Below are 241,092 nucleotides of genomic sequence, written 5' to 3'. Positions count from 1 at the left end.
TATATGCACACATTTTAGAGATACAAGTTTCATGTTGCATTGTTTGTTCAGTAAGAAAGTGGCGAAAAGCTTTAATTGTTTACAGCACACTAAAGATTACATTACACATTTAAACATTTAAGGGTTTGTGCTATTTGTGTTTTTAAAGTGTTTAACCATTACATACATTTTATCTTCATTTGGGTGAAAACGTATTAAGACTTTCATCAGTTGCTTACTCTACTTACTACTACTTGCTTACAATATGATATAATATTATATGTAAATTATTGAAATAATATATTACCAACAATAACTTGCATGTATAATTTAATACTACTTAAATACAAGGTCAAAAATGAATATCAAAAATTATTATTAATACTATTTATAACGAAATAATATTGGTATACCTAATATTATATAACTATACAAATATTTCAAATTATTAATACATATCCCTAATTATTACTTTAAATTATACATTTTTTAAATTGTTTTAATACAAAGCGCTTTAGTTAATTGTAATTTGTAAATTTGTAATAAACTATTAAAGTTAATCTTTTAATTTATAATTATATTGATTCTAGTGTTTAACATACTGAAATTAAAAAAAAAATATTTCTATCTAAAATTCGTTGACTCAAATTATTTTTTTTTTGTTAGTATTAAGTTATATCTTTTTTTTTTTTTTTTGTTAAAATTTTAAATTTATTATAGCTTTTAGCCCAAATTTGAATATCTTTGTTACCATCACTTCGTCAATATGCATCACTCTTGCATTATATTAACATATACAATACACATACACCTATTAATTAAACATAATGTGCTAAAATAGTTGTGTATGCATTAGATTTTAGTAAAATCCATTATAATGTAATAGGTAGCAATATTAATGCTTCAAGAAAATTACATAATGTTATGTATTATATTTCTTTGTTGGATATATTTGACGAGAAATTCGTTTTTTATCTATTGAATAAACTATTGAAATTAGAATCTATTAATAACATAATACGGTTTCAATGGTTCTATAACATTGTTATCGAATGAGCACATAAAAATGATTACACAGAATATGGTAGGTATATATGTAACATTAACGATCTGTATTGAAACCAATAGGTCCTTAATGCGATTTTTTCAAACCATAAAAAAAAACCAGGAAACTAGTTAACTTTTTATGTAGAAATACGAATACGTTATTTCAGCCGTCAATTGAAATGAAAACGAAGGGGTCTCGGAGTTTATAATGAGCAAAGTCTTTGTATGTATATATTTATACATACACCATAATAAGTTTAATATCCTCTTTATACCAATAGTTAATTTAAATATTTATAATGACTACGCGTATTGAAAATCAGGGCGAAAGAAAAGTGTTTTATAATAAATTTCAATAAAATGTATAATGTGTATCTTAAAAATTGGCAAATACTCATCATTGTTTATATTTTATTTTGAAATTTAGAAAATTAAAGTATGAGAAACGAGTCACAATTAAATTTTTTTGAAAATATAGTGCTGTATAAGTAGAAAACTCAAGTAAGTTGAAGTGAAAGTTTTTTATTTTTTAACAAAAATAATACAATTTATAAATTGCTATTTAAAATAAGCACCATTGACTTTGTTTAGTATTAAATAATATAGTCAAATAAAATATAATAAATTAATAGTTATATTAATTAATTTTAGGGACAAAGTATTAGATCGAAGGAATCGTCTAAAAATAAACCTTCATGACGTGAAGGTTTTTGTAAAAGTGAAGAGGTCGGTGATAAAAATAAAATAAGAGTAATTCAAATATATTTAAATTCATAAAATAATTCCTTATGCTTATTGTAAAAATAATATATTTACAGATTGTATAATAAAACAAATTAAACAAAAAAAAAAAAAAAAATTCAATATGTGAGATTGTATTGTTGTTTATAAACTTGGGATATGGTTTAAATGATCCTCTGTTTCATTTTCATAAAAACATTATTTTGTTAGATTTTTACAGTTGCTGGTTGTTGATGATAGTGTTCAGAATTTAATAAGATGCATTGGATGGTAGTGGTTATTGATGGATTTTATTTTAGATGTTTTTGTGTTTTCAGCCAGTTATTTTTTACAGTGTATATAATCTGTGCTTGGCTGGGTAATGTCTTTTTTGGTGACCACATTTGGTTTAAAGATCTAGTGATTAAATGTAGAAGAAGTGATTTTTCACATATTTGATACACATGAAAATATACATAAAAGGAATTTTTGGTGTAGTCATAAGTTTGAAAATATAGATATTTCTGGTGTAATTGCCAATTTTTTATAAGGTTGTTTACTTTGGCTTTAGAAAAAGTATTAATGGTACTTCAATTGAAATCTATATCATTTTTTTTTTTTTTTTTTGTTTGATATCAGTAACATTTTTCACAGTGTGATCTAAATATTATATTTCACGGTGACATCAGTTTTTGGAGTGTTCAGAAGAAAGTTTCTGAGGCTTATGGAACTTGAGTTGTTGTTGCCTGTAGGTATGGTAGGTTTAGTACTTTGATTTTTCTTGAATTTATTATTCTATAGTTCTAGTAGTATCTATTTGAATTTTGAAATGAGTATAAATTGATTTGCAAGAAAAACTATCTGGGTTTGTGATATTGTGTAAGTTGTTAATGTGCGATGGAGATCGCTTTTAGTAAATATAAGTGGAGGTAAACTATTTATTTTTTTATGTATTTATTAGTAGTATTTAGTTGTCCCTTAATATATAATTTCGATTATAAATTATCTGACTGCACAAAACTATATAAAACCAATAATATATAATTTTCAAAATTACTGACGAAATTATTTTAGAGAATGGTATAATAGTTTATTATCTAAAATTAATTTAAATTGGTTTAAAATACACAAACAATATTACAAATCCATACTATCACTAGGTTAATACGATTGGACGAATGTCAATCTTTCTTCAGTCTTTAATTTGTTTCCCGCGTTGAACTTATTATTTTAACCAAATAGATATTTTTATTTTTATTGAAACATAATTAGATACTAGTTGAATTGTACTCGATCATTAATTTATGTTAAATTTAAAAAAAATATCTAAATCCAACTATTGTTTATAAATACACACAGCATAGTTTATACAATTAATTTATTGACCTTGACGTGGCGTACACTAGTATTAGATAATATTTTGTAGGCTTTGTGTTATAATAAAGTACTAAAATTATAGATTATATCACAGATGATTAAACTGGCATAATAAATTGTTTTAAATTGTATAATGTATAAATACAGAAATAAAATTTAAAAAATAAAAAAAAATAAATAAAAAAGTTGTTGGTGTTATTCGTTACTTTTATATAATACACATAAATAAGTTTTAAAGTTAAAAGTAATATATGGGGACATTGATTAATTAAATTAATAACCATGCGCATATTATAATGTTTTTTAATTTTAAAAATTATATTTTTTTATACGTTGGTTTCAGGTAATTTTGAATAATATACTAATGTATTAACATTGTCTTATATGTGGTATATTTAAACATTTAAATATTGATCTCATATTTTGCTTGACTATAATTTTCCGCAAATACTATTGAGACGCATAAATAAGACAAATGACAATAACGAATATTTTATTAATTTAATTATTTTAATTAATGTATCTTACACAATTGTGCAATAAATTTATTTAAATTAATAATATAATCAATGGGTGGCTGCTTATTCACAACTTGCATGTCTTTAAATTACTCTCAGCATATAAACTCATTGTGCAAAAAATGTATAGATTGTTTATGTCAAATTAAATACAAAAAAAAAACTTCTATTTGATCAAGTTATAAGTTGAAAGATGATATAATACTATTCACAGTGATTCTTAGTCCGCTAACTTACTAAAATTGGTCGTTTCTTTGAATGAACTCACAATAGGAACTATTATAAATTATTATTTATTAACAATGATACTTACAAGACCGTATCGTTAAGAATTTGGAAACGCATTAGGGACGTCTTTTAGTAATATTATGACGATAAATGTGCCATCGTGAGTTCATGTTACACACAATAATTGTATGATATTCAACGCCTTTGAGATACTACAAAAATAAAAACAACCCTACAGAAAACGTAATAAATAATTAAGTTGGTCCTTGTGGTATGGTTTATAGCAATAGTAGTAATAATACTGCACCATTTAGCACGCCATATTGTGATAATAATTTCATTATTAGAATGACGTCTGTCATATTATTTCAAAGGATATATCACTTAAAATGATAAGTAAAACTCGTACAAGGAACATAAAACACAAGTTCTCTATAATATGATATATGGAAAACTACATTATATAGTTATATTTGTACAATATATATATATACATTTTGTTCATATAACAACAGTTATTAACAATGAATAACTGTATAGTGTACAGTGTAAAATACACTGACGAACGATAAGTGATGAAATCTCAACGTATATAAATCATAACGATGCAACGACCAACGAGTGAACACCCGTTTCAAACGGTAGAAGTTGAGTATTAACCCTATCAACTAGAAAGCTAATAAAATAAAAACAGATAGTTCAAATAAATATAGTATACTATATAGATTTATAATAAAATAATTTTTAAAGTTTGACAAAGTTTGACAAAATTATAAATTTGAAAGCTTATAAAAGATGTTGTTACTATAAACATTTTTGTTAGTTTTTAATTATTCAATGATAAACTTATGAGGAACCTCCTATTAAATTTTTGATCATTTCTACTTTGTAATAAATATTTTTTTCAGCATTTTTAACTAAAAAAATTGAAAATTTCTATAGGTAGGTACTCAAAAATATTAAAATATTTTGAAAACTATTCTACGTATGGGTTGCACCAACGCAAATTTGATGAAAATTTTAAAATATCTTAAGTCATTCGATTTTAAATTGCACTCACAAAATAAGAAAACAAAATAAATTTTGTCAAAAACTGCAAGTTTTGACTATTTTGAGTAAAAGTTCCCGTTTATCCTTTATTTTTTATTTGTTTTTCTGATTATTTTAAAAAATATTAAACATTTTTATTTCATAAACTATATTCAATTTTTTTTTTATCGAAAATGATCCTTAAAGTTTAAATTGAAACATTTTTTTTTCAGCTACTTATAATATTTTGTATACAATGTATATATACAAAATTTATCATTTCACTTTGAATTGTAAATCAAATAGATGGTTAATAATATCCAATTCTTTTATAAGCAACTTATCATGGTTAGTAGATCTTAGCTTACAAAAGTTTATTTAAAAAGTCTACGTGAAAAATATTGTTATACTTCATACACATTTATAGCTCTATAAACTTTTAATATAATTTCAGCCAAACCAAAGCTAAAGACAAAGATAAAAATTAGAATATTAATAGATTCAGACTATTTATATATTTTATTTATAATTAAAACACATAACAGTATGTTATACATATATTTTACTGCATAAATTCAAATATAATAAATTTTTTAGTTTATTTAGATTAAGATCATATATATTTAATTAGTCATAAATGTAAAACATTATCATTTAATCTATCACTGCGTCATTATACATGTACATTGTGTATCAATAGAATTGCTGTGAAGAAATTACATACAATTGTTTGATGATGTTAACATGTTAATAATGTTTCGAAAAATAACAAAAAGAGTATGATTTAATCTCTAATTATGATGTATTCGGGTAGTTCAATCATACGAACAAAAACAAAATATTTATAATACATCTAAAACATCACCATAATAAAATTCCAAATACTAGTCAGATATATTATTATTATTAGCTTGGAGTGTTATTGATGTACTTGTCAAATGCCGACCTGCTGAACTAACCAAAATGTTCTATTTGCAGAGAGATTTCATAAGGGGAGACGTGCTAGATTGAACCATATAAATTATATTATGGGAAATGTGTAATACTGGTCAATGCCCAAAGATGTGGTCCTGCTCGTGCGCAGTGTGTGAACAGCAAATACTAACAAATAATTTGTATGCAACATTTCTTTTTAAAATCATTATTAATAATAATATTTAATATAAATGAGAATAACGTTCGTATATCACATATCGACAACGATGACATAATAATATATACATGGAGTTGATAATTGATCACAGATATTAATCATAATTTTACACACGAATTATTTAATTAGATCTATATAAAACAAAATTTGTGTTAATGAGAAAAAAAATCATTTAATTTACGGTTTCCAAAAAACTGTTCTAACGAAAATTTTGAAATTCTTGAAATGTAAAATAACGATTATATTTATTTTCTTATAATTTAAAATATATTATTCATAAAAACTTCACAAATTTTGTATATTGTTGTTTATTACGTAAAATTAATTTTTAAAAATATATCGATTTTTGACTTTATACCAAAATTGTTTTGTGTTATACACAACGATGTACGGTTCGACCGTCTCAATTTATAAGTTAATAACAGCGATTTATTGGATGATGAAATAATATAATAATAATTACTAAACATAATGAATACTTTTCTTTTTTTGGTAAAATATCTATTTAAATCCAATACTACAAATTGCTTATAGCAATATCAATATCCATAATACAGAAATTTATAATCAATAACATTTTCTTACCCTAATAAAGCAACGTAAGAACATTTGCTTGATTTTATTCATGATTATTTTAATATTTATTTTATTTGAATATCAAAATACTTTTAACAGCAATTACCCCAGTATTTTCTCAATTTTTGTTTTCATGTTATTATACGTACAATAAAGTTAATTGTTTTTTTTAACATTAATATTCATTAATTACTCTTGCATAGGTATTTATTATTTTTAGTACTTAAAATAAATTTAAATGCAGTCGGTTTGCAGACGCCTTTAGATCGATCCTTATTTTTTTCTTATTACAATTCTTTAATATACATAATATAAATATTATATATACTTTTTATACTTAAGTTTTCAATTTAAATTGACTCATGATTATATTTTAACTATGTTTCAGTTTGTATTTAATTTTTTAAAGTTGTGATTAATACAGTTTTAGTTTTAATTTATTTAATTGCAGTCTATTTTTTCTGCTACAACATGATAGTATGGTTAATTTAACTGTATTTATATTTTATTGAACATTTACTTATTTTTAATTATGGACCATTAAAGGTAAATATAAAATGTATTAATTATTATTATGATAATTTATGCGAATTTAGCAAGTTAAATATTAAAAATGTAACAATATAATAAAATTATAAATTGGGTTTAAATCGCGGCATCTAGTGTTGAAAATATTCTTATACTCAGATAGATGATTTTTTAACTTCATTTCTTTGACAGATAGCACAGCATAATAAAACTTTTTAAATTCAAATTTCTTAATCATCATTATTCGTTTGGAACGTTATAAGTATTTATTTTTATTATTTACAAGCTATCCAAAGTGCACTTTGTTGCCCATTTAAATGACGCCTCTTATGTGATATAAACGTTGTTGAATTCGTTATTAAATAGTAAATACCTACTCATCATTCCGCAGACGACATAGCATTTCTTTTATACTTTTATAGCTGTCCTCTTGCACGTCATAACCAATTCTTTTAAAGGACATTTAAAAATGTATTTCATCATTAACTGGAATAGTGGACATTGTCGGTCATCGATCCACCACATCACATCGCTCGCCCACGCTATTACTTTGTTTACGCTTAGCATTCTTTCTAACTTCTTTCTCAGTTCCTAAGGGTCGTAGAGGTATGCTAAATAGCCAGTAATTTTCCTTGAAATTAGATTATAAAATGTAATATTCAAATGCAACTGGTAAGTCCAGATATTAGCGCATTTAAACTAACCAAATAAATTCTTCGACTTTGTTGTATTAGTATAGATTACATGTTTATTTATGCTGATTCAGTATTTTAATTATACGAGATATAGTCACATTAAACGGAACATCTATTTATATTACGAATATACGTACTAAGTTATTCAATAGTACATCAGGATTTCTTTTAATGGGGGGGGGGGATCTCATAATATTATGAATTGACTATAATATGTGTGTCGCGTATTTTTTTTTTTTTTTTTAAAACAATAATTCATAAGTCAGTTAATAATAATGTGTAAAATGTTCACGAATCTTATTGGTTTTGATCACGACTTATTACATTGAACAAATTAGTAATTACATAAAAATTTTACAATTTATCAAGCGTGGAATTAAACGATTGGTGATGTCTTATTTGTAATGTAAAGCATGTTGATGAGTAAAATACACACAATAATTTACTTAATTGAATGAAACGTGCGAAAAAATGTTAATTATTTTGATTTACAAAAATAATATATCTAATATTTGGACCATAAAAAACGGTTTGCTTAGAAAAATATCAAATAACATGTCTCTATCAAATAATTTCAGAAAATCTCCAAGTGTTTAACGTTGTTATTTTATCTACGTTATTATAATGAGACAAATAATAATCGTTAATATAATATTAAAATAACTTGTGTAAAAATTGTAAATTGAAACTCATCTATAACTGCTACACATTCATGTAATATTAATAAGTGTTAGTTGTTACCATTATTGGCCGGCATAGTATGTTAGATGTGCATTATTATGTGCACGATACCGGAGATTGTATTTTAAAACGTGTAGAAAATCGTGTTCGATAATAACCAAAAACAATAGTTTTTAAGTGTCTAATTAATATTTAAACATTTTGAATCCCATTCGTGCTATTATAATATTATTATTGATACGTACATATTAACTAATGTAAATATATTATTATTTAGATGTTAAATATTTATGATTTTATTAGTGGTGTACAATATAATTATTATTAGGTAATAGCCAATAGGTATATATTATATAATATTATTTATCATGATACTTACGGTCTACGGCTGCAGACCTATTGTAAGGCTGTATAAATCACTTAATCTGTTATATGTAAATGTATTAATGGTTACTGGTTAGCCAATACTATTTTAAATGTTGTTGTGTCGTAAGCCACAAATGTACAATGCCCAAGTTAATGGAAATTATACGATATTTAACAACTGTTCGAACAGTCGTAGTATAAAAATCAACAATAATGAAAGACTTTAGTTCATTGTTCTTAATAAAGATTCGCTACTGACAGTATTGCATTTTCAAATAAATAAACGAAAAACGCGTATTGTAAATACATAAATAATATGCTAACATAGAAATGTCAATCTATTCAGAAATTGAGATAATTTTGCACTTGAAATCGGTGATCGTCATATTATGTGATAATATAGTGGACTGAAGAAGACATGTTAATTAACACAAATGCCTTAGAAATTTTTTTTTTGTATTTTTAAATTAAAAGTACTTATATAAAAATGTCAACATACTATTATTACATGGATAAAATAAAAGTTTATTTTATGCTTAAAAACAAATAACCTATGACGGTACACCACACAATAAGTACTTAGTCAACAGGACTATGCATTACATCCGTAAATTATGTGCATGAAACCGTTGATCATTTAGATTTTAAAGTAAACAAAAACCACCTAGAATACAAGCAGACTGATGTCAAATTATACCTCAAAAGCGTACATTTATCATGCAACGTTGAATCTACCATGATAAATTTATCATTTATTCATACGGGCTTGACCTGTTTTCACCAAAAGTACGTGTATCATGTATAATATACTTATGTCTTTTCTGTAAACTAGAATTCATAAACTTTTTACCTGACTCGAGTAAGCGATTTGTATATGGTATCTAATTCAATCTAAAAATCAGAAACTTTTAATCAATATAGTTACTTGTGAAAAATCTCTCTGAATTATTAACACGATAAAAAAAAATTCATTTTGATTATGTGAACGATTGTTTAAATTAACTCGTGCAATATATGTATATCTGTTTTAGACACTATATTGATTATTTAAATTTCATCATTAGCATAATTATGATATTATCCCATTTAAAATTGATAGAACTTTTTTATATTAAAATAAAATATAATAATCATGGTAAACTTAGAATTATAATTCATCAGATATTATACTTATACACTAGAAAGTTATATCCTCAAGATAAATGTATAGTTAAATTACAATTTACTACTGGAAAACACATATAGTGTCTATTCTTTTGAATATAGAGATATATAGGTAGAATAAAATGTACAATGACCGGTTCAAAAAATCGTATCGAAAATAAAAAATCTCTAATTTTGATTAATAATAAGGAAAACAATATATAATTGGATTGTGATAAAAACTCTCATAGTGAATCAATATAGTATAATAGAAAAATAGTTTTACATACACATCGACATAATAGTTAGGATTTACTCTGGCTATGCGAATGTCAGTTAGGCTCAACAATAATTGAGACATCAGTACTTTGCAATGTTTAAATTTATTTCCATACTTTCTTATACTTGGATTCATGACAATGTTAATCGTTGAGGGTGTCAGCTATTAGCAAACCATGATACAGATCTTATTCAAAAAATAATTTCTTAAATTGTTATAAATTCTATAGAGGTATTCTAGTAAGAAGCACTTGTAAATAATCTACATAAAATGCTGATTTGCGTCTTACTTTGGCCCAATGCACTTAACATTTAATCTTTTGCAAACACCGAAGGATCAAAGTACCTTATACCAATAAAAAACCTATCATATTATATTGACAAGGTCTTTAAAATGTCTGAGTAATTTATTACGCCTTTGATTAATATAATATGTAGTGGAATAATCATTTCCGTTGGTGTATGTGTGATAGAGTTCTACTACTCATGTATTTTAGACTCAAGCATGTCGTTAACACCGAAAGCGTTATAATAGTTTCTAGTCAGAGACTATTTTAATTTTTTTTACTGGTTAATGGTAGTTTTGATAATGAAAGTTCGTTCATTTAAAATTAGATTCTTGTTATGTTTTCTTAAATTGTTACTATAAGGTAACTGCTGATAAGGTTTATCTGTTTTAGAAAAAAAAAATTAAGTGGCATGGTCCTATCTAATCTGAGTCCAAAAATAATCTAATTTCTATGCTATTTTTGAATAATAGATATTTTAAAATTGTAATGTCAAATAATACGTAGTTTATAATTAAAAAAAAAAAAAAACAACTTTATAATTAGGTTCTATTATCTGAAAAAAATTGGTGATTGATGGTTGGAAGATACTAAGAATTTGACTGAGTCTTAGAAAATTTGACAGTTGGTGAAAATTACGTACCGTTTACCTGGGATTAAGAAATCTAAATTAGACAGTGTCAGTAATAGCTAATGCGACTTTTTATCGTATTTAAATAAAATAACGTCATATTTACATTATTAATAATTCAAATTAAAATTCTATATTAATGAAATATATGCATTATGTGTTATTCATTAATTGTTAGTAGGTATTCAAGGTATATAAAAAAAAATTGTATGGTTATTATTTTTACCTTGAAAGTTGGTTTAAAAAAATAATATATATAGCTGTCACACTAAAAACCCACAATAAATTACCAATTATAATCAATAGATTATGCAATAATATACCAATGTATATAGTTTAGCATAACACATAAACTTAACCAATGGCATTTGTAAAATCCTTGTATTATAATAATATTATTATATAGGTATAAATGTTTAATAAAAATATATGAAAATAATGTTAAATTAAACTAAATTAAACTAATAATGAGTGAGTACTGTATGATGTAGTTCGCTATCAAGCAGCTATCCAACTACGAAAGATACTAATCAAAAAGTTTAAGTGATTTTTTTTTTTTAACACATAATTTATTATAAATACAAGTTTAGTATAAAGTAAAAATTGATTTATTACTTATAGAATAATATTGGATTGGAATACATAATAAATAATAACTAATCCAAAAAATATAATAATATTTATGAGTAAAAACATGTGTATAGCAAAAAGTACTCCCAAAGACCTTATGAAAAATTGTTTTTGTCTTTAACAAAGAGAGGTTTTTGCGATTATTTGTGAATTTTTATTTACGTTTGAGTGAATATAAAGTTTATGTTGGTATGTGAAAAATTAAAAAAATATAGAAATACACGGGTGCTGTGGAATACAACCATATAATGCCTAAGCTTACTACCCGAGTGCATCGTTTCTGTTTTATACGAGTAAGTTATGTATTGTTCAAAACATTAAAAAAACGAAACAAAATATCTTGCTCTCCCATCTTTATAGGCCACTGCTGTCTGTTTTAAATATATTTCCAAGCGGCAAGCGATGAGAGGGTTTTTTTTTTTGAAACCTATCAAATCAACAAAATTGGCACAGTATATGATTATGGTATTTTGACATAAGTTTAGCCATATCTTCATCAAGTTGACCCTCGATCTATTCAATATTTGACTTACTTTTCAGTATTTATAAACATAATTTAGCGCGGATCTACGTGCAAGTGGACACCCATGAATATTTAATAAAAACAGATTGATCTAAAATAATGAAATATTCCTCCATTTGAAGATTGAACATTTTTAATATTATATACTAAACCGTACACAAATATATTGAAACGTAAATATTGTCAAGTATATAAATATATCATAGCTACGAATAGTGATATGCTCCTTCAACGAAAAAGCCATTGAGTATATATTGCGAGTAGGTACAAACACGAGGAAAAATAAACCATACAAGTTTGTGTGCCTTGTCAAACGATTGAATTTTATTGGACAACACGGATCTAGTGTTACACGTATAAAGTGTTATACGGTAACAATTATTAATTGTATTTCACAATTGCGCAACCCAAAATAATTGCATACAATTATTGACTTCGACTATGTTTATGCTCGTACTATCTTTGATGAGCTAATTTTATAGCAAACGTATTTTATTAAATAATAATAAAAAAATATAATTCGTTGAAAAAAATAGGCTCTTATATCGATGAAGTTATCGTTTACACTAAGTATTCTATAAATTATTTATTTATTTTTTTTATTTCATTGCACTATTGTGCATCTTAAACACAAAATGATTTATCTTAATTATTTTTTTTATAGAACAGATTCATTGCATTATAATAAAAATCGTTAAAAATGGCCGTTCTGGACCCACTGATACAAATTTATAAAATGTTAAATACTAATATAACAATTAACAATAATACTTAACTTACCCGTATTTATACTAAGATATTTTTAATTGTTTGATAAAGACCAATTTAATTTTAACATCTACATTTTGCAACTTGCAATATACATATTACATTAAAAGTAAAATATATTTCTAATTCACTTTATAGATTGTTATTATGGTTAGAGACTATAAAAGTAAAACACATTTTGGCAATAAGCCTCGACATTTTTACAACGAACCTGCAAAAGAAGTAATTGTTAGTTTCAAGTAACTACAAGCTATAGCTTAAATATACTACAAGTATGTAACATATTGCCCCGTCCTGGAGACAACTAATTTTTCACTTACAAATATTATTTTTTTCATTAATTATCATAATTATAGCATATAATATTATAGTATGTGTATATAAAAATAATTAAAAACTATGAATGCTTTTACGATATATTATCAATTTTGTGTAAAATAAAAAATAATTAAAAATGTATCATACATAGTCCCATTCCTTACCGAAAAAACAATAATTATTGAAATACAATTTTTTTTACTGAAAAATCAAAAAAAATACGACTGTAAAAAGTAGTTCTACGATGATAATATATACATATACTATATTCTAAATTTAGATTTAATTCTTTAATGAAGACTCTTTTTACTTTGGATTTTTTTTTTTGTGAACTATATATTTTGTATAATGAAAACAATGATGCAATCAAAATGTGATGTTTGATTGATTGTAGTATTTAAGTTAAACAGCAGTACATATAGTTATATTACTAAACATTGTAAACATTGTCTTAAATTAAAATAAAGTTAAGTTTCGTTGGATTTTTTAATTTTGATTTTTAATTATTTAAGCGTAAATAATATTTTTTAAATTCTCCAGAAAAGTAACTTTTTTAGAAAGAAAAAAATTTTTCATATTTTAATAACTGTAATTTTGTTATTACTTTTATTTTATTATTTTCTTTATGTGTATTCATTTATTTTTATCACTTTTTAATTAGATGTCAGGCTTTGACATTATAAAATTAATCACAAGATGTTTATCTAGTACTCTTATTCTAACGCAATTAATTAATACTTCAACTGCGTTAAAATAATAACTATATCAAAAATAGTTACGTATGTTTAGCTACAATAAAATATATTATTATAATTTGTACAGATATAATGCAGTAATTCGTACTGAATTATATTTATAGGTTAGGTAGGTACTAACAATAATATATCGTAACATTGAACGATAATGACGTTATATTATATTTTTAATTAGGTGTTGAACGATGTCAATTGGTAAAATATTATCATTCTTATAAGTTATAATATTGCATGTGAATCTTTAATATAATTTTATGAGCCACAGACCAGAACACATTTTGTACACGATGTAATTATATTATATTGTTATCATTTTACAACAGCGAAAAACTACTAACATCGGCTGGTTGGGAGTTATATGTGTACGAGTATAAATTATATACGTCGTTTGACCAACATCTGTGCGTATGGTCGCGCTGTAATAAAATACTTAAAATGGATATCTTCTTGTGGCGCCGCTTCATCTTCAGTTAAATGGCTTGTTGTTTTTTTTTTCGGCTTTTTCACTTATCCTTCGCCTTCGTCACACCCATCCACTCACTTACACATACCCACACTACCGGTGTAAAGTTAATAAAATGCGGAATATTGACCTTTAAATTCCACAAATTATTCTGCGCTTGTATAACCTTTTCCGACATAAAATCGTTACCGAAAAACGGTATTCATTTATATGAGCGTAAGTCTTGAACGACAACGCCAATACAGACAGCCAGTAACAAAAGCAATAACGCGAGGATACCGTATGTGAATGCACGCATATTTGTTTAGAAATTATTGTTTATATGTTTTAAAATAAGAGCTGAACTCCAAAACGTGGGAAATTTGTTCCAGTGTTTGCAATGATTCGATATGAATATATGATTTACGAATTATTATCAGAAGATTTCACACTATTAATCTATAATATACAATATGATTTTTCATGTACGTATGCTTATCTTAATATATTCCTTTAATAATTTATTTATTCAAATTCTTATTTTTAGAATTATTTAATTTACTTCATGTCCTATTATTTCCAGTTATTTAGATATTTTTATAATATAAAAGAAATATCCATGGTGATATCGACTTATTTTTTTCATATACGAATCATCCTTTTTGATTTTAACTTTTAAGTACTTAGATGATTTTTAGGAAATTTTGATGTATCAAATTGAAAATTGATCTATTAGTTACTAATAATTAATTAGTCCATGATGATAAGTTTAGAAAATTGAATGGCTTATATAGTAAATAATATATTAAGTAGAATAAAATTTTACGATTTTTAAAAATTGTCTAAGTATAGTAAATATACTATATTAAATAGTACAGTATACATTTTATATTTTTGCTAAGCTATTTTTAAGGATTTAATCGTTAGTAAATAATATATTGTGTGTAAATATTAAAAATTCAAAGATTGCTCGTTTGAATATTGATTTAGATATTACAATATTAAAAAAAAATAAAAAAATACTATTCAACAAATTGCTGTAGGTTGGTTTTTGTTTGAAAAAATAAATTAATATTATCATTGGACAGTGGACTCTAATTATTTAACAGCTCAAAAATCTGATTTAATATTTTTTTTTAAATTTAAAATGGGGGTGAGCATGCTTGGTGAAACATTCTGTATATTAATAATGTCGAGGTTTAAGTAAAATAGATGATCGGAATATATGTTATAATGATATATAATATACCTTAAATTTATTATATTTTTAAAAACCCAATACAACAATATGTGTAAATAACGTTATAAACATAAAAAAAAATATCTGAAATTAAACTGTTGTAATGATATTGAAATTTTAAATACTTGGTAATTAAAAATAAATAGGTTTGTATAATATGTTTATCGATAATAATTTACAAAAAAAAGAAAAATATTTAAGTGGGGTTTAGCAATTCTTTAAATGTAAATTATACAGTACAATATATAATTATGTTTGAATAAAATCAAACCATCATTTTCATGATTTATTTGATACTTATTATTAATTTAAACTTTATAAATATTGACAACTTATGAAAATATACAACATAACATTATATAGGTACTACCATCATGCCACGGCGTCTGCGTTAATAATATTTCTTAGCGTCGTAGTTATCAAAGCGGATTTGCTTTAATATTTAAATCTTATAGTTTGCGGTTGAAAATATTTAATAATTAATATATAATTTATATTTATTATTATTATAATAATGGTATATATAAAATTAATATTTTCGGTGAAGATGGAAGGGGATAATGTGCTGCGCAAGTGCGCTTCCATAAAGAACGACTTGATGAAATAATTTCAACCGCTAAATAATAACTGTCGTCAAAACGGTTCTATAGTAAGTTAGTAAGTGTTTTTAAAATGAATTTTATGCACTATATGACTTAGCCAGCAACTAGGTTTGAAATAAAGTTGTATCCACTTTGTAAGGGTGCTGCAATGATGATATAATGGCAAATAATACTTTCAAAATCGCATAGTAATTCGTTCGGTCACATTATTTTTATACAGATAAATGGTATACAATCGAAGAAGTGTAAGAAATGTATGTGGTATTGCCGTATATTTAACTTTAACAAACAAGAATAGTATTCGTATAATTTTAGTAGTGTTTAAACGCGAGAAACTTAGTGTCACATCCTTTGTTCCCATTTGTTCTATTAAGATTATGTAATAATAAAGGATGTTAGCATTTAAAAATTAGAATAATAAAACAACTATAGGTAATAAGTAAATAGTTTCTAAACAATAATCAATAAGTTAAATAACAACATATAAACATGTTAGTAGGTTAAGATAATTGTGTAACATGTTTTAATCATATTGTAACTAGGGTAAGATAAAAATAATATTAAATATAATGTAAACAAAACAAAATATGTATTATATAAGAACTGAATGATCAAGAAAGGGGTCAGTGATGGTAATGGTGTGACTAGGTTACCACAAAACGCAGAGTGTTAATAAAGTATTTTAATATATTTTTGATCGTTCATTTATTAAGTACGTTGATTTGATCGGTGTATACGACAAAGTGGCGTCCAACGTGGGACTTGAAACCTCATTCCCGAGATTAAAAGTCTCGTGCTTTTAATATTTATATCTATGGTTGTTTTATTAATCTAGTTTTTAAATGCTTATAACATATTTTATTATAACATATGCTTAATATAACACACTTCTGTCCGCATCATTGGTATAAAAATGTGCGTTTACACGGTTGTCTGCCTACAAAACTCTAGTGGATTAAAGTATGCTCATAACAGTAATAACACAGTTAATAAATCGTTGATAAATGTATATTATAGGCATTGCCACTAGTACATGATAATATTTTGCTTATACAGTTGCGTATATTATGGTAAATATATATGAATACGCTATGATATCCTAATACAATTTATTGAGACGATATTCAAACGAATATAAGAATTTACAATTTATCGATAAGCGTATGTGAAACGAATCAAATCTGGCACTGTCCCGATTGCCTTCTTAAACATTTATTTCTCAAAAAAAAAAAAAAAAAAAACAAAAAAAACCCGATTAATCTGCGAGTTCAAATCGTTAGTCATTATGATATAATATTATACAGCCTGTGAACACTAGAAGTGGCGGTCGAGTCAGATGAAGCAGTGATGATATCCCCCACCTCGTGCTCTATGGATATACACGCAGTATCGGTTATCGGTTTTAAAGACCTCGGCCTGGTCCTCGAAAACGTAAATAGGTTATATATTACTTTGTAATTCAAAAATTTGTATTTTTCCCCTATCTGAGCTTTCTCCCACTAACATCCACCGTCGAAGCTACATCAAAATCGACTTTTGCGTATCTTCGTGAATTTTCTCCTTCGGTAGACTTTCCACGTCTGATGTATTGATATTGTACACACACACACACACACATACACAAAGTCACTCGCTTGCTCGTACACGTGCACACGGTCCTTTTTATCATCCCTTGGGGCAAGTCGACTTGAGAATATAATAAGTCTATACAAAACCGTTTTATGAATATTTCATATACTTCGCTTTCCACCTTAAGGTCGGTACGTGCATGTATGTATGACAAACCTAATACGTGTATGTGTGTGTGTGACAAACCTAGTGTGTATGCGCGCGCGCACGAGATATATAAGGTTATAGGAATTGTACGGATGGAGTGTGGTGGTGTATATAGCACGCAAGAAGAAACAAACTTCCTCAAAGGAAATAAAAATAAAAGAAATAGAAAAGAAGGGTGTGGTCGATGAGTGAACGGGTGATGGTGGCCGAGGGATGAAACACGATGCAGTAGCTGTTGTACAAATATCGCGTATTATATCGTTATAAATATATATATATATATATATATATATTATACATGTGCATGTGTCTGTGTGTACATGCACTGCCATATAGTATGATATAATTTTATTGAGATTTCGGTGCGAGGATGACTCTGGTACGCAGGCGGACACGAACGGATAGACGGACAAGAGAATGGATACAATGTAATATAAACTTGCACGTGTGTAGGTATATAAATATATACATATGTAAGCTACACACCGTGTACGCAATCGCCTTTACGTGTAAAGCATGATTTCGGAGTTATGCCCATCGGATTACACATCACGTGCTCGTCGTAACTTTTCGAGTAATCGGAACGACATTAATATTCGATGATGACTGGATACGTATGCGTGTTCGAAACCGGTAGTATTTTATCATGTGTAGTGGTGGTGTTATATGCGAACAGTGTACGTGTAGGGGCGCAACCGATTAAATTATTATATCGAGTTGTTTTCGTATACTTGTCATACACACACACACACACATATATATATATATATATATAACTGATAATATTTTATGGGTCCGTCGCCGGTGTAATTTGTGTGAGTGTGAGGTTTATATTTTTGTGTGGATAAAAATGAATCTTAAAAAATTTCAAAATACGATTTGGCACGATTCTTTTTGGTACCGAGTCTTACTCGTTGCTTATCGGTCACTCAATACCAAACATCATCGTAAAAGGACATACTATCTGAACCATGACATACCTATACTAATCACGTTGGCCGAATTTCGTGGCGAGGGTCATTATCGTTGCACAGTCTATCCTTTTTCTCATCTCAGTTGACCAGCAGACTGGTTTTCGAATTCGCGTCGCTTGAAACGCTTGAGCCCCCGCTCACGAGAGTCATTGGCTCTTCTTTTAAAACCGTACAATATTTTAACCATTCTGTTGTTTTTCAATGCATAATTAAACACTCACGTTATTTTCAATGTCAGAAATTTATTCCACAACTGTTCTCTTTTAAATAATACATATAATCATCTATTCCTTGATATAGCTGCTGAGTAATGCTATCGTTCCGAGGAAACTGTCCTCTCAAAGTAATAACTATTCAATCTAATGTAATCATCAATTGTACGCGTTGTAGCAATATAATAATTTGAATAATATACAATAATATTATTATTATAAACTGTATTCATTTTATTTTACTAAATATCAAAACCTTCAGTACCAAAACTTAAAAACCGTGAACCTATTATAACTACCATATAAAAGGTTTTTTTTTTTTATTAACATATAATATGTTGTAACTACATCGAGATTAACGTTATAATCCTACTTTATGCTAAAATCTAAATTCTTAGGAGACAAAAAAAATTTTAAAAAAAATCAATCTCCAAAGATCGTGAAAAACAAATTTAAACTTTATATAACTATACTGATTGATTTGTTTAACATAAGACTCTCATTAATTCATAAACTATTAACATTTAACGTTTTTATATAATTTAATGTTGTTATAAAACATAATTTTTCCAAAAAGAATTAATATTTTTTTTATTTTTATTATCATAATGTTTAGTTATATATATTTTTTTAATGACAACATGGTTTTTAATACCCTATTCCAACACAGAATATTTTTTAGAGTATTTAAATATATGTATAAAATCAAACTTTAGATGAGTATTTTATCTATGGGTTATGAGTATTTAAAGTTTAAATGAGTGGAATATTCTATGCTGAATATCCGGCAAAATGCTGTTCCATAACTCCGTTCATCAAACTTTAAATACTTAAAAATAAAAAATAAACTACTTGTCTGAATTTTTTATAGATTGAAATGCCTCCAAATAATATTCCGTTTAAGAATAATATGAAACTTAAATTATATGTTGTCTTTTAAAAGGGTAATAATAATTATTATTATTTTTCAATGCCTCATTGTTACTCATATTTGCTGATTATAAAATATTGTTTATATTGTGTCATTAAAACTGTTATTGTCTGTTTCATTAAATTGTTTTATACACGATCACAGGATTTAAAAAAAAAAAATACCATTTTAGAAGGATTTTATTTTAAATACTAAAATTCTAGTAACTATTATTGTTTGTTAGCGATATTCTGAGTAGATGACAATTCAACCATACATACTGGGTGCTGTGTGAGAAATTGAAGAATAAAGTTTTTATATCGATACTAAAAAAAAAAAAAATAAAAATAAAAAATGTATATACAAAATCATGATTTTAGCAAATAATAGGATTACACATACTTTATTATAAACTTAATTAAAGTAATTCTACTGCTAAAATGGTTTTCAAAACTTAAGATGTGTTCTCTGAGTATAAAGTTTCAAATTATCTTCAGTCTCGAGTGTATTGTTTTCAAAGGTCTAACAAAGAAGTATCAAAACAAAAGACAAATAATTATAACAATATTATAAACTAAACTACATAGAATTATAAATCATGATACTATATTAAATAAAAATAATATCATGTGAAGTTTAAACATTTTAATTAGAGTTTTATTCAAACGTTTAACGAGAAAAATTAGCATAAAAACAGTACAAAATATACAAATTACTTTGATATGTTTTGTGTCAAGATTAACACAAAAATAGTACTCGATTATACGTTTGAAAAAAAAAAAAATCTCTATCGTAGACATATTATTATACTAACAACGATATTTTCCAATAACTGTAATTTTTACTAGAATGTGATAATATAAACATTTTTAAAAAGGAATAATATAACTTTACTGCTTCAAATAGTGTATTGGATATTGTTTAAAAACAATACAAATTAACGTTGTACTAGCAATGGTAATAATTTTTATATATATATATAACCTAGTAATCTATTTATATCACAGATAAAAAAAAAAAATCAACAATATTCTTTTAAGTGAAAATATTTTACTTTTAATAATGAAATGTAAACAATATTTATCTGTTAGAAGTGTGATCTAGGAACTTTTTTTTTTTAAATATAATAAAATTTCGGCTAAGAAAATTATTATTTCTTCTAACGTCCATAAATAATAATAATAAAAAAAAAAAACATGAGCATTGTACTATGTTAACTGTATAATATTACAATATAGGCTCACTTTTGTAGTTATTTATAGTATATTGTTATAATATTACACGTGTCGTGAGATTCATCGATAACATAATATATTATAAGCGATATATCTTGAATATTGTCAGTTCGATGACGGTTTAAGGCCAATAACATCGTCACGTGCATAAAATAATATAGCGTAATGATGTGCATGTAACGCGTGTTGTTGTTTTGTGCATCACGATGGAGTGGCGCGTGTGACATCTTCACAGTGGTTCTACGAATGATCTATACATATTGTTGATGGCGATAATAATAGTAATGATAATAACGATAATATACCCTATTCTAATGTATTTAACATAATAAATCATATATAATGACAATTATACACTTCTATGATGTGTGTAATAATTAATAATATACGATGAGTAATAATAATAACATCAATATTTGCACAATTTAATAATATGCGATTATTGTGTATAGTGATTTTGAGTACATCTAACTTGCATTAATACCGGTATAATGACATACTGAAGCTAAAACATCATTTAAAAAAAAAAAAAACTAAAATTTCCCTGGGGCCTCTAAAAAAGAAGTAAAACGATGAAAATAGAACTATATCTGTTGTTGTAGAATTATGATTATTTCAAAGGGTCATCTCTTTTTTACATTCAAAATTGTATATTCTATCAATCATTTTTTGAACATCTGACTCGAGACTGATTTGATTTACCGCTACCGATGATATTCGAAAACTAAATATACATACTTTCACTGGTTCATCTGTCCGTCGTGATGATAGGTACACATTGTCACGAGCTAGTCGTCTTTCACCGAGACATTTTATTTACCTAAAAATCTTGTAAAATTTGAAGTTTATTGAATTATTATACAAAATAATATTTATGTATTATGTATCTTTACGGCCCCGAACTCATGGTATTATGCCGGTTAAACATACACCACATTAATTAAATAAACATGAGTGCAGTCTAAAACCACGTATCACTTTCACTGTATTGGTGGTCATAGGACCAATTCATGCAAATAAAAACATAATAATATCTTGTTAACAGTAATGAAGCAATAATAACTATAATAATTATTATTTTTTTTCATTCCTAAAATTTTCTTCTCTTATGGATGCCATTGCTCCTTTTCTTGTATTTTATTTTAATATTAAACAAGTTCATTAATTTTTATGGATTTTGAATATTTAAAATTTCTTATGATCAGTATTTTTTTTAAACTATAGTTGTTATTTAATTGTATTAAATAATTTTCTAGGTTTTACAAAATAGATTGCAATACTATGCTTTATAATCAAACAGCATAAATCAATAATGAATTACATTTGATTCCGATGATTAATCAAAATACAAAAATATAAGTATAGCTATTACATTATGTAATGTACCCAACTATGACTGACCGAATTTTGAACAATTTTAAAAGATCCATACATTAATATAATGTTATTCAGAATCAATATCGACACGTTTATTGTAAAAAAAATCTCTTAAGCTTCAAAATAATAAAACATCGTAGAATTTGCATATGTTTTAGTTAAATAATAATTAAAAAAAATAATTCAATATTTTAGTTTATTTGACCATGATATCGCACTATCATGGAGACTACAACGCAGGATCGTAATTCAAAAGTCAATGGATTTGAGGTCTTGTGGTTAAGTTGAGCTTGGCGAGTAGATGAATATCACCATAATAATAATAATAATAATAATAATAATAATAATGATAACACGGCATTTAGTGGTGGCAAAAATGACACTTGAATAATTGATTAAGACTGCCAGACCAGATTGAGTTGGAAACCTGCACCTGGTCCATTACATAAAAGCTGATTTATTATTTATTTATTTTTTTAAAGTCAAAGTACAGAGACACACATATAACACATGAGATTTTTTTTATATGCACTGGAGTATATAAAACGACAACAACGACATATTTATATAATATATATATATATATATATATTATACACGTAGGTTTATAAAGGAGAAGTATGTAACTCTGATGTATAAATATTATAGATTTCAAGTGTACCTTATCATTGAGTAAGTCATTATTATATTAAAATATGTGTTAAATTTAAATTAAATGATTATGAACATATTATATGATTAGTTAGACCCCATATTTTGTTGATTTTAATGAATTTTGTCAAAATTTGAATTTTAAACGCTTAAAACACGTGTCCTTGTATTTTTAATAATTTTAAATAGTTATAATAAAATTGTATGAGAAGTTTTAAAAATCAACTAAAATATTTAAAGAATATTTGACTGGTATATATAATATTACCTATAAGTGTATATTATATAGTTTGGAATAATAAATGTAAAGCATATCAAAAAAATTACAATTTAATTACTGTTGTTGAAATTTATAAACTATGAAAACATTATACACGATTTCATTTTACTTAAACATTATATTAAGCACAAAACCTTTACAAGTATCATTATTATTATTATTATTATTATTATGTCATTAGTTATTATATATGTAAAAACGTCGATAAAATTTTGATCTGATGTTTTCACACTTATGTTGCGTGAAACTATTAAAATCAATTTTAATAATACCATATATCTGAGGGTTCCCAGACTAGTAGGCATTCCATATTAAGATATAATTTTATATTATGGTTGTTTATTTAAGCTTGCAAATTTAATTATTGTACAAAAATTAGATTACAAATTGTAAATACTCATTTATTTATCTTAATGATAATAAAAAAGACTTGAGTAAACAAAAAAAAAAAAAAAATAGAAGCCTAAAAACACAAAATTTAACTTATTTATCCATCTCAATATTATTGATTTGTTTTAATTGGCTGTGTTTGATATGATAAGTAATAGCTATATTTTTAGTTTATTTTCTACGACGAACTTTCTGAAGACTCAACACGGGGAATTTGAAATAACAATTTGGCGAAATATATAAGCGTTATAATTAGGTGAATTATAATTTTATAATGAAAAGTACGCAGGTGTTCATTTTGGCAGACTAATAAAAGCTAATTCTTGAATTATTAAAGCATCCAAGTAATAATGATCACATTAAAAACATAATTGTTTTATTTTTCACTTATTTCTTACACATCGTATGTGTATCTGACTGACGCCCAGTATGATATTCAAAATTTAAAGTGGTTAAACATAAAGAAACTCAGTTAATCCAAGTTAAAAAAAAATTATCATTGCACGTCTCAAAATGACAATATAATGGATTTTTAATTTAAAAATTATATCCACTATGAAAGTTTTTAGACACAAAGTCTTGTTCTAACATTTTTTTTATTCATTTATACCATGGTACAAAATAAATACAATTTTTTTCACGAACGCTTATTTCTGTGAAACGCATTAGTTATTCAATTTTTCTAATGCGATTTACATCGAGCTTCAGACTTTACTATTTCATTTTGTCTGCTCAAAAAAAAAAAAAAGGTTATCATAATATTTAGGAATAATTGCAATTTAAATTGCTATAGTAGTTTAACTGTAAACAACATATTTGCATATTGTTTGATTTGATATATTATATAAAAAAATTAAAATAAAAACAGTAATCGGATAATTGAGGTCGTATAATATTATATTTATCAAGACTATTGAACCAATATCTACGTTAACGCACCCAAAAATGAAACGTAAATGGAATAAACGTACCAGGTGTTTTTGAATGCTATTTGTTATGCAAGTATAGAACGCTAAGACTTAGTGACTTTTCACCCGTATTTTTTTTTTTTTTTTTTTTTTGAATTCGAGAGTAGTATAAATATATTAACAATTCATTGTACTACCAAACAAATCCGCACTCCAGATGGACCAGATCTATCTGATTTCACTGATGGAGTGAAAGAAAAAAATATTAAATATAACACATATGATATTTTGACATTTTTTCTATTTTAATACACTATTTTTAAAATATCAAACTATTATTTATTTGGGTCCGTTAAAAAACATTTAAAAGTAAACGAGCCGATATATTGATTTTTTCTTTGTAATACAAATAATAATTCTTTTTTAATACATTATACTTGTGTTATAATAATATTATATATAGTTAGAAAATGATTGAGTTGATCAATCTATATATATGTCGTTGAGTTAAACTCAGGGAAATGGTATTGCATAATTACAACGATATAATTATCGTCTATTTTGATGTTTTTTGTAGTATTTTAGCTACTAATTATTTTGTTAAGGGGAATGTTATCAATAAGCAAGCAGATTAGTAAACGTGTTTTCCTTCAAATAAAGATAAGTATTATCATATGTTTTAAAAAAAAAAAAAAATTACAGCGTTGACATTTTGCAGTTTACATATTTAATATGCTCGTTTTCTATTTGTTTTCACAATATTACTAGTTACTTTATAAGTATTTTCTAAAAAATATATATTTAATAATTTTACTATGAAATATGTCAATCTTATGAAAACTTACATGCTTTGTACGGGATATGCAATTTGTATATTTTAAACGAATATGTATAGTTAGATTATTGTAATCACTATTTAACGTGATCAGAAATGTTTTATACTCTCTACAGTAGCTATGATTCTATACACATTTAAACATGTGTAAATAAAAAAAAAAAAAAACATAATATTAATTTATGTTAATGAGAGGAAATAACATTTTCCTAGCCCTATTCGTTTAAAATGTAGTTTTCTTGTGTTAAGGATTAAAATGTTTACCAATTAAAATAAATAGTACTCACATAAAAAAATTTAATTTAAATTTAATTTTGGCAGGATGGATTTGAAGTGTGAATCTGTTAGAAGTTAAAATTTATAAAAATTCTGAATATTAGCAAATTATTTTTTAGTTAAAAATTTCCAAAATAACTAAGACTTTAAAATGTAATATTATAAAATCCCCTATAAGTTATCTTTATTATGAAACTGTAAATATAACAAATATTTAGTGTTTAATCACATTTGTTTACTGATTGTTTAAAGTTAACATCTTGATTAAATTGAATATTTAATCATGAAATAATGATTTTCTCTCAATAAGTAAAATATTTTTTATAATTTAATTAAATTTAAAAAAATTAATCGTTAACTTCTTAACAACTTATATATTTTTTGTAATTGATTTCAGTTTTTTACAAGTATGTTTAGATTAAAAATACATCCAGAGTTATGAAATGTGGAAATTATAAAGTTAATCATTTTAATTGTGTTTGTATTTACATTTCATCTGAAGAAAAATGGAAAGTAATAGAAAGATAGATTAATTTTAACCAAAACGAAGTCTGATAATACAGTTAGCTATATAAATATATAACAATAAATTTCCTTTTTATGTCTGAATTAACTAGGAAACTATCAAACGATTCCGAACGTCTTTTTTTTTTTCAATTTAAAGAGCACAGCATGAACCTGGTTATGATCACGATATATACAGCATATTATAGTACCCAATTTCTCAATTCTTATTCACGGAATATTAAGCAATAAAATAGGAATACACAAGTGTGGCACCATCTGTCTTGTAAAATAAAATTAAAAAACATTTAAAAACATAGTATATCTTTTATTCGAGTAAGTCGGGTAATAAAGCTAGTAGTAAAATAAATAAATTATAAAATATCATTGGAAATAGAGACTAACTCATTATATTTACTTAGAATTATTTTTCGTGTACAAAAATGTATCATTTAATTTGAGTTTAATACATCTACAACAGGGGTTATTTACACTTGCATTAAAAAAAAAAAAAATGTTCTTACATCTAAATCAAAATTATATTAAGTAGCTAGTGAGGTATAATATTTATGTACTAATTAGTAATTATAACAATTTCTAGTTATGTTATAAATATTGATGTTTTACATAAATGATAAAATTGATGTAATATTTAGTTGAATAACTATTTATTAAATTTGAATTAAGTTTAAATTATTTTATCATAGTAAATAATAAAATATGAATTCCATTATATGTATTATTTTATTTAATCGTATTTCCATATAACTTAAATTTATTATCGTAAAGTTCAATAATTCATAAGTTATTCATTAAAATTTGAGTTTTTCAATATAAATGTTGAAAAAAAAATAAGAATACGTTATAAAACAATACAATTGCATTTATATGTTCAATAACTACCCTATATAATAGGTATCTAGTAACGCATTTAAATGTTGTAGACATAACTATAAAATAAATATCAAGTAACCAAGTAATGTGTATTTTGGACTTTTATTAGAACATGAAATTGATAAAATTTCTGACGGAGTCAAATAAAAAACTACAAAATATATTTTTTGTCAAAAATAATTAAAATTTATTAACCTTGACATAAATATTTATGATTAGTTTTTAATATTTAAAACGATCATTAAATACATTATATTGTATATTGTTACGTGCAATTAATCATTATACACAATATTTTTATATATTTTTATTCGTAAAAAAATTTCAAATGATCATAATTATATACTAGTGTTATAACTTATAAGTTATATAAGTACTAATATTATGACAACAAATAATGCACTTATGAACTCACGATAACACTGCACGGCCAAAGTCACATCCATCAGCTGTCCCTATTCTATAATATAGTCTATAGTTAAACCATTCAATACTATTTTCAGGCATGTATTATATACAATTTTTATAAACAAATCCACTGGTTACGAAATCTTTTCTTAACACGAATCACCATATTACGAAAGTGGCATACATATTTTATATTATTCGTTTTTGCAAAAAGATTGCGTATTCGGTGCGTTTTCTCGAGTGTTCATAAAATTGCATTTAGACAACGAAAACATAATATCGTGATCCGATTGCTGCGTGTATGGGAGAAGTTGTGCAATGAAGCGTTATATTCGTATATTTGCAGGCTATATAATACGACGTCAGCATAAAGTCTATTCGCCATAAACAGTAAATATTGCATGTATCATGACAAAATATAGAAAGATATGAATGTATGATCACATCTAAATATTCCCTTATTTCGCATCTATCGTAAACTGTATGGTTCTCCGCCTATTATGGGCTATCCTGAAAAATAACTCTATAATAACAATAATAACTAATAAGTAACACATATTATATTCACACATTTATTACAATGTTAGTATTTAGCATAAATATTTATCAATAGTACAATACTTATTGTCATAAATAATAAATTTGCATTAAATAACAACACACATTTGTATATTATGCCTTAAAAATTATAGCTTTTCTCTGCTTTATATATATATTATTAAATTATTAAAAATAATATGCAACTTTTCTAAATAACATATGAGGTTATTTTTTCGTGAATATATTTCACAGTATTTTTTTAACATAGGGAAAAAAAATTATTAATTAAAAGCATAAAACTACAACATATGCTGCAGGGCATAGATGAGATGCACTAACCGGACGATCATTATTGCAGTCTATTTTTTCATGGCATGTATATTGCACATTTAATAACCGCACATACCTTGGTGCATCCGTGTTACTTTAGGCAGCAATATATGAACGTCACAGTTTATGATTATGTTATTGCGTCTATATATTAAAATAAACTCGAATCATCGATGATGATTTGATAATATAAGCTTTTGATGGTAGTTGCCCTAAAAAAGCACGATAGCGAATTCCATAAATTTCAAGATGATTTTATAAGAGGCGAAGGTGGTTTTTATGTTAAAATATAATTTTTATTGCGGTAACGGGTGATGTATTCTATTTGAATTTCATATGTTATATTTGTTTTTGTTGCAATGTAATTATTACATTTATGTTTTTGTCGTGATCATTACATTTCATCAGTATGGTGAATATTATTTTACTCCAAAGACGAAATATTTTGTTGTATACTTCAGGCACAGAGTAATCGCTGAAATCTACTCCATAGACAAGTGTATAAATAATCACTCAGTTAAGTGTCATTCGAATCATGAACAATTAAGTATGTTGTGATTACTTGATATATTTTAATCTCCGTTGTATATATTATATTATATTACATCGTATAGAGTGTGATAAAATATTCAAAATCAGTAAAATTATTATCTCCCACAATAGTGTCTGATGTAGATTATATTTATTAGCTATCACCGAGGCAATGATTATGGAGCTTTAATATTTTCATCAGTATTAATGAAAGTTTATAAATTAATAATAGTTTTTAATGTAAACGAGAAAAAAAAATTGAAAATAATTTTGGGAAGAATCTGTCATGGAATACTGTTTATATTGGTTATAATACTACTTACAATACTATTAAAATACTACTACACTAATACAATACAAATATTTAAATAATAAATCTACTATATCATTATTATGGAGAGCGCGATTTAGGTGTTCTTCACTTTTTATAGTGACGTGTCAGTCTCGTTATTGAAGTCGCATATATACTAAAATAGTGAACGCAATGGTTGATGGCGAAAAAAAGGTAGTTTTCAGTTAACGATAATACACTAAAAACAATAATTCGCATTTTCACCACGCACATGTAATAACGATCGTTCGAGACCATCTGGTTAGCTTCGAAGAGCACAGCGAGATGAAAAATAACTTTAATTCAAAAATTATATGTGTATGAAATAAAACCGTTTTTGGCAAGAGTTCGACGACCGCACCAGCGGGCGCTCAATGTGTGGAGATGTGGAATTTGTGTGATGTTTGTATTTGTATAGTTTTGTAATTTTAATTCCAAAGACCGTACGATCCCAACATAGGTTAATTCTATGCATTCCGAATATAATTATTTTATCATAATGACTTGACAGGAGGGTGACTTTTCTATTTACTTCACGAGAAAAATGTATTTTTCTACATTGAACCGGTGCTCATACAAATTCCAATTATGATGGTCATGCAGTATTTTTATACTGTATAATATCTAATATAAATTATATATATATGCAAAATATTTGAAAAAAGAAAAATTCAACAATTCTTTTAGGTCAAGTCAAGAAAATGCATTCATTCTTTACAATGCGTGATGTCGTTCTACGTCTTATTTATGCTATAGGTATGGAGTTAACCTGCAGAATATGTACACGCTTTTATTGTGTACGTTTTGAGAATAAATATTAATTTTTTATTGTGCACCGAACTGATGCGTGTGATGCAAGTAGTGTAACTTTGCCGAAGAAGAAAATGGTGACGACAATTTTCGCTAAAAAATTCTCTAGCTGTTTTAGTGATGTACAACAGCGCCTGTCTAAACTTTATAACGTTTGAAATAAAATAACATTTCAATGAATTACATAAAACTTGCCCATCACCAAATGTACATTATTATTATAGCAGTGTATACTCGTATTGCATTCGCGTAAAGGTTTTCTGCGCTCGTGTTAGACAAAAGCGAGTTTTTTCTGTATACTCGATGATACGTAAATGTATAAAGTTATTGTGTAATAATATAACGTAGTTTTAAGATGGTACATTTTCATAAAAAAATAAAAAATAATACTGAGAAAGCTATAATAGTTATAAATATAAAGTGTCCATTATACTCGTACTTTTATGCACTAAATGTTATACGTCAATGTATCATACTTTTACTACCTATGTTTTTTAATTTTTGAAGATCATCATAATATATATTATACTCGGTATTCATGTTCCGTTTCTCCGAAACTGTTTCTCGATTTATCTAAAATACAAAGAAACTGGGAAACAACGTTGAAACGTTATTACGTTATTTATACGATTATAAAATATATATTATTTCATTTACTTTAAATGTTTAAAAATGTTCCGACTTACGAGTGCGGGGTATATTTTTTTTTATAATAAATTAGATAAAAATCAGATTTTATATAGTAAATTTGTAAATTATGTATTTCTTTTATAAACGTTTTTATTTATTTAATATATTTACAATAAAATTAATGATACCTTATTTAGTTTTAAGAGTATCGTAATCAGTGCTGAATAATGACTTTCGTTATAGATTATATTATACAAATGATAACTAATAAAAAAAAAAAAAAAAAAATGCACATCTACATGAAAGTAAAAATATTACATGTTTACATGTTTGGAGCCATATAATGAAAAAAAAAAAATGTTCAGAGACATAAAAAAATAATATTCTAGCCCGAGATATCTTATTTCACTCCACTCTGATTAGAATATACAAATAGAGAACAAGCATTCAGATATAAAGTAAAATATACAGACGGGACTCTTAATCTAAAAATATGGTATATTCAATTATTCTGAAAAATATTACAAAATAAAAAAGTTGATAAAATAAATATTGTCACATGCGTTTGGTTGTGAATTTGTAAGGTGTCATCAGTTTAAAAATTGATCATTTTGCCTTTCACAGGAAAGTTAAAAACTGATTAAAGTAGAATATTATATTTTACTTAAAGACCTATTTAATAACATTATAAATATATTAAATACTTACTATTTTAACCTTCACTGTAGTTGTTTATATTTTATAAACATATTTTTTGTTGATGTTTGAGTCTTCCAAGAATTTCGGTTTATTTACTGCTATGCCTGTACGTGTTTTGAATGACATGTGATCGAAACATATACTAAGAAACGTTGTACAGATATTCTGGGAGAAAATGTACTCTCGCATACATATTTAATGGTAATAGTAATGCAATAAATAAAATAATAAACTAACAAATAATATCAATTTAAAAATAAAAATTATTTTTTCAACGATTGCGGACTTGGACGGCATAAGAAAAAAAAGTGAAAAATAGACTCGTTCAAGATTTTGCAACAATACAAATATATAGCTGAATCGCTGTAAAGTAAAACAATGAGTAATAACTAAATGTTAGATATTTTTCAATTATTTAAAAAAAAAACAAAATTATGTTATTTTTACTTAACTCCATCAAAATTTAAAAATAAAATTATATTTTTTATTTTTTTATTTAAAAAAATTAATGTGTTTTCTGTTTCCTGAGGAGTAATAATTTTTTTATTTATTCTTTTTTACTCATTCACTTTATTAGTTATCAATTTATCGTAATTTTATATTAACAAGTTAACTGCCGGAGTATTTTTATAGGGTTGTCTTCACACGCTGTGAGTACCAATACTGGTACTCACTGGTTTCATCGCGTACGCCGTTGTATTTTTGGACAGATTACACCTTAGGCCTTGGGTTTTATTTTCATATTTCTTATAACTTTTTATTTTATAAAATTATTGAATAATAGTATGTTTATTTAAAGAAAAATTAACCGATTCCAAGTGAGTTCTAGTTATGGTACTCAATGCCTATGGTACAGGTGGACCGCAATTGCGGTGACCATTTTATAAAAAATTAACCAATCTTTCAATAATTGGAGTGAAATGTGTAACGTCTTAATAAGAAGCGTACGTGTAGTAAAAAAAAAAAGTAGTAAAAATAAAAAGAATATATTATAAGCTCTATTTTTTATTTTTTTTGTTTTTTTTGTATGAACAAATAACAATATTACAATGCTATTTACACAGAATAACTCATTTTTATCTGTACTTTCAATTTCACTTATTATTGGTTGAGTACCAATAATGGTGCACAGAGACGTAATCATGAAAAATTATGAGTACCAAAATTGACCCTTAAAGTCTGAAAGTCAAACAAACAGTATGAGCGCCAGTATTGGTACTCGGAGCTTGTAGAACAAATATGTTATTCATTGCAATCAACATTTTTTTTTTTTTTTTAACAATGACATCATATATAATACATATATGTATGATTATTGTATACGATATCTAATTGCGGATTTCGGAGTATAGAAATTTGACTATAATCACAGATATACGTCAGTATACTTTGCCACACATAAACGTAGTTATTTCCAATATTAATTTCATTATTCATTAATTAATGATATGGGTATCCCCTAGGCTTTTATTTTTTCTTTACTATGTTAATTGGATAGAAAAACTAAAAATAAAATGTAACTTATGATTTATTATAAATTATTAGGTGTAAATATATGTTTGTTTTTTCTCTTTAAAATTTGCGACAATTATAAAATATCTATATCAATCCCCAAAAAATGGCCAACAATTACAGTACTATATTCTATATAATAAGTGAATTGTGTATCGTCTATAAAATGTATATTACAACTGGATTATTTATTACAAAAAAAGATTCGATTACTAAATTACATGTGTCTCGTATAAGATCATTTACTTGGGTACACTATATTAATTTCATCAAATGTAATGAATTAGCCTATAATATGTTTATTTATTATTATACTAAAAATAAGTAGTATAATTTAATAAATAATTCTGTGAGTTACTTATGAAACTCAAAAAATTTGCCAAAAACGTTTTTGATGAATAAAAGTACGGTAGTCAAACTTACTATTTTTCAACTTCTCGCTCTTAAATCACGAAATTGAGGTTTTATGATGACATGACAACGATTGTCATAAGGTACTCTCTACAATTTGAACCCAGAGGTGAATTTGTATAGGATTTTATCCTGGAGAAACGTCTATAAATGAAAGACTGATAAATATTACAAAAAGTCGTTCCAATGACAATATACAATGTATCATATTAAGCAACTAACGCACGAATTGTTACTGTTGCAAGTTGAACACCAGAATTTATATATACAATAATATTATGTGCTTATGATGTTTATTCGTATTCGTATCTAGCGGGCATATACGGGGTGAAGTGGGCAAAAAGCAGATTATACGCCTAACCATGGCATAAACGAAAGTTTTTAAAAATGATTTATCACGACGATGGAGTGTGATACACAACTTAAAAAAATCTTTCTCCTTCTCTCCCATCACCATTTCGAACACAATACGACCATTGCGACCACCAATGTTCTTACGCTATCGTTGTCGTATTCAAAAAGCGCAGGATTATGTTTTTATTGATGTCTGCAATTTATATATTTTGTGACCTCGTTTCTGCCCCCCCTGGACTGGAATGTGTATAAAGGCCTCATCTATATATTCGATATAACGAGTCGCGTTGGTCGGCAATAATGTTCCACCACGCCTATATTGTACGAACATAATCCGGCGATTCGTCAACCGACTACATTGAGGAGATCACGTTTCCGAAATATCGTATTTCAATGTTTTTTTTCTTTTTTATTCGATTCGCCAAATTGAATAATATTATGAAAATTGTATTAATTAACTATTATAAATTTCCCTAATAATCGATAGGCAGTTATAAAAATGGTTAACATAATAATTATTTTTATATTTTTACACGATGTTGCATACCATTATAATACAAAACCTCAAGTATTTGTACATTATAGACATAAATAGATTTTGGTTGTGGTAAATAATATGAAAAAAAAAATGTTTTAACATAAATTAACTGCAGCTATTATTATCTGATATACGTGTGATTCAATGCGTGTCTTTTCATAATGGGTATATAATGTAATATGGGTAGATCGAAAAATTTGTTTTGTTTTTAGATTCTTCTAATGTTAGTTTTCAAATAATAAGTTTTCCAAAAACAATAAGTGTATAAATTATACTGATTTAAACCATACATGAAGTTTGGGTATTGTTAGTGGTAAACAATAATATTATTATGGTAGAACAAAGCTAAAAAAAAATATATATATATATTAAGACTATAATTTATATACTAGCTATTCCGGAATTGCACATACAAATAAAATATATGTATTTATTTAAAATAAAAATAATGAAAAACTTTCAGTTGTGTTTGTGCGAAATTGAAGTTAAAATATCCAACAATGAAATGTTTTATCAGAAAAATACTGAACAGTGTTTATAGTAGTGCAAATATGTATAATTCTAGTTGCTTGTTCATGAAATAAATAGTAATATTCTCTTGTGAGTTATATATTGTATTGTATACAGTAAAATACTATTCAAAATATATAATAATTTATATTTAATTTGAATGGCTATAATATAAAATTAATTATAAAATGTTAACAATTAATTTGACATTGATATTCTTGATAATAATATTAATTTCTATGTACACGTTGATCATAAGTATAATAAAATTATCATCTTAATCATTATAAAGGCAAATTCATTTTTTTGTAATATTAACAATATACAGCTGTATGAAGAATTCGATCATAAATACAACAATTAATTCAAAACTCATTAGTTTAGTCATTATTTCGATAAAGATCATAGAACTCAAACAATTAATTCAGTTTTATAGGTTCGAAACTAATGAATGCAAATGTGAGTACCTACTCTTCTGAATTATACTTTGATTCAATATTAATTTCTGATTTTTAAATAAACCAAGATAAAACTTTAACGATGTAAAATCGATAGTATAATTATCAGAAAGTAAGGAATATTTGATTCATAAATTAAAAACATTATTTTTTTTTTTAGTTATGTGAAAATTAATGTTTAAAGCTACTAATAAAAAGACTTGCACAAATTTAATACACGGTATTTTGTTTGTAAACGGGTTATTTTTCATACTTTTCGAAAATATATAATTCTGTTGGATGCTCTTTTCCTGTTATCTCTACATGCTACAGAAATTAATGCCGATTTTTTAATTTTGGAAAATATGGCACGATATAATTTATCTATAATTTTATTTTTAAAGTCTTCAATTAATGTTTATAAATAAATCGTTAAAATAATACATTAAAGTATAGTAAGTTTAAATTTCAACATGTATTCTATAAAAATAGGGTTAATGATCTTAAGTAAAAAAAGAAATACAACCATAACATGGTAATATAAAAATAGATATAAAGGGATACAACGGAAATTTTGTGGTGCTTTACAGATGATGAACTCAGAATTTAGTTGGTAAAATATGTTTAGGAAATGTTTGATGTTGAAATGAGAAAATAATTTTGAGAAAACAAATTAAGGAAGAATCTTCACAATTCTAGGAATTATATTTTAGTGTATGCAGGAGAATCATCGATGACTAATTTGTACGAGTGATAACATTATATACGAGTTAGTAAAAATATTGATACGTTTATAAGAGAAAATACGAAATTGGTATATTTCGACGAAGAGAAACTTAGAAATTATTATGTAAGACGCTACAAAATATATAAATTATTCTCATCAAAGTGTATCGATTTTCAGTTCTTGAAATTCAACGAGAAAAATAACGTAGACAAGATATACGAAGTACAGTATGGAGAAAAATGTTATAAATTGGATGTTTTTTTGAAAGCCGTACCACCACAAAAATGTTTTCTTGTGTAACTCGAATTCTGGCTCAAAGTTTACATTTGGTAAATATGTATATATATACCCGATTAAGCTTTGCACACACATATAGATAATATACAATATTCTAAATCGTATGTGTAAGCGCAATCAGCCGTCAAACGTCGGCTCAATTAGGACCACCAACGGTTAAAATTCCCAGCTTTATGCTCGAATAATGCGACGGCGGCAAAAATGGTGAACAAATAACGTTTCGGTAGACAAAGACTTTTAGCGGGCTAGTCGTACTTTTATCGATGGACTGCAAAAACTGTAGGACGACATACATTTTGTTTATTTACATAACGTTAAAAACTGATTTTTACGTTCGTTCCAGTTTATGATTATTCATTTTATTGATGTTATTAATTATTTTTGACACTAGGTTATAACTCGAAATTAAAACGTCAAGTATAATACATTTAAGGTGCATGCAATCATAAAAAATCATATTTACCTATATTATGGAAATACAAATATTGACCGACAAAATTAATGACTGCTTAAAGTATTTTTTATGATTATAAATCGCATTCAATACACATTTGACATGCACATAGTATATGTGTATATATATTATATAGTAAACAATTATACAACTATAAGTTATTATCATAATATTATTATTTATTATTATATAACAACAACTACAGTAAAATCATCTGCCAATCACTTGATGTCTGGGAAACTTGTATTTATAGAATATTATAATTATACACCAACACCTATTTATACATCAGCGTCACCGTCACTAAACTTAATGTTTTGTTGTTAATAAAACCATAGTAATTATTATATAATGATGTTTTGTTTTAACGCGCTGTGATGGAAAATATGTAAAAATAGATGGATCCTGTCACCCAAATGTCGATGGAATTGTATTAAATATATTATATTTATTTTTAAAAAGTGTAAATTAAAAAGCGAAAAAAAAGACTAAGTATAATAAGTATATAACTCACTTCGAATTGTGGCTAAATATTTTCAATACAAAACGTTAACTTTCAATGCTGGTCGTACTGAAATGAAGAAAACCGTTATTTATAGACATTTTAAATTAACATTTTAGTTAATTACAAAAATTTCAACAAAAATAAATATTGTTGTAAAACTATAAGTTTATAAGAATAAAAACTAAAGAAACTTATTTAGTTTGTTTATTTACTGTTTATTTTATTTATTTGTATATTTAATAAAAAACCTCACCTATATATTAAAAAAAAAAAAAAAATGTATCAACTTTAAATAATAATAAAGTTTAATTTGAAATATTTAGATTGAAATTGAATTAGTAGTTAGTATTATACTATACGTACGTCTTGTATCTAAAATTTTTTTTAGTGATGTTTGAAATTAAAGAAATTCATGTACGTTATATTTATTTATATTCTCTAAATATTTTGTTATAAATAAATATAGTTCACGTATTAGAAATTTAAGTTGGAATCACGAAATCACATTACGCAAAACTCATAGCAGTCATAAGTATAGTAAAGATAAAACAAAAATAGTATAGTTAAATACAAGTTCTAACTCAATGTGTTAAATCGTGTTCAATATTATGAAATTAAAATTCTTTATAATTTGGTATGCTGATTGAAAACAACATTTTAATAAACTTGATATGTTTTTAAATATAAACATACTGTCAATATTTAAACGAAATTCAATTAATATTTTAATAATGGATAAAAAATATGTAATACAATTTGTTAAATTTAAGTGTTAAAAAAAAAAAAAAGTTGAGTAAGTTTATAAACATATATTATAAATTATAAGCAATATATTATTACACCAAATAGTACTGACGTTTACGATACTATACTATGTACAGAATATTACAAGGCTAAAAACATTAAAGTATTCTTATAATATATTAATCAGATTCATTTTTAATGCAAACTTTAATTTATTATCCCACTACGTCGCTTAAAAAAAAAGGATGTCATTCATTTTATTATTCATGATGTTTTTTGATACCTACCTAACAACCTAACAAAAAATATGAACAATTTAAACGCTGGTTGTTTTAACTGTATTTATTAGCAGACAATAAGTATTGCATTTTGAGAAATGTTTAAAAATACTGCATATATGTAACATATACCATTAAACTAATATAAAATTATTCACCTTTAACTAAATATAGGTTTTTAACATTTAATGTGCTATTTTTTGTTATTATCATTATTATTGTTTTCAAAGAAATAACTGTTACTGCTGAAAAATATAGTATAGTTCAACGACATGAAATACTCAATACTACTGTATTTGCCGCTATAGAAATTAAATTAGATTGCATTGTAAAAAAAAAAAATTGTGTCTGATAAAATCAAATATTTGAAACAAAATAACACAGAACTGTGAATGTAGCTTAAATCTGTTAATGGAAAAATTTTATGAGTTATGTTAAAAATTAAAACAGATTCACTGGTTTAAAATCTTATCCTTAAAGTTAAAGTACTTAAATACAATGAACATAACAAATGTATTATGTATCTAAACTTCAAATTGTTTAAATGATGTGATTGCTTTTATGTAATAATAGTAATAATAATAATAATAAAAAACTAAAAATAACTTTACAAGTTACACATGAAATCATTTTAGACTCCACATTTAGAATAAATATATTTATGGTCATTGAATTATAATGTCACATCCAGTATGAAGAAATTCATTACATATTCTGATGATTATACCAAGTTGTCCACGAAGAATATGCTTTGTACCTACCTATTAAATTTTTTTTCGCAACATCATCAAAGTAAGTTACATTAAAATATAATAAGCCATTAGTCGTTGTAGTTAATAATTACCACAAGACGTCAAGATTAAGTGCAGTTACCGCAGTTTTCTCTTTACTAATAGTTATTTATATTTATAGCCCACAAGTTTCATTCGTAATTTAATATGCATTTTTTCCGAAATACACCACTCGACAATATTGAAGTTTACAAAGCGAATTCCTGCTAAGTATTTATTGTGTCCATACTGCGTGTTATTGGATACAACCTAAATCAGATCTTATTAAGTTATTATCTCTCTCATTATTAGGAAAGAAAAAAAAATAATAAATAGACATTACATAATTTGATTTATTATGGTAGTTTTTATTGATTGGTTGTAAATATAATTATATGAAGTAAAATAAATTAAAAAAAAAAATCTTAAATTTTGATTCGAGAATATTGAATATAAATGGAAATTTTATTTAGTTTATATACATATATAGAAATGTGCATAAGTATTAAGTACATATGAGTGTAACAATGGAAAAAAAATGAGCGACGTACGAGTATATTGTCTACAATTTATTTTAACATTATTAATGCTTACGCACAAACAATATAAAAATGTTCAGTATTTGGTTTTTGAACTTTTAAGTTTTAGAAAAATATCCTGTTTTAAGTTATAAAACTATATGTATTATATTTTGTATAAAAACAAGAACTATTTTTTATTCGAAAAATATATATAGTTTTAAATTAGAGTTTTATAACTATCAATATAACATAAAAATGAAATAAAATAAAATCAGAACAAAAAAATGCTGTATATGAGTATATAAATATAGATTATTAAATAAATAAATTAATAAACTATAAAGATAATAGGCCATGATAAAAATGTATAAATTAATTGTATTGAGTTTATTTATGAGTTTGAATACGATTATTACTTTACAGTTTTACTTTTTACTAGTCATACTTTCTCTGTTTAACATGAAACGAAAGCTGAAACGACTAAAACAATCACAAGCCCGAAATAGTATGGGGCTGAATTTTTGCTGCACTACGTATTAGTCAAGCATTTTTATCATGCGCCTCTCACTGGCAACATTATATTTACATTTTACATTAGAGACTGATGCTGTGACTCGTCGTCGAGTTTTCGAACTAATATTATGGTGCGTGTTGGACTTTTTGGTCTGAAGTGAATACAAGCAACGGAGAGATCAAGCAAAAATGTTTTCTGAAAAAAAAAATGTGTATATCAGCCTTAAAAGGACTAAATAATCGTTTATGTTTTTTGGTATAGGGTCATAATAATAATAATAGTATAAAATAAAATAAACTCAAAACGTTATTATGTTAATATTTTGTATGTTTTTGGTGTTATTATAATTTATAATTTGTCATTTGTATAACATTCTTCTCCCGCGTACAATAAAATACGTAATCATCAAGAAGAATCCTATACCACTAAAAATCTATTAGTTAAATTATTATTTAAATATTACTTTTAGAAAATTTACCATTTACTATGGGTACTTATAACGTAACATTTTCATTATCAGATCATGCAATATCAAATAAATATTTTTATAACAAACGTATTGACTGTAATTTATTTATTTTAGCAAAATAGTTAATTTTTGACAAAAAATTGAAATTACACATTAAACGATAGATACTATTAGTATAAAACAGAAAAAGTTTTGTGGCGAAACCATGAAACATTATTATATCTCGTGTAACAGCAATTTCTGCTACTATCAGAATAGTGAGTACCTCAGTGTCAAGTCTTACAAAACAAAAACTATAAGTTTTCCATCAAAATACACATAATAATATTACATAAATAATATTATAAAACATATTCTATGAAAAATAATTAAACTTATTATAACTGCTAATTGCACGCGCTCCTCTTAGTACAGTATAACATGTATACCTACTTAGTGATACTCAATGAGCGTGAACAACGAACGATTATTCTATTTCGTAAACTTATCATACCCAAGTGGTTTAACTATGCAAATCGCTTAATCCAGAATTTAAGCTCAAAAATTACATTATATCATTATAATAGCTATGAATAATGTTTATGATAATTTTTTATATAGTTATGTATGTATTGTAAAAAAAAAAAACAGATCCAATGAACTGTGAGTCTTTAAATTAAAATCAATTTTTAAGAATAATTTAATAATATATCTAACTAATTACTACATATAAATTATTATTATCTAATTTTCCAAATTCTAGAAACTTGGATTATTTTAATATTAAACTCGTGTAAAATATTAAATTTAGACAAGTTTAATAACTATACAAGATAAATGTCATGATTCTGTCACTGGGAAGAAAAACTTTAATATGTGCATATTATTTTTTTATTTCTTCTACTTATAGATAGTAAGATTAAAATCTGTTCTATAATTTAATAAGTTTATAATTGATATCATAATTTTGCAAATTTTAGCAGTTTTATTTAAACGTTTTATTTATTTATCATACAAATTATAAATGTTTATTTAATAAAATTGTATAGTTTTTAATATAATTCGGTGTTAGAAATAATTTATATTTAATGAGATTTTAATATATTATTTTTTTTTTTTTGAATTTTATTTTTATTATCAAATCTGTATTTATATTATTTTTACAATAAGTATAAGTGATGTACAAGTAGAAATGGTATATATAAAAAAATAAAATAAAATGAAATAAAATAAAGGGGACTGATGACTTGAACAAAGAATATATCCAGCAGTTGAACTTCTTAAAATAGTGAATGGGTTTTATTCAGTCAAGAGATTCCGAGAGCATTTGCGTCTTAAACGGCTTCTGGGGTCATCTAAAAAAAAATATATATATATAAGTAGTTAATTTGATAGTTGTAGCTTTTTTATATTTAATATATAAATATAATTATTTATTTTATCAAACACTACTAGGAATAATATCTATCTTATCATCTAATCGTGTATAGCTATATAACCAATTGTTTAACCTTGTATAGCATTAAAAATACGATTTGCTATTCGATAGATTTGTATAGTTTAAATATTTATAGAACTGTATACGCATTCAACTTCCTTGCGTCTGAAATGGTAGTTAAATCAATATAATCTATAACTGTATATTTGGTAAATAAAATCAATAAAAAGTATATGATAATTTATGTAGATATTTAAGTCTAGAAGCCTACTAATAGAATTTGACTTATTTATTACATGAAATTTAATCGTCAAAATTAATATTCATTGGCACTAGGTTAACCAGGGAATTTTAATGTTAAAACACTACAATAATCGAGTTCATTATTTTCATTTTTAATTAGAAACAAATAAATTATTATAACTAATATTTATTATTTTATTCACAGTTCTTTACTATTTTATACAGTAGGTAGTTAAAAAGAAATACACAATAATCATTATTATTTTAATATGCAATTTTTTTATAATTATAATATTATTATGTAAATTGAAGTAAAACGTTATTCTTATTATAATAAATTAATAAGTGGCACTTGAAAAAACTGAAACGCGTAGCTAAAATGCCTATTCATTGCGCCGTGTTAACATAATTTTGAAATAAAAGACTTATTTGTAGATTTGTTACGCAATTATTATTATGTATGTTTTAGCCTGTAGGAATACCGGCTTAGTATAATTTAAAAATCTGATATTTAACCATCACGCACTCATATCAAACTGCAGCAGATATATTTTATAGATTATGTAATGTATTATGATACATTATGTGTTAAATAAAAATATACATATTTTAAATTTTAAAACGCAAAATTAATGATCAAAAGAGGAAAATAATTGAAAGATTGAGATATTGCAAGATAATGATACATTCTATAGTTTCAACTGTGTTTGAACCTAGCCACCAATTCAGCTATTTTGTAATAAGTCGAAAAAAAAATTAGAGCACCAATGACGAAAAGACAAAATATTGAATTTTCTCGTACTTTGTAAAATACGATTCTCGGGGTCACCAAAATTGACATTTTTATTGTAATTTGAAGTAGATGATGATAATAATAATAATAATAATAATAATATACTATACATCATATAAAGTATAATGGTGGGAGACGCTCGCGCACGCATAAGTAAAAATAATGACAAATCGAGCGCTTTTTTTTTACGTCTTGCGTAGGTGCGTTTTTCTCTATATAATGGTAACAGCGACGGTTTGGCGATGACGAAGATGATAATAACAACAATGATAATTTATCATACATTCGTCGGAAAGAAATCGTTTAGCGTCTCGGGAGTATAAAAAAAAAAAAAAAAAATAAAAATGTACATCCTCATACAGGTTAAGGCGGTTAAGGCGCGCGAGAATCGCTAAGAAAAACGCTTTAACGCTAGGCCCATCGCCGGGGTTAAGCACCACGTTTTGTCGCCATCATTTTTCAATATTTTAAACGTTGTCTTTGGAATATATGTACGCGCGCGCGTGTGTACAATATAATACACCCGAGTTTTACTGTGTTTTTATACGAAACGGCCCAGTGATGATAAATCGTGATCGTACGTCATATTATTTCACACTGCTCGCGCGATGAAAACGAGCTTTTACTTGTTGTTGTCGTCTCTAGCGTCGTCATTTTAGTTTAGTTTAGGTTTTTTTTTTTTTCATTTTTACGAGACGTCTTAGCCTTACTACGCGTTATGCGCCCCAGAAAGAATCATCCTCCCACCCGCCATCAGATGACACTTTTTCTCCGAGTGTATACTGCAGGTATACAATATTCTATTTGCTACCGAAAATATACTAAACTAACTCCTGACGTAGATATATTGTTATACGAAATTCAATGCGTTAACAAAACATGCCTACAATATTGGTTTTCGTATATGTCAATTTCATAATACACACAGAATGATTTACCAAACACGCTCATCCCCATTTTTTTTCATTTAGTAAGAAATTATTTGAAAATTTGTTTTTTTTTTTTTTTAAATTGTATCTGTACATATAAACAGATACTATTTTTAAATTTTTTGAGTTTTTATGTATTATTAATTAAGGATTGACCTGTACAATAAGAACTTGTGCTTTTAAAATGAGAACCTCTATTTTTTTTTTATAAATAATTTAGTTAAGTTTTTTTGAAAATGTTAATGTACTTGAATGAAATGTTGAATGATGAGTAGCCAAAACCTTTCTATCAAGAATAAATAGTTATTTGTATCAGAAATTTATCGTAAAGTTTGTAAACGCGCATTTGGATAACTTTTAAAAATAAATTCCTAAGGCAATATAAAATATAACATCACCTAATTATTTACGAAATACAATGTATACTGACATAAAAATAGTGTTTAACATTGTTGAACTGTCTTTTTGTAGAGAAAAAAATAGAATATTAAAGTATTACTAGACTAATGTTAAAATTGTTAAGTTTATACTTGTATGAAAAATTCCAACAATTTAAAATATGTGATTCTATTTCATCGTATATTTATGTCACATCCGGTATTCCTCAGGGTACAGTATACATATTTAACACCTATATTTTTTTTTTTTATTATTATTATTTATGAATGATGCCAACAATATCATTAAAATTTGAACATTTTTAATGTCCGCTTATGATATAAGACTATTCATACGTACCTACATATTATATTTTTATCTTGTTTGTTCTATTCTAAATTATGGTTCAGTTATTTTGCTTAACTATCAAAACTTAACATACCGATTCAAAATCAATTTTTATGGACACTAATATATAAAAAAAAAATAAATAGATTAGGGGCATCTCCTGAATAAGTGTTTCTTACTTTAAATTCTGAGAATAAATTAATTGAAAGGGGAAGATATTATAATGATATGCTTTAGCTTTAAAAGGTACTTAATTTTAAAATAAAATATCCTGAGTTGTTGAATAAAATACTTTCAAACATTCCTACTAGTGTTAATACTCATATATTACAAAAATTCTAAACTTATGACGGGAAAAAAAATAGACAAAAGTGATTACTCAATTAAATTAAAATTGTTGATTTCATCTTAATAGAGACATAATAAATTATAAATTATATTGTTCCTAATTCATTATGTGCATTTTATAATAACATGTCATGTTAATAAGTTTTATGCACTTACTAAACTACTAGAATAAATAATTGATTGCTTAAAAGTTGTTAACAAATAGATTAATTAACAAAATAATAGAATAGCATTACAAATTATTGTATACCTTGTTGTTGTATTCTGCAACACTCAAATTATATTAAAAGCAATAAATCTATTTCAATATGTATCTTGGATTATACGTAAATATTTAAACATCAATTTTAGTATTGCTTTTAAAATGAATTTAAAAATATATTTTTATATTCATTGTACTTCAATATTGAGTACTAACTATCAATTCTTTTATCCACACTAAATTATGGTATTGTTTGTTGTATTTTATCTGACATCTATATATCATTTTAATAATTATTTATAATTAAATAAGAGATGAACTGCTGTGCCTATACAGATTAATTTATCAGCGTCTGAGAAATTGCAAACAGTAATGGCATCACGTCCGCTGTTATAACCTGATTCGGTTCGTATATGTAACCCACGCGATGTTTACTCTTAATAGTATGAAACGAACCTAAATTATTCCGAAACAATTAAAGAAATAATTGCATATAAGTTATGCATGGCACTATATTAAGTCATTGTGTTCTGGACGAATGAAACTCATTTACATTACCTCATATTAAGCTCTATATGATAATTAACATTGCGTTTTTTTTTTTTTTTTTTTGAACGATTAAAATAAATTCATATGATGATTTAATAATTTAACGATCTATTTCCAGCGATATATATATATATATATATATAATATGAGATAATATAATTTATAAACTTAACAAGTATTAACATAATATTGTATTAAAATATATATGTGAAATTGATATTCTTCGAAAATGTATATTAAAATAAAGTACAGTTTAAAAAAAAAAATATTGTCTGTTAAGGCAATGAACAAATATTATTTTGTTGTATTTTAAACTCGATGATTTTAGTCTTTAAAATTTAAATAGATTCACGTACGCTTTAATTATACATTTATACATCATATACCAAATATGAAGTTATGTTATAATATGCATATTATTTCTAAGTATCTGCAGCAGTTATTCATGTTGTTTATCGTAATCCAATTTTCTTTCCCCCCACTCAATTTGTTTTGATTTTCAAGTGTAAGGCATCAGTATAATATATTTTTTAGTAATAACACAGTGTTAATAATAAGTATATCACGTTATGTACTTCAAAAATCTGCAGGCATACATGTGAAATGGATATTCTCATAGGATTCAGATTGACTTTAATAATTTTCCTGGAATATTTTTTTTACAACTGTAAAAAATAATGCATATAAATATTTTTTTTAATTAATAACACAAAAATGGGTACAAATCAAAATCTCAATTTTGTTTGATTATTAATGTTATTTTTCATATTTGGAGTGACAGTCGATTCGATAATTTTCTAATTTGAAGTAGTATGATCGTTAGATAACATCTTCACCGACGTTTTGAATTAATGGGTTTTTTGCACGACTCCCTATACGTTTTTAAATGCCTATAAAACATCAAGTCACGTAAACAAACATTTTAAATGGTTTTGTCTAAGCCATGGTAATTTGCATAATGAAATGATGTAAAAAGGGGGATTTTAAATAATACAATAATATTACTTTACTACATTTTATATATTAATTTACGAGCGAAATACTCTATATTCTCCAGTTAAAATATCAATTAACCAATAAAACGTCACATTTTCATCATGACATTAAAAAAAAAAAAAAAAAAAAAAACTTTAGTAGCCACAAAACATAATTATTATGCACGAGACGAATGTATTATTGCATTTTAGCAATCGGCAGTGGCGTATTGTAATGATAATAGCACATGTGGAACTATGATTAAACGAAAAAAAAAATGCACTTAAATTTGTTATTTAAAAGTAAAAATTTAGTATTTTTTTTTATTTGTGACAAAATTGTATTAGTACACAGTCCAACTTATATCAGTACTTAAAAATAAATTTATACTAAAAAAGGTTTTCATATGAAAAGTTTTACTCCTGAATCATTGAACGACATATAAATATATAGTAATGAAGTAATAAGTATCTATAAAGTAAAATATTCCCTAATGAACAACTTCCAATGAAAGAAACCCCTCAATAGCAAAATTTATAGCCTATTTTATTTGTTTTTTATGCAAGTATCCGTAAAAATCAATTTGAATACGTTTAGTTTTGATAATTAAGCAAGATTTACGAGGGATCAAAATTACTGAACCATAAAAAAGAACGAACTAGAAAAAAATACTAAATTTATAAATAAATATGATTTTTTTTATCTTTGAGATATTGTATAAAATCAGATAGTTTTATTTCATATAATATCTATAGGGGGTGTCTCAAAAAAAACGCCGGATTTAAAACTTCTATAGATAAAATGTATTTATGTAAAAATAATAAAAAAAAAACATATCAGAAGAAGTTGAAGTTTAAACATGAAAAATAATATCGGGCATACGCCTCCCTCCTTCTTAAAGATCTAACAAATTGTGTGGTTTGTTCTGGAAAACTTGTGACTTAGTGTATTTCCATAAGAAAAAATCACACGTTGTCCAATTGCAAGATCGAGGAGGGTAGATTTGGTTAGGTTATTTTGTTTCATTCTTTATTCTAGTCCTCCAAAACTGTTTTTATTGTAATTCATATTATCATTGATCTTTTAGTGTTTTATGTTATGTATGCACTTCTTATCTTTTTTTTTTTATTCATATGAAATACAAAATAATAAGGAATAAATAATAAAATAAAAGCTTTTTTACAGATTAACGTAAGTTTTAGAACTTTTATAATTTTTATTTTTTTAATTTCATTAATTTATATAATTTCTGTGATATACTTTTAGTTATAACATGTTTAACTAATGTAATTATTTTAAATATATTTTATTATTTTGAACCATATTAATCACGTAATTTTTTGTATCATTTTTTCTCAAATTTTAATTGAAATAAAATTTATCACGTTCCTATTTTACTATTCGAACGCATAATTTTATAATAATTTCCCTTTAAAGTAATAAAAGAAATATTTCATAATTTTTACTAAAAATTCAAATATAATTCTTACCAAATGAAATATATTATGCAAAACATTAAAAAACAAATGTTATTTTGTGTTTTTAAAAAAGAGATAAAAATAATTTCCCACTGACTGTTTAGTTTTGATAAAAAAACACTACAAGCGACTAGGGAATTTTAAAAATGGTAAGCTATTCAGTGTATTATCAAATAATATAAATATATTTATAAACATCTGATATTATAATAATCGATTTTATGACAATACATTTAATGAAAAAAAAAAATAAAAGATAAAATCTTGAACATGGAAAATTATTTCATATCAAATCGATTTTATTTTAACAAGGTATCAATAAAAATACTAATATAAAATATGTATATAAAATAGCTTAAAGTATGTAAGAAATAATTTCCTATCAACCACAAACTACACGGTTTTTTTTGAAAGATGACAAATTATTTCTTATAATTAGAATCAAACAAACCATAATGGATCGTATCGCTTGATAATTTTTCTTCAAAAGTAATAAAAGATGATCAGCATACGGAGTTAAATGTTTAATAAAAAATGGAAGGTTCGGGAACATCACAGTGGTATAGCGACGGCGTTAAGAACTAAAAAGCTGTACCTAAAATTATAAAATTATACAAGAAAGCAGTTTTAAACTTTAAAATGTAATATTGTTTCATAATGAAAGATTTTTAATGATAGTCAAATCTAAAAATTAACATAGTTGTTCTGCGTTAAGTTGAAATTTGCTTTTTATTCTAAACTAAACTAAACATAGAATAAAAAATATAATGTAAAAAATTGCAGTTAAGAACCAAAAAGTTCTAAAGCTAAAAGTATATACCTTTTTATTATTGTTAATATCATTTTTTCGCACTTGGTTAACAACTTTTTTGTTCTGAATTAAATAGATGTTTCCCGGGAAACAAAATTAGATTTAATAACAGAGTTTGTGTTGAAACTCGTAATATTATAACCAAAATAATATTGCAGTACTTTTTTTTTTTTTTTTTTTTTTTTTTAACTTAAGCTTCGGCGACTAGGGCCATTAGCTAATATTGAAGTATATTAGTTATAGAGTTATTTATTTTATTAATAAATGCACAAAACTATAATATTATAGTATTAATATATTTTAATGATTTTTCAGTTTATTTTATTATTAATTTTGTCATATAAATAGAAAATATAAATCTTGATAATAATATAGAACTTAGAAGTTCTATTTAAAAATTATTATTAAATTAAAAATCGGTAAATTATGTTGACCTTCACTAGATAATTTTTTAAATAATTTACTTAAATAGTTGTATGTGAGCTCAGATAAAACAAACTTGATAACCAAGTTTAACTTAATTAATTATATATTATTTATAAGTAGATGTATATATATATAAATGTTTGATTTAGGATCTTTTGGTTTCGAAGATCACGAATAATACATTTAGTAGGTATGCATAATGGCATAATAATTTAATATGTACAATCTTTATTATAATTGGGTAATCTGTTTTATTTGTAAGTACATATTCTTACATCAGTTTCTGTGCATGTTGTTTTAATAGAATATTCGCTGCTCTAAGGACTGTAACCGTATTGAAATGAATCGGTATTGGAACCTAAACCTTTTGAACACTGGAAATCAGAACCTCGCCGCAACCCCATTGGAATCCTTATTTAATTTTTTTATAAAACCACAACTTTACTGGAACCGATACGTTTTTGTAAAGGTTTCTAACAATTAATTTCGGTTATGCAATGGTTCTATTATTTTTATTTTTATTTGTCACTAATAATTAATAAGAATTATGAACCAAACAAATACTTACGTAAATATATTATTATTATTATGATGATTAATAATATCAATATTGAAAATTCCAATATTTTTTAAAGAATATATATTTAATGATCTCATATTTTTTTAAGTATAAAACCTAAATAGGAAACATAATTTTCATTTTTTAAGAACCGAAAAGAACCGAAACCTAAATTTAAAATAAAAAAAAAAAACCGGAATTGAAATTATAGTTTTTTTTTAAAAATAGAAAAAAAACTGAAACCGAAATTTTAGTTCTTTTAGAAACCTTATCGGAACCGGAACCTTAAAAATTATCAAGCTTCCAGTCCCTATGCTGATCGCAATTATATTATAAGAAACGTAGTCGTTTAGATACTTTTTTTTGTTAGTTTTCCACACACAAGTAATCATGTAAATTTTTTGCATCATATTTTGAAAACGAAAAGAGTCATGTTCATATAAGTACACACGTAGCATACTAGCACACACATATAAACATATTTTATCATATAAATATTAAATATTTATTCTGTGTAGACAGTGAAATCCTATACATATTTTGTACAGACGGTAATTATTTCGATTACCACACTGGAATTTACCTTAACTAAAAACCATACCAGCTTCCTTTCTATTTTGTTCAACTAACCTGTTGACTTCGCTCTTCCTTTTTTTTTCATTTATCCCTCCTGTTCTTTTGCACAATTTCATTGTTACTTGTTCTATTATCGAAATGTGGCTGAACAGACGGACGACAATGGATAGCTATCTTATTTCCCCTGGGACTGTCGACGGCCAATACGGTCAGCCGGTCTCTGTGACCCACACGCGCGCCCGTTCGGTTAAGTTTTAATTTGTTTTTCGGGTGTCCGCCGACAGCAAGAATTCGCATGAACGTAAATCCGTGAGCGACGAAACCACTATCGTCTTTGCGTCAAACTTTTATTCCGACAATCCACGAATGTAAAAAAAAAAAAAAAAAAAAAAAACCACCTTTAAGCTTTTCAGACGTTTTATTGATTTTTTAGGTTATGTTTAATTTATTTTGTATTTCAAAAATCACATGTGTAATAAAATATTGTAAAAAATCAAAATTATATTTGTTTTTGTACTTATATATTTATGCATCGTATCGTGTCTATAATAATGATAAATTGTTAAAAAATATTATAATATGTAAATATAAAATCATAGTTCAAATTTTATTTTATGACAACTGCCTGGTGTAATTTAAAAACTTCACAATGTTGTCAAACTTTCCAATTATGATTCAAGTGCTTGTATAATAGCTTGTAAGATAAATACTTCATAAATATTATATATGGTTGTATTATACGTACATTTGCGTACGCGGGTATCCAATATTTATCGCAAAGGATATTTATGATCATAATTTATAACAATATTATCTATGAACTTACTTACAAATGTACCTTATAATATACACCTCTCTATCAATAGTCTCTACTCACTATATTTTAGATAAATTTAACGTTTAAATATGTTACAAATTATTTGAAAACCCTATTAAAGATAATTCAATAACATGTATATACGAATAGGTTAGCTATTGCTGGTCCAGTTTCACTACCATAGTGTTATATTATTCAATTCCAATCATTTATTTATTTTTAATCTATTGAAAAGCACAATAATTTTACATTATACTCGATAAATAATATATTTAAGGAATATTACGTTTACATTCAACATTTGTTAATGTCCGATACTATTGGTTCCTTTTAGTTTTGAACAATAATTAACAAACTAAAAAAAAAAAACATTTTTAAGTAACTTTTATAATTAAAAACAAACGGACACATTTTATATTTTTTTTAACTTTTTAACCCTATTTACATCGTGGTGTCAAGTCACTATTCATTTTTGCTGTTAAAAAATAAAATACCTTGACAATCTGTTTCTAGTCAACTACGTGTCTACTTTGTGAAAATGTATCAAAAATATCTTGACATTAATTTTTTTTGAATCTAAAATAATCGTATCATGTAATAGTATGCTCAGTTATATTTAGTATTATATTAAACAGTTATTTGATTTACCTTTTTATCTAAATTAATGAGAACAAAAGTTAAATATAAATGCAACTAATAAATATTCTTTAAGCCAATAAATTACGAATAATCGCCTAAATATATTTGACATCATGATAAATTATTTTATTTTAGATACAAAATAAATTATACAAGGTAAGTTTACTCTTTTTCATATCTATCATAGTACATAATTTATTATTTTATTGTCGTTGTTTAGTGTTAAATTGATTTTGTCTGTTTTAAATGCCTACCATATTTTTGATAATAAATAATATATGAAATAGTCATAAAGGTTTATATTATAATATTCTTCTTTTTTATAGTCTAAATCAAGTGCGTTGTTTTTTGTGATTCGAATACGTCCATTTTTATCGCTATAAGCTATGGAATACGTATATGCTCTTTTTATTTTATTCATGTTTTATTGAAATTTATTCACGCAATATGAATAACAAAATGTTTATAGTTTTAAAAATGCTTAATGTTCATAATTATAATTTGGAGATAATTATTTAAATTTTAATTATTTTTAGCTACCTATATGTATAGATGTATTAATTTTAATGTTCTATTTTTTTTTTCTTAATCAATTTTAATTTAAAAATATTTTAATGGTTCTGCATTATGTATGTTTTACTCATTTATGTTTGTGTTAAATATAAAATGAATATTTATTGTAAAATGATATTATAAAATTACATAATGTTTAATAATGATTGTTAAGCTTAAATATACCTACTTTATGAACTCTTCTGATTATGGTTAGCTATTAGAAAACTATTTTACATTTTATGCAAAATTCAGAAATAATGTCTCTGGTCTAAAATAATAAATTCATAAAGTATAATATTCAAAATTAATTATTAAAATTGATTTGTTTATTAATAAATTATTTGACTACGATAGTTTGACACATTTTATAATAAGTTATATTATTTTGTATAATGACGTATTATTTAAATTCATGTACTTTTAAAAATATACTAAGTAACTTTAAAACTGAAAAAATTAAATTACATAATATATTTTATCATTATTTTATTATTCACTTTTTTCAATTTTATTCATAATAATTTTTTTTCCTTATTAAAAAAAGTAAAACGCGATATGTATTATGTATAAGAATTTTCAACATTTTTTTTTTTTTTTACAAAAATTTAAAAATATTTTAAATATACTATTATAGTTTCAATTGTTTTATAAGCTTTTGAATTTAAAATTTCGATAAAATTAAGATATAAACGTAAATTCGTAATTTTTTCTTTAGTAATACTTTAATCATTATCCTGAATATAATTATTATTTTGTATATTGTGTAGCAATAATATTTTATATTCAATTCTAAAAATATTTAGTAAAATAATTTTGAATTTATAAAACCATAATTTTTTTCACGATATTTTATAGTACGTTATTATTGGTAATGGTATCGTTTTTTTTACTTAATGAAGTTAGTTAAATCTACCAAATTTAAAAATGTTTTTGTAATATTATTGTGGAGTCATCCAGCATAATATACATTTAATATTTATTTTTGATTATTTAAAACAATTTTTGGACTACTATATTATATTATTATATTATGTGTGTCAAAGTACTAGTCTTTTTTCTTCACATACTCCGCTTATTGTAACCAAATCAACTGTAATGTAAAATATATCATATTCCAATTTTAATTTATCATTCTTAAATAAAGATTAAATAGTGTTTATTTGTGTCTTGTTTGATATAAACACAAAAATTCTTTCATATTCTCCTGTTTGGTGTTTATCTGTTACTGTTACTCTATATCAGAAATCGAAAAAATTATAAGTTACTATTATGTAACAATGATAAAAAATAAGCACGAATACTTCAATCTTCGCTCAGAATATTTTTATTTTTTTTGTGTACTATCACTTGGATCATTATCATTCAAATTACTATTATATTAGAGAATATACTTTTTGAATGTACTATTGAATAATTAAATGAGTTCATTCGTCTTTCTCACTTTGATATTTTTTAAGGTTTCTCAGCGCATGTTTAAAAAAACTGTTCCATTGATATTTTTCTTTCTACAATTGACTATATGAGAAATGTATCCATTAGGCGGTAATATATCGTACCAATGTTAATTCTTCTTTTCTAATGTTTACCTTTGAAGTACATTAGTTTTTAGTTGATTTTGTATAAATTATTAGTAAAATATCTTAATCTATAAATGAAACGAAGTGACTCTAGTTAAATATCTGATATTTTCTAAAGTAATGATTTTTTTACATGTACGGTGAGAAAAGTAATAATCAAAGTAATAACACAAAACAATTTAAGTTTTATTTATTTAAATGCTAAAAAAAAAGTTTTGAACCATCGATAGATATGCAATTTTAGAACAAAAGTGAAGAACAATAGATAATTTTATTATAAATGTTGTTCAACCAATAAAATGTGCTGTATACATAAAATATAAAATAATAAGAAGAAAATATTTTTGCTATACGATTACATTTTTTGGATAAGGACCAAGAGTGATAAATTAATAAAAAGTTCAATAAAATTGTATTAATTGTTTTTAATAGTCATAAAGGTTGAACAATAAGATAATGTTCAATTTACTGATAATTGAATATCAGTAAAATAAATATATTAAATTTTAATAATAATTAAGCATGTATTTTTACATCATACAAATAATGAAATAAGTAACTAATCTAATCTAACCTAACCTAACATTAGTTTGGATAATTAGATTAGTTGTATATTATTTTATAGTTTTTAACTAAACAGATCTAAAAAAATATAACTTTGTATTATATACATTGATTATGTATACAAATTAAAACTGTTTTTACGTGTTTCCAGCACGTACAAAGCAATTGTTCACAATATCCTGATAAGACTTAACAATATAAGTTTTCGTAATGTTTGGGGTACGCGTACGATTCAAAAACATTCACACTTATAAGTTATACAATTGTAATGTGTCACTAAATATCTTTTCGCTATAAATTATACAAAAATTGGTTTCTATAACGATTGATAATCCGATTTTTAGAACGATCTGTTAGAAAACCATATTATTCATATCTTATAGGAGATTTTCGTCGGTATCCTCGTCACATACGCCACCGATGTACTCAGTCCAATGCAATTATTGTCACGTCCACCGTTTATAATAATAACGCCCCAAAGTGGGTACCCGAGCTGAGACTTTCCCCAAAAAAGTCCTATAATATGATATATATATCATATGCGAATATATTATAATATCTTAACGTACAGACGTTTGTCGGTATAAATCATCTTTGCGGTCGATTGGTAGGAATTTTTCTTTCTCTGGAAACAAAACCAGCGCGTGCCATTATTCATAGAATCGCGTATAGGTATTGTTATATTATATTATTTAAAGCACACGCAGGTATATCATAATAATACGCCAAGCTATATTATTATATGGTATATGCACCACGGCAGACTTTACCCGTCGGACGACCACTGATAGTAATAATATGTTTTTTGACTATAACGTCACCGATAAAAGAATTTCGCTGAACGGGACTTATATACATACCTAGTCATATAGCGTCATCGCGCAATAATATAAAAAATATCATATTATGTCTTCAGCTCGAATTGCACGTACAGTAGTTTTTCCACGTCCTCGCATGTAACAGACAGCGGTCGGACCGCCTGTAAAAAAAAAAAAAAAATGTTAATAAATAAACGAGAGGAAAAAAAATATAAAAACCTATGTATAAGATTATAACATAAATATTCGTCGACCGCCGCTGACGTTTCGTTTCGGACAGTGTTTTATGGGCGGACATTATATGCGAATTCGTTATATACGCGACGGCGGTGGCGCTACGATTACTATAGATATATTCACTCGGGGGATACCTGCAATATACACACAACGACGAGTTCTTGTGTATATAGATATAAAATGTACATTGTAATAATATATACATATCCACACAACCGCCACCGTTCGTCGTTAGAGCTAGGTCTTTCACCGTTTCTACCTCGGCCGGTTTCCACCACGAAAACATATTTATTGCGTAATTTATGTGAACGTAAAAAGTCTACCGGTGTATTGTAAGTGAACTAATGACATACATATATAGCAACATTGTTGTGGGCGCGTCCCCGTGAAACTTTCTCGAAGAGTTGCGAAAAGACGGTCTTCTCCGCGGTAACCACCGCCACCGAGGATTACGTTTAGACTCGGCAGAACAGCCACTATATGTTTATATATATATATAATATATTATATATATATATAAATATACACGCCCCTTCTCGTTACCTTTTCTACCGAGACTATGTATACCACCTATACCTCCTCACCTCACACCTAGGTTGATGTTTCAGTCACCCGCACACGTATACCGTAGTAGTATCTGTGGGTATCGCGGTAACGCTCGTCTGAGCGCCGCATCGGTTGCAGAAACAACGGACGCTGGAGGAGACGACGTTTGACGGGCACAATATTTAATCGTTCAGCTAGAAAATCGCATTCACCCACTTCGAGCCGACTGTAGTATAATAAACGCAGTAGGAAAAAAAGTAAACTTGTACGGGGCCCCGAACGTGCAAAAAATAAGAGAAAACAAAACTTTGCCGAAGTTTAGATTGTTGTCGGCAACGGCAATAAAACGGGTATTTTATTTTTTAATAGAATTTCTTGGAACGATCGACTTTACTTGTACCACCATATTCAAACTGCGCCTACATACTTTACATGGTGGTTCGAGAACCGTTAAATTGAAGTCCCGTGAGGTAAAGGAAAAAATTAATTTTCATACAAACCCGTGTTATTATATATATACATAAAATAATCTTAAGCTAAACATTGAAATAATTTAACCTCCAAAACATATCATCAATCATGGGCTCCGCGTAATCGAAATAGCTAGAGTGCTAGCTATCGAGAGGTTTCACCGTCGTATTGTACATCGACGAATCGTATGCTGAAAAAAACACACCACGAACCACCTGGAGTATACTTAACGTTGTACCTATTCACCATAACTGACTTAAGATTCAGTGTTTACATATACATGGCGTACAGGATACCAAGAGTAGGTATGAATATTAGGTGTAACGTGATATCGTATCATTTTATTTATATTTAAAAACATATCTGCATTCCATGTAAAAGATTTTTCAAATCGATTTTAATTTGTATTCGTTTCAATATAAAATAATATGTCTAATAAAAATACCGGTAACAAAAAAAAAAAAATAAATAAATAAATAAAAATAAAACAATAAGTCAATAAATAAATAAAAATACCAGAGGTAAAAGAAAAAAACGCCATCCAAGCGATTGTTGTTTCAATAAAATCTGTCGACACTACAACAGTCTACAGTTGAAATCCTAAAGGTATACGTTATAATAGTAATATTATATTAAATTTATTTTGTTTATGCAGATAGAAATGTAAGAAACGCAATTTTTTTTTTTTTATCCAATAAACAAATACAAGTTAATAAAACTTGGAAATTTTCCCGAGGTATATTTTGTTATTTCAGATGAGATGTAACGTATTATTGATTCACCTCACCATTCAGCCTAAGAAGTGATATTAATAACTAATAATCATAATTAATTATTCGTAGGCAGGTATAAAATTTTCATCCACTCAGAAACACCAATATTGTTACGGTACCTTATTCCGCGGAAACGTATTTACATGAAATAAATAACGATAAACGATAATTTTTAAATAATATTACAAAGAGCTAAGCTGACGACAATCTATCTTTTAGTGCACACAAATTTAAAAAAAAAAGTTTTTAAAAAACGACATAGACCGTAAGACGGATTCGTCGCAGTATGATTTATTATTTAATAGCTATATACAGAGTGATTCTTTTATCATTAAACGAACACTCATTATTTCGAAAAGTGTTGACTTTTTTCAAAACTTTTAGTTTCATACTTTTTTAGAACTATACAACGTTTTAATTTTTTTCACGCTTATATTCAATATTAAAATCACTATCAGCTTTTGATTTTCAAATGACAACCTATATTTAAAATGTCATAAAATAATAGGGCATTTTTTATGAATTTTAACGACATATAATTATTAGTTTTCATTTAACCGTTAACGAGTTAGAGTTGTTCAAAGTTCGGTGGTTTCAGGTTATCAGGTGTTTGTCTCGCAGGACACTTAAACAATAAATCGTTATCGTTCGACTCAAAATAATAATATCTTTGTAGTTTTGTATTTGCTAATACCTAAAACACGAATAAGAATTTTACGATAAAATAGTTTTATTATTACATGTTATTTTTCTATGCGACTAAGTTATAGTAATGACCTCTTAAATTGAATTGTTATCAACTAATTATTAATAAATTATCTAAATTTTCACTCACCCAGGTTTTTAAAACTAAAATATTATTATGTATAATATTTTATTCGTACGAGATATTTATCGTCTACAATAATAGATCCGTCAAAACCCTAAAAATATACATTTTTCAAAAAAAAAAAAAAAAATAATAATAACAATAAAAAATATACTTCAAAAAACATGTAACACATATTATTTTTATTTAAGTGTGTTTATTGCAATCAATCAATCGAAATTCGTGTGTTTTATAACATCAAACATTTTTTAAGCAAACTAGTTGAATTTCAGCATCTAAAACACAATTATACGCAGGGGAAATGAGCTATTGCTATATTGCTTTGCAGAACTGTTTTTCTATCTTTTCCAGACAATTTCTAATTTCTCGTGATTTTAAACAATAATATTATTTTTTGGTCTTTTCAATACCTACGAAATGTAACTATTTTTTTTTAGTTCAGAAAAACGTTGAGCGTGTGCAACAATAATCGATGATCATATTTTACACCCACGCAAAGGTTTTTCTCTGGAATTTGGAGAAAACTATTATTTTGAAGTTTTATTTTTTCGTGACTTTGTTTAAATTAATTCGTATTTGCATTCGATATATTTGTTCAATCACTATATTTTTTTTTTTAATTACTAGAAAAAAGTCTATTACTTTTTACTGTGAATTTTGTATTATTATAAATATTTTTGATGAAATCAATTTATTAGTCTATCTTAATTATTATATTATTATGGTTGACGTGTATTTAGTGCAGATTTACAGTTTCTAACTGATTTATAATAATTATTTATTGTTTTATTGTAAATCACTAATTATACTCCTAATAGTCTAAGCTGAAATCATTTTTTTTTTTTTTTTTTTTTTTTTAGTATCATAGTATCATCAAACAACAAATGCATTTATTTTATTAAAATATTGTCTTATACTTAATTTTATGCATTTTTAAAAATAAATGAGTTTATTTATTAAGTTCCTTTTGATTTGTAGTTTTTAACAAAAAATAAAATAAATAAACACTCAAGTTTCTTACTCAATTAAAAACAAATATATTCAAATTTGTTGTGTTTATTTAAGGAATAATAATTTTAAATACATATTAAGACGACTGAAAAATAATGGGCTGTTTATACAATGTTTATAAAAAATGTTGTTGTATAAAACTTTTCAAACTTAATAATTACATATTTGATAATAAAAATATAATACCCATATAAAATACAATTTGTAAAAATGAAAATTGTATAATTATACGAACAATTTGCACAAAATACGTATTTAGTATATACGAGTTATGTGTAGTTTTATTATAATGAGCATTATTTTATTCGAATATGATGCATTATTACAAGTTTCCGAAGAATTCCGGTTATCCAATCTCGTATACATATTGATTTTCTTACGTTAATTGTATCGTTTATGCACGTGGTTTGTCTGATTGCCCTTATCTATAAACGATATTACTTTACCATGGCTTCTTCGCACACTCACAAGTCATAATCAGCTTAAAAAAATTGTATCCAAAGAGGCAAAATAAAATACCGTCAATCTTGTATTAGTTCTTACAATAATATTCGTGTTAACTCTATTCAATTTAGTTTGTGCAAAAATGAGTATAAAATAACATATCGTCAACGTGTATTGCTATACACAAAATAGTCTGCTGCTGTATGGTCTAATTATTATATTATTCATTAGATCATAAAATGAACTTGATTATTTATGTCTTCCGTACGTAAATATTCGTTTTAACTTTATTAATATTTTATATACAAACACGTTATAATAGAACATCGTAAAGAAATAAACACATATAATATAATAAATATTATTTTTGTTAACTACCTGTCTTGTTTTTTAATAATATATTTTCCATAAAAACCATATAAGTACACTATTTCCAACACAAATACAAATATTGAAAATTAATTAAATTCAGAATAAATATATTTTTAATTTTTTTTTAATTTAATAAGACGTATTTATTGTCGGATATAAAATGATTTAACTTTTATTTGAAGCTGACCTAATTAATCAACAAATACAATAATTATAGGATTAAATAAAAATTTTAAGATTTTTAAGATTTAATTGTATTGTTTTATACTTCTTGAAAAAAAAAAAAAAAACAGAAAATAACTACGTTCAACGGGCACATATTGACGTCCACGACATCTGAGCACGTATCGCAAACTTTTTGCACAATACGGAAATGTATTAAATGTCTGCATCAAAAACGGCGATGATCGGTCCGGAAATCGAACAGAATTTAACTATTTAACTATTTAACTATGGTTTTGTGACGTTCAGTGAGCCCGAGGGCGTTGAGGCTGCGCTTGCCAGTACACCACCAATCTAGCTGATAAACGGTAACGTGGTTAACGTTCATCGTTACAAACGCAGGTGATGCCAGTAATTTGAAATATTTCCTAACCTTCCTAAGTTTCTCAAAAAAATCAATTATTTATAATTATTATGATTATTATAATATTTACTTCAAACAAGACTTTTAGTTGTTAAAGTTTTATTAACGACAAATTAATAGCAAAATATGTACGAGTATTTGCATAGTATTTAAATACATTTAATGAAATATCGTAATTGTTTATATGAACCAACGAAACTTTTTAAAAGGATAACGTTAAGCAAATCATAACAATGAATATAAAACTATTGACATTATTAATTTACATAATACGTAATAATCATAATTATTATTAATGTAATTAATTTACACAAAAATAGCTCAACGATAATTTCACAAGCAGTTTTATACTCTTTTAGAAAATGTTTCCACTGTTAGGGTTTTATAACTATAATTAAATTATTAAATGTAAGCAGTGAAAAAAAAAAATGATACACACTTTTCTTTATGCATTGACATAATCAATTTTAAAAATAAAATAAAACCCCCTTAAGTTTCCAAGTTATATTCGTTGACAACACATATAATTTGTAAGGTAAACTTAAAAATAATTAAATAAATACGATGGCTATAATTCATATTATTATAATATAACGTTGTGCATAAATAATATATTTATTTTTCGATGAGAAAAAAATCATTATTCAACTATACAATTATTATTAATTCAAAACTAAATGGAAGCTAATTATAAACGTCTAATGAAAGACTTAAATGAAATATATGACACGGCAATAATTAAAGCTTTTACACTATATAATGTACCGATTATTTTTAAAAGGGTTTGTAATAAAATTAATTTGAAACTTTTTACAGGTAAAGTAGAGAACATTCTGTTTCATAATATGTAAATATTTTTATACTACCTAGTGTACCATTAAGCGTGCTGCTGTAGTTGAGAACTTTAAATTTAACATTTTTAAACAATTAATTTACAAAACTCAGTTTTTATTTTAATTTACAAGTACAATTGAGAAACTCTAATAAATATACATTATAAAATAATATTAATTTAATAATATGTTTGTAAATCATGCAATGAATGGTGTTTATTATTATTTACAATACTTTTTATTTTTATATATTTATAACAGATCATGAAACGTTTACATGAAAATAATTCAACAAATATAACCCGTTTTATCATTCTATCATTTCATTAGTCAAGTTATAAGAAAAGTCGTTATACAATGCTATTGTGTATAACAAATAGCTCTATGAATTATATATGTTTTAAAAGCAATCAGAGTGGCAATTAATGTAGTTAATTACTTAAGATTCAAAAATTGAATTAATGAAAATATTATTAAACAAGAAAAAAATGCTTAGTTATATAAAATACATGTATCATCAAAAATAAAATTTGATGTAAGTTATAATATTTTTACAAACATTTTATTATAACAGCTTTAATAATACTTATTGTTTTCTTCATTTAAAAATAGATTTATATAATACCAAGCAGAGAATCCTTAAAAAACGAAAATAATATTATTTTTATTATTATATTTACAAAACAGTTTTTAGCTTCAATGAAAATTTGTTATAGTTTTGTTTTTTAGACTGTACCTACATTTTAAATTACATTTATAAAACACTTAAACTTGAACATAGAATATTCCATATTATTATAAAACAATAAAATTAAAATAATATTTATATAAATTTAAACATATATGTATTATTAATTATAGGTATATTTGATTTTAATAAAAGAAGCTTAAGTCTCTAGAAGACAACATATAAAATTCATGTAATATAAAATGTTTCAAATCTTTTATTCATAACATCAAACCACTATTCTTCGCTGATACAAGTGAGTGTCTATTATATAAATTATGCACTACTTGCATTTGTATTAAAGATCATAAACTTAATTTTATCAATACAATTAGTTTATGTTATCACTTTAATCTAGTCCTTAAGAAATGGCGTTTAGCGATAACTAAAATATTAAATATGTACCAAAATATTATAGGAGCTATTTATCATGTTAATTTTAGAACAAAAGCAAAGAACAAAATATTATTAAAAAAAAAAAAAGAAAAAAAAAGAAAACGTAGGCAAAAATTGATGTTATATAAGTCCATATATGAAATGTTCATTGTTTTAATTAGTTAAACTTAATAAATGCATTTATCTAACTTAACTATTATATATAGGTATAAATATTATATTATTTTTAAATATCACAAAAGAAAAAGAAAAAAAATTATTTTTAATCATGATGTAATTGATATAAATATTACGTATTCGTCATACAGCATGTACCTGAAATTGTACACATCTACATAGACCAATGATGGGTAAACTTTAAGCCCCCAACTGCACTTAATTCAGCTTGAGAACCTTAATTTATTAGACCGTGAAACAAATAAACATAATATTACAAATATACCTTTATTCTTACCGTATACATATATTAATTTTTTTTTTTTTGCGGTTAAACGAGTGTGCCTATCCCTGAACTAAATAAGCCGAGTACCTAGATATAAATAATTAATCATATAATAGTTAAATTTGGAGGTAATTAGCTAGGGTCCCTAGGAATATTGACGTTAAAATCCGGGAAAATGTCCAAATCCATTTTCGACTTTCATGAATTATAAATTATATATATCATTCTGCTGTTTGCGAGACTTTTCACTTGCACAGTGCCCTGAGAATGACGAATGAGTCACGTTCTGCAACTAATATTGTGTGCCCAAAGTTTGACTGCCACGTTACTAACTTAATTCACATCGACTTCTTGCAAAAAATATGCTCTTCATCATTGCCGTACTTGGGTGCAAAATATAATGATAACAAGTTGGAAAAATATCAGATAAAATGTATAAGTTTAGGAAGGTGTTTGGTCGATGGTAAAAAAATTATATCAAATTTCAATTTTATACGCATAGTCCGGCGGCACTTGTCTTTGGACGTAAATCCTCCTGACACGATAATTTTGCTTTTACCCAACTCTCACTGGCTCAAAGTGCTCGAGTCTTTTATACCACACACAAACGCATACAGCACAACAGTTGTGAGTATGTATTGAACTCCCTCCGGCATTTTATCCGATCAATTGTATAAAGGAAAAAGGTCTGTCATTCAAAACGGTAATTCCAGTCTATCGAGACAGCACACATACAACGTTACCATTTTCAGCTAAGTTAATCCCATCCAGGACTGAATGTACGTTACGCGTACGCATAGTTTTTATATTTGTTCCAATTTTCACTTTCCTATGATGATATTATTATGGTTTTAATATCTTACAATAATATAAAATAATTAATCAGTATTAATAATATCATATTACATTTTATCATTATTCATTATTTTATTATGTTTGCGATGTCATGATATTTTGACTTCTTCTGTGAATTATTATTATATGGTAGTATAAAATATAATATTTATATATCACACCCTACGCTAACAGAAATCGTAGCAACAAAGACAATACAAATAGCAATACCGTTCACTTTATTATTTATACAATTTAGATATTATTAAGTATTTCATTTCTATAGATTGTTCACCAGATATCATTCTATCTCAATATTTACACATATATATGTAGTTAATGAAACTGTACACAATAATGTATTTCTGTTTATTTATTATCATATAATAATATACCCACGCCTTTGCTAGCGTTATACACTTTTATCGCTAACGTTTTATTGCGAATAGAGGGTAGATACAAAATTTTGCCAATTATTCAATAAAGAATACACTATAAGTTATATTAGGCAGAGGCTTAAAGGAAATCGTTAAAGATAAACATTGAGGATTCGCGTTGTTACGCATAGAATTTCAACACGATAAAATAATTTCTCGGGCACGGTGTTAATGCAACAAACAAAAACTTGTTCAGTAGTTCAACGTGATAATTCCCAGTGGGTAACAACATAGATCCCCTCAAAACTTCACACCGTCATGTTTTATTTACATTATATATTTATAAAGAGAGAGAAAGAGAGAATGATTGTACTTAGAAATGATGAGATAAATAGTATAATATCGCTTAGTGAAAACTAAAAAAATCATCAATATTACCTATTATCTCCAATATCTTTTATTATTTAATATTATGTTATGTAGTGAAAATTAGAATCATCCATAGTAATAAAATGCGTTTTCCTTTCCGTTAATTAATTGTTCTCTTTATACAAATGGTCGTTTATTCTGCAGCGTTCTACAAACATAATTCCTACACGGAGTACTATTTTTATATGCTTTAATTATATACTCAACAAATATTATAAATTATAATATTAAATTGATCATTTAATAAGTATTATAAAAATAATAAAAACACAGAAGGAATACAATATATTTGCTTGATTCTATAATACTATGAGTCTTGAGGTTTACATTTTTTTTTTTTTTAAGGAGTCAACAGATGAGAAAAATATGATACCACAGTTAAGGATACTTTTCTGTTTGAATAACTGTAGTTTATTTTATATTGATATTGTTAATACATCATTTCAACATAAGTCGTATGCATGCGTGCAAATTGTATAAATATATTATAATATTACATAATACAGTAACTTAATTTAATACATATATTATGTACCAGTGAATATTATACTTTTTAAAGACATTGAGTGGTATAGTAAAACTACTCATTAAATTAATTTAGATTAAACATAATACAAATCTTTGTCATAAAGTTTCACATTTTAGATTCTGAGTAAATACTTATATTAATTTTACAATAAGTATACATTTTTTTTTACACTTTAAAATTATAAAAAAAGTTTCAGTCTTTAATTTTGAGAATGGTTTCTGATACAAAATTATATCTAGTTAGTATTTTTAAGGCGGTTAAAAATAAATTATTCATTATTTTAAAAATTAAAAAAAATTAGGAAAACTGTTATAGAAAAACTGGAATTTCTTAGCTATGCCAGTTTTTGACAAAATTGAAATTATTTAATTGTTTTAATTCGAAAACTAAACATGAATACTGTAGAAAATTGAAATATTGAACCATTTATATTATAATAAAAGATTTAAATGTATACAAAAGTTTTTAAAATCATGAAAATACATGTAAATTAATTTATATCAAAATATTTTACATTTTTTAATTTTAATATTTAAGGTTTTTAAATACAATATAATAATTCTCATAAGTTTAATTTTTTGTAAATAAAAAAAAATTCCGTATAAATCCACTTACATTTTACAGCTATAAAAATAAATTAATTGAAAAAATTCATAATTTTTCACTACTTATTGATTAAATTATAATTTTCTATATCAATAGAAATTCAAAGAAATACTTGCATTAATAAATTTGAAGCTAATTAGACGACGTACTATTCATATCGTTCTACAGTATGTTTGTATATTGATTTACGAATATAACAATATGTCGTTCTTAACGCATAAAAAAATATTATTATTATTATAATATATTAAATATTTATATAATTCAAACAATTTGTATTGAAAAAAAATTAGTTCAATCTACTGTATTACTTACAGAAAAATAAATTAGTATTAACATTGTAAATATTAACATCATAAAATATTTTTTGATAAATATACTGTGACAGACTGTCTCCATTCATGGTTATGTTTCGTTCCAATCCAATGGTTTATCATTTAATTCAAATTTAACACATACATTACAGTGTCCTATTCAATAACAACAGACACTTGACACATCCCATGTAACAGAGTGACTTCCACGGTTTTTTTTACGTTTTTAAAATATTTGGCCGAGCAGTTTCGACAAAAGTGTTGATGTTGTCTAAATGCGTTTATTTTTAATGAAAATGAAATAGAAAATGCAATCGTACAAAAACGTGATTCGTGAATTTGAGGACGTACGAACTAGATAGAGAACTATCTGCCAATTAAGTTGAATTAAACCTCAAGTATTTAAGAAATGTTTACATTCTTATAAGCACAACAACCGTGTGTGCGCTTACTATAGAAACACAATTTTCCGCTTGAAATGAAATCAAATGATACGATTAACATTCTTAAAGCAAAAATAATTTTCATCATGCCATCCTATAAACACATGGCTATATTTAAAACTAAGAAAATTATTTTTTTATTATTTCTATGTTTTTTTCTACACTAGTACAATGTATCATATTATTATAAATACAATGATGTAAATGTCAATATTGTATTTTAAATATAATTAGAAAATGTAGTGGTTTAATTGATTCCATCGAATTGAAAATGCGTATAGATTAGTTTATTTCGTATTTACAATTATGGAGCCTATTTATTTTATTTTTATACTGATTGAATTGTTTCTTAAGTTAATATTAATTAGCAATTTTTATTTTATCAAACTGTATTCAAGTAAGAACATTACAATTAATATTTAACTTAGTAATACAATTTTTTTTTTTTATACGAATATATCAATATTATTTACTTTATTTATGATGTTAATTCTAACTGATTTTAGATTTTGAACGGATAAATGCATGTATTTGTTTAAAAATAAAGTGATATTTTTTTTTTTTTTTTAGTCGTAGAAAAATAATTCAATATTTAGTATTAATGGTTGTTTATAGTTTTAAATTGGATATAATTTATTATTGGAATATATGAGATAGGTGAAGGGTCAAAAGTAAAAATCTCTAGTGATTGAGAAATACTAAAAAAAAAGTAGGAAAAAACAAAAGTATTATTGTTTTATATACACAATATAATTTTAAAAATATTAAGACTAATTTAAAGATATTTATACTTTTTATACTCTGAACTGAATGAATTTGTTAACATCATGCTATACTGGTATGGTATGTAAATATGTATTAAATTACTTATAAACTAATAAAAATAATATGTTTTATGCACAGTGATTGATCAAAACACCAGGCCATAATCTCCTACCTAATCATGCTTTAAACTTAAAATTCAATCACTGTTCATATTATACACCCTCTAAGTGCAGCTTATTCGCATGTGACTTTCATCATTTGTTAATACATTTTTATAGCCTTTTCTTCATTAGACCAAATTTAAAAACCTTTTTTTTCTCCCTTGTCTTAATTTTTTATATACTAATGCATTCTCTTTTCAATGAAGCAATCAAAATAAAATCTTTTTTTCATATCATTAAAAATATTAACTTCAAAGTAAAAAAATGTATGATTCTTACATTTTTTTTTTTTTTTTGTTTTATTGTTTTGATATTTTTTTTCAATGTTAATTGATTATAACGGTTAATATATAATGATTTATATTAATATTTCATCAAAAAAAAAAAAAAAAAAAAAATAGATAATCGTTCTACTGTAAAGTTGATTACCTACTTTTTCAATTCGTAAATCATTGTTCTAAGTATGTTAAATTTGAATTTAACGAGAAATCATTGCATACAAAAAAAAAAACGATTCTGGGTAAAAACGGTCCATCAATCAATCATTTAGATATAAATAATTATATTTCTCGATAGTTTTTTTTTTTTTTTTTTTTTTTGATATCACCATCAAATTTATTTATTTTACTATTAGTATTACAATAGTTTGCTTTATTATTTTTATTAATTTTAACTTTGTATTCATTTTTCAAATTTTAGATTTCTGCAGTTAGTTATAGAAAAAAAAAATATATAGAAATGTATAACTTTAAATTAATTTTCAAAAGTTTATAATATTGTCTAAATTCAGTAAAATTCTGTTTTCTAGTGTTTTTTTTTTCCAATTAATTTAAAAATTACTAAGAATTTCAAATGTTTATCTTCCAATATTCTTATCTTTGTAATTATTATCATACGATATGAGCGATATTTTTAAAAAAAAAATATTTCAGCGTATCATTTAAAAAATAAAAAAATACTAGCAGTTACTTAAATAAACTATAAACTATCTTTAGAAATAAAGGAAGGCGCTTGACACATCGCTGACGTCGATCAGAACCGTTTTTCGTAAAAAAAAGATTTATTATTGGATTCAAAATTTAACTCATCCGTCTCAGTGACCTACTTAACGATGAGATGTACATATTTTAGAAAAATATTCTGGTTACCTGTTAGAATATATAAATCTATTTAAATATATTTTATTATATACATTTATATTAATAGCTATCACTGTTTCAATAAAATTAAGACGTGTATTGAAACAAAAATGCTCAATTTTCAACAACATTTTAAAGTAAAATATATTAAACACGGAATAATAATGCATGTTACCAAAAATATAATATAGTATTTTCCCTTTCAAAGAATATATTTTATAGCATATTATACGTGTATATGCCAATAATTAAAAATATCAAAATAATAAATATAACAAAACTTTGCTATAACATCTTCACAAAAAAATATTAGATAATAAACTGCAAACTAGAACATTTATAAGACATTACTAAAACGTATAAAACTTTATACAACTTATTTATATTTTAATAAAATGTGTAAATTGTAACGAAAACCAATAGTTTAAAATTTAGTGTTACGATCAACGACATAAAAGTAAATAATAAATGTGCAGCTTTAATTTCATTTATTTTTTTTCAATATCTAGTTTATATTTAGTTTCTCAATAGGTATCTTATATTGAATTGTATTGTTTTCTAATTAACTCAATATAATTTATGATTTTATGGACGGTTTTTTAATATTTAAATCTGTATTATATAACATTTAAAATCAATATAATTTATATATAATATATATATATATATTTGTTTTTTTCGCAGGAGTTAAAAATATATCAAAATCAGAAATAGCAATCATCATTTAGTGAAACTTATTAATTACATAACTATTTCAACTGTATATTATGATTATACCATTTGGTACATATCTAATAACTATTTTTAGTCCATATAGTTTTGTTAAATTATTAAAAATTATGTGTGTATTTACAAACAAAACAATTAAAAAGAAAAAACCTAAAAATAGTTAATTTGTGCATTGAACGAGCCACTTATTATGCGGTTATCTGAAAATAGTTTTGATATTTATCAACTATATTTTATATTACGCGCATTCATCTCCAAAGGATAGGTTCAACGTTGTTGAAAAATGCAAATTAACGATAGAAAACTTGACCCATTATTGATAAGAAATCCGTACTGCTTCTTTTTTATGCAACGATAAAAGAAACGATTACTTCTGTATATATACGGGTACCTATATGCATGCACTATGTTATGTTATTCCCATGTGGAATATAAAACACACTAGTGCGTTTTATTTATACATCGGCTTGGAGTAAGGGTGTTCTCAAAATGCAATTGTAACGACCGAATCAAAAACGATTTTCAAAAAAAAAAAAAAAACGTACCCTCAGCCTTTACTATCTTTACAAACACACACATAAAATATGAACGTGTGTGTTTGTGTGTTGCATAACATATAGGTATATAATCAACATTTGAATAGCTTTGTATATTATGTGTGCATATACAATTTAAGTATCTCAAAACTAACTTTGCTCTATTTAAGAGTCAAAGTTAAACTTATACATAAATGTAATATCATTAATTTGTGTTTGCCAATCATCATAATAATCAACATATACTAATAAGAAATACGATATTGAATATCGATCCAAAGAAAGAAGAAATTAACTAAAAATAGACAATTTTAGGAAATTAAAACTTTATAAACAAGTTGGTTATGCCGTTCTAGTATAATATTGGCAGTGTGTATAGGTGACATATTCACCACTTCCTTTCTAATTTATTGATATGATTATTATAATCATAATATAATAGTTAGGTTTGTGTTGTGTAGTCACACAATAAGGTTGTGCCTATTTTTTAACTATCTTCTATTCTGTTTTAACTTTGTGTATTTATTCTTTATGGCTTCCAATAGCATTAAAAACTTCAATTGCAATCTTGTATTTAGTGAACTTGGTATTCCTATTAAATGTAGTGGCTGTAACTTATCAGCTCATAATAAGTGTTAGGGTATTACTAGTAGTAAAATCAATTGTTTTACTTTGAAGAATCGAAATTAGATATACTTTTGCGAATCATGCAATAATAACTTACGTGACATTACAGAGCTAATCAATAATTAATTGTTTATTAACTAAAAATAACACGCTTAACAATTGGAAGAATTAAAGCAATACATCTCATCATTCTAAAGGGTTTGTAATCAGAGAAGTCGGCAAAAAATTCAATATCAGAGAATCTAATTTAATACTTAATAACTTTTCAGAATCCAACTCAGATAACGCAGTTGACCGAGTTACACATGACTTTAATCTAATTAGTTATTTTATCGATTCAAATATTCGTGGTTATAATATTAAATCATAAAAAAAATAGTCGTCTTGATACTCTAGGTCAAAATGCTTCAGCTAAGGCAACATTTAACACACCAATATTGAAATAAAATTTAAAAAAGTAGTTATCTTTAAAACCGCCTTCTTATATTAATAAAAATTTGCATCGAACTATCTATCAGAAGAGTTATACAAATACATTTTATGACAAATTAGAGTCTCGTAGAACAAATAGTGAAAATGATTTAATCATAAATACATAAGAGGAACTCCGATCATTGTATCCAAAAATAACCGTTCTAATACCCAAACCAAAAACTTTTTATTGTTATTAATATTTTTCATCAGAATGTCCGTGGTCTTTTAATTAAGATCTCTTTTTTGTATAATGCATGGTTAAATATTAATAATTAATATAATTTGTTTTAGTGAAGCTTGTTTAAATAATAAAGTATTTGATTCGGAACTTTATTTCATCAATTATAATCTATACCACAATGATCGTAATAAATTGTTTTAGGCAGAAAACGGGGTAGTGGTGACGTGGTATTTTAATACTGTAATTAAAAAAATAAGTTGTTAAACATTAGGTATATGCTTTTTTTTTCTAGTATTGAGCAAGTATTTTTAAAATGTATTTTCAATAATATTAAAATAATTTTAGGATTTATTTATATTCCTTCAGACAGTTTTATTAATATTTAATATATTGTATTCTAAAAATTGTGAGGTCATTGAATATTTATATCATAACTACCCTTATAGGTATAATTTTATAATAACAGGTGATTATAATTTAAATCAGTTTGACTAGTTTATTGATTTAATTACTCAGGATCATATCTCAGGTTTTTTGATATTTCAATGTTATATAAATTACTTAAATTTGAAGTAAGCAAACAACTATCTTAATTTAAGTGGTCGAACTCTTGATTGCATAATAATAATAAGTGTTGATGCTGAACTTAATAATATTTTTTATTCGTTCGAATCATTTGTACTTTATCTTCCATCAATATTTATAAAATTTAATAATGCATTATGCATTAGTTAATGAAAATTTTGAATCTCCGGTTGTAAACTGTAATTTTAATGACATTTCTTATTTTCTTTTGAACATGCATTTTGATCTTAATCTGAATAATAATTTACCATTTAAAGCACTCATAGAAACATTTTATGAAATTATTTATCACTCTCTCAATTTGTTTGTATTCAAAACAAAAATATATGGTAATTTTATTATTATTTTGTTTGTGCTATAGCTGAATTCTGAAAATATATTATAACAATTAAATAAGCATACAAAAATGTCTAACTTTTTTCTTCTAATGCCAATTATTATTATAAATTTTCTTATCTTAGAAAAAAAATCCAAACACACGATTACTATAAGCCATGATCAACATATATCTATTACTGAAAACAGTATTTATACATTCATAAAATATTTTTGAAACTAGGTAAATTCTCTAAAGAAGCTAAATAATATTATTCTTGATTACGTTAACTAAAATAATACATTTTTTCTGAAATTTCTAATAATAATTTAAGTTTCTGGATCTCAACGAGATTTTTGATTATTTAAATTATATACATCCGTATTCTGAGAGTGGACTTAATGGTATACCATCTACGTTTTTAGAAATCCACATAAATACTTTTATTAAGAAAGCTTTTAAGAAACCGGGATTTATTAATAGAAGCACGTTTAATTTTAAAAACACAAGTGCTTTAAAAACTTTATACTTTTCCTTAGTTAAGTCTAATCTTGAGTTTGGGTCAATTGTCTCATCACCACACTATTTTTCGCATATAAATCTTATTGAAAATGTTCAGTAAACATTTTTAAAACTATTTTTTTTCAAATTAAATATACCTATTTCAAGAGATTGATTTAGCGTGCAGATTACTTAATTAAGGACTACGTCTTGTGACTTGAGGAGAAATTATACGGATAATATTATGTTCATATATAAAATGATAATGTTAATTTTTGTTTTTTATGTCGCGTTATGTATTCAGACAGAATGTTTATAATATGGCCTTAATTTTACTAATTTAATTAAATACTATGAAATATTTAATAATTTTCTTGGTTGTTACTGTTACTTTTATTATTGTATTTATTAATCCTTATTTTATTATGCTTTTCCACTATTATTTTTGTCATACTTATTAGTACGTACTTTTTTTTTTAAATGTTGTTATATATTTATTTATAAGTAATAACCTTTTTAAATTATATCATTATTAAGTAATTTATTTATTGTACAATTTTATTCAATACTAAATTAACATTATATTGCATTTTTATGGTAAAATATTCAATTAATTATTACTTACTGTATGTTACTATGCTGTTATAACAAACTTTCGTGACTATTTAGATTTGTAAATATGAAAAATAAAATCAGTGGTTAAGCTAAATCAGTCGTTTTATAGTCGCTTGATTTTAAATCGTCGAGTTTATCGTTGTTTTGTTTTTAAGAGTAGTTACATCTTATTAATAATACCGTTCGTTTCTTTATAAAGGTGAAGAAAACCGTTCAAAATCTATCTATAAACTGGCGTAATAAAAATGCCAATACAATTCGTAGTCTATCAAAGGATATAATATAATATTGTAATATTCTATGGATGGAACAATGTATAAGACTTTTTACAACCGTCAATATTTAAAAAGATTGTATTATTTGTGTATCGATTATACAATTTATATTCATTTTAATAATAGTGTATAGTTATCGTAAAATACTGCATTTAAATTATAATTTTTAACCTACACTATAAATATTTTATCTTTAGTTACTATTTAATATTGTTGATGTTGAGTGTACTTTTTTTTAAAGTGTAAAATATTGATAGGTACCTATTTCATTATAATAGTTTCATTTGGTTCATGAACATTTACGCTTTTTATTTTTTCGAATCACCATATAGTTATTATAGCCGACAATCTATGTACTATCTCAACGTATAAATATTTTTGAAATACTTGTCTAGCTTAAAAATAAAAACATTTTAAATAATATTATTTATACGTTAGTAGAACGAGACGAAAAACAACGGATTTTGAAATGAGCAGTACAGTAGAATCATTAAGTTAGTAACCAAAAGTAGAAGCTGGATAATATCATGTTGCTATTCCAGACTGTAATAAACCCATTAAATCTTAGAACATTGTCACACTCGTGATATAATTGTTTAATGTTGATATTTTTATTACTTGATTACAGAAAACTGGTGCACGATTATAATACACAAAAAAACCGTTCAATTAATTTATTTACCAGAATAGATTTTTTCAATATTACTATTAAATATACATTTTTATCTATTAAATTATTTTATCAGTATATTTTTAAATTAAAAAGAAAAAAAATAATATGACAACAATGAAAAATATAAATATTTATATTTTAATTAAAAGGTAGAAAAAGTCATTAGTTTCACAACCATACATTATCAGGGCCAAAAATAGATAAATGTTTGAAAATAAATAAATTGTTCAATGCATTTAGAATAACCATTCTATAAATCCTTTTTTAAAGTCAAGTTTAAATGAATTGATTTTCATAATAATTTATTTAAAGTGTATTGAAAATGTATTCACATAAATAGGTTAAAATGTAAATGTTAGATTTAACCAAACTAAGAGAAACAAAATAATTAATTTTTAAGTGTTTCAGCTCTATGCGCAGTGCAATATATTAATATTTAGCAAAATCATTTATTCTGATTTGAAAAAAAAAAAATAATATTTTAATTTTATATTTGAATATTGTACGTTAGAATATTAAATAACTGTTAGATTACCTATTTTGATAATTGAAGTTTCTGTAAGCATATTGTATTTAGTGAAATCTAACTCAAAGTTTGTTGAAAAAAAAATGTATAAATTGATAAAATAAGACTAAATATGTCTAAAAAAACTATTCTACGGTTTGAAATTTTTGTTTTTTTTTTTTTTTATTACCTAATTATTCTTCATAAATTAGACTTGTTATTTATTTTATCCCAAAAGAAGAGGAAAGAATCAAAAATTATCACATTGCAGACATTTATTCATTTTTTATAATAAATATGAAAAATATATTTTAAGAAAAACTTTATAATTAACTCTGAAAACAAATACATAACGGGTATTCATGATATTTTATCAAAAACCTTTAATATTAGTTACTATGTATTTTGAATTATAAATTATAAATTCCCTTGAACATTTTTATTTAGTTTAAATAAACGATAAGCACATGTTGATCATTGTGCTGCATTACAGCTGGAATTTAATAACTTATAGGTATAATAAAATAAAAAATATAATATTTTATTTATGAGTTATACAAATTGTTTATCCTTATTTTATTAATATTATAGTAAGCATTTAACTAATTCAGGTTTAGGTTGATTAGTGATTACACTATTAAAACATATATTTCTACAAAAAATTTTAAGTTTTATTTCTATTAATATATAATAATACCTTAATAGTAATAAAATTTATAACTTATAAATAATATACCCTACAGAAAATAAAGTTTTTCAAAGTAAATCTGATGTCGAACATGGTGTAATTACAGTATTTAAAATTGTTTCTGTAAAGCTATGTATTTTTTATCCTCGTACTGAATACTTATATGCCATCACGATCAGAGATTATAAATGTACGAAAGTATAATATCGGTATGAAAAATGAAAGGGGAGTGAATTGTTATTCTTTTTATACGACGGATATTTTGTTTGTTATTTTTAGTATGGGTGTACAATTTGTCACTGTGTGTAGCTTATCCGTATAAAACAGATACACCGTTAGTACTGCATATTACTGTTTTATCGGTAAACAGAACAGCAAAATAGCAATGAATAAAATTACCATCGTCAATATTATTTTATTAAAGAATAAGACGAGGAAGGGTAAAATAATTGAAAGATTTGGAGACCACAGGAATAAAAAAGTGGCGACTGTCTAAAGAAAAATGTGACTATTTATATTTTAAAATAATATAAATAAAATAAATTGAAGTTTTTTTAATTGAAACATTTTTAACTTGCGTACGATAAATAAAAATTTTAAACACGATCAAACGAACTTTTTATTCCCAAAATATACTACCTACCTAATCATAAATCTTTATTATAATATACTATACATAATATACTGTAAATAGATACATTAATGTACCATATTATTTAAAATTGCTTTGAGTTTTTGTCAGAAATGACTTTGATCTATTAAAATATGACATTTAATTTTATTTAATAAACAATTTGGACGTCGTAATTAGCGTTGTAAGCAAAATATCTATTATTAATCTCAAAAACATTTCATCGCACTTAATTCAGTGTACTATATATAAACAATAATGGCAAACGCATTACATTGCATCTTAATTTATTGTTAATTAAAAAATATAATTTAGTGCTTTATATTTCCATGAAAGTAGTAGGTACTATTACATAAATATTTAATTTAGTAATAAAATATAAAATTCAAAAACATGATTCCAAGTTTCATTATTGAATTAAATAAAATGTTAAAAACAAAGATTAGCAGGAAAGTATACACGAAAATTTAAAGCAGCAAGTATCAAATATTTTAATAAAAAATAATCTTATTATTTTTGTTAGACTTAAAAGTATAATAATTTATGTATACTGGTTCTGCATCATTATAGAATTAAATAGATTATTATCATTAATATATAATTCAAAATTAACTATATAATTAGGTTTAGTAAAAAAAAAAAAAAAAAGTAATGATAAAATAGTTAAGATTTAAAACGCAATATACATTATACACTGTACATTTTTATCCTTTTCATTCGCTACATTTATTTCCGTTTTATTGCAGATTTTAATCTTCTTTTGTGAAAAACAAAAAAAAAAAAAAAATAAGTTCTAGACATCAAATAAAAAAATCGTGTGTGGGTTCATATATGTATATGTGTGTGTGTGTATGGGTATATTATGTGATCTGAGGAGCACACTATATGGCACTGATGAACGACACCCGAGTTTTGCAAACATGCCGAAGACAAAGATTGAACACGCTTCGCTGGAGATAATATTTAATCACACAAACCCTAGAATCAGTTCTTTTGGTGACATATTATTAAACAACGCTATAGAAATCTAAATGAAAATAGACTAGTATTCTCCTTGTCATACAGTTATCGTTATTAACTGGTGTTTATAGAAAAGTTTTTCAAACAAGAGCTTATATCATCAAAATGGTATAGGTTTATAATGTAATTTTTATTTTAAAATAAGAAATTAAAATATATTTTACCGAGTTTAATTCGTACTAGTTTAATGAGTTTTATAGAAATTCGGAAGTTATAGTTAAACTATGTACAAACAGTTTTTGATCATAATATAACTTAAAACCAAAAAAAAACTTTCTAAGCTTTTTTATAAAATGTATTATATAATACTTTTTGAAGATATTTATTTACAGTTGCATGTTCTTTTAAATAATCTTTTAATATTCTGTACTGGGTTGGATTAACGCGGTAAGTTACTGAGTAAAACTCGTTGAACCGCTTAAAATATGGACCGGTAATGCGTGTTTGTTTGGTCATCATTTTTTTTTATACGATAATGATAAATTAGTACAAACATTAATAGAAAATATAATTGAATCGAATTATTAAGCCGTACGGCAACTGTAACTAAAATCAAACATTAGAAATCCTAAAACTCGGTAAGCCTATACCTAACCAATCCGATGCTGCAGACAAGTAAAGTTTGCTCATTTTGTATTACATGTATTTACGTACATATTTACATATTATGTAACACGTGTAACTGTGAATGTGTAAATTTATTTTTAATCTATTACTAAAATAACTTTAATTTAGATTAAGTTGATTAAAAATGCATTATAATATAATATAAAATATATGTATACTTGAATTTTTTTTTCTATTTGAATAGGATTCAAAAAATAAATTCACTGTTTCAAGTTAGAGGAAATTGGTAAGAAATATTATATAGGTTTATAATTTTGAAAATTTTTTTTTATGTTTATAATTTAATTAGACCGTGTTCCAAAAATATTAAATACTTTTAAAGTAATATATTAAGTACTATTTACAAGTGCTAAACAACATTATTTTTACAATAACGTATTTGCGATAAATTAAATTGTCATTAAATTTGAAATAGATTTATACAGTACAGTTTATTATGTTATGATTTTAAGAATTTTTTTATCATAAAAATTAAATTAATGTCCACACATCCCTCAAAATATATATAATTACATAATGCACGTATATTATTTTGCAATATAAAATATAATATGTTATCATACATGTTACTAAAGTTACTGGACTGACATAAATGTAAACGAACTTCATTAATTATAAATGTTATCTAACTATTCAATTTTTATTAGAATAATTCATTATAGTTGTTTACGCTTAAACCAATATTTTTTTGAAATAAATTCGATTTTTCAATTTTCTATGTAAATTATAGCATAGGTGATATTATGTGGTACATTAAGTCTTTTATTTTACCATTTACCTACATGTTCGTAATAACAAGAATATCCTTTTTGCCTTTACTATTATGGTACTATAAGCAATATTGTATGATGAATAAAATATCTTGTTAAAACGAATAATTGATTTTTCTTAAGAAATTATTATAATATTATGCGTATAGATGGACTGGGTACCTACGGGCATTGAATAGATTAGGGAACGTTAACAATGCACCACAACGTATGGTAATAATTTCAACTTAGAATATATGGCATAGATTATTCTGTGATTATAGTGTCTCGTTGTTATCTTAAGATATTTACGGGAGCATCATGGAATAATAAATTTCAACACTCTTAGTGCGAAAAACAAGCCATACAAGCCCTGAGGATGTCACCCATTCTACGGTCTTAATTTTTGGATATTTTTTTTTAATCAGATGAAGTACAACAGTCACTCTATTGTCTATAATATTATTTTATTATGATCGTAAAATTTATCTGAAAATATAATATAAACAAATTGTAGACAATATTCATAATCCAATAGGTTTAGATATTATTTTGGTCCAGCGTCACTAAATGTTTCATGATAAATATATATATAATATTATGTTTACATCAAAATTATTTCACAAATATTCTTTAAATAATAGTTTTCATGTATATTGCGTTATTACGCGAATGTATTAACAACAAGTTAAGTTAAGTATCACTAAGTAAAAAAAAAAAAAAAATAATTAATTAATTAAAAAACATAAAATTAATAGTATGATATTATAAGCTACCTAATAATAGTACGTAAATGCATTATATAAATATAGATACGCATAATAGTTAATGGTATTGCATTTACTAAAAATTACTCGACGTATAAAAGGTCACGTTTATATAATTGATGTTTTTAAAGCGAATAATAGATTTCTCAGAATGTTTCCCAAGTGATACGATTTTTTTGAACAATATCCGTGTACCTTAATTACAACCGTAACTATGATGGAACCAATAGCTCTACTGACATGTTGAAACCTTTAGAACTGACTTTAAAATTAGTATTTAAACGTATTTAAGGTTTTAAATTTAAATTTTTATCAACATTTTATGATAGTTATCAATACTAGACTATAACAAAAGTAGTGTATAAAATCATATTAATAAATTGATGATTAATTATAACTTTTTTTTTTTTATATCATCGTAAATAGTTACTTATAAGTTATTAAAACCAAAGTAAAACAAATAGGTAAGTATCTTTTACAGCACCTATTCGGAAAACTATCGAAATTCTATAGAATCTATATTATAGATTCTTGATATAAAATCGATTCGTCCAGACCAATCGAATGACGTGTTTAGGCCTAGTAATGAATTTTTAAAATTTTATTAAAAACTAGAAAATCAGTAAATAGTATAAATAAAGTTTATGCGCCTTAACACCGGTTTGTATAATTTATTTACCTAAAAGTGAAAAAGTCGTATTATTATTTTTTGGTCTTAACTATTATAGTTCACTTAAATAATATAATTGTCAAGGACTAGCACGGCATAAAATGCATGTGGTAACCCACGAGTTTGATAAGTATCTATAGTGATAACAATTAAAAAAAAAAAAAAAAAAATAGGAAAGAACCAGAAAAACCGTAAGAGACGTGTACATATCTGGAAAGCACATGCGTACGGTGCCGCCCACCGAGTAGGAAGGCACCGAGCGAAGCAGCTCGCCGCCCGTTGCTGCCACCGCGGCGCGCCGTCAGTGCACTCGCCGCAGACCGAACGTCCGCACCGTGTACGTACACACGCGTTGTTGGATAGGTGAAATTTCGTCGGTCCCACGTGCGTGGACCTCGTGCCACCGTTTTATTGTAGCACCTTCGATACCATCATCGGAAGTCCGAACTACTGTTTCAACCAAACAAGGAAACGTCGGCGATCGTAAATACTAGTTCACGGGGGGTGGGGATGTTCTAGAATATTGATAATATTAATATTATGACGCTTCCGTGTTGCTAAGAAAATCGCAAAACACACATTCGTCATGCTGTTGTTTTGCCAAAGACCGGACCGGTACGTAGTCATCTGGCTGTTTCAAATACTGACCGTCATCTGTGCAGGTAAGTCGAAAACATTGTATTGGATTGCACATGGCATACCGTGGGGATGTTGATTTATAATACCGTGTTGCCTAAACGTGCAGTGGTTTCAATTGAAGACTAGACATAAAATACGAACAGATAATTGAGCAATTTTTTTCAAATGGGTTACTTGTAAATTGTAATCATAGCATAGTTTGTTGTAACAATAATTAAGTACTATAATTTAGACGTTTTCAAAGAAAAATGTTCAACAATTAGCGGCGTATGTTTAAAATATAAAAATTAAGTAGCATGAAAATATGTTTAACTAATCCAACCTAATCCAACACAATAAATTAAATTTTTTATTTAATTATTTAAAAAAATAAATAAAAATATACTGGTTAAGTGTATGATCTGTTAAAATAATATTCATATTAGTATAAATATTGAAGAAATAATAATAATTAATCTGTTTAATAATTTCAAAGAGGAAATATGTTCGGTTTAATCCATAAGTTAATTCTTTTGTAGCTACAATAATAAGTATTAATGATATTAATAAAATAAAATTATAATAATAATAATAATAATAATAGTTTTATCTTAAGATGCAAGCGGAGTTAAATTGTTAGCAACATAGCATGGAAAAACATGTCAACAAATTATCATTGTTTTCATTAATTTATTTATTAAGATAAAAATAATATTGAAATATTATTAGTGTGTCAATTATTTATAACATTGGAGTCAAAACATTTTATCACATTATGATCAAATACATCATAAACTCCTAAAAAGCAAGAATTTTTCAAAAATGTTATTAATTGAAAAAAGTCATTATCAAAAAATAGTGTAATAATGGATATTAAAAATTTACAAATATTATGTACCTATAATATGTATTCAGTTAGACTTTAAAATTTTGTGCAAACCAATCTATTGATTATGATATATGAAAACCTAAGTATTTTTGTTTAAAGTTGGTTATATTCAAAATTTTTTAGTGATATTTAAGAAAAAAGGTAAGAACTATGGAATTATATATGTATGTAATTATGAAGTTTACAGTGTCTAAGCATTAATCTGTTTATATTATTGTACTGATTAATTATAAAAATAATAAAACAAAAGATGTACAATTATTGGTTATTTAAAAATTAAAAATATAATAAATTGGTATGAGCTTTGTTATATTAAAATCAATATAAATTTTTATTTTTATTAAAAAAAAAAAAAATCAAAATCTTTTTTTAATACAATATACTTTTGTCTTTTTACAAGTTTAGAGTTTAAAATTTGGTAGACATTATGATTTTTGAAAATAATTACGATTAATATAAATTCAAATCTATAAAATTTTTAAGTTAAAAAAATTTAATTATCATAATATATTGAATATTGTACTAGATAAAGTGAATATATTTAAATTTGAATCAGTGTTAACACTCAACAAATAATTACGATTATTATAAAATAAATAATGTATAAAATTAATTTTATAAATGTATTATAAAAATACTTTCAATTAAAAAACAATTACATTTGTTATTCTAATAAAGTAAGTTTATTTTCAAATGACAAACTATTTAAGTATTTCATAGATGCACAATAATATTTATTATCATATTTACAATTTTAACGTCATCGATTTTATTCATTTTTAATCAGTTATATTTGTATACCATTGTAAAAAATTATAATTTAAAATAATTTTATAAAAAATGTTATAACCTATTTTAAATGCAATTTTATTAAACATAAATATTATGTATAAAATAATTTAACACGAAATGAAATTTTGAATACTTCATCAGTTGTAAATGCAATTTATTCAAAGAATTTTTTAATTTCGTCTAAATAAATATTTAAAACAGAAAGATTATAATATATTTTCTTTGATCTTTGAAATATTCAATAAATGGTAAATTAATAACTTTATAAAAAATAATAATATATTGCGCATTTACAAAAATAAAAATAAAATGTACTATGTATGTCCTTTTTATCTAAAATACCATCGAAATATATAAAAGGGTGATTCCTTTAAGGAAGTCAAAAATTCTAGAACGAATAGTATTTTTCTTCTTTTGTTGTTTGAGTATCAAATATCGGTGTATGTGTACAATATATATTCTTATCCTTGTTCATAAACCAAATAGGTGAACCGTACAATAATAAGTTTATTTACTTTTCAAAGTTATTGGATCATTCATTTTTGAGGAAATTGTAAAAAAATAAACTATTACCAGTTGAGAATGAAATCCTTAGAATTTTTATTATTTATATGTTACTGTTTACAGACAAATCGGTACGTATAATCTGAACGGAATTTAATTTAATTTCAAATTATCATGCTTAAAAAATAATAATAATAATAATAATAATATTATAAGTATTTATTAATTTATTTTAAAAATGAGATTATAATATGATGTTTATTTTATAAAAGTACTAATATTTTTATACACATTTTTTGTTTGAAATTATAACTTATAGCAAAAATTATAGATGATAATTACTTAAAATAATCTTATCATAGTATAACAGTTAAACTGATACTAAAATATTAGTTTTATAAATTAAATTAATTATATTTACTACTTAGAAATATTTAAGTTGTATTTTAGTGAAAATAAATCTTAAGTTATAATATTAACAATTTAATACGGTACTTAATATACATTTTAGAAAATCTTGAATAAGATTTAAGAAATAACTAAAATACCCTTTAATAATAATTATTCTTACTGATATCTCATGACCATTGAAATAATTGTACTTTATAAAATGTTGTAGCATTTATTTTTATTAATTTTGAATTATGGATATAGATCGATTATTTCGACTAGAAATTGAATATTATAAATGTATATATTCGTGTATAACAGTTAGTATAAATATTTTTTTTGTGATTCCTTTTTTTTTTTTGAACATATTAAATTAATTGATTTATTCATTATTTACCAGATTTTTAGATTTTTAATTTTCTCAATGGTTTATATTCCTAAAATCTTGATGTATCATAAATATTTTTACCAGTAGTTTAGACAATGAAAATTTTACTAGAATATTAATTGAGTTACGTTTCTATGTAACTGGTAATGATCGAGTATAAGTAGAGTATATAAGCATAGTTCAGATTTCATACCTCATATTTATTCATTAAAATTATTATTGCGTTTATCCAAAATAGTAAGTTAAACCGTTTTTACTTGAAAACGTACTGGTTTTATATTTTCATCAAGATATACCATATTTTGTTTATAAAATAATATATTAAAATTTTTTTGAACACCGTAAACGTTTTAAATAACTCTATATTCAGAAAAAAAAATTGATTATTAATAAAATATAATATGACAAAAATAGTAAAACGATGACTATAATAAATGTTAATTTTAATAACATAGTCATGACCAATGCTGTTTGGTGATACTATTACATTATAGGCTATAGCAGACGACCACCACATCATTTTTGTCAAACACTGAACAAAATTGATAGCTATGGATTAATGTGATATGATCTGTGTATAGAGCAAGTTTCCTCTTGTTATTTGGGATATATGTAAAGTTAACACGGTTTGAATCGGAATTGCCAAAAACAGAACGTGACGTGAAGAACCTATGCCAACTTTCGAGCATCTCATACATGATACGATGAAGTTCAATAGACGGGGGACGTTTCTTCGCCAAGGGGGTGAGGATGTTCAAAGCTAAAACTTATGCATGCTTTGAATAATATCGAGTATATTATAATACGTACACTCTTACCCACACACAGACATCTAGCACTTCCGACTGTTTTGGTAAAATATCTATTTAGCGATATTCTGTCTTTCTTCCTTCTATCTTTTATCTTTCTTTACCTCTCCATCACTCTCTCTGTCCATTCCTCATTCATACATGCAACTAAAGCTTGTTGTATTCTTTGAAAAAATGTGGTTCATCGATATAATTTGTAACTACTGCTGGGTAAAGACAAAGCGTGATACGAACGCATGATACTGTACGATAGTTATATATTGTGAAAATTCTGAAGCGTATAGATACTACCGAAGTAAATGATTTGATTAAAAATGATGCTATCTCAGAAATTACATTGTTCTGTTTGCCACTTTGCCGTTAGATATTAAATTATTGCTTGATGAAAATATCTTATACTACAATTTGTTTATCGATTATTATAAAATTATGGTTATTATATGAATTACTCGGTGTATTTTACATGATATATTACATACTGACTATTTGCGTATATGCGTTTGTGGTTATGATATCAACAAGATACAATCTGTATATTATAATAATTAATAGTAAGTTCCATCGGCATATTGTACTGCGTTTAATTTGATATATATAATATATATATATCGTGGATTTAATCAAAATTATTAATAGAAAATTAAATATGTTTTGTTTCACAGTGTGATTGATTTAATAAGATTAGAATAACATACAATGATTTTGATAAAATGTATTACCTACTTAAAACACAAATATATTATCACAGTCATTATCATCATCATTATTATAATAATTATAATCAATATTGTTACAGTTTTAATGAAAAAAAAAAAAAAAATATATAATATAAGCACTAAGGGGATATTCGTTAAAAAAAATAAGAGTGAAATATTTTTTTTGCTTTGAAAATCTTTATTAAAAACTATAATGAAATTGGTAAATTTTAAGATCTCAAGTCTAAAAAATGGAGATATAGGGGGTATAATATATAAGAGAAATCAAAATATAGTATATTATTAATATGTATTATCTGAAATCCATGCACTTTAGCCTTCTATGGTTCAATTATTATTGAAATTAGAAGTGTTAACGTTATTAAACTCGTGTTTTTGTATAATCATACTATTATATAACTTATACTATGAACTATGTACTATATACAATAATTTTATCTACACTTCTTGTCATTATTTTGTGTTTGTTGTTGACTGAACGGAACGCAACATGAATAACAATATAATCGACGTGTGTGATTTGTTTGTCGACAATGAAGTAATCATTTCGAGAAAATACTTGCTCAAACTTCTAATTTCACACAAGTCACAGCGATATTCATGTAATGATCACATTAATATTATATTATTAACAGCAGAAACACGTATTTTGGCGTTCCTTCGACATCCCAGTGTCTATTTTCAGTGACTATCAATAAATGGATACATGATAATTAAATATTATCTTTTAATATATATATATATATATAACTCTTTCCATTCTTTCCTTCAAATGGTAAGCTCTGCTATCAATAGCACAGAAATTGTTAGTGATGGTAAACAGAGTGCGCAAAGTATTATTATTCTGATAATCGCAACCAAGAAGGATTGATGAAAAGCTTGTTTCGCACGCTGCCTTTATCTCCCCGTCGGCCCTTTGGGAACTTAAAAACATTGACGACGAAGAAACTTTTAACCATCGCTGCACGTTGAATATCGCATTCATATTATCCTGGGTGAAATCGGCTAAAAGATAAACTCGCCGGGGCACGTACTCGGCATTATCTTCTTATGTGTATACATGCACAGGGCCGACGTAGAAGAGGACTGTTTTTAATGTCGCAATGGTCTTAAACCTCAATAAATGCATAAATAAAACATTTTTAATGTAAATAGGTATATGTATACGAATTCCCATTTCACCGTTACGTCTAACCAATGGATAAAATATGTACACGAATGGCAACGCACCTATATACCTACCACATATTATATACCAACCATAATAAAAATAAAAATAATATAAATAATCTTTTAGATTATATCAGGCGTAAAACATGGTTACAAATTCTCTTGTAACTGTTCCTTGTAATAGTAGTGTAATATACAAGAATAAAATAATAAATATATTATAAATTATCAATTATCAATAGTACATTATAAGTTGTGTGTGTGTGTGTGTGTGTATATGTATGTGTAAAACAAATGCATTATATTTTTGAAAAATGTTTGTCATTTATAAAAATATTTCTTTAAATGGCATAAACCCCTCACTCCTAATTGTATATACTTCTGTTTTTTTTAAACTTATAATTTATAATATTTGATTATAATCTCACGAAATGTATCTAAGTACTTATACTATAGATATTCAGTTATTGTTTTTATTAAATATAAAGTGTATGTTTTCGTACATAACATAAATAATAAAATCATAAATAAAAAACTTAACTCATTAGCTGTATTAAAAATTGAATCAATTATAATAATATGAATTTCTGGTGAAAAATAGTATAATATTAAATAACCATCATAGTTTTCTCATTGTAATATATTTGCAAGATATTTAAGTAATATTTATATATTTCAAAATAATAATAGCAAATTTTATGATTACTAATAATTAATATATTTTTTGATTGAAATTTTTTTTATACTTTAAGTAATTGATTATCATTATTATTTTTTTTTTTTTTGAGTAAAACACTTTTTTGATGACTTTTAAAATAATGTTTATATTTTTATCGAGTTTTTTTCAATTTTATTTTTAATTCAACTGTACAAAAAATAAATAATTTAATTTAAAATATTATATATTTTATAATCTTAAATCGTTTTTTTATAATTATATTTAGACAATACAAGGTATTTTATATAGTCTTGTTATTTTTTACATTATATATGTATGTAGTATGTTATTCTAAGAAAAATCGTTTTAACAATATAATTTTATGTAAATATATAGAATAAAATATATTGCCTTAAGTTAAATTCTTATTTCTAATTTAGTTTACTCAATATTTAGACATGTTGTTATGAATTTGAATAAATTTAAAACCCTTTTAAAAGATTTTGTTGTGATCATAATTTCTTGAAAAATAGAAGTTAAATCAGAATATAATTAAGATACCACGAAATCTATAATAAATATAATGATATACTTAATGTGAAGCACCAATAGTAGTTATGTCTATCCAGTACACTATAACCATATTTTTTCTACAATTTAGAGTTTAGTGTTTTATATTATCCATCAAAAGTATTTTTCTATTTTAAATTCTAAAACGGTATACTCAAATAAATACATAATATTATATTTTACAAATGTTTTTAAGACTCTCCGCTTTCTATACCTAATATTCAAACCATCAGCACTTAAACGAGTATATTAAGATGCTATTTTTTCAAGAAATATTTTGTCCCAAAATAGTGTATGAACAATTTTGAAATAAGAATCGAGATAAAATTAAAAAAAGTTTTTTATTTTAAATTAAAGTTAAATGGTAGCAAACTGAAATTACCCAAAAATGGTCAATTTTTGATAAAAACAAACGATCTAAAGTTATACGCGTATTGTTTTTTGTTTATCAAAATTTGATAAAAACTTATACAGATTTGATATATTTATCCATATACGAATTCATGTGAAACCTTTTAACTTTATTTTTATTAAAATCAGCAACGATTTGTTCATACAATATCGTTATAAATCCAAATATTATTATATAGCTGCTCCAGTTTGGGTTCTAAATAAAACGCGATCGCATTGCTAACAAACAATAAATACATTACAGATGAAAAAATCAAATGGAATTCGTCAAAGTCGCCAACCATCGATTGATGAGAAGTGGTTTAAAGCACGCTGATACTGATACGCGAGTACATGGCAGAGCCAACATGACATGTCATATTTTATCATGTTTATGCAAGTGGATAATATTATGTATAGTAATGAAATACTGAAAACCGGAATAAAATATTATGTTATATCGTTATGGTATACTTAGTTATGATTTTTGCGTCTCGCGTCGTTATGTATTAATAAATCAGTGACATAAACGCGAAGAATAACAAACCACGATAGAGCTGATAAAAACTATATCTCGGTGGATACTATCGATATTATTCGACCAACCGACGTCGCCTTCTTTTGAAGAGAAAAAAAAAATAGCTCGTCACTGCGTTGTGTATTTAATAATATTATAGTATTGACGTTTGAAATGCACAAGCGCTCGTTGGAACGTGATTATCAAACATTCCGAGAAATAACGAAACAGAATTATTATTATTTAACGATCGTAAAGTACAACATTACAATGTCATCACGGCGATATTCGCTGTCTTGGATGACGTCACACGTATACCGTCTCGATGTCGATGTACAGTTCGACTGCAGAGTACTTATATGCAATATGTTTAATGGTCGAGAAAAAAGAGCGTCTTATTTACCGAGCTACATCTGCCCTGGCCAGTGACAACCCTGCAACCGTAAACGCCGCTGCTTTCGTCCGCCAATCGCGTTTTCAATTTTGGAACGCCAACGATACTATTATAATGTTTAAGAGTGGCGTATAAATTGTGTTTGTATTGTGCGTTCACCGATGGTTTGAAATTTCTTTGTCTTTCTTTCCCTTCCACCCATCTCACTCGCTCTCGCTCACTCTCTTTTCCTCGTGTCCCCTTCCCCCAACCCCGTCACACGGTTTTCGCAAGTCCGTGCCCCGTCACCACGGCTAAACACACCACACGTTATGTATGTACACGCATAGGGTAGGTAAGACTTTAGGGGTAGGCGTTGTGTGAGGTGAGTGAAGATTTCCGAGAAATACCTGAAAATTCTTGGCTCATACTGTCAACACCGAACTAGACTGTACTAAACTACGGCCGAACCGCGACGGCTGCGACTACGACGATGTCGACGGTCTATACTTCGTAGCCGCCGTATTGTTGTTTGTTCACTCGGAGCAGAGTCCCCAGGCAAACAGATTAACCGTTTGGCTAGGCAGTTGTGTAAACCGTTTCTTCTGCGCCGCGCGTTTAATATTATATAAACATATAATAATATACGTACACATGCACATAGTATAAATACATATCGTACCGTCTATCGTTCTCGTAAGATATTTTCACTTATTGCGACGTATAAATGTATACTATTATGTGCCTTTACGTATGTATAGTATTCGCGTAGAGATGATCCCTCTGGGAGTGGTGGTGAATGTCGGTCGGAATTTTCCGTAAAGATTTGTGCCACCAAGGCGTTTGTACTATAACTTTTTACACGCGACTTCGTATAATATAATAATAATATGTACATGGTGTAACTCGCATACGCACTACACTAAACATTCGGCAACCCCGAAGACGACAGATGTGAGCAAAACGTACACACACATTAAATACCATACTTCCATTTATATATATATACCTCATACAGATACACATAAGTAGTCGTCGACAACGTTAAATCGCAATCGAAACGTTGTTATTGCAGTTGGTTTTTTACAACTTTTGGACACCACATATATTATTATATTACTTAAGTCACGGACAGCATTTAACCGTATTATTCCGTCAGACACTTACACGGTGCATAGTTCTAAAATTAACTTTACCATTTCATTTCTGAAAATAAAGTACTAACACGCTAGAAATGTTGCGATAATGTAGCGTTAGCGCTGATCCGTATACTTTTTCTGAAGTTAATGCAGCACCGCCACCGTGGTACTGTGGCCGTCATAGTCATGGTCAGTTTGATATCTCCATAAAGTTGGAGTATATTACACTATGCTCAGGGTCGAAAACATTTCCATTAATATGATTGAATTATTTAAGCATTTTGTTATTAGTATTTACTTACATTGTTATGAGGTAATTTGTAGTTAAAAGTTACCAAAACTTTCTTTTTTTTTAAACGAATAATTCATAATTTAAAAAAAAAAAAAAAAATGTTTTTAGAGTCAGCGCTTATATATATTTTTATTTATTTAAAAAATTAAAAAATTTCACTAGCTTTCTGATTTAATTTCTCCTCTTCTATAAAAAATAATTGCATAATATATTTAACTTCTTTCATTTGCTTACATTAAGCCGATATTTCTATTCTATCTACAATCTACATGTTTTCATTCATTATTTGAAATGGATTTCAAAAGCTATTAGTGTAGTTGATGAAAAAGAAAAATAATTTTATGCATAAATATGACTAAAAAAATGTCGTTGTCAACAATAAAAAAAATTTAATTTCAATATATCAGATGACAAGGAAAGTTTTTTAATATGTATAACCCTAAAATCTATTAAATTTTCTGTAAAAATGTCTCAAATCAGTATTAAATAACAGGTACAAAGTTTTTTAATGCTAAAAATATTTAATAACTCTCCAGTTGTTAAATAATTCTTTATTATTTATAATTATTTATTCGTTTTTCAACACCAGTAGAAAGACTGTTTTTACGATTTTATAGTAGTACCTATCTGTTCAAAACTTTCTTGATAAGCAATTTAAAAAAAAGCTTGTTTTAAAAATTAAATTACAACTATGGCATTTAATTTAAAGTAACATTATCAATAGTTTTTTTAATATTTTTATGTTTTGGCTTTTTATATTGTAATTGATAATTTTATAAGTGGTTTTATTAAACTATAACATTTTTTATTAAATACTTTACTGAAATGCAATTAGTAATTGATTGTTTTTTTTTTAGAGTTATCTACTCATCTTGTGTATACTACCATAAGAAAATACAAAGAAACTCAACTGTATAGAAAAATCGCAATTTTGCTATATTTAAATCTTTTTTCGTTGAAAAAACAAAATTAATATTTAAAAAATTTTAGTTAACATAACAAATAAAAAAGTCAAAGAGTGCACCCACAAAATATCTTCCTTAAAAATAGTCCCGTTACAAATATGTCTTACAAATAAAATATCCCCAGTAATATTATTGCTTACTTCATATTTTTATTATTATTTATTCTATTGAAAATATTACATAATACATTATAACATATAACAAAAGTTAAAAATACATATTTGGTGAGCTACCTGCTAAGAAATGACAATAGGTATACTATAAGTTGGACAGACTGTTGAAATAAGTGGTTCTTTACCATAAACATTCTACTAAGCTTATATATTAAGATAGGTATAGCATGTAATTTTTCATTTAAAAAAAATAAACCTTTATTATATTTATTTCAGTATCATAAAAATCATATTTAATTTAAGATAATACTATACGTCGAAATATTCATTGCCATTAACATCGAATTATTTATATTATTAATTAATAACTATCATATATCTATAGCATGTAGTATTTCAAAAAGAATAAATAATAATAAAAAAAATATAAATATTAAATAAGAGATAATATAACTGGAAATATTTTTTAACGTAAGATATTTGTAATGGGTATATTTTGATGTATAAGGTATTTTGAGAATGAGCTAAGTTAAAGAACCATAGCAATCAGAAAGTCCACTTAAAAATTGCATATTTAATTACGTTCAAGGCGTAAGAAAATGAACTCGTTCACGTTTACATTATTATAAAAGTACATAAACAGATTTAAGTTCTAAAAAAAAAAAAACAACAAACACTATCGTCTAGTTTAATTCGTTTTAATTATTACTTATAATTAATCTTAAAATAAAACTACTAGAAGTTTTTTTATGTTGTCATAATTCAATTAGATAATCAATTATTATAAAATACCTTAATCTAAATCCAATGTTACCACCAGATTATCGAATGTAATAAAAATTAAATCCATGTTATTACATTCAAATATAATTTAAAATTTCTGTAAAAAAAAAAAAAAGAAAAAAATATATCGCTTAAAAAAATTGTATAATCCTTCAAATAATTCTTAGTCGCAATATAAATGAAATCAGTTTTTTAATACTATTATTATGTAGATATAAATTACTATACAATAACATCTAAAAAAAAATATACAAATTTCAACAGAACAACCAAAAATATCATAATTTTACTTAAAAATAAGAATTCTGTTCACATTCACTTTTTATTTGTTATAATTTTATGTGAGTAGTGTTCACGAGTCGTTGGCAAAACAAGAACGTAAATATGTTTGTGTATAGACCTTGAAGAAACCATATCATGATGTAATATTTTATTTTACTCTACTCATCTAGAAAACACATTATATATTAAGTATGAGTATATAGATTAGTGTAAATTTAGTATAGCTTTAATAATTTCATTCACTATTATGCGTTATTACTGGTTAATATCATTCCTTACCTAATAATCAGCTTTGAAAAAAGGTACTTATTAAGTGCATAAAATATTATATGCAAATATTTTAAGAAATACTTTTTTCAAAGATGAGTGTGCAAAGTTCCCTTTAGATTTTCCCTTTTCTTTGTCTCTATTATAGGGCTGCACTATAAGTTATAGATACTTCTGCTTTTACTACTACCATTATAAAATTACTAAGGTACATACACTTTACAATGTGTGAAGTTAATATGAACGGGTAAGTATTTTTTTTTTTTTTTTTTAACTGAAAATAATTGTTGGGAATGTTTATTTTTTTCAAATTATTGATCGGATTTTAATATTTAATAAAACTTTTTTTTTTCTCCACATAAGTGCGCAAAGTATACTTTACGATTGTAAGAACTATAATTTTATATAACTCTGCTTAAAATATTTTCTCTGATAATACAATTATTGTTTAACTTTTAATTATTAAATTCATTTTTTATTTAATGGCAATAGCAAAATTACAAACTTCAAAGTAAATATGACTTCAAAAATTAACGGAAATATAAAAAAAAAATTAAGTAAAGAGAAACGCAAAACCAATTAATTAATCTGTTATTAAAATAACGGTGATTTGATGAGGATTTTTTGGAATACATTTAATATGAAAATAAGTAAGAAAACATCATAATTTACACTGTATTATAAAACCTGTACAAGTGTATACATAAATATTACATTAATTGATCTATGTAGGTAGTCCACGTTATATTTAAATTTACTGTCATACAATCATTATTTTGTACGTGTTTAGACAATATCATATTTTATGAATTAAACGATAAAATACAATAATTTAAAATATCAAGTAAATTAATTTGATTTCATTAATCAGTCAAAAATGGACAATATATTTAATTAATTAATGCGATTTGAGTAGAATAATATTTTTTTAAATAAAAGTTCTGATTTTGCCACAATACCTATAATGTTTTCAATGCATTTAGTTTTGTAAAATTGAACAACTTTTCAGATTAAAATCTATTATTATATACTTTTTGTTTTTCATTAATTTTTTGTTTGCCCAGGTTTAAAGTTAATTTGGTGAAACCTATTTAAATTTATCGTTATGATGTCTTGAAAATGACTGGGATTTTTTCTATGTGTTGTAAGTAAAAAAAAAAAAAAATGTCCATGTAATGCCGCATAATAACAATAATGTTATTTTTTTAATAAGTACACACCTTTTTATACAACATCTTATTATACCTTGTAGTCATTATGGCTTGAGTGCTCCTTTATAACAATGGTCGTTTTCTACGAAAAGTTTATTTTTTAACATTTACGTTTATTGCAAAACGCTTTTTGTCATCCATCTTCGAAACTTTGAGATGATATGCATTTTGAACTATTCATAACAGAAAAAAAATGTTATGTGAGTACTAGAACACCTCCTCAATTCACTAATTATCAAAGTCGGCGATAATTACGTGCATTAACACTACTCGAAAATGAAAAAAACAATATATTAAAAATAAGTCATTGCGTATATTATGTAACTAAGTTTGATATTACCAAATTTTCTTAAATATATTATAACAATAATATTACACTTAAATACTTAATATATAGATAATATTACGTTCATAAATATAAATATACATATATATATATATATATATATGATAAAGATACTAAAACAAGTGACTCCCACCATATTTTGTTAGGAATAAGACACATTTGTTTTATAGGTATCTTTTGCGTATGAAATACAGCAATCGTTTATAACTTCCAAAATTATAAAAGTGCAGAAACAATAGTGCACGCAATAGTCATAGTGTGATATGATATAATTAGAGCTCGAAAGTTGTTGGAGCTAAAAAGGTAAAATATATGTATGCAAATATGCACGAAAAAAATTACAAAATATGCATTAAAAATGATGTTAAAATGTGCAAAAATATTGTTCAAAATTCCAAAAAAAATTACATCAGATATTGTTAATAAATTAATAAAATAAAACGAGTAATATCCATAAAAACTTTTTATAACTGAAAAAAAAATAACTAGTTGGCATTTTGACATCTTACAGAGCTGAATATATTATTAAAAATATTTTTTCAATATTTTTTAAATTATGATAAATATATACCTTCGTTGATAATTTTTAGTTTTATATTCAATATAAATTTAAATATACAGGTTAAGTATGAAAAACACTCATTTTTAAAAAAAATATATAAAATATGCATAATATGCGTATAAAATAAATAAAATATGCACTTTTTAACTAAAATTGACAAAATTTGCATTTTCAATTTTCAATTTTTTAATTGCCCATTTTATAGTTCAGATTTCTAGCTTGGTCTTCTATAAACTGAGAGCATACAGAACAATATGCAATTCCTACAACTTCCTAGTCCTAGATAATATAGTATTGTATATAATATTAATATATCATTTTATTGGAAGACTAATACAAATATAAATATGAAAATATGAAATTAAATCGACGAAAGATGGCCAATTTTTGCAGTTACTATAACTACTATACTATTACACTGGCTATTGGCTACCGGTACTATAATAATGTTATTATCTTAATTATTGTGGCCACCGTATTATTATTATAACCGAGATTGCACATAATGGTTAACATATTATTGGGGAAGCTTGGCTTTTATGGGCTAAGTCTTGGCAGAAATATACACAACCTTTTTTATCCGTAGACAACCAATACTAGAGAATAATTAATATACAGGAAAGGAGAGAAATTTAAATATGTATCTTGATAACAATAAATTGTACTTTTTTATATAATATGTTGTTAGAACTTAAAAATTTGCATTCTGAAATACTTAAGTATTATATACTATGCAGTGCGATTTATTTTTACTTCATTTTGTTTGGTACGTTAAATATAATTATATATTATGTTTTTTAACTAAAAGGTAGTATGGCAATTGGTAAAGGTATTACGGTATGTTTGGGTAAACTAATATATTAATTACAGAAAATAAATAAACCCCATAAAATATTTACTTTGATTATTTATTTTATATTTTAGTTCTAACTTCATTAGCGGGACGTACAAACTTAGTAATATTAAAACTTATTAATGATTATACTCGTACTATTAACGAACGGAATATCACTATAATATGTCGAGTTTACATTATACATTTTCTGTAACTGGTGGTCTTGTTGAAGTATTGACGGTTTTAATAATAGAAAGTATATATAGTACTTTAAATAATAATAAGGGGTCTATGTGATAATAATTGTGAAAAAGCTGTTTTTTCAATTTATTATGCAAGTTGTAAGTGTTTCTTGTTTTCATATTTAATATATTCTAACCAAATGTAATTACTGACTCGTATGAATCTATTCATTAGTTCACGACACTTGGTTAGATTTTTCCTTTCTATCGTATATAGTAATAACTTTTTATTTTTTGTACCGGTAAAAATGCAGTAGGAATTAAAATTTACGTCTCAAAATGAAAAGGGAAGAATAAACGGGGTAGTTTTTTTTTTCATTCTCACTTGTTGTATTTATATTTCACCAATTAAAAACCACAAACCATTGAAATATGTTCTGAAACCACTATAATCACAACCAACTCCAATCATAGAGGTCTGGGTATATACTTCATAACGTTATTAACATTAAGCATTGACGTAAAAATAATTTTAATGTAATATATTATATAATATAACATTTTATACAACGAAAAAACTAACCAAAAATAAAATTGTTATTATACGAAGTAATGAAGTATGAAACTTCAACGATTTGTATAAGATCAGATATTAGTATTTTATGCTTTTATATTTCAAATTACTCAATGGTCATCGTACAAAAAATAAATTTTATAGAAGGTAAAAACATATATTATTAATTATTTATAACTAATTGAATACAATATTATGTTTATTATTTAAGTTTTATGAAAATTATCTAACAATGGTAATAAAGCTATATTATATTGAACACAAGTAAATATTAATATTTTTGTGTTATAATTCATTATGATAAATTAATAAATGAACTATAATTTATTTATAAATTATTATTACAGATAATTTATTTAACTCATATCTAAATTACTAAAATCATATTATTAATATTTCATAATATTTTTTTGTATTGATTAAAAAAAAAAAAAAAAAAAAAAAAAAAATGTTTTTATTGCATCACAAATATTTTTTGAATTCATAAAGTATTTTATGGTAATATAATCATTTAAAATTAATTATCAATTAAATACTTAATATTTTATAATATTTTATTATATTAGATATATTTATTATTATAATTTGGTTTAGTAACTTTTATGAATTTTTAATATTTATTATAGTAGTTACATAAAGATACAATATGATAATTATAGAATTTTTATGATGATTTAACATACAAATTTTATGGAATTCTGGTAGTTTTAAATTAAAAAAAAAAAATGATAGAAATATAACTGTAAGCCTCATAATATGTATGGAACATTTTTGAATATATGTAATAGAAAATACTATTTCAGAAATGATATCTACTATTTTATTAAAACAATTATATAACTATATATACATAAAAAAAAATTTATTAAAATAACTATTTAATGTAATAAATATATTTTAGTGGTCAATTCTTTACATTCCTTTATCAGATTATTTTATGTACCTACAGTGAGTACGATTGCTTGTAACTTGGTCTCTAATAAAGTATCTGTAAATCATAGAGTGTTAATATTACTTACGCCAACAACTATATGACAGAATTAAATTTACTCTACAGTAAATTAACTCAAAATACAATCTATATATTATACATAGTAAAACCTCGATAAATCAAAATTCAAGGGAAATGCAATTTTTTTGACTTATCGATATTTTTAACTTATTAAGTTTTAAGTTATCAAGGTTTCAAAAAAAAACGAAATCAACTAGGAGTTTTTAAAATTGTTAACGTAGGTGTTATACTATTATGTACGTTTTTAATTATTGTTATAAAATATACACAAACATATGTACAAATAATTAGAGTGTGTACCGATTGTTATTATTATTATTTTAAAATTATAATAAAAAGTGTGATTAAATAATGAATTGTAAATAGTAAGTAAATTTTTTAAATAACAAAGAATTTTTACACTCACTACATCGTAGTATATACACGTCGTTATACGTGTGGTCGATCGATCAAAAACTGTAGTAACTAACAATAATAAATATAGTGATAATAAACTAAATGAAAAACGTGATTAGGTTAAATTATCGGAAAACACAAGTCGATTAGACAGATAAATATAAAAATTGTCCATCATTTTCCTTCTAAATTCGGAACATAGATTATTCGAGTTATCAATAAGTTTTATTTTGAGTAATCGAGGTTTTTGCAGGGGAATGGCATTAATTTCGACTTATAAAGATTTTCAACTTATCGAGGTTCTACTGTATAATATATATATATATATATATAAACAGTGGAACATATTATATACAATTTATATACGTATAAATGATTATATACAATCAACTAATTTCTTAAAAGTGTTTATTTTATAACTCATATAATATGAAATTATGTTTTTAAAACTGAAAATACGTAGAAAAAATTAATTTTATTTGTTAAATATTATATTATTATTGATTAATTGATAAGATATTTCTGAAATTTTTTTATAGTATTTCAAAATTAATTATTATTTTAAAATTACAAACTCAATAGGATAATTTTTTTTTTTTTATTGAATTTGCGATTTTATCCAGTTGAATTTTGTTTTTAAATCTTCGTTAAACACGTTGAAGAGTATCTGTTCAACAACTTAAAACTATAACTCATAAACACACTTCTTAGAGATATCGTATAGTTACTTTATTCTTAAGATGTTAATTGAAATTATTTTGGTATTATTATTATTATTATTATTTAACACTAATAAACATCTTCAAAAACTTTTGTTCTGGTTAGGTAGGTGTGTTGGAAATTGTTTTGTTTTTATAGTTTTTGATACAAACCATCATATCAATTCAGGATAATGTTTGCAAATTATAATCTGTTAAAACTTTAAACAAAAAGAGTACGCAAAACAAACGAAACAAACAATAAAGTAAAATAATAATTTTTATTTTGTACTATAAATGAACATTTTTTTTCACACTGTACTAGAAAATAAATACTTACGATATGGTTATTATCAAAAGAATGAAATAAGGTATATATTACGTTATTTACTATGAATAAAGTTAAAATTTGCTTCGCTGTTTTCATTAAGATCAGATACAGATTTTATATCATGGCTACATACAATACGAGTATCTTCTTTAAATGTGGTAGAAAATAGTACTATATTTTTTATAAAAAAATGTTGGTAATATGTATGATATTGCGGTGCTTGGGGAGCGAGTTATTATTATTTTTAACATTATGATATTATTATATAGCGGTGAATGAAAATTACTAGTTTTTATACTATAATTTATTATATATTAATAATATTATTATATACTTTTTAAAGTAAAAAAAAACAATACCAATTGATCGTTTAAATGACTCTAAGTTATTTGGACTACTACGGTTCCAATACTATAGCTCAATAATAATTGTATTATAACATAGGAATTTGCGTATCTCTAAATATATATATATATTATCATAGTCAAACATTCATGACTGAGGTGAAGTGTTCGGTGAAAAATGTTGATCCACATATATGTAGAGTATGATTACGACTGTCGGCGTCGGGGCCATGGCACCACGGACAGATACCGCAGATGGTGACCGTCAGTAATTATAATGGAACAAGCCCGCGCACACACATAGTTATATATATATATATAAATATATATGTACATAATAGATATAAAATCCTTGACGGCTACCGTGATGGACACTTTGGTCGGACGAAACGGCTGTGACACAGTGGGTAACGGGTTGAAGGATTTTTGCGAGTACGTGTAGTAGTAGAAAATTTTGTAATATATCTGTATTTCTGTGTGTGTATGTTTGCAGTGATGAATAACGTGCCGGTTTTCAAAAACATCCGCGCCCCCTATAGTTTTACCGTTTTTCATCCACTCACCCTCTCTATTTTCCCAATGTAAACGTGACCACATGACCGACTGCATCAATCATAGTTTTTCCGCTCACAGTCATATCTACCTTCCCCACTACTACAAATTTGTCGTCTACCCCTCTCACCATGATTTCTTCTTCAATAAACACACACACACGCACACACAGTTTATATTTATATCATAAACAACCGCGATAGAAACATACTCGAGAATATACTGATGGATAACCTAACCCCAGGATCCGTTTGAAGACGGTAAAATCCTCGGTCAACATCATCATAATTTGTTATTGTTTTAAGACAGCTTTTTTTTTCATTCCACCATACCAATTGTTACTGTAATGGTTTTTGTTTTCACAATTTTGATTGAAATATCAAATAAGGTTACTCACATTATGCTCGACTAAAAACAGTTAAATTAAATTTAAAAAAAATAATGCGTAATATATTACAAAATGTTATACTTTATTTGTACATTTAAAAAACAATCATAAAAAATGTAAAAATATATAAGTAGACACGTGTCACAATACATAATAAACTCAGCAAAAACAAATGATATGTATTTATTTTTTGAATAATTATTTTAAAATTGTTCTTGTAGTATACTTGCAATATGTTGGTCAGTTATACAATAATTATTGAGCAATTAAAAATTTGATTTTATAAAAAAAATCCTATTTCAATTTTAAAATTAATTGTTATCCATATTTGTACTACGTGATTTTAACAACTTTTTCACATAAAAACTATTATTATTTATGTCATAGCAATGTTATAACAAAATAACTAAATCCGGAGTATGTATTATTCAAAAGCATACTATTATGTTATCATGTATACATTCAGTATGAAATTTTCTTATACCTAAAAGTTATTAACATTATTACTTAGAATAAATAAATTCAATTAAAATTGATGTTTTAGCTATAAATAAAAATTAAATGTATTTTATGTTTATAATATTTTTTTATTTTTATTATTCGTACTTAATTCAAGTTCAACGTAATCTAACCTTTGTAATATAAATTAAAAAAAAAAATATATTTGATGTATTATTATTTAACTAAAAAAGTGTTATACATAGAAATTAAAAACTTCAGTCTAATTTTCTGTTCCACAAATAAAAAACAAATAAATTATGGTAGGTATTTTTAGATTATAAATATATTATCAAAAATTACTAATGATATACATCTTTTCAACAGATTATTTCATTATGATTTTTTAACAGTACAATAACACTACAGGTTTATATTTGATATAAAATGTATACTTACTAATTGAAACTACTATATAGACTTAAAGATTAATGAAAAAGTAGGTATTCAACTCCTTTGATCATGAATTTCGTTTTAGTTATTCAAATTTAAAAAATTCTATAAAAGTGATATAAACTTTCATTGTCATTACTCATAATTCATAACAATAATCTTAAGAGCATGAATTTGTCTTAAATTATTGTAATAATTATAATGATTAATGAGAGTAATGGCGATGTTCGCTAGAATTTAACTAATATAGCAGTACATTCGTCAAAAATAATAAAGTTCAAAAAACTGCACCATTGTTGACTTCAGTATACCAATGAATATTTTCAATTACTCTTATAAGCATATAAAAGCATTTTGATATATGACTTTTGTTCATTTATTTTTACTTTATGCATCTGGTTATTAAAAATTTAATAATCCACGAACACAGAATTGTTGTCAGTATTGACAGACAACACAAAAAGAATATACTCGCGTTGGCGTAGCGATGAAAAACGAAATGAACAACGATTTATATGCATATTCTATATACATATATTTTAGAGGAATAGAACCAAAAAGGATCAAACAATAGACTTGGGTTCTTCTTCTCTCATTTTTTTCGTTTTTTATTTTTGTTTGAACACCTCTAATTACCATAAACTCGACACTGCGAAAATTTATCAACAGTACAATTTTAGAAAATATAGTATAGATAATATATTACGTATGAGTATTGTGTTCTAAAATTCTATATTTTATACGATTATTATTATATTTGCCATGTAGTTTTATTGTTGACATGACAAGTATATAGAAACCCTCGTCTCGGGCTGATAGTTCCATATACGATGGTAACAATAACACGTGTAGGCGTTATAGTCACACACGTACACAAACGGATATATAAAATAGTAATAATAATAATAATAATAATAATAACACAAATGCAGATACTAATGATAAACAATAAAAATGAAAATAGGAGAAGAATGGGCCGGAGGAGAAGATGAAAAATAAAATAAAAAAGGAAAAAATGACCCGACTCGTCTTTTATGTGGACGAATATGTGGTGTGGCGCACACAATAACGTATTGTTTACCATCGTCCTCTGACAGATACATTATTCAACGTTTCCCGGTTACTGCTGTAGCCCCCGCCGCCTCCCCAAAAGCTTCCTTTTACAACTCTTTTATATCACTTTATGTACATACAGACCAATTCCACCCCGTCGTCATACCCACTTGATCCCAGCGCTCTTCATTCTGTTCGGTGTCTACAATACACTCACACACACTTACATATATATACGTTCTAAACAGCTAGTTAAAATACACTCTTCGCTTCCCGCCCATCAGACGTGTCACAGCTATACATCCATATACATAAACGTACATATATAATATATATATTGTAAACGCTCGTCGACGATATTCCACTGTTTTAGTCCAGTGAAGTTTCTTTTGTATTTTATCGTTATTCTTATCGTTTTGCGGCCGAGGTGTCATTTCTCAGTTACGGTCCAACGCCCCACAAAACCCTACATGATATAGCCACTTCTCTGTTTTTGGTTTTCATAGTGATACATGCATGCATGTACAGTGTTATATTTCTATATTCAGTTGTATTGTCTCACAATTATTATATTGTATTTTGTTGTATATATATATATACCGGTATTGTTTTATTTAGTCTCGACATGTGGTCAATTACAACTGAAACTATATTGTATTATACGTAAATTGTACACCCATATTATTACGATAGGATAAATGATTATAACTCCTCGTTAAAGTATTTATGTGTATCATGCAGTTTAGTTATTGATTGGAATTGAAGTGGACTTGGAAATGTGTAATTCAGTACAATTTTGTCACTGTAAAAAGACCGTCGACAGAAACTAAAATTAAAACGCTGAGAACGAAACTAAACTATTCGAGTATCTTGAGATAACATATTAGAATATAGTGTTACAAATTTGAGTAATATTATATCATATAGTGAGCAGTTTGCGTGCTAGAGGGTTTCATTTAAATCTCGCAGACAAAAAAATGCACGATGTGTACTCTTTACACACTTTTTATATACATACAAATACGTATATTAACGGTACGTACAGTAAACTGAGTAAACATAATAATAATGCGCGATCGAATACTAAGAAAGTCCAATTTTCGAGTATAGCGAGTGAAAAACTAAACGTTTTCAACGGTATGCTTCATTTTTCTAAAATAGAATATCGATTGAAATATATGGTTTATAAAGTTAATATTTTATAAATTAATCACTATGTGATTCGTTATGATAATTAATAGTATGAAATAGACTTGGATGCAGCATAAACCTAATATACATGGTTATATTACTACTATAATACTAATATGTGATTAAAAATTCTTAATGTTTTTTTTTTTTTTTTTTTTTTTTTTTTTAAATAAATACATATTATTCGAATATAATAAAGTATACACTGATCAATATAACAGTTTAATTAATTTAGTTATAATATTAGACACGTTTAAAAATGCATTAAAGATAAAGTTGTGAGAAATAGTATTTTTTATAATTTGATTTGGTTATTTGTCAGTTATTAGCACGATAAAACATCAAGATCTACATTAAATTAATTTAAACGCAATACATACGATTGAATATAAAATTAGTTTATATTGGATAATCTAGAAAATTGACAGTGAAATGTTATGTAAAAGTGTATCAATGTATTTATTATACCTATTTGTACCTTAAACCTATTAAAAGTCAATAACGTCAGTTGTCATGGTATAATATTGATTAATAATTAATAACTAACATTATAATTTGTTTTTATTGCATTTAAAGTAAATAATATATCAAAACATATTTTTTATTTAATAAAATATATTTTCAATAATGATATATTTATAAATTTCACCATATTAAATTAATACAAAATTAATAGAATCAAACTTTTTAAACTAGGTAGTCAATATTAAGTAAGTAGTGTAGTAATTCATTTGTGGTTTTGTGGAATAAAGTTTGAGAATATATACTCTCGTGGTATTAAATTAATTATGAAAGGAAAAATTAGAAGCGAGCATGATTAACAAATCGCCCTTAATAATATGTTGTCGTTTTGATTTTAAATTAATAAATAAAAACGCGTTATCAGTTTGTTTAAAAACTTATAATAATATTGTTACGTACCGTGTTATTTTACACGTATTTATTATACGGAGAGGTGAGGTGTATGCCGATGGGATAATATATTCAAACAGTGTAGCACCAACGGATAGGGCGAACACCTGCACATCGTGATATTAAATAAAATGAATAAGACATGGTCACACGTCTTGGACTTCTCAGAAATGATGAGTAAACAACAGTGTTAACATTGTACGAATTAATTTGACAATTAAGACTTGATCACACGTCGTGTAATTCTTAGAACCGATGAAATCGCAGGAAAGGCACCCAACTGAATAATACATTTAATTTAGTGAGCTCCTTAGGGTCATTGGAAGTCACCACCTCCCCAGTCACCACTCTTGACGGTTAACCGGGTCTAGGACATTTCGGCTCGGCCATTTCGGCTTGGCCGTTTCGGCACGGCTGTTTCGGCGCTAAGATATATCGGCACTGAAAATTTCGGCGCGAGGAAATTTCGGCGCGGCATTTTTTAAATTAACTATTACTATTATGAAAAATTATCTTAATAAAATCGTCAATAGTGCAATCCTACCAAATATAGCTGTTATCGTGTAACGTAAGAACCAACTATATGTCTATATAGGTAAGATAAAAGTATAGGTTATTAACCCACAGCAGTTAAGATATAAAGTGACGATTATGTATACGCGTAGTGTATGAACTGTAAAGCAATCAGTTCTGGACCTGTCATCATTGCTGCACAAAAATTTATACTTGTTAAAATGTCTAATTTATTATCGAACCGCGGACGTGAAATTTTTGTACAAGACGGTTTCATGTATATTTTCGACAAATTTAATTTTAACCGTACAAAGCGATTTTGGAGGTGTCGCAATAAAGATATGTGTAATTGTCGAATTCATACAGGAATCGATGATTATATTATACAAAAAAAAATTAACGACCACACTCATGATTCTGAAGCGGCTAAAATAGAAGTAGAGGCTGCAATTACAAAAATTAAGACACGTGCACTTCAAACAATGGAGCCTACATCAGTTGTAATAAACGAATGTGTTGGACCTTTATCCGAAGCAGCTAAAGTAAGTACAAATTTCAGACAGCTTTTTGTTTTTACTAGGCCCGTTAATTTAATTTTAGGAACGATAATGTAGTTTAGCATATAAAAGCTAATTAAAAAAAAAATATTATATTATACATATATATATTTTTAATAAATTATTTAAAAAGATATTCTTTGTTGTTTGAATTCAGGCCACTTTGCCAAATAATTCAACTTTAAAAAAAACGATTCGGCGAAAACGTCAAGAAATCCAAATGGCACCACATAATCCAGTCGACCTAACTACACTAGACATCCCACCCGCGTATACTATGTATTCTCCATCAAACGGTAATGAGGAAATATTTTTACAAAGTGATAGTGGTCCAGGTTCTAATAGAATATTAATTTTTTCTCGATCTAAGAGCCTTGATATTTTGGAAAATTCGAGCGTTTGGTACATGGATGGTACATTTAAAGTTGCACCTCCATTATTTAGTCAAGTATATGTAATATTAGCTGAATATTTACATGGTATACTGCCTATGGTTTATATTTTACTCCCCGATAAACAATCAGTAACATATGATCATATGTTTTTAATGTTGAAAAATTTAAGACCGGCTATAAATCCTAAATCAATTTCATGCGATTTTGAACAAGCGGCCATAAAATCAATAAAAAAAGCATTTCCCAATGTTAAAATATATGGTTGTTTATTTCATTTGTCGAAAAATTTTAAAAAGCAAGTTGGTGCATTAAATCTCACAACTCGATATAACAATGACGCTGATTTTTCTATATCAGTTAAAATGATAATTTCATTAGCATTTGTAAAAATAGAAGATCTTGATTTTGCAGTTGATTTATTAGCTCAACATCTTGATGAGGAATTAAATAATTTATTAGAATGGTTTGAAGATAATTATATAGGTCGAATTAACCGTAATGGTCGGGGAAGAAGAAATGCGCGTTTCCCTCCAGAAATTTGGAATTTATATGATAGAGTCTTAAATTCAGAAAATAGGACAAATAATCATGCCGAGGCAGCAAATAGGAGGTTGAATATTGAAATGGGAGTGTGTGGCCCAACAATTTGGACATTTATAAATTGCCTAAGAAGGGTTCAAACAGGCCACGATGTTTTTATGACGCAACTAACTGCTGGAGGGAGTCCCCCTAAAAAATTAAAAAAATATACCGACCTAAATCATCGATTACATAAAATAGTTAGTGAATATAATATAAGAAATTGTATGGATTATTTAAAGGGAATCGCTCATAATATTTCTTTAAAATAAATTTAAATTGTATATTATTAACATTTTTAAAGTATTATTAATTCTTTTTTTTTTTTGACTATTTAAAGGGAATTGCTATCATAATTTATATTTTAACCATGTAATCATGTATTATTAAACATATAAAACTTTATTATTATATTATTTATTTTGTATTTTTAAAATGTATTATAATATTGGAATAATGATGAATTATTAATATACTATTTATTTATTTTGTATTTTTAAAATGTATTGTAATATTCAAATAATGATATATTATTATTTGTTTTGTATTTTTAGATTTTATGTGGGTTAATAATCTACACCTTTATCTTACCTATATAATCGGTTTTTACGTTATACGATAACAGCTATATTTGGTAGGATTATACTATTGACAATTTTATTAAGATTATTTTTCATAATAGTGATAGTAATAGTAAATTTAAAAAAAAAACGACGCGCCGAAATTTCCTCGCGCCGAAATTTCCAGCGCCGATATATCTTCGCGCCGAAACAGCCGTGCCGAAACTGCCGTGCCGAAACAGCCGTGCCGAAATGTCCGATTCCCCGGTTAACCATATATAAGGGAGACCAGGGCAAGAGCTCAGCAGACGGTTAGGGATATTCGAGACGCTCAGAGGCAGGTCGTAACACCACTCACGGTCTCGTCTATCAGTATTTCAGAGGCAGGTCGTAACACCACTCACACCATCTTGTGCTTATAAAATTGTATTCTTGTACGAGTTAATTGTATTAAATAAAGACTTAATCTTTTAACTTGCAAACATTAGTATTTCTATTTCTACGTTGATATATGTATCGACGTTGACATAACGGACGCAACAATATTGTTTATAAATTATGATACCTGATATACGAAATAATAGTCTCATCGGAGTTAATGATATGAAATTTTAATCATTGCAGTGGTCAACGAAAATAAGAAACTTCTACAAGAGCAACTCGCAAAAACCAGTAGGTACGCGTATAAACGATAATAATACAAGAGAAAGCGTAATATTATTATAGAAATCGATTGCCCCGGTGTGGAGTCCTGATGACTTTTTGATCAGAAAAAAGCGTGGAACAAAATAAAAAAAACAAGACGACAAGGAAGGGAAATTTATCAAATCCACGAACGGAGTACATGATGAGATCTTGGAATCGTTCGGTCAGGTGGTAAAGCGCATTATATATAAATAAATCGTATACGTATATATGTTCTTAGGCGGGCCTACACGACTCCATTACCACCGCCGTGGCAGTGGTAAGTCTTAGCGCAGTATAAATACAGTGACAGTTCTACTATTATGTGTAGTATATATATATAAAGCAGCAGCAGGTAAAGCAGTAGAAGGATAGTAGTTGTAATACGGTCGAGGGGCGGAAGTATTGTGTATGCGAGAGCAAGAGTCTGGGCTTAATGATAATTGCGTTTGTTCGGTAATAGTTTTCGCCGCATACGTTGCAGCGAATGAGCGGAAAAACCCTATGGTCAGGAGTTGGGGAAAAGAGAGGAACTATTTATATAGTATGTATAAAAGAAGTTTGTCCGTACAACAGTATAAGAGTGGAAAATCTTTTGGGAACGCAGACGGACGGGGTTTCGTCGTCGACGACCTGAGCGTATAATATTATAAAACCCACGAGTTCGACAACTTTCTAACGTGGCCCATTTCCACCGAGGACGTTACATGGAAAATGGAATGAGGGTGGTTTTTTTTCGACACGAGCGTGATGTTTCCGGAGGAAAAAAATGTTTTCATTTAATTTAAAGTGAAATTATGTACCATTATTAACACTACATTTGATCAAAAAAATCTACACGTTCGCCAATTTTTTTTTTTTTTGTGATATATTTTTTTAATTTTTTAGAAAAATATTTTATTTTAGAATTTGAAATAATAATGATTATTAATAATTCACAATAAGTAAAGAAACCTAAAAATATATAACATATTATATATATACATGGTATTTATATGGTATAAAATTACAAAAACTATAATTATTGTATGTTATATCTTTTTAACTGAATGATACCTATTTTAATGATAATTATATACATTATTTTTTAATCAGTGAATAAATTTGCGTAATTTCATCTTGATTTTTTTATTACTAATTTGAGCATAGCTTGGTTGTTAATAGCTTATAAGATAACTATAGTTTTAATTGTGTACACTATTGAAGAAATATTTTTATGATAATGACCAAACAATAAATTTACTGACTAAAATTCATAATGTTTTATGAGTTATAGAAATTAATTTTAATACTTACACATAGACACATAGTGTTATCTGCTATTCATTTTAAACTGTTTTGAAAATTAAATTGTGACTCTGTGAGTCTATGTAACATAATATATTGTCTTCTAGTATTTACGATGGAATTTTTGTGATGTCAATATTTTACCTATCCTTTTTTTTATTTTGCCTACCTACATTATTTACGTAATATTATTAGAGATTAGCTAGTGCGCAGGCGTACAGCTAACTTAGTCTCAAGTCAAACAAAAAAGGTTTTAGGTTTATTCAATATTTACGGTACCTGTAATGATTATTCTAATGATATTTTTACAAACCAAGTTTTACATTTTAATTAAATCAGTTTGTTTTAGGTAGGTTCTATGTAACTGACTTTTTAAATGAACTTTTTGATATCGTGTTATATAACGTATACTGATACCAACATACAGTTGTGATCAGATTTAATGATATGATACTTATTTATATATAATTAAGTCGTATATTTAGTATAATAAAACATGAATAGTATGCAAAAATCTTTTATTTATATTTTAAGTTAGGATACATTACAATTGAACGATTTTATATTACACATTTTTTTTTGCAATAGATATATTATATGTAAAATTAGACTTGTTTTAACAATATTAATTCATTATAACAATGATAATATATTATCTTTATCAGTTTAATATATTTGATCAAATTTTTATCAGATTATTTTTATTTAATTTGTAAACTGTTAATTTAACTTTGATTACTTAAATTTTAATTTTAAGCAATGTGCTTTATTTTTAATTGATTTTTTTTTTTAATATTATAAATACTTGCTAAACAAACAATTGGAAAATTATTACTTAAAAATTAAATCACCAAGTTTTCATAATACCCGATTTCAACATTTAAGCACGAAGTAACTATAATTCAATATATATATAATATATATTTCGCGTAAATAAGTGATTAAAAATTAAAAACGTTGAAAACGGAGTGAGCGTAAAAATGTCGCGTATAAAAATAAAGAATAAAACGATGTTTTAAGAATATTTTACAATTTTATTGACCATAACAGTCGACATTTATAGTAGTTTAATATATAATACAACGATGATAATTGCTTACTAATATAAATGATTAAATAGGAAAATAATTATATTCAGTTAATATTTTTAAAAACGATATTGTTATTATTATTATTTTTTTTTTTTGTTTTCAATAATATTTCGACTTTTGATGTTCTCGATATAATATTATTGTCGTAGAAGGAAATACTTAAAAAAAAAAACACAATAGAACGAAAAAATAAAAATATATACTATAAAAGCTTTAATAATCGTCACCATGCTGCAACGCTGTATAAAGTGAAATGCACAAAGTTTAAATAGATTAATGAGTATTACACACACACACACACACCCACATCGAACGGTCTCTCAGCTACACTCTGGTCTTGATACCCCAAAATTAGTTTCACCGGGCTCTAAAACAGCCCCGCATGATCCACGGCCCGTAGTGGTGTGGCGGCGGTGTATAGGCAAATCATTGTGGGTGGGGGAAGGGGTACAATGGCCGTAAGGCCGTGGGAGTTAGCCATATTGTTTCGGATGATTTAACACCGGAGGTAAATAATAGTCGCCTCTTATTATGTGTTTAATAAAGTTTCTTTGTTTGCTGCTTTCACGTTTTAAAGTACGCGCGCACACACACACACACACACACACACATATAAATATATATTTAGCGTTGCGACTATACATCGTCGTCGCCGCCACTGCTATTATATGTATTTATATATATATATATTTATATATTATATCGGTGGCACGCGGAGATTTTGAAGCGGATTTATTTTTCATCCACCGCCGTCCCGTTAATGGCGATCTGCTCTCGACAGTCGACTGATTACTCGTTCGTTTTGTCCAAACGTTTTGCCCTCCTCTCTCTCGCCAATCCGTCTTTATAAGTATTTCCTGTTCCGTTATTCTAATTCAACGTTAAACAGTCAGCACGCAATACGAATATTAAGAAAAAAACAAACGAATACCCTCCTTCCACTTACACACACACAAAAAAGCAATAAACGATCGACTTAAACGTCACAGAGGCCGTATTTTACTGGGCCTTTACAAGAGGGACTGCAGGATTACGTTTCATAAATAAAACATAATATTTATCTGTCTTCCGGTTTGTATATGAGCCACCATCATGTTAACCGAAACAATTTCCTTCGTTTTGAACGTACCGTATACTTATATATACCATAATATTGCACTGAACTATGGCGTCAAATGCTGCTCAATTGTTTTTCGAAAACTGAAAAGTGTCGATGTCTACTCTGTTACTGCAGGTGAATGATTAAATTAGACTATATATATAGTATGCCAGGTAACAATCATGGATATTCAATTAGGGTAGACATTTGTAGATAGATACTACACGTTAGGTAGTATATATCATACTAGTACTGAATTAATTATTAAAATAGCGTTAAACAAAAATCAAATTCTAACAAATAGTAAAATAAAGAAAAAAAATCGATTGGTCATTATAGAAAACGTCATGCAATATATACTCTCAAAGTTATATCCACACTATATAAAATAAACTTAGTAATAAGCAAACAGAAATTTCTCATAACAATTTTTCATTTTACAAAAATATGCTACAATTTTTAACAAACTGGCACAATATTTAAAATTCTACATATTATATCTGAACTATTTTTTTTTTAATAAAAAAATGTATTATTTTATGATACAATGAATTTTTATTTAGCTTTTATTTAATTTCAATTTTTATACAACTATTTCTTGAGTTAAAAATAAAAACTTTTAATGACTACTATTGATCAGTAAAAAATGTGTTCAAGCGGACGAAACGAGTTCTGGCATAGTAGTAAATTAAACGATGTCCAAGATGATTTAAAAATGACCACTTGTTTTGCTTCTTATTATTAATTTAAAAACTATAGTCAGATGAAAAATTTTAATAACATTGCTTATTTTATTATTAACCTTCAAAATTGATACATATTAAATTATATATACCCATAAGTAAACATAGTAATTTATATACCTTAGTACTTCAAATTCATATCTCAATAACCTAAATTAATGTCATTTTATAGATAGTTTATAATATTGTATCTTATAATTAATTAATTTTATTTTATACAAAAGTTTTTACGGTCAAAAATGTCAATATTCATTCTACGTTTGGATTAAAAATAATCCATTATACTTTATAATAGTTTAGTTTTATAGTAAATTGACTTGTTACGAAATTTAAATTGAGACAGTTACAAAAATAGTTTAGACTTTAAAATCTGAGTTCTAGAGTAACGAACGATTTCATTGATTTTTAATGTTAAAATAAAGTTAAAATTATTTAAATAATTATTCAATATTAAAATGGTTATGAATTGATTTAGAATTTAAACATTGATAATAAACTTACAATAATAAGAAATAAATAATGTTGTTAGTCTAAATTTGACAATATTATTAAATGGATTATACTGAACACAGTGAAAACACATTTTATGTAATAGATCAGTATTGTATTTAAAATATTTGCTACTCCGGACATATAATAATTTATAATTAACAATTATAATGTTACAGTAATATTTTAATAATGATCAAGATTTTTTATTTAATCTAAATCTTTAAATTTTGTAATGATATATATTTCAATATTAAATCTAGTCATTCTAATCAATTAATAAATACAAATCGTTTAATATACAAATGAAAATAATAAAACATATACATATTTTTAAATTTTAATGCAATTGTTTTTGCTCGATTATTGACGAAATATTCGCAGTCATATTCAAATATTTTTTCGCCACTAACATGTTCCCATTCACGTGCCTCCCTCCCCTCCAAAAAAAAAAAAATTCTACTGACACAAACGAGTAGAATTTGCTCACCTCCCACCTACCCAGTCCACGGAAAGTACTATGACAACCACCATTGACGTACTGGACTCGATCGTGTCGAATCCAAGGAGAGAGATTGAAAACACCGACGCACGCTCATGAGCCGCAATCTTATGCAAGAAAACGTTTACATGACCACAGATCGCGTTTCGTGATAGAAACCGAACGAAATAATATTATTATTACATCGCATCGTCTACCGGCCGACAACCCGTCGCGAGACCACTCGCGTCTCGCTCCGTTTCGTCGTTCGGTACCCGTGCATGTGTATTCATAGAACATACTCGCGCGGTTTGCAAATGTATTTTGTACCACTCGTAAAATTCGTGCACGATAAGTCGCAGTGACGGGAAATCGATGTTTTTCCATGGTTCGCGCCCGAATTTCAGCACGAAAGGATACACATTACGAATACCCGAATACGCGCTCTCACGTCTTCCACCGCCGCTCTATAATATATTGTTATTATTTTTGTTCCTCCGAAGATGGATTTCTCTCGTACCCGGCAAACGGTATTTGACGGGCGGCACGCGGCTACGTACCCGGCATACATTTACATACTCAAAAAACAACGGCGACGATGACGACAGAGTTAACGACAGTGGTGGTGCGATGTCGACGTGTACGTGTAAAGAGAGACGGTCTGCTCCCGCCGCGTGCACGTGCAATAATAATAAATAAATAAACGCACACCCAATACAGGTGCGCGGGGATTACAGGAGTGAAGTTGCTATTGCTGCTGCTGCTGCACGTCGCCATTACCGAGCGGGAAGACAAATCCGCCATCGGAATACGTAAAATCACATGCGTACAGTCACACGGCGAGTCGCCGCCACTCATTTCGGTCCGGCGAACTTTCGTTAGATTTCGGATAATACCTATACGTGAAGCATGCTAGACAGCGTTTGCGTGCTCTTCGTGACAGGTATCTTCTACGCGTTTTTTGGGCTGTAGGAGATCACAACGATCACGTTGATGTCGTCATTACCATAGCGATTTTTCGATGGAGATCGGCAAGCCGGCGACGGTGTTTCTGATTTCGCGTCGCGTGTCGACGGTTTTTTTCAGGGCTGCTTTTGTGCGCACACTTTAATGCTACCTTTTGACATTACCATTGTCGTGGCGTATAACGACATGGCGTTTTTATTTTTATCAAAACATCGGAACGAATTTGTTTCCAAACGGCTCTTGCCCGCGAAGCCGCAGTCGCGTTAGACAATTTATTATTAGTATTAAAGATGATATTGAGTACTGGCAAACAACCACTCGAACCGAACATGATGTGCAGTTACACCATAGTGTTCACCGTGTTCGCATTTTTAGGCGTGTGTATGTTTTGAATTTAACATAAATTATATGTTTTCCGGTAAACTGATGGTTAATTACATTTTCTCCTGCCGCACTATAATTGATACATATTTATTATATAATACCAATTAAATCATATCTGTATTATAAATAATATGATAAATTATGTTTATACTCGTTTTTTTGATGTTAAACGGATACAAAATTGATTTTATGTTTCGAGAAAATATTGGCGTAATTAATAAATAATAATTTCTACTATAATAGAATTAAACATTAAATAAATATACTAGAAAATACAGAAAATTAAATAAAATATCAAATGATCCTTTAAATAATAAAATTTAAATGTCTAACGATGTTGATGTTATGTTTTATTTTTTAATTTTTTTATTTTTTTTTTTTTTTATTCATTAGGTAATAATTTTGAATGTATGAAAACTCTGAATACAATTTATAGAAGATAAGCGATTTTTAATTATTAATAATATTTAATAAATATAACTTGTTTTCATTAGATTTTTGTTAATCTTAACATGTCTATTTGTCCATTTTGACAAATAGCATATAATTTAAAGGCTTACAAGACTCACTAATATAAGTTTAAAAATACATAATAGTTAAATATACGTAGCAAATTATTTTGAAATAAATTTGTTGTTGCAACCATTATTTATTCATGAAAATATAATACGTACTTACTAGTTATACGGATAGTTGCCTTTGGCGGTTAAGATACGTAAATTTTTATATTTTTTAACTTTATTTAAAATAAAAATTACAATACTTGTCCCATATAATATTGTTAGGTCATATGGCTGTAATACTGTGTACATCGATCAAGTTTCTGAGTCAAGAGTGTAAGTATATGGAAATAAGGTGCACGATATGATCGAAAACACGACGTTTTTGTGTTCTGAGTAGTCCTACAACAGAGCAAACAGATAATATGCTGAGTTAAAAACTTAAGTATCCTTCCCATGAAAAAGAGAATTCCTCCCTCAAGGCATGAGCGCTATAATATAGAATATATATCACGCGTGCAATAAATTATGTATAAAACTGTCTACAACGGCGTTTTCCGCCAAATTATTCACACCTTTTCGAGTTTGAGTTGGTTTGTAATTATTATTTCCATACAATATAGTATTTTTTATGCAAACCCAAATTATAAAACCAGATTTAGTTTTACAAAAAAAAAAAAAAAACAAAACTGATTTTTAGTTTTATATTTTTTGTCGTTTTGTTTCATATTAATAATGTCAAACTCCTCGTCACTTTTTATTCTTTAGACATTTTATTTTTTTATTTATTCATTCATTTTTTTTAAATTTCAGTAGGTTATATAAAAATTGTACGACAGATGACACTTTCAGCCTTGGACAAATGGACTAAGCATTTTTAAATGTTTTAATGAAGCTTTTGGAAGAGGGTCTCGTATTATAGTATGTATTGTATGAGTAAATATATGGTAGCAAGAAACTGAACGATAAATGTGTGACATTGGTGTATATTTAAAAAAAAAAAAATGTTTGACTTAATATAAAATAACACACACACACACACACACACACATGCACACATATTATATATAAAATGTTTTTTTTTTTAATTGTACACGTGAACCCACCTAGTTTAACGATAAGAAAAAAAATCAAACAAAACAGGGTTCACGAACCACCTAAACGCCCAGACGAATAATAATTATTGTACAAAAGAAGAGAGCATAGTTTGACGGTCCGGCGACCCTTTTCAATGGGAATTTGCGTATCTGTCAGGCTCCACTGCAATACAGTTGTGTTGTCGTCATCGTTGTAGTCGTTGCCGCTGTGTTCAGCGAAAAATTCTCTCGGCTTTCTCATTATCGGTGTTGATTAGTACTCGTTTTGTTTTACAAAATAATAATAATGATATACATATGCATATTATTATACATGTTTGTTATATTTTAGATTTGAAACTTAACCAGGAAATACTACAGCATAATAATAATAATAATAATAATAATATATTATCGGTTTGTCGGCTAATTAAAGTAGTTAAATTTAATTTTTGTTTTCATTGTTACTCATGTAATTATATAATATTATATTTTAATTAATTGATGATCTTTCGTTTTCTGTTTATAATTTTTTACGAAAGGCGTAGTTCAAAAATGCACACTTACCATAAACACAAAATGTATAGAATTTTATTTTTACTTAAATTTAACTGCTGATGCTGATTATAAAAATTAAACTATATTTTTTTTTAAATTTATTTGGGGGGGGGGGAGTTATAATTTATGAAAATCTAAAAGAAGTGTTAAGTAAAAATAGGTTGATAAACATTGCCCTAAAATAATTTGGAATCCCAATTAACTCATTCAGCTGATTAAAGAGTGCAATATACATTACTTCTGTGAAGTTAAATTTGAAAACATTACAGTTTTGAAGTTTAAACTGTTATTAAACAGAGAAATGAACTGTTACCTGTTCTTTTTAACTTAGCACTTGATAAATTAGTTAGGTCAATGCTATCGCACTAAGGCATGGATTTTTTGTCGAATAATACAATTCTTGTTACAATATAGCTTTAATAGAAATTGAACGATAATAAGTCACGACGAGAACAAATTATTTGATTAATACAGTAAAGTTAATGGACTTAGAAATAAATCAGGACAAAACAAATTACTAATAAAGACTAGAGGAACAAGAGATAATTCAGACTTAGTAATAGTAAACTATATCTTTTACCAAGTAACCCGACATTAATGAATACCTTATGAGAAAGCGAATTGAGTGAATAAGACGTATTTGGAGATCAAACAAAATTTAAAAAAAAATATTTCTGATTGGAAAGTGATTGAATGGAGAATATCCAGAAAGAGTTTTAAACCGCGTTGAGCACATAGTTTTAACTAAGACTTAAACATGTACTCACAAGTTATATTATTAACAGACAGCATAAACAGAATAAGATGGAAGAATATAATAGAAACATCGAAAGTCCTTCAAGGACTGTAAAATCTGAAGAAGAGAGAAAGCAAAATTTAGAAAACTGATAATTCAAAATCATTCACATTTGATAGACAGTCAAAAATTAAAAATTAATTATTATTTACAAAATTGATATATAAATATTTCAATTAATAATATATATATATATATATTTTTTTTATTAGAAATAAACAATCTATACATGTAATGTACAATAAACTTATGTGTTAATAATATATAGATAATACTTAAATTAGAATAAATATATATTCCAATGTAAACTGTACGGAATTGATGCACAAAAGTGTGTGGTTTGAACGAACGCCGGTAACGATAATGTTTTTTCTGTAGTACAATGAATCAATAGATTTGCTACCAGCTCAGGTGAACCAACTAATATGAATAGTATTATTGCAATTAACAAAACGAAAAATGTGTAAAGAATCAATCATACTTTTTATACATATATTAGTAAATAAAAAAGTTATTTCAAAACATAATCGATAGGTTATATATTTCTGGTTGATGGGACACATTTATAATTTGATAGGGATTCATAATAGAGAATTATTCGGAAACGTTAAAAAGATATTTTCCATGTATTTTATAATACAAATTAATCATTCAATCAAAAAATATCGCTGTCAGATTAATATTTACATCTGCAATGTTCCTATTTCATAATAACACATTTTAAATTATTATCGAAATATCAAATAACCAATAAAAATGTATAGGTGTGTTTAAATATAACAAAATGTTAAAAGGATTTCTAATTTGATCAACGATTGATTTAATGTAGTATAAAATATTTATTTTTATACTAAATTAACTTTAATGCACTTATTAAATTGATTAAAGTTTGTATTAAGTAAAATAAATTAAAAATTATCAAAATATGTTAGAATAATCGATAAAACGATAAAATATAATTTTAATCTTACTGATGTATTTATTTTATTTTATTAAATTTTTTGTATGTCTTATAAATTTTAAAACAATATAATGTTAATTTGTATTCAAATTTTACAAAATTAACAATATTTAACATGTTAAAATACACTCTCGTCAAAAGCGTATTTCAAACATAATACAATAAAAGAAAAATACATTTTTATTTGAAATAAAATGCAATATTTGTATATTTATTTAACAAACTTGTTGAATATGTTTGTGAATACATATTAAAAATGATTACAACATTAAAAAAAAAAAAAGTTTTTAACCAAAAATCAAATGATACTACTATCTTTAATAATAAATATCTAATTGTATTTATATTTTATTTTATAAAATTGCTTACAATTAAATATGTTTTGTTTTTAGTGTTACAAATCTGTACGGTTGTGACAATTATATAATTTTTATATAATATATTTAATATTTATATAGAATCAATCAATAAGCTATCAAAAATTATGAACTATAAATAAATTAGTTATTAATACATACATTATAAAAACAATACTTTTTGTAAATAACAAAATTTTGCTCATAAATTAGTGTAGATTCTTGTTTAGTTTACTTAGTAAACTCGACTATATTGTTTAAATAAAGCAAGCTCAATTATTTTTTTCTAGAATATTATAATTATTATTTTTCTTTTAAATACAACGTTAACAATATGAGTTAACTAAAAAGTTCACTATATATATTTTAATTACCAGTGTCAAATAATTAATTACGATTTACAGGTAATAAAAAATTATGTTAATATTGAAATGATTTTACTCCAAAATGGAAATTTGATCAAAGTTAGAAAATATAAAGTTAAACAAAGGGACTCATCTTTCAATTCATATTATTCGGTTGAACAAACAATTTTTAATAAAATGATACCAAAAAAATTACTATAGACTAAATGAGTAACATGGTAAAATAATAAAAAATATAAAAATATATAATATCGTATCAACTAAATAAAAAAAAATAATCATACAAAAAAGCATAAAATAAAATATCAATGATGGATCAATTAAGAAAAAATAAATGTTAATCATAAGTATAAAACTTTCGTTGTTAAAAATAAACAATGATTTTAATAAATTCTGTTTAAAGTATAACTTAATAAAACTTGTGAAATAAAATGCCCGTAAAAGAGTTTTTAGTATTTGAATATGAAAATTAACTAAAATGGTAAAATGATATTAAATTGTTTATCTTTTGAATTGTTCAACTTAATTGTATTTTACTTAAATGCTGGTCTGTAATATTTTTTTCAAAACTAATAGTTCAAAATAAATAGTATTACCATGTTTGTATATCAAAAAGATCTAGGTAATTAAGTTTAACATTTATAGTCAACACATATATGTAAGTATATACAATAATTAATTTAGTTTTTGTATTATACCAAAATATGTATAATAGAAATGTAAAAATATAAAAAATATGACATAATGCATTTTTAGTTAATATTAAATAACCGGGTCATTTTCCGATTAATGATATTCGAAAATATTATTCGATATTGTTAAAAACAATTCCAACTTAAATAATGTGTATATAAAATTATTGAACTTTATTCAGAAAAATAAAGCTTATATATTTAACATTATCATAAAAATTTACTTCAAGCTAATAAGATGAGAAAATAGACATTCAAGACACATATAGTATTAAATAAATAATAATATCTGTACATAAAGTATGTAATCACTTACATTATAATATGTTATTTAATAAAATATAATAAGAGTAATAGGTATTTCGTATTATAAGGTTATTAATTCTCACTTGGTACTCATTTTCATACAACATTTTTATGCTTTTATGTAATTTTAAATACATATGTATTTGTGTATTTATGATATGTAAATATAAACTACCTATAGGATCAACAATTAATGTATATGTATAAAAATTAGATGCCATTCGTTGATAAGCGTATTATTATAAAACTGAAAATCGGAGGACCATGTGAGTTTAATTTTTTTTTTTAATATTCGTAATATTTTGAAGGAGGATTGGAAAAGTAGTCCGAATAATTCAAAAAAGTTAGAATAAACTGAAAGTGTTTTTATCAATGGGATTTGTGAATGAACTCACGATCATATTCGTATATAAAGTTTACCAGTTCATATAAAAACGTTTTATTGGTAAAACAACGTTTTTTATTATATATTTTACAGTATATCTAATATCTATATATTTATTTAAATTTATGAATTTTAAATATATACTTATATCATATAGCTGAAGAGTTTTTTTTATTTATTTGACCGCATTTATCATTGAAACTACAAGTAGAATTAAAAAATTATTTACATTTGATAGCACAATTCTTGAGTAAGGTTATAAGATATTTAATATTACGCTACTACTCTTAAGAGTTGAAAAAAAATAAAAAAAAGTCAGAAAGAATGCTAACCTGAAACGAAGTAATAGCGCAGACAGATGATGTGACACTGGTTGGTTAGGGGCTCACAATATCAGTTAATGATAAAATAAGCTTAAAAAGTTCATGAAGTTATAGTGATTACAAAGTTTTGAGGTGGAGTTTTTTTTATAAGTAAATAAATGCTCGAGAATATCTAGTTATTTATAAATTATAAGCATTTTAAATATTTATAAGTAGAGTTTACTGGTTGAGTGACAGGAAATACCCTGATAGCCGACAGCATTTTGGTAGATTACTACTTCGGTTTTTGAGTGCTCAGGTAAACATAAAGATCTATGGAGTACCAAAATGTGATTATCTATTCTGGACTTCTGTTTTGTAATGGACATAGAGCTCATAAATTAATAACTATAATAGATATATCATCCGAACCGGGCTATATAATATCAATTTTACTTCTTTACATCAACAAATATTCTATATTTTAAACAATTAAACTGCTGAAAAAAATTTAATGTAAAAATAAAAATAACCTAAAACGTCTTTATCATAAAAATAATAATGTAAGAATAACTTTTTAGCAACGTTTTAATATTGTTAATTATTAGTGTAATATATATTGTGGATACCTAATTGTAATTAAATTAAATGCATGTCTTACGTTAATATAGTAACTCTTTGATGTATAACATATTCAATATTGTTTATATAAAATAATAAGTGATAAGAGACAAAATATTGCATCAGCGTATCATAATAGTAAATTACGATAAGTAAAATTATTTATATGTTGACAATCATTGTTTTGCCCATAAAGATTTTTTACATTTTATTGTTAACTCGGTTAATGTTTTGAAAGTGGTTCAGAATATTGTTGTTATCAGTACTTTACGTATACGACGATTTCAAACTCAAATCCTATCGAAAAAACAATTTTAGTGTTTCCCAAAATTTTTAATTTTCTGGACAACTTATCCAATTTTTTTCTATAAAAACCTTATTTGAACTATCACGTATATTTAAAAAAAGAAAAATGAACCCAATCGGTCCATTTGTTTTCAAATTACGCTTTTACCAATGAACAGTATTTTATTTATTTATATAGATATATATATATATAAAATGCGTAGTAAAATATACAGAGGCAAAATATCTCGTAAAATATATCAATGGGGCAGTGTTTCGAGGCAAATGCGTTGTTTTCTTTTTCAAATTTATCTCAAAAATCCACACGACTTTGGTCTGAAAAACGTTATATAGTCTGTCTGTGCACCGGGTGTTGAAGTGAAAAAAAAAGAATAACAAGAAAAAAATAAAGAGAACAAAACGACACAGGAGATACGAGGGCGGTGAGTGGGCGAGTGTGTGGCACACGCACTTTATTTGTTTCTCCGAGTGGGCCGAGAAAGGTCCAACGTCCGTGGGAATTCGGACATGCCAACACACAAAAGAGTCCGACGCGCACGCGTCACACCTACTAAATAATTCGGGAGTTTATTTTGTGTACACCCTCACGCGAGTCGGAAAACGGTAGATATTGTATAGGGACGAAAAAATAAGAACGAAAATAGACGGTGAACTGAAAACAAACGCGTGGGAAAAAAATCGACGTTTCTCATTTGTTTTTTAATATTTTTTTATTTTTTGATTCTGTTTCTCACTTTTTCTCTATTATATACTTTTATAGGTTAAGTATACAAGCAAATAATATTTTTATTTTTTTTTAGGCTTATACATTGTATATAAAAATAAAAAATATGTATGTATATTATTATTATACCTACAAATATTCACCTCTGTCGGTGTGCACTGCATTGCTGTCAGCAATATCTTCCCCTACCGTCAACACGCATACACGCGTTTTCCTCGCGTTTCACCTCGTTGAAAGTATATGCTCTTGTTATTGTTATTCCCGAACGACGCTTTTTATTTGAATCCTAATACGACGTCAATCACTTATAGGTCTGCTCCGCACCCATCCACCCGTCAAACCTACCACGATCCACCACACTCATAAATATAGATTTATACGGTTTGCAATGTGTATTTACTCACAGGACATGAAAAAAATAACTCTAAATATTTATTATATTAAATATAAACAAATCGTGGAAGCCATGAAATACTCTCGAGAAAACCGTTGTTTTTGTTTCGTTTTTTCTTTCGTTTCCTTTTAAGAATTCCCCGTGGCGTTTGTAAACTCTAAACTTCGGTCGAAAATCACATTCAACGCGTTTGAATTCGGTTATGTCTAGAACGCGTGGTCTCAATAATATCATTGTTTCATACCAATGTCAATGTGAAAAACTAGATATACATCTTTAAATCCACTATGAAGAAGTACACAAAACTGATGTTAGTAATTTATGGTGTTGACGATTCTTATTTTGAATATTATCGTAATTTGAGTAACTTTTTTTTTAAAACATAAATATGTATTAAAATACATTTAAGTATGATATTATTCAAGGGTGTACCTACTTTAAAATTTAAAATATGTGTATAAGTTCTGTACTGAATATTTACACGCATAAATTTAGTTTTTAAACCACCGTTAATTATTATAAATTTCTTAGAAATAAATCTCTAAAAATTTAATATTATAATATTGCGCATACAAAATAATGATAATTTAGTATAACATACTATGTTATTGAGTAAAATATAGGAGAAAAATAAAGAGAATTTCTCGACAATTTAGTTTTTATATATTATCATCAAGATTAGTGTCAGACATATGGTTCGCATTTGAATACATAGATAAATACAATAATATTACGAAAAATAAAACGTTGTGGCGTTTTTATGGTTTTGTGTATAATATAGTATATGATATTATATATTATATATGTATTGGTTCAGCCGAAAAACCAAAATAATAATATTAATAATAATAACAATGATCGCATATTGCAAACAAAATGCAAAAGATATACAAAGCCAAGTTTTGAGGGGCGATCGGATGAGGTATAAAATATATTGAAATAGGATGTGACTTTTATTCTATTACCACGGTTATGTAAAAAGTATCTCTCATAGCCTTTCGTACGCTTTAGATCATAAAATAGGTAGAGCGAGTTCTTTTGCTGCGGTTTTTTGAAATACACACACGTGCACAAGAGCGGGGAAATAGGCGAGCAGCGGTCAGGAATAGGTCAGGCCCAACACTTGGTCGGTAATTTATTTTATGAGATAAAACGCGCTCACGCCAATTCGCTATCCTCTCTTTTTCACTTTACGTTTACAACATGTGGTCCCCTTTAAAAGGATCAACATTTTTTTTATTCTTTCGTTATTTATATATAATATATTTGTATGCATGTGTATATATTCTATAAAAAATATATCACGTTGCTTTCGATTTACCAGCATTTTAATATTACTCCATGTGAGTCACAATAAACTTTAATAAGTCACCTATACATACGTTTTAGTTTAAAAAAAAACACCGTTTAGAGGTAGAAAAATAATATTTTTTAATTAAGCTAAAGGGCTTTTAAACTTATTTGTTTTTTTTTTTTTTGCGTCCACTTATTTTCGAAATTTGACGACAACCAATTAAATTTATAATCGATTACTAGCTAATTGATGTTTTATGATATGTTTGGCAAGAAAGCTATAAAAGAAAAAACCTAGTATTCATTAATTATACGTATGTCAAAAATACCTAATGAACAAATTTTATTTTTTTTTTTAATTTAATCAGCTAATGCATAAATAATATTTTCAGATATATACAATTATATCTAATAATTAATTGACATATCAATTTTAAATTGTTTTTATTCATTGAATTTTTAAGGTAAAACTTAGAAAAATGTTTCTGTTGATTATATGTTGTATTAAAGTTAACGTGATATTTCAGAGTTAAGCCTATTATTTTAAAATAGTAAAATGGTTGTATTATATGCATATTATATAAACCAAAAAATTAAAAATAAATAAATAAACACAGACATTTTACGGCCTTAGTTCATATTTATTTGTAAATAATATAAACTATAAAGTCATATTTATAGGTTTTAAAAAATAAGAATCAATAAATGTTATTGAAGTACGAATTTTAATTTTCATATTTATTATAATTTTTTAATTGTTTATTAATGTTTTAAGAATTAAAACGAACAATTTAATTATATATGGTAATAAAAAATATAAAAGAAACAGTCACAATGTAATACAAATTATAAAATTGTAAATATATTTTTATATAAATTTATAATAATTTAATTTTTTATATCTAAAATTTATAGATGGAAATGACACAAAACCGTTACTTATAAATATTATAAATTTAAAGCTGATGAGGTACTATATAGTAATAATATAGTACATTATATATTTCAATGTTATTAAAAAAAAAAAAAAAAAATACAATAGTCTACAATATGATAACTATATCATATTTTCATAAAAACTAAAATATTTCGTAATTTGAGTTTTTCAGCGTTTTAATGATAAAATTGAATGTTGAAAAAAGTATTATAACAATTTATTTATTAATTATATAAAAAAATCATATTTTATATCGTGTAAAACCATGTAAATTTTATTATTTACATATAAATACCACACTTTATTATCTTATTATAATAGACAATTTTCATCTCAAAATGCACGTTTGACAAGATTCTATAATATACCTAAATGTTTATTGGCTGCATCCAATCGTACGATCGTAAGTCAAAACAATGTCCGAATTGCACGCCATCTCTTAAATGGGTCTGTCTGAATACATATGCCGTATACCCAAAAGTTTTATTTATCATGCACTAATGTACACAAATTAAACGTTTTATGTTCTTTTCTCATTTTTTTTTTTTTTTTTTTACATTTTCAACAGAACGCTCTTATGATATGGTTATTAGTTATTACTTATTACAATTGATTAGTTTCTAGATCGAAATATTTTTCATTTGAGTTAACATTTTACCAAATTGTACCTACGTAATATTGTAGTGTATTGTTGCCCGTTTTACAGGCATATGTAACGGTCACTTATTAATTGTTTTTAGTTTAAATTTATAAGCATTAAATTAATCTGAAATAATAATTAAAATAAAGATTGTAGAACTACACCGCTACTATCATAAATAATAGTAATAATAATATCGTTAGATCAAATGGAGATATCACCAGTATGTTTTTTGTGTCTTATACTAAAAAAAATAACATTAACTTATTCACTATAACTTAACTATAGTGTGATCATGGAACCACAGTTGAAAACATGTTAAGTGAAAAAAAAATAAAAAACTTTTTATAATTGATGGTTTTTAATTTTATTTTCAAAAGTTATTGTGCAATTATGTTGAAAGGTGAGCTTTTTGTAAATGTTTGTGCAAGGCATACATAAAATTAAATAGTTAACATAAAGTTGTATTCCACTATATATGAAATATCATTATTTAAAACATAAATATGTAAATGATTCTTTTGAATACTCAAGTAAAATACTGCATCTCGAGCTATTCAAAAGATATATTAGTATATAAACGACAGATGACATGACACAAAAAATTCAAAAAAATTATGCTTGATCAAGCATTTATCCTAAATTAATAGAAACGTTGATTGATTTATATTTAGTTTTAAACACCAAAGCTAATATAAACTTATTATTATTCATAAAAATAATATCATAGCTTTTACAACACGGGCAAATTTAAAATATTTAAGAAAGTGCGAAATTTTGTTTATTGACTGTACGTTTAAAAGTTGTCTTAAAATATTTTATCAATTATTCACAATTCTCACTGTTAATAATCACAAATTTACGCCACTAATGTACTTTTTTTACTAGGTTACTATAAAAACCAAACAAACTTGCAAAGATTCTTTTATTAATTTATTAATGGATATTATGGACGATTTGAACTCAAATTTATTGCCGTAAATAATTTACACTAACTTTGAACTAGCCTTTTATTCTGTATTTTTAGTTAGTTTTCCAATTGCAATAAGAAAAATATGTGTTTCCAATTAGAGAAGAATATATAAAGAGAAATTAAATCAGTACATGTATGAACACATTTTAAAAAATAAAACAGAAATCGGAATATTTAAAAGTTATTTTTTGGACTGTCATTCTTAAAATATCCAAATGATTTAAACGACTCTTTCACACATAAAACAATAGTAAATCAATCTAACGATGATCGTGTACATGCATTTTGTGATTACTTCTTAAAACAAGTTATGTGATGACTAATGACTATAACATCTTATTTGCACCATCTAATGAGCTGAATTTTATAATTCTATAATGTATATAACTAATGTTTGTTAATAATTTAATTTCAAACTGAACAACATATTATACATTTTAAGTCAGTCCTACTATTTTTCAATTATTCGATGTCTTTAAACAAAAATAATATAATATAAATGTAAAAATGCGTAGTTTAAATTTCAATAATAGACGTTGGAAAATATTTTAAAAAACAATTAGTTCAGTGATTACGCAGTTTTAAACGATGAAATCAATAGAATTATGTTAATATAAAAGTTGGCATATACCATGTTGCCAACTATAAAATAAATAAAATAATTCTTTTCCAAATTTCTTATACCTAATATATGGTGTTAAATATAATAATATAGATTATATTATTATTATTATTATTATGCATAATAGTTTATTTTGAAATTGAGATATTCTATGCCGGAAATGTAAAAAGACTCTACCAAATTTTAGGATATTATTATTGATTTGAAACACCATGTAAAAATTTAAAATACATTTACTTAAGTACCCTAATTTGCAATCATTTTATTTATAATTTAATATTCGTAGTCACCTTCTCCAATACGCTTATGTGTTTTATTGTAGTTTAACAAATACCTGTTGCTTCTGTGGAAAAGTAAGTAAAATAATTTTACTTATTAAAATTATACAGGGCATGCGATTCGGACAAACTCCTCTAAGATATGGCATGTAATTTCGAAATTCCAATTCATGTTTATTTTTTGGCATGCAATTCAGATTACCGTCCATATTATACGTTTATTATGCACAAAATGTTGATTTTATTAAATAACTACGGAATATCATAATTTTACGAGTTTTAAATAACTGTCTGCATAAGTGATGTTTATTTAAAACGAAACAAATAAAATCATAGATCAGATTTAAAACTAAAATAATACTAATATATGAAAAAACAATTTATATTTAAAAAATACACTTTTTTACATTTAAAAATATTTGCAATACGCATGGGCGCCCATTGGGGGGGGGGGCAGACAGGGCACTTGCCCCCTCCTGGAAAAAAAATATTACCACAATATTACCTTATTACCGAGGCAAATTATTTGTTGAAATCAATTTTAAGATATGAAATAAATATAAAAATATACTCATTGTTATCGTATATTAACATCATAGATAGGTCGTATTCTGTAGTCTGTATAACCTATACGTAAAATTATTTATCATAGATAATTTGTGGTAAATCTATAAAGATCACAATATAGGTACTACAAATATTTTAACCTAATGCAAACAAGGATACTTTCATTCAGGATGTCATTAATATGTTTGGAATAAAACGAAGAAATTTACAGTTCTTATTTACTGATACCGAATAATATACTTAATTATATTATTTAATTTCTATTTTTTTATATACTTATTAAAATTATTATTTATTTATTTATTTGTTCGTATGGCAATTATTATTTATTAATTTATTTATTCATATAGCAATTATTATATATTTATTTATTTATTCGTATGGCAATTATTATTAATACACTATATAATATATATATATAAATAAAAATATAACATGCATGTATAGTGTATACATTTATATGTGAAAAATAACATTAAATCTTTATTATCTTATGTTCGAAAATTTTTTTATTTTGATCCCCCCCCCCCCTAAAATATTACCTATAGGCGCCCATGCCAATACGTTTTTCATAACATGTTAAGATATAACGCTAAGTACGTTAGATTATTGAGGGGAATTTTTTAATCGAGAAATGACATACTCTCCAACAACGTTCAATATGTTACCTATCCTTTTTTTTTTTCATTTTTACTCTTTTGTACAGGAAATTGACCTTCCGTTAAACTAAAGGAAAAAAAATATATTATATGTTTTTTTTTATCAATGGCTTTAAACAATATTAGTTATTCTTTATCTTATAAAAAAGTCTTAAACTATTTTTTTCTATAAAATGTATTGTAAATTATTTAAAACAGGTATATATTTTACTTTATGATCCTTTGTAACTAATTACTTTAATAGATATGTTTTTTCATTTAAAAATATATAAATTTCATGGTTACAGTAAAAAAAACTACTATATTTTTATTTATTTTTTGATGTTAAGGGAAATTTTAGAATTTTACTATTTTTATCTCAATGGTTATGTTTTGATTGAACGGAGCGTGTGTGTTGTTAAAATTCCCAGGTGACCCATCCAAGAACTAAAAACTTAACGCTAACTTAACACCAGCGTCGTCAGGCGATTGGTACATTCACTGCGCCACGTTATGCCCCCGAAATCAGTACTTATAACTTATAAACAACAGTTCTTGTGTAATGAGCATAGAGCTACAACGAACAATTGTCAGCATAAACATGATACGTTTCTTTGATTGTTATATTGGGCATGACACACGAACGAGTATATGCAGAACCGGGTTAAAGTCCAATACCGCAATGCAGCAAACAATTTTTGCCACTTATTCCTTCCTCCTCAGAACCAGAAAAATACTTTTAGTAGTAACTTATTCATGATCTATAAGTAAACCTATAAAAAAAAAAAAAAAATAGAAATAGATTTAACTCAAATGGAAAATATAATACAATTAAACATTAATAAACTAAATAATTATAATAATAGTTTTTACAATATTATATTGAATATCGTTTATAATTGTTTTATGATTTAAGGTTAAAAATAAATGAAATTATTTTGTAAGTACATATTTAAATATAATTTTTTCTGAATTTCGTTATAGCAAATTGTATGTATTAGTTCTTCTCACTTCATATCTTTAACCAAATCAAATTCAATACGCCATAATATCGACAAATTTGACATTTATTCATAGATTAAAGATAATCGCAAACAACTTTTTACACATTTTAAGATAGAAAATGATCTTTCATCACTTGTATTTGAAGAAGGTAGAGTACAAATAATTCTTAACATTATTTCTATACTTGAAAATATTTTTTTTTAATACGATGTAGTGATTAATTTATGTAATGAAGCAAATGATAATTATCCTTGTAATAGAAAATCTTTTACAATACTTTTAAATTGCATTAAGTTTATTTTTTAATCTAAATTATATAATTCAGCAAGATTTTTACTTTTTATTCGAATATTGTTCAAGGTCTCGTTTTCTAATTTTAATAAAAATCCAAATCTATTATTGATCTGAATATACATATTTTCCATTCTTCTATTTAATTTAAAATTAAGTGTCAATTATCGCCAAAAAAGTGTCAGCTTTCATTTTTTCAATTCCAGTGAAATGAATTACGCCTGGGTTCAAATTGTCGTTATGTTATGCTGATTTTTTTTCAATTCTGATTGTTAGGGATGAAAATAACTATCTACCACATCGAGTTTTGACTTCTAAAAATATAAGAAATGAACATATGTAGCTATTAATTCTGCAGCATTTTATTCAAAAAAGTTTAACAAATGTGCTGCACATGGGACGTCAATGCTTGCTCGGATGTACATTTTATACGTGCTTGTAAACCATTATATTAACCTGATATATCAACGCATTGTAGTACGACTAATCTCTACATCTTTTTTAATTTATTAAATGATTCGTAAAAAATGAATTAAGGCATTTTCCATACTATTTTCTGCTTTATGACCAACTGTTTAAAGATATTCAAGAAATCTTTCAACTGCATAGTGATTATCTTCTTTCATTTTTTTCTAATTTTTTTTTTTTTTTATTGAGAACAACTAAGTTTTATTCTTTTAATTTTAACGATAGTCTAATTATTACAAGTTTAAACAATTTATTATAATAGTTTACAGTACACAAAAGTCAACAATTACAATTTATTAAGTACTAACTCTGCGTACTAGTCTAGACACTCGTAAGCTACTCATGAAATACTACACTACTACTACAACAGCACAACGAATAATGTTAATATGTAACTAATGAGTATTCAATAAATAAGTATAAATGTAATAATTACCTTTTGCCAAATTGTAGATAAGTATATTTGATAATGTAGGTATGTACTTCTATGAATTGTAAATCGTAATCGAAAATAATAAGACCATAATAATTATTATCATTAATATGCTGGTGGTTCCGTTCTAATATAGTGTGATACCGATACGTGTAATTACATGTATCGTCGAATACTTGTTGCAGAAATTAGACAATTTATAACATTATAGTATAGTAGAGTTTTAATGAAAAAAATATTCATAAAAAACGAATGTAAAATATTATTTTTCAAATAATTAGCTTAAACGTTTTGCCCCTTCCTCTCAAATTTGCCACCTAGACTAAATGCTCCTTTGTTTGTCTTGTTTTTATCTTATAAGTATGACTATTAAAATACGATCAAAAGGTTAAAATTAGGTATATTATTTAAAACATTTTAAATCACAACAAATTATTCTATATGAAAAATTAATTTTTCATCTATTAAAACCACACTCGTTGTCAATTCTTGATTTAATGAATTTTTTTAATCAATTAAAATAAAATAATATACTGTATCTGTCCAAAACAATTACGCACACAATCAAATGTATTATTTTTTTACTTTAAATGGTCATTGAAAATTTTAATGGGTACTGAATAAATTATACTTAATTTTTTTATCAATTTAATGTTTATTGCTATATTTCCTTTTTTTAATATGAAAATAATAAAGCTTATATTATATTATATAGGCCTCTTCAGTATAAACACTATAAACGGTATTAGTCAGTTAGTGTGTGTATGTCTGCATATACGCGCGCTCAAGTAACGTTATTTTGCATAAATCTGACGATTTATTATTGTTGTTTATCGTCAAACGTATTTTTAAAATGTTTGCTATAATATCATGATTGTTGAGAGTTTTATTCCTTTATATCTCGTTTATCTTTTCCCCATATGATTGTTATACTTTTCATAAATTTGTCATGAGACGGTGGATAAATGGAACGATGTTTTAAGCATATGTGTGCCGGTACATCGTGGAAAATGTTTTTTTCTAGCATATCATTAAAAAGCTTATATATTGAATCAATTTTACAAGAACGAAAATAAAGAATTATTAAATACGAAATAGTATCCATAAATCTGGGGATTGAATTTTATAAACAAAGTGTTGAATAAAAAAAATCGATGTTTTTTTTTCGTGTATATGTTTAATTAAAAAGTCATTGTAGTTTTAAATTTACAATACGTCATATATTAGTAAAGAGATAATACTATTGTTCACAGAAATCCAAAAATATACACCTATATACATTTGAATATAATGTTATGTTTTGAAACTATACACTTAAATAAACTTTCAAATTAAGAACTTATATGATATTATATAAATTACTAACTGCATTATGTGATCATGTCCAGAAAAAAAAAATATATATATTTAATTAAATTTTATATTTTACAGTACCATTGGTATTCTTCGGCCTAACTGAATTAAAAAAAAAAATTGAATGTAAATCCACAAATACATTTTTATGAACATTTTAGCATATCATTTTAATAAATGTCTTCGATATCATGAAAATTTAAAAATTATTTTGAGGTTTAAATTTTCTAAAAATGTTTAACATTCAAAGGGACCTAAAATTTAAAAATGAAATACAATTAAAAAAAAAAAAAAATTATTATTATTATAGTAATAACATATAAATTTGACTTATTGAAACTAATAGTAAAATAAATAAGTTAAAAATAGCAAGATTAAAAAATATATCATAAAATAGACTAAGTAATAAAAGTTGACAGATTGTATTCTTTCAGAATTATATTTCGTATAAATTATAATATAATATCATTGAATTTACATTTAATGCATTAATTACAGTGACTCATTTTACACTTTAAGTATACTATAGAAATAGTTGTACCCTCTTTTACGTATTTATATTTACATGATTTACAGAAATGTATTTATTTTTGAGTTTTTGAGTAGTTAAGAAAAACACGGTCAGCTGTTGTATATGTTTTAAGTTGAGGACTTCTAATAAAGTATTTTAAATACCTTTTATCTCTCTAATATTCGGTTATTTAACGTGTCTCATAATAAGAAAGTTCTAAAACTAATAAATAAAAAAGACTTAAAAAATTATTTTATAAAGCTACAAAATTGAAAATAATATTCTTATTCAAAAATTAAAAATTAAAGACATGTTTTTTATACAAGAAATATATAAATAACCATAATTTTCATTGAAAAAAGATAATTACATTGCAATTCTATATTAATTACGTAAAATTATGTATTTTATACATACCGATGACAAAACAATTTCTTATTAAAAATTTAAAAAAAAAAAAAACTCATGTAAGTTAGATACATAAAACATAATTTTTGTGAATTTAGCATGAAACACACAAGTTTATGATACGAATTGAAAGATACTAGTCACTTTTTATTTGTTGTAATATTAATACATTATGATGTGTGAGTAATACAATGTCCTTCTATGTGCTCTGTCGGGGAAATGCTCATAAATTATTTCTATCTTAATCATATAGCCTTGCTATCTGAATACCGTCAACAAAGTACGGTTTCCTAGACGTGATAATCATCGCTTTTTTTATTTTTTTATTAAACTAGCGAGTATGTTGTCGACTAATGTTTTAAACGTATCCGTGTTAAATTATTCTTAAAACTGAGACCATTATCGCAAGAAATAAAAACTAAGTTTGTCGACATTGCTTAAGTTATTTTAAATAAACACAACAAATGTACCACAATACTAATGCATATTCGTGGTTGTGATAAAATGGTTCATATTCCTTGTATAAAATAGATCAATAAAACATTTAATCTATCGAATGAAGTTAAGAATATAGTGGAAAATGAATTGGAGAAACAGTACGAAATATATATATATATATATATATATATATATTATTGATTTTATATTAAACATGATTACATTTTTGCGTAAAAATATTACTTCAAGAATTTCGTAGTTTTGAAGCATATTATGCACTTTGTATAATTACAAGTTTTACTTTTTTAATTTTTAATTAAGATGGTTCTTAAATATTCGAAAAAGAATAAATTCCATTTTATAAGAGTTTTTATAGTCTATTTAGAAATCATAATTTTTTTGGGAATAATTAGAGTTATACACTTTCTTTACCTCATTGGAGGCATCAATTGAACTGGTACCATTATAAACATTTTACAAAAATAGTAATCTCCAGGCAAGCTAAATATCAAATTATACATGTATTATATAATATGGTTAATGTCTCGAATTATTTATCTTATCTGTATAATTTATATTTATAAACTTTTTCAAAAATAAAAATAAAAATGAAAATTGAACCAACTATAATAAAAAATTTAGTCTACACAAGTATTATAAAATGTGACTTGATATTAAAATCTATCTTCTATGCCCTCTTCAAATGTTTCGTCAGGTTTTTAGGTTGATTAATAAATTTTTGACAATGAAACCATTAAAACATCGTGATTTTTTATAGTACTGTTAGTTAAACCGTGTTCAGCTAAATAAAAACTGTCTTGGTCATAAAAAATAATTAATTTTATTAAATCAACATTGGTTACGCGTGCGCGTGTGTACGTATACAACATGATACATAATTTTTAAGCTTATAAGAGACCGTTTGTATCTTCAAGTGTACAATAACAGTAATGATAATGTTTGGTCGTTATCATAGTCGTTTTACAAGCGCGATGTAAGAGAAATAAAAACAGTGACGCGAAAACCAACCCGTCCGCAAGCACGGTTTCTTTGTAAAGCACCAAGCGAGATGTCTTTTCTGCTGTATACAGAGTAATTATTTTGAAATTCAACACTCATTACCATATTATGTTCTTAGTTTCATATTATTCTCATACAGAGTTTTTTTCTGAAGATTTTAATGAATATAAAATATGGGACCAGTAGTAATGGACATAATACTATACAATTAATACTCAAAATTTAGGCGTTTGGAATTAAGTACATTCCAACGATGATTTTATTTTTAAATATTTGAAAATAATTTCTATAGTTCCATTTAAATTTTTATTTACCTTATTTCATCAAAAAACGATTCCGTTTATATTATTCAAAATATACGAAATCGTATGTATAATATTTTACTGTTTTCATTATCAAAAATATATCTTTGTATACAAAAAATACATTATTCTTTTCAAGGCAAAGAATGTGTCTGCTGGTAAAACAATCACCCGATATACGAACAACACTTTGGCCATTACAAGTAAACCAGCGACTGTTCGTTTTCTATTTTGGTTTATTTCCCGTTATTTTCAGCTGCAGCACTACTAATGAATAATAGTTTTCTACTTTTTTCGAGTACTAGTGACGGTACCAGTAATTTTTTTTTGTTTTATTTATATCAACTCGTGTACAAATATTACGTTTTGTGTAAATTACATTTTGTCAGCATCCACGGCGAGATGAGAGTGCTTACCCCTAATGCCGATCGGCTGAATTGAAACCGATTACAGTTGTAGAAATGTATTAAAATGCTATCGTCACATTAGTTTTTTTTTTAGTTTTAGTTTTAAAACGTCTATTGCGTTATGTAATAAACAATAAAGTATTTACAAAATAATTTAACTGAAATTATTTGTGGAATGCGAATAATCAGAAATAAATTATTATTATTTTTCTGCAGCTTATTTCGTAATTTCAGCTTTTTACCAAGAACTGTTGATAAGGTCTAAAACTCGACGAATACTAATGAGAATACCATAATATTAATAAATCTAGTGTTTTCGTATGTCTTAAAAGTTGATCACAAAGAATTTATCAAAGTTTTATGGCATTGTACTTGATGTTTAGAGTTCAGTTTATATAGGTAAGACAAACATTTTGCATTCAACATAATTAAGAGCAAAAATAACTATGTAATTTAAAGTCTTGTACATTTTAATACTTGTTTATAAATTTTACTCTAAGTCAAATCATGAAACTATTATCGATTAAAAAAGACAAAAAAATAAAATAAAAATAAAAATAAAAACATTTTGTCGAATACAAGAGAAAGTTAAAGACACTGTACTACATGGAAAAATATGAGTGATATAATAAATTGAAATCTTACCACTTGGTTTCAAGTATTGAGGCAATAAAAGTAATTAGATACCTAATACATAATTTGTTAATAACAAATAAAAAACAAAATGTATTCAAAATAAATTATTGAAATTTAAAGCTATTTCTTCTGTATTATTATAAAAATTTATAATTATAAATAAATAAACATTGTAGTAATTTATTTATTTTTTTTTTTTTGTGAGGATTACATAATGTCTTAAAACATTATTTTTTTTAAATAAAAATTATTTCTATTAATTTAAAAAAATTGCTTATTTTTAACTGCAATGAAATTTAATTTAATTATTTATTTATAAAGTGGCGTTTTAAACATATTAATACCTTTCTTCGTGTTAAATTATTATCTATATATTATAATATATCTATAAACAAGTTATAGTTATTATTTTAAATAATATAATTAACAATTATTTAGAATTATATATATATAATTGTTAACAAAAAAGTATTTTGATTAAAACATTAAAATTAAAATTTGTTTTAAATGTTTTATATGATTATACAAGTGCAATGTATATATTACATGTCATTTACAGTAAATTAAAAATAAAATATATTTTCTCATCGTCTTTATATTATGTATTGTTTTTATTGTGTATCAATTCATAAACTTTTAGAATATTGTTAATAAAGTAAAAATATTTAAATTGTTTCGTCTCAAAATTCAATATTTTTTGTATATTTACAATATTCTAAAGACCAGTTTTATTATTAAATAATATTTTCTATTTAATAAACTTTTTATCAGTTTGTCAATACTTGTAAACATGATAAATATGTTAATTTTATTATTGAATTTAATAAAACATGTTAGCTTGTTATAAACAATAATATACAATCATATAAATTAGAATATTTAATTTATTCAATAATTTATTTGTCTTCAAATATTAATCGATTTTACATTCCATGATCGTATTTTTCGTTATTTTGAATAAATCGCGTTTCGGTGACTTGGTCTCCACGCTGTAATAAATACTTATCCATCGATGCACCTCGAGTTCGTTAATTGTCACCTATAGCTTGGATTTAATTTTAGACTTTGTCTAGATCACACGGCTCCAATTTAACTCCTATATGTGCACCTGAAATCATCGAAATGACATTAAAACGACAGCGTTCCAATGGCTCGCGTGCGGCGGGATGAGACCAGCGCGGAGTGCTGGCAATTATTATACTTGTTCGTAATAAAGCCCGGGAAATTCACTGATATATATATGTATATATATGTATATGATATACTCACGCGTATGATTAATGCGAGCTCAGAGTTGTCACTACAAGCTGGAACGCCGTGCGGGGGGCGAGTCGGGTGACGGACGGTGTGGACCGGCTGCTTTTGACGACGTTTCTGCGCCCCGGTGAAACCAGAGACCGGGATAAAGGTGAATTGTCCCACGTCCTTTTGTCGTCGGATGTACTTTACCGTTGCCGCCGCCCTATAGCACTACCCGTCTCTTGATCTGCGCCGCCAAAAAAACTCGAGGTATATCAAATTTTCGGCCACTTCACGCACGAATAATAAAAAGTAGAGTAGAGATTAAATTGTTTTCAGACAACACGCAATATACGTTTAACAATGTGTGTATGTGTGTGTGTATGTGTATGCATACACATACTTTCTCTTTTCAAAGTAACGGAGAGCAGGGTCTCGGTGAACGAGTTGAATGATGAAAATCGGGAATCGTTGCATATAAAAGTACCGACCCGTTGAATAAGGTAAAAGTATTTTAAATTTCAGTCACTTCCTCGGTTTATTTTTTATCCGATTGGGTATTATTATTGTATGACTGTGAATAATAATAATTAAACTACTAAAAACCGTATTAGTAAATTCCACTGTGATTATGTTGTAAAACGTATATACTTTATGTTATATCATCACTTCCTCTTTAATAATTAAAATAATAAAGTATTATATACAACTAACTGCAGTGTATATTTAATTCAGATTTATGTTTTAAGTATGTAATTAAAACGTTACATGTTCTTAATAAACTGTAAGATGATTTTTGATACTACATATTAAACATTTATTTTGTGGGTGGGGTTACGTCTTGTATGTCTCGTGTGTATCTAAAAATTTGTCAATGTCAATGTGACGATCAGTGCACATCAATAAAAGTGTTACTGTATAAATCGTTTTCTATATAATTTGGCAAACATATTTTTTATAATATTAAAGATTATATCTTAAAAAAAAAAATCTTACTCAATGTTTAAAATGAATATCTTCAAATTTGTTTTATGAATATAATATAAAACGAATTCATTTTTAGTTGAAAAAAAAAATGATCATTTAAATATATATACACACAAAAATGTTGTTTTATAATTTTGTTGGCTTTCAAAACGATTATTAACGTTTTTGTAATTAAAGTATTAAAAATCAGTTGAAAAGTTATGCATGTTTAATATTATCAACAAATATATATTTTTAATGATTAATGAGTAGTGACCAGTTCAAGTGGCTGCGTAACTTATCATTAGTTTGTAGTTCGATTCCAAATTAAACATCTGATCTTTGGATTAAATTTATTCTTAATTGTATACTTTTGTTAAAATCTGTATAAAATATTTACATAATTACACTATAATATTATGTTGTTATATTTTATTAATTATTGTAGTTGTGATAAATTTTAACATTTATTACTGAATAATACACAATATTATATATTAGATAAATTAATTTGGTCTAACTTCGTATGATGTTTTTTAGTATAAAACTCTGTAATAAATTAATAGTTTATATGTACGTATTGTTACTTAAACTGAACTTAATAAAATAAAATAAATAGTTATTGTTTTGTTTAAATATTAATATAATATAGTAGGTGCCATTTAAAAGGCAAACCCATCTTTTAAAACAATTAACATTTCATTATTTTAATTACTATTATAGTTTGATACTGTTGATTCATATTTTATTTTTTCATTTTCAAATAATTAATAAATGTATTTTATAGTATTGACGGACGATCCAAATTTTGCAGAACCAATACCAAATGTTACAGTGTCGCTTGGGAGAGACGCATCCCTTCCATGTGTAGTCAACAATCTCGGCACGTACAAGGTAAGATGCCACGTACATATTATTATTATTAGTATAAGTAGTAGTAGTATTATTATATACAGAAAAGTACTTCATAAATCATTTCAGTGAAATGTATTTTCAAAAGATTTACGACCGACAATTTGGGGTTACCTACGTGTATATTATTATGTACCATTATATTGACCAATCAAAGGTTCCAGTATATATAAAGAATATAAATGACTATTATATAATATTTTTGTGTGTGGTATTGGAAATAAAACATCTATTATTAACTTTAATAGGTTTTATTTGTTTTACGAAAAAAAAATAATATTTTAAAATACAAACCACATTATACTATTAAGGATAATAATATTATGATTATAGTTGATTTGTTCAATTTAAAGTATCTATTATACATTTTACTCACAAAAAGATGTCTCTATGATAAATATTATGCTATAAAATCTTCATTGATAATATACTTCAATAGTGTAAGTGGTATAATATCTAAAGTAGTAAATAGTTATGATTTTATTCAATTAGTTAATTAAACAAAAAAAATACTTATAATATATTATAATAATTTAATAAATACAAAACCAAGCATTTTTTTTTCGATTAACACAAATTCAATGTGAATATTAAATATTTTTTAATTATCTATGTTAGCATTATTAAAATTATAAAAACATAAAAAACTAAAATAATTATTAAACTATTGTTGACAATTTGTCAACGTCACTCATTGTATAGTTTTGAAAATATAATTGTTATAACACGGCGTTAAAAATAGGCAATATAGACACAATTAAGTTAAAATAGGTGGTTATGCTAAAAAATTATTAAAATTTCAAATAAATATTTTTTATAGATAATACTCGTGGATTTTGTTATTAAACTAAACGGTGTTTGTAATAAATATGTGATAAATAATCATGTAAATGGTTATTAAAATTTAAAAATAAAAAAAGTTTCAAATAAAATAATTATTTGAATTTAGTAAACAATTTTACTATATCTGCTGTCAAGGAGTAAGAATATCACAATTATTATCATTATGCTTGCATGTAATATGCAACGGTTTGGTACGTTTCCATTGAGGAAACATGTCTATGCCAATAACCATTGCTTGCAAAGTAAACTCGATTCATAAAATAAATGCATAGTATCGTTCAGATTCTTATTCATTCTCATCCAGACGTAAATTACTATATTCTTGGTATTATTTTGAGTGTTCGATTTAGTAATTAAGTAATATATATATATAACGCATATTTTAACTATACCATACGAAATATAACATACTTTTAAATTAGTATTCACATTTTTATTGTTATATTTCAAGATAAATATTTTTATTTTTATTACATTTTTAACGATAACTGTCATAATAACACAATAGCAAAATGTTAACTAAGCCTTGTTTTATTGTGTAATAAACTTCAAAATAATAATGAATTAAAAATATTCTTTGTAATATTTTATTAATCAATTTAAATTTAATGATAAAATATATGGTAATTAAAAAAAATTGTATTTGAAAAAATTTAAAAACGCTATTTTTGAGAAATATATATATTTATTTTATGGAAATGTTTATAAAAAATTCAGTATAATTTAGATACGTATGTAAAGTGTTTAGGTAATTCTATTTTATCAACGCTCACTGATTGAATACGTTCATTAACACTTCACTAATATTACTATGTATATTGTATAATATATATATATTATGTATATCTCATTCAAAAAGTCTAATACCCTTCTCACATATTCTTAAATAATACAATTATTACATAACCTAAAAGTATGTTGTCTTAGGATAGGTAAAGTTAAGTTAATTACATTAACTTATTCGTAAACAAGGTTGTAATTATTGGCTTTATTTATATTCCATTTATGCTAGTTAAACTTAATTTCCATGTCCTTTATTCTTGTATCTGTAATTATTTTTATGTTTGAGTAAACTCAACGAGTTACGATAAAATTAATTTTTAGTTTTGATTGAAGTATTTAAAAATAGATCGTACTCATATTTTTCATATTTTTACTATAGTTAATTATTTTTCCAATCAAATACGTTCATACCTTGATTTTTTTTTATTATTTTATTTTTTATCATTTGTGAATGTTATAAAGTTCCAGTTCTAGGAGTTCAGTGTAAAATTGTAAAAAAACATAAATGTAATTTATAATGTATTTTTAAGTAGTGTGTAGTTATGAAAAATGTATTTAAATGTTAAAAGCAAAATAAATACGAAATATTAATATTGTATAAGTTATCAATCCATGTTATTAATTATGATATAATTATATTTCGTTGTTCAATATATATAATTCTTCGAGTACATTTTTTATTTTTAAAACGTAAATGTCCGATTCAAAACTAAGTGTATTGAGATAGCACGTATCATGTATACGTTTACCATGTATATGATCTGTATTGAGATCATGTACAGACATATAGAGTTTCCGGATGTGTTCTTACAACAGAGTTCGATATTACCCATATCAACCTCACTTGTGTGGTCACGTACCGGACTCGGGCTTGAATACATATGTTTTCGTTAGCTGGACAAATTGAACCGTCTTCCATGGAAAACCACGTATAGATTTATAAATCTTATTTATTTATTTTTTTTTTTTTTTTATTCACAAGGATTTTTAGTTGTTACACACATATAATAGCTGTAGTGTGAAAATCAATAATACATACATATTTTAAGATTAAATTATATTTTTAATTTGTTTTAATAGAATATTAATAATAAATATCATACAATTAAAACTAATACTTAATACGAATAATTGATTATCTTAGAACATACTTCCAAAGTATTATGAACTATTTTTCTTAGAGACTTGTATTTATAGACGTGTTATTTAACTTTACCTTTGTGAATATAAGAATAAATAAAAAATCAATAGAACATTGATATTGGCATACAATTAATCGTTTAAAAATTGTATTAATATTTACATATATATATATATATATATTTTTTTAATCACTTATATTCAAAACTAAATAGAAAATTTGTATCTGAAAAACGCATAAATATAAAGACTTGTGGTTACTATAAATTTATTATATTGGACAAGTAATGAAACGACATTATTTTGGAAGTAAAAAATAAAATATGTAATTAAAGATTTATTTGATATAAATATAAATAGTTTTATTGGGTATGTTACAGTCCATTTAAATTAAGCCAATACGAATTTAAATAGTTTAATTAAAGTGATACCTACTAAAAATATAATTCACAGTTTAGTTAATTAAAAAAAAAAAAGGTATAGATAGAAATTAAAGAAAATAAAAATCAATATTATGTTAATTTAATAAGTAATATATGTTATATATGTATTTACAGCAAAATTCGTTAGTATAATTATACAATATTTTTTTAAATTATTTATTAATATAATGTACATGCTTGTTATTGTTATTTTTTTGCGCTTATTTTTATGTTTAACTACAATCACATACTTTGTGAACGCGGGGTCGCAGGGTTGGCAAATATACATGTTTTAACCAATTACCCAAAAGCTTAACCACTGGTGCTTTAAAATTTTGCTTCTAAGTGAAGGTAAATGGCCAAGGATTATCTTTTCACATAAATCTTTCGTTACAGTTGTAATCCAAAAAAAAAAAAAAAAAATTAAATTAAAATCCTCAAAGCAAATAATCCGACATGAAATTATGTTTTTAGACATTTGCATCAAAACGTCAAACGAATGTTTTAATTGCATCAAATACAATAGTAAGACTCTAAATAGATAACAAGTATGCTCCTATAATTACGTTTATTACTGTTTAAATATTAATTTGAGTAATATTAGTTTTGAGCTTACTCGTTGACTAAAATCTGAAACATAGTAAAATGCATGTTTTCATAAGTATATTTTAACGGGAAAATATTTCTAAAGATGAAAAAATAAGCAATAAAGTTTTTAATCCACGATTGGAGAATGTATTCCAAATCAGATGTTTTAAGACTCAGGAGTATATTTTTTTTTACATTGCTTATTTTTTAAAATATTATAAAAACACTTTTTTCCTTTTAATTTGAACACAAACAATTATTATTATTTAACATATTAACTAGTTTTTAAATTCTTGAGATGCACATTTTGATATTTTTCTCATTCAATTACTCATGTTTACCCACTATCAAAAATTTGGACGAATTAATCATATTTTTTACTGAATAAACTTGTATTATCTGTTTGATTTATACAAATGCAATATACAATGGTACTGGATACTTAGTCACGCTCTGAAATTTCCTTTTAATATAATATAGTTTTATTAAGTTCATATTCTTTGTGCTCAACAATTATTTAGGAGCCGTTCATCATATATATTATATTTCTTCAACAAACTTATATAATGTATATTTTTTAAAGTTAACTACAAAAACTATATTCACTATTTAAATATTTAATATTTCATATTATTTTATATTTTTTGTTCTTAATACTATATAAAAATATTCATTATTTTAAATTACTCGTATTTTATGAGTATAGGTCAGAATATCTGAAATGAACTAAAATATATAAATATTTGTATATATAAATATTACAGTTACAAATAAACGATATACTTTATAATATATATTAAATTTTAATATCATAAAATACCTTACATTTTATTCTTTGTGAACATAAAAAGAATTCAGTATCGTTCTGAAATGTAAATGTTTAAGTGTACTAAGATTTCAATTTCAACATAATTTTATTGTGGTATAGGAAAATGTTCTTCGTAATATAAAATACAAATTTGTATCTTCTCGTAACTTTTGAAAGTAATATATTATTGTAAATAAAATAAACAATTAAGTAGTATTGCTTTTTAAAAATCCACAACCAGGCCTACATAGGTTTTTTGCTATAGATACATATTTCATTAATGTTTAACATGTTAAATAATATATCTTATACGTATCTGGTGTTTATAAAATATTCTAATAGTTGCATACCTAGTTATGAGAATTTAACTTGTATTCTAAATATCTAAGTATATTTATTTATTAAAGAATTAAAATAAAACTTATGCTACATAATCATCAAATATAATGCTATTTTTAATAGTAATTTAGCTTATTATATATGTCTGTTTTAGTAGATATATTATGCATATCAATTTATTATGATATAAATTGAATTAAAAAAAAAAAAAAAATAAATAAAAAAAATACGAACTATTTACTCTTCAAATAAATATAGTTATGTTTAATTTAATTTGTACTGTATTTTATAAAAGTTAATATTTTCTAAATTAAAAAAAAAAAATGTTTAAAATTCAATTTTTCTTCTATGAGGTTTGATTATTTTTGTAAAAAAATTGTATTTAGAGTTAGTATAAAACATTGAAAAAATTTTGAATCTCAATTATGTAATAATGTCAGCATACCATAAAAGAGATGATTCGTAATCTTATTTGTATAGAATGGTTCAAAAATAAACACTTTAAAAGCAAACTTATTTTTTATGACAGTTGGATCTTATTTGATTACAAAATAATTAAGAACAATAATTTTAATTGTGTATTTTATTTTTATTATACTACCATGATTTTTTGTCGTCATACTAAGTGGTGTTGTCAACGGCAATTCAAAATGCTATATAAATACGATTAGAGATTCCTAAACTTCAACCAAACAAAGCAAATTGGTTTTAGTTTTCACTCCCCATCATAATATAATGGAGAATGTGCGCCATGCGTAATAATTATTCGTCAAGGAGATTTATAAATATTTTATCGGTGCTAAAAGGCTCTACCACCTTTACTTTCAACACCGCGTTTTCTACCTTTACTAACTCTATCCTCTTGTCTCATTAAATGTCTCTTGCATTTACACTTTCTTTGTCTTACTTCCGTACACATATTATATGCACTGTGTTTAAAGTTTACAAGTCCAGACCCCGGGAGGCGTTAGTCAGGCCAACAAGCTAGTCAGGATGCGAAGCCACTGAATAAATAAACAAGCAATTTTGGGGCGAATAGTACTCTCTTTCCTTCTCTCACTCACTCGCACTACGCTTGGCCCAGCGTTAGTTTAGTGCCCCCGCGGGATTCGCACTACTGCACACCTCTGCATAGCTACCACCAGTGTAGTTCCCCACCAAAAATACAACCGACATAAACAAGTATGAAAAATGTATCAGTAGCCTACGTATACTACCATACACTATCCTGACGGATAAATACTATAGGGTCGACCACCGTCAATATAAAACCCTCGACAAACATTTCTTATCAACTATACACTATTGTCTAATAATATTTCTTTCTATCTTATTTATATTTAATTATACACCATATAAAACAACACCACTTGTAATATTGTAATATATTCCTTTTAATTTAAAGAGTTATCACCACCTGTCAATACATATAAGAAAAAAAATCTTTTTGAAACTTAAAATATACCGCAAGATAAAAATCACTTATTTTTTATTCGTTTCAAGATTTAGTTAGGAAAAAGTCTACTATAATATTAAATCCAATGTATATTAAAAAATAAACCTATTTGTAAAAATCGTTAGAAATTATAACAATAAAAATTTATCTTACAATTCAAATTTCAAATGTATACATAACTATGATAAATTACACTGCACCGATTAACAAATATATTCTTTATCCTGAAATATAGTATTATAAGCTATATTACCTAATGAGAATTACAACATTCTTACAAACTATTAACTAAATAATAACTATTTATACGTTACTAGATTATTTGCATACTAGTATTAAATATGCATTTTTTTCATAAGAAATACAACTTTTTAGTTAAAAAAATAATAGATTTTTATGTAAACTTTACCTACAAAATTTTAATTAATATTTCTAGTTCAAAATCCATATTAATACATACAACTTGCATTTGTTTTCTTTAATTTTAATTTCATCGTTTTTATTTTTATATCCAATTTTATATACAATATTATTAATTATATATTTACATTTTTTTATAAATTTGCATCTGTATAGAAATGCAATTGTTATTTAATAAATCATATAAACTTATCATATTTTTTGAAATAAATTATGAAAATTGAATAAATAAATTAATAATATTCTGTCAATGATTTTATATTTTTTTAAATGGTCCAATAGTAATAGTAAATAAACTTCATCAAATATTACATTATTTAATTTTTTATAAAACCTATTTTAATATTTAACCGTGTTATCCTTAGTATAAACATTTTATTAATTAAAAAAATAATAGTTCGATTTTTGCATTTGGTTTACAAAAAAAACATCAACTAAACAATTTATATTAGACAATATAGGTTTTTATAGCGAAAAAAAAATCAGAAATTCATATCATAACAGAACAAATCAGTTTCATGAGAAATCTCAAGAAATCTTGAATATTGTCTTTAAGTATATTTAAAAATTCAAAAATCAAATTGAATGCATTTATTTTCTTGATTAATTTAAATAATAAATTTATATGAACATTTAAATAAATAGGTATTAATTCCATGCATATTATATCAATTTTAAATGAAAACTAATTAGAATTATTCCGTGGTTTTCAAAAAGTAATCAAACGAAAATTCCCAGTATTTTTAAACACTTCATGAAGAACAATTTTAAAATATTAATTTTCTGTAAAAAAATATTTTACACAATAAAATCCTGTATTATTTTTTTAGTACATGGATTAGAAAAATAATCATGAACAAAGACATGATTATTAAATTATTAAAGATCAGTATTGTCTTGAAACATAATGTTCTGTAGCTTAGAACCCATCATTATTAAGTTTAATACTTTACCATTTAAAAACTAATATTATATTTTATACACCTATTACCTATATATATATTTATGTAAATTTAGTGAAAATTAGAATAAAAATTAAAAATATTACAATAAATAATGGTTAATTACTTATATACATCGTATTAATTTGTATAACTTGCATTATGGTTTCCTATTTAAAGGAAATATTTGTGATTAATTTGTATTTTGATTTAATTTAATGAAAAATTCCACAACTACATTTTGTATTCCCAACATTTTATTGCGTTCCTATATCGCAAATTATCACTGAAAAAACCATAAGAAAAACTATTATATTATTAATGAAAATAAATTTGCCTTATTACATATTGTATGCAATACTTATATGGTTTGTATAGGTTTATAACATTTGTTTAAATATACAAAAACTTAATCATAGATACCTTTAAAATCTTTAATTCTAAATATTTGCTTATTTAAATATACCTTTTTTAAGTAAACAACTTTTAACTACAGTTAAAAATATACCTTTGATATTTATAAGAATTTGTGTTAGTTGAATACACTAATACTTTTTAATCGTTACTTTTTTTTTTTTTTTTTTTGTATAATACTAATATTAAATTAACAAATTATTTTATCAACCGATTTTTATTTTGAATAAATATTGAAATAAAAAAAAAAAAATAAATATTTTGTATTCGATATTTCGACTCAAATTAAAACAATTAAGATATTAACTAGACATATTTTTTTTTCCATAGAACATTCTTGTTTTATAAATATAATATTAATATCCTTTAGGAGACGACCATAATTGTTCAAATAAGACCCTGATTAAAAACGCACGACAATATATGGCAGTCTATTGCACAAAGAACAACTCCAAATTGTACCATCGGGACCTTTGCTGGTTAACTACGTAAACTAGATTGTGTGTACGGAGATTTAATAGAAATATAATAAATGCATTCATCTTAATATAATTCACAAAAGCAAGTTAAAAACATGAATAAAATGTTAATATTATTTTGTGATTGTTATCATAATATTTTCGTATGACGTATTGCTTTAATTACTGTTTACTGCCATTCATAATGTGTATTGTTCATATAAATAGATAAACTTATTATTAATAACAATGACTGAATAATCATAAATAAAAAAATAACTTAATTTTAAATTATTAGAAGATTTTTGTAGATATTATGTTCTCATAGTTTGGTCTATTCATATTTTTATTGCAAATATTACAAAAGAAGTCTTGATACTATTAAATGCACCTAATAAATTAGGATATTATAATATGTATATGACTTGTATATAAATCACAGATTTTACAAGATAAAGATCATTAACTCTTGTAAAGCTACAATGTGCTTGTAAATGTAATTACAAATTTATAACCTCCCCATGTGACCTAATTATCTTATACAATATACATATTAGCTTTTAAATATCAGATATATCATTAAATATCAATTTGATTGTAAACTATTCATATTTGAATAATGTGTTTTAGAGTAAATTATTTTTTATTATAATGAGTAAATTAGAATAATAGGGAAAAGAAGATATCTTTGACTCTTTGAAAATTAAAAAAAAGAAAAAAAACAACAACAACAATAACAACAACATAAATTATTTAATATGAACATTTTTTTCTGTTTACTCGGTAACCTAATATATTGCTTAAAATGTAGAACTATTTTTTTTGATGGTAAATAAACATAATAATTTTTAATCACTAAGTTATTTTTAAATGTATATAAAAGCTTAAAATTATTTGGCTCAATTTACTTATCTACTTATGTTTTATATACGATCACTTGAATGTATGAATATAAATATAAATTTAAGTGAAATTGTACATGATATAAACGATGAGTAGGTATAAAACTAATTATTGAAAATAAAACTTTTTTTTAATAGCTACAAGTGTTTATAAATATAAGAATTATAATTCAAGTATTATTAAGATATTTAATTTTCACGATCACTTATTAGTTATTATATTACTAAAATAATTTAGTTACGTGAACATGCCTTATATTCATTGTTATTACAATCGTTTCAATTGTATTCTTTAAAATTGAAGAGATTCGACATAAATTCAACTTTTTAGTACCTAATAATAATAGATTATAACTAAAGAATTCAAAAAAACATAAACTTAACAAAAATGATCGAAAATTGAAAACATTTATATTTGTACACTTAAATATTTTATATAAAATAACGTATCTTTTTAGTGAAAAATAATCTCATCAATATTTATCTAGAAAAAGCACCTTTTTTTAGTCTCTGATGCTGAATGAGTTTAACAATTTTTATTCATAATGTGATGCCTGGGAACATTGTTCCCAGAGGTTATTTTCCTGAAATTCAGTGGTTAATATTTCAAAGAGTGGTGGTTTGAACGCTATAATTTGTGCTTAACCTAATGCTGTTATTGTGACAACCACAGAAATATCACGAGAAATTAAAATATATTTTTGTTTTAATATTGACCACTTTATACATAATGATACAAATATACTTTATTTTTTGTTTTATTTAAAAAAAAAAAAATTCAATCTATACAGTTTATTATATATAATAAGAATTGAAATTAACAATATGTGTTTTAATCTTCAATATTTTTTATTAGAAACCTCTATTGCAGATATTTAACTGACGTTTAATAATACAACTGTATTAAGTTAAATTATAATGTTGTTTATAATAATTGTTATTATTATTTGTCTTTAGATAAATCTTATAATATAATAATTTTTCAATAATAATTTTTTTACAAACAATTAAATTAAGAATACATTCAAGAAAATTATGTATTATAAATACCTGCCAAAATACAAAGAGAAACCTAAAGTTAAATTAACGTTGTAAAGCATACAACCACAACTTTTATATATCGTTGATATTATAAAATTTCTGTAATGTAAAATGCTATAATATTGTAGTTTACTAATTTCGTAATCGAACTGTATAATATTGTTAATTACGTAGGTACATAATATCATAATATAGAATAGTTCTGTAGACAGAGTAAGTGAGATTTAATTTACATTTTTATGAATGATTGAACGTTATATACTTTTTTTTATAAAATTAATAATAAATGTAAAAATTGGTATAACACGGTAAAAAAAAAAGTAAAAAAAAAAAAAAAAAAAACATTAGTTTTTTTAATATTTATTGACTCTATAATACAATTCATAAATAACTTGTTATACACAAAATACTATCTTGAATAAATAAATTTTTAAAATATTAATACAATTCTCGCTAAAGCCCGAATAATAATTATTAATCATCAAATTTAAAACTCTAAAACTATATAGAGTAATATTTTGATCATAAACACAGAACTCTTTATAAAAGTGTATAGTGTATATTATTATAAAAATAATGAAATAGAATAATAATAATTTTTATAGTTTTGTAAATTATTAATCTTTTGATTGTGAAAAAAATAACGTCATATTATAATCGTTAGTGATCAGGTATTTATAATTAAATAATACAAATGCGATGCTACAGTATTGGAAATGGTAAGTCTAGAAAGTTTTTTTACCTACTTAATTTATAGCAGAATCACAAATCACACATAATAACAAGTAACGATTATTCAACAATAAATTTCAAGATTTTTTTAAGATTTATAGATGAAAAATTTTAAGATGAACAGAAGACTATTCATTATGTTGATTTTGATATACGGTGTGGTACTTAATATAACAGCAATAGATAAATAACTAACTTAATAATGTACAGATTACGACTCGTTTATCAACAAATATTTAGTTCTTATCTTATTTATTTTGACAGATATTCCGTCAGACACAATAAGCAATTTACAAAACACACATAAAGAACACGGGCCTCATCCAACATCATAATTTGCGCGAATACGTTTTATCGGGACATAACGTACTATCTACCATATATTAAGTAGCTTAAAACAATGGGAAAATATTAATAATAATATTATAAATTAAAATAAAAACAATAAATATTAATAAAATTAACATAATATATGTTTATCGATTAAAAAAATGATACAGTAAGAATTGATCGGGAATCGAACCATGAACCTTTAATGACATAACTATTGCTTAAAATTAAAACGAATTAAAAGCTGTTATATTGTTTCTATAGTATACTGATAAAAAAAAAAAAAAAACGATACGTGCTTCTAATTTAACTCACCGACATCAGACATACAAGTGGTTGAGCTATTTTTATGGATATTTAAATACCGTTAAAGGAGATTTGTTCTCGTGGTTACGAATAAAATAAACGAATTACGTACTACCACAATAATATAATATATTAATAATTTATTGATCCAAAACATAGGTTAAATATATTTTTGAAATAATAAACTGTTGATGTATATTATAAGTTTTTTTTTTTCTTCAGGAGTACGTATACTATTACTCGTGGATTATAAATTAATGTACCATCTATCCTCTTCCTCTTCCTTCCACATAGCAAATCTGTTATCCCTCAGTTACACCACATTTTTCTAAAGCATCTAATTCAAATCAATGTATAAAAATGAATGATCTCCAGATCAATGGACTGGGATTTCAGGTATAAGCTTAATTTTTTACTATTTAAATATGTACTTGCGTTTAATGCATTTAAAAGTAGTTAACTGAACAAAAGTTTTGATATTAAGTACTATCGATAATTATAAGGTATTGAATAGTTAAATGGTAATAATTAAATACTTAAAGTACTTATAAATGTACTTACTTAAAGCGTATTTAAAGTTTGTAATAGGGGAGTCGAGTGGTAGTGGGATACTGGGATACACCGCAAAAGGTTTGTCCACTACTCTACTCATTTAAACATTAAATAAGTAACCTGTTGTCTATAATTTTATATGTTTAAAGTATAATAAAAATCTTCTGATTCGGAATATATAATTAATATAATGGATAAGTATTGTTATTAAAGGAGTAAAAAAAAAAAAAAAAGTGAAAATTATAAATATTAAAGTAAAAACATATTATATTTTTTCTAAAAAAGTTGTTTTGATTTTACTTTAAATTATTTAATAAAATATTTTAAACAGTATTTCTAGAAAATTGATGATTTCCTTAAAACAAATTATTTTGTATATAATTACATGATGTAAACTGATTAAATATTTAATATTTAGTTGGTAGTTATTTAAGTAGTACTATCGCCATAATGTTTAAGTCATTAACTCTGGTTTATATGAATCAGGTAAATATTAAAGTGAAAATCTTTATTTAATTATATTAATTTATTTATTCTGAATGTTACTGACGGGTGACTTCTCTCTGCACGTCTCCGTGTTCTTATAGTTGTATATTTTATTATATATTAGTAAAGTTTATTATTTTTCTATCGCACATATACTCATTGTAAATATCTTTACAGATTGTATATATACAAATAAATGATAAAAAAAAATTATTTATGCTTAAAAATATCGAACTACAGTACATTTTATTATGCATATTATGTACCTGGTAAATTTTATTATATTTTCTTTTCAAATCGACTTGTTTGTAATTTTTGTATAGAACAATTACATACACCACATTATATATATATATATATATATAAAACATTTATTTTTATTATTAATGTGATATTATAGTTAATCCTAATCACTATACAAATCAGACAATTGATTTTATTCTAATAATATGTGAATAATTATTTTTTACTCTGTTATTATTTATTTATTTTTTTTTTTTTAATAAATCATATGAATAATGTTTATATTTTTACGGTTATAAAAAACTTTATTATTATTAGATACTATTAAAAAAACTTTTTATTTAAAAATTTCCTATTTTTTCATTCCAAAACATTTAACATAACAACAAAAATAAAACAACACATATATTAATATGACAGATTTTGGTTGAATTAAATCAGATCATATTATTATTATTTTGAACTCCGTTGACAATAGTCACGTCAAGGAACATGATATATCGTTTCAGCATTATTTCTCAAATTTAAATAATTGTTAATAGTAATTATCATTTATGATTAAAATCTTATTAGGTCTATTAAGTATGAAACATTAATGTCATAGTTAGTTTTATGTATGTAAAACATCGTGACACTCAAGATTAATGTTACAACTTTGTAAAGAACTTATTAAGTGATATGACGAGGAACTAAGACAGAGTTGACTGATTCCTTTCGAGTGATAAATTCTAGAAACATCTATAATCAAGCATTGTTTGTATTTAATTCACTCTTTTTCAAGACGAAAACGAAATAATCGATTAAAAATGCTTTTCTCTAATATTCGGCGTCAAATCGAATAGCCAGTCAAAGTTATTCAACACTATACAGACAGCTGAGCTCAAAGCCCTTAAAAATATGATCGTTATACGATGAGCTTGAAAAGATGGTCACGTACCATAAGTTGGAAGCGAGAGAGTTACCGTTTTGGAAACGGCGCACGCCGCAAACGGTTGTAGCTGATGGCTGCGCGGCAGCTGATCACGAAACGTTTCGGAAGCGCGACGATAATGACCGGAAATATTCCCGGTGAAACTCGTCCGCAAGTGCGGCGCCTCCGGTTTTTGCCAGTCGCTGTTATTATCCGGTCCGGATAAGTTAAGTGGGATCTATCTCAGCATAGTCTTTCAGTGTCTCCTTCCGTCCTCGCGCGCTGTCGTTACGAACTTAAGCAAGATAAAACATCTTAGCAGCAGCGGTTTAGCCTATACTATTTTACTAACCGTTGTTATAGTAGTATTAACTGGTATTAGTAGTAGTAGTAGTAGTATGGTATTCGTTCGTTCGTTGTTGTTGACGGTAGTTGTAATTACGACGTGCTTTCCACCACTCCTAACAGTCCTAACATCCTTCTCCAGCCGTCGGCGCCCTTAGTTTCCGTCCTCTCCTGTGTGCAGCATAAACAACGGGGGTGGTAGTGGTTAGGGGATGAAAATCGCGTTCTGCGTTTCCGGTAACAACGTTTTCGTTTTCATACCCGCCGTCGCTCTAAACACATCGTATTATTATTTATTTATTACTCTGACGCCGTCATCTCGTTAATATTAATTAACGACCGCGTCTCGTTCATTAGCCTGCAACGGTTATTGCAATCTGCACCGGTGGTGGCTGAAGTGCTTCCGAAATATTTTAGAGAGTGCAGTTTTCATTCAATAGTTCTCTAAATCTTACCGCGAATATGATTATCTTTTGATTTTATAGCTTGGCATTTAAGCCAGTGGACGGGTGTAAGAGGACTTTTCAGTTCTAATGACAAAAACAGAAAACCTTCGATTACGGTAATATTTTACCACAATCACGGTCATAAAATAATAATACATAATTTACTATTGTATAGCTGTATAGTGGATATACTCACAAATAATAAAAAATAAAAGTCTTTGTACACCATTTAACTCTTCAACTATAATATGTTGGAAGCCAATAAGTTATTAAGCCACACACCGTCATTATATCAAAGATCAGTTGCTATTTTTTTTCAGACTATGGTATACTATGAATCTTAATATTATTTATAAACTAATGTATATTTAAATGGGGAGGATAATATACTTGGAAAATACTGAACTAATTAACATAAAATTGTTGTCATATATTTTTTAAAACTCGGGAATGTGTACACTATGTATAGCTACGTTTTTACCTTGTAAATTGCCATAGGATGGATTACGACGAATTTCGCTATGGATTATAAAAATAGTACAATATTTTATTAATACATAGAATCATATTACCATTGTTCACAGAAACAAAACAAACTTTTACATAATTTATATTTTATATAATGATATGGTTGTAACTTATATTATACTTAATAACTATACTCGATCAATTTCAAATTGTTCTTGCAGATATCAGGAAAGTTTAGAAAGTAGTTAGAACTATGTTGAAAAATATACAAAGTACTATATCCAATTCACCACAAACAGATTGCTTATCTTAGTTGAATCAGTTCACAAAGCAAAGTAAACCGACGTTGATTTTCCCTGTCACCCATAAACTGAGGCACGCTAAAACCGACACACATCATACACCTACTATACTTCGCTGTTTTTTTATATTTGTTCATTTCTTTACGGGTGAAGCTAAATGACATACTTATTAGTTAGTATAACATGTGTGTATAATATATTATATTAATATACGTATTAGTCAAAAATAAAATTACTTTTAAACAATTTATTTGAAAAAAAAAATCATATTATTATACTTAATTAAAATTTCAATAATTAACCACAAACTTATGACTATACCTATAAGTTATAACTAATCCAATAAACATAACATTTAATTATTAGGCGATAAGAAATTATAATCCGTAACAAATTACACTAAGTTTTGAAATAATAGACGAGTGAATTTTTGTTAAATACTTTAAAGTATTATGCTTATAAATATACGAAACATAATTAAAGTAAATAATATGATAAAGTTTAAAAAAATCTTAATTCAAATGAAGTTATAAGAAAAATAATACATTAAAAAATGTAAATAATAGATTAATTTTATGTTTAAATTGAAAAAAAAAAAAAAGGTACCAATTTCATAACAGAATTTAACAAAATTCAAAATATTGAAAGTGAATAGCCAATGATAATGATTCATTTTTAAAAATGTTTTATGTTGAAAATTCGTCAAAACATGTAAATATGTAAACTATTTCGTTATAATATATTTATATATATATTTTTTTAATTTTAATAATAAAATAAAATCGAATATAAGATTTCTCATGAGTTTATTTGATTGAAAATTACCATAATAAAGGCAAATACACTTATTTTGAGCGATGGTTCAAATGTTTACAAATTCTCATTTTCCAAAAACCATTTAAGTTATTTAATATTAATTCAAAAATATTATAAATAATATTCTTAGGAATTAAACATTTTTAACACTATAAATAACTCTATTTTATATACAGAATAAAATTATCAAAATATTTTAATATGTTTGTTTCAAGTTTTTATACCATAAACTTATTCGTGATATGCGTTTTACGATACATTTATATTGATTGATACATTTATAAAAGTCAATATTATAAATTTAATTAATTACAACTGTTTTATGTTTATAAGGTGATTAGTTGTTTGTCAAAATGTAGTTTAATCTATTAGATTAAATATAATAACATAAATATGTATAATAAAATGTCATTAATTAACACAGAAATATTGGATGACCGTCTGACTTTAATCAGAAAATGTTTTCATTGTTTACATAAATTAACTAATGAATTCAAATTAAACATATTATGTACAGTAACTTATTAAATGACAATGTAAACTTAATATCTTATATATTGCAACAAAGCGAATTCCTCATTTTTTTTTTTTTTTTTTTATATATAAATTTAAAATACTATCTATAACTTACAATTAAAATTTAATTTTCAACACAAAAGAAATATATTGTTAAAGAGTTTCAAATAACTGTTCAATCTATTAAGTTGATATTATGAAAGAATAAACTTAAACCCTAAAATTATTAAATTATTAAGTTATTTTATAATTATTTTGTATACTCTGTTATAAATATATTTGATGTGTTTTCGTGGAAAATAAATTGTTTAAATTGCTTATTAGTTAACTGGATTAAAAATATAATAATTTTTTATTCAATTTATTTCAAAAAAATTCTCTTTTCTAATGAATAGTATTTATAACAACACTATATATTTTTATACATTTTAGTTTCCCAAATATACAGCTAAGTATATACATTTTTTCTTTAAGTTTTAATTTTTAGTTCATTTTACGATGTCAATCAAACAAATACATAACACAAATAAACAAACAATACTAAACACTTAACGTCCGTTTAATTAAAATATAGTGATTTTATTAGATTGTATTTTAAAAAACAATTCTAAGTGAAGCTCAACTAATTCAAAAATAATCAAAATTGATTACATTTTGGTAGTTTGAATAATAATACACCAATCGATTCAAGGTTATTTATGTTGTGATTCATTTTGATTTTACATCTATTGTTGTAAAAATTAAAGTAAAATCCTAACATTTTCAATTTATTCTAAAAATATTAATAGCAAGTACAAGGTATATAAATTAAAAATAAAATATTATAAATGTTGAACAGTAGTTAAGATTAATGTATAAATATTTTCGTATTTTTATTAACACAATTATAATATATGATTGATTGTACTATGTGTGTATAGTGTATGCATTTAAAACAAACGCGTAAGTTATAAATGAGTCTTAATTTTAAACTATTCAAAACATTGTAAAAAAGTGTGAATATAGTTTTTTTGTTTTAAAAAATAAGTGTAATTGCGATTGAAAAAAAATATTGATCACATTTGTAAGTGGGTATACTTTTAAGTATATAATCAAAGCACATTTATGAACATTTTTCACAAACTGTAATTAAATTTAAACGTAGAGTCATAACAATACGCGTAACAGTTAACTAGCTCCCCTCATCTATATCTACCAGCGGATACAATTATTTTTAATTGTGGTTGCTTAGCAAAAATAATTTATTTAAATACTCCCGTTGCATTGCAGGTATGATATCATTCATTAATGAAACTAATCTTCATTAATATTTATTAACTTTAAGTATCAGTTTATTAGTACAAACTTTAAAATATATTAAATAGTTTACATAATTAAAATTAATTCGTACTGGACATTTTATTAAACAAAATACTAACTTCGACCACAATATTTTTAAAATAAACTTTTAAAAAAGTGATCAATAACTTGAGACTAAATCCGATTTACAAATAAATAACAATCACGAAAAACACGCTACAACCATGATATGATTATAATAAATTAATTTTGTTTTATTAGCAACATTTAATCCAACTGACAATACGCATTTATCTCATCTCACTTCTCTTACAATTTAAAATATTGAGCTGCAACTGAAATTATTTTTAATAAGGCTGTAATCTTCAAATTTAATTCAAACTACACATTTACAGTAAATATATAAGTCTAGTCAAACAAATTTAAGCACTCTTGTACAATTCTATGTCTATTCTGTGTAAATATATTATATACGTATAACAGTGCGATTTACATGATAATAGTTGAATTTTAAGTATATACCTATCAATGAATTAATACGATTGAAATAGTCACATTTACATTAACGGAATAGACAAAGTTATTCTAAGTAGATTTCTCAGTTAGTAGTTATACGTGGAAAAACGTAGACACAGATTTATTTAGTTAGTTAATGATGTGCTATGTTATTAAATGTAAACAGTTAATTATATTTTTAATATTAACATAATTGATTAAAAATATTTAAATCAAAACATGTCATAACCCTTTTATGTAAATTTTTACATAGTAATTATTGTAAAATAACTTCAATTAACTACTCTTTAAAAATATATATGTTTAATGATATTTTTAATTTATCTATAAAAATTGAAAAGGAAACATCATTTAATTTGTTTATTAGTGACTATTTAATGAAATATATATTATAAGTAATTATTTTATTCGTACAAAAATGTTCAAAATAACACTAAAACAAATTCATTTAATTTTTATCCTAAAACTTTATTTTCATTTTTATTTCTTAATGCATACAAGATAAAAATATCGTATAGGTATTTAAAGAGATAATAATATCATAGAATTAATTTTATAAGTTGCCAAATCATATCTTAAAAGATACCTAATAAAATAATAAATTTAATATTTTATTAAGCGATTAAATCAGTTTAAAGTTAAACAAGCAGTAAGGAGTATATTATTATGTTTATAAAAATATTATTTCAATACTGATAATGTAATTTTTTTAAAATAAGAAAATATAAAAATATTTATAATAAAAAAAAAATATACGGAACCCTAGAAATTGTATACCATATGGTATTTTAATTAAAATTGATCAAAGTAATTCCTAAGACAAGTGTTTTCAAACTTTATTATTTTATTGCATTCATGTCATAAAAATGTGTTAAGGTTATTCTATATAAAACAATCGAGAAAAAAAAACATAAAGTATATGCATTGAGCTTTGAATGGTCTTTTAGTGTTTTGTTTGACAAAAATGTTAGAATAGGTTAGGTTTTGGGCCGATGCATATAATTATTTATATAATATGCATACAACGATAAACTTGAGCATGAAGAGTACGCAATTATATGTTTAACGTATATAATTATATTATATAGTTGACAAGCACTGTTTGATTCATTATAAAAAAATCTGAAATGAATAATTTATGATTCGGCGATATTCCGAAGTATTTTTAAAAAAATATTTTTTTTTATTTACAATATCAATTTTAATTTATAAAATAATTTGGTTTTATTTCTATCTGTTAACGAACTTTGCGTTATATATTTTGTATTTTTATCAAGATAAAGTCAATAAAACGATATTTCTGTTCGTATTTTTTCTTTCGAAGTAGACTGTGATTGAAATATTAATGGTGACTTCGACGAAATGCTGTATATTTTAATGGAAAGCCCGACTAATCATAAATACATATTGCATATTTAAATTCAAATTATAATAATCAATTTCGAATTTTTTTCTTCAAAACGTCGGTATAATAAACATTTTACATACATTCCAAGTATTTATGCATAATTATGTATAATATTAAATTCTAAAAAGTACATTATTTTGTCTTGTTAAATTATAGTTTTATGATAAAATATCGTAAGTGGTATATAATGTCAACAAATGTAATCTTGTAAAAATATAATAAGGCGTTTACGTCGTGTTTGTCTGTCACCCTCTGCGTGTATGATAAACATTCGAAACTATTTATATTGTCTTCATTTTTTTTTTTCATACGTAATGCTCCTTTGTTATATAGCAAATATCTAACATTTCCATTTTGAGCCGTATATCTTATTGCGGAAGTCCCATGAGGAAGCCGTTACTCATAAAAGCACTAGTTCAAGAAGACGATCTATACATAGTAAAGAGGTGGGGTTGCATTCTAGTAATGAAATTTTGATAGCAAGTCGATCATATATACTGTTTGATATTCCTATAAAATCAATAAATCATATCCAGCCATGTCGTGGTTTCTATATTCTGCTATAGATATTGCTCAATAATGACCCACCATACACACCACCGGTGTGCATCGGAAACAGTTTAGCCTGATCGAATTAGTGGTACAAGGGGGCAAAACAAAAAATAAAAAATCGAAAAATTGAATTACTCGGTCCGCATAATTATGTATGGGCAGCCTTATAAATATGAAAACCATAACTGAATAGTATAAGTTTAATCGATTTCTGGGAAATAAATATTGTTATACGCTTCGTAACACGTCCGAATAATTACGTTTTTGAAATACACAATATTGTCCATATCAAACTATAAAATATTTTATGAGAATAAATATAATAATATAAACATCTATATTGTATGAATAATTATTCAAAAATTTAATATAAGTACGCTATAGTTTTGAATACTTCAAACGGTGTAAATTTAGTTCTTAATAATTATAGTTCTACATAATTTTAACACATAGTTATTTACATTAAAATCTCGAATTATTTATAGAATTTTTAGTTTTTTTATTGAAAAATGTATAAATTATAATGAACACGCATGACTTAAAGTCCTATTTTCTCTCTTTAATTATTAGATTTACATACTTACTACTTATTAGTAATTGTTAATTTATCAATACGACTTTTAATAACTGTTTTATTATACATTAAAATATAAAATATATACCAAAGAATGTTTATCAATTTATAATTATTAATAAATAAATAGATACAATTTTTAAACAATGTTATTATATGAATGTCTAATTTATATTTATTTATTTTTTTATTATATGCAATAAATAATAAATTATGTTAAACTTAATAAAAATTAAAGAAAATTGTTATTTAATCATGATTTTATTTTTGTCATTTGGGTAAAAACTTTTTCCATGAAATTAAAATAATATGTAAAATTATTGTTATTATACATACAAAATATATGGGTTTTATAGTGGGTGTTTGTTTTTGGGTAATCAATGATTATTTAATAAAAAGATATAAGTTACAATTAATTAATCGTATCAAGAAATCAGTTTATGTCTATAAATTGAAAATAATAATAAATATTATAAATTTTTATTAAATTAATTTTAATTATTTGTCAAATAACTCTTACCAAATGATTTAAAATATATTAAAAATGGAATTAGAATAAACTTAAATTGTTACCCAATTATAATTGTTTTGTTTTTTGACTATCTGTATAATTGAAGTATACCTATAGGCTATAGTTCCTGATAAATCTAGTATTATAAGTATAAGTTGGTAATACTCATATTATTTAGATTTAGTATAGATTAATTAATAACTGTTATAGTTATTTATTGTAAAAATACAATATAAAAGTTAAATTTTGATTTAAAAAAACCAAACTTATCTAACTTTACTCAGTTATATTTTTAATTCGATAATTAAAAAACAATACAAAATAAAAATCACATGCTATACACAATCTTGTTAATTAAATTAAAATGTATTGATTTTTTAGTTATTTTTGTTTGAATGCTATGTACACAGTGTAATAAGTAGCATAACATAATCTAACCTAAATATGACCTAAAATACACAAGTCATGAATGACGTGTCATAGTTATTTTGCATTATAGTATCGTGTTTGATTGCTTATTGTTACAGATACTAAAAATGTGATAAAAAATGCGTAATATAAAATATTGCTATTTACATTATATTATAACTGCATATAATACGTTCAATTGATATATATTTTCTCATGTTTTTAATTTTAACTTAAAACGTAAAATGTTAAAGAAATATATCGTATGCGGGTATATATTTCAGCACCGTTCTTACTAGAAAATTTCGTCTGCGTGTAATTATTGTTTTTCGATTAATTGTCTAAACATTACCAACAATGGAACAGGGCTAAAAACGACAGTAAAAACGATTTTTGAAACTACAAAGTACCAATGGAAATTGTTTTTTTTTCACAGCTTTTTTGTAGATCTATTGTAGCTATTTGAATTGATGCATGTGATAAGAGATAAGATGCACCACACTAAATTTATTTTGGTGTAGTCTGTAGACAATTATTTAACAATATATTATTATATTATTGCACACGTTCGTCCACTATGCGATAACACGCAACCAGACAAACTTGTGTTACAGTAATAACAAAGAGACACGATAGTAGAATTTATTGGAACTTGATATTTTTCCGTCGATGGAAACTATACACACTATACAGACAAGATATCAGAGAGAAGAAACAATTGAACGTATTTCTGTGACATGTAAATCAATAGAATGCGTATTTGAGTGTGTCGTGCCATTCCAGCGTAGACCATTGTCACGTCAATAGACAAAACACCCGCAATTTACATATCAGATGTAATACTCGGGTATCGGGAGCGAGGGGTGTCTTCAGTTCAAAAACAACAGTAATGATAATAATAATTTAAAAAATAAAAAATGGCGCGCTAATGTGTCATTTATGTTTATAAATTTTCACGAGGACCAAACGTAAAGACCAACTTGCGGGATGTAACATAAACAATAAAAATGAAAAAATTATACATCAAGGGATTCTCTACCCTCCCGTGCCACGAAAAGTACTTAAACTCGTAAAACTCATAAAAATAGATCATAAATACGTCGAAAATGTATTTGCAACGATTATTCTGTCGTTTTATAATGCTTGGGTATATAATATTTGAATTCCGTGGCATAATGATGTAATTTAATTCTTATCACGTAAAAAAAAATAGCATAAACCAAAAATATTTGTTTTCAAAAAAATCACGAGATTTGTATTATTTTTAAATAATTATCGGATTTAACGATATTTTTTTTATTTTTTTTTGTTTTTTAATTCATAACATCGACAACGGTTATTTAACATTGTATTTGTTACTCGTCGCTGACAGATTGGAATAATTATTACAACACTAAACTACTGCGTTATAGTTGAGTTGATTATCTCGTACGTTTTAACACTACATATCGTCGGACAGATTTTGGTGAGCAAATTTAAAACTTAAAACTACTCGTCTAACGCGGTCCTAAACGATTTACCGAAAATCAGCCCAGCTGAGACTCCGGCTAAATTGCCATGTAAATCATTGACCGCACTTTCTGGTTATTATGTGTATACACTGGTATATTATACTCACACAGATAAACACGGCTCAAGGGACTATCAGAGACCCACGGCGTAGAATCGTTTGTCACGTGTCAACCCACATATTAATGACCACGCGATCCGACTAAGATTTATATCACTCGTCAGATCATTCGCCCGACGTATATGCATCGTGCGTGTTTGCATATATTAATATAATATGTACACATATAATATATCGTGATTACGTATAGTCGTAAAGCTACCAAAGTCTTGCGGTGTTTTTGTAAAAACATTGGAGAGTTTCGAGGGTTTTCTCTATCTTTTAAACTCTTAACTGTTCTAGGAACGCGTCGTATCGAATTTATGTCGACCTGTACGTCTTATGTTTCTTATATGAAGGCTTTTTTTTTTTTTTTAACACTTCCGAGAGTGGATAAAAACAATCAAAAACTTTAACGCAACTCAACGCCTGTTGATTGGAAATCTAATACTCACTAGGTTTAATTTGAAAAGACCATCTTTTAAACTTCACTTCAGTTAATCATAAAGGTTTTAAGAATCGAGAAAAGTAACAAAATAATGAATGATTAATATTTTTTTAGCGTTAAACGGAAAATTGGTACAGTTATTGTGTTTTGAACAAAAGAAATGAAATAGGTGGAATATTATTGGTACTATAAAATATTTTATTTTTAGTGGTTCAAAAAATTAAATTAAAATAAATATTTATTCACAATTAATAGTAATATGACAGTCAAAAAAATGTGTCCAAAATTAAATAATTCATAATAATTCAAAATTAAATATAAATTCACAATAGTTTCGATATGGTATTTAAAAAAATGTCCATTGTAATTTCTTTATTTACGTAACTGGTAATAGTTTCATGAAGTTTAGGAATTGATAATTTAACCTCCATTATGTTTGATAATTTTTGGAATCCAATGATCTAACAATGCTTTCAAAATAAAAATACACTTTTATTGAGCTAGATTGATTTTTTACAGAGAGATAAAAAAGTTAAAGTAGACATTACTGCTTTACCCAGTTGAAATTTACCATATACACGTTATGTTCAAAATGTTTTCTATATATTATATATAAAAACTCATACAAATAATATATGCATTAACTGTATAAAAAAAATTTAAACTTAATTTTTTTTGAGAGAGAGAGAAATATTCCTACTTAAAAATTGCTTGACTACTATAGTGAAAAATTTTAATTCACTATGGAAAATTAAGTTTTACTACTAAGTACATTATTTTTATAGATTAATCAAACTATAATAAATCTTTACTTATATAATTTTACTTAAATGTTGATAGTTAATATGATACTAAATGTAGATTCATAGCTTAGAGGTTTAAGGCGTTGGTTTTAAAACATAATTTAAGGCTTAAAATATTGTAAGTAAGTAGCAATAATTTTTACATCCTAATCTCACCTCTGAAAACAATAAACTTTCGTAGTTTTTTTTTTTTTTCATTAAATATTTTTATAGATCCAATACTTATTTAGGTACTCATTAGGTAGTATTACGTTTCACACTAAACAGCGTAATAGCTTGAATTATACTAATGTTATATAATACAATTATCAGAATATTGTTTAATATCAACTTATAAACTTTATAAAAGTTAATATCTCGTAGAAATTAGTATGTTATTTTTGATTGTTTTTGTTCAATCTACTAAATGGTGTCTATACATATACAACTTTTTGTTTAGATGCATACAGATTTTTTAAAAATGTATCCGATATACATTGCAATCATTAGTAATAGTTGTTTGTTCTTTATTACTAAATAAGTTAATAACAGATTATTGTACAATCAAAAGTATCTTAAATCATAAGTTAGTTAAACTGCATTTATTTATATTTTTTATAAAAAATTAATTTATTAAATTAAAATTCTATCGATTTTTTATCTCTATTATACCAAATAAGGAGTAATTAATATCCAGCATATCCGAAGTATTCTACTTTTTTATCTATATAGAAAACATAAAATTCATATCCATCAACTCTATATTCAGATAAATATTCTCTTACTAAAAGTAGTTTTAAATATGATGGGATTCCATTATTTTTCTATATCTATATAATGTTAATATAATATAATACATATATAGGTATAAATATATTTTAAGACTTTAAAAATAATGGGCACCAAAATGCACATGTATATACACGTCCTTCAGTTTTAATTATATTTTATAAAAATGTGATAATAATATTAAATGCTGTTTCTGCTATTCAAACGTTTCAAAATTATTAAGCAGATCTACAAGAATAAAAAGTAGATCAAAACGTTTTGAGAAAAACAAATATTATTAAATTTATAGTAAGTTTCTAGTTCAATGTTATGACTTCAGATGTAGTAGGTAAATCTGTATTAGAAACTCGGCATTTGAATAAAAACAAATTATACCGAAAGGACTTTTATTTGATAAGCAAAAATGTCAATAAATTATTATTATAGTATTAGAATGAAAGTCATAATTTATAATTTTAGATTTAGAAAATTATGTCTGTTTATGTTTGAAAATAATTTAAATTTAGTATTTGAAAATATTCATCCACGTAGTAAATTGATTGTTTCGTATAATAGTCTTAGACACTTTTCACTTTAAAAACTATAAATACTCAAGTATATCATTGCGGACTAAAAATAATTATATAATATATCACATAGATGTATATGGATTTAAAAAAAAATATAAAACATAATATTGATTTACATATCATGATAAACAAAGAAACTAATTATACTTCAAAAATGCTTTAACTTAAGTTATACAGCTATTTAAATTGTACACAGTATTTACCACTATCATCTAATCGAATTGACTTCAGTAATGATCACATAAAAAATTAGAACTTTACATTTTAAGTTTATTTTATAACTAAAAATTTAATTACATTACTATTCTATATTAAGATATTGTACGGTATTAGGTAATTTAACATATTATCAGTATACAACTTAAACATTCAATTTTTATTAAAATTTAACAAATAATATTACCATCAGCAAAGTTATTGAGTCTGTAACAATAAAGTGTTTAAATCTACTTAAATAAAATAGGCTGTTAGAAGAGTGTATAATTATTACTATATAAGCCTATGTTAACAAGATATTTGCAACAGTATCATATCATGTAACAAGCTAAAAATACCTAATCCATAACAAATTCACCTGAACTAAGCAATTAACAACATTTATATCATCGTAAAATCCACAATATAAGGTCAATTTTTGTTTGAAAAATAATTGCTAATAATGTAACTGTTTTTAAAAATAGTTCTACTAGTAAAGAAATCTAAATACTAAAATAATAATAATAATTTATTTCGAATTTACAAGCTATCAACAAAATGGTATATTGCTTATTTCAGCAATTATAATATGTACACATTAATTCTTATATAGAAAATATGAGAAAAAGACTTTTAACTATTTTTTTTAAAAAGCTGGAATATTGTTAATGGCTTATCCAATATTTATAAAAAACAAAAAGAAAATATTAAAAATAACTTTTTAAAACAAACCAGAAAAATTATTACTAATATTAAAAGAATAACATTTAGGTATCCAAATAAAAACTTCAAACTTAATCATTAACTATTTGAGAAACTATCTTAGTTTTAAAAAACAAAATTCAGTTATATTATTATACCTAGAATGGTTGTACAAATAATAATATTTTAATTAAATTAGGTTTTAATAACAATGTACTAGTTAAATTAACTGCAGATACGACGAAAATAACAATAGAATCAATTAATTTTTATAATATTAATTATAACAGTTTATAAATTTGGAAATGTAAATAAAAATAATAGTTTTATATTATTTATACAAACCCGTGCTATAATTTTTAATCAAAATCACGAGATATACACATCGTTAAGCTAAAAAAATGTATTTTTAATTAATTAATAAATAAATACAATTATAATAAAATGCATCATTAAATACTTTAGTATCTATACAATATAGTTATATTATTATACCATTATATTACAATATAAACATAAAAGTAACTCAACTTTTTTTTTATTAAGAAATACACAATCTGTACTATTTAGTATAATTAGTATACATATATGATGACAGAAAAAAGTTTAATGCATATATTTAGAATAAGAAGTAACCAATTCGTGACATTTGACTGGTAGTATTGTGTAGTTATTTATCTATATTCATTTAATATATATATATATTTTGTTTTTCGTTAGTTTGTGTCTTACCACGTCATGGCACAGATTTCTTTATAGACAACATAACGTCTGAAAATACCTGAAAGGTAAAGTTTAGGTGGACAAGTTTTTTATGAGTGGATTTTGGTGTGTTTGAAAACGGATATGAAAGTTTTTGTTGAAACATACAGGTTTTTTTGTCACTGATTTTATTGGAAGGTCTTTACATAAATTATAAAGTATTATTGGATACAAAGAGTGGGGTATTTGTGATCTTGGTAAGGACAATATTCTGAAATTGTTGGTATGTGAAAAATTTGCAGTAAATATCCTATAGTTTAAAACCATAGATCCACAGTGGTTTAAGTAATGTTTTATACACAAGAAACTTAACTTTTTAATCTGGAGTATTTATTTTTTGTAAGTTATATTTGTAACCTGCGATGACGGACGTTTAAAGAAAGTCTTTTAATACGGATATGGCTATTTCAAGTGAGGCGCTTATCCAAGTTAAGTCCTAGGTATCTAATTTTTATTAAATGTGGGAATAAGGATGTTATCTAAATAGACATTAGGGCAAATGAAATAGCATGGAGTTATTTTTGTATGCACTGATTTATTAGGATTAGGTTGATGCGCCACTGTGTGTACTATTTAATGAGTTTAGAAATTTTCAGAGACAGTAAGAAGATTTTTGTCAATTGATATGATAGCTTTTTCATCCACGAAATTAGCTACAATGGCTACAATGGTATTTTAGAAGATATGGTAGCCTAGGATATAGATTTAAAAAGAAAAGGAGAAAGAATTCTACTTTGGGAAACTCAAGAGAAAAATGTCTTAATTTTAGAGGCTGAGAATCAAAACTGTATTTGGAAATAACGACCCTTTAAATAAGATTTAAGTTAGAAAAATAAACAGGGTAAAAGATTTTTTTTAATTTAAAAAATAATTCTTTATACCAAACTCTATCAAAAACCTCGCAAATTTCAAGGAAAGCCCAAGTACTGTAATGACTTTTTTCTAAGGAATATAAGATTGCATCAAATAACCTATGTATCTGATAAATTGTACTATGCGCTGATCGAAAACCTCGAAAACCAAATCGCGGGTCAGTGAGATCTTGTTAGTAGAAAAATTACTTTTTACTTAAAAAATGATTTTCTTAAAATGTATTAAGTATTTTTCAAGATCAATTACTTAGACAAAAATTAAACAGACTTATTCGTAATATATATATATATATATATATATGTATATATATTTTTAATAAATTTGTTCTATAGCAAATTACTGCTTATTGTGCGATTGGATTATTGTATGGATGGCATAGTTCCAGAGTTTCTTCAAAAATCCATACCTCCTTCAGATTTATTTAAGAGATATGGGCACAATATAATATTCATTGAATACTAAAAAAATATCCAATTCCGATTATTATATAACTCTAATGCGAAAAATTACACGATTTTAATTGTATAATTGTATACAGAAAAAAAATATATATTTATATATATATACATTATACATGAAGCATAAAATATCATAACATCTTACCAAAAATGAAAAAAACACGAACTTATCAAACTCGAAAATATGCCTACATTTTTTAAATTTTAAGTAGAATGCATCAACAGTTGATTACAAAAACCAGATGAATGGAAGTAAATGGAAGTGTTTAAATTTCAATATAAAAGTTTAAAATTACATCGAAGACATGTGTATTAAGAAAATTTCATAATTTTATCGATTTGGATCGATTTTTCTATTATACTTGAAAATATTGATTAATAAATTAAACAAAAAAAAAATAAAAAACGGAGTAACAAGAACTAGAAATTTTAAAAGTATTTAGTAGGTACACCGGACAACTATAGTTATGAAAATTTTAGTTGGAATTTTAAAAATACCAAAAATTCAGCTAATAATGTTAGTAAATTTAGTATTTGTATTTCACTGAAATTTGATTTGGTCATTTTGGAAAATTAAAAAAAAAATATTAGTTAACTATAGATTAAAATAATATTAACCTTAATGTCATAGCGACTTAAATGTTCTAAATATTAAAAGTATGGAAAGTACTACTTTAAGCAATCATTTTAAATGAAATAGTTTGGAAAGTACCACATATCACCGTTGACAATGAAAAAAAAGTTGAAATTATTGAAACTTGTAGGAAAAAAGTTTATATATTTCGTTTAGATAATTTATAACTTTTGAATATCCTGAACTTGATATCAGCAAAAAAAAGTAGTGTGAAATTTAAAAAAATTAGAAAAACTACTATTATTATCATTGGTTTGCAAAAGGGGCGTAAATATACTTAGAAAAAGATAAAAGTGTATTTTATCTCTATAATTTATATAAGTAATAAAAATGTATTACTAAGCTCAATGGCTTATCCCAATTAGTTTACAAAAATTAATCATACATTTCTCTATAACATGTACACATTGTTTCAAAAATCATACTACGAAAAAAGAATATTATGTAACTCATTTTTGAATTTTTTAAATTTTCTGTCATATGCTCCTTTAACAGTGATTGGTATTTTAAAACAGAACATTTTAGCAATAACTTTTTACAGGCGTAACCCTTTATTGTTTATTAATCCATGAAATAATATATGAAAATATATTAAATATTTTACTAGAGAAGTACAAATGCGTGTTAAGTTTATTTTTTGTAAAGAATAAATTAAAAAAAAAAAAAAAATAGATAATACTCAACGTAATAATACATGTATCAATTGATGAGTTGATGAGTAAATTAATAAATGAACAATAACATTTTTTTTTTTTATTTACTAAATTATATATTCTAGTATAGTTAAAAAACACGTACAATCTTACACAAAATGTGTTCTTGGTAATCATTGAGTATCTAATTCAGTAATGTCACCTCAAACTTTTTTCATTTCTCTGGAGAAGTAAATTCAGAACTCCAAAATTCATACTATTTCCATGAATCGTATAATTATATTTACCAACCGGTAAAAATAATAATATTGTATACATATGTTCATAATACCATAATATACTTATAACATTACATACTGTTATATTCTTCAACCATGCCATAGACGTATTAATACATAAATATTGTCGTATATAAATTTATTTTTTTATAAATAGAAAATAATATCACAATTTATAAGTTTATTGTAGATTATTTAAAAATAAATTAAATGTATTGTTTGCTTAATAGGTAATATTCATTTATACATTAAATAAAAAAATACATCATAACGTACCTACTACGCGCAATAGATATGGCATTAGCAATTGCACAACCAATCAATTTATTATCATTTCTACCTAGTTTTGATTTTTTTTTTATATCATTAATATTATACCTATATAAACGTAAAAAAATAAAATTTTTACTTGAATTTTCTATAATATTTGAATATATTTCTATTAAGAAAAAATATGGCTACAAACGTATCGACACATTTAATGGTAGATATCAATATTCTTGCTATGAGATTATTAACAATGTTTTAATATAGATTTCTTGATTTTAATTTTCAAAATATTTATATCTACAGACAATATCGTAATATATAATATAGTATATACACAAAGTTTGAATGGTAAATAAACTAGATTTTAGTTTTTAAAAATATGATACTTAAAAGAACAAGGATTGTTAATCAAGTCCTTTGGACAAAAGTTAACAGTAAAGAACTTTAAGTCGAAAACCGTGTCTGTAATGGTGCGGATTTTAATCACCACATCATTACCATAGCTCTTTTTTCGTAATGTCTTAGATACTTTTATTGCTCAAAAAGCTTTTAGAAACGATTGGACCTGGTGATTAAACATCGAACAAAGAGAAAACACCACTGTGCAGTCCAGAAATTAATTGAAACCCTACTATTACTGGCGGTGGAAAGAAAAAATATTTTATGTGATTAGACACGTATTTTTACTCTTAAAGTTAATTTAAAATTATCTGCATTACGATAATGAACTATTAGTAGATAATTTGATCATAACGATGATGATGAACATTTAAACAAAGTAAACTGAATATTACATGAGGTTATGAGTTAATTTCAATCATTACTTAATTTAAAGAAAAAAACTATCTACAAATTAATTAAAACATTTATATTTTATTAAGTAAATCAAATTGTATGAAATATTAATAAATTGTTCAAATATTGTGACAAATTTAAACTATTGTACCCTTTTGTTATACACTTATACAGTTACTTATTATTTATAATTATTTTTTGAATATCAAAATATTTATATTTGAGTGCATATTTTTATGAAAACTTTAATTTATTTTTTGCTTAAATTGTTCATATCTTTTAGAAATCAATAAACAGTGTTCAATAAATTTGAAAACGGTCTTTAAAATAATCGAGACTGTTAAACTAAAATATTATATAATTAACGAGTTATTAAATATTTTTTACTATAAATATATAGCATGGTATTTTTCATATAGGTATTAAATATTACGTATACAGCAGTAATTAAGAGTTTTCAAACTTTTTTCAACACCTTTTATAATTAAAAAAAAAAAAATAAAAATAATATAGTCGTAACAAATCATTTTATATTTTTGATGTATTTATTTATTCATAATAATACGAGTATACTTAATATTCTCATAATACATACCTACATAAATGTAAAACATATTATTATGACCATTCTTCTAAAAACATAATTTTCTAACAATAAACTTATGACGCCCAATCAATTAATATGATATAGAAGATGATTAGTTTAATAGTGAAAATCCATTATCTCATGAAGTAATAACGTTTTTGAAAATAATTTTTTACATAATATAATTTAATGTCGACATAAAAATAAACACAATAATAATAGTAATAATATATTTTTAACTATTTCTTATAAATTATGGTGTTTTAAATTTTTACTCGTTTCATTTTCAAAAAAAGAAATATATTTTTTATGAATTTCTATATATGAATATAGAATTTTAAACAAGCCGTCAATTAAATATCTTTAAAGTTTTGATGAAAACCGAGTATTGAGTAGTAAGGAAAAATTTTTTTTTTGAGTACCGATGTTCCAATACAGTTCGATCATCAAAACATTAATATTTTCGCTCAATATAATGAATAAATGAAAATTATATATTTTGATTTAAATTAATTGAATTAAAAATTTTTTTTTTGTCATTATGCTTTAACTTTATTAATATTCTTCCAAAATGTTCGTTTATATTAATGACAATGTGTACAAATTGTCTGTATTAAAAAAAATATATACAGGTATACAATTATACAAATATACATTAATGAATAAATATTTAAATGACTCAATAAGTATTAGATAGAATTATATTTCATAATTGCATACAGATTTTATATTGACAGACACACCGGTAGATTTATAATTTATAATTCATGTACTTAAATTACACCAGAGTTCCGGTTTTTGGAGTTATACACATCAAATATTCTTGACAGGGTTGATATAATATCTATACATCAAAATTAAAATTATGTAAAATTTGATATAAATACCATATTGTTTTGTGAGTTTTATTATTTTTCATTGGCATAATATTGTTTAATAACAGTTTAAAACAATTTTTGTAATAAATTAAAACGATAAAAAATACGTTTTTATTTAATCATCATTATACATTTATTATTTAATGGATATTGTTAACACTGATAAGTATTTGTTTATTTTTATAATTATTTCAATATTGTTATTTTATACGAGTGTCGACTTTATGATAATATATTAATATATTTTTTTTTTACTTATTGACTTATAATAATGAATACTTTTAAAGTTAATTTAAATGTTTATAAATACAATATATTTTTCAGTCAAATTGCATACATTTGGGTGACCTCGAAAATTATTATTAATTAATTTACTAACAGAAGCTGTGATCTAAAAATAAAATATTATATTAAACATCACCTTTTACTGAAATGTATTTGTGTTGTTAATGTCGTTCGGATTAAATCCATTTAAATTTAGTAAATTGACATAAAAGTACGTTTATCTATAATTAAAACATTTAAAGAAATTATATTCTGCTAAACGAAGTATAAAAAGGGATATTTAAAAAAAAAAGCTTGTAACGTTGAATAAATTAATGCGACTGAGCATATTTACTGAATCACTATGTGTGGTGAATAACCACACAACCTTACTAACAGTTAGTTACATTCAATAAATCTAATAATTGATTTTTTTGATAAAAATCAAATCACTTATATATATAACCAAATAACTACAATATTACAATATTTATATACCTTATTTTTATTTTTAGTGAAAAAATCAGATAAATCCGGATTTATGATAATACATTTGAAAACTTAAGTTACTGTTGTTACTATTGTATTTAAATCAAAATTTAAAGGCTTTTGATAAATTTAAATTGATTTTATCAAATAAATGTATTTAGTTGTTGTTCCAAGTCCTTCAATTGTTGATCGTATTGACATTTTCTTGTACTTAGAATTTAATAAACAAATTATAGTTATATATTGTTAGTTTTCTGCTACTGACTTTTTCACTTAACAACAGTGCAATATTTTGAATTTATTTAATAAATTCTCTTTGTATCATTATTTCTGAATGACTCCCGCGATGTTATAGTTGTATCATTATCTATAAACGTATAGCTTAAAATTGTATATTCTAAGCTCTGACGTATAATTATAAAATTAAATATCATTGAACAGCCTAATTTCGATATGAATGAATAAAATTGTTCAACCGCCGTTTTCATGACCACCTCGTCACCCATCGATATTATCTCTTATTCTAAACTTTGACCCTTTGTAGATATATTCAGATATGGAGATATGGTAAAAGTTAACAATGACATCGTAGAAGTCTAACAACAGTGTATTTGTATATATTAGTTTGATAGTTCATTATTAAACATAACAATAATAATAAACAAATGCAAATTTCTATTCAACTAATACAGATTGTACTTATCTATTTGGATATTTTGATTTGGGTATAAGCTGTTTAAGAGATAGCTGATGCGATGAAACAAACCTCATTATCACATATCATATATGTGTGTATAGTATTATTATTATACAACTTATATCAATGTTTATAAACTCATCAACAATAATTTTGGAACCTGTTTAAACATTATTAACTTGTCAAGTCATAGTTCTCTCTATATATTCACATACATGCTTGATTTAATATTTATCGAGCAGTCAATAATAATTATAGGTGAAACTACGGATCAGGCAAATTAGGCCATTCTGGCCATAGCCTGACTTAATTCTGACGAGTTATATGCATAGGTTACAGACGGGGTAAATAATAATAATAATATATTAAATTAAAAAAATTGTACTTAAAAAAAAAAATTATCTAAAATATCGTTTTTCTAGTTACTTTCTCGAAATGTAGTGATAAAAAAATAACTAAAGGTATAAATTGTTATCATTATTTACAATAATAATAAATTATAGGGGATGCATAATATTAGCTTCTTCTACGTGATTTAAGTATAACTAAATTATAAGAAATAAAAATATGTTTGTAAAATATTTCAAAATCAACAAACGAATTTTTTTTAAGTATTTTAGTTTCTATTTAATGTGTTTACACAAGCCACCGTTAAAATCCGTGTCATTTTCGCTTCCACTGCGCAAATCGATCGGGTCGCAATATCGCGTACGTTTGACTTTGATTGTGCTAATTTTCTCCCTCTCCCGTTAGATGAGATTTCATCTCATGAGCATGTTGGCGTGCAGTAGCTTTAATTTTTTTTTGTCGTCGGACTTCGTTGCTGTTGACGTACGTCGTATTTCTTCGTTTGCAATACGGAAAGCTGTGTGCAAATCTAGTGATCAGTAGCGGTGCGTTCCGTTCTGCAGCGTAAGTAATAAGAATAGCGACCTTTATTATCCTGTTTGGTTCGTAACCGCTAGCAATAAGAGTGTATGCTGTCATGCACTGGTTGCTCTTGAAGACCACGTGCGATAGTCCCTTACAAGTATTGAAGTCGGTTCCTCGTTATCTAGACCACAGTTTCGGTTAACTGCTCAAGTCGCCCTTGCTGTTTATTTCTTGGTACACATTTGATATGTACCTAATAGCAATGTTATATTATTCCGCCGGTAACCGTAGTAAATGTCATATTACCTCTGTATTATACGGCGTACATTTATCACCATTGTCACACACATACACACATATATATTAATTATTTATATTATACAATGATTCGTCGCCGCCACCGAACTATATATGTATATTAAAGTTAGTGGATATATGGATCAACTTCGCGTCGCTCAGTTGTTACGTCTAACCCGAGTTTAAAAACACTTACTACGTTCACTTGTGTAAATTAGGTCGATAACAATGCAGTTTAAAGATAAAGATAAGCCCCGCCTTAATTATTACTATATTTAATGTGATGATTTATTTTGTAGCGTATTGTCATTTTTCTAAACGGTGCACTGAGACGTCTTTTCAGATGCGAATTGTGTATTATTTATATGCATAAGCATTGATTTTTATGGATAATATAATAGTATATTTGTCATAATCATATATTGTCGTCCCATTGTTATGTTGGTTATAATACACGTCTGACCTCCACCTTATTGACAATACGAGTACGTCGTGTAAACCGTTATTACTACAAAGGAACATAATTTACGTCAATATACTGTGTTTGTCTATATTTATCCTAATATTATTTACCATTAATCGATTGGGGAGGTATTTTAACAATTTGTTTCCTTAAACATACACATATTTATAGAAATATCTAAGTTATAAAAAGGGTGGTAGTGGCGATGTCTGCGGGCTGATTTTCATCGCGGTGGCAAGGTTTCATACTTGCAATAGGCTTTGGCATTTAGTAATTATCGGTATATTATCTTGGAATTTAATATAGAGCTAGAATTTATTGTGGTGGTATGATTATCAAATAACAAAAATAATATTTCTATTATTTTAGTAAATTAAATAACAATGCATAAAACAAAGAACAAAATATTAATAATTGTACAAATACCTGTAGATAAATTCTTTTAAAAAATTAAAAAACATACAAATTTGAATAATTAATATTTTTTAACCAAGAAGGAAGGCAATTTTAAAATATTTTGGCCTATGATAATAATTATCAAATTGATTCTTGATAGAGATGGATTTATTATTATATATTTCAAACAACATTATAAGGAGATATTATATTACCAACCGCGATACAATAAAGTATAACAAATATTACATACATAGTACAATATTGAACGAATTTAAAACAGACAGCGCCTACAAATATGCTTGTGGGTTTTTATATCAATATAATTATTCACTAATACGATTGAAAAAACGCGTTTATTTCATAGCTAGGTCACTCGAGCGTTTTTCACGAGAATATCTAAACACCATTCGATGTTAAATTCGACCACTTTAGACGTTATCACCTCAAATGTTTAAAGGCGTAACAGAATAACACGGAGCTATGTAAAGGATAAATATATTTGTCTATGCATAAAATGTTGATTTCCTTTAGAATCGACCACGTTATGTGATATTCTAACGCTATGACAAATAGGTATGGAGGGTGAAATACGTTACGATTGCCAAGTCCCGGTCTGTGTGTTATGTATAAATAATATTATAGAGAACCCGTGAGGATTTGTGAGGTCTAACTATATTCAAATGGACTTTTATCCGAACGTACGTTTGACGGCGTTCACCGACGATCTCATATTTTTTCGCAGCGTTCGTACAACGAATAAACCGACAGGTCGTATTCGTTTACAGACGATCTTAAATTTTGACAAGGCACTTTTCACCCACGGCCACGTTTGCGTGGTATTATGCGTAGTGCGGTGAATCCCGAAATCGGGTATTTGACATTTTCTATATATCATATTATAGCCCACCTAATCTATGACGAAAAAAAAGTAACAAAAACCCAATATAAAATAAGCCCGAGGCCAAAGCGACAGGGAACCGTATTTTTCGTGTCAAATGAGCAGTATATTATATATTTAATACGTCTTATATATTTTACTATACGGGTATTAGGTAATGATAATAATATTGTAATATCCTCCTCTCGCTATTATTTTCATGTTTTTTTTTTCTTATTTTTGCAACACGTGCGTATAAACGCGGATTTGTGGTAGCTTACACAAATAATGATTACATGCGTGAAAATAATATTGTCGTTATACCTATGTTGAATCGACATGCATCTGTCAATCTGTCTTTGCGGATCGGTCTCCGCCCGCTCCATCGCACTCTATTAAATATGGCTTAGACGGTATTTTCTTGTACATATATTTTATTCTTCACACATATTTTTGTTGGTATTTTCCCTCAATCCATATACACCACCATCCGTCCTAACCATTAACCTTTTCAAATTACCCCAGTCGCATCCCGAGACACTTTCATTTCTTTTTCTTTTCCTTTCATTTTATTTTCACGTTACAAGATGTTTTCATAAAAACCTATTGCTATGTATTGGTTGGTGATATTTTTTTTTCATCATTATTATTTACCCTTATATGCCTCATGCCCCCAAGCTTATTAAACCGCCGGGTAGAGTTTCAATTGAGCTGCAACAATGCGTATAATAATCGGTCACAATGTGTAGAGTATAAATTTGCACTCCGCAGACATGACCCAAATGTTTTTTTGGTGATATAGTCTATATTATGCACTTCCTATGAACGAAATAAAAATCAAGCTTGTATTAAATATTAAGTAGTAATTTAATAGTGACTTAAAATTGATTTAACGTTTATAAGTAAAAATTAATTTTTTATAGTCCATTTGATAGGTATTAAATATTTTATTAATACATTTGAGAACAATCTTCCCCCGATAAAAGAATTTAATAGTTATTAAATAATATTTATGAATATTTTTAAATATATATATATAATATATGTTGTTTAATATATTGCTTATTTGTTTGATAATACTTATTAGCTTTAATAGTAATTATTTAGTACCTATTGTCTATATACTTTTATAATTATACACTAAATATATAAACAAAAAATAAAATAAAATGTTTCAAAAATGTCTAAAAATAAAAATAGTGCTCAATTTAGTGGTCATGAAATTGTATTTGGTGGTCGAAAAGATCTAACACTAAACAATACAAACGTATATCATTGTTTTAGAGTTTTTCAAAACGGAGCCGTATTTTCCAGTATTACTCTGAAATGTATGTGGTAATCACTTTTATTAACAGAAACATGAATACACCATTCTATTTTAGTTCGTATTTGAATGTAATTATAATAAAAAAATCTTTTTATCGATAATTATATGACTATTTATTAGTACATGTTCACGCCACCGTCTTTCCACAGTCCTAACCGGTTCGCGTAGTTGTGGGTTGCATTGAACTTTTTGGTGACCCTTTCTTCTATAACTACGACCTTTGTCGACACTGCGCTCATTCGTCATATTATCTATATCCAGTTCGTCTCCGTTAACGTGTTAGCGTCGGTGTCCGTGTCCGTTTTTGTGTCACCTACTTGTTTATTTCAAACATGCGGAAATCGCCTTAGCCCGTGCGTAATATATTGTTATAATTACACTTCTATTATACTTATATTTGAAATGTTCACATAATGTCGTAGTTACCGGCATCGTATTTGGATCGATATCCCTCGGGATTCAGTGTGCTCCATACACGTTTCCTTTGGTTACTTCTGTTCGACTCTATAACATATTTTTAAGAAGAGTGAAGTGCGAAATCGTGGCATTATCATCAGATTGTTAATACAATCTATTTATTATATTATTATTACGTCTGCGATATATACATAAATATTATATATACGTAAAGTGTCATACCGTCGATGTCGATTCAGATATTTATATACATATTTATCATAATCGAATTTTATATCTATATTCGACGATTATATGGGTCATTGTCTGACGTCCGTCCTTGGATTGTTATTTTAACTGCTGGACTGATAAACTGTAACGGCTGATACAGCACTTTAGCCGCAGACAAGTTGACGCCACCATTCGCATCGATTACCTATTACCGGATTCGATAAGTTTTTATATTCTTATTTTATATTATTATTATTATTATTATTATTATTATTTACGTGCGATTTGTATATATTATTGATAAAACTTCTTAATAATAACAGCACATTTATATATATATATATATATCTAATATCGATTGATAGTAAAAATTATATTTTTATTATTATTATTTTATAAACCGGTGTTTGGTATTATTTATATTATAATTTATAGGTCACCATATCATTGACTTTTGTGTGAATATATAATCATTGTATTTTTTAACCGTTATACGATACAAGTTTTCGAGCCAACTGCCAGCTAAGAGCTCGATAACGCATACAGTACGGGTAGATAGTTATTAAAAATTAAAATTGGCCACACTTAATTAAAGGTTTAATATTTAACAACTTTTGCCAATATACATTATATTTAAAATCAATATTTCTGTAAATATATATATCTATATTACTACATTTTGTTTATGGATAAATTTAAACCAAAAATACATTTTATTATTCTTAGCAATGATGATTTTATTGCAATTCAAGTTCATAAGTTATTGAAAACTTCTAATGTGTTTAAAAATTAATCACAAAACATGAATAATAATAATAATAAAACAATAAAGAAGACCAAAAATAGCAAGATAATTATAATTATATAAATTTCTCTCATGGTTAATAAATTTTTTTTTTAAACTCTTGAACTTAACTTGTGTATAATTTTAATACAATAATTTTTTAACAGATTGAGGCAAAACCATAACTAAGAAGTTTTTTTTGGTTAATAATATTGAATAATTGCATTAACATTATCTGAAGAATAATTATATGTCTGTGAGCATCGAAAAAGGTACTTGTGGTTATTTTTATTATAATATCCATTAAATTTTTATAATTTAACGTGAACGTTAATCACGCTATCGTACTAAATGTAATCGATAAGAAACTTTTAATAAGATCAATTTTTTTTTTTTTTTATCGATTTTCGATAATCCAAAAACTGAAATTATTATTACGATAAATAATATTAACGTCAATAGTTTAAACGAACTGACGTTATGCAAAATATCTCTATTAATGCTTTACATGTATTTAATGTTTGAACGCTCTAAAGTTCATTAAACCTTACCGCAAATTGACTTTATGAAAGGATGACAGAGTACGTACGAGAGGAGAAAATGAAAGACGGAAACGGCATTTATTATTTATGTGTATATATATATATATATATATTAGATACATACATCTTTGTTGTCATATGCGGTAGCCGGTAGGACACATCTGGCTATAATGGTTTAAGTTCCGTGCTTGACGGTAACATTTAACGGAAATTGTAGGAACATGCAGCTTTCCGCGGACATCTTTCCTCCGTTATTAATGGTATTATGACCAGGGTTTTCCGTTATGTATAGATGAAGAAGCCACACGCCGAGCTAAATGTCCGCGAGATATTGCACTGTACCATCCTGTTAACGAACTGTTTGCAACAATATTGAAATCCTATCCGTATCCGGGTGAACCATTAGGTAGAAATCATATTTAATAGGTAAAATTAGATGCCGAAAATTTGATCTAATCAAGATATCTATGACATTAAAATATTGAATGTGCACGTGCTACCATTATTTATATATATGTCTTCAACAATTTTGACGTCGTCCAATTCATAACCATGTTTACTATATTTCCATCTAAAAGACATATTATACCTACCACTTACAAACATAAATAGTTGTCTTAAATACAATTTCTAAAGTAAACCAGTGGCTGATCTAGCCTACAAAAAAAAATAATATTATTTTATTCTGACAGCAATGTTTTGTAAGACATTAAATTATTATCACAATACTAAATTAAACTATTTATCACGTATAAATATAATATATATACTATGAAAAATTATGATTTTCATAACGGTTTAAGAAATATTTACGGAAATACCAAAAATGTATTAAGCTCAAACTTTAACTTTAAGCCGGCATGGGTTAACTTTATTTGATTGACCTAAAATGTTTTGCAATTCATTTTTATATGTATACACACCAATTTCGGGGGAGAAACCAACAATATATCATTATTTTTTTTCTCATATGGCTATGGAACACCCTAATATATATTTATACATATATATATATTATATATATATGCAGGATCATTCACTAAGCTTGCTTACCCCCTTTTTTTTTCAATAATACAGTTATTCAAAATCGTATTTTAGAATTTTAAAAGAAATTTTAAGATCATTTATTTAAATTGATATTTTTTTGTTCTGCTTAAATAGTATCCTATAAAAAATATAAACTTCTATTTTTTTTCAAATGAAAGCCTCAATTTTCAACTATACACAATTTAGCGGAAAATTGTTTTAAAATTCCCCTAAAAAATTCTAAAAATCTTAATTTTAAATAATTAATTATTAAATGGAAATTTTGTATGAGCATATTTGCTAAATAAACTCTGGTATATTAACTTAAAACTGTTTCTTAATAATTTTCATTAGTATATTAATTTTTTATCAAACATGTTTTATAGGTAGCGTGGATTCACATCGACCGACAAATGATTTTGACTATTCACCGTCATGTGATAGCTCGAATACCACGATTTGGCATCACATACGATAGTCAAAAAACGTGGCTGTTGCATGTCAAGGGTGCGCAGCCTGAAGACAGAGGCTATTATATGTGTCAAGTAAACACAAATCCAATGATCAGTCAAGTTGGATACTTACAGGTGGTCGGTAAGTGCATTTTTAACCTTGTCATGTTCCATCACAGAAATATACCACTAGTCGCTATTACAATGTATACATAAAATATTATTTTATAGTTTTGACTGAATTAGAATATATAATAATATACCCTACCTATTTTTTAAAGTTCATAATTTTAAGAAAAATTATCTGTATGACAAAATTATTACTACAATTTACCGACATCGTAAAACTTTATTGGCAATGTTCATACATTCACTTCGTAGCATAAAATATTTACCACAGAATAAAATTACTTTTAACTATTTTTATAATTGTATATGTAAGCAATATAAAATGTATTATTGGTAATTTATGTAATGTGATTCACTATACATGTTTGACCTTCTTTTCTCTTTCAGTAATTTATTTGTGCAAATTATTGGAATTTTTTTTAAGGATATTTAAAAACTATATTTTAAAAATACTTGGAAGTTTTATACCATTTAATGAGTATTTCGTGGTAACTTTCTATTCGAAATTATCCTCATTAAATAAGAAACTTATCTTTTTACTGAAAATTACTAAGCAGATGATTTTTTTTTTTTTTTTTTAAACAAGTCTATATAAAAATTCGAACAAATAGTTTCTGAGTTAATAAAGTAATAAAGTAACTCAAGTGGTTTGAAAAAGATATATTAAATTAATGTTATCTATGTAGTACTTATACTATATTATACTGGTTTGCTAGGTAGTTCTTAAAAATTATAATTTTTGAATAGATAAATAAATATTAAGTACTGATAAATTAATATGATTAAAAATCTCATATCTTTCGAATATATTGATATAAATAGAATCTATTTTCATGGATACACAAAATTAAATACCTATTTCAAAAACTACTAAATTAAACTTTGATTTTGAACCATAGAATTTTTAAAAAAGTTTGAAAAAAAAGTAAGTATCGCTACATGATATTTGTTAAATGGTATAAAAAAAAAAACTAAGAATTTAAAAATGTAATCCATGAGTATAAATAAAAATTACAAAAATCAAAATTTGAATTAACTAATTTTTAAAGATACAAGTGTACTAAATAATTACTATATAACAATTACTAATAAGCTTAATAATGACATCATATTATTTTGAAATATCTTTCTTTTTTTTCCCCATCAGAAATATGTTTAGCTTATAGAGTTGTAATTATTCATAAACATTAAAAATCAACTTGATGAAATATACATACTTTTTTAAAATTTCAAAATAATAAAATTGTGTAATTTTTACATTTGTGTATATTTTATACATTATAAATGAATATAAAATAGAGAATAAGAGATTTAAAAATGTTATAATTAATTTATAAATGATTATTGAGTTACCGATTATTTGATTTTTACATCTAATTTCGTTGGTACAAATTTAAACTTTTTTAAATAACAGTGCCACCAAATATCATTGATGAAGAAAGTTCTCCATCTTCAGTATCTATCCGGGAAAATCAAAATCTATCACTTACGTGCAAAGCAGAAGGATCACCAACGCCAAAAATTAGTTGGAAAAGAGAAGACGGTATTAATATAGCGACAGATCGAAAAAAAAAAAGGTATTTTTTATTTATAATAATAATTAATAACACTTATAAAAATGTATAAATGAAATCAGTTTTAAATGTTGAAACTAAAATCAAACTAAATCGCCTTTGACATATTTTATTTATAATCGAATAGAATTAAAACAATGTTGATAAAACTTTATATAAAACGTGGGTTGATTTAGTAATGTTAATTTCGTTAAATTGTCAATAAGAAACCATCTAACTATTGCAGTTTACTTGAAAAATAAAAGCGAGAACAAGTGCATAGTATTTTAATCATTGTGATCACGATTTACGAAATGAATACCTAGTTGTTTATTACCTACTTCATTAAATTGATTTTATTTAAATAATTTAAAATTAAAAAAAAAAAGCAGATTTATTTTAAAATAAACAAACATAAAATAATAAATTGATAATCTTGAGTTTCTGTTATTTATTTAATAACTAATTAAATGCTTTTTAACCTAAACACCTAAGAATGGTCATTTATTATGTAAATATTTATACACATATATTTCAATATATAATTCCAATTAAACAAAACCCATTTATTGTACCCACTTCATGTCATAAAAATAAGCATATATATATTTTTTTAATTAAAACAAAAAATGTAAGACTCTTGAATTATTATTACCACTTGGCTATTGATAAATCGAAGAATTAGTTGTATAGAATAGGATGTTTGTTTGTGTAAGAAAAACAAAACATGTCGAAAGGCTATTATTTTGATATTTATAAACCGTATGACATATTATAATATGAGTTTATGTATATAATTTATTCGGAATTTTAGTTAATATAAAATTAAAATACAAATCTTTATTGTTACAGCTATACATTAATTATTTGTACAACCATATCTAGTTTTACATTTTGAATAAATGTATTTTTTATAAAATAACTAAGTTTATTTTTTTTTAAATAAAATGTATTATTTTTCAAAATACCAATATTAAAGTTTTGAAAATGAAAATATTTATTAATTATACAACATAGCTCAACTAAATTTATCCTAGAATACAGTTCTATTGTGGAGTCTTTACACGAGTAGTTCATTTTGAATCTTGAAAGAATTGTTTTGGAATAATTTTCTTTGGCTATCAAATGTATATGTTTAATTCATAATCGAAATATGTATTTGAATTTACTTTACCTATTTTAATAATAATATAGGGAAAATTTGTCGTTGAAGAATATTGTAATAGTATTATAGAGATTTGATAATTTGGTTATTTCCTTTTTTCTAGATATCTTTGGTTTTAGCAACAAGATTGTTTATAAAATAATTCTTACATTAAAAATAAATGTAATTTTTTCTTATTACTAAATGAATACCAATATCAATAATCATTTTCATAATATAAATAAGGTGTAGAAGATATAATATTTTTTTTTAAACATACATAAGAAACATTTAATTTTATATGAACCACAATATTAGTATAATTAGGTACTTAAGTGCTAAAATGTAATAAATATAAAAAATAATTTTTACTAAAATGTTTTATTAAAATGTCGTGAATCTTTAACTCTGATTTCTGTCTTTGTATTTTTAAATTATAATTGGATTTTCTAGATCTTCACCTCGTTTGATTTATTTATTTTTTCAATAAAAAATATTAATTTTTTAATTTTCAATTGGATTTCATAGCTTTACAGGCTAATCACTTTTGAGATGAATATAGAACATGCATAATAAAATAATTCTGTTTTTATACGATTTTTATAGAAATTCAAACTTGATGTAGCATTTTATTTTGAATTTGTTATTCTTAGGTTTGAGAATGGTAAGTTGTTTATGGTTATTATTTAAAAAAAGTCCATAATATAATTAAACTTAAATAAACCTTTGATTTTTTTTTCTAGCTCAATTCATCTATGCATATATATATAACAAAACCTCAATAATTTAATTATTTTCGGTATGATAGTTTGAAATACTTATAAAAAATCTTTTTAAACCATCTATTTTTTTTAAATTCTTTTTTGCATGCTTTATCATAACATGGACAATTTATTGGCATAGTTGTATTGAATTTATCTTCTTGCAGTTTTTGTTCTTCTATTTCCATTAAATTCTCAAATAATTTTGTATTGGAACAAGACGTAGATTGATTTGAGGTATTTTCTGATTCGAAAAACAATAAATTATCATCTGAAATATACCTTTCTGTGATAACGCCTACACCACTCATATACTGACGAATAATATGTCCTTGACCAAATTTATGATTTTTTTGAAGTTTATGTCGGTCCAAATAATCAAAAGTGTATTCATTCATCATTGTAATAGACGAATGGTTTTGGGAATGAATATTGCTGTTACTGTATGACATTTTCTATATGATTTAAAATACTTTGAATGTTTTGTAAAAATATTTTACTCAGTGAAACAACAACGAAAAAATAATCACTCTGTTGTCACAGTAATTATGGAAAAAAAAAACATTTGAGTTAAACGACAAAATTAAAAATCTGTTTATTATATAATAAATAACTTATAAAAATAATTAATAACCATACTATTTTTTTTATTTCAAAAGTCAATCGTTTTTATTTATTTCAATTTTTGCCGTACCATGGAATGATAAATATTTCAGAACAAAATCAATGAAAAAAAATTTCTCTCAACTGGCATCAAGTATTTGGGGAAAAAACATTAAATATATTTAATCCCAAAAATATTATTGATTAGAATAAATATATTATCCATTTTTAATCAACCGCAGTTAATCTAAATAGATATTTATTATATATTATCTAGTATACCGTACATCATTTAGTATTCCTTTCAGAAATATTTGGCGTAAGCCATATTAGTTCACGACAATCATCGTTATTATTTTATATATTTTATAAATTATTATTCTTTTATGAGATCTTCATAATTAGTTTTATATTTATAAAAGTTAAATGTTCATTTAGTAAATAATATGATGTTCTAACTTAAACTATTGGCACTAATATTTTGATTATCTATAATTGCTATAGATTAATTAATTAACATTATGATGCGGTAATACTCTATATTAACGTTTGTTGTGTATAATGTTTAATTTTTGGTCTTAAAAATTGAACATTTTATATTAGATTATAATTACTTAAAATTTAATACAGAAACCCATAAAACAGAAAAATATTATTAATGAAGCACTTTGTTAAATACCTATTATATGCATAATATGCATCAAATTAGCAAATATATTTTTTTTCCTTTGTATAATATAATGTCGTTTGTTGAGTTCCAAAAAATTTAAGTTAAAAGACCATGATCTAAATATTTAATCATATGAATAATCAAATCAATGTTGCTTTTAAAAATGACAATAATTTTTTTCGCGTCCATCATCAAGTATGCACATTAGAGACTATGAGTGATCAAATTGCTTTATAAGATATTAAGCATCATTTCTTTAATACTTTTTTAAATTTTAAGTATTCTACTAATGTCTAATTTATATATTATACATTTTATAAAAAATTTCAATATTTTGTTATTTTGAATAAATATTTTTATGAAAAAATGTAAACAATGACATTTATTTTAAAAAGGTTCATTAGTTTTGTTTAACAAGTATTGATAGTTTTAAAATCTCAAATGTAAAACAAAATATGATAATTTAATATAAAATTTTCATTTTTATATTTATTTTTATTCCAAACGATTAACATAATACAATACTTTACATAAAATAACTAAATTATAACACTGTAATTTTTTAAAATAATATTTTATTATATCTGAAACTCTGAGATTTTTTTCTATATACTTTTAATATATAATCGATCATTACATTTGAATAAGTCAAGATTTAAATTTAAATAAACAAAGCAATTGGGATTGTTACAAACCAAGATTATTTTGGTAAAAAAAAGTGAAAAGCTTTAAGTAGATGTATAAAGATTCACAGATTTTTAAGTTGAACTAAGTTGCAAAATATTTCCTATATATTTTCGTCTGTCAATTTATCTTAACTCAAGTAACCAAAATAATTTTCTAATATTAAAATAATCACTGCATAAAAACTTATGTGAAATAGGTATATAATCTCATGACTGTATAAATTAAACTCTAAGCTAATATCATATCGATATTTGTAACGTTTTCGTTCAAGGATTTTCAATTTTTTTCATCTATTTGATTATAATACGTGTATTTACAGCTGTGGAGAAGCTGTTCGGCGATACGTTAAACTTGACAAGAGTCAACAGAGCGGATATGGGCGCATATCTCTGTATCGCTAGCAACGGCGTGCCTCCGTCAGTTAGTAAACGCATTATACTTGATGTCGAATGTAAGTATAGAATGATATCGCTTAAAAATATAATAGTTTTAATTAAAACATACCAACAGTAAACGTTATACAACACCACCTAAATTGTAATGTAAATATAATATAAAAAATTATACATCATTATCGTGTTTGGTAAGCATTTGTGTAGCTGTACAATAGAACACTGTTATTATAATGTGTGTCATCTGCCAAAATAAACTTACCTACAGTACAGTTGGTATCGTGCTTCAATCAATTTTTACTTTTTTTTTTTTTGGAATTATAAGTAAGCAATTCAGTTGTTTTATCCAACACAATACTACTTATGTTACGCGATTGATGAACTCAAGAGTTTGTAATTTATGTACTATGCAAAGGATTTTTTTTTTTCGTATAATTTAGTTTATTTATTTCTAATATTGCTTGCATAATATGTTTTATTTTTAAAATTGGGCACAGAAAAAAATTCAAAATGCAAAATAAAGTGATGATTTCATTAATAATATCTTTATTTAAATAAATATTAAAAGATCTGGTTAATAAATAGTTGATAGAAAATTAAAATTTGGCAAAATACATAACACAATAAAAAGAAGAGTTTAATAGATAATTGAATAAGACAATTTAAAAAAACTCAATAATGACTTTTCGCTTTTCGCCCACGTCTCTTTGTGCCCAAATATTATAAGACTTCTTTTCCCTTTTCATCCAAAAATAGTAGAGTACTTTTTGACCACATTTCTAAAACAAACACTTTGGTTGACACTTATTTTAAATTATTTATAAATAAAATACAAATTTAATTATTATATTTTGACGATTTATATATTTTATATTATTATTTTATTTTATTTTTATTTTTGTATTTACAATATTCTTTTCACTAATCCATTATCATTTATTCTTAACACATTATTGTAATAAATGACAATTACTTACTAAAGTACAAATACACAATACATTTTTAAAGAATAATAAAATCCGCTTTCTGTGGTACTCTCTAAGTAATCATAAGCTTTATATTACTAATTTACACAAACAAATAATAATGTGTTTCCGATAGTGTAAATCATAAAAATGTGGTCAAAAAGTATAAGTGAACGGAGAACACTTCGTACAAGCACAGATCTAGAAATCTGAAATGAGAAGAACTATATTATTATATACAGTAATAATTTTAATATAAGTATAATAGATTATAAATAACATTATTGATAAAACTTGATAAAAATATTAGCAATTATATCTATATTTTAAATTTATATTTTTTTAAGAAGTATGCAGTATTTATTATTTAAATAAATAAAAAAAATGTACAATTTCCAAGAGGTTATAGGACTAAAACCCTTTAACTTCCATTTTTAAATATGCAATTAGCATTGCAGGTATCATCTTAGTACCTATTTTATATTGCATGATTAAAAATAACCTATCACTGATAAGAATGAATTTTCCCATGCTTTTATGACGTTGTATTTCTAATACTGTAATTATAATTAAGTCAATTTAAACAATTGACGTTAAAAATAAATTATGTAAAATTAGTCATAGTTGAAAATATACAATAGTATTTATGTTCGCAGTTATAATCTCCTTTTTATTAATATAATAAAAATGTTTTATTTGATATTTAAGAAAATCAAAGTAACCATTTTGTAGATATGATTTTTAGTGAGTATTTGTAAAAAATAAACAGCTAAATATTTTTCATTTTTTTTTTTTTTTTTTACGAATTTTTGAAGTTATTACAATTTAATATTATATCAAATAGATTTTCTGAATAATCAATAATCGATAATCGCTGTAACACTGGCAAACAAGAAATACATTTGAATATTAGTAAACTTTAAAAAAAATTTTAACTCCACCTCAGTAAAAGTTGTTGACACCAAAATTTTTCTAAAAACCGAATTTACAAAATGGTTATCTTGATTTATTTAAATCTCAAATAGAAAATTTTTTAATTTTTTAATTTTGCATACAAAATTATTAAAAAAAAAAAATCAAAAATATTTTAAATGTGGCGCAGAAGACAATTGACAATTAAAAAAAAAAAGTAGAAAATCTTCAATAGAACAAAAGTTATTGCAATCGTCAGTTCATCGTGAAACACTCTGTACATAATATATACGTATATAATATTAATACTTAACTGTTTTATATTTTTAGTTTTATAATAATCATGTCGAACAGGTTAATCGCTTCTCAACAAAAAGTTATTACAACAAACTTCACTGTTTTGCATTTAATAACGATGACTCGTAGAGATTTTAAAATGTAAACTATAAGATTTTATTAAACTTGGAACGTACTCGTATTATTACCATCATAATTTATTTTAAAACTTTAAAATAACATTTTTAATCAAATAGCTAGTACATAGTATTATGGCAATATAATTTAAATAAATTAAGTAATCAATAAATCATAATTTATAATATACAATAAAAATAATTTTATTATATGAATGACATAATATTTTTATATCATAGTATAAATTAATAATATAATATTGTATTAATGACAGTTAAAAATATATATGAATGATTCTATAGTATAAATAACTATTATTATTAGAATAAAACTTTCTTATATTAGATTTCGTTGTCATTCGTAGTGTTCGTAAAAAAGTTGTACCTACATTATTTAATAATTTTATTGGATAATATGAGAAAGTATTACAAGTGAATCATCAATTTATTATATAATATTACAATAGATAACAAACAAAAAGTAAACAGTGGTTAAAAATATTAACAAGTACTCTTTTTTAAAACAATTTTATGTTGAATACAAATTTAATATATTTAATAATAATTTATTATTTCTAAATTTAATTTAAAGTAAATAATACAATATAAAATAATTATACATAATATCATCATATTATTTTATTCGGATAAATATTAATCAATTGTACTTGTTTTTGATGTCAAAAATAAAAAATTGTAGATAATTAAACAAATTAAAATTGTTTATAATAATTTATTCGCGTCGATTGGTTACAATGTTAACAAATATTAAAATTGTTTATTTGAAAAATTTGTGGCTTACTTTAAAACGGCCCAAATGAAAATCTGAGAGCGTTGATAACGTTCTCGAACTAATGTAAATAAAAATTGTTTATATGTTTTATCGAATATAAACACACGACTGATAGGAAATGAGTTAAATAAATCGATATTTTTTTTCGTCATGGTTTCATGACGAGAAAATATGAAATGACCTAACATCCTGTGGTCTTATACCCTATCAGTAAGATCTTTGACTGGAATAGGTAGCAATGCCAGACTTACAACGATGGTCTCCAAATGACGTTTTACTTAACGAACAACTGGATATAAACCTCATCAAAAACAACAGATATAAAATACACTGGATAAGAGTGAAGGTGGGGGGAGATAAGAGAGTGTATCAAATACCTATTCCCGTGTGCATTGGTTTATTGGCTTTGTCGCAATCAGCCTTCCGTCCCTGTTCTACGCACGAAACCACGAAATCAACTCAAGTATAATACGTTATTGAACAAATGCACTTAACGATACCGAATTTATTGGTTTTACTCTAATAATTTTCCTGTTTGAATCTGATATCCAACTTACGTTCAATTTTTGTTTTGATTTTTCGCTATATTTTTTTTTTCTTCTGGACACATCGATAATCCGGATGATAAAGCAACCAATTCATATCAAGATGGTGTAATTTATTTACACGTATCACAATAGATTTAAAAATATTTCAAATCTTGTGATGATTATTATAGAGACTTCAATGAATACATTAGCTGCGGATAAAACGCAGTCTTTAACTGGCATCGAAGACAAATCCGTTAAATCGATTTCGATTTTAATCTCTTGCCTCCACCACCTCACTTCTCTGTTCGAACTATGAATCTCCAAAATATGTTGAATATGATTAATTATTCATCTATAAAAGGATTATGAACGTGTTTCGTCTAAGAACGCAATGCTCGTCCAATGCCGTTGAAAAGGTCCAGGGATTATGAGTGACGACACGCACATGGTAGTTGATGAGAAGGGTAGTAGACTGAAAGTGCTTTTTGGGTGGAGCTAATTGCTGGTGGTTAAGCTAAAATGGGGTTGAGTAGAAACTATAAAGTTCAATTACATTATCTCAGGCCTAACCCTCTGTGGAAATTTCATCCCATGTTGCACTCAGAATGTCCGCTTCCGTTTTCTAGGCCATACTTTCTTTATGGTTTTTACCCCGCTCTGGTCTTCCAGAGGAGATTACGTAACATGTGTTCCGCGAATAGTTTACTTCTACTTGCTCTTATCCTAACAAACACTACGCCCTCAAAATAAAACAATAAAGTCGATTTACACGTATTGTATATACTATATACTCACAATTGTTATATTTCGAGTAAACTTTTAAGTATACACTGCTTTATATAAACCATTTTTGTAATTTAAGCTATTTTGGACCCAAATTGTTATACATAATAATTATTTTTTTAACTCCTAGCCACTTGAAGTCTACAGCTTTAATTCTTTACTAAAACCAATTCTTCACATTTTATTATTTTGATTTTTTATAGATTTTGATTTCTTCGTCCTTATATAGTTTATCTTATAAGTAAGAATTTTAAAATTAGCCTACATATTTTTGCTTTAAACATGCTTTCTATTATTATAATACACAATTTTTCCAAGTATCTCGAGGCAATTCTCGCTATTTTTTTTTTAAATTCATGATTTAATCCTATCAACAGAGGTGCGTTTTTCTTTTATAATTTCTAATATCTTTATAATAGTATGAAACAACTGTATTTTGATTAATTAACAACACTGATAATAATTTACGCCTTGGGTCTGCTTCATATTCTTTTGCCAAAGTAATCTTGTCTCGTTGCTTGCTCTGTGTGTTGCTATCAGGCTATTGGCATTGTAAAATATATTATAATTATATTTTATTAAAATATACCTAAATTGTTTTTAGTATATAACTATGTGTTTTTTCTAGTATTATTAACATATAAATCCAACCATATTCTCTCGTTCGATTATTAAGCTGTCACTGTTAAATTATATCAGAGATGGACAACGTTTTAATTGCTGCCTACCACGTATATTTATTTTATTTATTGTTATATAACTAATATTCCCCATACGCCTCCAGTACTATATTTTAAAAGCTTATAATACTTTAAATAATTGGTTTTCTTTAGACCCGTATTTTGCAACAACATACTAATATAATACAAAAAAAAAAAAAAAATGAAAAAAAAAATTGTTACGTAAAAATAATGGTTTATAAATTAAATCAATATTAATATAAAATAATCACATGGAACAATAAAAAATAATATTTTATAAAACTTCCATCATTTTTTAAACGTGTTCAAACATGTTTCATTAGTAATCAGTGTTTATGTTTTTACTTTGAGTGCCTTTATATAATTTGTTAATTTTAAACTACGTAATAAAATCAAATCTTTTAATACGATTATTTTATACATTGATTATTTCATACCTACAAAGTGCGTATATATTTTAAGAATTGAGATCCCATATCTTAAGGATTTAATACGTAAATTATAATTCATTTATCTGATGATAAAAATTCTAAATGGGGTACAAGCTGTAAAGCTCATTGTGACGTAGAAATATAATCGTAACCACTGAAAATTGATAATTAATAAATGGATTGAATACACTTAAAACTGTATTCCATATTTATACTAAATATATAACTTGGATGCAAACATTCTTAATTCTAGTCTTGCACACGTGTAAAGTTTTAAATTTAAATACTTGAAAAAAGTTACTGTAAATATTTATAAATAAAATCGTGCTTATTAAATTTTAGAATATAATATGAATATTGTATTCAAATATTAATCCGTAAATTACTCTGCATAGCATTTAAAAAATGTAGATTTTACAATATATCACTAATTATATTAATCATCATTTATCACATTACCAATCTGTGTACGAGTCAAAACATTAAAATGTCAAATAATTATCGAGTAATGCATATTTCAATATCTGAAATTCTAAATAAAAGACAAAAAAAAAAAAAATAAATAAATGTCACAAAAATATAAACACCCCTTTAAGTTAAAAGTTAGCAGTATTTTTTTTTCATTTGGACTTATTTTTTTTTCGTCGCCCTTTCAACCCATCTCGACTGTTTTGACAAAACTTTTGCATTGCCAACTCGAAACTAATAAACGGCAGGATTAGAGCTGGATTACACCCCCGGGAGCACTGAAGACATTTCTAGTAGAGTATAAAGTTTACAAACATGGTGGCGTTAGTTGTGGCGTAGGATGACGAAGAGTACACGGGCATGCCGGGAGTATTTAAGTAGTTAAAATTCAACACGAGTCCATCTTTCTCCGTCTGCACGCGTGTATATAGATCTATATAGTGGCGGGTGACGTGAAATTAAAGACGGCCATCGTATTCCACGTAGATAATTTTGGCTAGTGCCCGTCCGCTGGAGAAGGATACTAAATATAATATATATATATATATATGTTATAAACATATATACGTACGCACCACTTGTTTCTCGTTCTTGATTTTATAATGTGGAAGAAAAACCCAATTATTATGATGGTCTTTTCACTCGTTCTCGTAAACGTCACGTACACTCTTTGCAGTACACAATACCATAGAACAGGGAGCACAATATATTATGACTGAATAGACATTTAGAGTTGTCAAGTTAATTTAATATTTAAAAAAAAAAAAAAAAGATACGCGTTTCCGAAAAGAGACTTATGAGTTGTTTTAAAATTAATCTTCGAGTGTTGTCACAATCACACTTTACATAAATTTCGTTTCTCCGACCTTTATTGCCTTTTTGTTTCAGAAATGCAAATTAATGTCAAGTGCTTTCAATTATTCTGTATAAGAAGACGCTAAAAACGAATAATCATAATAACATTTAAGTATGGTATTATTAATTTATACCATACGTCAAAACGTCAAAAAATTTAAAAGTTTCAAAATTTTTCCAAAATCGAATATTTATTATTACCGATTTTTATTTTATAAATTTAGATTTAAACCATTTGCAATAAATATACTTTATACATTACTCACGTTTCAGTAATAATTTGCATCGCAGTAATAATGCAATATATACCCTTCAAAACATTTTCGATTAACATGAAACACTAATAATGCAAAATAATAAAATACACAAGTCCGTTATGTCCGTCGCATTATCATAAAAGCTTAATAAGATAATCGTAAATTTTCAAAATAATAAAAATAATTTAACATATTTCTAAACATATATTAAAATATTATACTATAAACGCTATTTTAAGTGCCCGCTATATTAAGTTATTAGTGCATTTTTAAAATAACACTTGATGAAATAATGAAAAAAAAAAAAAAAAAAAAAAAAATGCTATCACACAGAAGTGAACGTCAATGAAAGGCTTACAGTATAATATTATGATATGTTCATGCATAGAATTCGCAGTAAATTTGTATTATCATACACGTTATCCAGTTTCTTAAAATTAATTTCCGATACCTATCTAATTTTGATAATTTCATAAATAGAGATATGCATATTTAATGGTTTTAGACATTAAAATTGACTTTACACATAATTTTATCAATATAATAATATTATTATTATAACCAATTATGAACATATTTGTTTAATCTGCACATTCAATTTATTAATACCTAAACAAAAAATATTATTTTTTTTGTCATAAATGTCAATCAAATTGTATTAATACAGATAACCCTAAAATGTATTTAAATTTATATTTTATGGTAATATATTTTTTTTTTATTAATGGTGAAACTTTTGTTTCCCATACAAAGTTGGAATACCAAAATCTAGCACTATACGAACAGATTTTCAAAACAATTTTACAAATTACGTTAGCTATAACTTTTTTAATAAACTATCTAATGATAGACGTGTTCAAAGTGTTGCCTCTGAATAATCCATAAATATATTTATAAAAACTAAAAAAAAAACTGTCATAACGTAATTTGTATGTAAACTAATTGTTTTTTCATTATTAAAAAGAGTATAAAAAACGAATCCAGGTTTTTTTAACGTTTGTCTACGTAGCTAAAACTAGAAAACGTTTTATTTTACTCTATATATCTCAAAAAAAAAAAAAAAAAAAAATGCTCAATATTATATATTTACATATAATATACAATAAAAAAAAAAACTTGTAATTTTTTAGTATACAAATACATTTTTGAATATTCTTTTAATACAAATAATCTCAAAAATAATACTGAAAATTTAATTTAATATTTCATGTACAAAGTAATATACCATTTTAATAATAATTATAATATAATGTATTTATTTACGATAATTAAAGATTTTAAAAACCTAAAATTAGTCAAAATATAATCTCCAAGTTATAAATGTATAGAATTGAACATATTGCAATTCAAATTTACCTAAAATGAATAGATACAATTTAATACAATATGTTATGAAATACACAATATTATTTAAGTAGATCAAGTATAGTTTATAAAACTAATAAACTTTGTTTAAAAGTAATAACAAATAATCCAATATTACCACAATATGCCACATTATCATATTATTATAGATATATTTAAATTTCTTGTTGATTGAAACATATGTGTTATTTTAGTACTCTTTACTTGTTTTTCATGGATATAGTATTAAAGTGATTAACATAAGCTAGGAAATCAGATGTAGATGAAGACAATATACAATACACATTATACATAGATATTACATATTAAACCATACACTGTACAAACAGTGTACTATGCATATTATATTATGTAATATACTGATATGCATAAAACCAAATTACTAATCATAATGCAGAATATATTTTATTGACATTACATGTATATTGTTTTTGAAAACAATTTACAAGTCTTGACGGTATGTAATACATTTATTATATTAAAACAACAAAAATTTAAGTTACAAAAAACTTCATCTAAACAAATAATAGTTTAATAAAAGAATAAACCGCTTATTTAATACTCCTATTGTTCTTTTGTTCATTTTAGTTTTTGTAATTTAACTTTTAGCAACTATATGGAAATAAAAATGATTTAATATTTTCTTTTAGCAAATTATGAAACCACTTTAATCCATACAGACCATTATAGTGTTAAGGGTTCTTATTTATTTATATTTGCTATATAAATAACCTTCGCTACGCTATGACTTATGTTTAATTTTATTGAAAAATTACTTCAAAATACTTTAATTTTTAATTTTTATAGTGAAAAAGTGTACGTTAAATTAGAAATATTAAAAAAAATCCAACATGTGCAATAATTATAAATATATTTTTATACTTAAGTCTATTAACACAATTATTATAATAAATTATAATAAATGTTTCATAAAATTTAAATATTAGATTATACCATTTATATTAATATTAATGTTTTATTTTTACTTTTAAAACAATAAATTAAGAGTATATGATTAATATTACTAATATTACTATTATCTTTTTCGTAATGTACTTAATCAAGGTATAGTTTTGATGAAAAGGATAAAAATTGTATTCGTTATAAAACCAATATAACTTTTTTATTAGATTGTCCAAACAGTTAGGTAAATAAAAAACGATTACTAAAATTATGATATTAATTTCAATATTTGCTGAAAAAAAAAAAAAAAAATTGTTACACTTCAAATTAGTTCTGATCATTCATAAAATTATTCATAGTACTCGTATAATATATAATACTTATGTAACTAAAATTTTAAAACTATTTTTATACATTAAAATGTAAAAATCTACAAAAAAATAAAGGTCATTGGTATACCGTTTGCGTATTAAATTGAAAACTGAAATAAGCAGCAGTACGCGTATTATAGCAGGACTTGAGTAAACACTTTTATTTACACGGTTAATTAAACGTTATTGACTAAATAAAATAACAAATCGTACACGGCAGTATTATCTGTTTTCCTTCGCGGACATTCGAAACACCCGGAGCCATCGTAATATAGGTAAATAAATTTAAATTTCGGCCGTACGTACCTAACGTCTATCCAACGCGCTACACAGTATTATGTGTAGATGGTTTTAATATGACACGACATGATATCTTTCTGAATCTGCCACGGTCGTCGCAATTTCGACGTGCAAGAAATGCAGCCGATTAATATAATATTACAACGGTATTGGAAAATGGTGGTAAACTGAGACTGAGGAGCTACCGATTATACGAATGTAACACGACTGTTGGCGCAGTCTCACATATCATATCGCACATGCATAATATTAATAATGCATTATATCTTTTTGCGTATTATTATACCGTAGGAGGGCACGTATTATTACACGGTAATGCCGTTGTCGTCATCGTCGTCGTCATTAAGCACGAAACGTTTTCCGCGCTCGGCGATAATCACGTTATAATAATAATATATACATCGTGATTATACTCTTATTGCTCGAATCGCGTGCACACGACATACATATTACATATTATTATATAAAGATGCGACACACAAGTACACAACTAGTGCAGAGTCTCGGCAATATCCGACACATAATATTATAATAATGAGCCCGGAATACTGTCGCGGATTAACGAATGTGTCAGATAACTGGGATTAAATTTTTATATATATATATATATATATTTTAATCACCATTAAATTATTAAAAGAGATTAGACACGCGCCACGCTACAGCTGAGTTTATTTTACACGCACTTATTATGGATAGGTAATACCTACACAAATCCACGTCCTATATAGTGTGTTGCACACTTATCCTGTTTTAGTAATCGTATAGAATCGAAATTATTGTAGACACGAAAAAAAGGAATACTCACTCTGTAGTAGCCAGTATTTCCATATAAATGTGAAGATATGAACAATTCTGTCTTTCAAACGCCAGTTTTTAGGTGATACTCAAACTATATATAGGAACGTGTTCTAAGATATAAGTGTCATACTTCAGATAGTAGAATAAAATTCTATTTACACAGGTTCATTGATCATATTTTATGGCTAAAAAGCGAAAAATAAATTTTAACCGTTTGTCTATGTCACAATTTTGTATAGTTACGTCACAGTGAACAATGGTGGTGACACAGCCGCAAGATATCCATACGTCTTGTGTATTGTTATTATTTTGAAAACAATATAGAAATATATTTTATTCGTTTAATTTTAATTTTTCTTAAAACGTCGTTAAATAACGGATGCATTTTCTTAATCGTAATTTTAATGTTTACTATTATTAATAATAAAAAAAAAAGAAATAATAATCATCAATTGTTTCCAATTGTCTCGCAATATGTTTTCGAAGTTTCGTTTCGCATTATTATATCGAAATGATAAATCGGTTAGTTGAACGACGCAATCATATCGTCCGTTCTCTTACCTACTGCATTCGGTTCTAACGTTATCACAGAATATAAATCTGAATGGATATACGCCGTATATGACATCGAATTGTCGGGACCGCAATCATATGATATTTGGTATCATGTGTTAAAACACCATTTTAAAATAATTAATAATTATGTATCCGTTTTTATAGTCTCGCCGATGATATGGGTACCAAATCAATTGGTCGGAGCTCCGTCGGGCACAGATGTGACGATCGATTGCCAGACGGAGGCGTATCCAAAGTCGATAAACTATTGGTCGTTCCGTGACTCGAAAACAATGTTGTTCCCCAACAAGAAATACGTGACGTCGGACACGGAGAAAAGATACCACATCCACATGCGACTCACCATCAGGGACCTGAGCCAATCGGATTTTGGCAATTACAAGTGCATATCTAAGAACTCGCTCGGCGAAACCGAAGGCTCCATCAGACTTTACGGTATTATTAACTATCACACACACATTATTACAATACTCTATTATATATGAAGTATCGAGGTCTAACTTCGATTGTTTCACGTTCATTTTTTTTTTCTTTTAATTTTGATACAGAGAAAAAAAACATAAATTCCCCAAATTATTTAATTCTATTTTTTTCAATAGTTATATTGATTTGTATAATATTTAATTGAATGCAAATTTTATGATATTATTTATAATAAATATATACTTTAAAAAAAAAAAACTAAATCCATATTTAAAGGATTGGGGAAATCTAACCACCGCTCATTTACTTTATTTCATATTACGCTACTCATACCAGTTAGTATGATTTTACTCGAGGTTACGATTCGTGTAGATGCTTTCCGCCGAGTGTGATGATTGTCCCAACCTAACTAACTGTCACATAAGTGGGCCTATTTTTTTTTATTCATTTAATTTTTTTATTCTATTTCTTGTTCTCTCCATAAACGTTAACTTCGTTCCATTCTAGTTCCGGAGAGCACTTCAAAATCGACGATGCCAATTATTAATGGTTCGTTTAAATCCCATTTATCGTCGTTCCTCTTTTCAACAAAGTGTATGAAACAACAATTTTTCCCCTTATGTGGCCGACATCGATGTTACGTCAAAAGACCGTGATTGATTAAAACAAAAATAAAATAAATAAATACTAATAACAAAAAAAAGCAGGAATGAAATGATTATAAATTCTTTCGACTTGTTTACAGACCATTCGTCAACAAATATACACACAGAAATAAAGTATATACTACCCTTATTCAAAGTTAAACAAGACTAAAACGTTAACTGTGCATAATACTAATGCAGTAGAAATTTTTCTATCTGATAAGATGTGAGATACTATATATAAAATAAAGTTTTACTGCTTCAGAGATTCTAAATAAATTATACGTGTCGCCTCCATAGTACTGTGGTTTTTTCCCAGAGTCTTTCAATTTACTTGTATAAATTCGAATCGATTGTGCAATAAATTACATAAGCCAGGGACTTTTTCCATAGTGAAACATGAAAATTCATTATTGTGATGTCGTATAATGTTTTATACATTTTGATCTTGTTTACTATTTTCCACCATTTATTCATTCGTGTTGTTTTTATTTTTATTATTTCAGAAATACCAAAACCTTCTTTAGCCCCAAAAAGTGCGTCCGAACTCAACCGGGCGAATAAAGAAGGTAAGTCTATGTCACCATGTCTGCTTATCCAAGCAACAATAACAGTAATTCTATATCAATTAGTAAATCAGATATTTAAATGAACAAATGTGGTACATTATAGAAGATTTTATAATCTTCTGTCTGTAAATATGTATTAGTGTTTAAAATAACAAATGATAAATTCAATTTTGCTTAAATTACTATACAAATTAAAAAGCATAATATTACATAAAAAATATCAAAATAATATTTATTTTTTAAAATTAAAAAAAAAAAATTACAAAACTATAAATGTACAGCCCAATTAATAAAAACATATATTTAATGAACCAATTATATGTATATCTCTTATACATTTTTATTTTATGCTAATTTTATCTACAGTTATTTTCAAAACTATAACAGTTTATTTTTTTACTTTTATTAAAATAACTCTTTACAGATAAATTTTCTATCTAAAAATACATTTTCTTTGATAAGTAAAATAAATAATTAAATTTATATTGATTCATAGTAAATTTGATAGTTTGAATGTTCAATATTTAATGTAAGAACCTAGTTACTTTTTATTCCAGTAAAATATAATCGTATATTACACTGTGTATTCTATCTATATCATCTTCCTATTTAAATTATAATAAAATTATATTCTTATTTTTATAAGAGTATTCAGATAGGTAAACATTTTGTATAGTTTTTCAAAAAAACGCAATATTGCTCATATTTAATAGTTTAATTATACAGAATTTATCTAACTAAACATTTATATTTTTAATAATAAACTTAATTTAGATACTATAATACAATTACTCAAGCTTCTGAGAAAAATATTCAAAATTAGTATTGTAATATAAACAGTCTATGTTGTATACCATATTCTCACCATTTTGAGCGGAGCAATGAATGTATGACATTATAATGTGCTTTTTTTTTTTATTTATTTATTTTTTTTTTTTAATCTAATGCGCTCAAACAGTAGATAAAATGCTTTAAGAACCAACTTTGGAAGCTGTTTATGGTATATAATTGGATCTAGATGGTACTTTTTTGATTGGAAAAGAGGATAAAAAGTGGGAATTCTTTATAATTTTTTTTTTTTTAAATGAGAAAAATGTGATCGAAAAATACGGAAATATAAAAAAATTTACACAAGACAAAATTTTAGTGTATTATAAAAGTTTTAAATTTCCAATTTTTTAAAAATTTTTGTTTCTATTAATTTAATAAAATATTTTAAGCTTGATCAAAAATATTAACGATTTAGTAAAAATATTTTTAATTTTTTTTAATGATCGAGAAGACAAATAATGTTCAACTTAAATTGCTAAAATTGAAAATGTAATACAAATTTACTCATAAGTTGCTATTACAAAAGCTTGAAAATACAAAAAATAAAATAAATATTAACAATTGTTTTTATAAACATTTTAAGTTCAAATATTCATAAAATTTAATGTTAAATAAAAATTTACGATTATGGTTATTTTATTTATAATTCAAAAATATTATATTTATTAAGATACATTTTTTTCTCTTTTATTTCGTTTATGTTTATTTACTATACATTTAATGAAATTTTCAAATTATTTTGGTCAGTTTTAAGATTTATTTATACCACTAACCAATTCATATTGTTCTTTCATAATATGGCCGTATTAACTTATTAATTATTAACACAGCTAGGTAGTAATATTATACAAAAATAATATCAACTATATAATATATGTAATTGGTTTTAAAAAAAAAAATATTTTAATCAATCACATAAATAATATAAAAATAAATTTGTAATAGTAGTATAATAACATATATTTAAAAATATAAGCTAGCAGATCTTCTCCGCTTAGAATCGATATTTTATGTAAAATAATTCATTATTGAATTTAATTATAACTTATCGGTTATCGTGATTTATCCAATAACATGGAGCATTAAATACCTATAGTTATAGTAGTATGTATTTGTACGTTCAAAGCATTTTTTGGCAGAGAGATTAAAAAAAGTTGAAGGCAAAATATCCACCTTGAGCTCATTTTTTCCCGTGTAGCACAAAAAAACAGTGATTTTCAAAAACCATAATGTATGTTCACAGCACTTTTTAGCAGAGAAAATCTACAAATTTTTTCATAAACATTACAGTTTTTTTTTTCCCACGGAGAAAGTATTGAGCTTGAATGAGACATTCCCCCTTAAACTTTTTAATCTCCCTGCTGAAAAGTGCTGTGAACATATAAATACATACTACTATCTACTATATAGTAATGCGTTTCTCCAGGTATATTTTTAGACGTAATTATATAAACACATGTTTAATGAATCAATATGCATGTTTATATACTAGGATAGTACATTAAATATATATAACAACATATTATGTGTAATATTATGCTGATAATTGAACTTAACACATACATTTTCATATATAATTATTTATTATAAAAATACTTTAATCAGGTCAATAAGCTTACAACGAGTTTAATAAATAAACCTTTTCTTGGAAAGTAACATAAATTAAAAAATTAATAGTATATAATGCATATTGCATTATTAACATTATTTAAAACTGTTTATTCAATAATTTTAAGTTGTTGTTTACGATATTTATTATCTATGATGTGTTATTTCTGTACAATTTCTTTAGAACAAAGTTTATGAAAGTGAACTATTTCATAGCAATATTTGCACATCATAAATAATAATTTTGTAATGCACCCAGCACTCGTATGTTTTAAGGAAAACTTTGAAATTGTCTAAAAACTATAAATACATCGAGAAAATGTTTATGGTCTATAAAAATAGACTCATAAATTCATACATAATAATAATATACTTCGATGTTATATTACTTATGTACATGTTATAGACGTATATTTATGTAATGTGTACTAACCGTGTATACCTAAATAAGTAATTTTTGAATAATAATGCCCATAGTAGTATATTATATATAATGTGTATGAATAAAATCATCGGTACGTGAGGTAGATAAACAATGTCGACGGTACGATTCGTTCATCAAAAAACATATGTATGAGGTATAACACATCTAATTACTGTTTAGCTGACAAGATAATGTGTTACATTCAATAAAGGATACTATGTGCTAAAAAGGGAAGAATGAACTAAAAACTCAGTCTTAAGTCCTTCGTAACTCGTGGTTAAGCTTCTCAAAAGAACCAAAAATAAAAATCGTGTTAGCTACTACTAATTTTCATGTTTAATAGTTAGTTCCCTAGTTCTAATTAAATTTACTGCCGAAGGCCTGTTGTACATTATACCGATTTTCTTAAAAGTCAAACAGTTTTAAAATATTGTAACTTACATGACAAAATATACCACCATATAATTGTATAAAAAAGATCTTCTTTGTTTCTATGATTCGATATATCCAAGTGGCAAGTTCCTATTTTATAATAATGATATATTTAACTACGTTCAATATAACAAGCAAAATGTACAATTACTATTTCAGGTTCTTACATTTTATAATGAATCAAAAACACAGTTGATTTTGAAAAATTTCGATCAACTTTTCGAAGCATATATTTTGTTTCAAACTTTCGAATCTTATTTATCAACTGTTCGAATAAATTAAAAGAATATTATGGAAATCAATTAATCAACATTATTTTAAATTTTAGCGTAATTACCTAAATATTATATTACTGAAGTTTAAATACAAATAGGCTATTATAAATAGTGACAATAACCTAGAAACAATATGGAATGAAGATAGTTAGTGAGAGAGAATAGCATGCGAATAAGGTTATCTTCTATGGCATTCATCGTTAACCAATCGCGTTGTGTTATGGTTGGTTTGCAGTTTTGAAGCAACCGAAAGTGTCGGTGGTGCGAAACATGACTGGCCAGTCTGTCCGGGACAACCGGCAGCATCAGTCGCGTCCCGTCAGGCCCACCGTTCCTGGAAAACTCGAGGCCTCAGGTGGGCAATCGCGTACGCCTTTTTATAAAGCACATTTTGTTTTCCTTTTTATTTCATATTATTTTTATAAAAATTATTGCACACATTAATTATGCTAGTTTTTTTTTTTTTTTTTGTAACTCACTTGCAATTTATTTAACTTTTGAACACAAGTTGGTTATATTGTGTTTTGATAAAATCATATTATAATATATACACAAATTATACATATTATTATTTATTTGGTTTGTACAAGAATGTTATTTTCGTTATTCTCACTTGAAAACGATAAATATTTATCGATTTTCATTAACAATATATAGTTTATCTAGTACAATGATATAGTAACTAACTTATTTTTTATTAATTCTAATATTTGAAAATATTATACAAAAATAAATAGCCCAATAAATATCCAGTTACCATAAATCATTTTTTTCAATAATTTTTGCAATTATACATTACTTATGATATTTGGTACAAACAGAATAAATAAAGACACGTCCAATAAAATATATTTTATATTAATAACACTTTGTTTATTCAAAAAATAAATTACAATAAAAACGTATTAAATTTAAATTAAATAAATCAAGTTAAAGAAATGTGAAAGGAAAATATATTTTCTCTTCCACCTCAATGTGGCTACATCGAGAGAAACATGAACGAAAAAGAAAAAAAATAATACCAACACTACAGAATTGTCTACGTGACTCCTTTTTATTTCCCTACATCAGTATGATTGAAATAACATTTTTAATTTCATTTTTAATACACACGCACGCCCCAGATTTGATTCAAATATATAAATTCAAAAACAAAAATATTATGATGATTTTGATGTATATATATAATATATATATTTATTTTTTTTAAACCAAATAATATATACATACGTAGGTATACCATACATATTATTATAAACTACCTGCTTGTTTGTTTGCGTTTTAATTTTCTGTTTAAAAAACAACACTGCATGCATGTCTGCAGAGGTCGAAAATATTTTGTTTTCGTTAATATATGCAAATGTAGTGGATCATATATTTTTCATAAGTAAAAATTTTCTAATCGGTAAAACACGATAAGCATTTGCTTGTTAAAATTTACGTGTAAACATTATTAAATTTGAATGGGAATAAAAAAAAAAACGTATTTGTGGGGTGAAAATTAAAATTACAAACTGTGATAAAAAAAAAAAAAATAATAAAAACGCAAACTTACTTAATATTATAATAATATCTGCTTAATAATTAATTTTCGTGATAAATTTTTTAACGTTCTAAAAACTTTTTTGAGTATATCTTATGTATTTTATATTAATATGTTAAGTTTTTGTATTGCTTTGTGAATATCATTAATAAACCATTGCACTGCAGGTTATGCTATGCGATTTTGAACATGACATTCATTGTACGCGTTTTGACTTGGTCTGTTGATTTGAATCATATCCGCTTTGAGTTTGTTTTAATATAAAAGTCTCACCTACAGAGATTTATAAAATAATAAAGCAGTTTGAAAGTTTAAATCGTTTTTGTTTTAGTTTTATTTTAAATACATTATTGTGTGCCTCGTTGAAAATGTTTAAATCTATTTCAAAATGCCTCTTGGCAGTATCATTAACGGACCATCGTTTTTTTTTTTATTTTTTTCTTTTTCTTTTTGTTACACATTTTGTTTTATTTACTATTATACTTGTATATCACATATTTTATTTATCGCAATATCGTTGTACTGTCGACCACCGTAAATATTTGCTCATTGGTTCACTAAACCTGATACGACTCGGGCCTTTAGAACCAATAAATCTTATTTTTACAACACCAATTATACTATTATATTATTTTTTTATTTTTCAGGTAATTGGGGGCCCAGCAAATACAGCCGGTCCCAAATCGCAATAACCGTGTTTGGTGTGGTTACGTGTCTCACGTCTTCGCACCACATACCATCATGAACGGCTCAACATCTTTATAATATATTATATCATAACATAATTATTATACCACAATAATAGCTGAATTTTGTTTTGTTTTGTTGTATAGATTCTAATATACATTATTATTATGATTATGATTTTTAAGTTAAGTATGTTACGGACCTCAACAAATATTATTGTTGAAAATAATTAAATAATAAATAACAATAACGCTTGATATTATCAAAATGCTAAAATAGAAAACATTTTTAGTTACTGCTGCAATTTTATGTTGAGAAGACATTCTAGTCATGATAGAAATTATTGAATTTAAAAACTCGATGCTTAAGAATCAAATATCGTCATAATATATGTCAATCTAATAAAAAACATATTAAGTTAATTTATTTGAATTTTAATACCTACTAATTTAAAAAAATTATTAATCTAATTTGCACTTCATTCGCGTAGTGCCGTGTGTTATTCATACTATTTATTTTTATTTAATTATTTTTTTTTCAAAACTAAAAAAATTAAAATTAAATCTGTTAGATATATAATATCGTTAATATAATATATCATTTAGAACAAAATAGAACAACGTAATTAACCATAATGAACTCAGTTTCTTAGTGGTTGTGATTTGTATTAGAACAAAAAAAAACAAAAAAAATATAATAAAATGCAATATTAAATTCCAATGTTAACTTAAAAATACAACCAGACTTGCAAATTGTAACTGAATAAAAAATAGAAAATTAATTTTATTTATATTTATTGGATTACATCATAAAAAATGTTTAGAAATTTCAAGTGGCGAAGGAACTATGCGTGTTAATATAATATTTATCAACTATTAATAAATAATATTTTAAGTGGAAAAAAGGTCCTGTAGCCATTTTGGATGACATGTACAATAGATTCAATATAAATAAAATTATGCATAGATAATTTCGGGTGCCTTTTTAAATTATTTGTATATGTTGTACTTCTTTCACGACGTTAAATGAGTAAATAAAGTAATTATCAAATCCTTTGAAAAAACTCGAGCTTAATAAATAGATTTGTTATGATAAAATGTGCATTTTACTATAACTGCATTTATATAATACAGTTTATTTGATTAATTTATAATGATGTCTATTATATCATAATCTTAATTGAATTATTCAAATATCGCTGTAATTGGTTAAGAGTAATACACTTATTGAACCATTTTGTATAACATTAGTAAATAGCCCACTACACATAATAATGTTTTCTCGGTTTAATGTTTTATTTTTTATGTTTTTCAGTAAATTTCTATTTGTTACCAAAGATGACACATGACGTTACAATACTATTAAAAAAAAAAAAAAAACAGTTAAAAATAGCAATATAATATTTTAAAGTAACGCATCAGAAAGTGTACTAAAAATGTAAATAAAACAGAGGGTACGTATGTATTAATAATGTATTTAGTTATAGTATATGCTCATGGAAATTCATAGAGCTATAGTACACTTTGTTTTTATGCCCATGCGTATCGCAATAAATGTATACACAGAATATTTTTTTAGTCACTAATAAATTATGAACATAATAACATACCGGCAGCCAAGGATGTTTATAATAATAATCATTTAAATTATTTACCTGTAAAATTAAATGAAAATATTTTTAGCGTTAGATTAAAACATGCCCTTCGAGGTATTTGCTCAAACATCATTCCTTTATCTCTATTGTTCTATGTACATCATTCATTTGAGGATAATAATAATTAAAGGAATTTCAAAATTTCAAAAAATACATGTCATACCAACTCTTTGAATGTACTCACCAATCCAAACGTGAATAAATTAAATGTTTGTCTTTAGACAATGTGTACTGTTGATGTCGACTTATATATTTTGAATTTTCACATAACCCTACAACTTAAATTACCTAAATCTTCATGATTACAGATTTGCATTAAACATACATAATAAATAAAATATAAAACTTTGTATTTTCTTTACAGATTAAGCAAATAAAATAGAAATAATATTCTATAATTCTTTTCAAGACACTTCAAATTTCACTGTAATAACTAAAACAGTGACTAAGCTTGTGACACGATTTTAATTTCTTAAATTACATGCCATTTGAAATTATTAATGGTGGACAAGGCCAAAATATATTATTATAATCGAAAAGTCACATACGCAGGTAGTATTAAGTTCAAAAAAAATTAAAAATTTTATCAATATCTCTCAAATTTCACACAATATAATTTTAATATTTTAATTTAGTATACAGAAGTATGGAAAATGTATTTAAACTCTGAAGTGGTTCTATTATATATAGTAGGTAAAGAGATACTTTTATCATGTATGAAATATTTTCTCCTATTTTTTAAGAATAAAGCAACCATATCCGTATAATATTTAATGATAATAATATGTAGCCTTACGAATATTTCTGTTGACGAATTTTGGAACATTGGAAAACTTCAAAGTTCTCGTAGTACATTTCTAAATTGGAAACTCAAAAATTTCAAAAAGGTTGTCATTTTATGGTCATTTTTGAAAAAAATTATACAAATCTATTATAACTTTAATACTATTTAAAGTAAAGAAAAATTTTAAATTTAAAAAAATCACAACACTCTTGATTAGATTATCAATTTTTCTAAGGTTCTATCGTTTTCTCTTAATTTCTATAGTTGGTATCTAGATCTAGTTATTTTTATATACTAGGTTGAATAATGGTCCTATTATATATATTTTTAATCAGTCATTCAATATTTTAAAAACTATTAAAATTTACACGGTGTTTGTACATTTATACAAAATATAATATAATATACACCATAGAAATACTTATTATATTTAACTTTATAAGTAAGTAAAAAAACGCATTATAATACAACACGTCTTATTTTCAGTTTTAAATAATAATCAACCCGGTCGTAAAAACATAAATTGTAATATTTATGAATAACAGTCTGACACTCAATGTGCACATAAAAATCATAAAATAAAAATAAACTATTTCTGTTTGGTAACATAATAACTACGTTAAACCAAACATGCCGAAATAATATCAATGGATAACGTCTTCAATTATGCCCATCTTTACCTACTATGTACACTCCACCCGTCTTCTTATTGTAACTATATTATGTAACATATTGTTGATTTATCTTATTAAAAATAAAAAATAACACGCTACACTAGACTGTTGAATTTGCAAGTCGACTTTTATTGATTAAAAATAAAATGACATTGTCTTTAATTTAATCTCGATTATTTATTTAAAATTTTTATTTTAACTTGTTAAATTAACATTTATCATAATTTACAACACTTTATAGAAGAGAACTATTATGATTTTCAATAATTGTGGTTGCAATATAGGTTAAAATAATTTAACTCAGCGTAAACTATACTTTTTTGAAAATTCTTAAAAAAAGTGCAATAGTAACATATTTTCTCCCTTTGACTTAAATAATGGTATCAAACTTGATAACAATTTTACATTTATATGAATTATGACGATATCATTTATTGTATTTAAAATATTTATTTGTTATAATACAATATATTATCCATAAAAAAAAAAAAAAAAACAGATAAATTGAGTATTAAACTAATCACAAAACATAGCGAAATATTATTATTAAGATGGTATGTTAAAGTACATTTTAAATCACAACAAAAACCCTTCGTAAACTACATGTAAAAATATTTAAGGTAAAAAATATAAAGATGTGATATATCATGAATAAATGCTAAGTTTATTGCAGATTGCATTTAAGTAAATTTATTTTGTTTTGATAATTTATTTACTTGGCGAAGAATCATTTAAAATAGTAGGTATATAAATAGTAATAATAATATTTTTTAAATAATAATAAGTTATATTTTAATAGTCCTTCGTCATTTAATTATTTTGTTCATCACACTTTGTTTCTTAAAAGAAATAAAAAAGTAATTCTTTGCCAAGTAAATAAATTATTGAAATAAAATAAGTTTACTTAAATTCAATATATTTAGCATTTATTAATGATAATGCTTAAAAATCTAATATTTTTTTTTTACATAGCCATTTTTACTCGTAGTTTACAAATGGTTTTTGTTATGATATCAATAGTTTTATCATTAATACAAAAAATAATAGTAATAACGATAATGGATCGATATTTATTTTTTTTAACAATAGTTTTATTAATTATGTCAAGTTTTCCTTTTTTTTTTTTTTTTTAATAAGTACATTTCTTTATATTGAGCTCTTTTTTTTGCAACTTAGTTGGCATATTTATAATTAAATAAATTCCAATTAATTCCAACGTCACAGTTGCACGCAATGTGTGAACAGTTACACGACTAAAACGCTTTAACAATATAACACACTATAATAACATAGAGTATAGATGATAGCTACAAAACGACGGCAGATAACGAAATGAGTGCATGGTTATGACCCGTCGACACTCAACATTGAATTCGGCAGTTGTCATCATAAAATTTTCTCCCACTTAGACCTCGAACTGTTAACACGAAATCGAGTGACAAAACCGGTGGATGCGACGACGACGACGTTTATCGCGATTCTGAATTTAATATTAATTTCCATTAAAAAGTTCACACTTTTTCATCTATAATTTAATTTCTAAACATATGATTTTGATTAATTTTACAAAAGAACGTTCTACACAATATTTCTAATGTTTTGGAGTTGACTAGGAGTTAATTGATGCATTAGAAAATTAGTTATGTCGTATAACAAATTTACCTGTATATTAAAGTTTAAATAAGCAACTCCTGCTTCGATATACTATACACACACCGTCGTACAGTTATATTATTTTTTTTTTTTTACTTAGCTTGCGTTACGATCGTGGCACTGGATCAAATTGCCTTATTCGTTTATTTCATTCCATTTTCAATAGAAATACAATTTCATAATTCTTGAATATCATTTAAATTTTATTTAATATCTGTTTGATATAATATTATATCGTTACATCTTTTAAATAAAAAAGAACATTTTATATACATATTACATTTGTTATATGTACGATAATCCGTACATAGTATGCAATTTCTTTAAACGCATAAGTTTGTTATATAAAATTGATCTAACACTAGAATTTTCATTACAAACAAAAAAAATTATATTATTAATATGAACAATTTTAAAATAATTAATTTTTACCTAATTAAAAAACCGTTTAAATTGAATACACATATTATTATGTTACAAGAATTTACACATTATGAATGAGTTACTATTATTATATCATGTAATAATATTTTTTAAATAATGTTAAATGGTTCAAGAAAGTTATAATACAATTGATTTTTTCTTATTATTACAATTATATGTTATATTATATTTGTTCTCCAAATCCATACCAATGATCATATCTATAACTAAATACTATAGGATAATTTTGTATTATTTTTTTTTCATCAAATTAATTTCCAAAAGCATCATTATTATAAGTGCCGAGTATATTAGTGATGAAAAAAAAAACTTTAAAATCATGTTTTTGTTTACTAAAATGTGCAATTAATTAATATACAGTAATGCGTATAATAAGAAAAACTCGTGAATGGGTTTTCTCGAACAAAACGTATTATTTAACAGAGATTATAAAACTATAAAATGGTTAAACGCCTCAAAATAAATTAATCAAATATCTGTTTTATAAAATATTGTTACTAATTACATAATAGATAACGACATTTTTCCTAATTTTAAACTTAGTATGAATTTATAAAAAACACACGACACTACGATTTTTTAACACATTTTTTTATAGACATTTTACTGTTGTGATATATTTGTTATTTTGAAACGAAGCTAATTTATAAGCTATTGTTACTTGTCAACCGTGTTTTACGTGTTACCATATATTTTATTATTCCATAACAATGTGTAGATATTTATTCTATTTGCATTTATATAAAGTTATCGTTGATATCTATTGTCTTTAGAATGTTTTTATGAATTATTGTAATGTATGTATATTGTGTATTTTTGATGTAGTTTCTTCGTTTTGATGATCAATAGTAACAGTGAGTAGATTTTTTTTTTCAATCTAATACTTGCGGTGAATTTCGTTTTGAAGTTGTCAAACGTACACCAATGGTGTTGTATATATGGGAATACATTTTTTTCACTAAAAGGTGACCATAATGTTTTAAAACATTTGAACTAAATCCGACAGTTCCAGTTTATAGCCATATTTTTAGGAAAGCTATTTTAAAGGCAGTAATTTAATTGGTAGGTAATTGATGGACATGTTATCAAATCTTTTGTTTACCACATTACTTAGTGCTGCATTTATAATATTTAATCTTATATGTTTAAAATATTATTAGGTTCATATTATTTTTAATTGGATCACAAGACTATATTATTTGATATATAATTCGTTCTTTTAATACTAAGTTAATTATAGTTAATTATTCTGAAGTCTGTAGTTTTATAGATATTCAAAAAACCTGAAACACTATTAACATTAAATGAAAACGTTTGGATTCATTTCGATTCTGAGAAAACTTCTCAGAAATGTGTCTTATTTTTTTTTTCATTTCTTTGTAAATTTTAATCAAGTGTCTTAGTCTGAAACTAATACAATTTGTTGATACACACTTATATAATAAATTATATGTAAATAAACATGTCAGCCGTATGTGTACATAGATAATTGTCATTTTTTATTCTTATTTTATTTTTTTTTTTTATAAAATACAAGACGTTATTATTGCTTTAAAAAATTAAATATAATATATCTATTAACATAATAATATGTACTACGTCCATTTTAGATTCCAAACACAGAATAAAATAATTATTCCATATTGTATAATTATTGCTGTTTTTATATTTTGATTAAAAATTTTTAGGAGTGTAGTAATATTTATACTTAGATTTTAACCACTAATCAGGAGCTGTATACTAAAGCTTATCTACATTATAATTTTCTATTGTAATTTTAGACAAAATAAAAACAACTGTTATGAAAGGAAATGTACGTATGCCTAAACAATAGGCATGTGATCGTTTTTAAACAAATATATTTCGACCATTTGCATCAGCTTAGATATGATTTTGTTCAGAATTTTACTGTTTTCCAAATGTGGTTTACCATAGGATTCCTAAAAGTTTCAGGATAAAAATGCACATATCTCAATTATCTTTTTTATCATTGAATAAACTTGTCAAATGTCTCATGGAAAGTATAACAGTGTTGTATAATACAAAATTTATTATATCGAATAAAATTTATAATTTTGTTAGTCGAAATTTTCATTTTACTGTATGTTATTTCCGAAATCGATTGTACATAAATATAGCTTTACGTACACACTATACTAGGATTTGTGTAAGAAAAAAAAACAAGCTAAAACTGCTCTATTTTTATTCATATTGTATTGTTATACTATTATGTTTATTATTGTTTATTTTATCGTAAATATATGTATTCTTCAGAGCGCCAAAAACGTTCTGAGTGTAAATAATATATTATAATTTACAACAAAACATTATGGTATTCACTATAATAACATATTATTATTATTATTATTATTATTATTATATGACTATAATATAAATAAAATGTAAAATAAAACGAAATTCTATCGAATGTGCGTGTTTTGTATTATTATGTACAGGCGTATAGCACAAACACAAACTTTCTTTTTATCATCCGACCTAATTAATTTTGCACACTATAATACATCATATGTACACAAACTACAAAGATTCGACGATGGATCCCGTCGGCGAGAGATGAACAAAACCTAGCCACCAAAGTGACGGTAGTAATTGGAATACGGCGAAAACGAAGAAAAAATAAATCTCACTCGGCAGTATGCAGTGTGCAATACATGGTTTTAATAGGTGATACTTGTTACGTCTCAACGCCTGTAGCTTATAAAACAACACTAATGTAGATTGCGTTTTCTGTGCCTGCCTGTCCATTTTATATTGACGACCCGGCTAAATGCGACGTTTTAACTTCGAGGCGCACGTTTATACTCGCGACTTATCATTAATTTCGTTCATAAAATATAGTGTAAGCATCGACAACACGACTCGTGTAATTTAAGTACCTATCATACGTACATGTACAGTGCCGTCGAACTATTATTAATAACTTTACCTGCACCCCATTGCCAATACAAGACATTATACATATCTCCCCTAAAACGAAATTCTGACATTATAATATCATGTTATATGCATACATGATCTACATAATTAACTGTTTCTAATAACTAACCGACATTTTAGTACGTATTCGGCGCTACTGCCGTATATATAATATATAATATTTTATAAACTTCCACGGGCACTGTTGGTTGAGTAACCTATACATTGCGTTACCTATGTAGATAGAAATTTTTCCGATATATTAGCAAACTGCATTTTATTTCTACCCTCGTAGTCTTCGTTCATATGTCACGTTATGTTGGACCTCTTCACAATCCCTTCAAATTAATCTAGCTCCAACAATTACTGTTTACTTTGTCATATTATGGTAATACATGACAAGATAGCGAAGGCAGTAAAAACTCCGGGGTCAATTGATCGCCATTAAATTCTGTCATCGCGCGAAGTATGTTATTACAATAATTAACATACTGTTTATATGTATACTACACATACGGCAGACTTTATTGGCGTAATCTCGGTTACATTCAAGGGGCCAAAGTAGGATACTAATTCATTATATATTTTCGTTTCACATATTACACCTTTTTTAAATCAAACGAGCACAAGTCATGCACTCCAATGTGCTGTTCAATTTGTTTAACGTGAAAGTGTCGCATTCTAACCTATAATAATTATCTTCATACCTTCGTAGTCAATTACGAATGTCTAATTAATTTATCCGACGATGTTAACTTAACGTAAAGTACAATGGTATACGTTTATCGTTACATATTCATTCCTTTTAGATTCATCTAACCACGGGTAATAATATTCTAGTGAAGTTCAGTCGTGTGATAGAACGTTATCAATTACAAGAAAAGATAACACAAGATATAGTCAGTAAAACAATTATTGAAAATAAAAACTATATAGAATAATTTACTTGGTTTGTATTACAGTCATCACTTGTCTACGTGAGACCGTCACATATACACTCCTACTGAACTCTTTAGCCAAAGAAATAATCATTGCTTGATATGGCAGTAACGTTTAATTACAAATTGTACGTAGTCACTATATAGTTTTAGCACATAACGTACGTAATTTACTTACATTGCTTTACCTATATTAGTTACATGTATTTTAAAATGTCATTTTTAAAATCCGGTACTCATTTGCGCAATAATATATTATGTTATGCATTTAAGTTAACATAATATATTATATAATTATTCTTAAATGATTTACTCACATGTATACCAATCAAATTTTACTAACTAATAGTTTTGTGGTTTTTAGAAGAAGAACATATTTTGACGTACAAAACTGTGAGCGAAATGCTCCCAAGTATATACTGTACTCAGTAACTACATCATCCACTGCATCCTTTTAAAATTCGGGTCATGTACTCGAGTTTGCAGTTGATCTTGATACTACAACAACGATTGGTGACGCAATAGCCAAGTTATTGTTTGGTTGCTCAGAGTGAAGATTTCCACCTCGCTCAAATTCATTTTTATCTATGTCATATAAAATTTTACAACAATCTAATTCCTTGCGGAGTGTTAACCTTCATGATACTGGCTCTGGCTTGTCAATTCCCTTTAGTTTACTATTACAAAATTAGAGCTCATGTATATTTTCGGCTCTAATTTTAGACCCCATCTCTTCGTCTCCGATGTATGAATTGTAGTCTTCATATACAGTTAGAATAAACTTGAGTTTTCTCCTTTCCAAGACAATGAGCCCGATTTATTGAAAAATAAACGATTTTAATTGACATACCAAAAACTTCTTTTGATATTGTATTTTTGCAGATTTTCTTTTTTAAAGAGTGTATAGAGAATAAAATGAATAATGGTACCAAGAGTGAGTATAACTATTTAAAATATTGTATTAATGTAGCTGCTATTATTAATATTAAATTCAAATTTATAATATTACTGTTTACTGGCATTTTAAAATTTGCTCTAAACACAGCACTGGACTTCGGTTTAATAATGTAACTTACCGTAAACGTATCGATTGGAAATTCTTTCAAGTGTTATTAGAAACGATGCAAGAAAAATACATTAAACGTTGAGATTGATTGTATTTTTACATCCAGCAATGCTTTTTAATCAGATACATGTGCGTGTGCCGTGTAGATAACGCATGTCTATGATGGTGTACGAGTACGTGACTGATGTACGTGAAACGACTTATGCAATTTTCAAAAGTGTTTATTTATAAATTTATAAAAAAAAGTCGGACATGTATTGTGCTTGTGTGTATGCGGGCGTGTATTTGAGTGTGTGCACCTCCGTAGACCAAAAATCGTAAACGATTCTAACCCATTTATCTCTTTGCGGAGGTACCCACGTCGAATCCGTTAGTGTTCAAATATATATTATACTGGTGGTATTTCAATTAAATCCTTCAGAAAGAAAGAGTCATACGAGTACCTACGCAACGAATGGAGAAAAAAAACTCAATCAGAATAAATTACAATCTATTAATAACTAAAGAAAAAAGTTAGGAGAAGCACTAAGTATTCTTCGTTAATAATCTGTTAATAAGAAGCCCCCAATATTATTATAACAAAATGTATACATACCACATATTTATACTTTTTAAAAAGTCTCTAATTTTTTTTTTATTTTTTTTTTTCAGAAACTCGTAACTTTCTCCATACAATGCATAGTCGTAAAATACAAATAACATTTGTTGTACATTTTTGCTGACACATATTACACCGAGTGCATTTTTCTAACACTTACGTATAAAAATGTAACCAATGTATGAACTTTAATACTCCGTGTTTGTATTATGTGTACGTATGTGCACAATGTGTAGCATATCGTTATTATTATTTTGTTTTAATAAATTATGTTTACTTTAAGTTTTTACTATTCTTTATTTATTGACAGAAGTAAGAAATAGGTATATATTTTTTTTCAGAAGAATAGAATAATAATAATTTACTGCAATATATAATTAGTTTCGTTATAAACATTTCCATTGTAATACATACTAATATACAGTTTATTATTGCAGCTATTCAGTGCAAGCATATTTTTATCTTATGTACTACAATTCTAAAGTTTTAAATAATTAAATTTGAATTTATATAACAGTGCTATGGCGTTTTTTTATCATTAATATTTATATGTAGAGCTTTTTTTTATGTAATATTTAATGCATATACCTAAACTATGTATACATAATATATATATATATATTTATATGTATTTTAATTGTATTTATTCAAATGTATAAGAACCATAATTAATAGTCATCATTATAATTCAATTGATAATACTTTTAATTATTCTAGGTGTACGTATATAATATATATCTTCTAAATACTTATTATTTTAATTAAAAAAAAAAAAAAAAAAAATGTATATTGATTTTCACGTATTATATTTTTGTACATACAACACGCTTGTAAGCACTTACGTACAACGGATTTTACGTAGAATATGAATATAATAATAAAAAATTACTTTTTTGTGATAAGCATTTATGTACTATATAACTTTTTATTGTCATAAATATTTTATTTTTTTTTAAATTTAACATCGTTTTACAGATTGACAAGTGCGCTTATAGTTTAAAATGACATGTACAAATCATATGAGATTAATATGATGTACGATAACAAGACATTTATAATTATCCAGTCTCAAAAATTACGTAATTAGTATCATTATTATTTAGAATCACTTATCTAACTATTTTTTTTTACTTAGGTTTTAAATTTAAATCATAATTTTAAAAGCCAATTTTAATGTTGATAAGGCAATATTTTTTTTAAAGTAATCAAATGCTTGATTTTTCAAATTTGATTTTATAGTAAAACAACATTTAGACTTCTATTAAAAATATATTATAATATAAAGAGTAAAAATTTGATAGTTCAGATCAATTTAGACTAAGTTTTATTCAGGTTATCAATTCATCCGAATTACTAAAAGTTTTTCAACAGTACTTAAATTAATAAGAAATTTAGTTTCATCACCTTTATTTGTTTGTTCTGATAATAATTCAAAAAATTAACTATACATAAAAAAACTAATAAATAAATCAGTAATTTTTTTTTGAGAAGGGAAAAGAGACCCTATACAACAAAATCGTTTTAAATATTTGTTTTTAGATTCATGATCGTTTGTTGACATACTTAAAATTTAACTTTGAAGATTTAAACTTAACACTCTTGATATGAGACTTTTTTAGTAAATAATGCCTTAAGTACACAAATAACTAAAATAATGTAATTCTATCAAACTACAATTTAATAAAAAAATATAAAATCTTTTATTACTTTTTTAAGTTATGAACTACAGTCATAACTTACCTACAAATATTTTTTTCCGAAACTTAAAGCTAGATACACCCATTACCCAATTAGTTCAGAAATTATATTTATAGTTCTCATTCTGGTATATTAAATAAATAGAAGACCACAAACATTGGCAAATGAAACAAAAATTGATAATATCCAGAGTATCTATGCCATAATACACCAACGATAAATGTATTTATTAAATATCAAAAAAAATGTATGATATATTAAAAGTCAGTTCCATTGAGCGCACGTGTATCAAAATGGACATAATTAATAATAATAATAAAAAAAAAAAAAAACTTAAGCTAGTTTAGTATTTTAAGTTGTCAATATTTGACAACGTTTGTTTAAACTATAATATAACTGTGATATCTACAAACTTAAATATTATATTACACTATACCTACTCTATTGGAGTTAGGACTAAAGATGATGACTTGGTGGTGACCAGTGTTTGTCGGGTAGTGGTCAGACAACACTTGTTTGTCACTCCTAACGAGTCAGCCATCTATAGGCCTGTCGTGTAATTAAGCCACGTCACTGTAAACAAATCTTTCGATGAGTTGTCTTTATAACTTTAAAGGATTATAGTATTATAGTACTTCATATAGTTTAAGCCTGACTCCCAGTGCCATTATAGTTGAGGCAAAGGCCAGGCCAAAATGGGTATAGTTGCCATTATCCATTTTCCAATTTATAAAATATGCATAACAGTTCATACACAATTTAAGCATTAGAAATGCCGTAGAGACATTGTATACGCGGTGATGGTAATAATACCACCTAACCTAAACACGAGATTAGGTTATTCTTAAACACGGTTATAAAATAAAATATTTAACATAAGACCCATAAACTTTACTCTACGACAATGAAATAAGTATCATAAACAACTAACAAGTTAATCATATTCCACCCGACTTAAAAAAATCTTACCATAGATATTACTTTGGCTAATAACTAATACATTTAAGCTACATTTTTTGATGATATAGCTTATAATCAACCTATAATTACAGTTGTTCATTACCTCCAAGAACATTTAGACATAAATAAATTGCGCCGATCGATATTCGATTGTAATACATTATTGTATGTCAATCGCGCTGATCGATTCCTAAGTATATATTATATTAATGTATGTAATACTATTGTCTATTACTATTAATTTTAGAACATACAAAATAAGTCATGTTGATCATTCGGTAAATTAGTAACATACAGATACGTTTGGTGATTTTAGATTTTATAATAATTACCAATCTGTTTTTTACGTGTTGGAATCTAAAGTTTTATCTAAAACTTTTAGTTATTAAAAATTGACACATAAGATATTTTAATTTAATACCATTTAGTACAATATAAGTTACAACAGTATATATCTCAATCATTTTTGTTACGCATTAACTTTGATATAAACGAATTATAAATTACATAAAAAAAAAAAAAAAACAGATAAATGATGGATATCTAAACTATATTATTAATATATTGTAAACTAAAATTATAAAAATTAAATTAACTTTTATAATATATAAGATAATCATTAATAATTGATACAGTAAATTTAGTAAATTTAATGGATAGGTACAAATAAAATTTTATTTTTAATTTATTTGGAAATTATTAACAACATAAAACATTTTGGTTTGACTAATGGTTTAAAATTAAGTTGAAATAGACATTTAAAGATTGAACATAGAAATTATAAGTCAACTTCAATATTTTTTATAACGGTTTTGGACTTTAATCCTAGAAAAAAAACTCTATCGATGAGGTAAATAATTTTAAATATTAATACGAATTTTATAATTTTAATTGTGGTGATACATAGTACAGACAAATGCAACGATCAAAGTTTATATATTTCTATATAGACCTAAAGTATTATTATGGTATTATAATATTAATTTTTTTTTTTTTGTTTTTATGATATTAGTTGAAATTGATAATTGTTTGTGGAAATTATTAGTTTTGATTGAATCACCGTGTATATTTAGTAGCATCAAAATTCAAAGGGCTGTCGCTCCAGGTTACCTATAGTTGTTTATTGAACATTCCATTTTAGTTCTACATAATATTATATACCAATCTATGTCATAGTATGTGGTAAATGTGATACTGTAAATATAACCAAGTATATTATAGTAAGTCCTCGTTTAACATCGTCTCGTTTAGAGTTGTTTAGCTATTGCGTCGTAGAAGTTATAGTCCTTGTGTTTCATTTAACACTGAAAGGGTTTTAATATAACGTCGTTTGTAATACACATATTTATACAATTTTTGTTATACGTATTTATACATGTTTTGTTTAAGTCGTTACAACAAGTAATTTAATTTTGTCGACTTTTTTTCAGATAATACTATTATGTTTTGATTGATATACCTATAATTTGCAAGTACTATTTTTATTGAGTTTAGGTAATATGTACTCCGTAATCGTTTTTTCATTTTTTAAGAAATAAATAGTAAATACGTACAAATGTAAACCTGTTTATAAGTTTTCGTAAATTTTTAATAAAATATGAAATTCAACTGTTAGCTTAACTGTTGTATGTAACTTAATACAAACAATTAAATCGTGAAACATTAAATATGTACATTGTTATTTATTGACAGAAACTCATTATAATAAAGTGTATGTAAAAAGTCTTTCAATTAACGTCATGTTTTTTAAAAATCTAACCTCAACGTTAAACGAGAACTAACTCTATTGTTTTAATGATTGAAACTACAACTAACTCTTCTAGTATAGGGACAATGATGCTAACATATCTCTCTTAGTGCTTATAACAAACAAAGTTAGGTAGATGCTTATTATCAGAGTGAAAATAATGTATAATATACGACGTTACATATCATATAATAATATATTGTCTCCATTTACAATGTATATGATACATACTGTGCTATTATAATATAACGTATGGTATTATAGTGTGCAATTATTTACAAATTACTGATGATAACAGAGTAATTTTCAACTAATGCAAAAATATATAAAAAAAAAAAAATTATAAACATTGAAAAGTACTCAATATTTTAAAAGGGTTGTCCCTGACCTTTATAATATAATATACGCTTATACTAGTTAAAAGTTTTTCGGAATAATTTTTTATTTTTTATTTAAACTTATCCCGGAACAGTAAAAGTTGTTACTATTTCTCTTTTGAGTGTAGTGGTAACTATATTTTTATGTTAAATTGATATCCAATGTTGCATCAATGATTTCTCAAATAAGTATACTTACAAATTACTTTTCTTTTGATTCAATATCTACAATACTTATTTATTTATTACAGTGATTCTCAACCTAGAGTATGCAACATTATCTCAAGGAGTACGTGAAAAAAATTGGCTAATGGCAAAAAATGTTGAATTTGTTTATTTAAAACTATTTGTTTCGAAAATATTCATTATATGTTATTAAAAATAAAAATGTATGTCACAAATTGAAACTTAATCGTCAACTTATCTAATATATATGGAGTATATAGAATATAAAATAGAATGTTTTTTTATTTTTTATTTAAATATTTTAAAAGTAGTTATTTGAAAAAGTTTAAAAATCATAATGAGGGGTACAATCTAGCAAATATTAAACTTAGAGGTACGGGACGAAAAAAAAAGGTTCGGCACCGCTGGTTTATTAAATGCATTTAAGAGTTTTTTTGTGATTATATCATTGCTTAAATTAAACAATGCTTTCAAGAATTTACTGCTTCGTTTGTATTATATACAATTTCATGTTCCAGTTTTGTAATATGTGTTTTCTGCGGAATGTGAGTAGTAATTATAGTAAATTGTTTTAATAATTATTGATTATACCGTTAACATTTTATACACTCATAAATTATGAGAATAATATTATTTATTTTAATTCAGTGTGAGTTGCTTTGTATTACTTTGTTAGTTTATTTGGACGGACGAGACACTTTACGGCCTAAATGAACCTTTCCTTTTTCGGCTAATTCACTTTTCGGCTATTCTGAAATGTCCGTTTTCGGCCAGTACACTATTTTGGTTACCAATGAAATATTTTCCACGATTTATTTTCTATTAAACTGTCAATTTACTAATTACAATCAAATAATATTATTAATTTACAATTTATACATTGAATTAAGTAAAAAAATATAAAAATAAAATTGAGGTTATCAATTTACACAATATATATAAAATTATAGGGATACTTAATTTTTTTATAATTATAGCATCTTCGTTTAATAAGTTTTATTCGTGTTATTCATCCTCTTTCATATTTTATCATATTGGTACCTATGGTTTTTATCCTGACGACTCCAAACTTTTTCATCTTTTAAGAATTTTGAAATATCCGCATTTCTTATTTTTACATATGACTCCGTTTGAATTTCATTAATTATTTTCAACCAATACATAATTGGATGGAAGTCTTTGTAAAAACATTGATTAAAATATAAGTGATAAGACTCGCATGCATTTGTGGTTCTAGTTAAGTCAGAACAGCCAGATGTCCAAATAGTAAGAGGAAATATACTATTTTCACTAATATAAGTGTCTGTTATTAATAAATTGGCAGTTTAACAGAAAAAAACGTAAAAAATATTTCATTGGTAACCAAAATAGTGTACTGGCCGAAAACAGACATTTTAGAATGGCCGAAAAGGGAAAGGTTCATTTTGACCGAAAACGGTGACGCCCCATTTGGACCTACAGTAATAAAAAAAATAATATTAGTTTTGATAAATATACAATATATTGATAATTATTAGTTTATAACCACATTTCATTTTTTGTTTTACATATTGATGTTTTTTATTTTTTTATTTTGGATTGATCAATCTTTATGTCATTTTTTTTGTTCGCAAGTGTTTTTGTTGTCATCATCTTCATAGATCTTCAGATCCTTTACATGATACCAAACGCCTATGTCCAGTATCGTACCGATCATCAGGAAACCTGCGGAAATCGCATGCAATAATTATATGTGTAATAAAATAAAAACCTAGAAATAAGTGTGATAAAAAATTTGTAACACATAACATTATTATAATATGTATACTTTTTCGTAATTCGCAATAATTATCAGGCATTAAATATCCTGAAAAAAAAAAAACTAAATTACACTAAAATCTCCTTGTATGATTTGATAATAATCGTAATTTACTACACAATCATAATTTGTCGTTACCATTATTGATGCAAGTCATAAATAAGATAACCCATAATAAATAATAAATTCATATACACGTATCTCGTTTATATACATTACACTGAGTTGAACGCGAAAGCCAAAAATTTAATTTGTTCAACCTTTGTACATAGATAAAATATAATATGTTATAAAAATAATTTAACAAATAAAAGTAAATATTATCTATTATTTTTTTTTTTTTTTTTTAGTTAAATATAAATATTTTATGGCAAATTGTTATTAGATTTTATCCGTTTTTAAACAATTTACAAACTTTGTACTCATAATATAAAAATGTTATAAAATTTCTGTGAAAAAATCAAAAATCAAATTTAATTTTTAAACTCTTTGATGTATAAAACGATTTTTTTTTTTTTTTGCTCGAAAAGATACGTTTTAAGGCATTCAGAATAAAAGACAATTTGCATTTAGATCTGTGCTCTAGTAATTATTAATGAGGAAAAACTGATCAAATAATTATCAGTTATCGATATACAAACAAAGCTTTGATCATTACTATACTTACTAGCTCCGGTTAAGTTCAAGTAGTACTTCAACCGAATGCCGTCGTATAACCAACAATTACCGTTGGTACCGCAGTCTCCACCCCACACCATGCAAGTAGAGTCTACGTAAAACATTTAAAACCAATGAGTTCAGTGTATTATATAAAATATAATTTTTTTCACGCATGATGTTAAGTTCACAATACGTATACTTGAACTTCGATGCTATAATTTACTTACCGACAATCGTGCCGTACAATATAGGACCAGGCATGAATGCAATTACACACATTACCAGTTCAGAGAAACCCAGCGATAGTGACTTATCCTCTTTTTTTACACACCTATATACAGAAAACATAGTATACATATAATATTAGGGCAGTGCATTAACAAGTTAAACATTTAAAATTAAATTAATTTTAAATAAGTTACATAAACAATTATTTAATTTGTATCTTCGAGATGAATTGTTTTCCGTGAAATGCAATTTATCATCAGATAATTTCATTTTTATAGTCACGATAAATTCATTTTTTAAGGATTTATATAAGATCATCATTGATTTAAAACATACATAATATATTGTTTCATATTAATTAATGTTCAAAATCAAAACAAAAATAATAAATAATCAGAAGTATTATTTATAATTTTATATATTATATTTTAAATTAAATTTTAAAATATAAAGATGTTGAATTTATTATGTACAATTTATAAATTTCAATACAATGTATACATAACTACAACTGTTTAATAAAGTTGTAAAATGGTCAAAGAATAAATAATAGCTAATAGGTATTTAATGTATAGTAATAAGTTATCATAAAAGTATAGATGTAATATTGTATATTAAGTTATATAATTAAAACTATGATGTATATATATATATATATATATATATATATATATATATATATATATATATATACACACACACACATATTCAACAGATAGTTATACTGCCAATAAAGAGTAATTATTAATATATTATACATTATTTTAACTAAAAAATTTCATTTTTGTACATATACTCTCATCATATTGCTTTATTAAAATTTAGCGTGAACTGAAAATATTAAGAAAAAAAAAACTAATTTTTAACAAATATATACTTAAAAAAATAAAAAATAAAAAAAAAAATAAAAGAACATTTTTAACGTTCTATTCAACTAATATATTTTTGTATATTAATTTAAAGAGTGTAACTAGAGAAATTAATATAACCAATGATGCATAATAATATAATATAACGAACGTTTCACAATAATAAATCATAGTAAAATTGACAAAAAAACAATAATAATAATAATCATACAAAATATATGATATGATATTTTCAAATAATTTTTAAATAAATCTTTCTACTGTTTAAAGAAAAATTAGTAGATTAAAATTGTATACATTGATAATGTATAGTTAAAACTTTTCAAACAGAATAAATGTATGTTAATGAACAAATATTCATATTCAGTATGATTTTATTTATTTAATTTAATATATTATTACCTAGTTTTTATTTTTTTTATAGCTTATCAAAATCATACTAGTTTCGATAACGAATTAATCAGTTTTTAATGTCATAAATTTAACATCCAACTACAAAATCTAAGTAAAAAATGGTTTTACGAAACCCAAATTAAGTTATGTTTTTCACATTTTTCTAAGTATGGTTTGTAAATCATAGAGTTCCTTAATATAACCGTTTATATCGGTTTCATTAAGTTATCTTTGTAAATAAAAAAATTAAAATGTTGATTATTAACCAATAGTATGCTAGATAGGTACGAATACCTATTCGTAAGTATTATTATTCATGGTAATTATTCACCTTGAAAGAAAATACACTAATTTAAAATGAATGCAACAGCTAATATTAAAATGTTTACTGTATATAAGTAAATATAAAATTCTACTAACATTTTTCATTTTGTTCCTTGCAATTTAACACTAGCATTATATTAGTTAAGTTTAGATTTTTTGGAAAATATTTGTATGCACTCATATTTGTACTTTAAACATAGCGAATTTAAAATGTAAAATACAATAATCATTATCGTCATTCTATAGTTGAAAATCAGTGACACATATTAAGTAAAACCAGCTGACATATTAGTGTATAGCGTTGTACATGACAATATAATAATATATCCTTTTACTAAGAAAACATACGTATTACATATTGTACTCTTACTTAAAATGTTTATAAAAAAATATCTACTTTCATTACACAAGGAGATAAAAATAAAGAACTAAGAATAAAACTGATATCAAATATTTTAACGGATCAACTAAAAGTGCCTAATTCTAATTAAGTACATTTTTGTTTAATACCGTATGATTTTTTAAAGAATTTTTATCTTATTAATTTATTTGTTCATAAACTTTGTTCACGCAAATATTATTTCAAACGTTTAGGCGGCCTATCTACACTTTTTTGCATATTTTCATCTTACAGTTATCGAATAAATAACACGTTTAAGTAGTGACTTTCATGCAACTTTTAGTTCAAGATGGTTCTAAAATAATTATTTTACATTTTTAGAGCTTATATACCTATAATAATATCATTGGTTATAGAATATATAATAATTAATATATATTAATATATAATCAATGATAATATCATACATGAATACATCTCGAAACCAATATTCGCTTTCAAAAACTAGTGCACCGTACAAACCTGAACTGAATTATGGTGTTGCCGGAACGACCGGTGGATGATAAAAATCGCATTATGCCCATCAAAACAAGAAATATGATGAAGTCATGACCGCAGTCGACTGGACACATTCCGGCAATGGCTGTGCCCAAGCCACCAATACACGTGCAGTTGCTGTAAGTCTAACAAGACACAACGAAAATTACGTACATATTATAAAAGATATTATTATGATATCAAATAAGAAAACGAAACATTTATTCACCTTAATTCCGTCGATAATTGTCTCCTTAGTACATCCCGCATAGCACGGCGAGTAAAATGTGGTTGATTGGTCAAACGAACAGACAGGATTATAACTCATCGATTTACCACAATTACAGTCAACATTACAGTCCATCGTCAAGTTCCATCTAATCGGATAACGGTAAATAGATATTATTACTATTGTGCTTATAATTATTCAGAATGAATCACTAAGCACATTCATTCACCCAAAATCAAATTACTATTAAATTTCCTAATCTATGAATGGTTCTTCTCTAGCGAAAATATCGTTAAAGAAAAATCTGGGTATTCTATAAATTAAGAACCAACCATTCTATTAATTGTTACGACTCCCTATACAAACTTCAAATAAACATTGTTATAATTTATATAAGTAAATGTATATTCTGCACCTTGAATTTACGTCTGCAAAGTATGTAAGTATGTAAGTAAATAAATAATAATATTTAATTTAATTTAAACAAATCGCATTTTGCTTTTTCCACTCACGAATGTTGAATACGTATCTCTGTATGAAAAATATTTTCGTTTAAAATTTATGAATGTGAAGTATCTATTTTGAAATTAATTAATTGCATCAACGCGCGTACCATCTAGGACCGTCATACAACAATAAATTCGACAAACAATCCTTATATGATTTCAAAACATATTTTTAATTATCAAGCAATTCTGGTATGAACACAGACTAAAAATAAAGTAAGCAAGTGAGTAACTCTTTGCTAAACATTAGGTGTTGAGTGGAACTCGTTATTGAGTAAATATCTGTAATTGATTTTGTTTAATTTAAATTCAATGATAATCCATATTCGCAAAGGTGGGCTATTAGCTAGTTTGTTTATTTTTTAGTCAACTTATGAAATTAAAGAGTTTAATTGACAGCTGAAATAATTTAACTTTTTGCAGTTGATATCAGAAATCTTTTTATCAAAATTATAAATTATTAATTGTATTATTTTAATATTATATGATCTTCAATTGCTATATTATATAAAAATTATAATATTTGTTAAATTATTAATTTGAGATGTGTATAGTTTAAAGGTATCAAAGGGTGTTTAAACTTTAAAATGTACATTATGATAAAAGTTCAATAAAGTTTTTTTTATAATTTAGTAAATTAGAAAGACATAATCACTTTTTATGTGATTTACATACTAATTAAAGAAAAATAGATTAACCTTTTTTTTTTTTTTTTAAACTGAGTTAAGTTAATATTATTTTCTATAATACATTTTAACTTATCCAGTTAAATTTATAATTTGTTAACAGTTTACTTCTAACTTATCGATCTTGAGTTTTTTTTAATTTGAGTTAATTATTTTTATTGCCCATCTTTGTCACATAATATACAATGTAAAACGATACTTACAAAAACTATCTAAATTTTAGTAACTATGGTTACCCTCTTGAGTGTTTTCTAAATTGAAATTTTTTTTAATTAGTTTTGGAATATAATAGTATATTAAATAATAATTTTGTTTTAAGATGTTTTGCAGCATATAACAAACCGTTATCAGTTATCACTTATTTTCATTTTCTCTTATTATTGCATATAGACCTTATACCTATCACAGCACGGTTAAAATATATTCATTATAAACGTGTTTACTTTTAACAGTTATATAATTGCTTATCACATTTTTTCTTGGATAACCGATAACAGAAGACAATCTATGTCAATAAAACTACTCCTCCGTTGCTATCGTTTATTGTAGTAAAAAATTCAATACATTATAATAATTAACCTACTGTTATCAAATAACAATTTTTTTTAATTTTATTATTTTAATTAAGCCATAAACAGTTGTCGACTATTAAAAAATTGTGTATTTCGTACTCGTATTTTGTACTTGATAATAATTATTAATGTTATTTTTATTATAAAACGTATAAATACATATTTAAAAAAAATAGAATCATTAAAATAAAATTCTAAACTTACTACTAATCATTTCAAACTTCTAATATAGAAACAATGACTGTAATTTATCATGGTATTTTTGATATTAACAAATATATTGGTAAACAATTTAATGATTCTGAAAAAAATTAAATACCTAAAAAAACATCAGGATTCCAGGTAAGACTTTTTCATTTCCTTTGACTGAGAATAACAAAAAACTATTAATATTTAAATGTAGCTGGCTAGAAAAATTAAATTGGCTTGCCTATAGAGAGTTAAAAGATGGCGCTTATTGAAAATATTTTACGCTTATTTTTCAATAAAATGGTGGTAAAGGTAATCAGCCACTTAGTCAGCTTTGTATAGAAGCTTTTAATAAATAGAAAACGTTGCAAAAAAATTTAGTTATCATGAAAAAGTGAGTTATCATTAAATTAGTTTTATAGATTTTCAATCAGTTTCTGCTATTATTATAGAAAAATCTGATTTAGTTTATCATGAACTAAATAAAACTGAAAAAACCCAAAAAAAGAAAATGTATTATTCCAGTAATTGATTTAGTACTTATAAGTGGCCGACAAGGCATCACATTTAAAGATTACAGTGACTCTGGAGTCCTTAAACTTAGAAATTCAATTATAATTAAGGTAATTTTCGGGCACTATTAAGATTTTTCCTTAAGGCAACTGCATTACCCAGCAATAAACGTTTTTTATTAGTAAGAGAAATTTGTAGTAGGTTAGGTTATGAAATTTGTTATGAAATTATTTTATCAAAAATTGTAAAAATAATTAATGAAAGTAACTTTTTTCAATAATAGCCGATAAAACAGCTAATATATTGGGTATTGAATAGTTTGCTCAGTGCGCTTGTTATTATGAAAGTAAAAAGAAAAATATTCGTAAAGATTTCTGAAAATTAATTCTGGCAGATTATGTAAGTGGTAAAAGTGTAACAAATCATTAATGAAATAAAAGTATTAAATATTGAAATAAATAATCTACGAGGTCAAGGTTATGATGGGGCATTAAGTATGATTGAACAATTTAATAGAGTAGCAGCTTTAACCAGAAAATATCATTCAAGAGCATTGTATATGCACTGTAGTGCACATAATCTTAATCTTTTTATCTAAAGTGCATCTATTATACAAGGAATAATGATTACTATGAATTAAATAGAAACATATTATAATTTTTTTAACACTCCGAAAATATAACAGCTTTTTCAACACATTTAGACAAATTAAAAAAAAAATGAATCTTCATCTAAAAAAGTTACTGCGTTATGGCTCAATTGAAATATTTTATAAATCTTTCCCTATAATTTTTTTTGTTTAGCAGAAATAATTATGTGAAGCAACAGTAATACATCGAGTAAAGACAATCAATTTCTATTTGCAATCAAGCATTGAGATTTAACGTAGTCCTTACTATTCTTAATTATGTTTTTCAGTATTCTCATTCGCTATGTAAATATTTACAAACCACAAATATTGATTTGGTTGACGTTATTGAACATACATTTTAGTGACTTTTATTAATGTCCATAAGAGTAAATGTTGGTCTTGAATTTACTAAAATGTATAATAATCTTAATATAAAATTTTAGTTAAGCGTTAAAAACCGCATAAATATTCCAAAAAAAAAAAACATGAAAAATATTTCATAACTTTTTTTATTCTTTTCATAGATTCGTACATTCAATAACTCAATGATAGTTTTGTAAATCATAAAAACAATAGATTTCAAATATTATAGTCGGGGCCACGAAAAGTGGCGCGTGACCGACGCGATCCAAGCGGTTAAATCGTCTAACGGGTTCTAACGTCTAACGGCTAAAACCAATCGTCGTGCTTTTTTAAAAATACTATTTTTATAATAGCATAAAATGAACGCCGCAAATTGAGAACCATTGTTTGCAGACAGAGTGAGGGTCGGTGTACAACGAAGATCACACGCCAGTTTTCGTGTCCCCGACTATAATGAAAAGTAAATTCAACATTCAATGAAAAATGCATGAAAAAGTAATAACAAATTGGAAAAATATAATGGCTGGAGTATCAGCTATATATTGTGTCTTAGTGCCTCTTTACTGCTAATAAGCCAGACAAAATTAACTCAATAGTCCCTTTTTTAACTGACAAAACAGGAATTTCAACAACAATTAAAATAGTTGATTTTTATGATCAACATACTTTGAAAACTTTCTATCAACCACATATCAATTGGACGAGGCATTTGAAAATAAAGTTCAATAGTGACAAATTGGTAAACGTAAATTATACTCTAGTAGTTTAAATAAAGATACTTTAGGATAGTTAAAAAAAATTGTAATTATCCATTGCTTTGAGAGACTAGCATGGTTAGAAAATTGTAAAAAGTGGTGAAACAAAAAATTTCTTACTAACGTTTTGTCCGCGTTCCACTGTCCATGCAAATTTTTCTCCGCGCACCCGAGAAATATGTATGCGATATGACCTATTACTTCCATAGCCTCCATTATGAAATTCCACATAGCCAATGCTCTCGGTGACGGTTTATATTTCGATATGACCACGCCAGACGTCACAATACCTAAACCCGAACTCAAAATACCTATGGCACCCGATGCAAAGTTGGAATTCGCGGCAGTCTGTCTGAATTGGGTCTCCATATACTTAGGCATGAACGTCCAATATCCAATCAGGCCCAACATAAAGAATGAATTGCTTGCCGAATTAAAAATCAGTATTTTGTTTGTCAAAATCCGTTTCAATGATGTTTTGAAATCTGAAACCATACTAGATTTAATCGAAATATTATTAATGCATAATTTAACAATATTTTTGAATATCAATTGTATATCATAACCTGAATTTGGGGCCCATTTTGTTAAAAAAAAATGTTAAAACATGTTTATTATATTATGTTTCTAAAAATGTAACTATATAAAACATAAAAATAAGTAAATATTTTTTTTTTTTTTGAAATAAATAAATTTTCAATTGATTTTAAAATATAATATTTGGACAAAATATTATAAGATCAATTTTATTACAAGTGTTTTTGGAATTTGGACTTACCGGTTGAAACTTGTTCTACTTTTACTTCAGGTTGTTCTAACTTGCGAGCCGCTGCCCTCGGAAGCGCTTTCGGAAAAAAAATCATCATCATCGAAAAAGCTATGCAAGTAATACCAATAGGCGTCCAACCTATAATGTTAAAACAATAATAAATGAATACTATGCTAATCGTGCTGTATAGTACGCAGTATAACTATGCAGTTGAAGATTTTTTTTTTTAATAGTATTTATATAAATTTGCTGTTCTATCATGTATAAATTACTATATATTTCTGTTTTTCATCTTTTTTATAAAACAGTTACTTTATTTAATTACCATAATTTTGTATCAGCAAAGTAAGTTACCTAGTTTTTTTTTTTTTTTTTTTTTTAACTCGTTAAGTTCAATTAATGTAGAAAAAAATAAGTTAAGTGCAAGTTTAAAACTTCTTTTATTTCTTTTTAACTTAAAAAAGTTAAAGAATAAATATAGGTATATAAAATAACTTATATCTTAGCATTTAAGCTGATTATTTACAACATGTATATTGTCAGAACATAATCAAAATTTGATATAAGTATGAAAAAAAAAATTCATTAATACTCAGCTTTTATACTTATATGTAAGGAGATTCTGTTTTTACAGTGTAAAACAATGGTAAGTGCGCATACATCAAATAAAAAGTGAAATCCTGTGAAACTATTGAAGAAAATGAGACTGCATCAACAAAAATATAAAAATGCGTATTAACAGAATGGTTTTTATTAATACAAAACGCACACAATCAGAGTAGGTACAAACATGATACGTTACTTAAAATATTAATATCAGAACACAGTCTAGTGAGAAGTCATATCAACTTTCATTTTCAACCAGTAAACATCTACTCATAACTACGAAGAACTGTCGACAACTTATATATTCGAGATTACAACGATGTTAATTAACCAATAAATGTTCCACACTTCCGAAAAAGTCGTAGTAGAAAAATAAAATTTCACCCCGACGATAATAACCACAATTACACCGTAATTACTAATACCACTATCGCCACCCAGACTCATCGGGATCGACACGACGGTGTTTGTCGACTAAGTCACCACGATCGTTGGCGTTCTCGCAACCAAGCACCAAAGATCAATCGCCCGTACAAGTAGTCTATTGTTTACTACTCACCTTTGGTACAACACATACATCTAGAAGCGATTAAAACGATCCTTTTGGGAATAGCTGCTTAATCAACGGCTTGAACCCGACTTTTATGATAACAACACAACCCTTATTATTTTAATGTTAAAGAATCACGCTCACGTCTATCTGACACCATTGCTTTACATTATGCTTAACTCCCTCTAAACAGCACAATATATAAAATAACACATTAGCAATAGCCAATAATATAGGCAAGCGTAATATTGGAAACGAGTTTATTATCATTTCAGAATTTAAAGTGGTCCTTCAGAATCCCAATAAGCCGTTTCAAATCGTTATTAATACTATAATAATATGGTAAGAGTACTCACCCATCCACCAGGCACCGATCCACCTCGGGTCTTTGTTGGTTATGGTAGGCGTCAAATTAGGTTCGATGAAAAAAGTAAGTGTGTATGCCGACAGTATGTACCCCAACATGGGACCCAACATTCGTATACACTGGACGATCGCTGTGAATATTTCATAAATCGTTTGAAAAAGTGTTACCTGACAATTGATCGATGATTTTAAAATTTAATGTCGAAAAAATATAAAAACTCAACACGGGTCGTTTTTAATTAATTCATTACGTATTTGTATTTTATAAATCGTTTTAAACAACAATCGTACAATGCAATGTTTAAACCCTTTTATCATCTAACACGATTTAACAGAGTTACATCCAACCTTCAAAGGGTCATATTATATTCATAGATAGAATATCATCTTAATACCTTCTATGCAGAGGTGTAAAGTATTTGAATATTGGTATACAAATTTTACTTTTATCATTCTTTGATTTAAGTAGTATTTAATGCTATAATATATATTTAATAATCTTATAGTTTGTACTGATGTTCTATAAATTGATATTATTTTATTAAAATTTTTACAATTATTTATAATTAGAAATGTATAGATAATTTTAAGAATATTATGTTCATGACTTTTTGTAAGTATCTGTAACTTAAAATTTAATAACCATTTTAGCATATAAATAAAATTCTAGGTAATAAAATTGTTTAAGTACTTAAAAAACTATTTAATTTTCTCAAATGCATATACATTTTATAAAAAGGTATTCAAGTATTATTTTAAACACTTTTTTCAATGATATTTTGTTTACTTATTCAAATATTTTTCAGAGAATTTTTTTACAACTCTACTTCTAAGGCATGTTAAATCCACTAAAAATTCATCCGATGAGATAATTTAATTGAACCTTTAATATACCACCAATTCGAAAAAGTGACGATTGCTAAACAAAAGAGGTTGTGCTGATATAATTAATACCAATTATTTTGTTGAATCTGGAACCTGCAGTTAAATTATCCGTTATTACGTATGACTATTATTTTACATGTACCAAAAAACTCGAATCTCTAATTAAGTCGGTTTAACGATCGCCTAAGAATAAATTCTATATTGCTTTTTTTTTTCTATTATCCACAAAATAATTTTTCGTAATATGAGTAGGTTTAATTTTTCCGTCGTTTTTTTATTTGAAAATATACCTAAAAGCAAGGGTACTACATTCTTGCGAGCGTTGTCGTCCAAGTATGCCGCACCACAAGTCCAGTACATCGAACCACCAAGGCCTAGCATCGCATGTGCGGAGCACAACAGGATAGCAGCCACGTTCCAGAACTCTTTGTTATCGCAATCATCGTTCAATGGTTGACCATCACAGATTTTTTCGTTTCCTTCTTAATTACATAAAAAATACATTTTTTAGTATTTTTAAAAGTCAACAATCACAACCAGTTACAAGTATTATGACGTTAAGAATGTCATAGTAAAAAAAATTAATAATACATTTCTTAACTAAAAATGAGCTTTTTTTGGTTTAACAAATTATAAGTTTTAATCAACAATAATATAGTATATAATTTATAATTCATATTTTATTTTCATTCTTTATACTCACGTGATGTATTACTAAGCAGAAAAGTTGAATTCTCCTTGTTACCGTATTCGACAGTGTACTGAAGAATTTCTTCACCTGGCCCGTAAATAATGTGTGGCATGAGACGAACAAAACAAGAAAGACCGACGAAGAAAGAACCAATGGCCAGCCAACGCGTCCTATGACCTTTACCAGCCAAATAAGACGTGATCATAAATGATATGACTGAAAACAAATCCCAAGTGCTCGAAATGATACCTAAAAATGTGTAAGTAAACATTAATTAATAATTAATATCCCCAAAAACAAAATTTAAATATTTATTACTAAAAACTAAACAGAAAAATAAAAATTTAATTACAAATTAAAAATTAGTACATCATATGTTACATTTAAAAATATAAAAATAAATAAACTTACTTACGTTTGTATAATAAATATTAATCTACAGATATTATAGATATATAGGATAAAAAAATATAATTAAATGGCTAAAATGTTAAAATTTATAAAAAAATATATATAGTTTAATAATCCTACCTCTAAATTTGCCGATAAAAATTTTCAAAAATATATTTTTGTTTATACAATTGTTACGTACCGTGTTATTTCAACACATATTATATTATACGGAGAGGTGATGTGTATACCGATGGAAAAACATATTCAAACAGTGTAGTATCGAACGGCTATGGCGAACACCTGCATATCGTGTTATTCAATAAAACAATTAAGACTATATCACACGTCTTGGATTTCTTAGAACCGATGAAATCGCAGGAAAGGCACCCAACTGAATAATACATTTAATTTAGAGATCTCCTTTAGATCATCGGAAGTCGCCACCTCCCCAGTCACCACTCTTGACGGTTAACCATATATAAGGGAGACCGGGGCAAGAGCTCAGCAGACGGTTAGGGATATTCGAGACGCTCAGAGGCAGGTCGTAACACCACTCACGGTCTCGTCTATCAGTATTTCAGAGGCAGGTCGTAACACCACTCACACCATCTTGTGCTTATAAAATTGTATTCTTGTACGAGTTAATTGTATTAAATAAAGACTTAATCTTTTAACTTGCAAACATTAGTATTTCTATTTCTACGTTGATATATGAATCGACGTTGACATAAGGGACGCAACACAATTAATAGACGAAATATGATTTTAAAACTGTAATATAAGTACAAACGACATTAAAAATTGCAAAAGTATGTGTAAAATATTTATATTTAAATTCACAACATTATTAAAGGTGAAGTATTTTAGTATTTATATGATTTAAACTAAATTTATAAAATGTATTTATTTATTTAATTAAAACATAAATAACTATGTTTTCTATTTACTAAAATCATAGTCCAAACATTTGTCTGCGATAATCAATAGAAAAAAAATAATAGAAATAATGACTATGGCCGGGATCTTATTGAGTGATGCGTACTTTACTCGCATGTATTTTTAAACACGGTTTTAATGATTTGATTAACTATTTACTAGGTAAATAGTTTACGTTTTACTTACCACTCGTTTGACTAGAGAATTTAAATCTCTTCTCCATAGTAGTCAGTGTACCGTTAAAATACGAGGACAACATGAATTGGTTGAGTCCCAAAAGCCCGTATATGATAACATAAACTTTTTTGCTTGCAAATATCTGAAGCCATTTGGGCCTGAACAACCATATCCCGCAAACCGTGTCTTCCACTTCCGGGTTATCCGAAGTCTTGATGCTCATTTTACTCAATTCTAAACAAAATCAAATTTCGATGATCAATACAATTAACGATCACTGTTTAGTTATAATTGAATGATACGTGATATTCTTGAGATGCGAACACATCGTGTACCGCTTTAAAGTTCCGCCAACAAAAAAATAATTATTATTATTATTTATCCAAATACAATATTATACCAAGTGTAAGTGTTTCGCACGAATTACTTAATATACTAGTATATACATTAAATATATCATTAATCCTGAATTTATTTACGTTATAATTATGATACGGTTGAACACGGTATAATATTTTTCGCCAACTTTTTGAACTTCTGTTACCTACCATCGCAGCCCGACAATACACAAACAAACACATACAGCGTATTTTTCGTCGCTGTTTATATACGGACAAGCACTGTTAATACGCTACCAACCATTATTTCACTTCAATTCATTTAGTGTATTATAATGACGGTTGAATATAAAGGCATTGATATTGTAGGCATTTTAAAATTAACTCATTTACCAAATATTTAAGGAATACCACAAAATACGTCTTATTAGTTGTTGGCGTATAATTTAGTCAAACATTATCATACCAAGGTTTGCATGTTGTTTCATCACATTCACTGCCGTGAATGCCGATTAAATAACATAATTTAAGCAAAGCATAGGTAGCTCATTTTTACAATGCAATATACAATACTAAAAAGAACAATTACTTAATAATTTACATTGATTATGTGAAAATCATTTAGAAAAATAATAAAAATAATAAGTTTGTATCAATATATTACCATAAGAAAATTCTAAAAAAAAATCTAAGTAGGTACTTAAAATTATTATTTAAAGGTAATTAAAAAATTAAAAAATCGGGATTTCATTATTAAACACAAAAAAGTGTTACAAAACTTTGTAACTATTACGTGTATAATTCATTTATAATTTAAACATAAAAAAAATAAATAATATAATGTATAAATTTACATGTTTAAGATTTGGAGAGAAATGGAAATATTAAAAATATTTACAAAGATGTTTTATTTACTTTAAGTCATTAGAAGTAGTTTTGAAGTTAATTTATATTATGCGTTTTTTTTTAACGTATATTATTATATTTTAAACACACAATTTTATTTTCAAGAATAATATTTTCAGCAAAAATTAATTCAATCTACTGTGTTACTAATACTAAAATTAATTACTTTAATTACAATATAAATATGTTATAAAATATACTTATACGTCTTGAAATGGCATAATATATTTTTTAATACACGCGATTTAAAATATGTTCATCAAGTGTATACTTAAAAATTTCAAAAAAAAATAATTTTAAAAATGCTTATTTGAAGGAAAAAATGGAGGTGAACAGGCTTAGTGAATCGCCCTGTAAAGTCTCGTAAGTTATTTGTAAAACGTTCGAATACAAACATTTACACGTGTTTCCGTTTCCGGAATGGGTCATGTCTTCGAATGTAATGTGTTCGAAGGTCATGTTTTCGAATAACAAGTGTTAAAAAAGTTATTATGTACGAAAATTATTTATTTTAATTAAAAATAGCTATCTAATATTTTAAAAATTAGGTGCGGTGATATTCACTTATATCAAAATTCGAAAGATTAGCCCAAGTTCAATTACCTTTCTTTGCCTGGTAAGGGTCAACGGCCATGAACGGTGCGATATTCGGCTATATCGGAGTCACCAGATTAGACGTTGAACAATCACCCGTTAAACCTAACCTTAGCTGATACACCAATAATATTTATGTTTTTTAAAATTAATTTAATATATACCTTAACGTAACAAAAAACACAATTTTTGGGAGATATTATAGCCAACATCCACACAGTGTCTCCTGGGTAACGCAAATAGGATAGTCCCAACTCATGTGCTTTCATAAAACAACTTATGATATTTAACATATTATTTCGTTAATATGACTTTTTGAACATAGATCTATTCGAACAAATAATTTTTCTAACACTTTTCATTCGAAAACATGACTTTCGAACACGTGACATTCGAAGACATGTACCTCACCCACCGTTTCAGGCATTATCGTGTATAAGTTATGTTATAGTTACGTTTAGGTAATGTGTATAAACACGTTCACCAAAATTATACATACTATGCGCACGTGTAATAATATCATTAAATAATAGCAGCAGGTTTTAATAATGTTATATATTTAGATAATACAGTGAAAATTATAATATGAGTCGGTTAGTAGGCAGTGATACGATTCGATTTCGGGGTGTGAATATATAAATCATTATAGAATATAGATTATATTATAATAGTGATTGGCGAGTATTGTAGGCTTAATATTGTACACGTTTAGAATCACTGAAAACTGACGAAATGAGACTGGAAAATTAAAATTAAAACGCGCAAGTTTATACGACTTGGCGGTGGATCTTATATTATTACTAATACTTCTTGTTGAAAAAATAAGCACGTATACGATAATATAACGGTATTTACCTGCAATGTTACAAATCACAAATTACTTATAATATAGTTTTCACGAAAAATTAAGAATTGTATAGTTATGTATATTTTTCTCATTTTTCAACTACCTATACTAGCAAAACACAAAATACGAGTATACTGTCGTTGTATTATAATAATTATGATTGTGGTAACAAATAAGTAATGTGGAATGTAAGTGAAAATCAATGGTTGATGACAGAACAGCGAAAGTATCAGAGGCTCGTGTAGCATACGAGTACTTACGTTGTCTCATTATTATAACATTGTTTATTATTTTAAATACCTACGCGTTAATCTCTCAGCTATTATATTATAGAGCAATTCTTTTAATGTCATATTTTTCTCATTATCTCGAAAAGTATGAATGTTATTAGAAATATATTTTTGCTTATAATTCTAAGTTGTTACAAAATAACATTTAAGAAAAACATATATTTTAATTTTTAATTTTTGTTGTTTTTAATTTTGCATTTCTGAGCAGAATATTTTTTTAGCAGTTTAATACACCATATAAAAAAGCTAAATAAATGTTTTAAAAATAAATCAAATTTAAAATCAGTAGTTAATTAGTTTTAAATATTTTAAATATTTAAAGTTTGAATATTCGGATTATTATAATGATATAGAAGTTCTCCAAAAGGCCATGCAATGTTTTTCCATCATTCAATTAAAGATTCTATAAGATATCTACTTATAAGTAGAACTAAGGTATTAATGCTAATAAATTCATAAAAAATATATGTAATTATATGTGATTTAAAATTATGCAAAAAAAAAAATTATAAATAAATAAAATAACGAAATAATATTTTAAATGTAATTTTAAAAATTCCCATTGAAAAAAATACACAGGGATCATAAAATAATAGTTTTTATAAAGTTTACTAAGCGTAATAATATTTACGATTTTACATTGAATACTTTTAAAAAATAAGTATTTTAAATATAAATGCTAACTGTCCTTCAAGAACGTACTAAAAAATAAATAGTGAAAATTGTATTAAACATCAATCATAATGCCACCTAAACGTTCTAAACCAACTACAATATGATATCAACCAAAAAGGTCGTCACTTTGCTTTTACAGCTATTCATAGTATCAATTTAAAGTTTAAGTACAGTTTTGAGTTTAAA

At 25.3% G+C, this 241,092-nt stretch overlaps 2 protein-coding genes across 5 annotated transcripts in view; one reads left to right on the top strand and one right to left on the bottom strand.

Moving 5' to 3' along the window:
- The first annotated feature begins 80,809 nt into the window (after nt 1-80,809).
- LOC112597484 (lachesin) lies at nt 80,810-206,704 on the top strand. Of its 2 annotated transcripts, XM_025343558.1 has the most exons (9): nt 80,810-81,154; nt 138,978-139,084; nt 181,710-181,917; nt 183,319-183,478; nt 187,640-187,773; nt 199,283-199,573; nt 200,712-200,774; nt 204,580-204,699; nt 206,535-206,704. In XM_025343558.1, exons 1-9 carry the CDS (start codon nt 81,079-81,081, stop codon nt 206,630-206,632), a joined length of 1,257 nt encoding a protein of 418 aa, XP_025199343.1. In that variant the 5' UTR covers nt 80,810-81,078; the 3' UTR covers nt 206,633-206,704. The 2 variants fall into 2 exon arrangements, with proteins under 2 accessions (XP_025199343.1, XP_025199351.1); XM_025343566.1 differs by lacking the exon at nt 204,580-204,699.
- Nucleotides 206,705-223,834: 17,130 nt separating this feature from the next.
- LOC112593806 (solute carrier organic anion transporter family member 5A1-like) overlaps nt 223,835-241,092 on the bottom strand; it is a 20,881-nt gene continuing 3,623 nt past the window's right edge. For 2 of the 3 annotated variants that reach the window (XM_025338358.1, XM_025338377.1), the window contains exons 2-12: nt 237,266-237,490; nt 235,763-235,999; nt 235,350-235,541; nt 234,165-234,305; nt 232,662-232,790; nt 232,008-232,368; nt 227,669-227,816; nt 227,425-227,585; nt 224,976-225,079; nt 224,756-224,857; nt 223,835-223,994 (exon numbers count right to left, since the gene is read on the bottom strand). In XM_025338358.1, coding sequence (XP_025194143.1) covers nt 223,885-223,994; nt 224,756-224,857; nt 224,976-225,079; nt 227,425-227,585; nt 227,669-227,816; nt 232,008-232,368; nt 232,662-232,790; nt 234,165-234,305; nt 235,350-235,541; nt 235,763-235,999; nt 237,266-237,490 — 1,910 coding nt within the window. In that variant the 3' untranslated portion in view covers nt 223,835-223,884. The remainder of the gene's footprint in view (nt 223,995-224,755; nt 224,858-224,975; nt 225,080-227,424; nt 227,586-227,668; nt 227,817-232,007; nt 232,369-232,661; nt 232,791-234,164; nt 234,306-235,349; nt 235,542-235,762; nt 236,000-237,265; nt 237,491-241,092) is intronic. The other variant, XM_025338366.1, reaches the window with a different exon arrangement.

This window comes from Melanaphis sacchari, unplaced genomic scaffold (assembly GCF_002803265.2).
Source record: "Melanaphis sacchari strain LSU unplaced genomic scaffold, SCAv2.0 Contig0_pilon_pilon, whole genome shotgun sequence".
In the NCBI taxonomy this organism is placed as follows: Eukaryota; Metazoa; Arthropoda; class Insecta; order Hemiptera; family Aphididae; genus Melanaphis; species Melanaphis sacchari.
This window is presented reverse-complemented; position numbering and strand designations above follow the sequence as displayed.

What these genes read in the sequence shown, in the direction of transcription:
- LOC112597484 (XM_025343558.1), top strand. Translation starts at nt 81,079, where the DNA reads ATGCTGTTGTTTTGCCAAAGACCGGACCGGTACGTAGTCATCTGGCTG. An exon ending in CATTATACTTGATGTCGAAT is followed by an intron (nt 187,774 to 199,282) that starts GTAAGTATAGAA and finishes CCGTTTTTATAG; the next exon opens with TCTCGCCGATGATATGGGTA. An exon ending in CAACCGGGCGAATAAAGAAG is followed by an intron (nt 200,775 to 204,579) that starts GTAAGTCTATGT and finishes GTTGGTTTGCAG; the next exon opens with TTTTGAAGCAACCGAAAGTG.